The 271,909-nt window shown below is 52.4% G+C and overlaps 19 protein-coding genes, 1 long non-coding RNA gene and 1 pseudogene across 40 annotated transcripts; 9 read left to right on the forward strand and 12 right to left on the reverse strand.

Moving 5' to 3' along the window:
* Positions 1-219: 219 nt before the first annotated feature.
* Positions 220-17,589, reverse strand: SF3B2 (splicing factor 3b subunit 2). Of its 4 annotated transcripts, none has more exons than XM_054440607.2 (22): positions 16,603-17,589; positions 16,401-16,447; positions 16,016-16,093; positions 13,791-14,030; positions 13,521-13,571; positions 12,162-12,279; positions 11,742-11,851; positions 10,970-11,066; positions 10,715-10,806; positions 10,075-10,290; positions 9,781-9,918; positions 9,524-9,604; positions 9,104-9,331; positions 8,381-8,530; positions 7,346-7,435; positions 7,126-7,233; positions 6,005-6,112; positions 5,575-5,717; positions 5,388-5,489; positions 1,066-1,165; positions 778-963; positions 220-438 (listed from the first exon to the last, which is right to left on the reverse strand). In XM_054440607.2, exons 1-22 carry the CDS (start codon positions 16,733-16,735, stop codon positions 367-369), a joined length of 2,688 nt encoding a protein of 895 aa, XP_054296582.1. In that variant the 5' UTR covers positions 16,736-17,589; the 3' UTR covers positions 220-366. The 4 variants fall into 4 exon arrangements, with proteins under 4 accessions (XP_054296582.1, XP_054296583.1, XP_054296584.1 ...); XM_054440608.2 differs by having other exon boundaries at positions 13,521-13,568; positions 16,603-16,850; XM_054440609.2 differs by having other exon boundaries at positions 11,742-11,848; positions 16,603-16,791.
* On the reverse strand, positions 15,892-15,976 carry LOC129009188 (small nucleolar RNA U13; annotated as a pseudogene).
* A 2,326-nt stretch (positions 17,590-19,915) lies between the features above and the next one.
* Positions 19,916-28,369, forward strand: GAL3ST3 (galactose-3-O-sulfotransferase 3). The gene is made up of 3 exons (XM_054440611.2): positions 19,916-20,102; positions 23,591-23,827; positions 25,459-28,369. The coding sequence occupies exons 2-3, from the start codon at positions 23,703-23,705 to the stop codon at positions 26,627-26,629; spliced, it is 1,296 nt and encodes a 431-aa protein (XP_054296586.1). The 5' UTR covers positions 19,916-20,102; positions 23,591-23,702; the 3' UTR covers positions 26,630-28,369.
* A 14,668-nt stretch (positions 28,370-43,037) lies between these two features.
* On the forward strand, positions 43,038-52,980 carry CATSPER1 (cation channel sperm associated 1). Its single transcript, XM_054440612.2, has 12 exons — positions 43,038-44,555; positions 46,654-46,866; positions 47,871-47,984; positions 48,107-48,254; positions 48,565-48,656; positions 48,796-48,939; positions 49,123-49,186; positions 49,361-49,433; positions 49,550-49,610; positions 50,829-50,904; positions 52,558-52,672; positions 52,816-52,980. Exons 1-12 carry the CDS (start codon positions 43,208-43,210, stop codon positions 52,840-52,842), a joined length of 2,475 nt encoding a protein of 824 aa, XP_054296587.2. The 5' UTR covers positions 43,038-43,207; the 3' UTR covers positions 52,843-52,980.
* Positions 52,981-56,125: 3,145 nt separating this feature from the next.
* On the reverse strand, positions 56,126-58,019 carry CST6 (cystatin E/M). The gene is made up of 3 exons (XM_054440613.2): positions 57,383-58,019; positions 56,732-56,857; positions 56,126-56,366 (listed from the first exon to the last, which is right to left on the reverse strand). The coding sequence occupies exons 1-3, from the start codon at positions 57,644-57,646 to the stop codon at positions 56,283-56,285; spliced, it is 474 nt and encodes a 157-aa protein (XP_054296588.2). The 5' UTR covers positions 57,647-58,019; the 3' UTR covers positions 56,126-56,282.
* A 7,480-nt stretch (positions 58,020-65,499) lies between these two features.
* BANF1 (BAF nuclear assembly factor 1) lies at positions 65,500-67,268 on the reverse strand. 3 transcript variants are annotated; one of them, XM_054440618.2, is made up of 3 exons: positions 67,130-67,268; positions 66,271-66,409; positions 65,500-66,018 (listed from the first exon to the last, which is right to left on the reverse strand). In XM_054440618.2, the coding sequence occupies exons 2-3, from the start codon at positions 66,391-66,393 to the stop codon at positions 65,872-65,874; spliced, it is 270 nt and encodes an 89-aa protein (XP_054296593.1). In that variant the 5' UTR covers positions 66,394-66,409; positions 67,130-67,268; the 3' UTR covers positions 65,500-65,871. The 3 variants fall into 3 exon arrangements, with proteins under 3 accessions (XP_054296593.1, XP_054296592.1, XP_054296594.1); XM_054440617.2 differs by having other exon boundaries at positions 67,073-67,184; XM_054440619.2 differs by lacking the exon at positions 67,130-67,268 and adding an exon at positions 66,809-66,894.
* A 129-nt stretch (positions 67,269-67,397) lies between these two features.
* Positions 67,398-72,609, forward strand: EIF1AD (eukaryotic translation initiation factor 1A domain containing). Of its 3 annotated transcripts, none has more exons than XM_054440616.2 (6): positions 67,398-67,739; positions 68,637-68,837; positions 68,979-69,087; positions 69,469-69,577; positions 69,747-69,797; positions 70,409-72,609. In XM_054440616.2, the coding sequence occupies exons 2-6, from the start codon at positions 68,751-68,753 to the stop codon at positions 70,551-70,553; spliced, it is 501 nt and encodes a 166-aa protein (XP_054296591.1). In that variant the 5' UTR covers positions 67,398-67,739; positions 68,637-68,750; the 3' UTR covers positions 70,554-72,609. The 3 variants fall into 3 exon arrangements, with proteins under 3 accessions (XP_054296591.1, XP_054296589.1, XP_063527771.1); XM_054440614.2 differs by having other exon boundaries at positions 67,407-67,609; XM_063671701.1 differs by having other exon boundaries at positions 67,446-67,648.
* Positions 72,610-90,485: 17,876 nt separating this feature from the next.
* On the reverse strand, positions 90,486-108,704 carry SART1 (spliceosome associated factor 1, recruiter of U4/U6.U5 tri-snRNP). Of its 2 annotated transcripts, XM_063671702.1 has the most exons (22): positions 108,203-108,608; positions 106,162-106,219; positions 105,723-105,778; positions 105,072-105,198; positions 104,843-104,948; positions 104,509-104,586; positions 104,295-104,394; positions 104,063-104,205; positions 103,724-103,930; positions 102,897-103,021; positions 102,694-102,809; positions 102,460-102,602; positions 102,228-102,277; positions 102,047-102,137; positions 92,978-93,151; positions 92,779-92,889; positions 92,461-92,548; positions 91,913-92,003; positions 91,667-91,802; positions 90,893-90,982; positions 90,668-90,789; positions 90,486-90,570 (listed from the first exon to the last, which is right to left on the reverse strand). In XM_063671702.1, exons 1-22 carry the CDS (start codon positions 108,513-108,515, stop codon positions 90,552-90,554), a joined length of 2,544 nt encoding a protein of 847 aa, XP_063527772.1. In that variant the 5' UTR covers positions 108,516-108,608; the 3' UTR covers positions 90,486-90,551. The 2 variants fall into 2 exon arrangements, with proteins under 2 accessions (XP_063527772.1, XP_054296595.1); XM_054440620.2 differs by lacking the exons at positions 102,047-102,137; positions 102,228-102,277 and having other exon boundaries at positions 108,203-108,704.
* A 1,634-nt stretch (positions 108,705-110,338) lies between these two features.
* TSGA10IP (testis specific 10 interacting protein) lies at positions 110,339-125,055 on the reverse strand. 2 transcript variants are annotated; one of them, XM_054440621.2, is made up of 9 exons: positions 124,847-125,055; positions 124,381-124,444; positions 123,651-123,789; positions 122,836-123,557; positions 122,517-122,664; positions 116,661-116,831; positions 111,325-111,424; positions 110,993-111,117; positions 110,339-110,488 (listed from the first exon to the last, which is right to left on the reverse strand). In XM_054440621.2, the coding sequence occupies exons 1-9, from the start codon at positions 124,991-124,993 to the stop codon at positions 110,365-110,367; spliced, it is 1,740 nt and encodes a 579-aa protein (XP_054296596.2). In that variant the 5' UTR covers positions 124,994-125,055; the 3' UTR covers positions 110,339-110,364. The 2 variants fall into 2 exon arrangements, with proteins under 2 accessions (XP_054296596.2, XP_054296597.2); XM_054440622.2 differs by having other exon boundaries at positions 124,803-124,862.
* A 27,714-nt stretch (positions 125,056-152,769) lies between these two features.
* On the reverse strand, positions 152,770-154,905 carry DRAP1 (DR1 associated protein 1). Its single transcript, XM_054440627.2, has 7 exons — positions 154,773-154,905; positions 154,464-154,536; positions 154,275-154,368; positions 153,854-153,973; positions 153,654-153,747; positions 153,344-153,432; positions 152,770-152,986 (listed from the first exon to the last, which is right to left on the reverse strand). Exons 1-7 carry the CDS (start codon positions 154,812-154,814, stop codon positions 152,881-152,883), a joined length of 618 nt encoding a protein of 205 aa, XP_054296602.1. The 5' UTR covers positions 154,815-154,905; the 3' UTR covers positions 152,770-152,880.
* Positions 154,658-157,496, forward strand: C9H11orf68 (chromosome 9 C11orf68 homolog). Of its 3 annotated transcripts, none has more exons than XM_063671705.1 (2): positions 154,658-154,967; positions 156,087-157,496. In XM_063671705.1, the coding sequence occupies exon 2, from the start codon at positions 156,091-156,093 to the stop codon at positions 156,844-156,846; it is 756 nt and encodes a 251-aa protein (XP_063527775.1). In that variant the 5' UTR covers positions 154,658-154,967; positions 156,087-156,090; the 3' UTR covers positions 156,847-157,496. The 3 variants fall into 3 exon arrangements, with proteins under 3 accessions (XP_063527775.1, XP_054296601.1, XP_054296600.1); XM_054440626.2 differs by lacking the exon at positions 154,658-154,967 and adding an exon at positions 155,265-155,394 and having other exon boundaries at positions 156,090-157,496; XM_054440625.2 differs by lacking the exon at positions 154,658-154,967 and adding an exon at positions 155,274-155,394.
* Positions 155,389-178,164, reverse strand: LOC134740311 (uncharacterized). Its single transcript, XR_010127684.1, has 3 exons — positions 175,183-178,164; positions 174,056-174,193; positions 155,389-155,854 (listed from the first exon to the last, which is right to left on the reverse strand). It is a non-coding gene; the product is annotated as an uncharacterized LOC134740311 (long non-coding RNA).
* FOSL1 (FOS like 1, AP-1 transcription factor subunit) lies at positions 174,244-182,922 on the forward strand. Its single transcript, XM_054440628.2, has 4 exons — positions 174,244-174,904; positions 178,145-178,342; positions 181,019-181,126; positions 181,847-182,922. Exons 1-4 carry the CDS (start codon positions 174,806-174,808, stop codon positions 182,255-182,257), a joined length of 816 nt encoding a protein of 271 aa, XP_054296603.1. The 5' UTR covers positions 174,244-174,805; the 3' UTR covers positions 182,258-182,922.
* Positions 182,923-183,506: 584 nt separating this feature from the next.
* Positions 183,507-184,358, reverse strand: CCDC85B (coiled-coil domain containing 85B). The gene has a single exon (XM_054440629.2). The coding sequence runs from the start codon at positions 184,356-184,358 to the stop codon at positions 183,750-183,752; it is 609 nt and encodes a 202-aa protein (XP_054296604.1). The 3' UTR covers positions 183,507-183,749.
* A 1,632-nt stretch (positions 184,359-185,990) lies between these two features.
* Positions 185,991-191,238, forward strand: FIBP (FGF1 intracellular binding protein). Of its 2 annotated transcripts, none has more exons than XM_054440634.2 (10): positions 185,991-186,806; positions 187,008-187,206; positions 187,414-187,540; positions 188,722-188,822; positions 189,485-189,618; positions 189,971-190,079; positions 190,160-190,223; positions 190,503-190,589; positions 190,670-190,767; positions 191,116-191,238. In XM_054440634.2, exons 1-10 carry the CDS (start codon positions 186,722-186,724, stop codon positions 191,183-191,185), a joined length of 1,074 nt encoding a protein of 357 aa, XP_054296609.2. In that variant the 5' UTR covers positions 185,991-186,721; the 3' UTR covers positions 191,186-191,238. The 2 variants fall into 2 exon arrangements, with proteins under 2 accessions (XP_054296609.2, XP_054296608.2); XM_054440633.2 differs by having other exon boundaries at positions 186,441-186,806; positions 189,485-189,639.
* A 178-nt stretch (positions 191,239-191,416) lies between these two features.
* Positions 191,417-195,369, reverse strand: CTSW (cathepsin W). Of its 2 annotated transcripts, XM_054440630.1 has the most exons (10): positions 195,219-195,369; positions 194,874-194,958; positions 193,637-193,750; positions 192,830-192,984; positions 192,634-192,730; positions 192,471-192,551; positions 192,256-192,381; positions 192,025-192,089; positions 191,734-191,943; positions 191,417-191,650 (listed from the first exon to the last, which is right to left on the reverse strand). In XM_054440630.1, exons 1-10 carry the CDS (start codon positions 195,303-195,305, stop codon positions 191,540-191,542), a joined length of 1,131 nt encoding a protein of 376 aa, XP_054296605.1. In that variant the 5' UTR covers positions 195,306-195,369; the 3' UTR covers positions 191,417-191,539. The 2 variants fall into 2 exon arrangements, with proteins under 2 accessions (XP_054296605.1, XP_054296606.1); XM_054440631.1 differs by lacking the exon at positions 193,637-193,750 and having other exon boundaries at positions 191,428-191,650.
* Positions 195,370-201,995: 6,626 nt separating this feature from the next.
* On the forward strand, positions 201,996-208,026 carry EFEMP2 (EGF containing fibulin extracellular matrix protein 2). The gene is made up of 11 exons (XM_054440641.2): positions 201,996-202,159; positions 202,481-202,598; positions 202,822-202,870; positions 203,476-203,682; positions 204,182-204,304; positions 204,603-204,719; positions 204,864-204,983; positions 206,212-206,331; positions 206,420-206,546; positions 206,785-206,980; positions 207,772-208,026. The coding sequence occupies exons 2-11, from the start codon at positions 202,488-202,490 to the stop codon at positions 207,931-207,933; spliced, it is 1,332 nt and encodes a 443-aa protein (XP_054296616.1). The 5' UTR covers positions 201,996-202,159; positions 202,481-202,487; the 3' UTR covers positions 207,934-208,026.
* Positions 205,324-214,717, reverse strand: MUS81 (MUS81 structure-specific endonuclease subunit). 3 transcript variants are annotated; one of them, XM_054440635.2, is made up of 17 exons: positions 214,488-214,717; positions 213,932-214,145; positions 213,718-213,847; positions 213,381-213,466; positions 212,773-212,871; positions 212,539-212,607; positions 212,289-212,374; positions 211,610-211,750; positions 211,329-211,421; positions 211,110-211,231; positions 210,930-211,027; positions 210,218-210,334; positions 210,016-210,111; positions 209,686-209,814; positions 209,508-209,611; positions 208,953-209,036; positions 205,324-207,592 (listed from the first exon to the last, which is right to left on the reverse strand). In XM_054440635.2, the coding sequence occupies exons 1-17, from the start codon at positions 214,715-214,717 to the stop codon at positions 207,520-207,522; spliced, it is 1,971 nt and encodes a 656-aa protein (XP_054296610.1). In that variant the 3' UTR covers positions 205,324-207,519. The 3 variants fall into 3 exon arrangements, with proteins under 3 accessions (XP_054296610.1, XP_054296611.1, XP_054296613.1); XM_054440636.2 differs by lacking the exon at positions 205,324-207,592 and adding an exon at positions 208,412-208,861; XM_054440638.1 differs by lacking the exons at positions 205,324-207,592; positions 208,953-209,036 and having other exon boundaries at positions 209,686-209,716.
* Positions 214,718-215,480: 763 nt separating this feature from the next.
* Positions 215,481-220,002, forward strand: CFL1 (cofilin 1). 3 transcript variants are annotated; one of them, XM_054440646.2, is made up of 4 exons: positions 215,481-215,587; positions 218,572-218,879; positions 219,085-219,161; positions 219,366-220,002. In XM_054440646.2, exons 2-4 carry the CDS (start codon positions 218,620-218,622, stop codon positions 219,476-219,478), a joined length of 450 nt encoding a protein of 149 aa, XP_054296621.1. In that variant the 5' UTR covers positions 215,481-215,587; positions 218,572-218,619; the 3' UTR covers positions 219,479-220,002. The 3 variants fall into 3 exon arrangements, with proteins under 3 accessions (XP_054296621.1, XP_054296620.1, XP_054296622.1); XM_054440645.2 differs by lacking the exon at positions 215,481-215,587 and adding an exon at positions 216,473-216,718; XM_054440647.2 differs by lacking the exon at positions 215,481-215,587 and adding an exon at positions 216,877-217,200.
* Positions 220,003-220,816: 814 nt separating this feature from the next.
* Positions 220,817-239,962, reverse strand: SNX32 (sorting nexin 32). Of its 4 annotated transcripts, none has more exons than XR_010127685.1 (14): positions 239,373-239,962; positions 225,218-225,322; positions 224,769-224,879; positions 224,528-224,649; positions 224,246-224,369; positions 223,945-224,049; positions 223,640-223,745; positions 223,397-223,472; positions 223,121-223,160; positions 222,280-222,335; positions 222,011-222,170; positions 221,842-221,927; positions 221,392-221,494; positions 220,817-221,040 (listed from the first exon to the last, which is right to left on the reverse strand). XR_010127685.1 is itself a non-coding variant. In XM_054440640.2 (14 exons), the coding sequence occupies exons 1-13, from the start codon at positions 239,406-239,408 to the stop codon at positions 221,441-221,443; spliced, it is 1,212 nt and encodes a 403-aa protein (XP_054296615.1). In that variant the 5' UTR covers positions 239,409-239,962; the 3' UTR covers positions 220,844-221,040; positions 221,392-221,440. The 4 variants fall into 4 exon arrangements, 3 of the variants coding, with proteins under 3 accessions (XP_054296615.1, XP_063527776.1, XP_054296614.1); XM_054440640.2 differs by having other exon boundaries at positions 220,844-221,040; positions 222,249-222,335; XM_063671706.1 differs by lacking the exon at positions 220,817-221,040 and having other exon boundaries at positions 221,074-221,494.
* LOC134740312 (uncharacterized) lies at positions 239,962-258,826 on the forward strand. The gene is made up of 4 exons (XM_063671707.1): positions 239,962-242,170; positions 247,000-247,288; positions 248,895-249,020; positions 257,815-258,826. Exon 1 carries the CDS (start codon positions 239,962-239,964, stop codon positions 240,967-240,969), a length of 1,008 nt encoding a protein of 335 aa, XP_063527777.1. The 3' UTR covers positions 240,970-242,170; positions 247,000-247,288; positions 248,895-249,020; positions 257,815-258,826.
* Positions 258,827-271,909: the final 13,083 nt, after the last annotated feature.

Genomic DNA, 271,909 nt, shown 5'->3' on the forward strand with positions numbered 1-271,909 from the left:
GTACTTCCCCCAAGCCTTCCTACAAAGCAGGGCAGTGGTGAAACACACATTTCAGCCCAGAGTTGGCGTCACCACCAGTCAAAAGCGCCGTCTAATCCCAGTTTATGTTCGTGGTTACTGGGGCAGCCCAGTGATTGTAGAAAGAGGCTATTTTAGTCCTTTTGCAAGAAGGGGCTAAAAGGAGATGAGGGAGGCTCAGGAGTGTTAAATATTCATCTCTTTCCTTGGGAAACAGCTTTATTTACAAAACAGGTCTAAAATAAGAACAAGAAATGACAAGTCCTTGGGAACTGCGGGAGAGGTGGCTCTTGTGTGAAGCCCAGGCATCCGGACGTAGGGCCAAAAAAAGGGCCAGTGTGAGGGGACCTAAAACTTGAACTCCTTATATTTCTTGCTGCCCCCACGGCTGTCCTGGGGCTGAGCTTTCCGTTTCTTTTGCTGTATAGGGAGAAAAAGACACAGGTTACAACAGGTTGAACTACCCCCAGACCCCCAAAACAAGGGTGGGCAGCCTGACATAGACATAGAAGTCTGTGGGAAAGGTGCTGAATCTGGATTCTCTTCGAGCTCCCTCTCAGACTTGGCTGAGTTCCTCCCCCTCATCTTCCTTAAAGAGGGCAGCCCACTGGAGGATTTCTAAGACTTCCAAATCTAAGGAAGCACAGGGAGCAAGCAGAGGCCACCCTCACTCTCACCACTAGAGGGCACCACGCCACTGAAAACGGCAGGCCAGGGTCCCTGGCTCTCACCCAGCCCAGCACCCCTGGAAGCGCCTACCTTCTGTTTGGCAGCATGCTCAGCCACCATGTCGCTGAAGTCCTCCTTCTCTACTTGAGCCTGCTGCTCCCGCACATGCTCCTCATACTTCTGGGTCATGGCCATAGGATCCAGCTCCAACTCTTCAGGCGCCAGCGCCACTTCCACACCTTGCAGCTCAGGCGCCGGGCCCTTCCGGCTCATAACCTGGGAAGGAGACCAGGACCCTGTCATCTCCAAAGAGTCAGAGAAGCCCTAGCTTCTGCTGCCTTTCTCAGCCTCCAAAAGCAGTATCCTCCAAGTACTCACCGTAGACATGTCATAAATGTGGGTTGATCCCATCATGGCTCCTCCAACAGTAGCTGTTCTCTTCTCTGGCAACACGGTGAAGAGCTGAGGTGTCTCACTTCTGTGAAGGACAATGGGATCAGGCCCAAAAAGGAAGGGACAAAAGGGTCTCCAGAATCGGAAACAAAAGATACAGGTGGCACCTCCACTCAGCGCCTTGGAGAGGTTCTGAGCTCCCCAAGGATGCAGCTTCTGCAGTTCTGCCCATGACAGAAAAGAATTGGGCGGGGCGGGGCGGGGGGGTGGGGAGTGGCACAGTGCTGACTCCAGGGAACACAGATGGAGCTAAGGGGCCCCCTGAATCAAGTCAGGGGATCACAGACCAGGACTCCCACATGCACATAAGGGTCAAAAGGTCAGAGAGGCTCAAAGTTTCCAAAAGAACTTTGGTACAGAGAAGCTGGCAAGAGAGAGCTTGCGACAACAGTTCCCACCCGAAGAATGTCATGCCTGGAGTTCTCATGTACATAATTCACACTTCCAGGCCTTCCGAAGCAAGAGCCATCCACAGCCAGTTTCACCACTAATTTCAAGGATTACACTAGGAACAAGAGCAAATCTACCACTATCACCCCAGACTATGCCCATCATCTCCACCTCTCCCACTGGAAGAAGTGACAATCTATTCTCCACACAGGAGCCAGAGAAAATGCCTTAAAACGGATGTCGGGTCCTGTCAGACCTTTGCTCAAAACCCTCTGAGGCTTCTGATCATTATCTGAATAAAATCCAAACTCCTTACCATGACCTAAAGGGTTCATAGCCTGGTCCCTTACCCAAGCCCTCCTCACTACACTCTGTCCACAGTACCCTTCTTTATTTTTCTTCCTTGAATATGCAAAGCTTGAGACTTCTGCTTCCTGACAAGGAGCAAGAGGAACCACATACACCCTCCTGCCTAAAACAACCAAAAAATGGGTAAAATATATGAAACAGTGGTTTTCAAAACACTGCACATGGGGCAACAAAGCACAGTGATTCCTGCGAAACAGGAAACAAACGCGATGAGCCCTTCAACTGCCCCAGCATACCGCACCTGAGAGTTTGCAGGCCACAGAACAGAGGGGAGACTCATGGAGAGCCCTGAGGACTCCATGAGTTGGGAGGATGAAACTGAAAGTCCAGGGAGATCAAGGCAGCTGGAGTTCACAGGATAGAGTACTGGAGAAAAGAGCAGAGAGAGAACTCGAGACCTACAGAAGGTCCTCAAGTATGTAGAGGAGTACTAAGCAGCACATGCCTACCAAGGACAGGGAAAGAAGCACCCAAAAGGATTCGTAACAGCACCTGCTGCTCACTCGGAACTGGGAATAGTGCAACTCCCACTAGCCAGACGGAAAAACCTCCTGATTCACAGGGTGGTGGGTAGAGTACACAGGTACTTGTGCCTCACAATGGGGAGGACTGCTTCAGTCCTGCCTCAAGAACCCCAAAAACAAGACCTGAAAGGATCCAACTATCTCCATATAACGATATTCCTGAATGAGCTGAAGAAAATGTACGGGAATACAAAAATATCTTGGACCCAACAAGGTAAATTTCACAAAGCCTAGCATTCAATAAAAAATTACCAGGCACTGGACAGACCTGGTGGCTCACACTTGTAATCCCAGCACTTTGGGAAGCTGAGGCAGGATGATTGCTTGAGCCCAGAAGTTCAAGACCAGCCTGGGCAACACAGTGAGAACCTCTCTCAAAAAAAAAAGAAAGGAAAAGAAAAAAAAATTACCAGGCGTGCAAAAGAGTAGGAAAATACAATCCATAATGAGGAAAATGAATCAACTAATGGCAGTCAACCCAGAAATGGCACAGATGTTAGAGTTAGCAGACAATACATTAAAATGTTGTTACAGCCAGGTGTGGTGGCTCATGCCTGTAATCCCAGCACTTTGGGAGGCCGAGGCAGGCGGATCACCTGAGGTTAGGAGTTCAAGAACAGCCTGGTCAACATGGTAAAACCCTGTCTCTACTAAAAATATAAAAAAATTAGCTGGGTTGGGTGGCGCACGCCTGTAGTCCCAGCTACTTGGGAGGCTGCGGCACAAGAATCGCTGGAACCTGGGCAGCAGAGGTTGCAGTAAGCCAAGATCACGCCACTGCACTCCAGCCTAGGCAACAGGGCAAGACTCCATCATAAAATAAAATAAAAATAAAATATTGTTATAAACTGCATTCCACATGTTCAAAAAGTTAAGAGAGAAAGAATAGATTTAAAAGACCCGAAATCAAACTTCTAGAAAGGAGAATTATATTGTATGGGATTGCTGTTAGATCAGAAATTACAGAAGAAAATAATAGTAAACTTGAACACACAGCAACAGAAATTTTCTAAAGTGAAATACAAAGAGAGAAGAATTTCTTTAAAAATGAAGAGCATCAGTGAGCTCTTCATTTATTTTTTCATTTATTATTTCATTAATAGAGGAATAATTTGAGTTCCCAAAGGAAAGAGAAGGGAACAGAGAAAATATCTGCAGAAATCATGACCAAAATTTTCCCCAAATTAATAAAAACTAAAAACCCAGATCTAAGATGCTTAAAAAACCCCAAGCAAAGAAACATTCAGAAACTACACCAAGGCACATTGTAGTCAAATTGTTAGAACTAGCGATAAAATCTTAAAAACAGCCAAATAAAAATGACACATTATGTATACAGGAACAAAAGTAAGAATGACAGCAGTTTTCTCACTGGAAACAATGCAAGAAAGGAGACACTGGAGTAACATCTTAAAAGTACTGAAAGAAGGCTGATGCAGTGGCTCATGCCTGTAATCCCAACAAGCTGGGAGGCCGAGGCAGGCAGATCACTTGAAGCCAGGAGCTCGAGACCAGCCTGGCCAACATGGCAAAACCCCATCCCTACTAAAAATATAAAAATTAGCTGGGTGTGGTGGCATGCACATGTAATCTCAGCTACTCAGGAGGCTGAAACAGAAGAATCGCTTGAACCCAGGAGGTGGAGGTTACAGTGAGCCGAGATCACACCACTACACTCCAGCCTGGGCGACATAGCAAGATTCCATCTCAAAGAAGAAAAAAAAAAGTACTGAAAGAAAAAAAATTGTCAACCTAGAATCCTATACCTGGCAAAGATCTTTCAAAAATGAAGGCCAAATAAAGAATTTTTAATACTCAAGCAGAACGAATTCAAAACCAGCAGACCCACAATACAAGAAATTTTTTTAAATATTTTGTAGAAATAGGGTCTCACTATGTTGCCCAGGCTGGTCTCAAATTCCTGGACTCTAGCAATCCTACCACCTCAGCCTTCTCCCAAAGTACTGAGAGTACTGAGATTACAGGCATAAGCCACCATGCCCCCTAACTTAAGAAACGTTAAAGGAAGCCCTTCAGGCAGAGGAAAAATGATATCAGATAGAAACCTGGATATACACAAAGAAATGAAAGAAACAAAAATGGTAACTACATGGCTTCATGCATGATTCTTATTTAAACCTCCCTAAAAGATAACTGACCATTTAAACAAAAATAATAACTATATAGTATAGGATTTATAACATATGTAAAAGTGAATATATGACCATATAGTGCAAAAATTGGGAGGAGAGAAATGAAGTATACTATAATGGCTCTTAATACTATCTGGAAGCAGTGTAACATCAAGGGAAGGTAGATCCTGATAAAGACATGATCTATAAACCCCAGAGCAGCCAGTAAAATAACAAAGCAAAAACTTAACAGCTAATTAACCAACATTGGAGATAAAATGAAATCATAAAATTGTTCAAGTAATCCAAAAGAAGGTAGAAAAACAGGAAAAAGGGAACAAAGAGCAGAAAGGATAAAGAGAGGGTCATTTCATGATAAAGGGGTCAATTCATGAAGACCTAACAACACTACACATTCAACTACCTAAAAATGGAGCTTCAAAATACTAGCCCATCCCTGTCTCAGGGCCTTTGCATTTGCTTGCACTTACTGTTACTTCTGACCCAGATGATCCTGTGGCTGGCGCTTTTTCATTCGGGTCTCAGTTCAAGCACCACCTCCCCAGTGAGGCCTTCCCAAAGGCCTCCCTGCCACCCCATCCCATTACCCAGTTTCCTCTGCTTCAATATCCTTATCTACATCTGAAAGTATCTTGTTCTCTGATTACCAGTTTACCTCAACTGCCGATTCCTCACTGCCTAGAGTAGTGCCTGGCAGAGAGTTGGTTCAATAATTGTTTAAAAAGGGATGAGGGAGAAAGGAACAACAGTCAGCCAGCCAGCCAAAGGGAAGTGAAGGTCCTCCCCTCTCAGCCCTGTCTGGTACCCTTACCCGTCCATCGCCTCCTCAATCTTCTTCTTCCTCAGCTCAATGAGTTCAGGGGTCTCCATTCCAGCAGGCACTGATGAGAAGCCTCCAGGAGTGATGAGGCCACTGCAAAGACAGGAACAAGCTCTGGAGTAAAGAGAAGGCCCCCAAAGATAGGCCACTTCCAAGAGGCATTCTCTGCTTCCCCCACCTGTCTGCAGGGGTAATAAAGCCTGTCTCATCTGGTTTGTCTTCATCACTTTCCTCCTCTTCCTCTTCTTCTGAGGATTCTTCATCAGATGGTTCCAGTTCCCCCCAAGGGGTCCGATCAATCTCTTCTTCCTCAGTTTTGGTCTGAAAGAGATCACTTAATCATTCAACAAATGTTTTCTAAGTACCTATTATGTGCCAGGCTGTTTTAAGCTGAAGGGGTGTAAGAGTCAACACACAGACAATAATCCCTACCTACCTAGAGCTCAAATTCTAGTGAGGAGCTTACATTAACATCTCAAGAAAATGTATGCCCTTTTCCAGGCTCTGCTGTGTCAGAACACACAACTCCCTGATAATGAAGCTATAAACCAACAATCTAACCTTCATGACATTAAGTAAAACCAAGATCGCCAGTACATGACCCATACCTGAAATTCAGCAGCATTGGTTCCAAACACGTCCCCATAGAGCGGTTTCCCAGTCTCATCCACTGGAGGTTTGCCCCAGCCACCAGCATGGTACCCAAAGGAACAGCTCTGCAAGACAGTGAGCACAATCAGTTCACTCCTTAGCTGCAAAATTCCGAAGCCCTAGAGAAAAGGCACACTCAAAAGTACAGAGCTAATACTTGGGAACTCCGGAAATTATGACTGCAGAATAAAATTAAATGTTATGAAGCATTAGAAACCAAAATTAATAAACAACTAAAATCTGGAGGCAACAGGATAAGAAGACAGGAGGCAGAAAGCATGCTAATAACTTCTGTCATGGCAGAGTCTTTGCTGTCTGAAACCAAAATATGTACATTGAAAACATGGCTTCAATTTCTTATTGAGTTTTCCTAACTTTGGAAAGCTAGCTTGTTCAGAATCTATTTCTCTTAAGGTGCAGAAATTTCTACCTAAAGTTTAACAATACTACTTTTTTACTTTAATGACTCTTATCTGTCAATTTTTTTAATGCTTATTTTAAAATAAGAATTAATTTGAAGACATTCTTGAGATAAAATTATTTCTGATAGACTGAAGTGAAGCTAAAAAAAAAAATTATTATTATTTTTTTTTTTTTTAAAGTAGAGGTGCGGTTTCACTATGTTGCCCAGGCTAGTCTTAAACCCCTGGCCCCAAGGGATCCTCCCACCTCAGCCTCCCAAAGTGCTGGGATTACCGGTGTTGAGACACCACATCTGGCTGAGATAAAATTATTTCTCTCTGGTCATTCTTAATATTCAGAGACACATCTGGAAACACATTCACCAAATAGTGAATTTGGCTATTTCTGAGTGGTAAAATTGTGACTTGCTTTCATCTTTGTACTTGTCAATTCTGACTGAATATTTTATGATGAGCATGTCAGTTTTTTAAAAAAGCAAAAACCATTACTTGTTTTTCTACACATACACATGGTATATGACAAATATTATGTGTCAATAAAATATTTTTTAAGTAAACAAAGAGACACATGGTGGAGTTAGAGAAGGAAAACAAAAAAATTACCTTCCAGTTCAAAAGCAGAAACGGCCAAGAATGAACGAAAGGACAATGCTCACCTCAGGGATGGGCGAGTTCAGCCCAGGGATTTTCAGGTTGGGATACGATGGGGGTGGTCCGTATCGCTGCATGGCAATCAGCCATGGGGGAGGGACCTTGTGGGCATTCTGCAGGAAAAAGAGAACAGGATACCATCTGCCAAACCCTATCCCTGTCTCTGCCTTCTGCTCCAATCCCCACCCTCTTCGCTGCTTCCCCAGACAGCTAACTGACACTCACTGGTCCTACTGGCATCCCCAAGGAAATCCTTAGCTCATCAGACAGATCTCCTGGCTTCTTCTCCTTCAGTCGTGTCTCGAACTCCTTCCCCTGAGGGAAAAGCAGAGCATGCTACACTGTAGACCCAGACACTCAGTGGGAGCACAATCCTAACCCACATCAGATATAAAATCCCAGTGAGGGCTACCTGACTCCCACTCTGATTCTCATCACTTCTTTCCCTGGCCAAAGTGGGGGAAGAAATAAAAACCAGGCCAGACTCACAGTGCTGTCAATAACCCACTATGAGAACACGGCCAACGTTAGGACCTGCCTCCTCATCTGTAAAATGAGGGCACTCGATGGGATAATCTGCAAAATTCTTCCACCTCATAAATTCCATGACATCATGGTGACTACGATTTCAAGGATCAGAAAAAAACACCAATTTCTCTACCACCCCCAATATTAAAAGTTTCCTAAAAGCATCTGCCCCTTGGCCCCTCCATCCGTAAACCACCTACCACAAACTATTATCATTTCTAAGACAGGATACGAAGAGTCTATCAGGGAAAGAAGCCACCAGGTCTACATCTCTCCTCCAAATAGAACCTCATTTTTAAATTCCATCTCATCCGAGGATAGTCAATTGGCAATTCTAAGGCTGAGGAACTATCGTAGTTGCTTCAAAAGCCCTCCTTGGCCAGGTGTGGTGGTTCATGGCTATAAACCTAGCACTTTGGGAGGCTGAGGCGGGTGGATCACTTGAGCTCAGGAGTTCGAGACTAGCCTGGGCAACATAGCGAAACCCTGTCTCTACCAAAGATACAAAAAATTAGCCGGGTGTGGTGTGCCTGTGGTCCCAGCTACTCAGGGGGCTGAGATGGGAGGACTCCTTGAGCCCACGAGGCAGAGGTTACAGTGAGCCGAGATCACACCACTGCACTCCAGCCTGGATAACAGGGCGAAACTCCATCTTTTTAAAAAAAAAAAAAAAGCCCTAGACAGTCTCAACCCCAAGGCCCAGCCTGACCTCTCCCAGCCCCCCTCCCGAACCTCATAGTACAGGTCCCCATGGATGGTCAGCTTTGGCTTGGTCTGCCACTTGAAGAAGGCATCATGCAGTTTCTGGTAGTCGATGTCAATTTTGCCCATCTTAGGTCGAACTTTCTCTCGCATTTTTGACTTCATGGTCTTCTGTTCTTCCTGTGGAGAATGGCAGAAGACAAGCCTTAACAAGTACTCACCAAATTCATGTAGAGAATCCAGCTCCCAACTCCAAAAGCGATCATGGGAAGCCTCAATTATCTCACCCTGCAAGTCACCAAAATCCTTCCTGCTCAAACGTTTCAAAATTACACAATCCATACTGAACAAAACAGACTATACAATATCAGCCTCAGCTGTGTATACCAATAACTAGTTTTTAAACCATCTCATCAAGAGATGAATCTCATCAGTTCTCTGGAAAGCAGAGACTTCCCCGTGTTCTTTTCTACCTCCTTAATTCAAAGCATTTAACTAAAAGCTTTAAAATTAAGAAGTTACACAACCACCATGAATCTCTAGCCACAAAGTACATCTGAGAAAGGAGTCACCAGGTGAGCTGGCAAAGTGAAGGCAGAGGGGAGGAAGAGCAGAGGAGGAAAACAAAAGGATAATTAGACAAGTAACAAGTAGGTGGTAGGTGGGTTTCAAACCAGATTCCCATTTTGAAGCACACTGCTAATGAAGGATGGGGACACCCGAGGGCAGGTCTGAGCCCTGCCGGGCCCTCACCTTCTCCTGCAGGGCCTCTCGCATCTCCTGAATGCCTGTGCGTTTGATGAAGTCTGGCAGCTCGAAGGGGGGCTTCTCAATGCCCCGTTTGCCCTGCAGGTATTTGCGCTTAAAACACCAGTGGCGTGGCACAGGCACCGAGTTCCGAGTGGCCTTGAGGTGAACCAAGAGCTTAGGGTCCTGCGCTGTCACATCGTGCATCTCCACGACATCGGGCCGAGCCACCAGCTGGAAAACACATAGTAATGCGTGTTCTCGAGAGCCCCGACTTCTCAGTTCTGAAGCTCTTCTTCTTCTTCCTCAAAGGACCCAAACCCAAATCACCCACACCTCCTTCAAAGAACTCCTTTTCACCTCCCTGGCTCCCCAGGTGGTCTCCCAGCTGGGCTCCAGGGCCTGCAGGATCCTCTCAGGTCTTACCTGCTTGAGTTCAGCCACAGTGAAGCGGTTCATTCGGCGCAACTTCTTCTTGGACAGCTTGGGGGCTTCTGGCTTCTTTTCCTAGAACAGAACAATCAGCTCTTTTAAGCAGGACTCAGATGTGAATGAAACTGCCCAACCCACCCCAACCTTAAGCCACCAAAGCTCTGCAAGAGTTCACCATGGTCCCTCTCTGGATGCATCTCAGCCACCTGTGCCCAGAGTCCCTGCTTCCCACCAGGAGGGCTGGGCCTGACCTGCTCGTCATCACTGCTGTCATCATCACTGTCCTTGTGCTCCTCTTCAAATCCCTTCTTCTTGGGGGCTGCAGAGTTCTCCAGTTTGTCGAGTTTCTCTGGCTCCTTCTCTTTCTCCTTCTTCACATCATCAGTGAGCTGAGGAGGCAGACAAGGTGAAACCCCTGCCCTCTGAGCCCCTTCCCAGTTCCTAAGGCCAGCACTAAAAAGATGCCTGTTCACCGCTGCCTCTCACCCACCTCTGAGCCCCTTCCCTGTTTGGCACTGCCCCTTCCTAGTGTGCTCTCCTCGTACCTTAAAAGCTTCAAAGATCCTCTTAAAGAAGATAAAGTTGGGCTCGTAAATTTCAGGTTCTTCAGTCACATACTCAATCTCAACATCAGCTGCTGGGGAATCAGAGCCACGGGACCGGGTTGAGTCTTTCTCCCGGTCCCCAGAGCTCTCAGAGGACACCCCTCGCACCCGCTGGGGCTTTTTCTTCTTCTTTCGGTTCCTACGCTTCCGGTTTTTCTGTCAAGAGGAGGAAAACCAGCTAGGTCAGGGAATCCAAGCACTGTGCCAGCACCCCAACCCCTAAACTCCTCCCCAACTCTCCCCCACAGTTCAACAGTCAGGCTTTTCCCAAGGAGGCCATCTCATGAAGTAGCTGCAAAGGGGCCTTGGAGTCAGACTCCAAAGTTCTGCCACTCACAAGCTGTGTGCCTTTGGGTAAATTACTGTGCGTCTCAGAACCTCTGCTTTTTCAGCTGTAAAATGTAGGCACGCATAGTACTTGGAACTCAAAGCAATTAAATGAAAAATATCTATAAGATGCTGAGGGCGGAAATTGGCACAAAACAGAAGCTATTACTTACTGAACACTTACAAATTGTGTTATTTCTGTACCCAAGTCCCATCTCCTGCCTTTCCTTCCAGACTCAGCTCCAATCCCTACCTCCTTTTTAGATACAGACACTGTGTCCTCCTCAGTCTCTGACGCTGACTGGCCCAGGGACGAGCGAGCATCTGTTTCCATTTCCTCTTCCTCTGTAAGGAAGAAGGTGGTGATGAGTCTTCACAGTGCCACTGCCCTGCACTCGTTCACAGTAACCTGCCTTTACCAAGAGCCAGGGAGACGGACAGAGGGATGAGGACTCAGCTCAGCCTCTCCAGGTTCTGTGGCTACAGCATCAGAACACCTGGCACTCACCCTGCTGAGAATTCATCTCTTCCTGGCGGCTCTCCTTCAGCTGCAGGATCTTCTCCAAAGCCTGGGGGATCTTGGGGCCCACAGAGGGGTCATCCATCTGCCAGAGACAACCAGTCAGAGAAGGCAAATCACAGGGCCCTTTTTTTTTCTTTTTTTTTTTTTTTTTTTGTTTGTTGAGATGGAGTTTCGCTCTTGTTGCCCAGGCTGGAGTGCAGTGACGTGATCTCGGCTCACCGCAACCTCCGCCTCCCAGGTTCAAGCAATTCTCCTGCCTCAGCCTCCCCAGTAGCTGGGATTACAGGCATGCACCACCACGCCCGGCTAATTTTGTATTTTTAGTAGAGACGGGGTTTCTGCATGTTAAGGCTGGTCTAGAACTCCTGACCTCAGGTGATCCGCCTGCCTCAGCCTCCCAAAGTGCTGGGATTACAGGTGTGAGCCACCGCGCCTGGCCCACAGTGCCCTTTTTCCACCAACTTCCACCTCTTGGACTAGAAAGGCTGCTGCCCAGGTGATGTAAGCAGCAGAGAGTGGGCAACACCAACTGAGCTCAGTGAGGTTTAGTGTTCCTCAAAGGGACCCCAAGACTCTGACTCAGTAATCTCTCCCCAATCCCTCTGTCATACCCTTAGTTTAAATAAGTAGGGCTCCCCACTACCCCCAAGAACTTAAGTGCCCCCATCTTCTCAGAGAACCTTTCTCCAAAAATCCAAAAATAGTCCCCTCCTAAACTACCACTCTCTTATCCCTAGGAATAAATCATCAGTCTCACCTCTCTGTTCTCCTCTCCAGGGGGCGGTGGGGGACCACGAGGCCGGGGAACAGGGGCTCCCATGGGCAAAACTGTAGGAGTGGGGCCCACTGGGCCCACTGGAGCGGCTACTGAGAGACGGGAAAAAGAAATCCAATGTCAGAAGAGGCAAAACACTCACGTAAAAAATTACCTCTCTTGCTGAAAGGGTGATGGTAAACCTGCAGGGTAGGAGCGCACGTGGCGTGGCTTTTGGAATGCTGGTAATGTTTTGGATCATGGTCCAGGTGCTGGTTGTACGGGTGTGTTCAGTGTGTAGAAAACCATTAAACTATATATTTACTATATATGCCCTTTTAAAATGTGATAGATACTTTAAAAGTCTTTTTTAAAATGTCTAAATCACCTTCCTTGCCCTTCCCCTCAGTTCCAGGGTCTCACCTCGAGGACCAAGAGGAGTGCGCACACCAATTTGGCCCATGTCTTGTGGGGGCCGAGGGACTGGGGTGCCCATCTTGGCAATCTCCTGCTGTCGTTCCTGCTCCAGTAACACAGCTGCCTACAGGAGGGAAGTGGGAGTAGACACTGCCTGAAAACGCGTTTGGCAGGCAGCCCCTGGCAAATGCATTCTTTCAGCCAGGTAATGGGCCCAAGGAGAACAATCACGAACCACTTGGGTGCTGACATCCCCTCCACCCCCACACTTCCAGGCTACTAATCCAAACGGAGGAGCCCTCTCATCACAATGGAAAATCCCTAGAAATAACACCAAGGAAAACCCCAGGAAACTTCTGGTTCCTAGCAGAGAATTTCATATTGCGCCAAACAGTGCCTTCTACTTTTCAGAGTTTTCTTCCCCAAAAGATTAAATTATACAGAAGAAACTTTTGAGCTCTTTTCTTATATCTACCCCTCAAGATCCAGCACAATCTGGGCAAAGACAATACTTTATCCACAGGTCCAGACTTGTGGCTTTTTTTTTTTTTTTTGAAACAGGGTCTGGCTCTGTTGCGTAGGCTGGAGTGCAGTGGCATGATCTCAGGTCACTGCAACCTCTGCCCCCCCGGCTCAAGCCATCCTCCCACCTCAGCCTCCCAAGTAGCTGGGACTACAGGCATGCGCCGTCACACCTGGCTAATTTTTGTATTTCTAAGAGAGACAGGGTTTCATCATGTTGGCCAGGCTGGTCTCGAACTCCTGAGCTCAAGCGATTTGCCCACCTCAGCCTCCCAAAGTGCTAGGATTACAGGTGTGAGCCACGGCACCCAGCTCATACTTGTTGCTTTTTAACACTTACTTTTTAATACTCCTGAGTAACCCACGGGGTAATGACTGATGCAATGCACCTCTGGGGCCAAACATATAACATTCCCAGACTTATAGTCCTATTCTGTCTAAATCCAATACAAATAACTCAATTACCCAGAGTCTTATCTAGAATGATGTCACGTAAGGCAAGCAGAGGTCAGCATGCTCTTTTTGTAATAGGTCAGAAGGTAAGTATTTTAGGTTTTATGGGTTGCTGTACAGACTCTGGTACATATTTTTGGTTTGGGTTTTCTTATAACCCTTAAAAAATTTTAAAGTTATTTTTAGCTCACAGGCCACACACATGCAGGCCACAGGTCATAGTTTGTCAATTCCTGAACTTCAAGAAAAATTGAAAGCTTTGGAAGATACTAGAACTTAGCTGAGAACAAAGTAGCCTCCAGGGAAAACTTGAATGGTGCACTCTAAGCACTATAAATGACAGCCAACGAATTGGACCAGGAGGTCAAAGGTTAGGGGGAGGGGTATTACCCGCTTCTGCTGCTCCAAGAGCTCATGTTCCTTCAGCGAATGATCTCCCTGCTTAAAAAAGAAAACAAGTTCATACCAGCACCAATACCCAACAGGCCAATCTGCCACAACTCTTGCTTCTCGAGATCCTCTTCCAGTCAAGGGCCCATGTTCCAATCTTTAGTCCCGACCTTCCCAGAAGCCTTAGTTCTAGGACCCAGCTTTTTCTAATGCTCCACTGCCCCTTCAGGGACCCAATAAGTCCAAGGCCAGGGCTTCCACCTGCCCTACCTGCTTGGCACGCTCCTCCTGCTGCATCAGCAATGCCGCCTGCTGCTGAGCCAACTTCAGCCGCTCCTCCTCTGACAGTGCCACTGGCTCACCCACACGGAGAGGCGGCGGGGGCCCCAAATTTGGTGGGTGGGCCATAGGAAAGCCAAGGCCAAGGCCTGGTGGAGGTGGTGGGGGTGGCGGAGGAGGCTGCAGAGGAGGGAGTCCCAAAGGTGGTGGTGGCATGGGAATTCCAGGGAGCTGTGGAGAAAATATGATCATAAAACTAGGAAGAGTTTATCTACTCATTCTGCAAATATCTGGGGGATCTACTTTGAGTCAGGAGCTGGAATTCTAAGTCAAATGATACACAGTTACCACTCCATAAGAGAGAATGCTCCACAGCCCTATAAAGATATGAGAATGTTAACTTCCGGCACCAACCAAAGGAAGCTATCCACTCTCTCCAGAAAGATATCCTGAATACAGATTCTGTATACAATTCTAGGAGACTCAAAGACGCCTCTGAGGCCATCTAGGGACTCCTCATCCTACACACAGAGATCAGTAGATGCCAGGTCAGAGCCACTGCTTTAGAAAAAATGAGGCAAATCCTGGATGAGAAGGAACATGGAAATTGAGAGGACTTAAATAAACAGGAACCACTGTATCAAGGCAATGCAAACCCCAATGACTACTAAACGCAAGGGGTATGAAATCAAATCAGGGAGCCCTCGATGTCACACAAAAGAACATGGGAACCGTGCCTGGGGCAGGCAAAGAAGAGGGTGATTGCTTCCAGCTGGGTAAGGACAAGTCAGGCTTGCTTGTATTCAAGCTGTATTTTTTTTTTTGAGACAAGAGTCTCACTCTGTCACCCAGACTGGAGTGCAATGGTGCAATCTCAGCTCACTGCAACCTCCGCTTTCCAGGTTCAAGCAATTCTCGTGCCTCAGCCTCCCAAGTAGCTGGGATTACAGGCACCTGCCACCATGCCTGGCTAATTTTTGTATTTTTAGTAGAGATGAGGTTTCACCATGTTGGCCAGGTTGGTCTCAAACTCATGACCTCAAGTGATCGCCCACCTCAGCCTCCCAAAGTGCTGGGATTACAGGCATGAGCCACCATGCCCTGCCTTTTTTTTTTTTTTTTTTTTTTTTTTGAGACAGTCTCGCTCTATTGCCCAGGCTGGAGTGCAGTGGCTTGATCTCAGCTCACTGCACCGTCCACCTCCTGGGTTCAAGTGATTCTCCTGCCTCAGCCTCCCAAGCAGCTGGGATTACAGACATGTGCTACCACGCCCAGCTAATTTTTGTATTTTTAGTAGAGAGAGTTTCACCATGTTGGCCAGGCTGGTTTCAAACTCCTGACCGCAGGCAATCCACCCGCCTTGGCCTCCCAAAGTGCTGGGATTACAGACATGAGCCACCATGCCCTGCCTCTTTTTTTTTTTTTTTTTCCTATTTTTTGGTTTAATTTTATTTTATTCTAAGTTTTGGGGTACATGTGCAGTATGTGCAGGTTCGTTACATAGGCAAATGTGTGTCATGGTGGTTTGCTGCACCTATCAACCCACTGCCTAAGTATTAAGCCTGGCATGCATTAGCTATTTTTTCTGACACTCTCCCAGCCCCTCCCCCATCACCCCCCCATTTTTTTTTTTTTAAAGAAGCAAAGTCTCATTCTGTCACCCAGGATGGAGTACATGGAGTACAGTGGCACAACCAGAGCTCACTGCAGCCTCCAACCCCAGGGCTCAAGCAATCCTTGAGCCTCTTTATAGGGACTTTATAGGCGCGTGCCACCGTGCCCAGCTAATTTTTAAAATTTTTTTGTAGTAACAGAGTCTCACTATGTTGCCCAGGCTGGTCTCGAACTCCTGGCTTCAAGCGATCCTCCCATCTAAGCATCCCGAAGTGGTGGGATTACAGGAGGCATGCGCCACTGCACCCGGCCACAAGCTGCTTTTGGAGAAGCAGACAGTGGAAAAGGAGGCAAGTATCAGCATCAAAGAGAGAACTGAAGAGCTCACAATTCTGTCATGGCAGTACCTCCCTGACCAACACTGCAAGTGAGAAAAGGGCTACCCTGAACATATGGAATCTTTTTTTTTCCCCACTCAGGTCAGGCAAGTAATGTGCCAGAGTGTCACATCTCACACATGCACGTGAACACCCAATCATCATGCTTATGAACTACAAAAGGATCAGCAGATGGAATCTTAAAAAATGGAAGAACCTCCCTACCTGTGCTGACATGGGAGGTGGAGCGGCTTTGTCCCCATCTTCCCCTCTCAAAACCGGCCGATTCAGCACGATGCCAGTCTGAAAAAGAGAAAGGACTCTAGGTCAGTCCAAAACTAGCTGTTTCACTCAACGACGTTCGCTCCCAATTCATTCAACAAAACGTACCCAGTGCCTGTCTGCCAGCGCCCTGGCTGGTCACTGAAGAGGACCAAGAGGGATACAAGAAATTACAACTAAGCTGGCAAAGGCAAGAACAAGCCAAAAAGGGCAAGCCTCCGCCTTGCTGTGCCGAGATAAAGAAAGAATGAAGACCGAGCTGTGATGGGGTATATAAGGTCTCCTGGAGAAGCTCGGCCTATCCTGACGTCCCGCCGCCAACACCTACCTGGCGGGTGTAGGTCTGCAGCCGCTCCACCAGCTCCTCGCGATTACCTGCAGGGCAAAGTACACGATCAACGGGGCAGGCCAGCCCGGCCAGGTCAGGCCCCAGCGGCCCGCCTCCGCCCCTCGCGCCCGGGTCTCCCGGGTAACCAGGTTCCGCTTCTCCGCAGGCCCGTAAAGGCCCCTCGACTTTCTGTGTTCCTCACCCTGGATCGGAGCTCCGATCTCTGCCAACTTGGCCTGAAGCTCCTGGGCAGCCCAGGCGCCATAGTGGCCCGGAGGTGGCGGCGGCGGCAGCTGCAATTCCGCTTTGGGAGGCTCGGGATGCTCCGTCGCCATCTTAGCTGCAGGAAAGCGCGCGACCAACCCGGAAGCTCGGGCCAGCCTCAAGGCCCACTTTCCGGAACTTCCGGCGGCGCCGTAAGCCACGTCCTCTCTGGTTGGGAGGCGACGCGCACTGAGGCCCACCCGCTGCAGTGCGCTGGGCGACGGGATTCGCCGCAGACGCACCGTTCTCCAGTGGCCCGTCGGCGGTCTGGTCGCGAGGCCTCTTGGGAGTTGTAGTGCGCAGGTCTGGGTCTTTGCGGGCTCCGCTCCTGGCTACCGCCCGGAAGGCCGGCAGCGGGCCGGAGGGCGGGGCTGCGAGGAGGGCTGGCAGTGCCCCGAGGGAGGGTTTTCTGCACCTCACCTGCGGGAGCGAAGGCTCTCAAGCTTTCCGGCCCGGCCGGTCAGAGCCTCGGACGCTTACGCTCCCAGGGAATCCCGAGAGACTCATTTCCCCGGCGGCCCCGCGTTGCGGGCGCCAAGCGGGAGGCTGGAGCCGATGCCTGGGATAAAACAGTGTCTGATTGTCTGCCCGCCCACCCCCGGCCCAGGCCCGGATGAATGGGCTGAAAGGGGATCCGAGCCGGGAGAGGAGCGGGCCTGCCCGGGCTGAGCTCCAGCTGCCGACCTGGGGGAAGGGCGACACTAAAGCCCCCTTTTCCACCTTCCAGGCCAGCTCAAATGTCGTCTTCTCCACTAAGCCTCCTCCCGCTTTCCTTTCTTAGAGCTCCCATAATACATTCGAATCTCCACCGCTTGTTAAGTCTTTCTTGCCCTTTCTTCCTACCTCCATCCCAAAAATGTGAGCAGGGACTTGATCTTTTTCAGTCTCGCATCGCCTGGCGTTCAAGAGGCGCCCAATAAATGATTACTGGAAAAAAAGGAACAATGTTTCTGGTGACCGCATTTGTGTCTTTTTTTAGTCTCGAAAATACACTCAGGCCCTTTTCCCTCAGCCGCACCTGCACTGGGGGCCCCACCTTGCCTCCCACTCCCCACCCCAACTCCCCGTGGCCTTTGGAGACAGAGGCAGAGACTGGCAGGGATTCTTGCCTCCCTAGCATCCACCTCTCCCTGTCCCACACCATCAATTCAGTTTCTCTCCCCACCTTTGCCACTAGCTCTGCCCTCTCACTGACAGCTAGGCTCACTGTGTGTGTTTTTATGTGTGTTGAGAAAGGGAGTGGGGAGACTCAAGTGAAATGGTCTCATTTTCTCCCTGCACATCCCCTTCAGATCTTTTCTCCAGCTCCATTTTGCCAACTGCCCCCAGTGGAAAAGAAGCTGGGAAGAGGAAAAGAAAGAATGGGGCACCAGGTCCGGGGAAGGTGAGGTTTGGGAGAGACAGGGAAAAGGACTGGGTTGAGAAAGGTTGGCTCACATCCTAACACTGGGTGGGAAGTCCTCTTCTTCCTACCCAAACCTTGACCTTTCCCCTTTCCATCAATATCACTATGGCAGGCTCCTGCAGCCACTCCCAGAGGAGAAGCCAAACCCGGAAAGGACAGTAACGAAGACAGAACAACGGCGCCCTTCCCTCCAGCTTGTCAGCCCACTCAGGCAGAACCTTTCTAGCCCAAAGGAAGGCTCTTCTGCTCCCTGTAACTGGAGAGCCCAGGGCAGGTCATCTGAGGCTGAAGGCCCCAAGGCATGTGTAGGTGCTAGGGAAGGGGGCGGGGTCTCTGAGGCAGGATAAACTAAAGGCTGACGGTAGAGTCTTATTTTTTTATTTATCTTTATTTATTTATTTTTTTGAGACAGAGTCTCGCTCAGTTGCCCAGGCTGGAGTGCAGTGGCTCTATCTACGCTCACTGCAAGCTCCACCTCCTGGGTTCATGCCATTCTCCTGCCTCAGCCTCCGGAGTAGCTGGGACTACAGGCGCCCACCACCACGCCCAGCTAATTTTTTTGTATTTTTTTTAGTATAGACGGGGTTTCACCATGTTAGCCAGGATGGTCTCGATCTCCTGACCTCGTGATCTGCCCGCCTCGGCCTCCCAAAGTGCTGGGATTACAGGCGTGAGCCACCGCGCCCGGCCTGGAGTCTCATTTTATAACAGCCCTGGGAAGGAGGCAAGGTCTCAAGATCCCCCTCCCCCACGATATTGTACACAGTGGAAGACTGATGGGCAGAGAAGGTGACATGCCCAAGGGGCCGAACTGGGGCCACCAGCAGTCCTTCTGACTCTGAGAGTCCCTATTTCCTCCTCCTCAACCATAACAAGGACCCTCACACTACTTCCTATGTGGGCCTAGAAGGGCGTATCCAGCCCCTTCCAGTCCCACCTTTGGGTGGCTACCCAGCTCCAGGATCCTTGCTTTACCAGGCCCAGAGCAAAATAGAAAGCAGGTGTGCAGGCCAGCCACAGAACTCAGTGTGGGGCTCTTGATGTCTGGCATGGCCTTGGGAGGTGCTGCTGCCCATCTCCCAGGTGATGGGAACTGAGGACTAAGAAGTTCACATGGAGCCTTCGTGTATATTATCTCTGCTACCTCAGAACAGCTTCCCATTTTAGAGCTGGAAGCAATAGGGCTCAGGGAGTTGCCTCTTGACTCTGGGATTTAACAGCAAACCAGGATTGAACTTGGGTTATTTGATGCCTCATGGCAGGTGCCTAGGCAGGGGTCCCAGCCTCACTATAGCTCTGGTCAGGAGTGAGTGGGTCTGGAGTCCTAGTGAGGAAGAATGGGTGAGCAGCCAGAAGCTACCTCAGAGGGTATGGGGGACACGCTGGAAGGGAAGGGGGTGTGTGGGCAGAGATGGGACCAGACAAGGCTGGAGCACTGCTTCTCTGCTGGAGGAGGACAGAGAGGATGTGGGTACCTGCAAGTGTACCTGCGTCTGGCTCACCCAGAAGCCCAAGTATGACCGGTGGTGCCTCAGAATACCCAGCAATGCAGGAGTATCCAGACACCTTCCCAGCCTCAGTTTCCCTGCCTGAGTGAGAGAAGGGAGCTGGCCACATTAGTGTCCAACTCTGCAAGGTTGCCAGGGTAAGACAACTGCATGTGAAGATGCCACCCAGAGACTGTTCACGGCAGCCAGCGGGCAAGCCAGGGAACCACCCCCCCCCACCCCACCCCCGTCCCCCTTCCTTTCCCCTCTCTCCCTTCTCCCCTACTTGCTCGAGGCCTAGCCCCGCCCCTCGCCTTCCTCCGGTGTGCGATGGGGGGCGGGGGGCGGGGGGCGGGCAGAGCCGGGAGGAGCGAGCCTAGCGGACGCTGCCACCTGATCCCATCCAGGCGCTGAGAGGCAAGCCACCGGCACTCGGCGCGCAGGGCCCCGGGCACCCTCGGACCCCGTGCGGATTTCGCGACAAGGGTCCAGAGATAGCGGCGGCCGCCCCCAACCCGGGCGAGAGGCAGAGCCCAGGCGCGCGGAGTGAGTACTGCAGTGGCCGGCATGGGGTTGGAAGGGTGGGAGTGGACCAGACCGGGATGGGGGCCGAGAGGCGGGCGGGAGAGTGTCTTGGGGGCCTAGTGCCTGGAAAGCATGAGGAGTGGGGCGCTCCACCCCTGGAAAGTGGGAGAAGATAGGGTGAGCGGGCCAATCTGGCCTATCCCCTATGGTGATCAGATCCCACTGGCAGGATCCCTGGGGGATGCTGGGATGAAACTGAGGGAGTGGGAGGTATGGTGCGGGTGGGCAGTAATGGAGACAGGAGGATGGAGGGAATTCCGAGGCAGGGATGACGCGGGGGTGGATGAGACAGAGAGGAGGCTGGGGGGCCAGGGGCAGACCTGGTGCAGGCTGCGGGGTGGGGGAGGAGGAAAAAGAGGGAGGTGGAAAGATTTGTTCTCCTGGGCCAGTACTTTGCAGACCCCCCGGAGCCCTTCGTCCCTTCCTCTGGAGCACCCTGGGTCAGGGCTGTCCCATCCCTCAAGTCAGGACAGGATGGAGTCTCCGGGCCAACCAGCAGTCAGGTCCAAGTGGTCCAGTCCAGGGCACTCTTTCCTCTGAGTGCATCGGTTTCAGCTCTAGAGCTCAAAGGAGACAGAGGAGAAAGGGCTCCTTTAGGAGGGTGGGCACCCAGGCCCATTTTCAAAGATCTGGTCTGCTCTACTATTTCTTTGGTTCCCTGGAGAAAAGCTAGCAATTTGCAAAACTGGGCAGCAGCGTGAGGTAGATTGTTCTGACTAAAATTAGCACTGACATTCTGATGAGCCTGGGCATCCTGACCTGCCTCGGATAGCTGGGAAAACTCTCTCCATGGAGAAGACACCAGGCACAATGGGGAGTCGTGTGAAGCATCTGAGCGCAGGAGCCAGGGCCACTGCTCTAAAACACGGCTCCAGCAGCACCACCATGCACCCCACACCAGCCAGAAAATCCGATGGAAACCCAGCCCAGTGGCCCCCTCCCTGAGAGGCACTGCCTTGGCCCCATCTCCGAAACAGGTATCTTGGAGTCAAATTGCCAAGGGAAGGCAGGCCTCCCACAATGTCCGAGCAGCACCCTCTCTCAGGACCTGGAATGTTTAGCCTGGCCGAGTGCCCACCCAGAGGAGACAGGGTTACTGCTTCCAAATACCTGAAGGTCTGTCATGGAGAAAAATGTTCTGTGTGCTCTAGGAGGGCAGCACTACCAAGAGTGCAGAATGGGAGGTGGAAGGGGCAGGCCGAAGCAGGTGCTACCACTGGCAGGGTAATCCTGGCTGTCCCGGAAAGAACCTGAACAGTTGTAAGTTGCTTGGAAATGGACCAGGCTGTATCGGGAGGTGATGAACACCCTGTCACTGACAGTGGCCATACAGAAGCTGGTGCCCACCTTCAGGGGCTGGTGTCCAGGGAATTCCTGCACTGAGGATGTCCTGTCCCCTGTCCCTAAGCAGGCCTCAGACTGGGGCCTGGCTAGCTCCCCAGAGCTCAGCCATGTGGGGAAGTGGGGAAAGGCCCGGGAGTGGGACGGAGGGGGATACCAGGCACCTGTCACTCTCTCTGTGCGGCCAGTAGAAGCTCTGCCCCCGGGAAAGTTGCCCCATAGCTAGGTTTGACTTCCTTGGCTGACCCTGAATCCTCTGAGAAATAGGGTGGTTTCTGCAAGTTTAGCAAAGGTGGATGTAGACTTCCCTCTTCCCATCTTGGGACACTTCTGTCTAACCACCAAGTTCTCTAAGCAGCAGGAGTGACAGAGGAAAAAGGTGTGTATCCTTAGAGGGCCAAGGGCTCTTACTTCCTCCTGCAAGCAGCCCCAGCCAGGCCAGGCCAGCCCTTCTCTGCCCCAGCAATCCTTGAAGAGACAGGGAGGGCCTTTGACTTCCACTGCTGTGCCCTTGGTTGCCCGCTGTGGCTGGACCCTTTACCCTTGGCTCCGGCCAAGGGTAAAGTCTGTCTGCAGGCAGGTGGAGGGAAGTGGCGATAAGGCCTAGAGAGAAGGGGAGGCATAAGCAGAACATCTTTCCACCCAAACAGGTTTAAATGTAATCCAGGATTAAGGGAGCAGGGTCAAGAAGAGAGACTGGAAGCCAAGCCCAGGGCTCCCAGAAAAGGTGATGATCAAAAGGGTTTTCATATTACCTCACCCCTCCTGGGACCCAGGTGTCCTAGTTCCACATGCACATGCCCATCAGGTTCCAGGCTCCCCCTCCTCCATAGAGAAGGATATGTGTGAGGGCTGAAGCTAAACTTGAACCTGGAGACTGAGGCCCCACCCTAGCTTGGGGACAGGCATCACTGCTGAAGCAGACTTTCTATGGGAGCTGCCCAGGATTGGGCTGCCCTTAAGCCAAGGCATTCCTGTGGGGAAAGGAGACTTGTTCGGGACCAAGCCCTCCTCCCTTCTCTTACTCCTGGACTTACCTGGGATGGAAGCTCACCTTCTCCTGGAGATCCTCAGTAGGGCAACAAGCAGGAGCCACCTCTTACTCGACCCACACCCCGCCCCAACCCACACCCCGCCCAGGCTGCCATCCCATTGCTTTGGTCAGGCACTTTTCCCTGCAGAGTCAGCTGATGGGGCCGCCTGGGTTTCAGGTGTCTGGGGATGGAATCCAGATAGGGCTCCAGGATTTCAAGACCTTCCTTTCCCTCATGAATTTCTCAGTCTTGGGCCCTCAGGGCAGGAGCCCAGCTAGGAGTGCTCAGGACTCAGAAGCATGCAGAATTGCCAGAGTCTAGGGCAAGGTTGGGGAAACCAGTCCTCTACAGAAATAGCATATACAGTGTCTAAGGGCATGGACTTTGGAGCCAGAAACAGCAGGTATGAATCTCATTTCTACTGTTACCAGCTGTGTAGCTATGGACAAGTGATATAATCTCTTAGAGCCTCAGTTTCCTTATCTGTACAGTGGGAATAATACCTAGGTCACGGCTGTGGTGAGGACTAAATGGGATTAAGTATGTAATAATATAGTACATAGAGTAAGCCTGCAGTATCGACTCAAAGCCATATCGATCCAAGGAGGTGAAGGCCTGATCAGTGTTTCCGAGGAGCTTGGTTTCTCTGGGGAGTCAGGACCAACCCTGGGCTAAAGCAATTGGGCAAGGAGTCCTGGAGGAGAGGAAACTTTGAATTGAGACCTCTATGTTCTGAGCCAAGCCCTGGCGCTGAAGCCACTCCACTGGGGAGACATGTACAAATGACCATGAGACAAGGACGAGTTAGGAGCAGGTAGAGAGACAGAGACAGGGCTGAGGGATGGGAGTGGCTACAGCCTGAAGGGCTGGCTACACCCCAGACCCTGTAATTCCACCCAAGACTAGGTTATCTGGAGCAGTGAGGAGATAGGGTCTTGGTAACGGGAGGCAGGAATCCGATCTGCCCTGGTCTCTCTGCTTACCCCACCTCTTGGAGCTCTTTGCATCAGACCTGCTGGGGGCCAGATCCCATCTCCTCTGCCCACTGCAAACCCGTCTGCCTTCTTCTGCCAGGCCTCTCGGGAACACTGGCCCTGCTACCAGAGCCGCAGGATCCCCCATGAGTGCCTGTGAAGGGAGTCCTGGATAGCGAGGCCCTGGCTGGTCCAGGGGTGGGTACTCTGCCATGCCACCCATCCTCCAGCGCCTGCAGCAGGCCACCAAGATGATGAGCCGCCGGAAAATCCTGCTGCTGGTGCTAGGGTGCAGCACCGTAAGCCTTCTCATCCACCAGGGGGCGCAGCTCAGCTGGTAAGGGGGCGTGGCCCCGGCGAGGGGGCGGGGCCCCAGGGGGGCTAGAGCTCCCCTCCCCATTCTTCCACCTGCCAGAAGGGTCCTGCTAGGCTTTGCTCCTTCCCTCTATTCTGAAAGTGCTTTCCCTTTAGGGCCACACAGCCTCCCTGGACAGGGACTGCTCTTCAATGAGAGGGTAGAGTGACTTGCTCAAAGTTACAGAATCAGTTAGCTGAGATCCGAATCCAGCTCAACTCCCCACAGCATGCAGCTAAGCATTTCCCCAGTGGAAACAACTTCTCACGACTTCCCTAGTGCTGGGCAAGGCCAAGTCCCCTCATTTCTCTGAGCCTCAGTTTTCTCATCTATAAAGTGAGACATGATATGTGTGACACAGCCAGTCACCCTCATACAGGATACCATGTGATTCACGGGAACCCCGACCCTGTTCCTGACTCACTGTGTGAACCCAAAAAATCCCTGCACCTCTCAGGGACTTCACGTCCCCATTTTCTACACTGTCTGCCCCTGAGAATGGTGTGAATGCGCCCAGCCCCCTTTGCCAGATAATTTGGTTTGAAATCCCAAACACCCATGTTTTAAGAATGAAGCAACAGAAATGAAAGCTTCACGAGGGCTAGGATTGTTTTTGTATATTACTGTATTTCTTGAACCTAGCATAACCTGGCACATACTGGACACCCAAAAAATAGTTGATGACAGAATGAATGAGGCTTTAGAGGCCTCAAGAGAAACATAACAATGGGTTGCTGCAAAGCCCAGTGCCAACCATCTACAGAGTGAGGAGCCAGTTAAAGAGTAAAAATGAGAAAGAGCAAAAGGATTTAGTGACCATGTGAGTCGTGTCCAGACTTTGTGTAAGTGATTGTTCTCCTTTTGGCCCTCAGTTTCTACATATACTAAGTGGGATTCCTCAAAGATCTCCAGGGGTCTTTGTCCCTTATTTATTTCTGCATAAACAAATTATCTTAAAGCTTAGCAGCTGAAAACACAAACATCTGTTATTGTGGGTCAGGAAGCCAGGTGTGGCTTACTGGGAACTTCTAGACCAAGGTCTTTCATGGGGTTGCAACCAAGGTGTTTGCTGGTGATGCAGTCTCATCCGAAGGCTTGATTGGAAAGGATCAGCTTCCATGCTCATTCACGTGGTTTTGACAGGCTTCAGGTCTTCAAGGGGGCTGGCGGACTGAGGGCCTTAGGTCCTTGTGGGCTTTTCCCACTTAGTGATAGCTCCCTATAGGATTGCCCACTATATGGCAGCTTGCTTCCTCCATCATCTGTCATCCCAGATTGAGTGAAAGACACCAAGATACTAGCCAGCCACAGTCTTTCTATGATGAAATTTAAGAAGTGACATCCCATCATTTCTGCCCTCTTCTCTTCTTTACATGCAATGATAGGTCCAGCCTAACTCAGGTGAGGGGAATACTCAAGGGCGTGAATACCAGGAGGCCAGCAGGGATCATAGGGGGCATCTTAGAGGCTACCAAGCACCACCCTTGACCTTTCCATGAGTGCAGCCCAGGCGGGGCCACGCTGTGGGACATCCCACAGTCCTTGGGTAAGGGCAGGGGTCAAGCGGCAGCCCCCTCACACCCTCCTCTCCGCACACCCCCTGGGCCTGGCAGGTACCCCAAGCTGTTCCCCCTGAGCTGCCCTCCTCTGCGGAACTCGCCGCCGCGCCCCAAGCACATGACCGTGGCCTTCCTGAAGACTCACAAGACGGCAGGCACGACGGTGCAGAACATCCTGTTCCGCTTCGCCGAGCGCCACAACCTGACGGTGGCCCTGCCGCACCCGAGCTGCGAGCACCAGTTCTGCTACCCGCGCAACTTCTCGGCGCACTTCGTGCACCCGGCCACGCGGCCGCCGCACGTGCTGGCCAGCCACCTGCGCTTCGACCGTGCAGAGCTGGAGCGCCTCATGCCGCCTGGCACCGTCTATGTCACCATCCTGCGCGAGCCGGCCGCCATGTTCGAGTCGCTCTTCAGCTACTACAACCAGTACTGCCCGGCCTTCCGGCGCGTGCCCAACGCCTCGCTCGAGGCCTTCCTGCGCGCGCCCGAGGCCTACTACCGCGCCGGCGAGCACTTCGCCATGTTCGCACACAACACGCTGGCCTACGACCTGGGCGGCGACAATGAGCGCAGCCCGCGCGACGACGCCGCCTACCTGGCGGGCCTCATCCGCCAGGTGGAGGAGGTTTTCTCGCTTGTCATGATCGCCGAGTACTTCGACGAGTCGCTAGTGCTGCTGCGGCGCCTGCTGGCCTGGGACCTGGACGACGTGCTCTACGCCAAGCTCAACGCGCGCGCCGCCAGCTCGCGCCTGGCCGCCATCCCCGCGACGCTGGCGCGGGCGGCGCGCACCTGGAACGCCCTGGACGCCGGCCTCTACGACCACTTCAACGCCACCTTCTGGCGCCGCGTGGCGCGCGCGGGCCGCGCGTGCGTGGAGCGCGAGGCGCGCGAGCTACGCGAGGCCCGCCAGCGCCTACTGCGGCGCTGCTTCGGGGACGAGCCACTGCTGCGGCCTGCCGCGCAGATCCGCACCAAGCAGCTGCAGCCGTGGCAGCCCAGCCGCAAGGTGGACATTATGGGTTATGACCTGCCCGGCGGCGGCGCCGGCCCGGCCACCGAGGCCTGCCTCAAGCTGGCCATGCCCGAGGTCCAGTACTCGAACTACCTGTTGCGCAAGCAGAAGCGCCGGGGCGGTGCGCGGGCTCGGCCCGAGCCGGTCCTGGACAATCCCCCGCCTCGGCCCATCCGAGTGCTGCCTCGCGGCCCTCAAGGTCCCTGAGCTCCGCAGGCCTCCAGGAGTATGGGTCCTGCCCTGCCCTCCCAGGAGTCCAGCCAGGGGCTGCCTCCATGTCCTGCCCCATGAGAGCCCTTTCTTTTCAAGGGGCTTGAGTCCCTCGCTGAACTTTGGGGTACGCCTCCCTATCAGAGCCCCGGCTCCCGATCGTGGGCTGAACCCCGCCTTCGGGCACGGCGCTGATAGGCTGGATCCAGCGCTGGGCCACCCTCTCCTTGCCAGCTGGTTGGTGATTTTGACGAGAGGCCTGAGGGCTGTCCAGAACTGCTCACCCTGCCTTTTTCTGGGGGCTGAGCCCCTCCAACTTGTCTTTTCCAAGTGGATAAGCCCAGGCCCCGCGGAGAGAGGCTGAGCCCTAGGGAAAGGCTGCTCTTGCTCTCCCTCCCAGGGCTTGAGGCTCCCTATACTTTTCTGTCTTCCAGGTTCTACCCTCCCCACAGACCTAAGCTGCTCCCAGTCTCCCAGAACGAAGAGTTCTTGGGTTGGGATTTTTGTTTGGTTGGTTTTTCTTTTTTTTAATAAAATATCTTTAAAATGTGCGAGTTGTATGTTAGTCATAGAAGCCGGATTCCCCACATTTGAGGATGAAACGGATGCCCAGGAGGAGCTGTGGCTGGACCCATGAGGATGGGGGCCTGGACTCAAGGTCCCCAACCACCTGGCATGGGCCCACAACCCTCCTCAACCGCTTGACTGACTGGGCCCCCAACACAGACTGGCCACCTCAGCCCCACTCACTTTCCACATCGTTCTTTTTCACAAAATTGTGCGACATTTACTGAGTATCATCTCTGTAACTTGGGGATACAGGTGAACCAGATAGATAGGGCCTTATTTTCATGGAGCTTATGGGGAAACATTGGAACAGGAGCAAGACAGGTAAGCAAAGAGGAAGGACTGGAGGGGTTAGAGCAAAACACCTCCTTGGGTGGAAGGAGGATCATTTTCAGGTAAGGAGCTGCCTAACTCAGAATTTGACCTCACCCGGTGAATCACTGACTTCACTCATGGCCTGTTTTCCTCACAAGAAGACAACTTGGACTCAGATGGAGACCAGTCCCTTTCTGCAATTTCCTTTAACACAGCAAGATAGCCAGCACTTCCAGGTGAAATCTCCCTTAAGACTAACAGAGAATTGGAACTTCTTCTGTTACTTTCTTCAGAGCTGTATCAACATATCTGGACAAGTGATAAAAACAATAGCTATTCTGGTCTACGGTGTGCCAGCCACCGTTTAAGGGCTTTATGTATATTAACTTTAGAGATGGGTGCCGTTTTCTAGGTGAGGGAACTGAAACTTGGGGGAAATTAAGTCAGGGTCACACAGTCAGAAAGTGGCCACTAGGATCTTAACCAAGGCAGTGTGGCTTCAGAGTTTGTGCTCACAAGTGCTGTCTGTAGTGCCATTCAAATAAAAAAGGTCACATGCCACAAGCTAGGCTGATTCCCAGCACCTTCCCCCAAAAGAATGTAAAGAGAAGAACCAGGACACTGCTATCAGCAACTCTTTATCCAGTTTTTCATGGAGACAACGGTTGACCTGTTTGGACAATGGACATTACAGTGATTGATTGGCAGGACGTGTGACACGCTGGGCTTGAAAGGGGACTGTTTGTATGGCACCCCACTTTTTACCAGCAGAGCTCTGAAAAAGGCAATAATTAGAATCATGCAAAAGCATAATTAAGTTTCTGACATTAAGCAGCAGTAAAGAATTGTACCAGACTCAAAGTGATCTATCCAAAAACAGGTGTCCTCTGGCCCCCAGCTAATAAGGTGCTTGCCATTGTCTCCATCTGCACCCCCAGCCCTAGCCTCTGGTCATACCCCTGCCAGGAACATCCTTCACCTTGCCCTCAGTTGGCCTGGAAAATTCAGACATGCCTTTAAGTCTGCTTTTTTTTTTTCTAGACAGTCTCACTCTGTCACCCAGTCTGGAGTGCAGTGGTATAATCTCGGCTCACTGCAACCTCCACCTCCTGGGTTCAAGTGATTCTCCTGCCTCAGCCTCCTAAGTAGCTGGGATTACAGGTGTCTGCCACCACGCCCGGCTAATTTTTGTATTTTTAGTAGAGATGGGGATTGGCCATGTTGGACACGCTGGTCTCGAACTCCTGACCTCAGGTGATCTGCCCACCTCGGCCTCCTAAAGTGCTGGAATTACAGGCGTGAGCCACCATGCCCGGCCAAGTCTACTTTGATAAGTGTCCTAGTTCATTATGTGTTGCCATAAAGGAGTGACTGAGGCTGGGTAAAGAAAAAGGTTTATTTCACTCAATCCTGATGACTAGAAAGTTCAGGATTGGTATCTGTATCTGGTGAGGGTCTCAGGCTGCTTCCGCTCGGGAGCCCAAGTATGCAGAGACCACAGGGTGAGAGAGGAAGCAAGGGGGGTCAGAGGAGGTGCCAGGTCTTTTTAACAACCAGCTCTTGGAACTAAGAGTGAAAAAACTCACTTATCCCCCAGGAAGGTCATTAATCTTTTCATGAGGAATCCATACCCATGAGCCAAACACCTCCCCCCATTAGGCCCACCTCCAACATTGGGAATCAAATGTCAACATGAGGTTTAAGGGACAAACAGCCAAACCACTGCAATAGGCCTCCCCTGGCCTCCCTGGCCCTCAGGCAGGCAGGCCCTCCTTTAAAAACCTTGCCCCGCTTCAGCAGAGAGCACAACTGTGGCCTCAGAAAAATCTGGAATCGGGGCAAATGGAATCATCAGGCACTAGGAGAGGGTTCTCTGTTTGACTCAGGGGCAAGGGCAAATCCTAAAGCTGAGCAGGGGCCCTGGAACTCTTTGATGGGAACATCTCCACCTTCAGCCACAACCCAGGGGAACAGGCCTCAGCCCCTAGGACTCCTGCAAAGAGGCTCCTTCCACCAACAAACACTTGGTGCTGCCTACCTCTGTGCCTACTCCGAACAGTCCCAGAGCTTTGGCAGTGAGTGAAACGTGGTCCCTGCCTTGAGGAGCTCACCCTAAGGTCTAGAGAAGATGTGGAGGCAGCAAACCTGGCCAACAATGACTTGATAGGGATGATCTTGCCCAATGATTAAACACTGGGGCTCTGGAGTTCAAACCCTGGCTCTGCCATCTACCAGTTACATACTTTGAACTTAGCCTTTAAGCCTCACTTTCCTCACTTGTGAAATAAACAGGCCCCTAGTACAGGGCCTGGCACACAGAGGTTCTCCCAAGATGGCATCTCTGGCTTCATCAGGACTCCTCCAGGGTCCACACCTTTCATGTTATAGATGTTATAGTTTGACATATCTATTACAAGAGTTTTTCAGCAGATGGAAGAAAGCATTTTGAGGAAGGGGTGACTTTTTCTACTTTCCCCACAGCCATGGTATGGGCTAGGAGCAGCCTTCTTCTTTTTTTTTTTTTTTTTTTTTTTTGAGACAGTGTCTCTCTCTGTTGCCCAGACTGGAGTGCAATGGCATGATCATAGCTCACGGCAGCCTCGAACTCAAGTGATCCTCCCATCTCAGCCTCCCAAGTAGCTGGGACTATAGGCTCATGCCACCATACCCAGCTAATTATTTACTTTTTTTTGTAGAGACAGGGTTCTCAGTATGTTGCTCAGGCTGGTCTCAAACTCCTGGACTCAAGTGATCCTTGTGGGTGCCTGACCCATCGCACCCAGTCCAGCCTTGATTTTCATGAATGTAGGAAGCACAAAGTGTGTCAGGAGCAAAGAGGAGGACAGGAATGCCTGCCTGAGGTCAGGAGAGGCTCTCTGGAGAAGAGATGTCCCAAATGAGAACAGGGATGGAGGAAGGAGCTCCAGACAGAGGGAACAATACATGCAACATGCAGAGGTGCCGGGTATGAGAAAGCCTGGGCCCCGTGAGACAGGGATGCTGGGCCATCTGGTTGAGGAGAAATATGCCAGTGCCAGATTATGAAAGGCCTTGAATGTCAGGCTTAGAAGTTCAGATTGAGGCCGGGCACGGTGGCTCATGCCTGTAATCCCAGCACTTTGGGAGGCCGAGGCAGACAGATCACTTGAGATCAGATCACTGCTCGGGGCTGAGGAGCAGCAGGAGGCGGGAAGGAAGGGAACTGAGGGATGGACATCTTGTCAGTTTTTTCTTTTTTTCTCTTTCCTTTTTTTTTTTTTTTTTTTTTTTGGGAGACCTGGTCTTGCTCTGTCATCCAGGCTGGAGTGCAGTGGTGAGATCTCGACTCACTGCAACCTCCGCCTCCCAGGTTCAAGTGATTCTCCTGCCTCAGCCACCCGAGTAACTGGGATTACAGGTGTGTGCCACCATGCCTGGCTAATTTTTGTATTTTTAGTAGAGACGGAGTTTTACCATGTTGGCCAGGCTGGTCTCAAACTCCTGACCTCAAGTGATCCTCCTGCCTCAGCCTCCCAAATTGCTAGGATTACAGGCGTGAGCCACTGCACTCAGCCTTGTCATTCTTTTCGTTGAATAAATGTGACTTTTGAGGCCAAAAAAAAAAAAAAAAAGGATCAATGAACATTTAAGGCACTTTTTTTCTTTGGGTGGGGGTGGGCTCTTGCCCCAGATGCCATCTGTTCTCTCAAAAAACATTTATCCATTTCTCCTGATCCCAGTTGAATTCCTCTGAGAATGATTCAAAAGGCCATACTATGTCAGTCAGTCTTATTTGCTGGGCCAAATCAGGAGGGAGATTTTAAAATAATTTTTCTAAAAGTTGGGATTGTTTTGCATGGAATGCTGGCATAAGTGGAATTGCCAGAGATGACCAGCAGGGGAGGCCGGGCTGTCCCCAGAGCTGAGGAAGTCACTGTCTCTGTCCATCTGCAGCTGTGGCATGTAAGGACAGCTCTTTTGTAGGTGATGGGGAGCCACTGAGGTAAGCAGGAGAAAGGCCTTTAGTAACAAGCTGCATGGCCAGGTGCAGTGGCTCATGCCTGTAATCCCAGCGCTTTGGGAGGCCAAGTGGGGATGGATCATTTGAAATCAGGAATTTGAGACCAGGCTGGCCAACATGGTGAAACCCCATCTCTACTAAAATACAAAATTAGCTGGGTGTGGTTGTGTGCGCCTGTAATCCCAGCTACTCAGGAGGCTAAGGCAGGAGAATGCCTTGAACCCAGGAAGCAGAGGTTGCAGAGAGCCAAGATTGTGCCACTGCACTCCAGCCTGGGTGACAGAGCGAGACTCCATCCAAAAAAAAAAAAAAAGCTGCAAATGCCACTGAGAGAAGGCACGTTAATAAGAACAATGATACTAACTTTTACTGAGCACTTACTCTATTAGGCTGTTTTTGCATTGCTGTGAAGAAATACCTGAGACTGGGTAATTAAAGAAAAGAGGTTTGATTGGGGCCAGGCACGGTGGCTCACACTTGTAATCCCAGCACTTTGGGAGGCCGAGGCGGGTGGATCACGAGGTCAGGAGATCAAGATCATCCGGGCTAACAGGGTGAAACCCCATCTCTACTAAAAATACAAAAAAATTAGCTGAGCATGGTGGCGGGCACCTGTAGTCCCAGCTACTCAGGAGGCTGAGGCAGAAGAATGCTGTGAACCCGGGAGGCAGAGCTTGCAGTGAGCTGAGATCAGCCACTGCACCCCAGTCTGGGCTACAAAGTGGAAAAAAAAAAAAAAGAAAAGATTTGATTGGCTCCCAGTTCTGCAGGCTGTACAGGCATGGTGCTGGCATCTGCTCGGCTTCTGGGGAGGCCTCAGGAAGCTTACAATTGTGGTGAAAGGTGAAGTGGAAGCAAGCTTATCAGATGACAAGAGCAGGAACAAGGTCAATGTCCTCTGAGGGGAGGTGCCACACACTTTCAAACAACCAGATCACTGTGAACTCAAGAGCAAGAACTCGCTGATCACCAAGGGGATGGCACGAAGCCATTAATGAGGGATCCACCCCATGATCCAAACATCTCCCACCAGGCCCCACCTCCAGCACTGGAGATCACATTTCAACATGAGATCTTGGCAGGTGGGGGGACACACAGCCAAACCATATCACTTACTATATGCTAGTTCAGTGGTCTCCAACATTTTTGGCACCAGGGACTGGCTTTGTGGAAGAGAATTTATCCATGGTGTGAGGGGTTAAGGGGGATGGTTTTGGGATGAAACTGTTCCACCTCAGATCATCAGGCATTAGATTTTCATAAGGAGTGCACAACCTAAATCCCTCACGCATGCAGTCCACAGTAGGGGGTTCATGCTCCTAAGAGAATCTAATGGTGATCTGACAGGAGGCAGAGCTCAGGTGGTAATGTCCATGGCCTGGGGGTTGGGGACCCCTGTGCTAGGTGCTCTTCTCTACACTTTATGTATTTTAACTTATTTGATTTTTTTTTTTTTTTTTGAGATGGAGTTTCGCTCTGTCGCCCAGGCTGGAGTGCAGTGGCATGATCTCAGCTCACTGCAACTTCTGCCGCTCAGGTTCAAGTGATTCTCCTGCCTGAGCCTCCCGAATAGCTGGGATTACAGGCATCCACCACCACACCTGGCTAATTTTTGCATTTTTAGTAGACACAGGGTTTCACATATTGGCCAGGCTGGTCTCAAACTCCTGGCCTCAAGCAATCCACCTGCCTTGGCCCCCCAAAGTGCTGGGATTACAGGCATGAGCCACCAGGCCCAGCCAACTTACTTGATTTTTACAACACCCTAAGAGGTAGCTGTTACTGTTCTCTCCCCGTTTTATTTATTTTAGAGACACGGTCTCACTTGTCACCCAAGTGACAAGTCTCAGCTACTCGGAGGGGGCAGTGGTGCAATCATGGCTCACTGCAGCCTCAAACTCCCAGGCTCAAGCAATCCTCCCTCAGACTCCTGAGTAGCTGGGATTACAGGCAGGTACCACTAAACACCCAGCTATATCCCCTCTTGTAGAAGAGGAAACTGAGATACAAAAAGTTGAAGTACCCAGGCTCATACAGCCGGGAGAAGCTGAGCTAGGACAGAAACCAGACTGCTCAGGCTCCAAAGCCCAGGTCCTCCCACCACAATCCATTACCCGACCCCGTGAAACACCCTCCCAGCCATCCCTGCAGCCTCCTTATTAAAAAGCCTTATTATAAAAGCCTCCTGGGAGCAGGTTTGAGTGGGAGGGAGAGGCAGAGAGCCCAAGTTCTTTGGGAGCCCAAGGTGAGGCGGGGCAAAGAGAGAGAAGCTGGTGCTCCGCCAACACAAACGGGCAGCTTCGCAGAATGGGCCAGAGGCGTGGAGAGGGGCTGTGGGGCAGAGATGCCTGAAGAAAGGGGCTAGACAGTCAGTCCCAGCCAGAGGAGGGCATGGAGAAGAGGAAGGGGAGCCCCTTTCTCAACCTCGTAGACTCTAGATTAGCTCCTCTGGTCCAGCAGGGCTACAGAAATCTGAGGATCCCTGCCAGCCAATCCTCTTCTCCCCAGCAAGAGTTCCCCTGGTGCCCTCCAGTGGGCAAAGGACAGGACAGGATCACCCTCTGCCACCCCCATCCTCCACTTTCATCCCGATCTCATGCGATTGCAACAACACCCAGGCAACAGAGGGCGAAGGAGTCAGGCTCTCATACCCCATTACAAATGGGAAGACTCAGGCTGGGCACGGTGGCTCACGCCTGTAATCCCAGAACTTTGGGAGGCTGAGGCAGGTGGATCACTTCAAGTCAGGAGTTTGAGACCAGCCTGGCCAACATGGTGAAACCCTGTCACTACTAAAAATACAAAAATTAGCTGGGCATGGTGGCGCACACCTGTAATCCCAGCTATTCGCAAGGCTGGGGCAGGATTGTTTGAACCTGGGAGGCAGAGGTTGCAGTGAGGTGAGATCGCGCCACTGCACTCCAGTGCACTCCAGCCTGGGCAAAACAGTGAGACTCCATCTCAATAAGAAAAACAAAAAGCAAAAACAAAAAACAGAAAACAAAAAAAAAAAACAAATGGGAAGACTGAGACCTAGAGAGGGAATGTGGCTCCCAGAGGTGGCCCAGAGCCAGGGCAGAGCCCTGAGAGTGAGGACACCCCCATAAGCTGGGGCCACAGGGGCAGGACCCTGGCTCGTGTATCCCAACTCTGTCTCCAGCCCAGGGCTCCCCACTTGGGTGTCCCCCAGCTTGATCAAACCCACTATTCTCACAACCAAACATCTCGTCTTCTACCCAAACTGGCTCCATCTCCAGTCTGTCAGTTTCCATGACTGAAACCCCCCACTCAAGTTGATGCTTGAGCCCAAACCTTGGCACCTCCCAATGCCTCCTTCCCCCTTCCCCCAGTGCCACCTGTCACCACATCTGTAGATTCTGACTCCTGAATAACTGTGACTCTGCACACCTCTTTCCCCACAACATCTGCCTTAGTCCGACAGTTTGCCTCGGAGTTTCCCCACACCAAACATGCTTCCCACTTTGTATTCAGGGTGATCCTTGTTAAAGCAATATGATCCTTTCACTCCCCTGTTTGAAACCACCTCTCCCCATGCCAAACTAATCTGATCCCCAAAACCTTCCACCTACATCTCCCATTGCCCCCTACGCCATCATATTCCAGCCACACTGAATTACATTCCATTCCCTGAACACAACGGTATGTCAGGTCAGCCTCTTATTGGCTCTTGAAAGCTGAATTGTGGCTGGGTGCGGTGGCTCATGCCTGTAATCCCAGCACTTTGGGAGGTGGAGGCGGGCGGATCACAAGGTCAGGAGATCGAGACCATCCTGGCTAACACGGTGAAACCCCGTCTCTACTAAAAATACAAAAAACTAGCTGGGCACGGTGGCAGGCACCTGTAGTCCCAGCTACTGGGGAGGCTGAGGCGGGAGAATGGCGTGAACCTGGGAGGCGGAGCTTGCAGTGAGCCGAGATTGCGCCACTGCCCTCCAGCCTGGGCAACAGAGTGAGACTTCGTCTCAAAAAAAAAAAAGAAAGAAAAAGAAAGCTGAATTGTGCAAGACAGTTGTTGGACACAACCATTATTAAAAATTAAATTGTCGTTGGGCGCGGTGGCTCACTCCTATAATCCCAGCATTTTGGGAGGTCGAGGCAGGTGGATCACTTAAGGTCAGGGTTTGAGACTAGGCTGGCCAACATGGTGAAATCCCATCTCTACTAAAAATAGAAAACTTAGTTGGGCGTGGTGGCACGTGCCTGTAATCCCAGCTACTCAAGAGGCTGAGGCAGGAGAATTGCTTGAACCTGGGAGGTGGAGATTACAGTGAGCCGAGATCATACCACTGCACGCCAGGCTGGGTGACAGAGCAAGACTCTGGTGCAAAAAGAAAAAAAAATTAAATTGTATAAAATTACAATTAAATAAATTGTATAAATAATAAAGACAATAGGCTGGGCTCAGTGGCTCACACCTGTAATCCCAGCACTTTGGGAGGCCAAGGCGGGCAGATCACGAGGTCAGGAGTTCGAGACCAGACTGACCAACATGATGAAGCCCCGTCTCTACTAAAAATACAAAAATTAGCGAGGCATGGTGGCGTGCGCCTATAATACCAGCTACTCAGGAGGCTGAGGCAGGAGAATCACTTGAACCCGGGAGGCGGAGGTTGCAGTGAGCCAAGATTGCACCACTGCACTACAGCCTGGGTGACAGAGTGAGACTGCATCTCAAAAAAATAATAAATAAGTAATAAAGACAATAAATACTCAAAACTCATCACTTACTAATTAGTTTACTACAATTTACTTTTTTTTTGAGACAGGGTTTCACTTCCGTTGCCCAGATGAATACAGTGGTGAGATCTTGACTCACTGCAGGCTTGACCTCCCTGGGCTCAGGTGATCCTCCCACCTCAGCCTGGCATCCCTGGCACCACTCTGTCAGGCTAATTTTTTTTTTTTTTAATAGACAGGGTCTTACTATGTTACCCAGGCTAGTCTCAAACTCCTGACCTCAAGCGATCTGCTGGCGTTGGCCTCCCAAAATGCTAGGATTACAGGTGTGAGCCACTGCGCCCAGCCAGTAGTGTGTTATTTACTGCCTGTCTCTTCCAGGACAGCACTTGGTGGTGTTACATTGGTAGCCTGAAATCAGCCATCGTGAGAGTATTTACACTACAAATCAACAAACATTATACATCAGAGGTTTTATTGATTTGTTGACTGTCTAGACCAGGGATAAGCAAACTACAAGCAAATCTGGCCTACCACCTGCTTTTGTAAATAAAGTTTTATTGGAACACAGCCACACTCACGCATTTACTTCTTGTCTAAGGCTGTTTATGCACTACACTGGCAGAGTTGAGTAACTGCAATAAGATCATATGGCTCCCAAAGCCTAATACATTTACCACTTCATGGAAGGAGTTTGCTGACCTCTAGCCTGGATTTAAGAAAACACTGGAGGGGCCAGGCACTGTGGCTCATGCCTGTAATCCCAGCACTTTGGAAGGCCAAGGCAGGCAGATCACTTGAGGCCAGGAGTTCGAGACCAGCCTGGCCAACATGGTGAAATCCCATCTCTACTAAAAATACAAAGATTTGCTGGGCGTCAGGGCAGGTGCCTGTAATCCCAGCTACTTGGGAGGCTGAGGCAGGAGAATTGCTTGAACCTGGGAGGCAGAGGTTGCAGGGAGCCAAGATTGTGCCACTGCACTCTAGCCTGGGCAACACAGTGAAACTCAGTTTTTTTTAAGAAAAGAGGCTGGGCTTGGTGGTTCACGCCTGTAATCTCAGCACTTTGGGAGCACAAGGCAGGTGGATCACCTGAGGTCAGGAGTTCGAGACCAGCCCAGCCAACATGGCGAAACCCCGACTCTACTACAAATACAAAAATTAGTGGGGCGTGGTGGTGGGCACCTGTAATCCCAGCTACTTGGGAGGCTGAGGCAGGAGAATTGCTTGAACCCGGGAGGTGGAAGTTGCAGCAAGCCGAGATTGCGTCATTGCACTCCAGCCTGGGTAACAAGAGCAAAACTCCGTCAAAAAAAAAAAAAAAAAAAAAAAAGAAAAGAAAAGGAAGGAAGGAAGGACAGACAGACAGACAAGACAAGAGCGCCAGGCATGGTCACTTATGCCTGTAATCCCTGCATTCTAGGAGGCTGAGATGAGAGGATCGCTTGAGCCCAGGAGTTTCACACCAGCCTGGTCAACATAGTGAGACCCAGTCTTTACAAAAACAAGTTTTAAAAATTAGCTAGGTGTAATGATGCATACCTGTAGTACCAGCTACTTGGGAGGCTAAAAGGGGAGGGAGGATTGCTTGAGCCCAGGAGTTTGAGGTTACAGACAGTGGTGAAGGAAAATTCTCCCAGTGGGTGGAACTTTGGGGCAATACATCTGTGGATGCTTTCTGTGGAGGAAAGGTGGCCTAAGGTACAGATTTACACGGACTGGTGAGCAGCATCTGATAGGCTGGCCAGCTGCAGAGACTTGGAAAGAGCACAACTGGCAATTCAATAGCCTAGGAGACAGGACTGTGGCCAGTTTCTCAAAATAGTCACAGGGTGGGAAGATTCCCATATGAAATGCCCATCAGAGAGCCATCGGTGGAGGAGATAGGCTCCACCGATGAGGAGATCTCATCGGTGATGAGATAGGATCTCATGCTGTAGATTGTGTCAGCCTCTTTACCCGGCCAGACCCATGGTTTCTCAATGGTCCCATACAGAGTGCTCCACCACCAGATGTCTGCGTGTGCTAGAAAATGGCTGTGCTCAATTGGCCGGGCGCAGTGGCTCACGCCTGTAATCCCAGCACTTTGGGAGGCCAAGGCAGACAGATCACTTGAGGTCAGGAGATAGAGACCATCTTGGCTAACACGGTGAAATCCCGTCTCTACCAAAAAAATACCAAAAATTAGCTAGGTGTGGTGGCAGGCGCCTGTAGTCCCAGCTACTCGGGAGGCTGAGGCAGGAGAATCCCTTGAACCTGGGAGGTGGAGGTTGCAGTGAGCTGAGATCGTGTCACTGCACTCCAGCCTGGGCGACAGAACGAGACTCCGTCTCAAAAAAAAAGAAAGAAAAGAAAAGAAAATGGCTGTGCTCAGTCCAGGTGCGGTAGCTCATGCCTGTAATCCCAGCTACTCGGGAGTCTGAGGCAGGAGAACCACTTGAACCTGGGAGGCAGAGGTTGCAGTGAGCCAAGATCGCATCACTGCATTCCAGCCTGGGCAACAAAAGTGAAACTCTATCTCAAAAAGGAAAAAAGAAAAAGAATGCCTGTGTCTATGTTTTTATACAGTGCTTTTAATTCGTTTCAGTTTTTCTAAGTTTTTTGTTTTTTTTTTTTTCTGAGACAGAGTCTTGCTCTGTCACCCAGGCTGGAGTGCAGTGGCACAATCTTGGCTTACTATAACCTCCACCTTCTGGGATCAAGCAGTTCTCGGGTCTCAGCCTCCTGAGTAGCTGGGACTACAGGCTCCCACCACCATGCCCAGCTGCATTTTGTTTTTGGTTTTGTATTTTTAGTAGAGCTAGGGTTTTGCTATGTTGGCCAGGCTGGTCTCGAATTACTAGCCTCAAGTGATTCACCTGCCTCGGCCTCCCAAAGTTCTAGGATTACAGGCGTGAGCCACTATGCTGGCTTTTCTTTTAGTTTTTAAAATTAAAAATAAATATGTTGCCACGCTTGGTGGCTCACGCCTGTAATCCCAGCACTGTTGCCCAGGCTGGAGTGCAGTGGCACCATCTCGGCTCACTGCAATCTTCGCCTCCCGGGTTCAAGCGATTCTCCCACCTTGGCCTCCCAAGTAGCTGGGATTAGAGGCGCCCGCCACCACACCCAGCTAATTTTTGTATTTTTAGTAGAGACGGGGTTTCACCATGTTGGCCAGACTGGTCTCGAACTCCTGACCTCCAGTGATCCGCCTGCCTCGGCCTCCCAAAGTTCTGGGATTACAGTTGTGAGCCACCGCGCCCAGCCTGCCTGGCCACATTTTTTTAATTTTATTTTATATATTTTTTTGAGACGGAGTCTCGCTCGGTCACCCAGGCTGAAGTGCAGTGGCGCCATCTCGGCTCACTGCAAGCTCTGCCTCCCGGGTTCATGCCATTCTCCTGCCTCAGCCTCCCAAGTAACTGGGACTGCAGGCGCCCGCCACCACGCCCAGCTAATTTTTTGCATTTTTAGTAGAGATGGGGTTTCACCATGTTAGCCAGGATGGTCTTGATCTCCTGACCTTCTGATCCGCCTGCCTCTGCCTCCCAAAGTGCTGGGATTACAGGCTTGAGCCACTGCGCCCAGCCTGCCTGGCCAGTTTTTAAAACATTTTCAAGTGAGCGAGTCTTTGTTGAATAAAGGCAAACGTTTTGCTCCATCATTACTTTTCATCTGCCAGAGTTTCTGACACCAGTGCCTCTCTGTGAAGAAAGCAGTGTGTTGTGGCAACATCAAGTTTTTGTTTGTTGGTTTTGTTTTTTTCCAAGAACAGTAAAAATTCTTATGGAGCTAACCATTGATTTGAACCATCAGTATAAATGCCAAGGTAGTTCTTCCAAGACAGACTTTTTGATGATTCCTGATATGAAATGACATTAAATCTATCTTGGCTTTTTGTTTGTTTGGGAAAGCTGAAACATTTTCTTGATGATCATGCTGACCGTTTACAGATCTTACTAGTGCTATAGTGTGATAAGCATTCACCATTTTATTGGTGAAATCAGTTGACTCATCAGCCAGGATAAAGATCAAGTTGTGGCCAGGTGCAGTGGCTCACGCCTGTAATCCCAGCACTTTGGGAGGCTGAGGCGGGCGGATCAAGAGGTCAGGAGTTCAAGACCATCCTGGCTAACATGGCGAAACCCCATCTCTACTAAATATACAAAAAATTAGCCGGGCATGGTGGCAGGCACCTGTAGTCCCAGCTACTCGGGAGGCTGAGGCAGGAGAATGGCGTGAACCCAGGAGGCGGCGTTTGCAGTGAGCCGAGATCGCGCCACTGCACTCCAGCCTGGGCGACAGAGGGAGACTCTGTCTCAAAAAAAAAAAAAAGAGCGAGTTATTTTTCAGTTTATTATCAAGAAAACAAAAACGAAAACCTGTTCAGTATCAGAGATCATGTCAATATGTGAGGTTGTTGTTCTCTCTCAGGGTAGAGTCTTCTCTTTTTTCTTTCTTTCTTTCTTTTTTTTTTCTTTTTTTTTTTTTTTTTTTTGAGACGGAGTTTCGCTCTTGTTGGAATGGTGTGATCTTGGCTCACTGCAACCTCCGCCTCCTGGGCTCAAGCAATTCTCGTGCCTCAGCCTCCCAAGTTCCCAAGCAGCTGGGACTACAGGCGCACTCCACCACATCCAGCTAATTTTTTGTATTTTAGTAGAGACAGCGTTTCACCATATTGCCCAGGCTGGTCTCAAACTCCTGAGCTCAGGCGATCCACCCGCCTCAGCCTCCCAAAGTGCTGGGATTACAGGTGTGAGCCACCATGCCCAGCCCACACAAATTGTTTCTTTGTCTGCTACTGGCAACAGACAGTGAGCTCCGTAAAACGGGAGCCATGCCTCTTTCATCACTGGGAACCCAGTAACCACTATGGACATGGCTCTGACCAAGCACTCAAGAAGCTGAGACCCATAAGCTTCCAGAAGAGCTGCGCTGTGCACATATGAATTCAGCATACAGGGCAAGCTCTGCAGTGGATTCCAGGAGGAAGACAGGACAGCATAAAGGTTGCAGATACAGACTTGGAGTGAGATAGCACTGACGGTAAGTTTTCATTCATCAAGCAACTCATTTATATTCTCTGAGCCACAGCACCTTTGTCTGTCAAATGGGGATAAACAATATCTACCATGTGGGGCTATTGTGAGGATTAAATTTAATGTGTATGGGCTGGGCACGGTGGCGCACGCCTGTAATCCCAGCACTTTGGGATGTCGAGGAGGGCAGATTGTTTGAGGTCAGGAGTTCGAGACCAGCCTGACCAACAGGGTGAAACCCCATCTCTACTAAAAATACAAAAGAAATTAGCTGGGCGTAGTGGTGCACACCTGTACTTTCAGCTACTTGGGAGACTGAGGCGGGAGAATTGCTTGAATTCAGGAGGTGGAGGTTGCTGTGAGCTGAGACCATGCCACTGCACTCCACCCTAGGTGACAGAGCAAGACTCTGTCTCAAAAAAAAAAAAAAAAGAAAGAAAGAAAGAAAGAAAACAAAATGTGTATGAACCAGTCCTCAATAAATCATGGCTGATAGTTTTATTTTGGTGATAACCCTAAAAGGGGGTTTCCACGATCAAGAAGAGAATAATAATGCCAATTAACATGTATTGGCCAGGCATGGTGGCTCACACCTGAAATCCCAGCACTTAGGGAGCGCGAGATGGGTGGATCATTTGAGGTCAGGAGTTCAAGAGCAGCCTCGTCAACATGGTGAAACCCCGTCTCTACTAAAAATACAAAAATTAGCTGGGTGTGGTGCACACCTGTAGTCCCAGCTACTAGGAAAGCTGAGGCAGGAGAATTGCCTGAACCTGGGAGGCAGAGATTGCAGTGAGCCAAGATTGCACCCCTGCACTCCAGCCTAGTGACAGAGTGAGACTCTGTCTCAAAAAAAAAAAAAAAAAAAAATAGCCGGGGTGGGGTATGGTGGTGGGTGCCTGTAATCCCAGCTACTCAGGGGGCTAAGGCAGGAGGATCACTTGAACCCGGGAGGCAGAGATTGCTGTGAGTGGAGATCGTGCCACTGTACTCCAGCCTGGGTGACAGTGAGACTGTCTCAAAAAAAAAAAAAAAAAAAAACATGGGCCGGGCGTGGTGGCTCATGCCTGTAATCCCAGCACTTTGGAAGGGCGAGGCAGGCAGATCATGAGGTCAGGAGATCAAGACCATCCTGGCTAACGTGGGAAACCCCGTCTCTACTAAAAATAGAAAAAGTTAGCTGGGCGTGGTGGTGGGCGCCTGTAGTCCCAGCTACTTGGGAGGCTGAAGCAGGAAAATGGCATGAACCTGGGAGGCGGAGGTTGCAGTGAGTCGAGATCGTGCCACTGCACTCCAGCCTGGGCGACAGAGCGAGACTCCATCTCAAAAACAAACAAAGAAAGAAACAAACAACAACAACAACAAAAACCATGTATTATGCTGTTAATATAAGGCTTACATATCTTAACTTTTTTTGATCCTGTGGGCTAGGTACTATTATTGCCATTTTACAGAGGAAGAAACTGAGGCACGGGAAAGTTCAGCAACTAGCCCAAGGTCACACACCTACTTATGAGGGAGTCAGGCAGTCTTCACCCCAGAGCCAACTGATCTCTAGATGGGACTGGAGACTGGACCACTTGGACCATTTTCTTTCCAACAACAGGGCTAAAGTAGCTGATGAAGCCATGGCGCCCCCATGGACTTCTTTGTCCAGCTTTGCCAGTGACCCGTGGGGTCACCTTGGTCCAGTCCTTCCCTTTTCTTGATCTCGGTTTCCTCGTTTACAATGAAGGAGTTTGACATAGTAATTCTTGATTCCGAACTGTAGCCCAGGAAGAGGCACTTGGGAATGAGGCCCTGGCCTGCTGGTGACATCACAGAGGGGAGAGTTCCACGAGAATAGTCAGGCCTTTCTGGAAGCCCAGTGCCACAGTCTGCACTGAGCTCGGCTCAGGAAAGAAGGGAAATCCAGGCGGGGCCTGTTGGGCCCAGGTCTTGAGCTCTGTTTGCTCCAGAGTTCCCAGCACAGTCATGGATCAAAACTCAGTGCCTGAAAAGGCTCAGAATGAGGCAGACACCAATAATGCAGATAGGTTCTTTCGCTCTCACTCATCACCCCCACACCACAGGCCAGGCCACAGCGGAGCTCTCCACCATTACGAGTTGCACCATCACGGCATGCCCCACCAACGTGGTGGATCTCACCACCCTCCGGAGTTCCGAGGCTTCCACGACCAAGCCTTGTCCTCCCATGTCCACCAATCTCACCACCACAGCGAGGCACGGAATCATGGCAGAGCCCATGGCCCCATAGGCTTTGGCCTGGCTCCCTCTCAAGGCGCCGTCCCCTCCCACCATTCCTATGGTGAGGACTACCATGATGAGCTCCAGCGTGATGGCCGGAGGCATCATGATGGGTCCCAATACAGTGGGTTCCATCAGCAGAGTGACTCCCATTACCATAGGGGGTCTCACCATGGCAGACCCCTACATCTCGGTGAGAATTTATCCCACTATTCCTCTGGCGTGCCCCACCACAGCGAGGCTTCCCACCATGGTGGGTCCTACCTGCCCCATGGACCCAGGCCCTACAGTGAGTCCTTCCACCACAGCGAGGCTTCCCACCACAGCGGGCTCCAACATGATGAGTCCCACCATCACCAAGCCCACCACCATGACTGGTCCCATCATCATGAAGCCCACCACCATGGCTGGCCCCACCATCACCAAGCCCACCACCATGACTGGTCCCATCATCATGAAGCCCACCACCATGGCTGGCCCCACCATCACCAAGCCCACCACCATGACTGGTCCCATCATCATGAAGCCCACCAGCATGGAAGGTCTCCTCATCACGGAGAGACCCTTTCTCCTCATTCCTCTGTGGGGTCCTACCAGCGTGGGCTATCTGACTATCACAGCGAGTACCACCAAGGTGATCACCACCCCAGTGAGTACCACCATGACGAGCATCCCCACCACACACAGCACCACTACCACCGGACCCACCAGCACCGAGACCACCATCAGCACCGAGACCACCATCAGCACCGAGACCACCACGGCACGTATCATTCCGGTTACCTCCATGGCGACTACCAGGACAGGGACTACGTCCAGAGCACTTCCCAGCTCTCTATCCCACACACGTCCTGGAGCCTGATTCATGATGCCCCCGGCCCTGCTGCTTCTCGTACAGGAGTCTTCCCCTCTCACGTGGCACACCCACGGGGCTCGGCTCACAGCATGACTCGGTCCTCCAGCACAATCCATTCACGTGCCACCCAGATGTCCAAAAAAGTCCATACCCAGGATATCTCCACCAAAGATTCAGAAGACTGGCGCAAAGAAGAGGGGCAATTTCAGAAACGCAAAAGTGAGTCTTTGCCAGGCCCCCCATGCCAACTCCTGCTGCCTGGCGCAGGATCCAGACCTGATCTTGGCCCCGCACTGTCCTTCGGCAGATCGTAAGGCCCGACCCTCCTGCACAGGTCCCCCACTGGCTATTCACTGTCCTGACTGTTCATGGTCCCATCTTTTATTCCTTGAATTATGCACCTCTTTAGGCCATGAGGTGTTTGTTCATTCAGTCACTGCCTTATTTATTCATATGTCCACCAGTCAAACACTGATACTCATCCAGTGTGGATGCGTGGCCTGCCTGGGCCATGGCAGCACAGGGAAAAATTCAACACAGTCGCTGCCCTTGAGGGGCCCAAGACTAGGGGTGGTCACTTAGCCGACCACAGATCATCCTGTGCTCAGGGCCTGCCCTCCTCAGAACATTTACCACGGTGGATCCTATCTGTCCAGATTTCTTCCACTCACCTGTGAGCTGCTTGAGGACAGAGATTAGGAACTAATGCCTGAATGAGGGCTTTATTGGAGGGCAAGGAAGGACCATGGCCTTTAGCTCATACTCCACCAAACTTTCTTCCTAGTAGTTCAATAAACATGACAACAGGCCAGGCGCGGTGACTCACGCCTGTAATCTCAGCACTTTGGGAGGCTGAGGCGGGCGGATCACTTGAGGTCAGGAGTTCGAGACCAGCCTGGCCAACATGGCAAGATCCTGTCTCTACCAAAAAAATACAAAAATTAGCTGGGCGTGGTGGTGCGCTCCTGTAATCCCAGCTACTCGGGAGGCTGAGGCAGGAGAATCGCTTGAACCCAGGAGGCAGAAGTTGCAGTGAGCCGAGATCGTGCCACTGCACTCCCGCCGGGGTGACAGAGCAAGACTCCGTAGAAAAAAAAAACAAAAAACAAACAAATAGGCCGGGTGAGATGGCTCACATCTGTAATCCCAACACTTTGGGAGTCCAAGGTGGGTAGATTGCTTGAGGTCAGGAGTTGGAGACCAGCCAGGCCAATATGGCAAAACCCTGTCTCTACCAAAAAAAAAATACAAAAATTAGCCAGGTGTGGTGGTGCGTGCCTGTAATCCCAGCTACACAGGAGGGTGAGGCAGGAGAATCACTTGAAGCTGGGAGGCGGAGGTTGTAGTGAGCCAAGATCGCGATACTGCACTCCAGCCTGAGCAACAGAGCGAGACTCCATCTCAGAAAACAACAACAAACAAAATATGACAATAGTCTCAGGAACAAGCAGAGAGGGGCAAGTGTGTTATTAAATGGGGACAGGAAAGGCAGCCCAGAAGAGGGAACATTTCATCAGGACCTGAAAGGGAGAGGATAAGTTTACCAAGAGGATGGGATGATGAGGAGGGTGGGTTTTCCATGTGTGAGTTGCCATTGGAGCAAAGAAAGGCATGGAGGCATAGGAGCGGGAGCCCTCAGGATCCCCAGAAGCCAACTCCAAATCCCCAACAGGCTGGCCACTGCCACAGAAGGCACAGGACCAGCCTGTTGGGGATTTGTTGGCTAGGCTGGTCTCAAACTCCTGGCCTCCAGTGACCCGCCTGCCTCAACCTCCCAAAGTGCTGCGATTACAGGTGTGAGCCATTGCTTCCGGCCACAATTATCCCCATTTTAAAGACAACAAAACTGAGACACAGAGCAGTAGTGAAGTCGCGCAGCTGCTTACGCAGAGCCAGGGAGAGCCTGGGAATCCGGGCTTGTGTGAGGCTCATGCTGAGGAGAGAGAGGGCACTGGGTGCTGGGGACAGCCCTGAGCGCACCCCTGTGTCCCTGCAGAATGGTACTTAATGGCCTTGGACTCCATATTCTTCTGCATCTACGTGGTGGAAGCCCTGGAGGCCAGGAGTTCGAGACCAGCCTGGCCAACATGGTGAAACCCTGTTTCTACCAAAAATACAAAAATTAGCCGGGCGTGGTGGCAGGCACCTGTAGTCCCAGCTACTTGGGAGGCTGAGGCACGAGAGTTGCTTGAACCCGGGAGGCAGAGGGCCGGCAAGCAGGCAGGAGTGACCATGGACGCTGAGCCAGGCTGGAGGGTGCCTGGGACCTCGTGTCCCGCCTTGCACACACTTGACTTTCTGGCCCTGTTCCTTTCAGCCGGCCGGCTCCAGCGGACCCGCAAGAAGGGACACTCTACCAATGTCTTCCAGTGGCTGTGGGAAAAGCTAACCTTCCTCATTCAGGGCTTCCGGGAAATGATCCGGAACCTGACCCAATCCCTGGCCTTTGAAACTTTCATCTTCTTCATCGTCTGCCTCAACACTGTCATGCTGGTGGCCCAGACCTTCGCTGAAGTCGAGATCCGGGGCGGTAAGAGCCAGGGAGTCCTGTTCCCATGGAGAAGCCACCAATGCTGTTCCAGGACCTCCGTGGGCCTGATCCAGTGCCGGGAGGTTTATAGGACTCAGCTCACTTGATACTCACCCCTGGGAAGTAGATGGCCTTGCCCAGTGTTAGAGAGCGTCTCAGCAAGACCCCGCTGAGGTCGGCCGGCCCGAGACAAAAGGACCGGCTAGGCGGGAGGCGGTGCTGTTCGCGCCGCAGCCACTAGGGGGCGCATCTGCTCCAAATGTGCGGCTGAGGGCGGGCGGGCGCCTGGAGCCCGAGCTTCGCGGAAGGGCCGGGAGCCCGAGCTTCGCGGAAGGGCCGGGAGCCCGAGAAGGCCCTGGAGGGGCGAGGGTGGAAGGCCGGGGAAGGCTGGGCCCTCCAACGCCGTGGAGCAGGGTGAAGGACAGGAGGTGCCCGGCTCGCTGTCTCAGGCTCCATTCTAAGCACTTCGCTTGTGTTCATGCATTTAATGCTCACAACTCTATCAAGTGGACTTCAATTATCCCCATTTTATTTTATTTTATTTTATTTTAGACGGAGTCTCGCTCTGTCGCCCAGGCTGGAGTGCAGTGGCGCGATATCACTGCAACCTCCGCCTCCCGGGTTCAAGTGTTTCTCCTGCCTCAGCCTCCCAAGTAGCTGGGACTGCAGGTGCCCGCCACCACACCCGGCTAATTTTTGTATTTTTGGTAGAAATAGGGTTTCACCATGTTGGCCAGGCTGGTCTCGAACTCCTGGCCTCCAGTGATCTGCCCGCCTCAACCTCCCAATGTGCTGTGATTACAGGTGTGAGCCACTGCTCCCGGACACAATTATCCCAATTTTAAAGACAAGAAAACTAAGACACAGCAGTAGTGAAGTCGCGCACCTGCTTAGGCAGAGCTGGGGAGAGCCTGGGAATCCGGGCTTGTGTGAGGCTCATGCTGAGGAGAGAGAGGGCACTGGGTGCTGGGGACAGCTCTGAGCGCACCCCTGTGTCCCTGCAGATTGGTACTTCATGGCCTTGGACTCCATATTCTTCTGCATCTACGTGGTGGAAGCCCTGCTCAAGATCATCGCCCTGGGCCTCTCGTACTTCTATGACTTCTGGAACAATTTGGGTGGGTGGGGCCGGGGCCAGGCTGTGTGTGTTTAGTCTGGGGGAGGCTCGGGATGAGAGAAGGATGGGGAAGGGGGTGCTGGTGTTGGGAGCCCGCCAGGCTCAGGCACCCCGTGCCCTCAGACTTCTTCATTATGGCCATGGCCATGCTGGACTTCTTGCTGATGCAGACCCACTCCTTCGCCATCTACCACCAAAGCCTCTTCCGGATCCTCAAGGTCTTCAAGAGCTTGCGGGCCCTGAGGGCAATCCGGGTCCTGCGGAGGCTCAGGTCGGTGGCCACGGCTCCCACCTGGGGTGGGGACTCCAAAGGAAGAGGGGACACAGACCAGGGCCCCCAAGAAATCCACTGTGACCTGCTCAAGGGATGGGGGCACAGGAGGCTGCTGACCCCAGCCTGCTTCTGCCTCCTGCCATGCACTGGAATCAGCCCCTTCATTTCTCCAGAGAGGGGCCAGGACTCACCCAAGTCACCAACAAGTCAGGAGCCTCCTGCCTTCAGCGCCAGCTGTGGCTGCTGGGCACAGACACACACCCCCGCCCCCCACCGGTGAATCAGCCCCTGCTCCTTCTGCCCACAGTTTCCTGACCAGCGTCCAGGAAGTGACAGGGATCCTGGGCCAGTCCTTGCCATCCATCGCAGCCATCCTCATCCTCATGTTTACCTGCCTCTGTATCCTGGTGCTGCAGGGGCTGGGGTGGGGGCCTGAGGGGCTGCAGTGAAAGGGGTGCAGGGAGCAGGGATGGGGCAGGATAAGGGGCACTGGGGCAGGGATAGCACCCGAGAGCTGAGTTTGGCCCTGAACAGCCAGTCCTCTTCTCCGCGGTCCTCCGGGCACTGTTCCGCAAATCTGACCCCAAGCGCTTCCAGAACATCTTCACCACCATCTTCACCCTCTTCACCTTGCTCACGCTGGATGACTGGTCCCTCATCTACCTGGACAGCCGTGCCCAGGGTAGGGCAGGCCCCAGGCTGCAGGGAGGGCTGGAGATTGGCGGGGTGGACCGGCCAGGGCTCAGTGACCCCATCAGCAAAGTGGGGCTTCTGATGCCTGCATGTCGGGGTGTGGGAAGGGAGCGGGTCATGGTTGGGGGTGGTGAGCACAGCCTGACTGTGCCCTCTGGCCTGCTCCCCCTAGGCGCCTGGTACATCATTCCCATCCTCATAATTTATATCATCATCCAGTACTTCATCTTCCTCAAGTGAGGACTCGCCCCTGCTCTGCTGCCCAGCACCACCCGCGCTTCCTCCTCTCCCCTGGGACCCTTACCCCAGCCCTCTCACCCTGGTCATGCCACGCTGAACCCACAAGAAGTATAGGGTGCCCCTCTCCTCTGGCCTCCTCGCTGAGGGCACACCCCTGTCCCTCTCCCCAGCCTGGTGATTACTGTCCTGGTGGATAGCTTCCAGACGGCGCTGTTCAAAGGCCTCGAGAAAGCGAAGCAGGAGGTACCGAGTGGGGTGGGACAGGTGGACCAGATCAGGAAGCTGGAGGAGCGAGGCCAGGGGCCTCCAGGGTTGAGCAGACCTGGGACTCTGGCAGATCTGAGGCCTCTTCTTCCCAGAGGGCCGCCCGGATCCAAGAGAAGCTGCTGGAAGACTCACTAACGGAGCTCAGAGCCGCAGGTACGGGCCTGGCCCGCCCTGGCCCCACCTGTCCGTCCTCAGTGGGGGCCAGTCTCTCCCTCCCCCTAACCTCCTTCCACAGTCACAGAATTCCAGACTCAGTTTTATAGTTTTAGAATTTGAGACTCAGGAGGACTTTAGTCCAGAGGACTCTAGAACAATCCTCCCAAAGCCAGTTAAACTGCTTGTCAAATCTTTTTTTTTTTTGAGATAGAGTCTTGCTCTGTCACACAGGCTGGAGTGTGGTGCTGCAATCTCTGCTCACTGCAACCTATGCTTCCTAGGCTCAAGCAATCCTTCCATCTCAGCCTCCTGAGTAGCTGAGACTGCAGGCATGTGCCAGCACACTCACCAATATTTTTTTTTTTTTTTTTTTTTTTAGTAGAGATGGGGTTTCACCATGTTGGCCAGGCTGGTTTCAAACTTGAACTCCTGACCTCAGATGATCCTCCCACCTCAGCCTCCCAAAGTGCTGAGATTACAGGCGTGAGCCACCATGTCTGACTGTGCTGGTCAAATCTTAAAAGACCTACTTGGGGCCGGGCACGGTGGCTTACGCCTGTAATCCCAGCACTTTGGGAGGCCGAGGCGGGCGGATCACCTGAGGTCAGTAGTTCAAGACCAGCCTGGCCAACATGGTGAAACCCTGTCTCTACTAAAAATAGAAAAATTAGCTGGGCATGGTGGTGGGCACCTGTAATCACAGCTACTCCAGAGCCTGAGGCGGGAGAATCACTTGAACCCGGGAGGCAGAGGTTGCAGTGAGCCGAGGTTGTGCCACTGCACTCCAGCCTGGGCGGCAGAGTGAGACTCCGTCTCAAAAAAAAAAAAGAAAAAAAAAGTGTTCTAATTGGCTAGGCCTAAGTTACCTGTCCTTGAGGCTGGGGGGTGGGGCTAACTTCAGCCAGAGGACATGGACTGAAAGGGGGTATCCCTGAAGCTGGGGGTGGGGCTAACCTCAGCCAAAGGACATGTACTGAAAGGGGGTAGAAGTGATTTGTTCCTCAAGAAAATTGGGGCACTTCTTCCAGAAGTGAGGTGGGTGCTGGATGGGCAAACAAACAAAGGGAACTGCATCGTGCTGCACGCCCAGATAAGCAACCTCCTGGAGCAGCCTGGCCAGAAACTCCGTTAGCCCTTATCTTCCTGACACATAGGGTTCCTCTGCCTCCTCTCCAAATCCAGGCCTTGACCTCACCCTTCTTTCTCTACGTCCAGAGCCCAAAGAGGTGGCGAGTGAAGGCACCATGCTGAAGCGGCTCATCGAGAAAAAGTTTGGGACCATGACTGAGAAGTGAGGAGACAGGAAGGGAGCGAGGCCGGGGGTCTGAGGGTGAGGCCTGGGGGCCTGGCTGGAGGGCTGGGAGGGAAAGGGACATTGCCTGCCCCTCTAGAAGGGGATGGAGCGCTGAGGCTTGTGGATGAGCCTGTGGGTGCCATGAGGAGACCCTGGGTGGCTTCTGCACATCCAGAGGTGTGTGTGCCACCTGGCTAATCGCAGCAGCAGGGACTCCACCCATTCCTTCACCCCAGAACCATCCCCAACCTTTGTCAAGTCCGGGCCCTGTGAGGGCTCCAGGGACTCAAAGAGGACACAGATTCAGCCCCTGCCCATGAGGACCCCACCTCTGAAGACCTGTGTTGGGCCATGGAGAATGAGTAGACTTCAGCCAAGTGGAGGGATAATGAGGCAGTTGGAGGAACAGCTTAGATCAAGGCCTGGAAGTCAGATGCTCAACCTCCATTCCTGTCCACTTGAGTGGCCAGCTGGGCCAGGACATTTGGGGACTCATGCTGTCCCCATGAGAAGGATCTCTGGGGAACCAGGCCTTGGAGCACCAGGAGCCCTGCCCAAGCCTGGTAAACCCTCATGTATCTTTCTCTTTTTTTCTTTTTTTTTTTTTTTTTTGAGACAGGGTCTCACTCTGTCACCCAGGCTGGAGTGCAGTGGCACAATCTAGGCTCACTGCAACCTCCGCCTCCTGGGTTCAAGCGATTCTCCCACCTCACCCTCCCGAGTAGCTGGGATTACAGGTGCATGTCACCACACCCGGCTATTTGTGTGTGTGTGTGTATTTTTTTAGTAGAGACAGGGTTTCACCATGTTGGCCAGGCTGGTCTCGAACTCCTGACCTCAAATGATCCACCTGCCTCGACCTCCCAAAGTATTGGGATTACAGGCATGAGCCACCGCGCCTGGCCTCTCACTTATCTTTCAAACTCAGCTCATTGACGCTGCCTCCAGAAGTCTTTCCAGGCCTCCAGCATCGGGCGAGGTTTCCCTCCTCTGGGCCCTTCAGAACCCAACTTCACGCCTCAAAGTGTCAGCAGCTGTCTGGCTCTGAGGGCAAGCTGTCTCTCGTTCATCTCCATCTCCTCAGAGCACCTTGCTGTGTTCATTGTTTCCAGTGTTCCTTGATGAATGGGTTGACAAGATGGCGGGGCGGGTGTGAATGGGACAATGGGTAATGCGGTGGGCGGATAAGTGGGTGGAGGGACAGGTGGGTGACTGACTACACAGCATGGTGAAGGTGTCAATGGGTGGGTGGGGGGTGGCTACAGGGAAGAGCAGGTGGATGGAGGAGGAGGTGAGTTGTGAGTGGCTGGAGGGCCGGATGGGTGAGTGACTGGATAAGGAGGTGGGTGGATGGATGGGCGGATGGTTGAGTGGGCGTATGGGGAGGAATGGGGCAGACAAATGGGTGGGTGGAGGGATGGGTGGTTAGGAAGATGAACTATTAAACCCAGAAGCCTCTGCGCTACAGGCAGACTTGGGCGCTTTCTCGTATCTGGAAAAGGAGACCTCCTGGAAATGGAGGTCTGCAGTCATATAAATTTTGTGGGGAGGAGGCAGGCAAGAAGAGCCTCTGGGTGGTTCTGGGGTCCAGTAGGCCCAGCCAGCAGGTCAGCCCAGCCCCTGTCTCTGTGACCCGCCGCCCACCCGCAGGCAGCAGGAGCTCCTGTTCCATTACCTGCAGCTGGTGGCAAGCGTGGAGCAGGAGCAGCAGAAGTTCCGCTCCCAGGCAGCCGTCATCGATGAGATTGTGGACACCACATTTGAGGTGAACCAGGCAGGAGCGGGAAGGGGCCGGCGAGGGGAACCCCAGGGGCTTGTAGCTAGAAATGGCTCCGAGTAACTCCCATGGGAATTGCGGAGGGCAGAGTCTGGCTCATTCACCCACCCGTGCCCCACTAACCCCTGCAGGCTGGAGAAGAGGACTTCAGGAATTGAACCCAGGAGGACACCAGATACAGACTTCAGCCCCTGGCAGTCTGCCCACCTGGGTGCACTGGGACGGGTCCCCAGATCTGCTGGAATGATTGTCCGGGCCCTGCAGAGCAGGGGCCCCAACAGAGTTTTTAAACCCCAGGAGGCTCCATGTCCTCACTGGCTAGGCCAAGGCGCAGGGAAAGGAATTGGTGCACAGCACAAACGAGTGTGCGCCAGTGTTGCATGTGACAGGGGCTGCTCTCGGATCTCCTCCAGCCCTACCGGGGCCCGCATGCTAGCTCAGCCCAGCAGCGCATTAGCAGCAGCTGGAGGGATGAGGCAGAACGTGGGCTGAGCTCAGGTGCCGGCAGTGCCGGGAGGGCCGAGGAGGCAGTAACCCTGCTTTGGGGAGGAAGGCCCATCTGGCCCAAGAGTCGGGAGAAAAAGAATAGGCCTGAACACCCCAGGGTTACCAAGGCCTGGGGACCCAATGGGCTCTAGGAATGGGGACTCAGAGCCCAGGAACTCAGTCCCGCCAGGACCCTCAGCTCCAGTAGAAGAGCACCAACCAGATGGGGATATCATGAACCCAGAGGTCAGAGGTCATTGCCATATCCTGCCCTTTCTGGGGTCAGACTCTAGAGCCCCACTGAGGGGAGGTGGAGTCGGGGCTGCTCAAGTCCTTCTGGCCTCAGGGCAAGGGGCGGGCAGGGATGTGTGGAGGACCCTGCTGCTGGGAGAGGGAAGCAGGGAATAAGGCTGAAGGCTGCGCCCCACTGCCTGCTCTAGGACTTAGATGACCTCCCAGACTGATAGCCTGAGCCTAGGCTGGATGTCCAGAGCCCCTGTCCCCATGACTGGGGGTGACAGTGGGACACTGGCCTATGCTGGGTGCTGGAGACCTATCACTGAGTTAAGTTCAAGCCTCACCCTGGCCCCAGGGGTCTCTCCTTGAGTGGAGGGTTTTCCATTATCTACAACAGCCATCTCACCTCTAGTAGAGGCAAATCCAGGGTGCAGTTCAGGCTGGAGGGAGTCAGGAGCTGGAGCTGAAGGGCAATAGTTTTTTGCCAACCCTCCCATCTCTGGGCCAGACCAGTCAGTGCTGGAGCTTCCAGGGTCCCAGGACAGAAGAAGCACCTCTCCTCCCTGGTCTGGCGGAAGGCACTGGCTGGCCCAGGGCCCAGGAATAGACTATGCGGAGGAAATGCCATCTGGGATTCAGGCACAGATTCCAGGGGCGGAGAGGTCACCGGGCAGGCGTCTCTGGGCCTTACTTCTCTTCACCACCTCACACATTCATTCAGCAGGCATTTCCTGCCACCCACCCTGTGCCTGCCCCATGCTGGGAGTCCCTGCTTGGTGGCACATGGGAGCCCTTCCAAGCAGCAGGCCCCACACACACCCTGGGCTGTCTGAGCTGCCACATCTGACAACCTTGAGCAGAAGCAGGGCTGGATGTCGTCTCCTGGGTCCCCAGCTCCTGTCAAATGCCACCCCTCAGCTTCTCACTCCCAGGTGGGACCCAGGGTCTACTTCCCGTTTCCCCGTCTCTACCCCAATCTGGCCTCCGAAGGCCGACGGCAGGGCCTGGGAGCTGGGGCTGCTGCTTATTAGGCCCCAGCCTTGGGCAGGGGACCAGGCAGGCACAAGCAGGGTGTGAGGCCTTGTCAGAAAGGAAGGGCCGTGGGATGCTCTCCGCAGCCACTGCAGTGCTGCCTGCCTGGGCCTGATGGTGCCGATACCTAGCACCCCCAAGGCCCATATCCCAAGTGTGGGTGTGTGCTTGTGCATCTGAGGAACCTCTGGGTGTGGCATGTGGGTCCTTGGGTTGTGTCTGAGTTTTGTGTGTACATCTCCAGGTTGTTTCTCTAGGGTGTGTTGCTTCTGTGCTCATGAGTTGCTAGGCTGTATTTCTCTGGGTATGCATGTGATATCTGCCAGCATCTGAGTGTGTGCTGTGGGTGTCTGTGTGGGTTTGTCTGGTGTGTTGTGCTTTGGGTGTGTGCGTGTGTATATGTATGGGGGGGTATGAATTGCAGCCACAAATTCAGATGTGCAAATGTTGCAATGCTGTTTTCTTCTTCTTTTTTTATTTTTAATCTTTTTGAGATGGAGTCTCGCTCTGTCTCCCAGACTGGAGTGCATTGGCACAATCTCGGCTCACTGCAACCTCTGCCTCCTGGATTCAAGTGATTCTCCTACCTCAGCTTCCTGAGTAGCTGAGATTATAGGCACCTGCCACCACACCCAGATAATTTTTGTATTCTTGGTTGAGATGGGGTTTCACCATGTTGTCCAGGCTGGTTTTTTTTTTTTTTTTTTTTTTTTTGAGACGGAGTCTGGCTCTGTCGCCCAGGCTGGAGTGCAGTGGCAACATCTCGGCTCACTGCAAGCTCCACCTCCTGGGTTCACGCCATTCTCTTGCCCCAGCCTCCCGAGTAGCTGGGACTACAGGCGCCCGCCACTACGCCCAGCTAATTTTTTGTATTTTTAGTAGAGACGGGTTTCCACCGTGTTACCCAGGATGGTCTCGATCTGCTGACTTCGTGATCTGCCCTCCTCAGCCTCCCAAAGTGCTGGGATTACAGGCATGAGCCCGGCCGCAATGCTGTTTTGTTTAAATGACATTACATTGAATCTGTCCCCTCACCCCTCCTGTGGGCGATAGACAAGCTCTGTCCCTCTACGGCTCCCAGTCTAGCCCCTTTCAGGTGTCTTGCCCAGGGCAAGGCATGAGAGGCGTCCTTGTGGTGTGGAGCCCATAGTGTGGACTGAGAGGCGCTGTCCTAGCCCTCGTGCTCTCTTGGCCTGCAGGGACTCTGCCATCATTGGGCCACACGCAGGTGGAGGAATCTTTATAGGCTGGGAGCTCAGTGTCCTGGGTGAGGACACTGCCTGGTTGAAGCCCCCCATGCCACCCATGAGCTCCTCCTGGGGCTGAGCAGGAGCAGAGCACAGACTCCTCCTCAGAGTGCTCCCAGGCAGCCGGCCCTGTTCTTATCTCAGGCCATCGCCCCTCCTCTGTGAGTCTGCCCCCACCCCTGACCTCTGAGAATATTGGGAGTCTCTGGCTGTGTGTGGGGGCTCTAAGGTTTGTTCCTCTACGCCTGTGATGCTGGGGTGTTTGGGGGGCTCCACATTTGGACGCTCAGCCCTGCACCTTCAGCACTGTCTGGGCTGGGACAGCAGCAGCTCTGCTGCAGGTGGCAGGGTGACCTCTCAGTTTGGGCTGGGGAGCTGGGAGCTGCCAGAAGTGGGAGTGGGGGATGGGGGCAGAAGCAAAGCACTTGGAAGAAACCAATGCGAGAAGCAGCACTGGCCATTTATTGTGACAGATATAGCCCATGGACCTGAAGTGCCCTCCACCATGGCCCCAAACCCAATGGCCTTCGCCCTCGGGGACTTATCACATCTGCACACAGTTGTGCTTTATCACATCTGCACACAGTTGTGCTTTATCACATCTGTACACAGTTGTGCTTTAGGAGCTGAGAGGAGTTCTGCCAGGGTACCACAAGGACCTCAAAGTCACAGCGCAGCTTCTGTAGAGAGAATATGGGGGAGAAGGAGGGGTGAGCCCAGCCTCGACCTGTCTCCTCCCAACAGCCAGCCCTCTGCCTGCCAGGCCACTCCAGGCCAAGAGAGGGACAATCACTGACCCAACGGATGTCAAGCCACATGTCTGGGGCGAGACTCCAGATCTTGGTAGCCAACTTCCCCATTCCCGAGGGAAGCCCCAGCTTCCTTTCTGCACCCCATCTTGGCCCAGAGGCTGACTCATCCAGAAGGACGACAGGTTCAGCCAGACATCTAGACATCTACGCGTCCAGCCAAACCAGTTCAGGATGGACAACCCGAGTGCCTGAGGCTCTGGGGAGGGCTGGGGCTGGAGGAGCCCAGCTGTTACCTCCTGCTGCGCCCCTGCCGCCAGGGGGCAAGTGGTGAGGTCTACGTGGTCTCCAGTGACCCTGGTCTTGCGGCAGTCTGTGCTCCCCATCTCCATCGTCAGGAAGTACTTGATGCCGGCCACCAGCTGGGGACATAGGGTAGGGGCAGGTCAGGGGTCTTGACCCTTGATCCTCACTTCTCACCTCTTGATATATTCTCCTGTTGCCCCCAGGCACTCAGGTGGGGAGAGAGGGAGAGGGGATGATTCAGACCCGGGGTGGGGGGTGGGGGAAGTTCTGATGGGGATGGAGGGTGGAGAGGCCTGGAGGCTGAGCCCCACCAGCAGCCTTGGCAGACATCAGACATGCCCCATCTAGGGAGCTGCCCACTGTCCCCACCTGCCTTCCCTCCTCCCCGATCCACCCCATCAGGGCAGACTAGGACCAGGCAAGCCAGGAAAGCAGGTAGTGCAATACAGGGTTTAATTATGTCTTTCCTTGAAATTTAGATGGTTGTCCATCGTGGAGTTTCAGCATTAATTCGATTTTTAAAATATTGCATGAAAATATCCCGATTGCGCTTTTAGGCCCCCTTCATGCACGCCCGGGCAGCGCCTGTGGTCTCCGCCATCTGGGCCGGGTGTCCCCTCCCAGAACCCCGCCCGCCGCACCTGGCTCTGCGCCTTGATGATGTGCGTGTCTCGGAAGTAGTAGAGGCTGTTGCTGCCCATGTTGTAGCTGGCCACGGCCGCCTGCGCCGCCTTCTGCACCTGCGGGTCGTCGGGCGACAGGTCCCGGAGTTCTCCGACCATGCGCTCCTGCGGCCGGGCCCGGGCGTCGCGGGGCAGCGCCAGGAGGCAGAATGCGACCAGGGCCAGGCCCAGCGCCAGCGGGAAGTTCGAACGCGCCATGGCCGTCAGTGCCGTCGGAGCCATCAGAGCCGTGAGTGCCGAGCCCGCGGCCGCGCAGCTTTTACCCGCTGGGCCGCCCCGCCCGACGCCCGCGATGCGCCCCCGCGGCCCGGAGCTGGGGCGGGGCTCGAAGTTGCCGGCTTCCGGGGTCCTGCGAGGTTCAGGGAGCCCAGGAGGCCGAGGGGGCGGCGCGCACCCGCGTGCCAAGACGCTTCCCTGCCCTCCAGGACACACCTGGCCCGGGGAGGGAGAGGACAGCTACGGTCCCCAGCAACAAGTGCCAGTACAGGGACGGTTCACGGGAGGGCTGTCCAGAATGAACTACCAACCGCAGCTCTTCGTGGGCTCTTACTGTTGCCACCATTTCCTAGCTGTGTGACCTCGGAGAAGTCACTTAACCACTCGCTGCCTCAGTTTCCTCTTCTGTACAATGGGTGTTGTGAGGATTCAGTGAGCTGAAACAGGTAAAGTTCTTAGAAGAGGCCTGCTGTATAAACAGCAGGTGAGTAGGACACATTACTGCTCAGCGCTGCCTGACAACCTTCCCGGAGCACGAGTGACTAATGTTTTCACCTGGCCAGGCGCCTAGGCATGCTGGTAATTCCAGCACTTTGAGAGACCAAGGTGGGAGGACCACTTGAGCCAAGGGGTTCAGGGCGGTGAATCGTGATCTCACCACCGCACTCCAGCACTCCAGCCTGGGCGACAGAGCTAGACGCTGACTCAAAAAAAAAAAAAAAAAAAAAAAGAAGGCCGGGCCTGAGGGCTCACACTTGTAATCCCAGTACTTTGGGAGGCCGAGGCAGGCAGATCACTTGAGGTCAGGAGTTCAAGACCAGCCTGGCCAACATGGTGAAACCCCGTCTCTACCAAAAATACAAAAATTAGCCAGGCGTGGTGGTGTGCACCTGAATTCCCAGCTACTCAGAAGGCTGAGGCAGGAGAATTGCTTGAACCTGGGAGGCGGAGGTTGCAGTGAGCCAAAATGGCACCACTGCGTTCTAGCCTGGGTGACAGAGAGAGACTCTGTCTCAAAAAAAAAAAAGAAAAAGAAAAAGAAAAAAAATAGTTTCCACTTTACAGAGAAGGGAAAATGGATTTGCCCAAAGACACCCGCAGGAAATAAATGGTGACACTGGCTTGTGTGTGCTGACAGTCTAAGTCAAATCTGTGGTCTTAAACCAGACTGAGCCCACAGGACACAAACTGCCCAGAAGGAGGGGGTGTCAGTCATGTCAGCTCTGCCATCTTACTGACGGCATGGCTTTGGGCAAGTCCCTCAACCTCCCAGACAGAGCCTCCGTGCCCTCGTCTGAAAGACACCTTATCTCCTAAGTTTGTTCTGATATTGATGTTTCGAATCTGGCTCTCCCGTGGATACAGTGAGCATGTGCTGGAGGTACCAGCAAACAAGGCCCATGACTGTGTTTTTAAAGACTCCAATAATTGCCAGGCATGGTGGCTCACGCCTGTAATCCCAGCACTTTGGGAGGCCGAGGTGGACAGATCACTTGAGGCCAGGAGTTCGAGACCAGCCTGGCCAACATGGTGAAACCCCATTGTAGCCCGCACGGACCTAGGGGGACTGAACAAAGCCAGGCAAACGTGGGAATAAAAGACAAGAGACAAAAGAGTATATCTGGAAGAAGGGGTCAGGGAGCACCTTGCCTCTAGTGGACAAGGGCCCTGAACTTTACACAGCCCTCTGTATGTAGTAGGCAAACGAGATAGCGAGAAAGGGAGGGTGATTGTCAGGTATGTCAGGTAATTGTCAATCAGCAGTTCGGTTTACAGCAGGCTTGTGAGACTGCATCCTTTGAACAATAGGTGCTAATTTTCTCAGTAGATAACTTCAGGGAGCCCAGTGCCAAGGATGTGGGACTTTGCCCACATCCTGCATTCGTGATAAACAGGTGGCTGTTTGATCATATAGCCTTCAGCAGAATGCTGAGTTGGTCACAATCCCTTTGGCCCTTTCGGCTCCCAACACCCCATCTCTACTAAAAATACAAAAATTAGCTGGGCGTGGTGGCGCACACCTGTAGTCTCAGCTACTTGGGAGGCTGAGGTGGGTGAATCACTTGAACCTGGGAGGCAGAGGTTGCAGTGAGCTGAAATGGCACCCACTGCACTCCAGCCTGGGTGACAGAGCAAGAATCTATCTCAAAAAAAAAAAAAAGACTCCAATAATTAATTGATTATTATTAATAGGTGGTGATCTATTAATCACACGGTAGCTCACACCTGTAATCCCAGGACTTTGGGAGTCGGAAGCAGGAGGATCACTTGAGGCCAGGAGTTTGAGACCAGCCTGGGCAATATAGTGAGCCCTTGTCTCTACCAAAAAATCTAAAATAAATTAGCTGTGCATGGTGGTGCACGCCAGCTACTCGGGAGGCTGAGGTGGGAGGATTACTAGAGTCTGGGAGGTCGAGGCTGCAGTGAGCAGTGATGGTGCCACTGCACTCCACCTGGGTGACAGAGCAAGACCCTGTCTCAAAAAAAAAGGAACAGATGAAAAGCAGTGTTGAAGTAGTCAACGCAAGAAAAGTCTGGATTTTGTTGAATTTTTTTGTGTGTGTGTGACAGAACTCTGTCAGCCAGGCTAGAGTGCAGTGGCGCTATCATAGCTCACTATACCTCGACTTCCGGGCTTCAAGCTATCCTCCCATCTCAGCCTCCCAAGTAGCTGGGACCACAGGCGCATGCCCCCATGCCTGGTTAATTTTTTTTCACACCTGGCTAATTCTTAAATTTTTTTGTAGAGATGGGGGTCTCACAGTAGTGCCCAGGTGGGTCTCGAATACCTGGCCTCAAGAGATCACGAGATCCTCCCACCTCAGCTTCCCAAAGCGCTGGGATTACAGGCAGGCCTTGGAATTATTTGTCTGCATTTTAGAGTTCAGTGTAGTTTGTATTTGTAATTCCATGTTGCTGGGGGGCAGGGACTTATTGTCCCTGGGGCACTAAGATCTTGCAGTGCTTAGAGCCTCCAGGGGCTTCGCTGGGGCTTGGAAGAGGTGCTAGGTCACAGTACGTAAAGAGCAGCTGGCAGCCGTCACTGTGATGGATATTGTATGTAGGCATCCAGCGTGTCACCCTCCCTTCCTGATTCTGGGCCTTAGAATCCCAGGACCACAAAAGGAAGTGATTTCCCACACAGAGACCTAGACCAGAGCAGTCACTCATTTCCCAGGGCAGCTGCCAGCCTGCTACCCACATCGCTTCCTCAGCCCAGCTGTGGAAAACCAACTCTGCCATCTTCCTGGGATTCCAAGGAACCGTCACAAGTTCCTGGCAGCCTCAGGTGTCTGGCTTAAAGGGACAGACTCCAGTTTGTGGAAGTGCTGGCCGAGCTTGAGTGAATCAGGAGGATGACGCCTGGCCAGGACTCTGAGCTGAAAGCCTGGGAGGGGTAGAGGAAGAGGCCCAGGATCGTGCCACAGGGGCGAGGTGGGAGAGGCAGCTCCCCTGGGCCTGCTGTCTCATCACTTGGAGCTTAGCCATGGCCACAGGTACCTCCAACAGCTCTCTCAAAAACTAGCCAAGGCCTGTCTGCGACTCACCAAGGGCGCTCACTCCACCTGCCACTGCTTTGTGCTGATGCCAAGGACTCTTTTGCAGTACGACCTAGCAATTTCTGAGCACTTTTCACCCACTGATTCTCACAAGCACTCTGAGGGAGAACACATTATCCTCACTTTGCAGATGAAAAAGTTAATCAGAGAGGTCGGGACACTTGTCTAAGGTCACACAGCTAGAAGTGGTATCTTGGTGAGAAAAGGTGGGGAGGATTAACAATGGTAAGAGCTCTTGCTGTGTGCCAGGCCTTGCACCAGGGATTCAATATATGTTCTTTCATTCCCATAGCAGCTCTGCACAGACAATGATTATTACCTCTTCCTACAAGGAGGAAATGGGAGTTCAAAGGGGAAGGGTTAGTGGTGGGTCCTGGTGCATGAGTCCTGGGCTGCTCCACAGGGGTATGAGGTCTGCTGTGCATGGTGTAGGGGTTGTTTCTTGCAGGTGGGGTGTCCCTGAGCAGACTTTCCCAGGGCCTGACTCCATCCCGTCTGGACCACTCTGGCTTCCAGGAGGTTTGGGCCAAGCGTGAGCTTGAGGTTGGTCAAATGTACTGGCCACAGGGCAGAGCCTCCAGTTTTTCAGTGGCCCAGACATCCCACCCCAGGTTGTCCTCAGCACCCCTCTCTTGCCCCTGGCCTGATGGGTGGAGATGACCAGGGCAGGTTCTTGACATCTCCTTCCCTCTGGGATCAGGCTCTCCAAGGCTTTGATGCTTCCCCCAGAACCCTCTTCCTTGAACCTTCAGTTGGGCAGAGGATATTGCCCTCCCCCCAGGGCTCTGTAGCCCTATATCCTGGAAAGGAGATCTTTCGGCAAGGAAACCTGTAATCCAACAGGGATTAAAGCTCCCCTCTGGGGAGGAGCCCTCCTAAACGCTGCTGATTCACTGGTTGAATCTTCACAACCCTGCATCAGCTGGCAGAGGAGGCTGTAGCTCAGAGGAGTGAAGCAACTTGCTCCAGATCGCGTGGGGAGCAAAGGCCCAGAATCGGGCCTGGCTGGCTCTTCAAGGCTGCCACCAGTCAAGGCTGGGAGTGACAGGAAAGAGCCCTGGTCCCCACAGGGAGGGGCCAGCCTGGAAAGGGATCAACAGTCACAAGCACCTGCTGGGAGCCTTCCATGCTGAGCAGGCTGCCGCGGGGCAGGGCTTGTGGTGGTCCAGGTAGCCTCTCCCTCTTCCTTTCTGGGGGCAGCAGGAGCCCTTCGGGACCCCGGAGTGCATGGGCTGGGTTCACACCAAGTTCTAGGCTGGCTCTGAACATTCATGACTAGACCGACTGAGGGGGTCAAGCTCTGGCTAGGTGCGATGGGGGGATGGGGTCAGTATTTGCTGATTTCCGGGCCCACCCATGTCGCAGGCTAGTGGGTGGCCAGGCATGTCCTGTTGGACACCACAGGCTGACACTTAGACAACCTGACTCCTACCCCTCACCAGCCAGGTCTGCTTTCTGTGCCAGCATTCCAAGCCATGGTCCCTTTGTCCTGCTGGCTGAATTGGGCTGGATCTGAGAGGCCACACTGTCACAAGGTACATTCTAGATGCCCTTTGTCTACTGCTGTCCCAGGACAGAGCCAAGAACTTGTGTGGGATGCAATATGGAGTCCTGATAAAGGATTTGTGGCCTGCCACCTGGTATATGCACTGCCTGCGCCCCAAGGGAGAGGTGAGAAGGCAGGTTCCAGCCCCTTCTATGGCAAAGCCTGTGGGTGAGCTGGGAAAGGCAGATGACAAGGAAATAAAGCAGACAGCATGAGCTGCAGGCTTCCAGCAGGGTCCCAGTGCCAGAGCCAGGCAAGGCCAAACCAGGAGGCCAGCGTGGGCAGGAGCCCAGGGAAGGGCTTCGTGGAGGAGGAGTCTCCATGACCTCACAGAGCACCAGCAACAATCTGGCAGCATCAGGGCTGAGGTGTGGTGAGGCCGGAGCCCTGCAAAGCCCCCACCTAAGCACACCAGGCCTGCGACAGCATCACAGCACAAGGGTCAAGGCTGAGGGGACTTATCCAGGAAGACATCAGAAACAGTCTGAAACGCAAGAGAGAGCCCTCGTGACCACCTCAGCCGGGCCTCAGACCAGCAGCCTCCCAGGAAGCGGCTTGAAGCACAAGCTGGGCCCTGCTGCAGCCACCCGGTGTCCCTTTCAGGCTGGGCCACTCGCACTTCCCGGTCCCAGCCTTGCACAGAACTCTCATCCCTACAAATAACAATTTAGTTTCTGACCTTTCACGCAATCGTTCCAGCCTCAGGTCTTTATTTTTGGTTTTCCGTTTATCTTTCTATTGTTGAGATGTAGCTAATACACAGAAAAGGGCGCAGAACATACACTTTTGGTCAATGCCTGTACCACCACCCATAGGTCAGAAACACAGGTCAGGGTAGGCAAAGCCCACCCTTAAGCCCTTCCACACCCTTCCCCAAAGATAATCCCTGTAGACTTTTTCCTTTACTATTTACCATAATCATTTCTTTTGTTTTCCTTCTAGTTTTACCATCTATGTAGGAATTCCTAAGAATTTGTTTGGCTTCATTTGCTATTGAGATTCGTGTTGTACACAACTATCAGTTGTTCATTTTCACCTCCGTCCAGTGTCCGGTGGCATGAGTGCCTATTTATCTACTCTAGTATTGACAGCCGCTAGCGTTGCTCCCAACAATGCAGCTGCAAACTCATCTAGGTCCTGCTGCAGGTGTTCGGGACTTTCTTCAAGGCAGTCCTGAGAGTGGAACTGCTTGATCACAGGGCGTGTCAGTTTTACTAAATAACACCCAACTGTCTTCCCAAATTATTTAGACCAATTTATACTCCCACCAGCTGGGTATCAGTTCCTGTTGCTTCATTATCTCATCAATACTTGGTATTGTCCAACTTGAAAGTGTTTGCCAGTCAGGTGGGTGTTAATGGCATGTGATGTCTTATTACTAGCAATATGGGGCACCTTTCCTGTGCTTATTTACTGGGAGGGAACCCTTTTCTGTGGCCATCTTAGGTCTTTTACCCATTTTTCTGTTGTGCTGCCTATTTTTTTTTTTTTGAGACAGAGTTTCATTCTTGTCACCCTGGCTGGAGTGCAATGGTGTGATCTCGGCTCACTGCAACCTCTGCCTCCCAAGTTCGATTCTCCTGCCTTAGTCTCCCGAGTAGCTGGGATTACAGGCGTGCACCACCACACCCGGCTAATTTTTGTATTTTTGGTAGAGATGGGGTCTCACCATGTTGGCCAGGCTGGTCTTGAACTCCTGACCTCAGGTGATCCACCCACCTCGGCCTCTGAAAGTGCTGGGCTTACAGACGTGAGCCATCGCGCCCAGCCAGTCCGCTTTTTTCTCGATTGCAATTCTGTATGTGCTATGGAACTAGTCCTTTGTTGTTTATACTGCTGCAAATATCCTTTCCCTACAACCACCTCATTTTCCAAGTGGGGAAATTGAGGTTGAGAGAGGCTAAGCCACATGACCAAGGAACACATGGCCGGGTCCATGGGTTTCCAAGCTTGTTTGAGTTCCAGTCTGGCTACTTCCCAGGGGCAAGTCCATGGGCAAATTAGCCTCTCTGAGCCTCAAGTTTCCTCACCTGTAAAAGAGAAAATAATTATTTATTACTGTGAAAGAAAAAAATGTTTGCAAAGATTTTAGCTTCAAGCCTGGTTCATACTAAGTGTTCAAGAAATAATAGGGCTGGCCGGGTATGGTGGCTCACACCTATAGTCATAGCGCTTTGGGAGGCTTAAGGATCGCTTAAGGCCAGCCTCGGCAACACAGCAGGGCCCCGTCTCTATTAAGTTAAAAAGTAAACAAAAAGAACAGGACTAAAATGTACTGGGGTGTACTCCCCTCACATCCTTCCAGCTGTGATGGCCTGTGCTCCTTCTCCCTAAGAGACCACGGAAGATGGCAAGCACCCTGCCCACCCTTGCAGAGGCCGGGAGAGCAGATGATATGATGACTGGCAGGTGAACTCTCACCCACATCCGGCCCACCCTGTCTGGTACCTCTGACTCCCATTGACTTTTCCACCAGGTGCTGCCTAGCCCAGCTGTTGACTTAACTGACATCTGGAGCACAGTCCATCTGGCTTCCAGGAAAAGATCCACCCACACCCTCTCCCACATCACTCGGGGATTGAGACACAAGTCACCTGCCTGAGGCCTACATGGCTAGGGTGGCTGCCCTCTGGGAGTGGAAGGGAAGCTGCCAGTTTCAGTCTCTACTGATAAGGAGTGAGGGAAACATGGTCAGTCCCTGGAGGAGAGGCAACTCCCAGCCCACTTGCTTTTCAGTGCACAAAGCCCAGTCATGAAAGCCACTGACTTTATTGATCTAAAAAACTTTACAAGGACAGTGACTGTTCTGCCAAAAAAGGAGCCAAATGGTATCAAACGGATTGAAAGTGAGGGTGGGGGTGAGGGACGGGGCCCGGAATCCATTCAGGAAATCTGGTAACTGTCACCAGGGAACTGGCAAGGGATAAAGGACGGGGGAGGCATGCAAGAGCGAGAATCCAAAAAAGTTGAAATGGTTAAGGGAGAAAACTCCCAAAAGACCCCGGAGTACGTCGGAGGTGAGTACGACAATAGCAATCTTTTCCTTCGTAGAGGACAGGGGAGGAGTCCCTACTCGGCTGCAAACTCTGGATGAGGGCTGGGGATTGAGAGCTTCCCACAGAGCATCACAAAAAGGCGTCGCACCACTCTCGAAGGCATCCGAAGCAGTCCCGGGACTGCTTGGCGTTGGCGCCACAAGTGTCCTTCAGCCATTCCCGGAAGAGGTCTTCATCTTTCTTTAGCACCAGAAACTGGCCAAGGACAACATAGGCCTGCAAAACAGGGAAAAGAAAGGGGCGTGCTGCTCAGTGCTCAGTGAAGGGTAAGAGCAAGACAGCCATTCCTGTGCCATTCAGAGCACACAAGCCCAGGAAGCAGCGCGGGTTTTGCCCCCCTCTCCTCTCCACCAGGTGCCCAGGCTCTGGCAGCCTCTTCAGATTATACCTCACTGTCCATCCCCCAGCAGATGGACTCACTTCCCTCCCACCCCCTGCCTGCACCAGGTACACGCAGCCACCCCACACCTTGTCAAAGCCCCTTTCCTCCAGCTTCTTGCCCAGGACTTCACCAATCCCAGCCAGGCTCCCCACTGGCTTCTCCCCCATGGGCTCTGCCACGAAGTCTCGGTGTTTTTGGGAGGTTGTCATCTTGATCACGCTTAATCTAGGAATCCCAAAAAAAAGGCAGGTTAGGGCTGAAGACCTGGAACTCCTAAGGGCCCACTAGCAATCTCATAGTAAGAGGAAGCCAAGCCAGGGGTTACGGTGGCTTGCTCGATCCCCCTCATCCTGAAAGGAGAAAACAGGTCCAGGGAGACTCTTCCCTACTATTCTTAAGAAGAGTTTCTTCCTGCAGGACCTGGATTTTGATCCTGCCCCAGAGGAAAAACGATCCTGCCTAACAGGTGGCGCAAGCGGGGCAGTGGGAAGATTCCCAGAGTCAGTAGCCAGGGCTGCGCGGAAGCTGTCACTCCCTCTGTGACCTTGGCTGAACCAAGAAGACACTGACTCTGCCTGGAATGGCCACTTGGCGTGGAAAGCTAGCCAAAGGGTCTCTACCTACAGGGCGAAGCGCACACCTAGCGCTGCGCACACCGGCTCCCCGACCGCGGGGTTCGCACCGCACCCCAGCTCCGCCCCCACCGCGCGCCGCTGCGGCCCGCCCCTTCCCGCGGCCCGGCTCCCACGCGCCGCACCCCGCCCCCTCCCCGCAGCTCGGCCAAGCTCCCCCCAGGGCCCGCCACAGCGCCTGCGACCCCTCTCCTCCCCTTCTCCCCGCAACCCCTCTGGCCTCCAGCCAGGGCCCTGCTCCGCGGCTCGCGCTCACCGGCAACTTCAGTTCCCGTAACGGTTCCTCCCGCCACCCGTGCGCTCCTGCGGATACCTCAAGCCACTAGAACTTTCTTCCACTTCCGCTTCCGGGTCGCTTCAAGAGCCGCCTTTAAAAAAAAAAAAGAAACCTTCCACGTTGGGCACTTCTAGCCAGTTAGAGCTATAGAGTTGAGGCGCCCCGGACCTCGACGGCGTCCTTAGTAGGCGCTCCTTTCCGGTCCTTCGCGGGAAGCCCTGCCTTCTAAGGTCTCGCTTCTCGCGCAGTTCTGACGGAGAGAGGCCTCCAGGGAGAGGACTTCCTTTCTCTGCTGCCCCGACCCGGAACTCAAGGACTTAGGCTTGACGGACCTGGCGTGGGGAAGAGTTAGAAGACGGACTAGGGAGGGAACAGGAGGCTTCCGAGACAGCGCCGGAAGTACGGTTTTCGGAGGGCTCTTACTCAGACTCACGTCGCGCTCCTCGCAGTTGGACTGGTGGGAAGTGGGAACACAGGAGACCTGATTTCGAGCTGACGCTAGCGTCGCGGCCGCCGGCAAGTTCCTTTACTGTCTTTTCTTGGTTCAGCCTTGAAGTGAGTCGTGGACGATCCTCTCTCAGCGTCCAGCCTAGACGGCGGGGTTGCTCCGGCAGCGTTCCTGGGAGCCGAGGGCCAGAGACTAAGTGTGGGTGTTTCTCTGAGGGTCTTTTCTCCGGGATAGACAGGGAGGAGGAAGGAGGACAGCAACTAGAGATGACAGTGTTTCCTTCGGAAACCGTCAGTCTTAAGGGTACTGGCCTTCGTCTTCTAAGTACGCGTCAGAAATATGCAAATGTCGCAGACAAGCCTGCTCACCTCAATCTTTAATTAACTAGTTCCTGGCTTGGACCATCACGGTGGCCACCTAATTTGTCTCTGGCTGTAGTGTGATGCCAGACTGAACTTCTCTGTTGTGTGACTATGCTAGACTTGGGGTGTACAAGCGTGTTGAGAAAGATACGGTTTATTTCAAACTCCTTCCAGGGAGGTTGCCAGGATGACTTCTCTGGAGCATGCGTATAGTTTTATATTACACCAGTACTTAAGATTGTAGGAGTTACTTTTTTTTTTTTTTCTTTGAGACGGAGTCTCGCTCTGTCGCCCATGCTGGAGTGCAGTGGCGCGATCTCGGCTCACTGCAAGCTCCGCCTCCCGGGTTCACGCCATTCTCCCGCCTCAGCCTCCCGAGTAGCTGAGACTACATAGGCGCCCGCCATCACGCCCGGCTAATTTTTTGTATTTTTGTAGAGACGGGGTTTCACCGTGTTAGCCAGGATGGTCTCGATCTCCTGACATCGTGGTCCGCCCACCTCGGCCCCCCAAAGTGCTGGGATTACAGGCGTGAGCCACCGCGCCCGGCCGGAGTTACTTTTACATGACATGCACTGTATTGTCCCATTCTGTAACAATGCTGAGTTAGCTGTTATTTTTCTGGGACCTAGAGAAGTTGAATAGTTAGAAAATAAACCAAGGTAGGATTTGAATCCAGGCAGTTAGACTTCAGAGCCCATGTTCCTAACCAAGACACCGTGTCACCCCTCAGAAAAAGGCCCCTCCCCATCTTCAGAACAGTCCTGGATTCTGAGCCTGCCATCCAAGGAACTCAGGAGGAGGAGTTGACCGTCTTCGTTCCTAACCACCCTGGGACAACTTCAGCATGTCTCAGGCCACCAAGAGGAAGCATGTGGTGAAGGAGGTGCTAGGAGAGCACATAGTGCCCTCCGACCAGCAGCAGATTGTCAGGGTGAGTGGCTTTGGGCACAAGCTGTTCTGCTTCCCACCCCTGCATCCCTGGAGGGCCCCTGGGGTGGGGGTAGGGTGCAGTGTGTCTGAGAGGGTGTTTGATCTGACTGATGAGACTGATTCTTGGTCTCTCCTGAACCAGGTACTCAGGACCCCAGGGAACAATCTGCATGAGGTGGAGACAGCCCAAGGGCAGCGCTTCCTGGTGAGCATGCCCTCCAAATACCGCAAGAACATCTGGATCAAGAGAGGTGAGAGGATTACTCCTGTAATCCCAGCACTTTGAGAGGCTGAGGTGGGAGGATCGCTTGAGACCAGCCTGGGCAGTATAATGAGACCTTGTCTCTACAAAAAGAAAAAAATTAGTTGGGCACCTGCCTGTGATCCTAGCTACTCAGGAGCCTGCGGCCTGAGAATCACTTGAGCCTGGGAGGTGGAGGCTGCAGTCAGCTATGATCATGCTATTGCTTTCCAGCCTGGGCAACAGAGCAAGACCCTGTCTCAAAAAAAAGAAAAAAATAAGAGAGAGAGGTGAGAGAGGCAGCCCTCTCTAGGAGACAGAACCACTTCCAATGGCTTTGGCTTTCCTTATTGCAAGCAGGCCTGACTGCCTTTTCTCTTCTTACCTACAGGGGACTTTCTCATTGTTGACCCCATTGAAGAGGGAGAAAAGGTGAAGGCTGAAATCTCGTTTGTGCTCTGCAAGGACCACGTGCGCTCTCTGCAGAAGGAGGGGTTTTGGTAGGTGGTCCCCTTGATCGTTGGCTCTCTGGCTTCTGGAGGCATTGCCTTCCTAGCTTGGGAATTAGGGGAAGGAAGGTCATGGCATCCCAGGCAGAGACAGCTGGAAGCAGCTGTTTTGTGAGAAATTTATTTGTCCTCTCTGACTTTGGCTTATCTCTTGGCATAGGCCTGAGGCCTTCTCTGAAGTGGCTGAGAAACACAACAACAACAGGAACAGGTGAGGAACAAGCCTTGGGGTGGGGTACATGGAAAATAAGGGGTTCATGCTTTGGTGCCTTGAGGGAAAAATAGAGCATTCTTTCCTCCTTACATAGGGTATCTGTTGAGAGCTCCTAAGCATGTGGTATAACATGGTTATGAATGGAGCTTGAAGGTCAGATGCTCTGGGTTAAAATCCCGGCTTTGCCACTTAAAGCTGAATGACTTTAAGCACGTTATTTAATTCCTTCAAACTCTATTTTCCTTATATATAAAATGGGAGCTTTGTGAGGATTAAAGAAGTGGATGGCTTGTAAAATTGCTTAATGCAGTATCTGTTATGTGATATAGGTCCATTAAGTGTTAGTTGGTGGTCATAGAATCATTATTTCTAACTAAAACAAATGGCTGTGGCACACGTTTAGGGAGTGGGGTCAGTCTTTAGCCTGTTTCTTTGGCCACGTTTCCCCACTGTTTGCTCTGCCTCTGTCCCTTGTTTTAGTCTTTAAAGGGTGCTGTAGGGCCCTGACTGCCAGTCCGGGTGGTCCTCCTTTTTTTGGAACTCCTTGATTGTAGATCTGGTTTTCCCAGAAGGTACTGGGCTAACTCTGTTCTCTTTCCTTCGTGCAGACAAACTCAACCAGAACTCCCAGCTGAGCCACAGTTATCAGGAGAGGAGTCCAGCTCAGAAGATGATTCTGACCTGTTTGTTAACACAAACCGCAGACAGTATCGTGAGAGTGAGGAGGAGAGCGAAGAGGAGGAGGCAGCCTGAGACTCCAGGACCTAATTCTCCACTTGCTCAGGGACTGGCCCCTGGCTCTTCTGGGCTTGGACATTCCCAGGGTGCTCTGCAGATCTTCACCCCTGCATGAGGACAAAGCAGGGCTCCTCTCTGAACTGATCTTTAGATTAGGAGAATTAAACCCCTGGTGGGTTGGTGACTTGTTCTGGTGTCTGAGTGGCTCTCTCGGGGGAGGGAGACTTGTGATGAAGTGAAAAACTGCTCCCTATTTATTAGAGACCTTGTGGGTGGGTGGGCTGAATGGGAAGGAAATGGAAAATGGCTGGAGTCTTTCCCAGGTGGTTTGTTCTTTCTTATTGGGCACTTAGAAAGTGCCAGGCCGTGCTCTGGGCCTCCTTGCATGTGTTTAACAGCTGGGAGCACTCCTACTTCCTTGCCTGCTTGCAGTTCGTACCAATTTAAGCATTCAAGATGACAGCCCTAGGACCTAACACCCACCTGCCTCTAAGAGACGCTCAGGAGCCCATGGTGCCTCGTGCTGTTCTCCCCGCCTTTCTAGTCACCCTGTGTACGGGAGTGCTCACCTCCAGCTACTGTGTCCATCCCCACATGCGACCCCATCTCTCCCACTCTGCACCGTCTATCACTTCCAGAAGGTGGCTGGCAAATCTCTCTATCCTTAACTTTGTTTTGAGTTGTCCATCCATCTCCTGACTTTATTTGAAACTTGATTATTCCCGGAGGACATTGATTATCTTATAACCTTTTAAACAGAGGCTGCTTTTCTACCCTCACCCTTCATCTCACCAGCCCTGACATTCTCATGATTAACCTTCTGCCTTCACTTCCCTCTTGTGTAGCATCAATTCCATGGTCCACCCTACACCCCCGTCTCCCTCCATTCTGTTCGGCTAGTAAAACCCTAACCCTGGGTAAACCCAATCATTCACCTCTGTGCCCAAACCCAAGTCACCATCAGTAGGTGGGAAAACAGCCAGCCTGGCCACCAGTTGTACCTTATGTTTATCATTACAAACCTCAGACGGACACTAAGCACTGCCCAGCAGATCTACTCTGGGATGTCTATTTCAAAACTTCTGTCTTACCTATCAATTCCCCCTTCTTGTGGTAGTTACCACAACACATGCCTGATTAAGAAACAGCAACCATCAGAGGGAACGCCTGCCTCCCCGTTACCAGCTCTGCAGATGTGCTCACATATCTTCCTGTCGTAAGCCAGTGGGACTTAAACCTTACCTCTTGTGCTTTGGAGCCTATCTTTTTTTTTTTTTTTTTTTTTGAGAGAGTGTCTCCCTGTGTTGCTCAGGCTGGAGTGCAGTGGTGTGATCTCAGCTCACTGTAACCTTCACCTACTGGGTTCAAGTAACTCTCCTGCCTCAGCCTCCCGAGTAGCTTGGACTCCAGGCGCGCACCACCACACCTGGCTAACTTTTTGTATTTTTAGTAGAGACGGGGTTTTGCCATGTTGCCCAGGCTGGTCTCGAACTCCTGACCTTAAATGAGCCTCCTGCCTCAGCCTCCCAAACTGCTGGGATTACAGGCATGCGCCACCATGCCTGGCTAATTTTTATATTTTCAGTAGAGACGAGGTTTCGCCATGTTGGCCAGGCTGGTCTCGAACTCCTGACCTCAAGTGGTCCACCCACCTTGGCCTCTTAGAGAGCTGGGATTACAGGTGTGAGCCACTGTGCCCGGCCTCTTTTGCTTTCTTAAAGACTTTGGTCGGGTATTTGTGTTGTTGGGTATTGTTCTGTTTGGGTTTGGGTATTTGATTCTTTTTTTGTTTTGTGTTTTTGGCTGTCCTGTCTATTGGATGTGATATGTTATGGATGTGATGTGTTAGTGTCGAGCGTGCTGTAGAATCTCCCATTTCTGAAACAGGCGTGAAAACCTGTACTGATTCCCACATCCTCCAGCTACCACTTCATTTATCTGTTTCTCATTTACTTCCTCTTATAGTGTGGCTTTAAACATATATACATCTGTATATATGTATGTATAAATATACATGTATAAAATGTATGTAGATGTATATACAAAAAATAAATGAGATGGGTTAAAGATATGTATGTGTGTGTATCTATCTTTAATTCATCTGAAGTTTGTTTTTTCTGAGAGGTAGCAAACTTTTCCTAAAGGGAAAGTCACTTGTCCCTATACTGTTTCTTGAAAGGTTCATTCTTTGCTCACTGGAAATATCTTTTTTTTTTTTTTTTTGAGACGGAGTGTCACTCTGTTGCCCAGGCTGGAGAGCAGTGGCACCATCTCAGCTCACTGCAAGCTCCGCCTCCCGGGTTCACGCCATTCTCCTGCCTCAGCCTCCTGAGTAGCTGGGACTACAGGCACCTGCCACCACGCTCGGCTAATTTTTTGTATTTTTAGTAGAGACGGGGTTTCACCGTGTTAGCCAGGATGGTCTCAATCTCCTGACCTCGTGATCCGCCCACCTCGGCCTCCCAGAGTGCTGGGATTACAGGCGTGAACCACCACGCCTGGCCGGAAATACCTTTTAAAACATAAATTCTTGCATATATATGGATCTTTTTTGGAATTTCTAATCTGTCCTATTGATCTGTGTGTCCATACTGCATTTTTTTTTTTTTTTTGAGGCAGTCTTGCTTTGTCGCCCAGGCTGGAGTGCAGTGGCGTGATCTCAGCTCACTGTAACCTCCACCTCCCAGGTTCAAGCGATTCTCCTGCCTCAGCCTCCCCATAGCTGGGATTACAGAGACTTGCCACTATACCTGGCTAATTTTTGTATTTTTAGTAGAGACGGAGTTTCAACATTTATTTTTTTGAGACAGGGTTTCACTCCTGTCACCCAGGCTGGAACACAGTGGTGCAATCACGGCTCATTGCAGCCTCCATCTCCTGGGCTCAAGCGATCCTTCTACCTCAGCCTACTGAGTAGCTGGGACCACAGGTGTGCACCACCACATCAGGCTAATTTTTCTTTTTCTTTTTTTTTTTTTTTTTTGTAGAGCCAGTCTTATGATGTTGCCCAGGCTGGTCTCAAACTCCTGGGCAAGCCATCCTCCCGCCTCAGCCTCCCACAGGGCTGGGGTTCCAGGTGTGAGCCACTACGTCCACCCAAGAAGTGGTATCTTAACAGTTTATTTTTAATTTTTTTAAAATAAATATTGTAGAAAAATTAACAGTTTTTCATCTTCCTGTCCAGAAATGAGGTATGTTCTTGTATGTTCTTTGGTAAGGTGGTGTGGTCTTCAAATGGGCCTTTACTTCCAATTTGGTTTAGTCTTAGGAGTTTTATGAAAGTCCTAGTTACTGGTAGTGAAGGATCTGTGGAAATCACCTTTCCCCATCCCTGGCATCCACCTGTGTGTCCATCTTTGTATTGCCCACCTTGTCGAATGCATAGTTCTTCAGCTGATCTTGTGGCTTTCTAGATAGCCAAATCGTATCCCACTAATGGCAGTTTTATCTCCTCCTTTACACTCATGTCTATTTCTTGTGAATCTCAGAGGCCAGGACCTCCAGTGTGGTTGCATGGCACCCTTGATTGACGCTTTCTCAGTGGGAATGGTTCTCACGTTGCGTCCTGAGGTAGGACGCTTGCTCTGGGCTTCCGGTAGATGATCTTCATTAGAATGAAGATGTTTTCTTTGTTCTATCTTACTGGTTTTTTTTTCTTCTTCCCTTTTGTTTAACAGTGATGAATGTTGACATCTATGGAGAAAATCAAAAGATTTTTTTGTATGATTGTACTGAGTTACAGTAATAGGTTTCCTAATGTTGGACACACCTTGCTTTCTGTTATAAACCTTGCTTAGTTTTACAGTATATTATGTATTTACTTAGGAATTTTATCTCTTTCCCTGGGCCAATCCCCTCCCTCTTTTTAAAAAATGACCTTCCTGTTCTATTTCGAGATTAGCTTTGTGCTAGCCTTGCAAATGGGTTTGGAGACGTCTTTTTCTTCAGGCTTGAATAGTTCATAGGCCAGGCATTTGTTTCTTCAACGTTTTGTAGAACTTATTTACAAAAACATCTGTGCTGGGTACCTTTTTCAGGTGTCGATCTTTGACTGCCTTTTAGTTTATTCAGTTGTGTTCTGTCTAAACTTTTCTATCCTTGAGTCACTTTTGATAATTCGTATCATTCTACGATCATATTTCATATATATTTAAACTTTTTGGGCAAAGGTTCATGCATAATATTTGTATTATTTGGAACTTTCTTTTTTTGTTTGTTTGTTTTTGTTTTGTTTTTGAGGCAGAGTTTCACTGTGTCACCCAGGCTGGAGTGCAGTGGTGCAGTATCGGTTCACTGTAACCTCCACCTCCCGGGTTCAAGTGATTCTCCTGCCTCAGCCTCCCGAGTAGCTGGGATTACAGGCGCCCACCACCACGCCCAGCTAATTTTTGTATTTTTAGTAGAGATGGGGTTTCACCGTGTTGACCAGGCTGTTCTCAAAGTCCTGCCCTTAGGTGATTGGCCCCCCTCGGCCTCACAAAGTGCTGGGATTACAAGGGTGAGCCACTGCTCCCGGTAATTTTTTTTTTTTTTGAGACAGCCTCTCATTCTGTTGCCCAGGCCATCATGGCGCCACTGCAGCGTTGACCTCCCAGGCCCAAGTGATTCTCCCACCTCAGCCTCCTGAGTAGCTGGAACCACAGGTGCGTGCCACCACACCTGGCTAATTTTTTTTATTTTTAGTAGAGACAGGCTCTTGCTATGTTGCCCAGGCTGGTCTTGAACGCCCGGGCTCAAGTGATGCTCCTGCCCTGGCTTCTCAAAGTGCTGAGATTACAGGTGACAGCCACCATGCCTGGCCTATATGGGACTTTCTTATAAATGACAAAATTGAACTCAAATTAGGAGAAGTAAACAAGGCTCATTGACCTGAGGTCTCTGAGTGGCGCGCATCGGGCAGGGATGAACCAATGCCAGCAGCATGAATTCCTCAGGCTCTCTCATTTATCTCTGTCATCTCTGCTCCCGGCTGATTAATTTCTTTCCCTCCTACAGATGTTTTCTGTAGGAAGCTCAAGTTTTGTTTTTTTTTTTTTTTTTGAGACGGCTGTCGCCCAGGCTGGAGTGCAGTGGCGTGATCTCGGCTCACTGCAGGCTCTGCCCCCCGGGGTTCACGCCATTCTCCTGCCTCAGCCTCCTGAGTAGCTGGGACTACAGGCGCCCGCCACCTTGCCCGGCTAATTTTTTTGTATTTTTAGTAGAGACAGGGTTTCACCGTGTTAGCCAGGATGGTCTCGATCTCCTGACCTCGTGATCCGCCCACCTCGGCCTCCCAAAGTGCTGGGATTACAAGGCGTGAGCTTGAGGAAGCTCAAGTTTATACATAGTCCTTGTAGACAGAGCCCCTTCCTGAGGATCCCTGTATTTCCGTGAAGGGCGATTGGTCTTCCTCAGGTCACTTGCTGTGCTTGAGCAGTCACTGTGGCCAGGGCTGGGGGTGGGAGGGTGTGGAGGACTGGGGTGGGGCAGGATGAGCCACAAGTAATTCTTATATGTTTCCCATGGAATAGAGAGGTTCTATCACCGGAAAAACTGGGGCAAGGGGTGAGGGCCCGTGAAATCAACAAAATATGTTTATATTTTGTGTATTTTATTTGGCTAGCTTTGCAAGAGGTCTTCCTTACTGGACTTTTCCTTCATTTCTTTGGGTGTATTTGCTCATTCTGGGTTCTTGAGATGTGTGCTTAGCTAATTTAATTACAATTTATTTTCTAATATATTCAGGGCTATACATTTTCTTCTAAATAGTCCTTTGACTGTTCCCCACTTTGTGTTTTTTTGGCGTTTTATCTGTAAGTTTGGTCTTATGTTCTTCTCCACTTTCTCAGTGATACTGTGATCCACCTAGTAACATCTTTTTTTCCCCCTAAAACCTTTTCGTTTCCACTTCTTCATCTCTTACCAGCCATTTAGCTTCTGTGGGCTGTAGCTAAGGGTCCCGATGGAGGTAGGGTCCTTGTATTCTGCACACTACTATCCTATGTCATTCTCTGAAGCTGGATTCCACCTCTGTTCTCCCAACTGAATGGTGGGATCCAACCATGTATGAATAGATCTCCCAGAGTGAGCTGAGATCTGATGTAAGAGCCCCTTGTCCCGATGTCACGGCCAGTCCCTGTGGCTGGCTGCCTAATAGTACTTACTGGCTTCTCTTGCAGTTATGCTTGAGACTTTGTGGCCCTTCAGAATCTGCACCTCTGTCACTTCAGGACTAACCTCTACAGCCAGGTCATTTCCACTAGGGCTTCCCCGTGTGGCCCAGTGCGCTTTCCTTTCTTGCCACCCAGCCACCCCTGTGTGTGTGCCAGGGAGCACAGATGGCAGTCTGAGCTCACCATATGGTTTTCCTCCTCTAATCTGTAAATGTGGTGGAATATCATAACATTCTCTCACGTTAAGATATCCTTGCATTCCTGGAAGAAGATAGTCACGATGGATTTGTTATTATACTGCCGGATTTGGTTCTCTGGTATTTTGGCATCCAGGTGTATAGGTGAAATGGTTTAAGCTTTTCCTTTTCCGTACTGCCACCACCCTTTGTTTTGTATCAAGGTTATACCAGCTTCATAAAATAAGTTGGAAAGTGTTTTCCCTTTATTTTCATTACGAGAGTTTGTATAAGATTGGAATTTTGCATTTCTACAATTTTTGGTAAAGCTTGCTGTAAAACCAACCATGCCTGGTGATTTTTTGGGTGGCTGGGTAGGTAGGTTTGGAATTAGATTGTCAGTGGTAATAGAGTACTCAGGTGTTCTGTTATTCAGTCATATTTTCAAGGAAAAATATTTTCATATTATTTATTTATTTATTTTTGAGACAGGATCTTGCTCTGTTGCCCAGGCTGGAGGGCAGTGGCACCACCTCGGCTCACTGCAACCTCCGCCTCCCAGGTTCAAGTGATTCTCATGCCTCAGACTCCTGAATAGCTGGGATTACAGGTATGTGTCACCATGCTAGGCTAATTTTTGTATTTTTAGTAGAGATGAGGTTTCACCATGTTGGCCAGGCTGGTCTCAAACTCCCGATCTCAGGTGATCTGTCCACCTCAGCCTCCCAAATTGCTGGGGTTACAGGCGTGAGCCACCGCACCCAGCTCTCATATTTTCTCATGTTTGCTATGACTTCAAATTTACTGGCACAAAGTTATTTGTATGATTGCCTTATGTTTGTAATCTTGGCCGTATCCAAAGTTATGTCCCCCTTTTTATATGTAATATTGTTTATTTGTGCCTTCTCTCTGTTATAGCTGATCAATCTTGGCAGAAGGTCATTATTAGTCTTTTCTAAGCACCAGCTTTTTGTTGTCATTTTTTGTATTGGTATTTCATTAATTGCTGCTCTTACCGTATTTCCCACTTATACTCCCTTTGTTTTTTTCTCATAACCAATGGGAAACAGACCAATCCCTCTGGGTTTATCCTATAGTTCTTTTTCTTTTTCCTCTCTTTGTTTTGTTTTGTTTTGTTTTGTTTCTGAGATGGAGTCTTGCTCTGTCACCCAGGCTGGAGTGCAGTGGTGCAATCTCAGCTCACTGCAACCCCTGCTTCCCGGGTTCAAGGGATTCTCCTGCCTCAGCCTCCCGAGTAGCTGGGATTACAGGCGTCCGCCACCACACCGGCTAATTTTTGTATTTTTAGTAGATACAGGGTTTCACCATGTTGGCCAGGCTGGTCTTGAACTCCCAACCTCAGGTGATCTGCCCACCTCGGACTCCCAAAGTGCTGGGGTTACAGGCATGAGCCACTGTGCCCAACCCCTGTAGTTCTTTTTCTAACCCTTTTGGTTACTTTTCAGCTTTACCTCCCCATCACCCCGAACTATTTAGAGAATTTTCAAATCTAAAGAAAAGGTGAAAGAATTGTAAAATAAGTGCTTGTTTGCCTTTCAACAGCGTCACCAGTTTAACATTTTGCCACGTTCTATTTCTCTACACATGCACACATGCATACAGTTTTTACTTTTTTTTTTTTTTTTTGAGATAGAGTTTTGCTCTTGTTGCCTAGGCTGGAGTACAGTGGTGCGATCTCAGCTCGCTGCAAACTCTGCCTCCCGGGTTCAAGTGATTCTGCTTCCTCAGCCTCCTGACTAGCTGGGATTACAGGTGCCTGCCACCATGCCTGGCTAATTTTTTGTATTTTTGGTAGAGACAGGCTTTCACTATGTTGGTCAAGCTGGTCTCAAACTCCTGACCTCATGATCCGCCTGCTTCGGCCTCCCAAAGTGCTGGGATTACAGGCATGAGCCACTGCGCCCAGCCAATTTTTGTATTTTTAGTAGAGACAGGGTATCACCTGTTGGCCAGGCTGGTCTCGAACTCCTGAATTCAGGTGATCCACCCGCCTTGGCCTCCCAAAGTGCTGGGATTACAGGCGTCCGCCACCACACCGGCTAATTTTTGTATTTTTAGTAGATACAGGGTTTCACCATGTTGACCAGGCTGGTCTCGAACTCCTGACTTCAGGTGATCTGCCCGCCTCGGCCTCCCAAAATGCTGGGATTACAGGCGTAAGCCACCGAGTCTGGCCTATATTTAAACATTTTGGCTGGGCATGGTGGCACATGCCTGTAATCCCAGCTACTTGAAAGGCTGAAGGGAAAGGATTGCTTAAGCCCTTGAGGAGTTTGAGGCCAGCCTGGATGACATAGTGAGACTCCCTTTCAATAAAAAATTAAAAGTCAAGAATAATTAAATATTTAGTTGGTTATTTTTAATAATGTGAGCAGCTTCAAACCCACCACCACAAAATAAAAGCTTTAATAATTACTTTAATAATAACCCAAGTAACATACTCCACCTCCCGTCCTACCCTGACCAGCCCATTCTCTGCTGTCCCACCCAAGGCAGCCATTGTCCGAATTCCATGTGCACTTGTTTTCTTTTTACAAGGCTTGCTTTATTTTTACTTATTTTTATTTATTTGTTTGTTTGTTTGTTTATTTGTTTATTTACTTTTTGAGATGGAGTCTCGCTCTTGTCGCCCAGGCTGGAGTGCAACTGTGTGATCTCGGCCCACTGCAACCTCCGCATCCAGGGTTCAAGTGATTCTCCTGCCTCAGCCTCCCGAGTAGCTGGGATTACAGGCCTGCACCACCACGCCCAGCTAATTTTTTTGTATTTTTACTAGAGACGGGATTTCACCATGTTGGCCAGGCTGGTCTCGAACTCCTGCCCTCAGGTGATCCACCCGCCTTGGCCTACCACAGTGCTGGGATGACAGGTGTGAGCCGCCATGCCCGGCCTGGTGCTTCATCTTTAGTAGTTGCCCAGTTGTCCCCCAGGAAAGTGACTTGGGCCACAGAACCCTGGGTTTTGTCTTCATTCAAGGCCCAACCATCTCTTCTGACCTGTGTCTGAGAAGCATGCAGAGAAGTGTGGGCAGTTTCCTCAGTGGGAGCCGCTCTCAGAAAATCATTGATGAAGCGAGAAGTCAGGACACCACGGACACCACCAGCGGTTCATGCTGTGTATGTGTTTGATCCACTGGTGACATTTGCAAGAGAATCCAAAAGCCCCTGTGGGAGGTGTGGAGGCATGCCGCATGCCTCATCTGGTGACACTGAGGAATGAAGAATTAGCAGTACAGGCTGGGCACGGTGGCTCACGCCCGTAATCCCAGCGCTTCGGGAGGCCAAGGCAGGTGGATCACCTGAGGTCAGGAGTTCGAGACCAGCCTGGCCAACTGGTGAAACTCTGTCTCTACTAAAAAAATACAAAAATTAGCCGGGTGTGGTGGTACACGCCTGTAATCCCAGCTACTTGGGAGGCTGAGATAGGAGAATCGCTTGAACCCAGGAGGGGAGGCAGAGGTTGCAGTGAGCTGAGAGCACTCCGGCCTGGGCAAGAGCAAGACTCCAACCAAAAAAAAAAAAAAAAACCAACAACTAGTAGTGCCCAGGGCTGTACAGCAGGTGCCAGTACTGGCAGCAATTCTTTCAGTTATAGATTCTCATGACGCTAAAATACCCACTTTGTTATTTAACCCTTGCTAATCCACAATGAGTTGCCAAGTACCAGAATCCTTTGTTACTAACCAGACCAGGCTGTTCATTCTTGAATAGCACTGGGCATCACTTTGTTTTAATAATTCTTGTATGAGAAGAGCACTCTCTTTTCCTCCTGGTAGCAATGTGGCCCCAACTACTGGCTGATGTAAGAAGGTACCGGCAGTTCCTGGCTGTGTATTCAGTCAACATTTAGAGAAGCCACCAGCAGAGGTCACCCTAAGCACGTAAAACCAGCAAGTCAGCACCTTGCCTTGGGCTACAGAACCGGAAAGCATCTAACCCAGTTACAGTCTCATAAGGGAACTGCATTCTTGGTCCAATCAAAGGGTCCACATGCCCCAACAGCAGTTAGGACGCTGGTAGACCACTGTGAACACAAGTTCCACGCTCCCAGAGATGGATTCACTCACCAAGCATGATCAGAAGTGGCCTTCCTCCCCAGCAGCATTTACAAGATGGAGTACAGTGCTTGGAGGGTGGGGGGAACTGCCCTGGTTTGTTTTTTTGTTTTTTTGAGGACCGAGTTTCACTCTTGTTGCCCAGGCTGGAGTGCAGTGGCGTGATCTCGGCTCACCGCAACCTCCGCCTACTGGATTCAAGCGATTCTCCTGCCTCAACCTCCCGAGTAGCTGGGATTACAGGCATGCACCACCACGCCTGGCTAATTTTGTATTTTTAGTAGAGATGGGGTTTCTCCATGTTGGTCAGGCTGGTCTTGAACTCCCGACCTCAGGTGATCTGCCCGCCTCGGCCTCCCAAAGTGCTGGGATTACAGGCATGAGCCACCGCACCCGGCCGCCCTGGTCTTTCAGTTAGAAAGCACCCAAATTGAGGTACAGGAGGACTCACAGGGTGGTGTCTGTGGCTGTGTCCCCCAGAAACCCTGCTCTGGACAAGGATGAGGTACCCCTGTAGTTAATGTCTGAGGATTCAGGGAGCCTGGGACCTGGTAGGTGGGCAGCAAGGAGGGGCTGGTGAGACCTAAGAACTGTGGCCTCTGAAGGGGTCGTCTCCCCAGGGCCCCTCAGCACATGTATTCAGCTCCCCTTCTAGTGACTGCTGAAGCTTTCAGGCCTTTGGGGGTTTTGCCTCCCTGCATTCTTCTCTGAAGGTTCCAAGTGCCTTCTTTCACGTGGGTCTCCCAGCCACCTTGTGTCTGCCATAATTTAGCTTTCAGCAATGGAGGTCTGTCTTATCGATCCTACTCACGATCTGTGGCCACACCCTTCCTTCCTCCCGCCCTGCCTTCCTTCCTTGCTTCATGATCTTGGCTCACTGGAACCTCCGGCTCCTGGTTCAAGAGATTCTCCTGCCCCAGCCTCCTGAGTAGCCGGGATTACAGGCACCTGCTACCACGCCTGGCTAATTTTTTGTATTTTTAGTAGAGATGGGGTTTCACCATGTTGGCCAGGCTGGTCTGGAACTCCTGCCCTCAGGTGATCCACCCGCCTCAGCCTCCCAAAGTGCTGGGATTACAGGCGTGAGCCACTGCGCCCGGTCCACACATTCATTTTTTGGGGGGGTGGGCCGCAGGGAGACCTGCCCGTCTGTCCTCCTGCTTCTTGCTTCTCCCTTTCATTTTGTCCAGGGCTGACAAATCAGCCGTTTCTGAGGACCCCTCCTCCTCTCTGCCTCCTCCCCCAGGTGGAGTGTGCATTGGCACAGAAAGGCTGTTTTGCTTCTCTCACTCCCCCTGAACAGGTGCCTGGGGAGGGAAAGGCCTGGGACCCAAGGCAGAGCAGGTGGCGTGCTGTGTCTGTTGGGCAGCGGAGAGGTGGGGAGGACACTGGCAAGGCTCGTTAAGGCCGGGAGGTACGGGGCTCAGGGACTCGGAGAATCAGCATACAATGACAGCATCGGTGTGTCCGGGGCTCAGGGAGAGGGAAGTGGGACCCAGCCTGGCCTGAGTGGAGACCCTGAATGCGGCCAACTCCGTCTTCCCAGTGTGTTTGGGCTTTGGAGACATGCCCAAGGCAGGACAGCTTTGATTCTCACCATAGCCCTGGGGGCCAGGACGGCTGTCTCCTCCCTACACCACGGTGAAGACATTCAGACCAACAGAATATAGGAGTTTATCACCAACAGACGGAAGGAACTTCTAGGAAACAAACTTCAGAAATAATAAGATTTGGCTATCAGTATTTTATTAATATCATAAAATATGTTAAGAGCGCTTACTATCTTTTTCTCTGATCTGGAGTAGTTTAAATAGCATTTGAATGATCTATTATCCAAAGGTAAAGCCTTTAGATAATAACTTTTTTTTTTTTTTTTTTTGACAGAGTCTCACTCTGTCACCCAGGCTGGAATGCAATGGCATGATCTCAGTTCACTGTAGCCTCCGCCTCCCAGGCCCCAAGCGATTCTCCTGCCTCAGCCTCCTGAGTAACTAGGATTACAGGTACCTGCCACCATGCCCGGCTAATTTTTGTATTTTTAGTACAGACAGGGTTTCGCCATGTTGGCCAGGCTGGTCTTGAACTCTTGACCTCAGGTGATCCGCGCACCTTGGCCTCCAAAAGTGCTGGGATTAAAGGTGTGAGCCACCGTGCCAGTCAATAAACTTTTGAAGCTTTAAAAACATCTAGGCTTGGTGCCTTTTTTGATGAGTCAAAAAATAACCACAGCAAAGATTTACATTGTTTTTCGCTTTGGAAGCTCTTTATTAGAAGGCACCGTAGTGGGAAGACAGCAAGTTACAGGCCTGGGAAATGAAGAACCTTACAGAAGAAAGGAAGGAGAAGGCAAAACCAATGAGCTAGTTCCTTATGCCATATGTGAGTCACCATAGGAAGAGTTTATGAACTTTCACTCATTCTCATGCTGGCCTTTTTTGTTTTTCTTTTTGAGACGGAGTCTCGCTGTGTCGCCCAGGCTGGAGTGCAGTGGTGCGATCTCGGCTCACTGCAAGCTCCACCTCCCGGGTTCACAGCATTCTCCTGCCTCAGCCTCCCGAGTAGCTGGCACTACAGGCACCCACCACCACACCCGGCTAATTTTTTGTAGTTTTAGTAGAGATGGGGTTTCACTGTGTTAGCCAGGATAGTCTCGATCTCCTGACCTCGTGATCCACCCGCCTCAGCCTCCCAAAGTGCTGGGATTACAGGCGTGAGCCACCGCGCCCAGCCATGCTGGCCATTTTTTATATTTATGTCATTATTTAAAACGATGCTTTTTGTTTGTTTGTTTTGTTTTTGACAGAGCCTCACTCAGTCGCCCAGGCTGGAGTGCAATGGCACCATCTCGGCTCACTGCAACCTCCACCTCCCAGGTTAAAGTGATTCTTGTGCCTCAGCCTCCTGAGTAGCTGGGACTATTGACACACACCACCATGCCCAGTTAATTTTTTAAATTTTTTGGTAGAGACAGGGTCTTGCTTTGTTACCCAGACTGGTCTGGAACTCCTGGCTTCAAGCAATCCTCCCATCTTGGCCTCCCAGGCATGAGTGACCGCACCCAGGCTTCTATACTGCTTCTAACAGAATAAAAGAATTTTTCCAGATTTTGTATTAAATGGAAGCAGACAGTATGTACAATTTCATGTCCGTGAGGTTCATCCATGTTACTCATTCGGTTATATGAATGTCTACCCTTTGTTGATTTTTTTTTTTAGAGACAGAGTCTCACTCTGTCACCCAGGCTGGGATGCAGTGGCCATTCACAAGTGTGAGGATAGCTCACTGTAGCCTCAAATTCCCAGGCTCAAGCAATCCTTTGCCTCAACCTCCCGGGTAGCTGGGACTATAGCTACAGGCATGAGCCACCACACCCAGCTAAATTTAAAAAATATTTTTAGAGGTGGGTCTCACTATGTTGCCAGGCTGGTCTTGAACTCCTGGCCTCAAGGGATCCTTAGCCTCCCGAGTAGCTGGGATTACAGGCACTAAGAACCATGCCCAGCTATTTATTCATTCTTCTGTTAATGGACATTTGGGTTGTTTCCAGTTTGGGGCTGTTATAAATAGTGGTGTTAAGAACATTCTTATTCATGTCTTTGGCTGAACATATGTATACTTTTCTGTTGCTAAGCCAACATGTTCTTGCTCTCTCTTTTTAAACAAAGTTCTATAATGGAAATTTTCAAACATACTCAATAGTAGATAGAATGGAATAATGAACCCCATTGTACCTGTTACACAGCTTCAGTTTTCTTTTCTTTGTATTTTTTGGGATTTTTTTGAGACAGGGTCTTGCTCTGTCGTCCAGACTGGAGTGCAATGGCGTGATCCTAGAACACTGCAGTCTCCAACTCCTCCTGCCTCAACCTCCTGAGTAGCTGGGACTGCAGGTGCATGCCACCATGCCTGGCTGATTTTTAAATTTTTTGTAGAGATGGGGATCTCGCAATGTTGCCCAGGCTGGTCTCCAACTCCTAGCCTCAAGCAATCCTCCTGCCTCGGCCTCCCAAAGTGCTGTGATTACATGCACGAGTCACCATGCCCAGCCAATATCATCATTATTATTATTACTAACAATAAGACTATTAAATGTGTTTAAGATTTCATTATGTTAATTAAAAAATTTTTTTAATAGATATTCTACTAGGGATGTGAGGTCAAAATATTCTGTCTTAAAATCTTTTGAAATAATTCTGGTTGGGTGTGGTGGCTCACGGCCAGAACTGCAATGGGTGCAGTTGCCTGAACTGAATCCTTTTTCTAAAACAGACTATTGGCTGGGTGTGGCTTGTACTGCAATCCCAGCACTTTGGGAAGCTGAGGCAGGAGAATTGCTTGAGCCCGGGAATTTGAGACCAGCCTGGGCAACATATCAAGACCCTATCTTTGCAAAAAAATTAGCCAGACATGATAGCATGCAGCTGTGGTTCCAGCTACTCAGGAAGCTGACGTGGGAGGATCACTTGAGCCAGGAGGTCAAGGCTGCAGCTATCCATGTTTATACCACTGTACTCCAGCCTGGGCGACACAGTGAGACTTTGTCTTAAAAAAAGTAAAAAGGACATTACTAGGCTGGTGACCTGCTAGTGGTGGCCGCAGATGGAGAGGCTTCCTTCGGCAATGATTTAGTGGGGTGGGATGGGGGTGGGGCTGGGCCCAGAGGAGCTGACCCTCTTTGTACCATTGAGTGAAGCCAGTAAACCTGCCCCACCCCAGGCATACCCCCTTCTATGAGGTACACCCAGCCCCCTACTCACCCTGACCAGCCTGGGGAGTGACTGTCCACTGCTCATCAAGGTGGAAGGCAGAACTCATCAGCTTGTAGTCAATGCAGTGCCTGCAACAAAGCTGCTCCAATCCAGAATGCACCCGAGGGAGAAAGATGTCTGAAGTCCTCCTAGCTGTCTCATCTGCAAAGTGACTTCCCGGCGGGTTACCTGCCCTCGGCCCTACTGCAAAGGAATCATCACTGTGGGGTCCAGAACCTCAGGTGGGTGTCAGGGCCATCCGTGGGCACTGCAGGAATACTGTTCCGTGGACAGAGTTCACATGTCACCCTCACTGTAGGCAAGTGTCCTCTATGGGTGCAGATATCCGTGGAAGTGACATATCTGCTGCCTACTTTGGCTCAGGGAAGCATGCAGGGCGACACGGAGGCCTCCATGCAGCCTGGTGTCTGTCATCTTGCTGGCTGTGCTGTGTTTGGGCCAGGCCCTCTTTCGGGCCTGCCTGAAGGTCAGCCACCCTGTCCAGAGCTTCTCCTGAGCCCCACGAGGACTCACAGACTGTGCCTGGCCCCTTCAAGGGAGCTGGGAGCCAGCAGCTACCGTCCTTTCTGGGTAGAGGTGGGAAGGAGCCGGGCTGTGCTCGGGTCTGGGGTAGGCAGAGCCTCTGCTGGGCAGCCGCTCCCTCAAGGCTGCTGTTTACGGAAAAGCAAACCAGGTGTTCTTCCTAAAACTGGGTCCCATAAGAAGACAGTTCTGGCCTTGTCTTTCCCACCCATACACTCCAAGAGCCATTCCTGTCCCTTCCACGTTCCAGGGCACGACGGGTGGGCACCCCTGGCCTGCCTTGGCTCCCTCAGGCTCTTCTCCCTGCCTTCCACGTCCTGGTGTGGGGCTGGTGACAGCCGTGGCTCTGCAGACCACAGGATCTGGCCCGTATGTGACCATTTAACAGAGTATGTGTCCCTATTTCCCTTAATTTCCTCCTAGTCCTGTATTTTCCCTAGTCCTGTATTTCCCTTAATTCCTCCCTCCAGCCCCCTAGCTCCCAACTGTAGTATTTAACTGGGCTGGGGCTGTGTAGGGTTGCTCTGTCCTGGGGGTGGCCAGGGACTCATCCAGTGCTTGTAAATAAATAAGACCACGACTCAATGAAAAAAAAAAAATAGACATTAGGACAGTTGGGGTCTAAAATGAGGTGGAAGTGACGCATCAACGGTACGTTTCCCCATGTCCTGGGTGGCGCTAGTTTATGTGGGAGAATGCCCTTGTTTGCAGGAAACACACACTTAGTTGGGGCGGTACGGAATCCCCTTGTCCACCGATTGTCAAATGGTTCAAGGGGAAACAGTTTGTATCACTTGCAACTTTTCCTGTGGGTTCTAAATAGTATCACAGTTTCAGAAAGTCTTTTTAGCAACCTCTGCATTGCCAGGGTCCTCAGCCCCAACCCTGCTCTCCACTGTCCACGTGGCTGCTGGTGGATCTCTCTGGGAACTCCAGCCAATTAATCCTGCTCCTCCTGGGAACTTACTGCTGAATCCCCACTTTCCTGGGACCAGCCTGCCCCTCCCACCCACGGCACTGAAATGCAGAGACCCGACACCAGCAAAGCCAGGTCCTCACCCTGGTTGTCCCCTTCAGCCCACTGCCCAATGTACACCTAAGCTGAGCCCTTCTTGAGGATGCCAAGGGACAATGACAGGACCAGCTGGGGAAGGCAGGGCAGGGAACTAAGGCCCTGGGGCAATCGTGGGTTTGGCACTGAGGGGCGCCAGGGACCACGCTGTAGGATGAATGGGGGCGAATCTGCCCACGAGGCCATGCTCCTGAGGCCTGCGCCCACTGCCCAGAAGGGCACCTTTTCCCAGGTCCACAGGGAGCTCGTGCTGGCAGGGCCTGCCTGGGCCCTCCAGAGCATCTCTGAATTGTGGAGGAAGAGGCAGGGCCCTGCCTGGGGCTGGGTAGGGCAGGTTTGGGGCCACAGGCTAAGGCTTGGAGGAGCCTGGAGGACCTGGGCAGGGGGTGGGAACAGGAGGGGGCAGGCCCCGAGAGCAAGATGAAGACCCCGTCCTGGCCTTGCTCAGAGCCAAGGCCACGCATCACTGGACTGCTGGGCTGTGGGCTGGGGTTGGCATCACCACACCCGGAAGGCCCATCCCGAGGAGAGATGGGCCCTGGGAGGGCAGGAGCTGGGCCTCATCCCATCCTTCACACCTAGCTGTGCCCTTGGGCAGTGGCTGCTTGCCCTTAGGGCCCATGTCCCACGGGCCCAGGCAGCCTGTCCGGCTTTGCTCTGGGTTCTCAGGCAGCGCTCGCCGATGCTTGGTACATTTTTGTTGAAGTTGTGGAAGGATCAGTCCTCAACTATGCAGTAGGGTGGCCCTAGAAGTCTGAGATCACACCCCCCACCCTCAACACGCACATTTTGTAGGTAAGACAGACTTGGTCTGTCCATGCCTGCCCCAGGTCAGGCAGCAGTGAAGGGAAACACAGAGGGCAAACATAAGCACCCTGTCCTCCCTGAGTGCCACCCGCCTGGCTGAGGCCCTGGCTGAGGCCCTGGCTGAGGCCTCACTGACCCTCAGGGCAGCCTTTGAGCCATCGCTGCCCCTCAGGTACCTGAGGGCAGGGGAAGCACTGTTGGTGTCGTCTGGCTACCGAGCAGCAGAGGTGGGAAGCCTCCTTGGGTTCTGTCTGCTCTGGGGGCTCAGGCCTCCAGGGATTTGGTAGTCCCCAACCCCTCCCAGCCCTGGGCACATGGGCAGGACACAGCTGGGGAGCAGAGCAGAGTACACCAGGGCAGAGAAGGGAAGTCTCTGGGCTGGGACCAAGAGCCAGAGATGCACAGAGGAGGCAAGATGGTGCGAACGAAGAGGCCCCTGGTTCACCACGTAGTCTGCCCAGTTACTAGAGCCAGAAAATTGGCCTCAGAGCTGAAGCTGGTCTGTTTTACCCTGGCTCCACCTAAGCTCTAGTCCAGGCTGTGGTCATTTTCAGCTGTGACAGCAGGTTTGACAGCCTCCTAATGGGCCATTTCCTGCAGACGTCAAGGTGTGACTTGGACACTAGGCTGGGGCTTGGGGTCCATGCCAGGGACACCTGACTGCCCAGTCCCAACCCTGGAAGCACCTCCTAGGCTTCTGTGTTTTTGAAACAGGATCTCACTCTGTCACCCAGGCTGGAGTGCAGTGGCACCATCTGGGCTCACTGTAACCTCCACCTCCTGGGCTCCAGCGATTCTACTGAGTAGGTGGGATTACAGGCACTCGCCATCATGCCATGTTAATTTTTTTTTTTTTTTGGTATTTTTAGTCAAGACGGGGTTTTACCATGTTGGCCAGGCTGGTCTCGAACTCCTGGCCTCAAGTGATCCACCCGCCTCAGCCTCCCAGAGTGCTGGGATTACAGGCGTGTGCCACTGTTCCCAGCCTCTTCCTAGGTGTTTGAGAGAAACAGACTGTGACTGCCCCAAGTCCTAGTCCCAGCCTAGACACCCCAGGATACCCTTCCTGAGGAAGAAAAGGAAGCAGCCAAGGTGAAAACAGAATCAAGTCAGACGTCAAACCACACAGAATACAGAGCTCAAGGAAGGGCACCCGAAGACTCAGCCCTGCAGCTCCGGCCGCGCAGAAGTGATGGCGTCAGGGCCAACCGTGCATTTTCAGGCTAAGACTCAGCCCTGCAGCTTTAGCCGCACAAAAGCGATGGTGTCAGGGCCAAGCGTGCATTTTCAGTCTACTGGGTTTTGCACCTTGTCTACAGTTTTCTCACCCCAAGATTATTTTAAATTTTTTTAATTTTTTTGAGACAGGGTCTGTCTGTCACCCAGGCTGCAGTGCAGTGTCTCAATCAGGGCCCACTGCAGCCTGTGTCTCCCGGGTTCAAGCAATCCTCCCACCGCAGCATCCCAAGTAGCTGGGACTACAGGCGCTCACCACCACGCCTGGCTAATCTTTGTATTTTTGGTAGAGATGGCGTTTTGCCACGTTACTCAGGTTGGTCTCAAACTCCTGGGCTCAAACGATCCTCCTGCCTCAGCCTCCTGAAGTGCTGTGATTACAAGCATGAGCCACCGCGCCCAGCTAATTATTCTTTAAAGTTTACAGTTTTCTTCAATTTATTTTTTGGTTTCATTTTTAAAATCTTAAAATGTGGGAGCCATCTGGGAAGTATGTGGGTGTATGTGGGGCCGGGCACCAGTATCCTGGGCACCCAAGGTGGCTGTTTGTCTTTCTATAGATTTGAGGCTCACATGTCCCCCAGCAGCTCAGTCACACTCTATCACAGAGTTCAGGCCAAGGAATCCCATCTTTGTGGGTCACTGCACATGGGGCAAGTCTCCCAGGAGGCACTGGGCTCAGCCCTCCCCATACCGCGTGCACCAAATACTCCCAGCCCAACCCTGGGAGTTTCACTCCTCTAGACACAGACCAGGGTGGCACAGGACAGCCAGGACAGAAGGTGGCACCTGTGCCCTACCCAAAGCCCAATCCCCAGCCCACCAGGCTGGGCAGTCCTGGGCTCTCTGACCGGGAGACATTACAGGACAGTGACCTGTGCAGCCCCCGAGGCCAGGAGAGAGCAGGGTGACGAGTTTCTAAAACCGCCTTCCACTTTCTATCAGAGAGCCGGCCCTGCAGAGGTGTGACCGACAGCGAGGGGAGAAGGAAGGAGCCTTAGAGGACCCAGAATCGCTCTCTCTTCCGTCGTTTAGTTGTTTGTGTCATTTGATGGCCGGGTCTCACCTAGCAGGAGCCAGACTCTGTGCCACACCCAACCAAAGATCTAACCCTGGAATCTGTACCACAACCAGGGAGGAAAAAATAAGGAGGGAGCTTTATTTAATATGAAGGTTGAGGCAGGGCCAGGGAGGGAGGGCGCTGTCACTTGGTGATGGTGTTCCTGCAGAGAAGAACAGGGGCGTGAGGCTGCAGAGGCGGGCACAGGCCATGCCACCCCTCCCCACCACACCCTACCCCACCAGCCTCAAGCCACTCACGCGTTCATGCTCTTGCCGCTGCCACTGAGCACGATGTAGGGGGTCTTCTGAGCCTTCTGCTTCTCCTGGAGCAGGGCCACGGTGCCCAGGGGCGTGTCGCTGGAGCTCATCTTCTTCAGGAGCTGCGGGGTCAGGGCCACTCAGAAAGGGCTGCAGCAGGCCCCACACACCAGCCACCCCTGCCCCGGCAGGCACAGGGCCCCCCACGTCCCCAAGGGCACCCACCGCCTCCTCATCCAGCTTCTTCATCCGCCGCTCTGTCTTCATCTTGCCTGAGCCCTTGCCATGGAAGCGGTGGGACAGCTGCCGGAAAGCCTGGGGGCGCAGGGCATGAGGGGGCGCAGGGCATGAGGGGAGCTGCAGGGCCCTGGGTGGGGCCAGAGCCACCTGTGCCCACAAGGTGTATAATAACAGGGCGGGTGTTGATTCACCCCAATGCCAGGCCTGGGGTGCAGTGGGAAGGGGATGGGAAAAGAGAACAGACGCTGGCACCCTGCAGGGCCCCAGCAGAGGCCGGGAGACCAGCTTGGCTAGTGGATGCACCGCCATGGTGGCAGAGCATGGGGAACCTGGAGACCTGCCACGCAGGGGCTGGGCCTGGATGCTGGGGCTGGGGCTGGAGGGAGACAAACCCCAGAGAGCACGGGGGCAGCTGAATGGTGGGGCAGGAGGGTCAGGCAGCCTACGAGAGTGCTACAAGGGCCTGGACGCTGCAATGGCCCTGCGGGTCAGGAAGGGCTCACGCAGGTGAGGACAGGAGGGCAGAGGTCCCGAGTGCCTGTCTGACCCTCCTGCCAGGCCTGCGAAGAGACTGCTGTGCCCACTAGAGACAAACTGAGGCACAGCCCTTCTTGGCCCTGAGGGCCCCCTCCCCATCCGTGGCACTCACCAGGCCCCCAGCCAGAGGCTGGTGGAGCCAGGACCCTGGGGCATTGCATGGCCCTGGGCTTGGCCTCCTTGTGGCAGGCTGGGCCTCCGCCTGCAAAAGGCCCTGCTCACCTCCTTGGGTGTGAGTTTCCGGCCCGTCTCATCCACGTATTCGATCTTAACGTCGGGTTTGTAGCCGTCCTTCTCCTTGAAGTCCTGTGTGAAGCCTCGGTACTCCTCCCTTCGGCTGTACTTGTCATCGATGGCCCTGGCCCGAGACAGAGGGGGCCTTAGTGTGAGGAGCTGCTGCCTGCTGTGGTCCCGCAGCTCTGAGCTGGCACAGGCCCCTCAGCCCTGCACACGCCCCACCACACTCACATCTTATCCTCGATGCAGTACACGGCTGAGGGCAGCGACTTGTTGGGGGCCTTCACCCGGGCCACCTTCTGCACTGTGGTCTCCAGCAGCCCTAGGGACGGAGGGGTTGTGAGACTCCCAACCCCTTGAGAGCCGCAGCTCCAGCACCGCCTGAGAAGGCAGAGCAGGCCCTGCGGGGGCATCTCCCTTTCCTTGCCTCTGGAAAGCCATCAGGCCTGTTCTACAGACAAAGCAAAAATGCAGAAATGAGCCCCTTGCCAAGGGCCACTGGCCAGGGAAATGCCAGAGCTGGGGTCCTAACACCAGGGCTCTCTGTGCCACAGCTGGAACAGTTTCAACTCCCCTCTCCTTCCCGGAGCAGGTGTGGAGCCTCAAAGGCAGAGCAGACGGACAGATGCCACGGTGGAGGGGAGGGAGTGGCTATGGGCCGGACAGCTGGCTCCAGCATTGGGACTGAAAGGGGCAGCAGAGGGGACCGGAGGGGGCCCTGCCTGCACCTGCAGCAGCACCCAGGCCCACCCAAGTCATGGCTGCCCTGAGCTCCCTACCTTTGTTCTGACACAGGAGCAGGGCAGCTGCCAGCCCCCTATTCACGATCGGTTCCTCGTCCAGGATGGTGGTGGAGGAGGCAGAGAACTAGGGGACACGTGGCAGGGGTGGTTAGCAGGCCATACCGGCTCTTCTCAGCCCCACGCACTGGTCACCACCCGCCAGGCACCAGGCCTCCACAACATTTAATTTCCTCATTTACTCCTCAGATCGCCCTGGGAGGTCTGCAGAGCCCACTCTGGATGGACACTGAGCCCGGTGCTCATCTCCAGCTTGAGCGCCCCGCCACACCCACCCCCCAGCGGCGTGGCCCTCACATCTTGCTGCTGCTTCTCCTCGTCCAGGTTCACCGTGCTCCAGCCGATGTTCTCCTCCCCATCAGATTCGGAGCCGCCGTTGGCTGAGCGCTCCTCATCCCGTTCAAAGTCCTGGGGCACAAAAGACCAGGGTCGGCCCCGGTCCCCAGCCAGCCCACCCAGCCGAGGGAAGGAGAGGACAGGGCTGCCCCAGACACACCATGAGCTCCTCCTGCTCCTCGCGATTGCCAGCCAGCCCGTAGGTGGGGATCTCCCCCAAGGTGCGGCAGAACTCGGACGTGGCGTTGAACACAATGGCCCCCTTCCGCTCGGGATCCTCATCCTCCTCCCAGCCCCGCTGGCAAGACTCCAGCTTCTTCACAATCTCCACCACCTGGGGGAGGGAGCGGCTGTGGGCAAACCCAGCAATTTCTGGGGTGATGCCATTGAGACCCAGGAACCCAAGGGTCCTCCCTGGCAGCAGCAAGACAGGCCACGCCCACAGCCCATGCAGGCCCAGCTGCTGTCTGCCTCCTGACTCCACTCTGCACCTCTTTCACTGGGGTCACTCTTCTGCTCCAAACCCATCAATGGGTTTGGATGCCCTTTCAATGAACACCCAACATCCTACAGGGCCTTCCTGACCAGGCCTGTGCCAATCCCCCTCCAAAGCCCCTCACACACTACCTCAGCCTCAAACTCCTTCCTCCAGGCTCCCTCCTGCCACCCGCCCCTCCCCCGACAAACTCCGGTTTTGGGACTCTGTAGACAGCACTTCTAGAACCCGCAGGGCGGCGAGGTGGCCCACTCTTTTGACTTCCCACGGCCCAGCGTCTCGCTTCCTGCTTCACCAAGGAAGCAGGTTCCGTGACACGGGAAGAGAACTCACTCATGCTGCCAGCACTAAATGCAGCGAACCCCACAAGGGCATGGGCACCCTCTGCTTTCCCTCCTGTCGCAGATGCCCAGCCACACACAACGATTACCCACTATCTCCCCTCTTTAAAAAACTTCTCCCTCAACCCCGCAGCCCAGACAGCAAAGTCCTCACTGCTCAGTGAAGGTTCGAGTCACTATGTCCACTTCTGCACCCCTCTTTCACTTTATATTACATTCATTTTTTTAAAAAATCTTCTGAGGCGGGTGGATTGCTTGAGTTCGGGAGATCAAGACCAGCCTGGGCAACATACCCAAATCCCATCTCTACAAAAAATATAAAAATTAGCCATTGTGGTTGCACACGCCCATAGTCCCAGCTACTGGGGAGGCTGACGTGGGAGGATTGCTTGAGCTCGGGAGATCAAGGCTGCCAAGATCACACCACTGCACTCAAAAGAGTGGGCAACAGCGTGAAACCCCGTCTCAAAAAAAAAAAAAAAAAAAAATTCTTCCAGGGGCTGGGTGGTTGCTCACATCTATAATCCTAGCACTTTGGGAGGCCGAGGCTGGAGGATCACTTGAGCCCAGGAGTTCGAGACCAGCCTGAACAATAAGGTGAAGCACAGTCTCTACAAAAAATACAAAGATCAACCAGGCATGGTGGTGTATGCCTGTAGTCTCAGCTACTTGGGAGGCTGGGGTGGGAGGAACGCTTGAGCCTGGAGGTCGAGGCTATGGTGAGCCGTGATCTTGCCACTGCACTCAAGCCTGGGCAACAGAGCAATAACCTGTCTCAAAAAAAAAAAAAATCTTCCAGGACATCCGGGAACTTTTTTTTTTTTTTTTTTTAAGTTTTCTTTCTTTTTGAGACGGAGTCTCACTTTGTCACCCAGGCTGGAGTGCAGTGGCGCGATCTCGGCTCACTGCGAGCTCCGCCTCCTGGGTTCACACCATTCTCCTGCCTCAGCCTCCCGAGTAGCTGGGACTACAGGTGCCCGCCACCACGCCCGGCTAATATTTTTGTATTTTTTTTTAGTAGAGATGGGATTTCACCGTACTAGCCAGGATGGTCTCCATCTCCTGACCTCATGACCTGCCCGCCTTGGCCTCCCAAAGTGCTGGGGTTACAGATGTGAGCCACTGCACCCGGCCAGGAACATTTATTTATTTATTTATTTATTTAATTTTGTTGAGACGGAGTCTCGCTCTGTTGCCCAGGCTGGAGTGCAGTGGCGCAATCTTGGCTCACTGCAACCTCCGCCTCCCAGGTTCACGCCATTCTCCTGCCTCAGCCTCCTGAGCAGCTGGGACTACAGGCGACTGCCACCACGCCCGGCTAATTTTTTGTATTTTTAGTAGAGACGGGGTTTCACTGTGTTAGCCAGGATGGTCTCGATCTCCTGACCTCATGATCCACCTGCCTTGGCCTCCCAAAGTGCTGGGATTACAGGTGTGAGCCACTGCGCCCAGCCAGGAACATTTATTTTTTAATGAACATTGTAAACATAAAAGGAGGTATTATCTAATGCATCATATGCTATTTATTTATTGAGACCATCTCACTGTCACCCACGCTGGAGTGCAATGGTGCGATCTTGGCTCACTGCAACCTCCACCTCCCAGGTTCAAGTGATCCTCCTGCCTCAGCCTCCTAAGCAGCTGGGACTACGGGTGCACGCCTCCACAACCAGCTAATTTTTGTATTTTTAGTGGAGACAGGGTTTCACCATGTTGCCCAGGCTGGTCCCGAAACCAACTTCAAGTGATCCACTCACCTCGGCCTCCCAAAGTGCTGGGATTATAGGCGTGAACCACCACACCCGGCTGATATGGTTCTTTTTTTTTTTTTTTTTTTTTTGAGACAGAGTCTCGCTGTTGGCCAGGCTGGAGTGAAGTGGCACGATCTTGGCTCACTGCAACCTCTGCCTCTCGGGTTCAAGTGATTCTCCTGCCTCAGCCTCCTGAGTAGCTGGGATTACAGGCATGCACCACCATGCTCAGCTAATTTTTTTTTTTTTTTGTATTTTTAGTAGAAAGGGGGTTTCACCATGTTAGCCAGGATGGTCTCAATCTCCTGATCTTGTGACCCACCCGCCTCAGCCTCCCAAAGTGCTGGGATTACAGGTGTGAGCCCGGCCCCTGATACCGTTTTTAAAACAGTAACTAAACACACACCCATGTCCCTGCCTGGGGCTGGGGCAGCATCACTAACGCCCTGCCCAGACCTGAGTGTCCCCTCCCCATCCATGGTCATGACTCACCGGCTCGTCTTCATGGCTTTGGCACATAAGGACCTGCCCCTGAACAGTTATTTTGTTGTGTATTAATTATTCTATAACCTGAGTCACACTGTATGACTCTTCTATGATTTGTTTTGTAAAAAAGATCTGTGCCTCTGAGAGTAACCCTGATGCACACGGCTGTAGCTCATCAGTTTCCACTATGGAATCACAGCCCGTGAGCTGGATGCTCCTTGATCTGGCTCTCTAGCCCACTGAGGATGGACTTTTTTTGTCACAAGTACTGCGGCTGCAGGCCCACTGACAATGTCTCCTGGTGCACATGGGCACACTCAGGAGAGGTGTGGGGTGGGCCCTGGGCACACACACGTTCCCTCTCTTGTCTGATGAGACTCCTGCCCATGGCTGTGAGCAGCGTGGCTGAGGACTCCGGCCGCTCCATGTCCTTTACTCCTACTCGCTACTGTCAGGCTTGCACCTTTCTGCGGAATTGTTGGCGGGTGGCAGGTGCCTCACTGTTTTGGCTCACCTTTCCGTGATCCCTCCTGAAGCTGGATTCACTGGGTTATTTCCTGGTCAGTTAGGCTTTCTCTTCTGTGAACTGCCTGTCTTATCTACATCTTTCGCCTATTTTTCTATTTTGTTGATTTGTTTTGTCTGTTTGTATACTCTTGACACCAACCCATTCTTGGTTGTATATATGGGCAAATATCTTCTCTTTTTGGTCTGCCTTTTTATATTCTTCATGATATGTTTTGTTAAAAAAAAAAAAACTTACGTTCCCAATTTCTTTTTTTTTTTGAGACAGAGTCTCACTCTGTCGCCCAGGCTGGAGTGCAGCGGTGCGATCTTGGCTCACTGCAAGCTCCGCCTCCTGGGTTCACGCCATTCTCCTGCCTCAGCCTCCCACATAGCTGGGACTACAGGCGCCCGCCACCACGTCCGGCTAATTTTTTTTGTATTTTTTTTAGTAGAGACAGGGTTTCACTGTGTTAGCCAGGATGGTCTCATCTCCTGACCTCGTGATCTGCCCACCTCGGCCTCCCAAAGTGCTGGGATTACAGGCATGAGCCACCGTGCCCAGCCACGTTCTCAATTTCTATGTAGTTATGTGTTCACTTTTTTCTTCATGGTTTCTTGAAGAAACTCACCCATGGAACCTGTGGGTTTCTTGTTTTTTTTTTGAGACAGGATCTTGTTCTATCACCCAGGCTGGAGTGCAGTGGTCCAATCACAGCTGACTATAACCTCGAACTCCTAGATTCAAGCAATCCTCCTGCCTTAGCCTCCAGTGTAGCTGAGGCTTCAGACACATGCCACCATGCCCAGCTAATTAAAAAAACATTTTTAGAGATGGGGTTGGTGGGGGGGCGGGTCTTGCTATGTTGCCCAGGCTGGTCTCAAATTCGTGGCCTCAGGCAATTCTCCTGCCTTGGCTATGCTAACAACTGAAAAAATCTTTTCTACCAAAAAGTTATAAATGTAGTTTCCTTAATTTTATTCCCAAATGTTAAGTTTTTACTTTGAAGTTCTTAATCTATCTGCAAGGTGTGCGGTACAAACCCAATTTCATTTTTTCCCCAAATAGATAACGGACTGTCCCACGCCCACTCGCTGCATTGATGAGCATCTCTTCCCACTGGGACACGCTTCTGTCTCGGGGCCCCTCTGTCTGGCCTCTCTGTTCTATTAGTCTATCCTTATGCAATCCCACACTGCCACCATGCCCCTACTTTATCCAATTTCAGAATCAGTCTGCCAGCTTCCAAAATAATCCCTGTTGGGATTTTTACTGGAATTGCATTTAACCTAGAAATGAACTACATGAGATGGACATCTTGATAATATATTGTCCTATCTAGGAATTGTGTACCCCCTAAATTCATATGGGGAAGCCCTAACCCCTAGTGACTGTATGTGGACAGAGCACCTTTAGGGAGGTAGAGATTGCAGTGAGCCAAGATAGAGCCACTGCACCCCAGCCTGGGCAACAAAGTGAGATACTGTCACAAGACAAAACAACCCCTCAATTCCAAGGATCCTTTCTGTCCTCTCCATCCTTTCTTTCTAGCTCATTGACTGTATTAACTTCAATCCAGGCCAGGTGCAGTGGCTCATGCCTGTAATCCCAGCACTTTGGGAAGCCAAGACGGGTGGATCACGAAGTCAGGAGATCGAGACCATCCTGGCTAACACGGTGAAACCCCGTCTCTACTAAAAATACAAAAAATTAGCCGGGCGTGGTGGTGGGCGCCTGTAGTCCCAGCTACTCGGGAGGCCGAGGCAGGAGAATGGTGTGAACCCGGGAGGCGGAGTTTGCAGTGAGCAGAGATTGCGCCACTGCACTCCAACCTAGGGAACAAAGCAAGACTCCATCTCAAGAAAAAAAAAAAAACAACTTCAATCCAGCAATTCTTCAACTACATCACAACTCCAGGCCCTGTCCTCACACCCATCATTCTCTGTTATGTCCCTCATTATCCAGTTTAGACTCAGGGGGAAATCAAGAGAACCTCTCCTTTGTGAAACCCTTAACTGCCTTGTCCCTCTTCCCTAGAAAACCCAATCCTCAATCCCATCATCCACTGCTTCAGAGCATTAATCCCACCATCCCCCTCCTCAGCTCATGAATCCCACCATCCCTCTCCTATCATGAATCCCACCATCCTCCTCCCCAGCTCATGAATCCCACCATCCCCCTCCTATCATGAATCCCACCATCCCCCTCCTCAGCTCATGAATCCCACCATCCCCCTCCTCAGCTCATGAATCCCACCATCCCCCTCCTCAGCTCATGAATCCCACCATCCACGCTGCCTGGGAGGCCTGCTCTTCTCCCGTGGTGTATCTGCCCTCCACTCTCCAGAACAGCATCTCCCGTCTCTTCGCACCGCCACCCCCTGCCACCTCTTCACTGGAAAACACCGGAACAATCGGATATGGGCTGCCTTGACTTCCCCTAAACAAGGTCACCCACAGCTGCTGTGCCCTCCCCACCTTCCCTCCCGAAATAAATGACGATACGAGCTGGCTTCACTCAAGCCCACCCTCCACTTGTACTCTAGGCCCCACCACCGCCTGCCAAAATCTTTTTCTTCTTCCGTCATAAATTTGTCTCTCCCACATACTCTAGAATCTCCATTAGTCAGAAAAGGCTCCTTTGCGGGTGGGAAACTTGATTGGATGCTGCTTACAACAAAAAATTAAAAAGACATTTTGGGGGATAACTGCAGAATCTGGGCATGTGAGCTGCTGTTTTACAGCATTTATGGGCTTGTTAGGGCAGTGTGGCTATGCGGGAGAAGGCCCTGATTTCGCCAGATGCCTGCTGAAGTCGTTAAGGATGCAGTGTCATGATATCTGCAACTCGCAGTGGTCAGAAAAAAAGAAGAGAAAGAAAAGAACTATAACAACGTTCATAATTACTGACTCTAGAGAACGAAGGTGTTCACTGTGATGGGCTTTCCACTCTAGAGGACGAAGGTGCTCACTGTGATGGGCTTTCCACTCTAGAGGACGAAGGTGCTCACTGTGATGGGCTTTCCACTCTAGAGGACGAAGGTGCTCACTGTGATGGGCTTTCCACTCTAGAGGACGAAGGTGCTCACTGTGATGGGCTTTCCACTCTAGAGGACGAAGGTGCTCACTGTGATGGGCTTTCCACTCTAGAGGACGAAGGTGCTCACTGTGATGGGCTTTCCACTCTAGAGGACGAAGGTGCTCACTGTGATGGGCTTTCCACTCTAGAGGACGAAGGTGCTCACTGTGATGGGCTTTCCACTCTAGAGGACGAAGGTGCTCACTGTGATGGGCTTTCCACTCTAGAGGACGAAGGTGCTCACTGTGATGGGCTTTCCACTCTAGAGGACGAAGGTGTTCACTGTGATGGGCTTTCCACTCTAGAGGACGAAGGTGTTCACTGTGATGGGCTTTCCACTCTAGAGGACGAAGGTGTTCACTGTGATGGGCTTTCCACTCTAGAGGACGAAGGTGTTCACTGTGATGGGCTTTCCACTCTAGAGGACGAAGGTGCTCACTGTGATGGGCTTTCCACTCTAGAGGACGAAGGTGCTCACTGTGATGGGCTTTCCACTCTAGAGGACGAAGGTGCTCACTGTGATGGGCTTTCCACTCTAGAGGACGAAGGTGTTCACTGTGATGGGCTTTCCACTCTAGAGGACGAAGGTGCTCACTGTGATGGGCTTTCCACTCTAGAGGACGAAGGTGCTCACTGTGATGGGCTTTCCACTCTAGAGGACGAAGGTGCTCACTGTGATGGGCTTTCCACTCTAGAGGACGAAGGTTTTCACTGTGATAGGCTTTCCACTTTTTTGCCTGCACAGTGTGTGGGGTGTGGCTCATATGTTTAAAAAACCTTCTAGGTGGCCGGGTGTGGTGGTTCATGCCTGTAATCCCAGCACTTTGGGAGGCTGAGGCGGGTGGATCACGAGGTGAGGAGTTTGAGACCAGCCTGACCAACATGGTGAAACCCTGTTTCTTCTAAAAAATACAAAAATCAGCTGGGCGTGGTGGCACGCACCTGTAGTTCCAGCTACTCAGGAGGCTGAGGCAGGAGAATTGCTTGAGCCCAGGATGAGACGAGATCACGCCACTGCACTCCAGCCTGGTGACAGAGCAAGACTCCGTCTCAAACAACAACAACAAAAACTTTCTAGGCTAGACTGGGCCTGGTGGCTCATGCCTGTAACCCCAGCACTTTGGGAGGTGGAGGCGAGAGGATCGTTTGAGCTCAGGAATTTGAGGCCAGCCTGGGCAACACACTGAGACCCACAGGCACACGCCTGTGGTCTCAGCTACTTGAGAGCCTGAGGCAGGAGGATCCCTTAAGCCCGGGAGTTCAAGGCTGCAGTGAACTATGATCACACCACTGCACTCCAGCCTGGGCAACAGAGCGAGATCTTGTTTCTTAAAACAACAACAAAAACAACCTCCTAGGTGAGTCTAGTGTGCAGGCAGGCTGAGATCCATGCGGCTAGAAACCCTTATGTTCATTTTAGTCATAAAACAGTCCTGTCAGCCTATCGCCCCATTTCTCTGTTCCTTTTTAGCCAAGCAAACTATGTCCCAACACCTGTTCTTAGAAATAAAGTTACTGGAACCCAGCCACGCCCACTCACTTACAGACTGTCTTGGCTGTTTTCCCTGTAACAGCAGAGCATCCAAGGTGCCTGACAGAGACCATATGCCCTTAAACCTCAAATACGTCCTCTCCAGCCGTTCAACAGTAAGCCTGGCCTCCGTCCTGGGTTCAGCCTTCACTTCCTCAACTCCCCTATCCTCCCGGTCCTGAATCCACTGCAACTGTCCCCACTTTGCCTCCCAGTAGTATCAGAAGCTTCCCTCCCTTGCTCCCTCTCCTGGACACCCTTTCTTGGCTTCTTCCTAGGTAAGAAATGTGGGGTAGGGCTAAAAAGTGTGGCCTCTGGAATGATGGAGGTGACAGAACCTTCCTCATAGGGTGTTGCTGGGAGGATGGAATGAATCAACAAACACAGAGCATGTGAGCAGTGCCCGGCCCACTGTGCCTGTGGGGCAGCAACGACCATGGGCTCAAGGCTCCCCCTGCGTTGGCCCCCTACCTCTCCATCTCAGCTCACGCCACCCCCTCACTCTCTACTCTGCTCCAGCCTCCCTGGCCCTCAGGCACTCTCAGGTCGCTTCTCCTGAGACACCTGCTGGTTGGTCTACTGCGTAAACGCCAGCCTGTCCACCTGCTGCCACCCCTAACCCCCCGCAAGGCTGGCTTCTCTGTGTGACTCAAGTCTCAGCTGAACTAGCACCTTGGAAAGGTGTTCCCTGCACTCTCCTGTCTAAGATCCCAACCCCCAGCACATTATCTTGGTTTACTGAGTGCCCAGCTCCCATTACCATCAGAAATTACCGTTCCTGCATTCACAAAGTCACTGCTGCTCCCCACGCTCTCCCCCACACACTCTAGAAAGCCAGCTCCATGAGCCCAGGGCCCCATGGCTGTCCTGTTCACCAATGACCTTCTCGGCCGAGAACAATGCACTACTCACAGCAGGCATTCAACAAACATGCACAGAAGAGAGAGGCGAGGAAAGGATCCCCTACTAAAGCAGGCATCTAAAAATTTTTGCAAAACATGACTTTAAACAGAAAAAAGGGCTGGGCGCGGTGGCACATACCTGTAATTTTAGCATTTTCGGAGGCAGAGGCAGGCAGATCATGAGGTCAGGAGTTGGAGACCAGCCTGGCCAACATGGTGAAACCCCATCTCTACTAAAAATACAAAAATCAGCTGGGTCTGGTGGCAGGCGCCTGTAATCCCAGCTACTCGGGAGGCTGAGGAATGAGAATCACTTGAACCTGGGAGGTGGAGGTTGCAGTAAACCGAGGCCGCGCCACTGGATTCCAGCCTGGGTGACACAGCAAAACTCTGTCTCAAAAAAAAAAAAAAAAACAAACCCCAGAAAACAAACAACAAATGGAAAAGAGGCTTCAGACAGGAATGTGGCTGTTGCCTATGACACAGGTGCTCGTGAGGACAGGTGACTGCCGACGCACTGGCAGCCCTAGGCCTGCCCGTGCCCAGCCTCACCTTCTCGCCACTGTCTCGCAGCTGCTGTAGCTGCTGTAACTGTCGCAGCCGGCGTCCCTTCTCCAGCTGCTTCTGCAGCTCCAGCTCCGCCTCATCCTCCTCCAGCACCTGCGGGGACCCCGGCGGTGGAGCTCCACCTTCCTCTGGGGGAAAGGCAGGGGATGCCTGCTCAGACCATCTCCTCCAACCCGTGGCTCCTGTCCCTGCCCCTCCCACCCCCAGCCGGGCCCTCACCCTCATCACTGATGTCCATGTTCTCCACTCGGGTGTCGTCCGACGGCAGGGGCTGAGGCACAGGCTCCTTCTCCTCCTCCACCTCGGACACTCGGCGGCGACCCCGTCCCCGCAGTCTGAGGGAAGGAGGCCTCTCTGGTAAGCACCAGCCCCCAGGCCACCCCAGCCCAGCCATCTCACCCCACCATCGTGTCCAAGCCCACCTGGAACCAAAGTCCCCATCCTGAGTCTGGTCCCCGAGAGGCAGCAAGTCATCCGCCCGCACTACCACCTCCTTCTCCTTCTTGCGGATTTTCTTCACCCTCCGCTTGGTCTTTTTAAAGGTCACCTGAGGGGAAGAGGGGCGAGACATGGGGCGGGGGCAACGGAAAGGCAGGCCACTACAAGCCCTCGAGCGTGAACGCCTCTTTGGTGTTCCTCTGTGCTAACCACTGTCCTGAGCGCTTCCCACACAAGAGCAACACGTGGGGTGGTTACTATCTCAATTCCACTGGTGAGCTAGGGAAACTGGGGCACAGAGAGGTTAAGTACCTTCCCCAAGGTTGCCCAGCTCCTAGGTGGGAGAGCTGGACAGTCTGGCTCCAGAGTCCTGCTCTTATCCACTGAGCAAGACGCCTACCGCACCAGCTGTCTACCTGACGTTCACACAGTCACTCTGCGGACAGAATCCACGCAAACCTTTTCAGTCACCCCCCACCTACGCTGTCACTCATCCTCACAGCAACCTCAGGAGGTGGCTCCTGTCATTGCCATTCCAGATGGGGCGCCCCAGGCTCACAGTTAAATGGCTTACCCAAGGCATGAGCTGGCAGCATGGCAGAGCCAAAACAGACTGGGGCCCATCTGGCTCAGCAGCCCTGACCCGTCCACACCTGGTGCCTCCCCCGGTTGCCATTTAGTGCTCGCCCACAAGGCCAAGCACTTTGTGAACACAAATACTCGCCCTCTCTTCTCAGTGCCTGTAGGCAGTGCAGGAGCCCCGGGGGGAGGGAGAATCGTGACCCCGAGTATAAGGCGCGGGAGGGCTCACCATCTCCTCAGGCGTGAGGTATTCGGAGGCCAGCCGGGGCCCCACCGTGCTCAGGGACTGAGCCTGTAGCCGCAGCTTGGCCCGGATCTCCTCCAGCTCCCGCTCCCGCAGGCCATCAGCTGTGCCGCCCTGCTCCAAGCGGAAGGAATGCGGCCGCTCCCCTTCAAGCTCTTCGTCATACTTGGACAGGATAGAGCGAGGTTTTTGCTGCAAGGCAAGAGGTACAGATTGGGACCCAGGCTGGCTTCTGAAAAGCCACTGAGCCACCACCTCCTCCGAGCCCCCATTCCCGACATTCTCCGTCTCAGCCCCCCACCGCCCAGCCTGCCCGGGCCGTGCCTGCGCCAGGTCGTCCACGCTCTCGTCCTCGGCATAGGGCAGGTAGTCAGGCTTCTTCTTCCGCAGCTCCACATTTTTCTCTGCCCGCTCCTTATCCACCAGGTTCACGTTCACCAGCACGTCCTCCTCCTCCTGCAGCACGCCTGGGGATAGCACAGAGCAGTGGCCATTCACACTTGTCTGCAACTCAGCAGAGGCTGTGCCCCCACCCAGGGCACCCAGCTCGCATCACCTTTGTCCTTGAGGGTGAGGATCATGGTCTCCCCTTCTCGGAAGGAATCAATGGCATGCTCCACGGTGAGGCCCTGCAGGTCCCGGGCACTGTACAGGTCCTAAGGGAAGAACTGGCGAGTCAGAAACCTCCCTCCACGCACCCAACCTTGGGATTCCAGTAGCAAGGTCACCAATGCCCCCTGCACCATCCACCCTGGCTGCTGCAGCCTCACCTGCCGCCTCTGCCCGAACTCCTCCTCCACCAGAGTGCTGACACCAAACTCTTGGTCCATCTCCTCCAGTAACTTGGCCTATGGGACAGGGAGGGGTGACCTAGGACCTCAGGCCACTCAGCATCACCAGAAAACACTCAGGGCTCTACCAAGCGGAGTGCAAAAAGGGCAGGCCTTGCAGGAAAGCTGCTGAGAATCCAAAGTGGATGCTACTGACCACGGCCCTTCCCCTCTCCGAGCCCCGTCTCACCTCTCTGGGGTCGGTCCCTGCCTCAGTGCCCAGTCACACCACCAGAAGCACTAGGCGACCACCTCATGCTGCCCAGGTGCTCACCCTCTTCTCTGCCAGGTCCTTCTCCTTCTGCAGCTGCCGGCTCCTCTCGATCCAGGCTGCAGTGTCATCCAGCCAGGGGTCATCCTCTCCTAGGGTCTTTATCTTCCTGAAGAGGGGAGAAAGTGATGTTCGAGGAGCCCAGCTCCTGCTCCCCACCCCACTCAAGAGGCAGCCAAGGACGGTGGCCTCCCCAGCCCTTCCCTTGCCTGCCCTGGCCTGGACCCCTCACCCCAGCTTTTGGTTCAGCAGGCGCTTCTCCTTGGCAGCCGCCAGCTTCTCCCGCAGCTCCTCTCGCTGTCGCAAGGCCATAGGGTTGATGACATCAGCTGTCACGGGCTCCTCCTTGGTGCCCGCCTCTGGAAGGGGGGCCCAGACGTGAGGCTATGCCCGCCCATGGCTGGTGGGGAGAGGAGGGAGCCACTCACCCTGCCCCCTTCCAGCTCAGGGGGCCAGAAGGGGTCAGGACAGGAAGGAACAATCCTTCACCTCCCTGCTCCCACGTCATCCCCACACTCCTGGCCAACCCATGCAGCACGACAGGACCCTCTGTGGCTTCCAAAGCCCCTCAAATCGTGCTTTAAAGAAAAACAACAAACCCACCCCCGCACAGCCCAGTCTACAGCAAGTGTGCACATCTTCCAGTCCATCTAACAACTCCTCACAACCAAAGTGAGTATGCGACGGCCACGGCTCCAACTCAGAGAGCAGGCGGAGCCCCAGATCCCCATTATACCAGCAAGGAGGGACCTCATGCCTTCCGGCAAATATGCATGTGTAAGACCACTAAACACTGCTGAACCTGCCCTCTAACCCCACCCTCTTCAAAGACCCCTTCAGATGGCCTCTTTCCCCCAAACCCTATTCTCAGCCCCATACTCACCCTTCTTGATGGCATTAACCTCCAAGGGTTTCAGCCCCAACTTTGCCCGGAGTTTACTGAGAACAAGAGATACAAGTGTTAGGGGCTATCAAAGACACAGGGTGCCATGTGCATTTCCAGACAGACAGGAGGAGAAACAGGGTGGGAGTGAGTGGTCCCAAACACACAGTCGGCCCCAGGCAGCCTAGGACACTGGGAAGGGTCCTGGCCTCCAAAGCAGGAACCATGGGCGCCAGCCTGGTCTGCGTCTAACCAGTGAATGCCACCTTACTCTTAGGTTTTAGTTTTCTCTTCTATAACTCAACTGTTGGCTAAGATGATTTAAACAATCTTTCCAACTCCGATTAGCACACTTTCATGTGAGAAAGCCTCCCCCATGCTGGCCCCAGAGCCACCTCTCTTAGAAAAACAAAGTAGAAGCAAGGGAGACAGTACTCACTTAGTCTCCTCGATGCTGAGTGAGGAGGCATCGCCTGAGCTAGTTTTGGAGCTGGCAGCTGGAACAAGAAGAAGCATGGCTCAGGAGCTGAACACAGGGCCAAGAAGCCAGCATCGTTGGCTCTAGCTACAGGATCAAAGATGAGGGCCCCTCACCAGCACCTGGGCCTGCTGAAACACCAGAAAACAGCAGCTTCTTCCACCAAAGCTCCCCAGCAGCTCCTCTGCCCGAGTCCAGTCTCAGAGCCCTGCCTCTTCTGCGCACCTTCCTTTCCCGACCCAAGACATCCAAAATGCTGTAGTCACCACTCTGCCCTCTACTTTTTTCTTTCATTTTTTTTAAGAGACAAGGTCTGGGCTGGGTATGGTGGGTCATGCCTGTAATCCCAGCACTTTGGGAGGCTGAGGCAGATGGATCACGAGGTCAGAAGTTCGAGACCAGCCTGGCCAAGATGGTGAAACCCCGTCTCTACTAAAAATATAAAAATTAGCCAGGCACAGTGGTGCGCACCTGTAATCCCAGATACTCGGGAGGCTGAGGTAGGAGAATTGCTTGAACCCAGGAGGCAGAGCTTGCAGTGAGCTGCGATCGTGCCACTGCACTCTAGCCTAGGCAACGGAGCAAGACTTTGTCTCAAAAAAACAAAACAAAACAAAAAAACAACGCTTCCTTTCCTGCATTCCCATCCCACATCCTACCTTCTCCTTTATCTTAAAGGCTTCTCTCTCCACCTGGGCCCTGGATCCCAACCTCTCCAGGCTCCCCAAGGTCACCAGCCTCCTCGTTTCTAAATCTAATGGGTTCTTTTTGGTTCTGGTTTTGCTTGATCTCCTGTGGTATGTGGCACTGCTGATCACTCCCTCCTTCTAACAATACTCTCTTTCCAAAGTTCCCATGACACAAAGGTTTTCCTGCCTTTTTGGTTACTCTGTCTCCTTTTTTTGGTAACATCTTTCTCTGCCGACTACTAACATAAGGGCATTTCTCAGGTTCTAGTCCTGACCCCCGCTTTTCATGTCACATTCTTTCAGGTGCTTCACTGGCCACCCAGATACTGACTCCCAATGGCTTTATCCAGTCCAAACTCTGGATTTCCCCATTACCATCAACCTTGACAACCCCAAAAGTGAACTATCTCCCCCCACCCCCGCTCCAAATCTGCTTCTCTTCCCTACTCCTCAATTTCAGTAGAAATGACACCCACTACCTATCTGGCTGCTCAAGCCAAAAGTCAAGGAGTCATCCTCCATTCCTTCTTCCCACCCTCATACAAGTGCTGAGTTCTGTTCATTCCTCCTCCAAAACACCTCTCCAACCTGTCCACTTCTCTCAATCCCACTGCTGCTGCCTTGGTGCAGGCCACCATCAGCCCTCCCCTGGCCTATAGCCCTCCTGGTTTCCTGGTCTCCAGTTCTGACTACCTTTGACTAAGTTCTCAATCCAGTGATGTTTACAAAATACGGATCTGAGCAACTCACTCCTCAACTCACATCCATGGCTCCCTACTCTCCTCAAGACAATCTACAGTTCTTAACACAGCCTACAGTACAGGGCCCTTTGTGTTCACATCCCTATCTATCTTACTCCCTCATTTCTCTACCATGGGCCCTACACGATTCGTCCAATACCAGGTTTTTCTTGCCTCTGTATATGCTGACACTACTTCATTCACTCATTCAACATATTTATTGAGAAACTCATTGTACCAGACAACTGAGGAAAACAGAAGCTCTCTGTCCTCAAGGAGCTAAGTGGAGAAAGTCAACCTCTATTCCCAAACAACCGTAGAAAGACTTTTTTCTTTTTGAGACAGAGTCTCGCTTTGCTGCCCAGGCTGGAGTACACTGGCGGGACCGCAGCTCACTGCAGCCTCTAACTCCTGGGCTCAAAGGATCCCGTAGAAGACTATTTTAATAGAGTTGATAGACAGCTTGGGGGTTTCCTGGCCTAGAGAGCTTCGCCGACACTGCGCGCACACCTAGACCCACGCGTCCCGGGACCTCTGCCCGACCCGCCCCCTGCGCAGGCCCCGCCTCCTCACCGGCCTCGTAGCCGTCATCGCGCTTCTCGCGCTTCACGCGCCGCTCCGAGGGCTCTGCCTGGCTGCGCTCCCGCCCGTGCGTGCTGCTCCGGGCCTCAGCTTCGGCCCCGCGCCGCCCGCTCCCGCGCTCGCCCCCACGTTCCCGGCTCCGCTTCCGTCGTTCGCCACCGCTACCGCCACTGCCGCCACTCCGATGCTTGTGTTTTTTGTGTTCCCGGTGCCGCGGCGGCTGCTCGGTGGCGCCCCCAGTGCCGGCTGCCGCCGTCGTCCCGGCCGCCTCCTTCTCTCCGCGATGCTTCTTGGACGACCCCATAGTGGCACGTCCACTCCGAGCCCGGCTGCCGCCGAGCCCAGACAACGCAAAATGGGAATACTTCCGGGTCGCTCGGCAGCCGCTGTCGTGTTGCCGGAAACTAAGAGCGGCTGCTTCCGTCGCTCGCCTTGGAGCCTGCCCTAAAGGCTCATGGGAAGGCCGGTGTCAGCGCTCGACTGCACTTTCGCGCGGTCTCCGGTCGGGTGGGTTCTTTGAGCCAGTGGCCCCATTGCGCATGCGCTCCTCAAGGGAGGCGGTATTAACCAGGAGGTGGGATCCCAGAACTGGAAAGACTTAGAGCCCGTTAAGCCTGTGTCTTCGTGGCTGGAAGTTCCTCCCCGGTCTCCCTGCGCTTGCACTTCACCGGCAACGGGGTGTTCACTACCTCACGGTCTTTCCGTAGACACCTCCCTCCTACAATGGGCGCTCGCTTAGTGGACTCCTAGGGTCGTGTCTCCAACGGGTGTTGTTTTCGCGAGATCTCCAGTTCCACAGCCCAGCTTCAGACCCGCTATAACCAGTATCGTCAGGGAACCTTTCCTTCCCACGTTCCCTGTTTTTTTTGTTTTGTTTTGTTTTGTTTTTTCCCTTGAGATAGGATCTCACTCTGTTGCCCAGGCTGGAGTGCAGTGGCGCGATCACAGCGCACTGCAGCCTCGACCTCCTGGGCTCAAGTGATCCTCCCACCTCAGCCTTCCCAGTAGCTGGGACTACGAGCGTAAGCTACCACCCCCTTTAATTTTTGTATTTTTTTGTAGGTGGTTGGTGGGCGGGGAGGGGGTCACTATGTTGGCCAGGCTGGTCTCGAACTCCTGAGCTCAGGCTATCCACCCGCCTTGGCCTCCCAAAGTGCTGAGATTACAGGCATGCGCCACTGCGCCTGGCCCTGGATTGGATTTTTAAAACCTGCGCCCCGTGAACTGTTAAGACTGTTAAGGAGCTCCACACGGGCGTCAGTGTATCCCTGGAACCCCTGAAATTGAATGCAAAATGTGGCACATCTGTGTGTATGAGTTTTTTTCTTGAGGAGAGCAGCCCTAACTTAAAACTACTGGGACTTAAAACCCCAGTGCAGGCCCTGCGCGGTGGCTCACGCCTATAATCCCAGCACTTTGGGAGGCCAAGGCAGGCGAATCACGAGGTCAAGAGATCGAGACCATCCTGGCCAACATGGTAAAACCCCGTCTCTACTAAAAATAGAAAAATTAGCTGGGTGTGGTGGTGCGCGCCTGTAGTCCCAGCTACTCAGGAGGCTGAGGCAGGAGAATCGCTTGAACCTGGGAGGCAGTCGTTGCAGTGAGTCGAGATCACACCATTGCACTCCAGCCTGGTGACAGAGCGAGTCTCCGTCTTAAAAAAAAAAAAAAAAAAAAAAAAAAAAAAGGCCCAGTGCACACAATCCCAATCTCTCCTGAAACCCCTCCCCTCACCCAACGGTTGCTCAGTCTTTGGCTCTCTGTGTGGTGCAACTCAGCATTAGGATATGTTGTATGCACCCCTTTAAGGATCCACCCCCTCTCCCACTCACTGGGCGTCCTCAGAGGCAGGAGTCATTCCATCTTATTCACGCTTGAATTTATAGGACCCAACATATACATTGGAGATGGGGTGGAGAAGTCACAGCTCTTGCTCTTCGAGATGTCCCCACTCCTCAGGAGCAGAGAAGGGGCTGTGTGTGCTGGGTGGGGGGAACCAAAAGAGCCAAAGCTCCTGGTGCGGAGGGGGTGCGGGGACAGAGCTAAGCCTGCTGCCCACCCACCTGCCACCTCCAACTTCCAACCCATAGCCTCCACCACCCCCACCACCAGAAATCCCACACTGTGTTTGCCATAAAGCCTTTAATTTTATCTCAGGGACTGCACTCCGGGTCCAGGCTGGGGTTGTAGTGCCTGTCAGGCTGGCTGCCGGTGGGTTCTGTCCTTGGGGGCCTCTGAGGAGAGTGCTCCATTCTCACCCCCATTGACCTGTGGCTCCTTCAAGACACAGATAGAGGCCCCTGACTCTGCAGCTCCCACCCCCTGCCCAAGGAAACAACTGGCAATGTGGCTTCAAACCCTGCTTCAGTGCTGGCTTGCTGTGTGATCCTGGGCAAAGTGACTCTCTCTTCTCGAGTCTCACTTTCCTTATTGTCAAGTGGGCCTCATAATCCCTGCTCTGTACCAGGTTATTCTAAGGCATGGGGTGACCAGTGTGGTGGTGCCAGCCCCTAATGAGGGACTTGGTGTGTGGCCGCTCAGATGGTTGCAGAGTCCCAGACTGGCTCTGCAGCTTGTTTGCTTCTGTGTCCTTAAAAAAGGCCCTGCCCCTCAGGTCCTTAGTTTCCTCATGAGAAGTAGGAATGACAACCCTGGCCTTGCGTTCCTCTGGGCTCTCTGCCTGTCCTGGGGGAGGCCCTCCAGAGCCCAGAGTGCTGGTGTGGGCGCCCCTTCCCGCAGCAGCATGGCAGAGCCAGTTCTTGACCTGACGGGGAGACTCACCTGGGTTTCCTGGGGGTGCCCTCTCTGTCCACCTTTCCTGCCTCAGACAGCAGCTGCTCCTCATCCAGCCCCAGTGCTGACAGCACCTGGGAGAAGCGCCGAGTGACAGTGAGCCGGGCATTGGCCTGAGGAGAGAGAAGAGGGCTTCCTGCTCTGCACCAGGGCTGCCGAGGGCAAGGTGGGGCTCAGGTTACTGATGGGGTCCCAGGGATTCCAGAGGGCAGCAGCCCTGGGATCCTATCTGCAGGGACCTACTCGCATCCTGCTTCCCTACCCACTCAGCCAGCTCTTCACAGGGGGCAGCTATGTGCTTGCCCAGGTGCCAGCCTCACCTGCATGGCCTGCTGGAACAGGAAGGGCCGGGCCTGCACCCTGTGCTGGATGCCTTGCAGCTCCGCCTGGTACTCAGCAAAGCGCTGTCGCTCCTGGCGCCTGCAGGGGAGACAGGCCTTTGTGCAGCTAACCATGGACACAACTGTTGATCTCCACTCCTGAGCCCGCTCATCTTCACTAAGGACTTGATATTCATGTCCTCACCCTCACCTTTACAAAGCTATTTCATTCCCATTCTTGCCTAGATTCCTTGTGAAGTCAGCCAAGGTGGAAATTATTCACCCACTTTACTGATGGATCGGGAGGGTTGAGGGACTTGTTCGAAGTTGTGCAGCTGGGAAGTGGGGGGCCGAGCCCTGTGCAGCCGGGCTTGCCCATCGTCCTGTGCCACCCCCATGGGAAAGGGGCCAGTGCTGGCTTCTGAGCTTCCAGACACCTGCTTACATAGCTTCCCCTCCCCATCCTCTTCCCCTTGAGGGGGAGCTGTGGTTGTTGGTTGTGTGACTTTGGGCAAGGCCTCTCTCTGGGCTCTTGGCTCTGGGCTCAGTTTATTTCACTGTGCTATAGTAGGGATCGGACAAGCTTGCCAGCATTCTCTGTGGTTCTTGTAAGCAGACAGCTTGGAAAATGGGACAGGGAAACTAAAAAAAAAATGTTTCAAATTTATAAAACACACCCCTGAGAGATCAGGGTTCCACTGGGGAAGCACAATTTTCATTTATAAAAACCCAGTTTGGCCAGGCGTGGTGGCTCACACCTGTAATCCCAGCACTTTGGAAGGCCAAGGAGGGTAGATCGCTTGAGCCCAAGAGTTTGAGACCAGCCTGGGCAACATGGTGAAATCCTGTCTCTACAAAAATTAGCCAGGCATGGTGGTGTGCACCTGTAGTCCTGGGTAGTTGGGAGGCCAAGGTGGGAGGATCGCTTGAGCCTGGGAGGTCTAGGCTACAGTGAGCTGAGACTGTGCCACTGCACTCCAGCCTGGGCAACAGAGCGAGACCCTGTCTCAAAAAACCCAAAACCCAGTTTGTGCACTTGTCAGAAATGTGTGTGTTTGACAAACTTGAGTGTCACTGCCACTCATGAAGAGAGCACTCTAGCAGCAAGAGGGGCCTTCGAGCCACACCCACATGGGACCAGGCATCCATCTGTGAAGCATAGAAGAGAGGCCTTGAGGTGTGGAGGCAGCACCCGTGGACAGGAGGGGAGGGAAGACACAGACAAGAGGACAGGAGGGGCAGGGAGACACAGACAAGACCCCAAGACCTATACTGGGACCTCAGCGATTGTGCTGGGCCTGGTGGAAAAACGCAGCCTTGCTGGGCCATGCCCCTTGGCCCTGTGCCAAGGAAGGAACCGTCCTTCATTGAGAAAAAGACATAGACTTGAAAACCCATGGCCAGGAACACAAGTTACTGCAAAAAGGGCTTTCACCATTTAGGAAGGAATTTATGGCAGTTACAAGGGGAGGTGGGAGATGAGCTGGCAGTCCCTATCTTTTCTGTGATATTGTGTGCACTTTTCCTGCTGGATACTTTATGCTATTTCTGTTAGAAGTGACAGGAGCCGGCCGAGGCGGGCAGATCTCGAGGTCAGGAGATCGAGACCATCCTGGCCAACATGGTGAAACCCTGTCTCTACTAAAAATACAAAAGTTAGCTGGGAGTGGTGGCGTGCGCCTGTAATCCCAGCTACTTGGGAGGCTGAAGCAGGAGAATTGTTTGAACCAGGGAGTTGGAGCTTATGGTGAGGCAAGATTGCATCGCTGTACTCCAGCCTGGTGACAGAGCAAGACTTTGTCTCAAAAAAACAATGACAGGAGCCCTGAGCAGAAAGGGAAGTGGTGCCTGTGGGTGTCAGCCCTGTCCATCATCTCAGAATGGAAGGAGACACATCCGTCCCTCCCACAGGACAACCTCTTTTGTGCCTGCCCTTCCTAGGCAGGACAGAGTCTCCCGTTCCGCTCAGACAGTGAAGTTCATAGGCTGTAATGGCTGAGAGACTGCATGGGAGATACCTACTTATGCCTTAGCCCTCTCAAATAGAAAGTAAACGGACTGAGGTTGAATCACTCTTTTTGCTGCACCTGCCACTTGGAGTTCTGAAACTTACACTTCCTGCCTTACTATGAAAACAAAACACTTGGCTGGATGCAGTGGCTCACGCCTGTAATCCCAAAACTTTGGGAGGCCGAGGCAGCCAGATCACTTGAGGTCAGGAGTCTGAGACAGCTGGGGCAGTATGGTGAAAGCCTGTCTCTACCAAAAATACAAAAAAATTAGCCAGGTGTGGTGGCGTGCACCTGTGGTCCCAGCTACTCAGGATGCTGAGGTAGGAGAATCACTTGAGCCCGGGAGATGGAGGTTTCAGTGAACTGAGATCACACCACTGCACTCCAGCCCGGGCAACAGAGCGAGGTTGGGAAGGAGAAAGGATCCCCCTAAACACTGGCCCAAGCAGTCCCCCAAAACACACTTGACCTCTCAGAGCCTCTGTTTCCAAATCTGTAAAATTGGGGTGATTAAGACTGAGCCTCGGCCGGGCACGGTGGCTCACGCCTGTAATCCTAGCACTTTGGGAGGCTGAGGCGGGCAGATCAGCTGAGGTCGGGAGTTCGAGACCAGCCTGACCAACATGGAGAAACCCTGTCTCTACTAAAAATACAAAATTAGCTGGGCGTGGAGGCGCATGCCTGTAATCCCAGCTACTTGGGAGGCTGAGGCAGGAGAATCGCTTGAACCCGGGAGGCAGAGGTTGCAGTGAGCCGAGATCACGCCGTTGCACTCCAGCTTGGGCAACAAGAGCGAAACTCCGTCTCAAAAAAAAAAAAAAAAAAAAAAGACTGAGCCTCAAAGAGTAGATGATAAGAACCCCGCTGAGCCGTCAGTGGCCTTATGGCAGGGCAGGACCCTCACCCCACTTGCCATGGACCAAAGGAGACAGGGTGCAGAAAAAGATGCCCTGCACCCGCTGCACCCAGGAGGTGCTCAAATCAATGGCACTCGTTTTGGTCACATTTATTTGATTTATTTGTGTTACGTGTGTCACTGGTTTGGGCTCTTGGGGGAAGGCCCTGGTGCCTTTCGTCTAAAAGTGGAGGATTTGAGTGCTCAGGCAGGGTGGCATCGTGGCTGGAACCCAATTCTGCTGCCCACGCATGACCTTTGGCAAGTTATTTAAGATCTCTGAGCCTCAGGTTGCTCACCGGTGGGGTTATGCAGGTGGAGATACCGAGGTAGCATAGTAAGGTGAGCGGGTCATACTGACTTTTCCCCATAGGATAGTAAGGTGAGCGGGCCATACTGACTTTTCCCATTGTGTGAAGCCCCAGGGGCTCCTTTCGCAGGGCTCTGCATCCCTTGTGCCCTCGTGCATCAGCACCTAACTCTTTTTTTTTTTTTTTTTTTTTTTTGAGATGGAGTCTTTCTCTGTCACCCAGGCTAGAGTGCAATAGTGCAATCTTGGCTCACTGCAACCTCCGCCTCCCGGGTTCAAGTGATTCTCCCGTCTCAGCCTCCCAAGTAGCTGGGACTATAGCTGCGCGCCACTACACCCAGCTAATTTTTGTATTTTTTTTTTTTTAGTAGATACAGGGTTTCACCATGTTGGCCAGGGTGGTCTCAAAATCCTGACCTCAGGTGATCCACTTGCCTCGGCTTCCTAAAGTGTTGGGATTACAGGCGTGAGCCACGGCGCACAGCCGAGTACCTAACTCTTTTGCAAGATAAGCAGTCCTAGGGGATTCCAGAAGGCTACAAGTTCCCTGATACCTAGCACAGCCCAGGAAAGAAAACAAAAGCCCCTTATTCATAATGTAGCTTCCCCAGTCTCCAGCCAATCAGCACCAAAAGCCCGAGAAGCTATTAGCTACAAATTCCTGCCTTGGAGGGAGCTAAGGACTTCTCGGGGTTCCGCATACACAGCTAGGCTCAAGGTTTAGCTTATAGCAACATTTTCCTCATTTTAATGGTAAGAAACACACCCCTAAGTAAAGATTTTATATGCTAATGTTACATGTGATGCGCATTAGAGCATGCAGATGCTGAGCGCATGCGCCAACCACAGGTCCGCCTTTGCATACCTGACCTCTCCAGTATTTTGTGACTGGGTATAAACAACTTCCATAAAAGGAATTCCTCTTGAGGCACAAGCTGCCGTCTCTCCCTCTGAGCAGTCCTCAGGGTGGGTTTTTTTTTTTTTTTTTTTGAGATGGAGTTTTTGCTCTGTCGCCCAGGCTGGAGTGTAGTGGCTCAATTTTCACCTCCCGGGTTGCTGCAACCTCCACCTCCCGGGTTCAAGCAATTCTCCTGCCTCAGCCTCCCGAATAGCTAGGATTACAGGTGTGCGCCACCGCACCTGGCTAATTTTTGTATTTTTAGTAGAGATGAGGTTTCACCATGTTGGTCAGGGTGGCCTTTGCTTTGCAATAAACTTCTTTGCCTGCTCTTCTTTTGGACTTGCTCTCAAATTCTTTTGTGCGGCCAAGGGAAGAACCCGACCTGGCCCACGGGCAGCAATACTGCCTGCTTCACAGACCTGTTAGGAGTCCAAAAAGGTTTGCCCACAAATTTGCTTTGCTTATTAGGAAAATGGTCACAGCCGGGCGCAGTGTCTCACGCCTGTAATCCCAGCACTTTGGGAGGCTGAGGCGGGTGGATCACGAGGTCAGGAGATTGAGACCATCCTGGCTAACACGGTGAAACCCCGTCTCTACTAAGAATACCAAAAAAAAAAAAAATTAGCCAGGCGTGGTGGTGGGCGCCTGTAGTCTCAGCTACTCGGGAGACTGAGGCAGGAGAATGGCGTGAAGCCGGGAGGCGGAGATTGCAGCGAGCCGAGATCATGCCACTGCACTCCAGCCTGGGCGACAGAGCAAGACTCTGTTTCAAAAAAAAAAAAAAAAAGGAAAATGGTCACAATATAGGAAGAGAACAAAACGCGACTCTTCAGCCGACTGTGAACAATGGTTGTCTCCCAGAGTGGGGTCACAGGGCTGTTCACCTTCTCCAGGCATTATTTCTGTAATCTTTGAAATGTTACAACAAGCATGTCTGGCATTGGAAATCAGGAAATGAAGATTTGAAAGTGTGATCATACATGTAGAATATTTTATCCTTGACCATTCAGCAGCTGCAGAGATTGTCATTATTAACTGGGTGGCCTTCGACAGACCCCTTCTCCACATGGCTCAGCATCCTCATCTGGAAACGCGGTGAAGTGGCCTGGCCAGCCCCAGGGAAGGCGAAGGCTGGTGCTCCTCGGTCCTGTAGACTGAGACCTGGCACAGCCTCCCTGCCGTCTCCCAACCAGGCCTCCCGAAACCCAGGCTCCTTACCTCAGCTCCTCCAGCTTGCGCTGGGCCGCTCCAGGGCCCCGGCTCCCTCTGGGCACATAGGCTGCCAGGCAGCGGGCCACCTGCCGCTGTACATGCTGCGTCCGGGCCCGCCGCAGCTCGGCCTGCTGCCGTTCCTCCTGCCGCTGCCGCTCCCAGGCCTGCAGCAGGCTCCTTGGGTGATAAAGGGAAGGGGAATGAGAGGTTTATGGGCAGCAGGAGCCTCACGGAGGGCCAGGGGCTGGATAAGGGAATATGGAAGCCTGTGGGGAGGGGCTGCAGTGTCCAGAGCCAGTGTCCTGGGAGTAGGGTTTGTCATGGAAGTCCATGACAGAGACTGCCCTGGAGGCTCAGCCCTCGGGCCCAGCTCAAGGCCTTTCCCTACTCTTTCTAGAGGTCTCCTGCTTCCAGGCTAGGCACGGTCACGGTGGTTCATGCTTGTAATCCCAGCACTTTGGGAGGCGGAGGCAGGCGGATCACCTGAGGTCAGGAGTTTGAGACCAGCTTGGTCATCATGGTGAAACCTTGTTTCTACTAAAAATGCAAAAATTAGCCAGGCGTGGTGGCACATGCCTATAATCCCAGCTACTCAGAAGGCTGAGGCGGGAGAATTGTTTGAACCAGGGAAGCAGAGGTTGCAGTGAGCCGAGACCAGGCCATTGTACTCCAGCCTGGGCAACAAGAGCAAAGCTCCATCTCAAAAAAAAAAAAAAAAAAAGAAATGAAGGGTGCTTTGGAAGAATTAATATTGTTAAAATGTTCATATTATCCAAAGCAATTTACAGATTCAATGCAAGCCTAACAAAATTCCAATGAAATTTTTCACAGAAATATAAAAAACAATTTTAAATTAATATAGAACCACAAAATACTCCAAACAGCCAAAGCAATCTTGAGCCAAAAAAAAAAAGGCTGGGCATGGTGGCTCACACCTGTAACCCCAGCACTTTGGGGCTGATGCAGGTGGATCGCTTGAGCCCAGGAGTTTGAGACCAGCTTGAGCAACATGGTGTATATACACAATGGTATATATTGTGTATATATTGTTTATAAAAGGTGGTATATATACACAATGGCATTCTTCAGCCTTAAACCCCATCTGTACTAAACATACAAAAAATTAGCCAGGCATGGTGGCCCAGACCTGTAGTCCCAGCTACTCGGGAGGTTAAGGTGGGAGAATCACCTGAGCCCAGGAAGTCAAGACTGCAGTGAGCCATGATTGAGCCACTGCACTCCAGCCTGGGCGACAGATTGAGACTCTGCCACACACACACAGACACATACACACACACACACACACACACACACACACACACACACACAAAAGAAAGCTTAATGACACTTGTCTGGGCAATGGTTTTTTGCCTATGACCCAAAAAGCACAGGCAACAAAAGCAAAAATAGACAAATGAAGTTGCATCAAACCGAAAAGCTTCTGCACAGCAATGACAACAATCAACAGAGATGACATACAGAATGGGAGAAAATATTTGCAAACCATACATCTGAAAAGGGGTTAATATCCAAAATACGTGAACTCAAATAACTCAGTAACAAGAAAGCAAATAACTCAATTAAAAAATGGGCAAAGGCCAGGCGCGATGGCTCATGCCTGAAATCCCAGCACTTTGGGAGGCCAAGGCGGGCAGATCATTTGAGGTCTGGAGTTCAAGACTAGTCTGGCCAACATGGTGAAACCCTGTCTCTACTAAAAAATACAAAAAAATTAGGCAGACCTGGTGGTGTACGTCTGTAATCCCAGCTACTCAGGAGGCTGAGGCAAGAGAATCACTTGAACCTGGGAGGGGGAGGTTGCAGTGAGCCAAGATTATGCCACTGCACTCCATCCTGGGTGACGAAGTGAGGCTCCAACTCAAAAAAAAAAAAAAAAAAAAAAGGCAAAGAGGCAGGGCATGGTGACTTACACCTGTAATCTCAACACTTTGGGAGGTGGAGGCAGCAGGATTACCTGAAGCCAGGGGTTGGAGACCAGCCTGGGCAACATAGCAAGATACCTATCTCTACAAATAAAAAGTTAAAAAATAAATCAGCTGGACGTGGTGGCATGCACCTGTAATCCCAGCTACTCAGGAGACTGAGGTGAGAGGGTCGCTTGTGCCCAGGAATTCAAAGCTGCAGTGAGCTATGATCGTGGCATTGCATTCTAGCCTGGGCAACAGAGCAAGACTCCATCTCAAAATAATAATAATAATAATAATAAAATAAGCAAATAACCCAAATAGACATTTCTCAAAAAAAGACATACAAATGTCTTTTTCATCACTAATCACTAATCACCTGGGAAATGCAAAATAAAATGATAATAAGATATCACCTCACACCTGTTAGAATGACTATTATCAAAATGATGAAAGATAAGGGTTGGTGATGATGTGGAGAAAAGGGAACCTCTGTTTACTGTTGGTGGGAATATAAATTAGTACAGTCATTACAGAAAACAATATCAAGGTTCGCTAAAAAATTACAAGTAGAACTACTATGTGATCCAGCAACCCACTTCTGGGTACATATTCAAAGGAAATGAAATTAGTATGTTGAAGAGGTAGCTGCACTCCTATGTTCATTGCAGGAATATTCACAGTAGCAAAGATATGAGATCAACCTAAGATTCCATCAACAGAAGAATGGATAAAGAAAAGGTGGTATATATACACAATGGCATTCTTCAGCCTTAAAAAGAAGAAAATCCCGTCATTTGCAACAACATGAATAAACCTGGAGGACACTATGTTAAGTGAAATAAGCCAGGCACATGAAGACAAATACCATATAATCTCCCTTATGTGCCAAATCTTAAAAAAGTCAAACAGCATAATGGGACCCCATCTCTACCAAAATTTTAAAAATTAGCCAGCAGCTGGGTGCGGTGGCTCACGCCTGTAATCCCAGCACCTTGGGAGGCCAAGGCGGGTGGAACACGAGGTCAGGATAGCGAGACCATCCTGGCTAACACAGTGAAACCCCGTCTCTACTAAAAATACAAAAACTTAGCCGGTGTGGTGGCGGGCGCCTGTAGTCCCAGCTACTCGGGAGGCTGAGGCAGGAGAATGGCGTGAACCCGGGAGGCGGAGCTTGCAGTGAGCGGAGATCGCGCCACTGCACTCCAGCCTGGGCGACAGTGAGACGAGACTCCATCTCAGAAAAAAAAAAAAAAAAAAAATTAGCCAGGCATGATGGCTCATGACTGTAGTACTAGAGCTCAGGAGGCTGAGGTGGGAGGATCACTTGAGCCCTGGAAGTCAAGGATGCAGTGAGCCATGATTGTGCCACTGCACTGCAGCCTGGGCAACACAGCGAGACCCTGTCTCTAAATAAATAAATAAATAAAGTCAAACTCATAGAAGCAGAGAGTAGAATGGTGGTTACCAAGGTCTCACTGGGTTTGTGGGGAGAAGAAGGGAGATGTTGGTCAAAGCATAAGAAATTTCATTTAGAGAGGAGAAATAAGTTCAAGAGATCTATTGTATGATCTGGTGTCTGTAGTTAAAAGCAATGTATTGTATATTTAAAAATCAATAAAAGAGTAGATTTTAAGTGTTCTCACTACAAAAAAAAAATCAAGTAAGACTGAGAGTGGTGGCTAACGCCTGTAATCCCAGCACTTTGGGAGGCTGAGGCGGGCGGATCATGAGGTCTGGGGTTTGAAACCAGCCTGGCCAATATGGTGAAACCCCATCTCTATTAAAAATACAAAAATTAGCCAGGTGTGGTGGCAGGTGCCTGTAATCCCAGCCATTTGGGATGCTGAGGCATGAGAATTGCTTGAACCCCAGAGACGGAGGTTGCAGTGAGCTGAGATCACACCACAGCACTCCAGCCTGGGCAGAGCAAGACTCTGTCTCAAAAAAAAAAAAAAAAAAAGCGAGATAATGCATATGTTAATTAGTTTGATTTAGACCTTCAACAATATACACATATTTCAAAACCTCATGTTGTACACCATAAATACAATTTTTATTTATCAATTACATAAAATAAAAAAAAAAAAAAGAATTGTGGCTGGGCGCGGTGGCTCATGCCTATAATCCCAGCACTTTGGGAGGCCGAGGCGGGCAGATCACAAGGTCAGGAGTTCAAGACCAGCCTGGCTAACATAGTAAAACCCAGTCTCTACTAAAAATACAAAAATTAGCCGGGTGTGGTGGTGGGCTCCTGTAGTCCCAGCTACTTGGGAGGCTGAGGCAGGAGAATCGCTTGAACCTGGGAGTCGGAGGTTGCAGTGAGCCAAGACTGTGCCACTGCACTCCAGCCTGGCCAACACAGTGAGACTGCCTCAAAAAAAGGCCGGGCGCGGTGGCTCATGCCTGTAATCCCAGCACTTTGAGAGGCCGAGGCAGGTGGATCACAAGGTCAGGAGATTGAGACCATCCTGGCTAACACGGTGAAATCCCATCTCTACTAAAAATACAAAAAATTAGCTGGGCGTGGTGGCGGGCGCCTGTAGTCCCAGCTACTCGGGAGGCTGAGGCATGAGAATAGCGTGAACCTGAGAGGCGGAGCTTGCAGTGAGCCGAGATCGTGCCACTGCACTCCAGCCTGGGCGACAGAGTAAGACTCCATCTCAAAAAAAAAAAAAAAAAAAAAAAAGAATTGTGGGGTGCTGTAAGAATGCTGAATGAACTCTCCCCTGCCCTCACATGCCTCCTGTCACCAGTCACCAAGGCCTATTGAACCAGCCTGTAAGTGTCTCTTAAATTGATCCCCTCCCTCCATCCACAGAGCCTCCTGGTTCCTCACCTCAGTGTTGCCAACAGTCTCCTCACCGTCTCCCCTTCGGCTCCCACTGTCTCCTTTGCTTTAGAAACAGAGGCTCGCTCTGTTGTCCAGACTAGAATGCAGTGATGTGATCATGACTCACTGCAGCCTCGAACTCCTGGGCTCAAGAGATCCTCCTGACTCAGCCTCTAGAGTAGCTGGGGCTACAGGCACTCTCCACCAAGCCAGGCTAATCTTTTTTTTTCCTTTGTAGAGACAGGGGTCTCGCTATGTTGACCAGGCTGGTTTTTTTGTTTGTTTGTTTGTTTGTTTGAGACAGAGTCTCACTCTGTCACCCAGGCTGGAGTGCAGTGCTGCAATCTCAGCTCACTGCAACCTCCGCCTCCCAGGTTCAAGTGATTCTCATGTCTCAGCCTCCTGAGTAGCTGGGACTCCAGGCACGCACCACCATACTTGGATAATTTTTTATATTTTCAGTAGAGACAGGGTTTCGCCATGTTGCCCAGGCTGGTCTCGAACTCTTGAGCTCAGACAATCCACACGCCTTGGCCTCCCAAAGTGCTAGGATTATAGGCGTGAGCCACCACTCCTGGCCCCTTAACTTCTTTTTTAGAGACAGTGTCTCACTCTGTTGCCTATGCTGAGTGCAGTGGCGGGATCATAGCTCACTGCAGTCTTGATCTCCTGAGCTCAAGAGATCCTCCTACCTCAGCCTTCTGAGTAGCTGGGACTACAAGCATGTGTCACCATGCCCAGCTAATTCCAAGTCTTTTAATAGTTATATCCTAAGGGCCCATGAGTAGATAATAAATGTTGCATTAATCACTTAGTTAATAATTTAATGGATGGATAGAAGAAAAGATGGGAAATAAAAGTGGTTGTATCAATAGATAATTGGCCAGGTATTCAGAGAGATGGATAAATGGTTGAGTGGATGTTATCAGTAGTTTGGATGGATGGATGGATGGATGGATGGATGGATGGATGGATGATCCAAAAGTCTGGTGAATGGATAAAGAAAGAAATGAATGAGAGTTCAAATGCCTAAGCATCTCTTGGAGAACTGGCTCCATCTCTACTTCTCACCCTGGGCTCCCACTCCCTTCTCTTCCCTCTTACCTGGTAGCTTCCTGTCTTTTGTGGAAGGTGCGATTAGGGAGGTTGGCAGACACAAAAGTTTCATCGTATCCCGAGGCACAGGCCTTTCCATTCCTCTTGGAGGCCTGGAAGGCAGCCCTCAAAGCCTTCCAGGGCAGCTTTTGGGGGCCTGCCCACAGTGGGACCAAGTCAGGGGCTGCCCTCTCTCTCTCAGCCCGCCGGGCAATCCCCCCAGCACCCAGAGCAGAGCCCAGCCTGCCTGAGCCCCTGCCTCCCTGACTGCTCCCTGTTCCCTGCGGTATAGCTTCGGGGGAACCCAGGCTCTGAGCGGCACGCTCACCACAGTCCAGGTCTCTCTGTAGCTGCCTGTGCAGCTTCTCCAGGTCCCATGGCCCCTGCAGCTCCTTGGCCCTTGTCTTCCTCCATTGTGGCCCTCGGAGGTTGTTGAAGCTGGGGCTGCTCCCCTGGCTCTGGCTCTGCACTTCCCCGTCATCCGAGGCCTCCTCCTCTCCAGAAATCTGCCCCTTTTTCTGACAACCAGCCCTCCTTCTGCAGGGAGTCCTGTGCTCTCCCTCCTCAGCCTCCTCTGTGGCCTCTGAGAATTGCTCCTCCTCTGAGATCGACCCCCTCCTGGGGTGCTGAGGCAGCACCCCAGAATTCAGACCCCTCTCAGCCTCCTCAGCACCCGGGCCTTCCAGCTGGACCTGCTTGTCGGACGCTGATCCTGATCCCGGCCTCCTCCCAGGCAGCTGGAGACCACTGGGGGACTCTGGTCCTAACTCCCCTTTGCCAGTAGGGATGGAGACACCGCCCCAGGCTCCCAGCTGCTGTCTCGCCTTCAGGTTTTGCGCCTCTGTCTTCCAGCAGCAGCCATGGGCCTCTGGGAGGTTGGCCATCGACTTGCGCCTGGACTGGCGCTGGGAGAACGAGGAGGGCGTGGGCGGGGCTTGGTGGCCAGGGGTTGTGGAGCTTGGCTGAAGCACAGCCCGGACATCTGTGGCGATGCTCTCCCAGGCCCACTGGAAGGGGAAGGAGGGCTTCCGAGGAGGAAGCGGGAAGAGACTGAAGAAGGAGAGGGTGGGGGTCAGGGTCGGCGCCGGCCCCCAGAGGGCCCTGACCCCCAACAGCCTCCTGACCCATCCCACTGCTCCTTACTCTTCAGCCTCTTCAGAGCCCTGTCCTTTCTTGCCCTGGCCCCTGGGCTTGCGGTCCTTCTTTGCTGTCTGCCTTGAGCTCTGAGACCTCCGCTGCAGGTCTTGATTTGGCATCACCACTCCCCACTCCCCAGGCGGCCCTGGGCAGAGGCAGTAGCAGAGGAGCAGCCAGCTCGAGCAGCCTCCTGGACTGTGTTGCACCTCACCCGGGTGCTCCCTTCTGTGTACCTGGCTGGGCCTGGCTGGGCCCCTCTGGGCCCTCGTTACCATAAAAACCAACCAAACAGGGCTGGGTGTGGTGCTCATGCCTGTAATCCCAGCACTTTGGGAGGCCAAGGGGGGCGGATCACCTGAGGCCAGGAGTTCGAGACCAGCCTGGCCAACATGGCGAAACCCCATCTGTACTAAAAATACAAAAAAAATTAGCCGGGTGTGGTGGCCTGTGTCTGTAATCCTAGCTACTTGGGAGGCTGAGGCAGGACAATCGCTTGAACCTAGGAGGTGGAGGCAGCAGTGAGCCGAGATTGTGTCATTGCACTCCAGCCTGGGCAACAAGAGTGAAACTCCATCTCAAAAAAACAAAAAACAAAAAAAACCAGACTGAACACCACCTCCATTCTGCATATTAAAATAGCAACAGCCGCCACCTGCTGAGCACCTATTGTGTGCTCAGGACTTTCATGCATAAACACACATAACCTTCCCAAGGACCCTAGGAGGCCGGTACTCACTATCATCCCCGTTATGTGGAGGAGAAAGCTGAGGCTCAGAGAGGCTGAGTAACAGGTCACACAGCTGGAAAGTGGTGGAGCCCAGATTTGTCACCATTGCACTAGGCCACCTCTGGGCCCTGGACTGCACTCCCAAATGTCCCATTGGGCCCTGGACTTGCTACAGCCAAGGCAGAAACCAAGGTGGTCTTCATCGAGGTGGTCTTCATCTTTCCTGAAATGCTGCTCCTCCCGCAGTGTTCCCTGAATGGCCCCATCATCCCTGGGAGTCACTCCCAGGCGTCATCCCTCGGCTTCTCCCAAGGCCTTTAGGCCTCCCTGTGGTCCCTGTCCCACTCCTGCCTCCCTGAGTTTCACCTGGACCTCAGCTCAGGTCTCATGGCTTCTCAAGGGCCTCCCCAGCCCAGGCCTCCCTGACCCACCTGGCTCTAGGCAGCTGGAAGTGTCCTCACTGGGCCTCCCTCACCTGCTTGTCCTGAGAGATGGTCGACAGCAGCTTGAGCAGCCCCGTGCTGGTTCCTGGAGCCTGAAGCCGCACGTCCTGCCCTGGTCGCGCCAACGGGGTCCTAACCAACTGTTGGTAGGTATTTAGCATATCGGTGTCCTGCCCCATCCTGCCCCATCCCCCATCCCCACCGTGGAACTGCCTAACAGGCCATCTCTATGGCAACCAGTCCTCAGCCAGTCTCAACGGGTCCGGTAAAAGCATACTAGGAAGGGGTCAGTGGGGTATCTGAGGCCAATCTCCTTCTGGGAGAGAGTTCAGCAGGATGCCCAGGAGTCGTTTAGTGCAGAGACCCAGGCCCAAGTCCTGCCTCTGCCTCATCCACAGGCTCCCCGTGTGACCTGGTGTAAGTCCCCTGTCCCTACTCCGCCTGTGTTTCCCCATCCATCTGTACAGAGGAGTCAGCCTGTCTCCTGTGCTGCCCCCCAGGCCTGGCCGAGTCCCTGAAAGAGCCAAACTGAACTTTCACAAGATTTTATTTAAATCCTTGCACTCCCAGGCTGGGAGCGGTGGCTCACACCTGTAATCCCAGCACTTTGGGGGGCTGAGGCAGGTGGATCACTCGAGGCCAGGAGTTCAAGACCAGCCTGGCCAAAATGGCAAAACCCCGTCTCTACCAAAAATGCAAAAAAGATTAGCCAGGCATGGTGGCGCATGCCTGTAATCCCAGCTACTCAGGAGGCTGAGGCATGAGAATCACTTGAACCCAGGAGGCAGAGGCTGCATCGACCCCAGATTGCACCACTGCACTCCAGCCAGGGCGACAGAGTGAGACTCTGTCTCAATAAAAAATAAACAAATAAACAAATCTTTGCACTCCCAGCCCCAGCCAGGAAGTTGAATGCTGTGTCCAGGAGAGAGGCAGCAGGCCATTCAGAGCCTGGGCCCAGGCCCACCTGGCCATATTCATAGGCCATGAGGTTCTGGAGGGAGTTACAACATTGAAAGCTTACCCCAGGCCAGGCAGTGGCTGGAATCCCAGCACTTTGGGAGGCCGAGGTGGGCAGATTGCCTGAGGTCAGGAGTTCAAGACCAGCCTGGCCAACATGGTGAAACACCATCTCCCACCTGGATTGAAACTCCATCTCTACTAAAAATACAAAAATTAGCCGGGCATGGTAGTGGGCACCTGTAATCCCAGCTACTCGGGAGGCTGAGGCATGAGAATCTCTTGAACCCGGGAGGCGGAGGTTGCAGTGAGCCGAGGCCGCGTCATTGTACTCCATCCTGGGCGAAAGAGTGAGACTCCATCTCAAAAAAAATATATATTTTTTAATATAAAAAAAGTAAAAGATCTTACCCCAAACTTCTAAGCAGTGCTCAAAAGCCTTGGAATCCTAAGTCCCCATGGGACGCCTGGTGCTGACCACTGAGGCCTGCAGTACAGGGATGTAGTGCTGAGCTGAGGCCCTGGAGACGGACCAGCTGGGCTGGAGGCCTGGTCTCTGTGACCAACTCCCCACTCTGCAAAACTGGAATCACGGGCCCAGCTCATAGGTTTGTTGCAAGGACTACATGAAACCCCAAACGATGAAATCGGTAAATGTTATTATTATTAACTAACACTAGCTGACCATTCTTTTGAGGCAGCAGAGCATCATGGCTAAGAGCACAGAGGAAGCGCTTGGGTGCAAATCCCAGCTCCTCCACTTGTCCTGTACCCTCTCGGTGCCTGTTTTCTCATAGGCAATGGGGAGGGGCTGGTTATAATCGGATCTACTCCCAGGGTAGTGGTAAGGGTTAAATCACTATGCAGATACAAACAGAACATCCTCATGGCTCATGGGAACTGCTATGTTAGCGTTGCTGTTATTCTTATCTTTTTTTTTTTTTGCGATGGAGTTTTGCTCTTGTTGCCCAGGCTGGAGTGCAGTGACGTGATCTCAGCTCATTGCAACCTCCGCCTCCTGGGTTCAAGCGATTCTCCCACCTCAGCCTCCCGGGTAACTAGGATCACAGGCATGCGCCACCATGCCTGGCTAATTTTTTGTATTTTTAGTAGAGAGAGGGTTTCACCATGTTGGCCAGGCTGGTCTTGAATTCCTGACCTCAAGCGATCCACCCGCCTTGGCCTCCCAAGGTGCTGGGATTACAGGCGTCAGCCACTGCACCGGGCCGTGTTGCCGTTATTAATTAATCAATGATGTGGCCCCAGGGAAGCAGGTTATCCTGGAAGATGCCATAGAGGCAGGATTTTTCTCAGACCGTGGCCCTGTGGCCCCTCTTCTGCTCTCAGACTCCATCCCAGTAGCACCTCACAACGAGCACATCCAATGTAAATATCCTAAATAGTGATGCTCCAGGTAAAGCTCTTTTGCCACCCAAAATATGCACTCTTTTCTTTCTAGGGGGCTTCCATCCTTCTCTCACACCTGGGGCCCAGTGGAAGGCACATGTAGGTGGCTCCACTTTCAGAAACGGAGCCCCTTCCAGACCTCAACCCAGGTGATTTCCTGGACAGTCCAGAACTCTGGGCTACTTTCTTCCTTGGCAGAGGGCAAGTCTGGATTTCTCAGGTTGATATTCTCACGAGGTGCATACAGACCTCTTTCCTTTACCACACTCCCTCCCTAAGTGAGCTCATCCAGTCTGATGGCCTTAAAAGCCACTTGCTTGCTTTCTGAGACAGAGTCTCACTCTGTCACCCTGGCTGGAGTGCAGTTGTGCCATTACAGCTCACTGCAGCCTCAACCTCCGGGGCTGAAGTGATCCTCCCACCTCAGCCACCCGAGTAGCTGGGACTACAGGTACGTGCCACTATGCCCGGCTAATTTTTGTATTTTTTTACAGAGATGGGGTTTTGCCATGTTATCCAGGCTAGTCTTGAACCCCTGGCCCGCCTCAGCCTCCCAAAACATTGGGATTACAGGCATGAGCCACTGTGCCAGGCCAGCACCTGCTGTTTTCCACCTGTCCCCAGGTTTACATATCTCAGCCTGACCTCTCCCAGACTTAAATATCCAGTGGCCCATCTGACATCCCCACTTGGATAAATAAGCATTTCAACTTGACATGCTGAAGGTCAGACTACTGGCCTGCCTCATCCCAGTCAGGGGCATGTCTGAGATTCCTGTTGCTCAGGTCAACGCCCTGGCATCATCCTTGACTCTTTCGTTTGACTCACATTCTGCCCCTAATGCCTTAGCAAACCCCTACCAGCTCCACCTTTGAAATACATGCAGAATCCAGCACTTCTCCAAACCAACACCCTCTCTCCTCTGGATCATTTCAGTAACGCTTAATCTCCGGCTTTTGCTTATTTATTTATTTATGTATTTATGTATTTATTTATTTATTTATTTATTGTTGACATGGAATCTCACTATATTTCCCAGGCTGGTCTCAAACTCCTGGCCTCAAGCCATCCACCTGCCTCAGCCTCCCAAAGTGTTGGGATTACGGGTGTGAGCCACCACACCCAACCTCCCAGTTGTTGCTTTTGTCCTGATACCATTCTCTACTCAGCAACCAGTGTGATCCTGTGAAGAATAGAGCCCGGCTGGACGCAGTGGCTCACACCTGTAATCCCAGCACTTTAGGAGGCTGAGGCAGGCAGATGGCTTGAGGCCAGGAGTTCGAGGCCAGCCTGAGAAACATGGCAAAACCCCTTCTCTACAAAAAATAATACGAAAATTAGCCAGGTGTGGTGGAGTGTGCCTGTGATCTCAGCTACTCGGGAAGCTAAGGTAGGAGGACCACTTGAGCCCAGGAGGCAGAATGAGCCCTGATTGCACCACTGCACTCCAGCCTGGGTGACAGAGCAAGACCTTAACTCAAAAAAAAAAAAAAAAAAAAAAAAAGAGTCCATCACGCCTGTGATGGGTCCTGGGTCTCGCTGAGTAAAAGCCAAAGTCCTTACTGGCCCACTAGGTCCTGCATGTTTCACAGGTGTTTACCCGCAAGTGCCACCATGACCTCTTCTCACTCTGATCCAACCACACTGTCCCTTCAGTACACCAGCCAGTCTCCCCTAAGGCCCTTTGCACGGACTGTTTCTTCTTCCTGAAATGCTCTCTCCCCAGAATCCACATGGCTCACTCCTTCAGGACCTCCAGGTTTCTGCTAAAATGACACCTGCCAAAGAAGCCCTCCCTGCCCAGATCCCCTAAGTCCCTAAGAGGCACCACCATTTACTCTGCTTCTCTTATCACCACTTCACACACATTTATTCATCTGCTGATTGCCTGCTCAGCGATGTGGCTCCGGCCGTCCTCCTACTCTCTCCTGCATCAGCAATGTCTCTCATCTCTCTGGCCTCATTTCCATCAGCACTACTGTTCCTTCTCTCTTGACTCACTTCCCCTTCTTCAACACTGCCCCATTTCTCTGTTCCCTTTGCAGCAAAACCTCCTGAAAGAGTTTTCACTGGGCAAAGTCAATTTCCCCCTTGCCTTTCTTTCTTGCACCCACTTCAGCCAGGCTGTCACCCCCACCACCCTGTGAGCCTGCACGTGCCAAAATCACTGGTGCCTTCTCTCCCACTAACGTGAAGTCAGTGGCCGGCTCTCCCCCAGCTCCTCTGCCAGTTCCTCCTCCTCTTCCAGGAGAGGGACAGCTGCCCGGTCTGTCTTCTTTGTCCACAGCTACTCTGTTGCCCAGGCTGGAGTGCAGTGGTGAGATCTTGACTCACCACAACCTCCGCCTCCCAGGTTCAAGCGATTCTCCTGCCTCAACCTCCGAAGTAGCTGGGACTACAGGTGCGCACCACCATGCCTGGCTAATTTTTGTATTTTTAGTAGAGATGGGGTTTCACTATGTTGGCCAGGCTGGTCTCGAACTCCTAACCTTGTGATCCGCCTGCCTCGGCCTCCAAAGTGCTGGGATTACAGGCATGAGCCACCACGCCCGGCCACAGCTACTCTTTTATTGGATTCACCAGGCTCATGGTTTTGTGTTTTGGGGTTTTTGGTGTGTTTTTTTTGTTTTTTTTTTTTGAGACAAGATCTCATTCTGTCACCTAGACTGGAGTGCAGTGGCGTGATCATGGCTCACTGCAGCCTCGACCTCCTGGGCTCAAGTGACCCTCCCGCCTCAGCCTCCCGAGTAGCTGGAACTAAAGGTGTGCACCACCATGCCCAGCTAATTTTTTGTATTTTTTGTGGAGATGACGTTTAGCCATGTTGCACAGGCTGGTCTCGAACCCCTGGGCTCAAGAGATCTTCCTGCTTTAGACTCCCAAAGTGCTGGGATTACAGGCATGACAGGCTCATTTTAAATAAAATCTATCAGCCAATGAACCCCACTTTTATCTGTAGTCCAGACATCTCCCTCAAGCTTAGAAGGTGAGTCCTGCCTCCCAAACTCGAATGATCCAGTCCACTGCTCCACCTAGGTGTCTAACAGGCATCTCACATTCAACAACTCTGAAACTGACTCCCTGACCCTCCCCACAGCCCTCTCCATCTTGGCCTAGTGACTATGCTATCCTTCCAGTTTCTGGAGCCAAAAACCTAGGCTTTTCTCTCTCTGAAATGCTATGCCCTATCCAACAGTTGTTCCTGATTTCAAAGTGCATTCAGAACCTGAACGCTTACCACCAGCCATTTGGAGCATTCTCAACATCAGTCGTCTCCTACATAGACTTTCTGCCTCTTCATGGTCAATTCCCAACCCAGCAGCCTGGGCCATTTTTTAAAGACTTCTGCTTAAAACCTGCAATGGGAGCCTGGAGTAGTGGCTCACGCCTGTAATCCCAGCACTTTGAGAGTCTGAGGCAGGAGGATGGTTTGAGCGCAGGAGTTTGAGACCAGCCTAAGCAACATGGATAAACCCTATATCTATTTAAAATACAAAAAATTAGCTGGGCATGGAGGTGCATGCCTGTAGTCCCAGCTACTTGGGAGGCTGAGATGGGAGAATTGCTTGAACCTAGGAGGTGGAGGCTGCAGTGAGCCGAGATCACACCACTGCACTCCAGCCTGGGCAACAGAATGAGACTGTCTCAAAAAATAAAATAAAATAAAATAAAACAAAACAAAATAATAAATACATGTACAGATAGAAAACATATCTTTATTGGTTCTTCAGATAATAGAAGTAATATATGCACACTGTCAAAAATTTAAATATGACCAGGTGCAGTGGCTCACACCTGTAATCCCAGCACTTTGGGAGGCTGAGGCAGGTGGATCACCTGAGGTCGGGAGTTCGAGACCAGCCTGGTCAACATGATGAAACCCCGTCTCAACTAAAAGTACAAAAAAATTACCAGGGCGTGGTGGCGGGTGCCTGTAATCCCAGCTACTTCGGGAGGCTGAGGCAGGAGAATCGCTTGAATCAGGGAGGCGGAGGTTGCAGTGAGCCGAGATCGCACCACTGCACTCCAGCCTGGGCAACAAGAGCAAAACTCTGTCTAAAAAAAAAAAAAATTAAATCTGTGCAGTAGAACTGCTGTTAACTATTGGGTGTGTATTTGGCCCGTGTTTTTCCCCTGTGAGCACAAACAAATGTGGAACTGACACCCTGAGCAACGGGGAGCGCAGCATTCGGACAGAGACTGCCGCATCCTTTTCCACCCACCCACTCCCCCTTGGGCCAAGCCGTTTCCAGGCCTGGATAAGACGTGAGCAGGCGCTATGACTTCTCAAGTCACCTCGGGTAGTGAAAAGTCCTCTGATCACTAAGAACAGCCTCAGAAATTGAAATGTCTAGTCTGGGTGGCTCAAGCCTGTAATCCCAGCACTTTGGGAGGCTGAGGTGGGTGGATCACTTGAGGTCAGGAGTGTCCTGTCCTCCCTGCAGGGGGGGCCTGGCACCTGATTAGCAACGCAGGGCCCTGGGGCTATTGCTTTGTCCTTGGCCTCTGATGCAAAACCAAGACCTGAGCCAGTGTACCATTTGAATATCTTGTGATTTTAGAGATAGACATGTGTGTGTATACAAACCTACATATACATATTTTTCAACAAAAATGGGATCATCCTGGTTTTGCATACTAGAATGTTATGTTATTTCCATGTCAGGACATACAGAGCCACCCAGTCTTTACCATCATCACTGTTTGGCTGTCTGACCCACCTAATGTACTTCACCTGTGTCCTTTTGTCAAACACGGGGACTGCTTCCGCTTGCCTCCTTACTCCAGACACTGCAGCTGCGGACATCCCTGGAAATGTGTCTTGAGATTTCTGCAAGATAATGTTCTATAAGCAAACTAGCTAGCTCTAAGCCATTTAGATTTTGATAGTGCCTAATTATTCCCCCTAAATGCTCAATCAATATAGATTTCCAACAACAGTGTTTATACCCTCACCAGCAATTATAATTTTCACTTTGCTAATCCGATAGATGAAAAGCCATTATTGCATCGTTGCAATAACTTGCATTCTCTTCTCTTTCATGAAAGGGCCAGATATGCAAGGTAGCTCCCGCATGCTGAAGGAGCCGAGAAACCAAAGAACAAGGCAGACAAATCCAGTTTGCTGGTACAAGGTGATTTATTTGGGGGACTTTACAGACAAGTTTGGTCTTGGGCGGCCACAAGACAAACAGATCTCCATGCGTGTCACCCTAGACCCAAGGTTTATGTGCCATAGGGAAAGGGTATGCGTGTTCTGTGCAAGACAATTAAAGGCAGCTCTCCAGAACAGGCAAGAATCTGCATACACCATAGCCTATAATTGGTGTGATAACATCAAGATGGACATAGTCTTACACTAAGGGCAGTAAATACAGTAGGAACCAGGAGGTATTCATGGGACTGGGGCTATTCAGAAGTCAGCATGGCGGATTCGCGTCCAAGATGGGGTAACTTTCGTCTCCACACCTTCATTATTTGTGAGGTTCAAGTATTTTCCTATCTCCATAGACCATTTGTGCTTCCTCTGTGAATTCCTGTCCATGTCCTTTGCACGTTTCTCTTCTTCATTTAGTCCTGGGGAGCAGAGAGCTGAGTTTATTGTATTCCTTATTTCACAGCATACAAGAAGCATCAATGCATGCAAGGCAACTCTTGTTTTGCCTTTGTATTTTCTTCTTCATCTTTGATCCCTGCTCCATCCTATTTAAATGTGAATGGGCTGGGCGTGGTGACTCATGCCTGTAATCCCAGCACTTTGGGTGGCCGAGGCAGGTGGATCACTTGAGGTCAGGAGTTCGAAACCAGCCTGGCCAACATGATGAAACCCCATCTCTACTAAAAATACAAAAATTAGCCAGGCGTGGTGGTGCGTGCCTGTAATCCCAGCTACTCAGGAGGCTGAGACAGGAGAATTGCTTGAACCTGGGAGGCAGAGGTTGCAGTGAGCTGAGAACATGCCACTGCATTCTAGCCTGGGCAACAGAGCAAGACTCCAAAAAAAAATAAATAAACAAAGAGAGAAAGAAAGAGAGAGAGAGAAAGAAAGAAAGAAAGAAAGAAAGAAAGAAAGAAAGAAAGAAAGAAAGAAAGAGAAAGAAAGGAAGGAAGAAAGAAAGACGTTAATGGATCATTGTGAAGCTTTCATCATTTTTGTGTGTATATATTTTTTGTTTATGTAAGTGGTATTGTGGTCCAGGTGCAGTGGCTCAGGCCTGTAATCCCAGAACTTTGGGAGGTCAAGGCAGGTGTATCGCTGGAGTTCAGGAGTTGGAGACCAGCCGGAGAAACATGGTGAAACCCCAGCTCCACAAAAAAATACAAAGAAATTAGCTGGCATGGTGGTGTGTCCCTGTAGTTCCAGCTACTTGGGAGGCTGAGGCGGGAGGATCACCTGCGCCCAGAAGGTTGAGGCTGCAATGAGCTATGATCACACCACTGCACTCCAGCCTGGGTGACAGGGTGAAACCCTGTCTCAAGAAAAACATAAAAAATAAAACTAAGTACAAAAATAAATAAATGGTATTGTATGTATTTAATTTGCATAAGCAGTATTGATCTCACTTTTGTTCCTTACTCGTTTCTTTCAAAACTGTGTTTTAGGGTTTTTAAAATTTATTTTATTTTCTAGAGATAGGGCCTCACTCTGTCACCCAGGCTGGAGTGCAGTGGTGTGATTATAAGCTCACTGCAGCCTCGAACTCCTGGGCTCAGGTGATCCTCCTACCACAACCATAACGTCTTGAGTAGCTTGGACTACAGGCATGTGCCACCATGCCTGGCTACTTTAAAAAAATATATATTATTTTTGGAGACACAGAGGTCTCACTATGCTGCCTAGGCTAATCTTGAACTCCTGGCCCCAAGGACTCCTCCCGCTTAAGCCTTCTCAAAATGCTAGAATTAGGCTGGGCAAGGTGGCTCATGCATGTAATCCCAGCACTTTGGGAGGCCGAGGCAGGTGGATTACTTGAGGTCAGAAGTTCAAGACAAGCCTGGCCATTACAGTGAAATCCCGCCTCTACTAAAAATACAAAAATTAGCCGGGCGTGGTGGCACACACCTGTAGTCCCAGCTACTCTGGAGGCTGAGGCAGGAGAATCGCTTGAACCCAGGCAGAGGTTGCAGCGAGCTGAGATCACACTACTGCACTCCAGCCTGGGTGACAGAACAAGACTCTATCTGAAAAATAAATAAATAAATAAATAAAAGCTGGAATTAGGCTGGGCGCGGTGGCTCATGCCTGTAATCCCAGCACCTTGGGAGGCTGAGGCGGGTGGATCACGAGGTCAGGAGATTGAGACCATCTTGGCTAACACGGTGAAACCCCGTCTGTACTAAAAATACAAAAAATTAGCCAGGCATGGTGGCGGGCGCCTGTAGTCCCAGCTACTCGGGAGGCTGAGGCAGGAGAATGGCATGAACCCGGGAGGCGGAGCTTGCAGTGAGCCGAGATCATGCCACTGCATTTCAGCCTGGGCAACAGAGCAAGACTCCATCTCAAAAAAAAAAAAAAAAAAAAAAAAGCTGGAATTATAGGCATGAATCACCATGCCCCATCTGTTTTGTTTTTAGAGACAAGGTCTCATATTGCCCAGGCTGGCCTCAAACTCCTGGGGTCAAGAGATCCTCCCGCCTCAGCATCCTGAGTATCTGGGATTATGGGCACATGCCACCCTCCCCTGCTAACACTGTGGTTTTTGTTTTTGTTTTTTGTTTTTTGATTTTTATTTATTTATTTTTTTTTGAGACAGAGTCTCGCTCTGTTGCCCAGGCTGGAGTGCAGTGGTGCAATCTTGGCTTGCTGCAACCTCCACCTTCCAGGCTCGAGCAATTCTCCTGCCTCAGCCTCCCAAGTAGCTGGGATTACAGGCTTGCGTCAGTCACCACACCCAGCTAATTTTTGTATTTTTTTTTTTTTAGTAGAGACCAGGTTTCACCATGTTGGCCAGGCTGGTCTTGAACTGCTGACCTCAGGTGATCCGCCTGTCTCGGCCTCCCAAAGTGCTGGGATTACAGGCGTGAGCCACTATGCCTGGCCCACACTGTGTTTTAAAAGCCTTGTAGATCCTGACTGTTGCATAGTGTTCCGTATTTTCCCTTTGTACGCTTTACTTAATTCATCCTTCTGACAATGGATGCCAGACTGGCTCCCAAGTCCTGTTCTCACAAAGAACACCCTGGGCAACGCCTCTGCACATGCCTCTTTGTACACCTGCATGAGAATCTCTCTGGCCTACTTATCCAAGACTGAGAGTGTAAGGTCTTGGCATAAACATACACCTAATCTTGGATTGCTTGAGAGAAGGGCTGTGTCAGTTTATGTGCCTACAGAGGACCAAGGATTTCTGTCTGCCCACATTCTCACCAGACGTTGACATTATTCACCTTACGAATTTTGACTAACCCTGTGGTCATAAAATGAGGTCTGGTAATTTTTTTTTTCGAGACAGATTCTCGCTCTGTCACCCAGACTGGAGTGCGGTGGTGCGACCTCGGCTCACTGCAACCTCCGCCTCCCAGGTTCAAAACAATTATCCTGCCTCAGCCTCCTGAGTAGCTGGGATTACAGGTATGTGCCACCACGACTGGCTAATTTTTGTAGAGATGCGGTTTCACCATGTTGGCCAGGCTGGCCTTGAACTCCTGACCTCCAGTGATTCACCCACCTCGGCCTCCCAAAGTGCTGGGATTACAGGTGTGAGCCACTGTGCCTGGCCAGAAATCCTTAATTTTTTTTAAGGCTGGTAAAAAAAAATCTTTAATTTTGATGGAGTTAGACTCATAAATGTTTTTGAATAAAGCTTTGTATTTTGGGAGTCTTAAGAAGTCCTTTTCCTATCCCTAGGTGGGGTATTTTCCTATATTCTATTCTATTAGTTTATGCTTAACATCTGTGTCCATAATGAAATGCTCTGTGTACAGACTTTTCTGATACTGTCCTTATCTGGCTTGCAGGGGGTCATACAAGAAATTGGGCAGCCTTCTCTCTTTCTGTCTTCTGTAACAACTGGTATGAGATAAGTACCATCTGTTCCTCCAAAGGCTGGTAGAACTGCCCTATAAAAACATTTCTGTTGGGTTTTTTCACATTGGAGTCTCAGATTACAAGTTTCTTTTTCTTTTAGTTTTTTTTTTTTTTTTTTTTTTTTTGAGATGGAGTCTTGCTCTGTCGCCCAGGCTGGAGTGCGGTAGCGTGATCTCGGCTCACTGCAACCTCCACCTCCCGGGTTCAAGTGATTCTGGTGCCTCAGCCTCCCAAGTAGCTGGGATTACAGGCATGTGCCACCACATCCGGGTAATTTTGTATTTTTAGTAGAGACAGAGTTTCACCATGTTGGTCAGGCTGGTCTCGAACTCCCAACCTCAGGTGATCTGCCTGCCTTAGCCTCCCAAAGTACTGAGATTATAGACATGAGCCACTGTGCCCAGTCTACTTTAGTGTTGTTGTTGTTGTTGTTTTTCCCAAGAGACAGGGTCTCGCTATGTTTCCCAGGGTGATTTTATATTCCTCACCTCAAATGATCCTTCTGCCTTAGCCTCCCAAAGTGCTGAGGTTAGGATGGGCACAGTGGCTCACACCTGTAATCCCAGCACTTTGGAAGGCTGAGCCAGGTGGATCACCTGAGGTCAGGAGTTCGAGACCAGCCTGGCCAACGTGGTGAAACTCCGTCTCTACTAAAAATACAAAAAAATTAGCTGGACGTGGTGGCTGGCGCCTTTAATCCCAGCTACTCGGAAGGCTGAGGCAGGAGAATCGCTTGAAAATGGGAGGCAGGGGTTGCAGTGAGCCGAGATTGCGCCACCACACTCCAGCCTGGGCAACAAGAGTGAGACTCTGTCTCAAAAACAAAACACAACAAAGTGCTGAGGTTACAGGCATGAGCTACTCAATTTTCTTTCCTGGTTATGGGTCTACTGAAGTTTTGATATTTTTGTGCCAATTTTGACATTTCACATTCTTCCAGAAAGGTATTTACTTTGCTTAAGTTTCTATATTTACCAACATACAGTTATTTGTAATGTTTTTTGGTATTTTGATATTTTATGTTATTTGGAAATGGGGTTTTGCTGTGTTGCTCAGACTGGACTCAAATTCCTGGGCTAGAACGATCCTATTGAGTAGCTGGGACTACAGGTGTGTGCCACTGTGGCCAGGTTGGTATTTGGATATTTTAAACCTCCATGGGGGGCTGGGCATGGTGGCTCACACCTGTAATCCTAGCACTTTGGGAGGCTGAGTTGGGCAGATCGCTTGAGGTCAGGAGTTTGAGATCAGCCTGGCCAACATGGTGAAACCCCATCTCTACTAAAAAAACACAAAAAAATTAGCCGAGTATGGTGGCACACACCTGTAGTCCCAGCTACTCGGAAGGCTGAGGCTCAAGAATCGCTTGAACCTGGGAAGTGGAGGTTGCAGCAAGCCGAGATCGCATCATTGTACTCCAGCCTGGGCGACAGAGTGAGACTCCGCCTCAAAAAAATAAATAAATAAACCTCCATTGGTTGTGGGGGGGCTCAAGAGTCAGATCACGTGGGGCCTGGGAGCCAGGGAAAGGATTCTGGGTTTGTCCTAAGGACGAACAGCATGGAAGAATATTTGACTGAGGCTCCAGAATGGAATAGATATGAAATGCCAAAGTGAAGTGCTTGCTCCTGGCCAAATTGCAATATTTTAAAGAAAGCAGAAACCCATGTTGCCACTCTCGAAGCCCCTCATCCACCGCAAGAGTATAAAGGGATCCAGGGTGGATTTGAAAGGGGCAGTTTGCGGTGATTTGATTTGGAAAGAGCTGCTATGGCACTGAGTCTGCAGGGGGTGGAGCTGGGGAGCTGCCTTCTAACCCCAAATCTGGTGAGAAGTGCTTCAAGGAAGCCCCCCAGAGCGCTCGAGGTGGGCTCCCTGCAGTCATGGCACCCCTGTGGATCATTGGGAGGAAAGGCCTCCAGAAAGGAGGTGACCTGCAGTGGGCACTGGACAGCAGGAATGGAAAAAGGGGTCTGGCCCCACGGGCTTGTTTTCTCTGGCACAGGGTATGCAACAGAGTGGGGTAGTGCATGCCACTTGAAAGAAAACCAGAGCCAGTCAACAGAGAGGGGCTGCCCCTTTCCCAGGAGTTTCAGTCAAGGGAGTAGTACATAAGGGAGCCCATAAAACCCCTCAGAGGGCAGGAGCCAGCTTCAGACAGCTGCCACCCGAGGAGTGAGATGCCATCTTACACCAGTGTCAATCCAGGATGCACTCTCTGCATCCACTGCCCTCCCTCCCTGTTCTCCAAAGGCAGCATCTTCTCAAGCCTGGGAGTGGGGCCAGGGAGAGGCACAGACCCGACTTCCCCCACTCCTTATCAGTGGGGGCTGCAATGGCCAGAAGTGGAAAACGCTTTGTGTTTTTTTTTTGTTTTTTTTTTTTTTGAGACAAGCTCTCGCTCTATTGCCCAGGCTTGAGTGCAGTGGTGCCATCTTGGGTCCCTGCAGCCTCAAACTCAAGCGATCCCTGCAGCCTCAGCCTCACGAGCAGCTGGGGCTACAGGTGCGTACCACCACGCCCAGCCCAAGAATACTTCATTCTAAATCAAGTTCTGGGATTTGGCCACTACACAAAACTGGGCACTTTAATAGAGATTTGTTTAGTAACTTTAGGTGATCACAGGACAATGAGGAAATGGCACAAAACGTAATGACTGTAACTCCCTCTGGCTGTGAGTAGAAATTATACTGGAGGGCCTGGGGTGGAAACAGTGGCATGTCATCCAGGAAGGGGGAGGGGAGGGGAGGGGAGGGGAGGGAAGGGGAGGGGTCTGAGCCTGGGCCCGCCACCATTCGGAGATCAAGAGAGGTCAGGGAGATGTGGCCATGGAGACAAGACCAGAGCCCACGGTGGGGAAGAAGATTGCCAAGAGAGTGAGGGCCCCCATCCAAGTGAAGAAAGTGTTTCAAAGAGGAGGAAAGCGACCAACTATGACAAGAGCCACTGAGAGGTCAAGGCGAGCCCAAATGAGAACAACTGAATCGCCTGGACCCATTCTCCAAGGACTCATTGTGGGAGGCTCATTACAGGCTTTGGCTGTGCGAATGCGGCTGAGATTGGCCTTCACCACATCACACTGCAGGCCCCATCTGAAACTGTTCTTTTGCAGCTAAAGTCTAGGAAAAAATTTCTTTCCACTGAAGAAGTTTTCTCTGGAAAAAAAAAAAAAAAAAGCTTTTTGCTTTGGCTGCCAGAAAGCTCAGAACTAAATTTGATATTGAATTAATAAAGCACTTTTACAGGCCTTTATGGATTGCATATTTGTATATTTATGCTATTGTTTCTGATCTTTATTTTCTCTTTTAATTACATTTTATTATTTTATTTTAAAATTTTTTAAATAATTTTTTTAGAGACAGGGTCTCTAAAAAACTATGTTGCCTAGGCTGGTATCAAACTCTTGGCCTCAAGTGATCCTCCTGCCTTGGCCTCCCAAAGTCCTGGGTGCTGGGATTACGGTGTGAGCCATTCCACGTGGCCTAAATTTTCTTTTTTTTTTTTGAGACAGAGTCTCACTCTGTCACCAGGCTGGAGTGCAGTGGTGTGATCTTGGCTCACTGCAACCTCCATCTCCCGAGTTCAAGAGATTCTCCTGCCTCAGTCTCCCGAGTACCTGGGACTACAGGCATGCACCACCACACCCAGCTAATTTTTGTATTTTTAGTAGAGACAGGGTTTCACCATGTTGGCCAGGATAGTCTCGATCTCTTGACCTCGTGATCTGCCCACCTCAGCCTCCCAAAGTGCTGAGATTACAGGCATGAGCCACCACACCCGGCCTAAAATTTTTTGTTTTTAGAGATAAGATCTTGCTATGTTGCCCAGTCTGGACTCACATTCCTGGGCTCAAGTGATCCTCCCTCCTCGAGCCTCCAGAGTAGCTGAGAGTGCACCACTGGTAGCAGGGGTGTATACCACTGCACCCATCCACATTTTTGAATCTCATTTCTGTTTTTTAAATTTTACCTTCCTTGTTCTTGTTGGAAGCCACCTCAGGTGCACTGAGAATGCGGTTTGCAAATTAATCAATGGTATTTCATTTATTCAGCAAGTATACAATGATGTCTTGTAGTAGTCAGGTCTCTCTGGCATACAATTGGCCTAAATACATTAATAAAGATAAAAATAAATGTCTTCATCCATTCTCTGTTGCTTATAACAGAAAACCTGGAACTGCGTAATTTATTTAAAAAACGGAGTCTCCCTCTATCGCCCAGGCTGGAGTGCAGTGGCGCGATCTCAGCTCACTGCAACCTCCATTGCCCAGGTTCTAGCAATTCTGCTGCCTCAGCCTCCTGAGTAGCTGGGATTACAGACACCCGCCACCACATCCAGCTAATTTTTATATTTTTAGTAGAGACGGGGTTTTGCCATGTTGGCCAGGCTGGTCTTGAACTCCTGACCTCAGGTGATCTGCCTGCCTCAGCGTCCCAAAGTGCTGGGATTACAGGCGTGAGCCATTGCGCCCAGCCACATGTGCGGTCTTGAGTCTCACGGCCACCCCTGACCAATGGCCATGGGGAGGGTATCTTGACCAGCGGTCCTGGAGGTGCCACCTGGTTGGAGTGGGGTGGGTGTCAGTTCTCTAAGGATAAGGATATGATTTGGGGTGGCCTGAAGGAAGAAGGGCAGGGCAGACCCATGCACAAAAACATGCCCACCACGTACCTACCATGTGCCAGGCCCTGTGAGACATCCTGGAGACACAGACGTGAATCTGACAGGCCCTGTGCCCCCAAGAGGGGCACTTTCCAGAAGTGGAGGTGAAACCTGCATGCACAGTTACGATCCCAGCCAGAGCACAGGAAGAAACTTGGAGAGGGGACGGGTGAAAGACTTGGGGAGTTCGAAGGATGAGGAGGGACTCTGGGTTCTGGCCTTGAGGAAGTAAGGTGAACTGAAATTGCCCTTTTTCTACAAACAGCTAAGAAACTGGACAAAGCACAGGAAACAAGTGTTTTCAGATATTAGACAAAGGGCAGCTCAGGGCTGTGATCCCTGAGAAACGGAAGATAAAGGGGAGGAGCCCTGACATTGCATAGGTGATTTTTCTACCGCTGCGCTGGGAGGGCAACCATCGTTCTCACCAAGTTAAGAAGACGAGACCAGAGTTTGGGAAGGCTTATCTTCAGGGCTTCTTATCTAACTGAAGACAGGCCCAGATATGGGTATTTTAAAGCTCCCCAGGGTTGGCCGGGCACGGTGGCTCAAGCCTGTAACCCCAGCACTTTGGGAGGCCGAGGCGGGTGGATCACTTAAGGTCGGGAGGAGTTTGAGACCATCCTGGTCAACATGGTGAAATCTTGTCTCTACTAAAAATACAAAAAAATAGCCGGGCGTGGTGGCGAGTGCCTGTAATTCCAGCTACTGGGGAGACTGAGGCAGAAAGGAGAATCACTTGAACCCGGCAGGCAGACGTTGCAGAGAGCCGAGATCGCGCCACTTCACTCCAGTCTGGGAGACAGAATGAGACCCTGTCTCAAAAAAAAGAAAAAAAGAAAAAAAAGCTCCCCAGGGTTCTAAGATGTAGCCAGGGTTGAGAACCACTAGGCTAATCCGCAACTCCAGACATAGGCAGAAGGGGGGCAGGGAACCCACAAAACAGAAACCAAACTCTAAGAAAACAGGTAAGGGGAAAGTGAAACCGACCCCGGGCACCAGGCTAGAACGGAAGAGCATCTGTGGCTAAAAACAGGGCAGCCGCACCCCCCCGGAGGAACCAGGGCCCTGCCCACCCACTTGCTTGCTGTGGCTTCAACACCCTGGCCTCCTCGGAGTCCCCTCTCCCCACTACCCCTGGAGAGGCGTGTATCTATCTATTTGTTTACCATCAGTCTGCTGCCCCTTCCCCCAACTGGACTGAGCTCGGGAGCAGAGGCTCTGTGTGTTTTCTCTGAGTTCACCTTCCCCAAGCCCAGTGCAGGGCCCGGCACAGAGTAGGTGCTCAGCAAATATTTCTTGAGTGACTGAATGAAGACAATGTATGATCCCGTGAATCCTGCAGGGCCATGCTTTACCCTGCCCTATGTGATGCTGTCCCCTGAGGTTGGGCCCATTCTGACAATATCTTTTCTGTGTTTTGAACACAGGGTGTATAGAATCAAGCAGACATGCGCCTTAGTTTGGGGCACTCCATGCAGCCATAGGGCCCTGAAAAGTTTCCCTTTTCTTTTCTTTTGTTTTTTTGTTTGTTTGTTTGTTTGAGATGGAGTTTCGTTCCTGTTGCCCAGGCTGGAGTCCAATGGCACGATCTTGGCTCACCGCAACCTCCACCTCCCGGGTTCAAGCAATTCTCCCCAGTACCTGGGATTACAGGCATGCGCCACCACATCCGGCTAATTTTGTATTTTTAGTAGAGACGGGGTGTCTCCATGATGGTCAGGCTGGTCTGGAACTCCCGACCTCAGGTGATCCGCCCACCTCGGCTGCCCAAAGTGCTGGGATTACAGGCGTGAGCCACTGTGCCCAGCCTAAAGTTTCCCTTTTCAATGGACTCTCCCCTTCCCTGCATCCCAGTCCTACTCCTGCTGCTCTGAGCCACAACACCCCCTTGTCTGTTTAGTACATGCCCTTCCAATCTGCTTTCCAGGATCTTATTTCCATAAATGTCCGTAACAGCAGGCACCATTTATTGGGTGCTTACTATATGCCAGGCACTGTGCTGAGCAACTTACGTATCATATATCATGAAACCATCACATGTCCCTGAAAGAGGTGCTATTATGATCCCCATTTTACAGATTAGACAACAGAAGTAGGCTGGGCGCGGTGGCTCACGCCTGTAATCCCAGCACTTTGGGAGGCCGAGGCGGGCGGATCACCTGAGGTCGGGAGTTTGAAACCAGCCTGACCAACATGAAGAAACCCTGTCTCTACTAAAAACAATACAAAATTAACCGGGTGTGGTGGCGTATGCCTGTAATCCCAGCTACTCTGGAGGCTGAAGCAGGAGAATCACTTGAACCCGAGAGGCGGAGGTTGTGGTGAGCTGAGATAGCGCCACTGCACTCCAGCCTGGGTGACAAGAGAGAAACTCCGTCTCAAAAAAAAAAAAAAGAAAACAGAGGTAGAGGCTGGATGGGGTGGCTCATGCCTGTAATCCCAGCACTTTGGGAAGCTGAGGAGGGTGGATCACTTGAGGTCAGGAGTTTGAGACCAGCCTGGGCAACAAAATGAGATCCCATCTCTCAAAAAACATATATATACATATATATATACACATACACACACACACATATAGGCACACACATATACATATAAATATATATATATTTGTGTATATAGAGACATATACATATATATTGGTATCTATACGGTCTCATCCATGTCCTGGAGCCGAGCATCCCTGCAACCTGGAAGGAATGGCCTCAGGTGTGGCGGGATAGGTTGTTAACTTCACCTCTCCATGCCCTGTTCCACGAACACGCCTGTGTATAAGTCCAGACCCACTCTCATCAAAGGCCCTGTACCAAAAAGGGGAGGGACCAGACCCCTGGTAGAGGGCCTGGATCACAAGTGCCATTCCCTTGCCTTTCTTTTATTTATAAAAGAAAACAGGCCAGGCGCGGTGGCTCACACCTGTAATCCCAGCACTTTGGGAGGCCGAGGCTGGCGGATTACTTGAGGTCAGGAATTCGAGACCAGCCTGGCCAACATGGCTAAACGCTGTCTCTACTAAAAACACAAAAATTAGCCAGGCATGGCAGCACGCACCTGTAGTCCCAGCTACTCAGGAGGTTCAGGCAGGAGAATCGCTTGAACCTGGGAGGTGGAGGTTGCAGTGAGCCAAGACTGCTCCACTGCACTCCAGCCTGGGCGACAGAGAGAGAGACTGTCTCAAAAAAAGAAAAGAAAAGAAAGAAAGAAAGAAAGAAGGAAGGAAGGAAGGAAGGAAGGAAGGAAGGAAGGAAGGAAAGGAAGGAAAGGAAGGAAGGAAAAGAAAACAGAGGTGGAGACAGCTTAAAGTCACTTGTCCAAGGTAACAGAGTAAGTGGCAGAAATGCCGTATAAAGGATTAAAGGATTCTCGTGTATGTCTGCGTTTTTTGTTTCTTGTTCTCTATTTGACTATTTTTCACTCAGCACTCTGCATTTAAGCTCTATCCCTGTTGCTTTCTGCCCAGGCACTTCCCCATTGATGGACACTGATTTTTCTGCCACCTCAAACTATGCCTAGGACACATCTCTCTGCTTGTGAGAGGTTTAACCCATCAGTAGACCTGCCAGGGGACACACAACTGCCAAAATGCCCTTTCAAACATCCCCACTAACTTACGCCTACCAAATGCCAGAATTCCATTCACTGGCATCCTCACTAGCAACAGGTTTTATCTGGTTTTCAGTTTTATCTGATGGGCATCGTGTGGGATCCTGTTTTTCTTTGTAGCTCTCTGATTACTGGCAAAAATCTTAGTCCTTATTCCATTTTTTAAAACGACATTTGAACACACAATAGGCAAAATGGGATTTCAGAATAGAAATAGTTCACTCTGATGATGGGAGGTAGCAGTCACACAGCCCTGTCACTCTCCAGCTACAAGGAGCTCCCCGAGAAAGTCCAGACCCACTCTCATCAAAGGCCCTGCACCAAAGAGGGGAGGGACCAGGACCCTGGTAGATTGTCCAGATCATGGGTGCCAGTCCCCTGCCTCAGGGCCCATAGCCTAGTTGAGTGGGAATTTGGTCGTGTCTATGTCCTGGAGCCAAGTCAAGTGTCCCTGCGCCAGAGAAAGGGATGGCCCTCGGGTGTGTATTGGGGGTTAAGCTGTTAACTCCACCTCTCCACGTCCTGGATGACGTACACGCCTAGAACAAACCCCTGCCTACCTCTGGGCCACTACGTCACTTCTAGAGCCTCAGTCTCCTCATCCATAAGATGGGGGTATGAGGACATCTCTCCTAGAGGAGGGCTCGGGGGTGCAGGGAAACTGACAGTGGCCTCAGACCTGACAAGCACAGAGCGACGCGCTGCTGCAACACCTCCTGCCTCCCATCAACCACGGGGGAGGCATCCGCAGACCTATTTCATGGCTGTGGAGGGCAAAGCCCCGAGAGGGAAAGGGGAAATCAAGAGATCCCACAGCACATCAGCTCCCTGACTAGGCCAGGGATGAGGCTGGGAGAGGACGAGCAGGTTCACTCAGTCATTCAACTCTCCTTCCCCTTCTGCCTCCTTCCCCAGCCTCTGGGGCCCCAGGTCCAGCAGCACCAGGGCAGGGGTGTGGTAGGTGCCCCATGCTTCTTCCTTCTCCCTTTGCACCAAGCTTCTCAGACCCAAGGGGCTGCCAGGGCCACAGGGACACCTCTCAGCTAAGGCGGGCTGAGTCCAGAGCTGGTGGCCCTTAAATCAGGCCCTGGGTGGTGGCTGGCGCAGTGGGAGCAGAGAAGACCATGGGGAAACTGACAGATTAAATCCAATCCTCCCAGCCTTTGCCCTTGCTGTTCCCTCTGCCTGGAGCCCTCTCCCCACGGAGGGCTGTGAGCCCGCCCACTCCATGCTCACTGTCACCAGAGTCTTGCCTGAACTCAGTTAAGAATGCTGGCCCCCCAAAGCCGGGTGTTGTGGCTCATGACTGTAATCCCAGCACTTTGGGAGGCCGATGCAGGCACATCACAAAGTCAGGAGTTTTGAGACCAGCCTGGCCAATATGGTGAAACCTCGTCTCTATTAAAAATACAAAAAATTAGCCGGGTGTGGTGGCAGGCACCTGTAATCCCAGCTACTCGGGAGGCTGAGGCAGGAGAATCGCTTGAACCTGGGAGGCGAAGATTGCAGTGAGCTGAGATCGTGCCACTGCACTCCAGCCTGGGAGACAAAGCGAGACTCCGTCTCAAAAAAAAAAAGAATGCAGGCCTCCCTTCTCACCCTGGATCACCTGTTTTTTGAGACGAAGTTTCGCTTTTGTTGCCCAGGCTGGAGTGCAATGGCACAATCTTGGCTCACTGCAACCTCCGCCTCCCGGGTTCAAGTGATTCTCCTGCCTCAGCCTCCCGTGTAGCTGGGATTACAGGCGTCTGCCACCACACCCGGCTAATTTTTTGTGTTTTTAGTACAGACGAGGTTTCACCATGTTGGCCAGGCTGGTCTCGAACTCTTGACCTCAGGTGATCCACCCGCCTCGCCCTCCCAAAGTGCTGGGATTACAGGCGTGAGCCACCATGGCTGGCATGATTCATCTTTATTGTCTGTCTCACCGCTTCAGAAATAAACTCCAAGAACATTTTGTTCACTTGATTGCCACTACCTAGAACAGTGTCTGGTGTGCAATAGGGTCTCAATAGATAGATAAGATTAAGTAAAACTTTTATGAAGGTATCAAAAAAGTGCACCAATCTTAAGTGTACAGCTTAATCATTTTATACACAACCCAGGTCAAGTTGAAGAACACTTCCAGAAGGCTCCCTGTACCCGACCCCCAGCCAATCCCCACCCCTTATGGATGTACTGACTTCTATCACTGTTGATTAGTTTTTCCTGTTCCTGAGCTTGGCTTAAATGAATTACATCAGTGTGTACTCTTTCTCATTTTTACTAATTAATTTTTGAGGCAGGGTCTCACTCTGTCGCCCAGACTGGAGTGCAGTGGAGCAATCTCAGCTCACTGCACTCTCTACCTCCCGGGTTAAAGCCATCCTCCCACCTCAGCCTCCTGAGTAGCTGGGATTATAGGCGGGCACCACTATGCCCAGCTAATGTCTGTATTTTTCTGCAGAGACAGGGTCTCACTATGTTACCTAAGCTGGTCTTGAACTCCTGAGCTCAAGCGATCTGCCCACCTTGGCTTCCCAAAGTGCTGGGACTACAAGTGTGAGCCACTGCACCTGGCCCATGTACTTTTTTGTTTGGCTTCTTTTGCTCCACGTAAGGTCTACAAGATCTACCCACGGTGTTGCATTGACAGTGGTTCCCTTCACTGCTGTTCTATCATACAACATTCCACCATTTGAGTATTCATGCTCTTGCTGATGGGCATTTGAGCTGTTTCCAGTTTGGGGCTACAGTCTTGTACATGTCTTCCAGTGGCCCTATGCCGCCATATCTCTTGGTAGCTACCTAGGAGTGGAATTGCTGGGTCATAGGGGAAGTGTGTGTGTTAATAAGAAACTGCTGAACGGTTTTCCGAAGTGGTTGTACTTACTGACATTTCCACCAGCCGTGTATGAGTGCTGTGTAGCCTCTTCCTCTCCAGTACTTGGGGATGTCAGACTCTGGTTTTTTGTTTTGTTTTGTTTTGAGATGGAGTTTTGCTCCTGTTGCCCAGGCTGGAGTGCAATGGTGCAATCTCAGCTCACTGCAGCCTCCGCCTCCTGGGTTCAAGTAATTCTCCTGCCTCAGCCTCCCGAGTAGCTGGGATTATAGGTACCTACCACCATGCCCAGCTAATTTTTCATATTTTTAGTAAAGATGGGGTTTCACTATGTTCGCCAGACTAGTCTCCAACTCCTGGCCTCAGGTGATCCACCTGCCTCAGCCTCCCAAACTGCTAGGATTACAGGCATGAGCCATCGCGCCCGGCTGGGGATGTCAGACTCTTAATGGGTGCGTGACTGTCATCTCATTTCCCTGCTGAGTAATGATGTTGGGTGCTCAGGAAACATCTGCTGATAGAACCCTGTGGTGGGCTATAGAGAGTGGCTCTCCACCTGGCAGGGAGTGTCACTGTTGTTGGCTGCCATGCTGGCCTCAGAAGCTGCTCCCCGTTCCACATACTGGTCACACCTACACCCCGGGCGCAGCTGAGATCAGACCAAGACATTCAGACAGACTAGGCTAAAGGCTTCCCACAGCTAGAAAAAAGACAGAAAGTCATCGGTTCCCCAGCAGAGCTCTGCAGACAGGGCACTGACAGGCTGCCCCTTCCCGGTGTCCAGTGGCACCCATTGGGCAGAGGCCATCTTTCACCACTCCTAGGAAGCACCCAGAGGCCACATGGCCCAGCCAGGAACACCATCTCCCCTGGGCCCCTGCCCTCTGTCTCAGGAGGCTGCATCCTAACACTTGGCAAAGGCTGGGCGTGGCCTGTGAGGTCAGCAGAAACTCCTAGCCAGTGGGAGGTGGGCAGAGGCACTGGACTACTTCCCATCCTAGCCCATAAAAAGCTCTGAGCTTTCCCCTTCCACAGTGACTTTGGAAGTCACGGGCTGAAGAAGATGGCATCACAAGAGCCAAGGCCCTGAAGTCCCTCTTAGAGAAGTGCTACCCACTGATCAGATAAATCCCATTATGAACCTTATGTAGGCAAGATACAAACTTCCATTGCATTTGAACCTGTATGTTGGGGCTTTATGACATCAGCAAGCTTTGCCCTCATACAGGTATATACAGTACAGTTGGCCCTCCACACCCGCGGGTCCCACATCTGTGGATTCAACCAACCACAGATAAAAAATACAATATTCACAGGATGTGAAACCCGTGGATATGAAAAGCTGGCTTTTCCTATTGGCAGGTTCTGCAGAGCAAACTTTGGGACTTAGGCATCCACGGATTTTGGTATCCATGGGGTCCTGGAATCAATCCCCCAGATACTGAGGAGTGACTATTCAATATATAGTACATATGTTTAAAAAAAGAAAATATATAGTACATATCATTAACATAGGTAACAACTAGCCCGATTTTACAGATGAGAAAACGGACGCACAGAGAAGTTGGAGAATTTGTCTGAGGTTAGTAAGTGGAGGAGTCAGGATTTGAACCCTGGGCCTGGCTCCAGAGGTTCCAGTCTTAAGTGCTCCGCCTCAAGGCTGAACCAGCAGGCCAAGAATACAGAGGTGCAGGCCGGCTGCTCCAGGCAGCTCCTCCCGCCCACCTAGGCCTCCTTGGGCCTTTCACCTGGATGCAGTGAGGGCTGCACCCTGCACCCCAGCCTCCTTGCCTTCCCAGGCATCACCCTGAACCCTCCCCGTTCTGACCCTCGCCTCTTGGATGGACCCAGCCAACAGGCTTCCAGGGGCTTTTCCCTCTCCCACTCGTCACATGCACTTGGCACAATCTCTGCTCTGGTGACCCCAAGTGTCTACCTTCCCTGGGTCTACCCCCAACCTGTTTTGAGAGAAAGTTGCCCCTGGGCCAGTGAGATCCACCTCCTGTCCACAGACTATGCCAACCAGAGCTCTTTCAGTGACAAGTGACAGAAACCCAACTGGCTTACAGGAGGAAAATGTTTATTGGCTCTTGTGACTTAAGAAGTCCAAGGTCCACAGGCCTCGAGCCAGCTCAGCCCCAGGTGCCCAGATGGCATCAGGAAGCTCTTGTCTCTGGACCTCTTGGCTCTGCTCCCTGTGCTGGCTTTGTTCTCAGGCAGGATGGGCCCTTGGGGTAATAAGTGGCTTCCAACAGCTCCCAGCCCACATGCATTCCGCCAGCTCTGCTGCCCCAGTGTGGCCACTGTCACCTTGCCAGCGATCTTGTCAAAACCCTTTCCCGATGGTCCCACTTGAAGTCCCAGGGCTCAGGACCCCACCCTTGCACCAACCAGTGGTGGAGTGTGGGTGGCTCTGTGATGAACTAGCCTGGTGCACCACTCCCACCCCTCAGCCCCAGGGAGGGGGCTCAGCTGCACAAAGCACAGGTTCCAGCAGAGATGGTTCCTGAAAAGAAACCAAAAGCACTGCTACCACAGCAGGGCACCCAGAGGCAGGCAGGGCCCATAGACGCCCGTTTCCAGCTCCCCAGGGCTGTTCCCTCTCCATGCCTCAAATCCTTGACCCTCCCATCAGCCTTGGGTGTTTTAACCCATCTTCTCCTTCTTTGGGCCCCTCACTCAGGTTAGGAGACCCGCCCCCTACTTCACAGAGAAGTCAGACACCATCAGATAAAAACTGTGAAAACCAGCCAGGTGTGGCGGCTCACGTCTGTAAGCCCAGCACGTTGGGAGGCCAAAGTGGGAGGATCACTTCAGCCCAGGAGTTCGAGATCAGCCAGAGCAACATAGTGAGACCTCATCTCCACACACATACACACACACACACACACACACACGCACACACACACACATATACACACACACACACACCACGCCTATTGTCCCAACTACTCCAGAAAACGAGGTGGGAGGATCCCTTGAGCCCAGAAGGCTGCAGTGAGCCATGATCGTGCCACTGCTCTTCAGTGGCAAAGAGAGGCCCTGGCTCCAAAACAAAACAAAACAAAAAATTTAAAACCCAAAAAAATTGTTACCTCTGGTTGGGCGCAGTGGCTCATGCCTGTAATCCCAACACTTTGGGAGGCCAGGTCAGGTGGATCACTTGAGGTCAGGAGTTCGAGACCAGCCTGGCCAACGTGGTGAAACCACGTCTCTACTAAAAATACAAAACTTAGCTGGGCATGGTGGCGGGCGCCTGTAATCCCAGCTATTCAGGAGGCTGAGGCAGGAGAATCGCTTGAACTCAGGAGGTGGAGGTTGCAGTGAGCCAAGATCACGCCACTGTACTCTAGCCTGGGACAAAGAGCAACTCAATCTAAAAAAAAAAAAAAAAAAAAAGTTATCTCAGTCCTCCCCCCCAAAACGCACTTACTGCCCTGTCCCGTGGCAGGTTGAGGTTGGCCTGAGGTTACCCCACCTCACCCCATCAATTCTTTCCCATCCTATCCCTGCAGCCCCTCCCTCTCTTTAGGCTCGCATTCTCGCCATCTAAAAACCACCCTATACATCCATATAGTGTGAGAAATGTATGTATATACAATATATAATGTAAATATATATGTAAATAAACAAACCACCCACCCCCCCGTGCCCCTCACTCTGAGTGGTCTCTGCTTGGCATCCCTAAGTGCTGCTTCCACATGCCTCAGGGTCTCTCACCTCCAGCCCCCTCACCCCTTACAACCACCACCAAGGCCCAAGCAGCACTGGTAGAGGCTCCAGGAAAGCTGAGGGACACCTTGCAGGTGCCACCTCCTGTCCACGGCATCTGACACTTGACTTCTCCCTGCTTCCCGATGTACCTGGATGGGCACCACCGTGGATCCTGGGTGGCCTGGGTTCTGGGCCCTCTCATCTCCTTTGGTGGTCTGCCCCAGCACCCCATGCTCGGCGAGGTCACCTGCTTTTGAGACTTACACGCGTCTTTGTCCCCCTACGTTCACGTATCCACTCGGCACCTTCCCTCAGCAGCCTCACAGGCACCCCCAAGTCATCAGAGCCAGACTGTGACCTTCAGGCTGAACCTGTTCTTCCTGTGTCCCCTAGCAGGGAAGGAGCCCCTGCCCACCAAAGCTGCTGCAGAAAGAAACCTGGGGGTCGCCCTTAACAATCCCCTCAACCTCCATGTCCAGTCAGCCATCTCCATGCTCAAGGCTGAGGCCAGCACAGACCCAAGTCTGCCCACTGCTCACTGTGCCCCTACCTCGTCCTGCTCCAGTTGCCATCGCCCTCACCCAGACTTCTGAGTCAGTTCCCTGCTGCCACCAGTGCCCACGAGAAAGCCAGTGAGCTTGCTAAGAAACAGACTATATGTATACATTTTCTTTTTGAGATTTTTTTTTGAGACGACGTCTTGCTCTGTTGCCCAGGCTGGAGTGCAGTGGTGCAATCATGGCTCACTGCTGCTTTGAACTACTGTCCCAGCCTCCCAAGCAGCTGGGACGATAGGCATATGCCACCATACCAGCAGACCTTTAAAACTGAATGCCTTGCGGGTCCCAGGAGGCCCCATGTGGGCCACCTGCATCCTCCCCAGTCTCACCGAGTACCTCTGCTTTACAGGCAGCACAGCTCCTGGGTCTGCTCTGAAAGGTTATCTGGATGAACAGACTGTGTCACTGCTCTGCTCAAAAACCACCTTCAAGGCCCTCCACAATCTCGCTATGTCTGCTCCTTTCCACCTGCCCTTCACTACACTGGACACGGGACTCTACAGTTTCCAAGAGCTGTTCCTGTTCCCTGTCCCACTTATCCCTTCACAACAGCCCATAGGGGGCAGAACAGTCTTCATCAGAGAGACAAGGGGCTGCTCAGAGCAGGGCAGCAGCCCGCCGGGGGTCACCAGCACCACGGGACAAGTGTCCCCCGCATCCGCATGCCCAGCACTCGCGAGCTCTCCCACCTCCCTTCTGTCAGCAGCCCTGGTGTGCTCAGCAGACCCAGGGCCTCTAGCCTCCCCAGAGGACCCCTCTCTCCCCTCGCTGCCACCTCACTTGCCACTGACACGGCCCCAGCTCCCAGTTTCTTTTTTTTTTTTTTGAGATGGAGTCTCACTGTGCCGCCCAGGTTGGAGTGCAGTGGCGTGATCTCAGCTCACTGCAACCTCCACCTCCCAGGTTCAAGTGATTCTCCTGCCTCAGCCTCCCTAGTAGCTGGAATTACAGGCATGCACCACCACGCTCAGCTAATTTTTGTATTTTTAGTAGAGACAGGGTTTCACCATGTTGGCCAGGCTGGTCTTGAACTCTTGACCTCAGGTGATCTGCCCGCCTCAGCCTCCCAAAGTGTTGGGATTACAGGCGTCAGCCACCGCACCCGGCCCCAGCTCCCAGTTTCATGTGGGAAAGGCAGGTGGGTGGATGGGATGCCAACCATGACATCCTGCGCAGAGCCTGGAACAGACACTGAGATTCCCTTTTATTATTTTTTTTAATAAATTTAAGAACAGCTCTACTTTCTCGCCTCCCCCCAGAGCAACTAAAACCAACTAAAAGGGGCTATGGCCTGGGGGGTGGAAGGCGCTAGGAGTCATAATCTTCTTCGTCCTCTTCATCAGGTGCTGAGGGGCCTGGGGGCGCTGGGGGCAAAGGCAGAGTAGAGGCGAAGGGCAGGAAGGGTGTCGGGGGGCTGCAGGGCAAAAGGCAGGAGAGAGTCAGGCCTGAGCCCCACCGTGCCCTCCACAGGGGCAGCTGCCAAGACCCTCCCTCCCCCATCTGACCCTCCCACCACCACCCTCCAGATCCATGGGGCCAAGGCCCAGGGCAGCTCACGCAGGGCAGGCCCAGGCCCCACCCACGGGCCCTGGCAGGGTGGAGCAGGATCTTTCAGGAGAACAGTCTCCTGCCTTCAAGCCCTCCTCAGTTATTCTCCTCCTACCCCCCAAATGTACCACAATCAACAAGACCAAGGGGCCAGGGAGAACAGGAGGGGTAAGTTGGCTCTGGGGAGTCTGCCAGCACCCTCCCATGCCTCTGGGCTGCTCACCTCTGAAAGTGGGCAGGAGGGTGGCTGGCCTGGGGTGGGGGTTGTGATGTCTCCTCTTCCCCATCAGTATCTGTGTCCTCAGATTCATCCTGTGAGCACCGCAGAGATCAGAGTTGACAAGAAAAGACACGAGCCCATCACTGGGAGTGGCAGGGACAGCAGTAGATCCTCATAGCCCCAATTTACAAATAAACCAGTGAGCAAAGAGGTTGCAGAAAAGGATGAGAGCTGGCCTCCTGCCAGTTCAGCCTGGGGCGAGGCTGCCTGTCCCATCACCAAGGGCAGGGCGCAGGGCTGGGGCCTCACTCACCTCCTGCTCCGAGTCTGTCCCGGACAGCTTCTTGTCTTTGCTTTTCGTTCCCATCCCACCATTCTTCCGGCCGCCGCTGCCTGGCTTCCGGCCCCTTTGGGAAGGTACAGTCCATCTGCCCGGAGGTCTCCCTACTCCTTGGCCACCCCTAAGCCCTGTGGCCGTGGCCTTCCCCACTGTATGCCAGGCCCTGGCCCCACCTGCGGGCGCCCTTGTCCCCATCCATGTGGTTGTCCTCCCCGTCCCCCTGCATGTCGGGAACAGATGCCACCAGGTCCTTCAAGAAGTCAAACTGCTGCTCCAGCTCGATGCACTGCTTCCTGGAAGAGGTGAGGAGGGGCTGGCACTCAAGAGGGGCCCAGACACCCAAACTCTCAGTGGGTGGCAGCAAGGGGCCCCAGATGTCAGACTGGAGCCCGGGCCGATCTCCGCTCCCGGGCCTGCCCTCCTTTACTCAGGTGGCTCCCTCTGCCTGGAAGCCCAGCCTCTCCTCTGCCAGTCTGTGGCCTTGCTGGTGTCCCAGCTGCCGCCCACCTCCCTCGCCACCCAGGCTCTGCCTCCCTCAGTGTGTGAACTCCCCGCGCCAGCCCCGCCGGCCCCTCCCGGCTCCTCGCCGCTCACAGGTGGGATGTGGTCATGGTCTTCGCGTTCCGCGACTGGGTCACCTGGCAGGCCTTCTTCAACAGCGACTCTAGGAAGAGCTCGAGCGCCCGGGCTGAGGGGCGTCAAGGAGAACTCCGGGGCGGGAGAGGGCGACCCGCTGCCTCCCTCCCCCACGCCCCTGGACCCGGTCCGCCCCCGGCAGGATACAGATGATGACAGGCACCGCCGCCGCCACCTTCCCAATCTCTTCGTCTGTCTGCATGATCTTCTTGATCCGCGCCTGAGGGTGGGGGAGCAGAGTTCAGACCCCGTCGCCTCCGTCCCCTAAGGGGGTGCTGGGGGAGGAAGGGGCATCCCCGGAGAAAGGGGGCGGGGGACGCGGACGCGGGGAGGGCACGGAGGGGGCGGGGCGTCCAGGCCCCCGAACACCGCGGCGCGCCCGCCTCCCCAGCGGGAACTGGGCCCAAGCCACCCGGGAGCCGGGCCCACTCCTGCCGGGCTCTGCCACGTGCTCACCGGCGGAAACCGCGCGTTGTACTTCTTCTTCTTGCTCGGCATCTCGGGGCCTCTCTCGCCGCGTCGGGTCCAGCGCCGCCACCCGCAGCCTCCCGGCTCCCGGGCCTGCTCGCCGCCCGCCCGCCGCGGTTCCCCTGGGTCCTGGTGCCGCCCGCTCCGCCCCCGCTGTTTCCCGCGGAGTCCTAGCGCCGCCCGGTAAGACGCCGCTCGCAGGGCCCTAGTGCCCTCCTCTTGGAGCCTCCTGGGCGGTGCGCGTCCCTCCCCAGTCTGGACCGCCGCTCCCGCCCGCCCCCAAAGCCAGAAGAGCGAACGTTGGCCCCGCCCCCCGCGGCCCGCCCCTCCCGGGGTTCCCGCGATGGCCCCGCCCCCGAGCCAGCACCTCCCCGTCTGCCCCGCCCCTTCTCCTGCCGGCCCCGCCCCACGGCGCGGCCGCTGCGGCCGCAGAGGCCCGCGGCTCCGCCCTGTGGCTGCGCTTGTCTATAAAGTTGTTGTTGAGGTGGCGCGGCGCTAAGATGGCGGCGGCCGTGGCGGGGGTGGGGCGCGGCGGCGGTGGCGCGGAGCCCCGGCAGGAGCGGAGCCGGGCCCGGGGCTGGGCCGGCGTCGAACGCAGCGAAGGCCGGAGGTGACTGCGGGCGGCGGGAGGGGCAGGGCAGGGCCGGGGCGGGAGCACAGCTCGGGCCGTGGGCGTTAATGGCGGCGGGCGCGGCACGGCCGGAGCCTGGTTCTCCTGCGGGCTCTAACAAGCCCAGGTTCGAGTCCGGGAACCGCCCCTTTGGCCTCGGAACGGCCTGTAACCTCTCTGGACCTCAGTGTCCTCGTCTTTAAGTGAGCCCGATAACGCCTGCCCGGGAGGCCTGGCCTTACAGAGCCGGCCTCGGGAGCTGCGGGAACGTGCGCTTCTTTGCGTTCCTCTATTAAATGCCAGCGCACCGGATACCTACCAGAAAAAGGGGGCCTTGGCAGGGCCGGGAGGTGTAGCTGGGGCCGGTTGCTCCCACGCCTGGATTCATCCTTCGGCCCTGCCACGCACTACAGGTGTGACCTTGGGCAAGTCCTTTTTCTCTGAGCCTCAGTTTCCTTTTCTGTAAGTCAAAGAGAATAGTAATAACTGCAGCAACCCTTCTGGAGCGCTCACTGCTCAGGCATCTAATTTTCACAGCGGATCTACGGGACAGGAACAGTTGTTATTCCATTGTAAAGATGAGGCAACTGAGGCGCATCGACAGTAACTCTTACCCAAGGCCACAGTTTAATCCAGTGCCTGGCACCTGTAGTTATTGTGTCAGACCCCGCCCTGACTCGGTTCCCTCACAGCAGGATGGAACCAGGTGAGGAGCTGGAAGAGGAGGACTCTCCAGGTGGCCGTGAGGATGGCTTCACCGCCGAGCACCTGGCTGCAGAGGCCATGGCAGCTGACATGGACCCCTGGCTAGTGTTTGATGCCCGCACCACGCCTGCCACTGAGCTGGATGCCTGGCTGGCCAAGTACCCACCATCCCAAGTTACCCGCTATGGGGACCCCGGTTCACCCAACTCAGAGCCTGTGGGCTGGATTGCAGTGTATGGGCAGGGCTACAGCCCCAACTCTGGGGACGTGCAGGGCCTGCAGGCAGCCTGGGAAGCTCTGCAGACCAGTGGGCGGCCCATCACACCGGGTACCCTGCGCCAGCTCGCCATCACCCACCACGTGCTTTCGGGCAAGTGGCTTATGCATCTGGCACCGGGCTTCAAGCTGGACCATGCCTGGGCTGGCATTGCCCGGGCCGTGGTTGAAGGCCGGCTTCAGGTGGCCAAGGTGAGCCCACGGGCCAAGGAGGGTGGGCGCCAGGTCATCTGTGTTTACACAGACGACTTCACGGACCGCTTGGGTGTACTGGAGGCGGATTCAGCCATCCGTGCAGCGGGCATTAAGTGCCTGCTAACCTACAAGCCTGATGTCTACACCTACCTGGGCATCTACCGGGCCAATCGCTGGCACCTCTGCCCCACTCTCTATGAGAGCCGTTTCCAGCTTGGGGGCAGTGCCCGTGGCTCCCGAGTGCTTGACCGTGCCAACAACGTGGAACTGACCTAGAGGGGCCAAATTGGGGAGACTGCCCTCTCCCCCCTCCATGCTGGGGATGGATCCTCCTGTCTTCCTCCTTGTCTCATGAAGGCCACAGCCCCCAGCTCTGGGGACTCCTAGGTCACTTGGGAACTACCTGCATCTTCAGTCCCCTTGAACTTCTGCCCTCTGTTCAGGGCTGACACAAGCCCCACAGGCTGGGGGGCTCCGGTTCCCTGAGGGATGAGCCTTCAGCCTCTCTTTGTAATGCTGCTCCTCTCCACTGCCCAGGACCATGAGTTAGGTGCAGACACCTAGGAGGAGAGACTTCCTTGGAACGCTTGTCCCCCGCTATACCTCCCCTTCCTCCTGCATCTCCCCTTCTTTCCTTCCCCCTCAGGAGGGAGAAAACTTAGTGCTTCCAGCCCCTCTTGGAGCCTTCATGGTCCAGTGTTAAGGGCCCCACTGGCCCGAGCATGCCCTTTTGAGGGGAAGGTCGTTGTGCCTACTTGTCCCCTGGCAGAGGGGATGCCAGGACCATGGACATGAGGCCTGCCCGTCCCTGCCAACTCACACAGCCTGTACCACCGTCCCCCCTTCCTTGGCTAGTTTGACATGTGCCTGCTCCTGGCATTTCAATAAAACCCGGCTTGGGTCTGTGTCTTGAGTGTTTTTTAAAATACTGTCTTGGTGGTTACCTGCTTTCGTTGCTAGGGAGAGGCAGGGCCAGGAGAGACTACCCCCTTGACCCGGCCAGGCCCCCATAGCTGCCCCTAGGAATAAGTTGTGCCTCACTGCTGAGGTTAGGCCTTGTCTCTAGGAACCTCTGCAAAACCAGCCCCACTTCCCCTCCATCCCAAATCAGTTTCTCAGAGATTTCCCATAATTCCAGGGGTTGACCCCTCCAGGAACGTCTAAGGGGCCACTGCTAGCCCTCAGGGTGCATTTGTACATATTAGAGAAAGGTACCAAGTCCAAGCAGTCCTAGGCCGGGGTACGCAGTTTGGGGAGCCGAGGATGGGATGGGCTGGATTTTGGCACCCTAGGCTGGACATCCTTGTGCAGTGAACAACCTGCGCAACCCTAGGTAGTCTCTCTGGAAGCCCTGCCATTCATACTCTCCTGCCACCCTGAGGACCATCATAGGGCCCACTGGACGGTTTGCAAAGCGCTTCCATATGCATTCAATTTAATTCTCACAGCCTCTTTAGGAGATGTTGGCCACATTCTGCGGTCAAGGAAATTGAAGCCAAGAGGAGAAAGGAGTTTTCTCAGTGTCATGCGATGAGGTGGGCAGAGCTAGGACTTGCATCCCAGTCCCTTCCTCAGGCAGTGAGGTCCCTGAGCCCACCGAGGAAAACAGTGAGCTCTTCATAACTCACAAAGCATGTTCACTTACGTGATCTCACTAGGCCGCCCCACTCTGCTGGGACTTACTGTAGCCTCGGAGCCTGGCTCCTGTACCCCTCCACCTCTCCAGCTCTGTGCCTGGCCCTGGCCTTGATTGGGGGCCAGGATGTCTGGCAGGGAGCCCCTTGGGACACAGCTCTCGTGCCGTGTCGGGACTGACTCAGCCTCCAGCAGTCTCATCGAATCGGAATTTAGAGCAGGGGAGCGGAGATGCCACCGGGCTGACTGGGTGGAAGTGGCTGAGTCATGAGATGCTTGCTCAGTGCTCTCTCCAGCTTCCTCCCCACCCTGAGCTTCCCCAGGGCTGAGTCCCCCTCTGCCCAGCCTTGGGAAGTCCCCAGAGCTGGGTGGTCTCCGAGTTGGAGCCTGGTGCTCTGCCTCCCTCGGGCTGCCAGGGCCTTGCACTCCACCAGAGTGGGCCAAGGTACCTCATGGGTCCCGCAGAGATGCCCAAGTGGGGTCAACAGCACTGGCTTCTTCCATAGCTGAGTGTGTCACACACACAGCTCCTCTCCATCCCTGTGCCTTGCCCCAGCCCACAACTCACCGTCTCCCAAGCCACTTCCACCTTCCTCTTGTCCCCGCTCCGTTCTCCACAGCCAGGTCAACAGATCCCTCCTGCAGAGTGGCCATGTCCTGCCAAAAGCCCTTCCACGGCTCCCCACAGCCTGCAGGATAGAGTCTGCTCTCCTGCACTGGCCATGACCTGGTGCCCATAGACTGTCCCCGCTTCCCTCGGGCACCCCTTTCTGCCCATGCTCACCCTGCTGGAGCCATCTGTTAATTCCTTCACCCCCTGGTGCACAGCCCTGGGCCTCGGGCTATTCCTTCTGCTTGAGCACCTGCCTTGCAGCCCTGATGGCGGGAGTGTGTGGTGACTTGTGTAATGGCTTGATTGATGTCTGTCTCCTGCTGGCCCCTAAGCCCCATGCCCACACTGTGCTCTGTGAAGGCAGGAACAGTGGCTAGATCTCAGCCCTGTTCCCAGAGCCTACCACAGTGCTTGGGCAGAACAACGACTCCATAAGTTATTACATGAATGAATGTGGTAATTGGTGACTCCAGCCCCTGCTGGACCCTTCTGCCTCATCCCATTCTCCATTCCCTGCTTTGCACTCCTTGTCCAAGAACGTTGAGCTGCGTGTGACTTTCTTGTACACGTGGTAGCCTTTCTCACTTTCACGCCTTTGCTGGTGCCGTAGCCTCTGCTTAGCTTACCCTCGCCCACTTCCCTGGCTGGTGCCACGTTGCAGACCCACTGGCTCAGGTGTAATTCTTCAGGATGCTTCCGGATCCTTCCTCACCCCAACTGTTGCAGGCATGTCCCCCAGGCTCCCACAGCTCCTGCCCGCCTGCTGCTCTCATCTGTGTGTAAGATCCCTTCAGACAGTGGCAATGCTTTATCCCCCAGCATCCGGCATAGGGCCCAACCTAGTGCAGATGCCAAATTAACATTCTTTTTGTTTGTTTGTTTGTTTGTTTGTTTGAGACGGAGTCTCGCTCTATCGCCCAGGCTGGAGTGCAGTGGCGCAATCTCGGCTCACTGCAAGCTCCACCTCCCGGGTTCACGCCATTCTCCTGCCTCAGCCTCCCGAGTAGCTGGGACTACAAGGCGCCTGCCGCCACGCCTGGCTAATTTTTTGGATTTTTAGTAGATACGGGGTTTCACTGTGTCAGCCAGGATGGTCTCGATCTCCTGACCTTGTGATCCGCCCGCCTTGGCCTCCCAAAGTGCTGGGATTACAGGCGTGAGCCACTGTGCCCGGCCTCTTTTTTGAGATAGGGTCTTGCTCTGCTGCCCAGGCTGGAATGCGGTGGCATGATTATGGCTCACTGCAGCTTTGAACTCCTGGGCTCAAGCGATCTTACCACCTCAGCCTCTCAAAGTGCTGGAATTACAAATAGGAGCCCCTGCACTCAGCCAAACATTCTTGAATAAATGAGTGAATGAAAGCCACTCTCTCTCTGGGCCTCAGTTTCCTCATTCTGTTCATGACAAGAGCCAGGCACGGTGCTAAGCATTTACCTACATGATTTCATCTAAGTTTCACCTGGCTCTATTATTATTGCCATTTTGCAGAAGAGGAAACTGAGACCCAGACAAGTTCAATAATTGGCTCAAGGTTATGGAGCAAGTAAGTGGCAGAGCCAAGTTTCAAACCCAGTTCATCCAACTCCAAGGAACCTTATGCACTGTTGAACCCCCACTTTATCGAAGTGCTGTTGGGGTGGGGGCTGCAAGGATAGATGAGACCCTGCAAGGACTCAGGATGTGGTTTCTAAAGCACACAGGAGGTTGGGTCCTCAGAACCACCTGGGAGAGAAGCTGGGCCAAAACTGAGAGTCTTTTTTTTTTTTTTTTTTAGATGGAGTTTCACTCTGTCACCCAGGCTGGAGTACAGTGGCATGATCTCGGTTCACTGCAACCTCCGCCTCCTGGGTTGCCATGTTGGCCAGGCTGGTCTCGAACGCCTGACCTCAGGTGATCCGCCCACCTTTGCCTCCCAAAGTGCTGGGATTAAAGGCATGAGCCATCATGCCCGGCCGAAAGTCCCTTTTTCCCTTTTTTATTGATGAAGAAACTGAGGCCTAGAGAGTTCAGTGACCAAGCCTACTGGGCAGGAAGGGTCTCCAGGTCTACAGTGGGAACTAGCCCCCTGCCAGGTCAATGGCCCCCGAAAACCCACCCCCTCAGGCTGGCAGTGCGTTCTGCCCTGTTTGGCTGGCCTGTTCCTACCTTGGAGCAGGGAAATGCCTTTGGCCCAGGGGGTGCTGGGCAAACTTGGACAAGTCCTGTGCTCTTCTCCTTTTATAAAACCCGGGGAAGGGTGACTGAGGCCAGGAAAAAGCCCCAACTCCTTTTCCTCCCACTCCCACATACTGCAAACCCTAGACCCCAGGGAGGAGGCTCCAGAGGGTCTGTCCAGGGAAGGAGAGAATCTGCCCAACTTGACTCCTGTTGGAACTTGGGCAGACTCAAAGAGGACTAAAACAGCTGAGTCAAGAGAATGCTTCAGCAAGAGCTTTGGCAGGATTTGGGGGATTTTCCCAGTGGGGCAGCTGCGCCCCGCTCTTGCCGGCTGGGAGGGGCTCTGGCAGGGATGAGGATCGGGTCACACAGCTGATTCATCTGAGGAGGGAAACTCCCCACTCCTCTGACACACATCCCCCAGGCACCTAGGGGTAAACCTGAGGACACCCAGCTGAGAAGCCCACCAACCCCATCTTCCTTTGCTTACTGGGAAAAAAATCCCAGGGAGATAGAGTCAGGCAGAGTGGCAGGGCTTAGGGGGCAACTTCCCAGGGAATAAAATCAGAGACTGGGACCAGAGAGAAAGCTGGACAAGGGCCACCTCAGGGGTCCTTTCTCACCCATTTTACAGATGAGAAAACAGGCTCAAATAGTAAAAGTAAACATGGGCTGGGCATGGTGGCTCATGTTTATAATAACAGCAATTTGGGAGGCCGAGGCGGAAGGATTGCTTGAGCTCAGGAGTTCAAGACCAGCCTGGGCAACACAGTGAGACCCCCATCTCTACCCAAAAAAAAAAAAAAAAAGCCAGACATGGTGGCACATTCCTATACTCCCAGCACTCAGGAGGCTATTAGGGAGGAGGGTCGCTTGAGCCTGGGAGGTCAAGGCTTCAGTGAGCCATGATCCAGCTACTGCACTCCAGCCTGGCAAACCTGTCTAGAAAAAGAAAAAAAGCAAACCTGTATACAGACCTACTCTGCGCCAGACACACCCTAAGCAGTTCAGATGCATTAACTCATTATGGTCCTCACAGACCTCCTCCTTTTACTCATGAGGGAACTGAGACAGAAAGAGGTTAAATAACTTGGCAACTTGGCCAAGGTCAAGGCTAGAAATGCTCTGGGGGCCTCCACAACTCCCAAGAGTCCTTGTACACACCCGTGTCGCAGGGAGCTCTGTCCCTGGTCCCTGAGCAGCTCTGGCCCCGAGGGTAAAGACCTTTCTGGGGTGAAGCCCAAATTGGCTTCTGGGGATCTTCCCTCCTCTGACCGACTCTGCCCTCTGTAGACCCTAGAGGACAGGGAGGTCACCCACCAGGCCCCAGTTCCTCTTCCTCCCTCCCCTAAAGGGAGAAAGCTGGTTCAGGCAGGAAAATCAGCCCAACCCTCAGAGGCCAGGAGAGGGCAGCGAAGCATTCCCGCCAAAATCTCTCTAGGGCTTTGACTCTTTTCCAAACCCCAATCCATCCTTTCCTCCCGAGTCAGAGCCTCCCTTTCCGGTCTGCCACCCGCCCCTCACAACACATGACACAAACTCACACACAGACACATGCGTGCGTGCTGGGAGTCCAGCCTCCAGGCTCCTGCGCTCTGGGAACCTCGTCTGGCCCCGCTCACCTCTGCCGTGGGCCAGGGGCCTGATGGGTGTCGGAGGTGGGCTGAGTTGTGGCTGTTTGAGATGGGGCCAGGGACCCCACACAGGCGAGCTCTGTCCCATTTGGCTCCCACTTCCAGGCTGTGTGACTCACCCCCTCACCCCCCATGACTCAGTTTACACCGGTGCCCAGAGGTCCTCCCAGGATGGGTGGGGCGGTTTATTGGCCCAGCCCAGGCCTGCCAGCCTTTCATCCAGGACGGGCATTTCATCCCACTCCTGGCCCAGAGCAGGAGCTGGCACCCATGGGGTACTGGGTCGGGGTATGGCCCAGGTCTGAGGAGTTAGGGGGAGCCTGAGAACTGGGTGACAGGCTCCAACTGTCTGAGCCTGAGTCTGCAGGAAGCAGGAGCCACTCCAAGAAACTTAAGGGGCCAGGCTGAGCGGGCAAATCCATCCTGGGCACTGACAGCAGAGCCCCTGACATCTCCCTTCAGGGGAAATTGCCCATAAAGCACAAAATAAAACAGCAAGAAAATTCTCACTAACATTTATCCATCCCTTACTGTACTGGTGCCATGCTCAGCACTGTCCATTGCCATGGCTCAGTCACTCCCCAACAACCGTGAAAAGTAGGTCCGATTATTAGCATCCTCTTTTTTTTTTTTTTTTGAGACAGAGTTTCACTCTTGTTGCTGAGGCTGGAGTGCAATGGCATGATCTTGGCTCACCGCAACCTCCGCCTCCCAGGTTCAAGCAATTCTCCTGCCTCAGCCTCTCGAGTAACTGGGATTACAGGCATGCGCCACCACGCCCGGCTAAGTTTGTATTTTTAGTAGACACAGGGTTTCTCCATGTTAGTCAGGCTGGTCTCGAACTCCCGACCTGAGGTGATCCGCCCGCCTTGGCCTCCCAAAGTGCTGGGATTACAGGCGTGAGCCACTGCGCCCAGCCAGCATCCTCTTTACAAGTGAGGAAACTGAGGCATTGAGAAGTTAGGGAATTGCCTAGCTTGCCCAGCCAGGAAGTGGCTGAACTGAAATTCAAACCCAAGTCGTCCACTGCCAGAGCCCCTCCTGCCTGCTGAGTGGCGCTTATTGAAGCAAGGATGAGGGGCCCAAAACCCCATCCCAGCCCCTGCCATCTCCGTGGAAACCTCTAGTTTCAGGGTCCACAGTATGTAAACCACTCATCTGCAGGAAGGGGAAACTGAGGCTCCCAGAGGGAAAGAGACTGACCCGAAGTCACATAATGAAGTCACTTGAACTACTAGAGACCCAGCCAGGCGGGAGCTGTGTCTTTGATGTTCACCCCACAGTCCTGAACTGGAGGGGTGGCTGGTGAGGGAAAGGGAGCCCCACTTTTTATGAATATTTCTCCCAAATCCTCCTCTGCCAGGAAGTCTTCTCCTACCCACCACCACCACAGTTGGAAAGAACTCTTCCTTTTGGGGCTCCGGTAATGGCCCTGGCACTCTCTGGCTCCTCCCCCCAGCACTGTCTCCTTAGCACCAGGACTAGTCTTGAGTGTCTGACCACCTCTCTGGGCTGAAAGTGCCTTGTGGCCAGGAGGATGAAGTTGCTGGGTGTTTTTTGTTTTTTGTTTTTTTTTTCTGGAGTCGGAGTCTCACTCTGTCGGCTAGGCTGGAGTGCAATGGCGCGATCTCAGCTCACTGCAACCTCTGCCTCCCGGGTTCAAGTGATTCTCCTGCCTCAGCATCTCAAGTAGCTGGGATTACAGGAGTACGCCACCACACCCAGCTAATGTTTGTGTTTTTAGTAGAGACAGGGTTTCACCATGTTGACCAGGCTGGTCTTGAACTCCTGACCTCCAGTGATCTGTCCCCTTTGGCCTCCCAAAGTGCTGGGATTACAGGCATGAGACACCACCCCTGGCCTGGGACCAAGTCTTTTTTTTTTTTTTTTTTGAGACAGAGTTTTGCTTTGTCACCCAGGCTGGAGTGCAGTGGCGCGATCTCGGCTCACTGCAAGCTCCACTTCCCGTGTTCACGCCATGCTCCTGCCTCAGCCTCCCGAGTAGCTAGAACTACAGGCACCCGCAACCACGCGCCTGGGACTAAGTCTTTAATCGTCCCTACCTCACCGACATCTGGCTCCATTCAACTTTTAGTTCAGTTAATTCAGAAGAATGGATAAAGAAACTGTGGTACATCCGTGCAGTGGGGGACAGAAGCCAGGCACAAAAGAGCACGTGGTGAACGATTCCATTGATGTGAAATTCTGCAAGAGACAAAACTAATCGATGACAACAGAAATGAGTTAAGTGATTTCCTGGGGTGGAGGAATCGACTGCAAAGAGACAGGAGAGAACTTTCTAGGGGGATGGAAATGTTCTGTATCTGGATTGGAACGTGGCTACACAGTTGTATACACATAACCAGCACATTAACAAAGCGTGCATTCTACTGAATATAAGATAAACCTCAACGAGGTAGCTTTTGTTTTTGTTTTCGTGAGACAGGCTCTCACTCTGTTGCCCAGGCTGGAGTGCAGTGGCCTGATCACAGCTCACTGCAGCTTCCAACTCCTGGGCTTAAGTGATCCTCCTGCCTTAGCCTCTCGAAGTGCTAGGATTATAAGCGTGTGCCACAGTGCTCAGCTAGATTTTTCTTTTCAGCGAGGCAGATCTACATATACTCAGTGAAAGATCTTCCAAGATTATTATTAGAAAACCAAAAAGCAAGAAACTATACGGGATGTAGATAGGCTACCCTCTGGGTAAAAAAATACACAAGAAACTGGTTACAGTGGAGGAGAGGCTCCTCACTCTACCCCTTTTGTAACTTTTGAATTTCAAAATATCTTAATGTATTACCTAGTCGAAAAAGAAATGCAATGAAATGTTTTTAGTGTAAAGCAACATAAAAAATAAAAACGACGTTTTAAAATAATTTCTTCTCCAGGCCAGGTGTGGTGGCTCACTCCTATAATCCTAGCAGTTCGGGAGGCTAAGGTGGGCTGATTGCCTGAGCTCAGGAGTTCAAGACCACCGTGGGCAACATGGTGAAACCCCGTCTCTACTAAAATACAAAAAAATAGCCGGGCATGGTGGCAGGTGCCTGTAGTCCCAGCTACTCAGGAGGCTGAGGCAGGAGAACTGCTTGAACCCAGGAGGAAGAGGTTGTAGTAAGTCAAAATCGCACCACTGCTCTCTAGCCTGGGCGACACAGCAAGACTTCATCTCAAATAATAAATAAATACAATATGATAAAATAATTTCTTTTCCACATCCCCTTTTTATGGCCATCAACTTGGTAGATGCAGATACAGATATACATATAGATACACGCATATCCATCTCCAAAATGCAATACCTTCAAACATTATTCCAAGCAGGGAGAATAAAAGGTAACGTTCTTCATTGCACGAGGGGACTGTATTGCTCATTGCATAAGGGATTAAGGGATTTCACCTGGGTTGGGGCTCACAGAAGACCTTGCTGAGGAAATGGTGGGGAAACTGAAAGCTGCAGCATAAGAGTCAGCCAGGTGAGGGGACAAGGGAGGTCCCTTGGGCAGAGGGAGCCATCTGTGCAAAGGTGAGGGGCTCGGTCTGGCAGCCTGGGGCTGAGAGTGAGCAGGTACCTATGAAGGAAAAGCCTGTGCATTCGGCCAAGCCCCGCCAGATTTGTGAGGGTCTGGATTCTGCACACTTTCCTTCCTCACTGTGTGGCTTTTAGCAAGTTGCTTAATTTCTCTGTGCTTCCATTTCCTGATCCGTAAAACGGGTGTATTATACCATCTCTCTCATAGGGTTGCTGTGAGGATTAAACATGTTACTTGGAATGGCATCTGGCTCATCAGAGTTCAGTGAGCAAGAGCCACTAGTGTTATCCTCTTAGCCCCTCAAGTCTCCCAGGCAGCACGTAACCTAAAAGAACACAGGGTACGCCAAGCACCCTTAGCCCATCCCTTCCCAGGCTTCAGGCCTTCCTGGGTAGCAATTCCAGCTGAGGTAGGTCCAAGTCTGAGGGTGAAATGCTCAGACTCTTAAAATTTTTCGTGACTAAAACAATCCCTGAGGCTGCAGGGTGGGAAGTGCTGAGCTGGAAGCTGTGGAGAGCACTCGGGGGAGAGAGAGTGGGGCCAGGACCAAGGAAAATAAATGCTTGTAGAAGTGAATTCAAATGTCATCTCCAGGTCAGGTGCCATGGCTCACGCCTGTAATCCCAGCACTTTAGGAGGCCAGGGTGGGCGGATGACCTGAGGTCAGGAGTTCGAGACCAGCCTGCCCAACATGGTGAAACCTCATCTCTACAAAATACAAAAATTAGACGGGCATGATGGCAGGCGCCTGTAGTCCCAGCTACTTGGGAGGCTGAGAGAGGAGAATCGCTTGAGCCTTGGGGGCAGAGGTTGTAGTAAGCTGAGATCACACCACTGCCCTCCAGCCTGGGTGACAGAGCAAGACCCTGTTTCAAAAAACAAACAAACAAAAATCATCTCCAGATGTGGAGCAACTGGAACTGTTACCCATTGAACAACATGGGTGGGATGCAAAGTGGTACATCCACGTTGGAGCACTGGTGGAGACGATCGATTCAAGCTGAATGTACACCAACCATATGACCCAATAATTCCTCCCAACCCGGGCACATAGCCAAGAGAAATGAATACAACTGGCTCCCAAAAGGATGTATCGAGGATATTCATGGCAGGCTTATTCATAATAGTCCAAAACTGGAAGGCCCCCCAAGTCATCAGCAGGGGAATGGATAATGGAGAGACCTGTTGTGGAATATCTGCGCAATGGGATGCAGCAACAGAAAAGACCAAACTACCAGGTCACTCAATAACACAGATGAATCCCACAGACATGTTGACTAAAAGAAGCCAGACCCAAAAGAGAACACGCCATACAGTCAAATGTATATGAAGTTGAAGAACAGGCAAAACTAATCTATGATGACAGAAGTCAGAATAGTGGCTACTTATGGGTGGGGAGTGTGACTCAGAGGAGACTTCCGAGTTGCTAAAAACATCATCATGATAAGGGTGGTAGTTACATGGGTTTATATATATGCAGAAGTCATTGAGGCTGGGCTTGGTGGCTCATTACTTGTAATCCCAATACTTTGAGAGAGAGAGGCGGGAGGATCACTCAAGCTCAGGAGTTCGAGATTAGCTTGGGCAACAGCTTCCTCTCTACTAATAAATAAATAAATAATTGGCAAGGTGGCAGACCTGTAGTCCCAGCTACTTGGGAGGCTGAGGTTAGGGGACAGCTTGAGCCCAGGAGTTCAAGGTTTCAGTGAGCTATGATTGCACCACTGTGCTCCAGCCTGGGAGATAGAGTGAGACCTTGTCTTAAAAATAATAATAAATAAGGCAGGGTGTGGAGACTCACACCTGTAATCCCAGCACTTTGGGAGGCCGAGGCAGGTAGATCACCTGAAGTCAGGAGTTCGAGACCAGCTTGACCAATAAGGTGAAACCCCATCTCTACTAAAAATGCAAAAATTAGCCGGGTGTGGTAGCACGTGCCTGTAGTCCCAGCTACTCAGGAGGCTGAGACAAGAGTATTTATTGAACCCGGGAGGCGGAGGTTGCAGTGAGCTGAGATCGTGCCACTGCACTCTAGCCTGGGCAACAGAGCGAGACTCCATCTCAAAATAATAATAAAAAAAAAATGAATTATTTTAAAGTCATTAAGCTGAACACACTGATGTGTGCACTTTACTGTATGTGTGCTTGACTTCAATTTAGTCAACAATTTAAACCTAAGAGCTAAAACTATAAACTCTTAGAAGAAATAATAGGAGTAAATCTTCATGACCTCGAATTTGGCAATGGATTTTTACCCAAAGCATGAGCAACAACAACAAAAAGATACATTGGACTTCAATAAAAAATAGTAATGCATCATTTTGTGCATCAAAGAACATTTTTCCGTCTCCAAAAAAAAAAAAAAGAGAACATTTTCAAGAATGTGAAAAGACAACCTACAGAATAAAAGAAAATGTTTGCAAATCATATAACTGATAAAAGTTTAGTATCCAGAATATAAAAAGAACAACTCAACATTAAAAAAAAAAAAAAAAATGGCCGGGCACAGTGGCTCACGCCTGTAAACCCGGCACTTTGGGAGGCCCAGGCGGGTGGATCACCTGAGGTTGAGAGTTCGAGACCAGCCTGACCAACATGGAGAAACCTTGTCTCTACTAAAAATACAAAATTAGCCAGGTGTGGTGGCACATGACTGTAATCCCAGCTACTCAGGAGGCTGAGGCAGGAGAATCACTTGAACCAGGGAGGCAGAGTTGCGGTGAGCTGAGATTGCACCATTGTACTCCAGCCTGGGTGACAAGAGCAAAACTCCATATCAAAAAAAAAAAAAAAAAAAAAAATTAAGAATGGGCAATGGGCCAGGTGTGGTGGCGGGCGCCTGTAATCCCAGCACTTTGGGAGGCTGAGGCGGGTGGATCACTTGAGGTCAGGGGTTAGAGACCAGCCTGGCCAACATGGTGAAACCCTGTCTCTACTAAAAATACAAAAATTACACGGGCATGGTAGCACATGCCTGTAATCCCAGCTACTCGGGAAACTGAGGCAGGAGACTCAATTGAACCCAGGAGGTGGAGGCTGCAGTGAGCCAAGATCGCACCACTACACTCCAGTCTGGGCAATGGTTAGGAGCAGTGGCTCACACCTATCATTTCAGCGTGAAGACAGGTGAAGGCAGGAGAAGTACTTGAGGCCAGGAATTTGAGACTAGCCTGGGCAATATATTGAGACCTCATTTCTACAAAAAAAAAAAAAAAAAAAAAAAGTAAAGGTTTGAATAGATATCTGTCCAAAAAACACCCGGCGTGGTGGCTCATGCCTGTAATCCCAGCACTTTGGGAGGCTGGGGCGGGTGGATCACAAGGTCAAGAAATTGAGACCATCCTGGCTAACACAGTGAAACCCCATCTCTACTAAAAGTACAAAAGATTAGCCGGACATGGTGGCAGGCGCCTGTAGTCCCAGCTACTGGGGAGGCTGAGGCACGAGAATGGCGTGAACCCGGGAGGTATAGCTTGCAGTGAGCGGAGATCGCGCCACTGCACTCCAGTCTGGGCGACAGAGCGAGACTCCATCTAAAACAAAACAAAACAAAACAAAACAAAACAAAACAAAACAAAACAAAACATACAGATGAAACCAAAGACACAGGAAAAGAGGTTCATTGGTCATTAAGGACATGCAAATCAAATCAAAACTCAATGAGATACCACTGCATACCCTCTAGGATGTCTGTCGTTAATATAAAAAAAAGGAAAATAACAAGGGTTGGCAAAGGTTTGGAGAAATTAGATCCCTTGTGCATTGCTGATGGAAGTGTAGAATGGTACAGTCACTTTGTAAAACAGTCTGGCAGTTCCTCAGAAGATTACCATGTAACCCGGTAATTCCACTCTTAGGTATATATTCAAGAGAAATGAAAACATATATCCACACAATAACTTGTACAGAAATGTCCATAACTGCATTATTCATAATAGTCAAACAGTGGAAATATCCCATGTCCATCAATTTATGAATAAATAAATGGTTATATATATAGGCCGGGCACGGTGGCTCACGCCTGTAATCCCAGCACTTTGGGAGGCTGAGGTGGGCAGATCACGAGGTTAGGAGATCGAGACCATCTTGGCTAACACGGTGAAACCCTGTCTCTACCAAAAATACAAAAAATTATCTGGGCGTGGTTGCAGGCACCTGTAGTCCCACCTACTCGGGAGGCTGAGACAGGAGAATGGCGCAAACCCGGGAGGCAGAGCTTGCAGTGAGCCGAGATTGCGCCACTGCACTCCAGCCTGGGCGACAGAGCGAGACTCCGTCTCAAAAATAAATAAATAAATAAATAAATAAATAAATGGTTATATATACTCAGCCATATAAATGAGCAAAGTACTGATACATACTATAACATGAATGAGCCTTGAAAATGTTATGCTGGCCCGGTGCGGTGGCTCACACCTGGAATCCCAGCAGTTTGGGAGGCTGAGGCAGGCAGATCACTTGAGGTCGGGAGTTTGAGACTAGCCTGGCCAACCTGGTGAAACCCTGTCTCTACTAAAAATACACAAATTAGCCAGGTGTGGTGGCAGGTGCCTGTAATCCCAGCTACTCGAGAGGCTGAGGCAGGAGGATCACTTGAGGAGTGCAAGAGGCAGAGGCTGCAGTGAGCCAAGATTGGGCCACTGCACTCCAGTATGGGCAACAGAGCAAGACTCCATCTAAAAAAAAAAAAAGAAGGAAGAAAGAAAAAAAAGCGAAAATGTTATGCTAAGTAAAGAAGTCAGACAAAAGACCACATAATATATGAATGAGTCCATTTACTTGAAATGCCCAGAATGGGCAAATCCATTAGTGACAGGAAGCAAATTAGTGGATACCAGGGGATGAGGGAAGGGGGAAATAGGGAGTAATTACTTCATAGGTGTGGGGTGTTTTCTGGAGTGACGAAGTTTTGAAACTAAAGAAAGGTGGTGGTTGTACAACATTGTGAATGTAATAAATGGCATTGAAGTGTACACTTTAAAGTAGTTAATTGTTTGTTACATGAATTTAATCTCAAGTAAAAATGTAAACTTCAAAGGCCAGGCGCGGTGGCTCACGCCTGTAATCCTAGCACTTTGTGAGACCAAGGCAGGCAGATTGCTTGAGCCAAAAAAAATTAGCTGGGCGTGGTGGCACGCGCCTGTAGCCCCAGCTACTCAGGAGGCTGAGGAGGGAGGATCGCTTGAGCCTAGAAGGTTGAGGCTGCAGTGAGCTGTGATCCTGCCACTGCACTCCAGCCTAGGCATCTAGGCATCAGAGTGAGACCCTATCTCAAAACAAACAAACAAAAACAACATAAACTTCAATTAAAGAGTGAATAGAAACTGATAAACATAAATATCACCTCCAATGTCCTGGCCACACTGAGAACGCACAGGGTGCCAAGCCTCCTCTCCTTCACTGCAGCTCCAAAAGACAGGGATTCTCTGGGGCTCAGAGAGGGGAAGGGACTGAGCCAGTCTCACAGAGCCACCAAGGCACAGTGGCAGGGTCTCTCAGGCCTCCCTGCCCCCAAACTTCCAGCGATGGCTGTGGCCCCCTGGGGTTCTCTCCTGGCCTCCCTGGGTGGAAGCTGGTGAGGTCAGAGGCCAGGAACGTTTCTACGGCCACAAGACGGGGGTTAGTGACTGAGGAGGTTGGAATGTGCTCCCTCTGAAAGGACCTCCTTGTGGCTCCAGCGACGGTTAGAGCAGGAAGAGACTTTCAAAGTCATGTAATCTCTCTCTCTCACACACACACACACACACACACACACACACACCCCAGACCTGAACCCCTGCTCCCTCAGCTGCCCGAGTGGCCCCAGCATCCACTGCTTGGGGGTGGTGGGGTCGGGTGCAGGGTGATGTTTCTGGAGCAGGCAAGTGAACACAGTCAAGGCTGACCTGTGTCACCCCTCCCCTGGTTACCTGTATCACACTTGACCTGTCCAGCTTGGGCTCTGCCAAGAAGTTGAGGTATCAGTGTGTGTGCACATGTGCTGTGTGAGTGTCTTCACGTGTGATCAGTCCCAAAGGCTCTCACCCCTGGGATTTTTTGTTTGTTTTGTTTCGTTTTTTGACGGAGTCTCGCTCTGTTGCCCAGGCTGGAGTGCAATGGCGCAATCTTGGCTCACTGCAACCTCCGCCTCCCGGGTTCAAGCGATTCTCCTGACTCAGCCTCCCAAGCAGCTGGGACTACAGGCGTGGGCCACCATACGCAGCTAATTTTTGTATTTTTAGTAAAGACGGGGTTTCTCCATGTTAGTCAGGCTGGTCTCAAAATCCTGACCTCGTGATCCACCCACCTCAGCCTCCCAAAGTGCTGGGATTACAGGTGTGAGCCACGGCACCCAGCCTATGTGTCAAATTCTTACTATGTGCTGTGCTAAGCATGTGACATTACTTGTGTCCTCCAACAACCCTTGAGATAGTTATCATTATGTCTCCATTTCACAGATAAAGAAAGAGGCTCTGAGAGATTGTGTGCCTCATCTAGGTCACACAACTGGTGAGCAGCCTAACCACATTCAAACCCAGACCCTGAGCTGTCTGACCCCAGCATGGGTGTTCTGTCCACGGATCACACTGCCTCAAAAACACTCTCCTCTCCTTTCTCTCTCTCTCTCTCTCTCTCACACGCGCGCGCACACACACACACACACACACACACACACACACACACACACAGAGAGATGATGATGACCAGAGGGTGACAAGCATTGGGTCGCTCAGAGGCAAAGGAGAGGCACCAGGCTGGTAACCACTTTCTGAGTGCATAACACTTTACAGCTTACAAAGCACTTTCACATCTGTGATCTCATTTGATCCCACAACAGCTCCATGAGATCAGCAGGGAGGCCCAGTTGAGGGAAGGTGACCTTCCCAGTGTCACACAGACAGAAGATGGTAGCTCTGGGACTAGAACCCCAGGGGCAATCTGGACTTCCTGGTTGTAAGTCCTCAGTGCACCCACAGACTGCTGGCCTGTGTTCCCAAGGAAAGTAGCCCAGAGGGCAAAGCTAGAGCTGAGGAAATGGAAGGACCAATGGAGAAGCAGGAGAGCCCAGCCCTCTTGATCTATTTACTTTGAGTCTTGCTCTGTCCCCCAGGCTGGACTGCAGTGGCGCAGTCACAGCTCACCGCAGCCTCGACCTCCCTGGCTCAAGCCATCCTCCCTCCTCAGCCTCCAGAATAGCTGGGACCACAAGGCAGGCATACCACCATGTCCGGAAAATTTTATAATTTTTTGTAGAGATGGGGTCTCAAATGGTTCTTTCTGCCTTGGCCTTCCAAAGTGCTAGGATTACAGGCATGAGCCACCACACCTGGCCCCAGCCCTCTTTCTCTAGTCGTGTGACAACTGGGAGCTCAGTACTCCATCTGGGCCTTAGTTTCCTCATCTACAGATGGAAGTAATCAGAGAGAAGCTTTGGGATGGTGCCCAGCACTAACATTCTGGATGTGCGACAAGGTGTCTGTGAAGGTGTAAGGGCTTTGAAAAATCTTGGCTGAGCCTGGGCTTGGAGTGCCCACGGCTGTGACTTGGCAACCTGTGCCAGCTACTCACTTAGCGACTTTGAGTAATTCATTTCAGCATCTCCCAGCCTCAGTTTCCCCATCTGTAAAACACGGATGAGGATGATACCTGCCTCACATTCACTCACCTTTGACATACTCTCCAAACAAGTCTGGTGGCCATAAGCCTCCGAAAGGCACTGACCATAAAGAAGATGGCGTTTATCAGACCTCAGGACACCTGTAGTGGCCCTGAATTAAAACTCGTCATAGCTCCTGAAATTATCCTGAGTAATACAATTATATTGCATTTTATGTGTGGTTAGTTCAAAGCATTACCTTATCGCAAACATTTAAAATATACTACCCAGCCTGGGCAATACGGTGAGACCCAATCTCTACAAAAAACGCAAAAATTACCTGGGCATGGTGACCAGCGCCTGTAGTCCCACTTACTTGGAGGGGGCGCTGAGGCAGGTGAATCCCTTTAGCTCAGGAAGTTGAGCCTGCAGTGCGCCGAGATCGAGCCACTGCACTCCAGCCTGGGTGACAGAGACCCTGTCTCAAAAATACAAAGTAAAATAAAATATGCCACCATTTTTGTAACTCTGGTTTGTCATTTATTCACTTTTCATATACTCGAAGCCTTAAAACAAGGCCAGTGGAAAGACCTCACTCCACGAAGCTTTGGGTGGCGGTTGGCGTGGCTCCTAGAGATGTGATTCTTTCGTGCTATTTTGTGGGAGCAGAAACGGAGGCTAGCCCAGGCCTTGAGAGGGCTGGGGCGGGGCGCGGGCTCTGGCAGGTGCGTCAGTCCGCAGGGGAACCCGGGGCTCCACCTGGGCGCGGCGAGGAAGTTACACCATGTATGGGCAGCTACGTCAGGGGGGCGGGCCCGCAGCCGCCGGGGAACGCCGAGCCGGGCCCATCCCGGTGAAAAGGCTGCCGCTGGACTTGGGGAGGCGTCGCCAAGTTCGGGACCGACGGGCCAAGGCGGCGCGTCTCGGGGGTGGAGCCTGGAGGTGACCGCGCCGCTGCAACGCCCCCACCCCCCGCGGTCGCAGTGGTTCAGCCCGAGAACTTTTCATTCATAAAAAGAAAAGACTCCGCACGGCGCGGGTGAGTCAGAACCCAGCAGCCGTGGACCCCGCAGAGCCGCCAGCCCCGGGCATGTTCCGAGACTTCGGGGAACCCGGCCCGAGCTCCGGGAACGGCGGCGGGTACGGCGGCCCCGCGCAGCCCCCGGCCGCAGCGCAGGCAGCCCAGCAGGTGAGAGGGGCCCGACGCCGGGGGTCCCCCGGGAGGACCGCGCGTGGGAGGCCGGGGTCAACTCCCGCACGCTCCGGGACTGGAGCCGGGAACCGGAATCGGGGCCGGGCTGGGGGTCGCGGCGAGGATCCTGCCCCTCGCCGTCCGGGGCCAGTTGCCCCCACCACGCAGCGGGCGGCAGAGACCCGCGAACTCCCCTTCTCCCAGCCGCTCCCTTCTCCCTCGCCGTCCGCGTCCGTCCCTCCGTCTCCGTGCCCGCTTTCTCTCCTTCTGCCCACCTGTGACTTCTGCGTCCACCCTGCTTCAGAAGGGGCGTGGGCGCCTGGGGTGGTCGCCCCGACGGCTAGGAGGGTCTCTCCGCCTCGGGCTGAATTCCTGGGATCTGGAGTCTGGGCTGGGGTGAGCGTCCCCACACGGGAGGGAGGCGGGATCCGTCGGGAGAGCAGCTGGGCCAGGGTGGGAGTCCCGGCCCGGTCTGCGACCCTCCGCGTGTCCGTCCGTCTGTCTGTCCTTCGCCCCTCCGTCGCCAAGTCCCTATCGTTTCTCGGCCTGGGGAGCCCGGGGGGGTCCGGGCAGTGGAACCTGCCAGGTCCCTGGAGACCAGCCCTCGATCCCTTTGGCAAATGCGGCCAATAGAGACCTCGAGGTTCCGGGACGTGCGCGGGGTCAGGCTGCGGGCGACTCTCGCGACCCCACTCTCGGCCCCTAACGGCGCCCGCTGCCCGCCGGGGGCACCTGGGAGGCTGCAGGTGCCCGTTTCCTGTCGAGGGGCTGAGAGCACGTGTCGACAGGGGAGGGAAGGAGGGGCGTCCGTTCCGCCGAGTCACGGCGGCCGAGTCACGGCGGCTGAGTCACCCGGGGCGTCCCTCCCTTCCTGGCCCGGAGCGGCCCGGGCCCGGGAGTGGGAGATGCCGCCGGCGGTGTCTCGGACCCGGAACTGGGGTCACTGGGACGCCGGGCCCGCAGCGCTTGGGCTCGGGCTACCGCTGTCGGGACTTGCCTGGGCTTGTGGGGCGCTTCCCGGACGACTGGGCGCCCACACCCAGGGCTCAGCGGCAGAGCTCGAACCCACTTCTCTCAGAACACTGAGCCCCATCCCAACCCACTCCTCAGATAGCTGGCTGATAGAATGGGAACAGGGACGTCGTGCTGGGCGCTTGCTACATCATTTACCATATTTCACAGAATCAAAGACCTCATCGATTGAAAAAAAATCCACTATAACTTTATGCCACTAATTTTCTTTCCTTTTTTTTTTCTGAGACAGGGTCTCCCTCTGTTGCCCAGACTATAGAGCAGTAGCGCAATCACAGCTCACTGCAGCCTCAGCCTCCTGGGCTCAAGCAATCCTACTGAGATCCTAGCTGGGAAGCGACCTGGCCACAGGCACGCACCACCACACCCAACTAATTTTTTAATTTTTTTGTAGAAATGAAGTCTCACTGTGTTGCCCAGTGTGACCTCAAACTCCTGAGCTCAAGTGATCCTTCTACCTCAGCCTCCCAAAATGCTGGGTATGAGCCACCGTGCCTAGTCCACTAAAATTTTTTTAATTGCCAATTAAACTATGATTTCAGAGCTATTAAAGGGTACTTCTTAACATCAGTGAAATCCTGTAATCCTCACCTGTAACAATATTAAAAATGAGGAAACTGAGGCACATGGAGGTTAAATAACTTGCCCATGGTCACACAGCCAGTAAGTAGCTGAGAGCTGAGATTAGAATTGGGACAGCCTGCCATGCCAGGTGGCTAAAGCCTGTCATCTCAACACTTTGGGAGGCTGAGGTGGGTGGACTGCTTCAGCTCAGGAACTTGAGACCACCCTGGGCAACCTAGTGAGACCCTGTCTCTACAAAAAAATTTAAAAAAATTAGCCAGGCCGTGTGCGGTGTGGCTCATGCCTATAATCCCAGCACTGTGGTAGGCCAAGGCGGGTGGATCACCTGAGGTCAGGAGTTCAAGACCAGCCTGGCCAACATAGTGAAACCCCGTCTCTACTAAAAATACAAAAATTAGCCAGGCACAGTTGTGGGCGCCTGTAGTCCCAGCTACTTGGGAGGCTGAGGCAGGAGAATTGCTTGAATCCGGGAGGTGGAGGTTGCAGTGAGCCGAGATCCGGCTACTGCACTCCAACCTGGGCGACAAAGTGAGACTGTCTCAAAAAAAAAAAAAAAAAAAGAAAAGAAAAGAAAAAAAAATTAGCCAAATGTGGTGGTGCACGTCGGTAGTCCCAGCTACTTGGGAGGCTAAGGTGGGAGGATTGCTTGAGCCCGCAGGTCACTGTACTCCAGCCTGGGCGACAGAGTGAGACCCTGTCTCAAGAAAAAAAAAAAAAAAAAAAAAGCAATGGAATGGCCTGAACTCAGAGCAGTGACTCTTTTCTGCCTCAGCCCCTCTGCGCTGGGCACCTGCCACTTACCAGACTGTCGCACACATTCTCTCACCTGATTCTCACAGCCTCCCCGTGAGCTGGGAGCTGTAATTTATCCTCTTTGTGCAAACAGGTGCAGGAGTGGGTAAGAGCCAAGCTGCTGGGCTCAAATCCCATTTCCTACTCACTGGCTCTGTGTCTGTGGACAACTGTTCTCCCGTCTGAAAATGAAGATACTAGGCTGGGCGCGGTGGCTCATGCCTGTAATTCCACCACTTTGGGAGGCCGAGGTGGGTGGATCACCTGAGATTGGGAGCTGGAGACCAGCCTGGCAAACATGGTGAAACCCTGTCTCTATTAAAAATACAAAAATTAGCCGGGCGTGGTGGTGCACGCCTGTAATCCCAGCTACTCGGGAGGCTGGGGCAGGAGGATCACTCGAAGCTGGGAGGCGCAGGTTGCAGTGAGCCAAGATCATGCCACTACACTCCAGCCTGGGCAACAGAGTGAGACTCCATCTCAAAAAAAAAAAAAAGAAAGAAAAGAAAATGAAGATGTTACTGCTGTGCCAATGATATGAGTCAGTATTTGTAAAGTGGTTAGAACAGTTCCTGGCAGTTTATGCTTTATAAATGTTAGCTCTAATGGGGAAATGGGGGCACAGAGAGGTTATGTGACCTGCCCAAAGCCACACAGCTTATGAGCAGGGATTTGCCACCAGGTCAGTCTCTGACTGCCAAACTGTGCTCTTTTTGTTCCCAGAGCTAGCCTGTACATTGAAGGTAGACAGCAGTGTAGCCTCTGCCCAACGGAAGCCCCTCAATCCACATGGACCTCACCTGTGGCCTTCCATTTCTTATTCCTTAGAAGTTCCACCTGGTGCCAAGCATCAACACCATGAGTGGCAGTCAGGAGCTGCAGTGGATGGTACAGCCTCATTTCCTGGGGCCCAGCAGTTACCCCAGGCCTCTGACCTACCCTCAGTACAGCCCCCCACAACCCCGACCAGGAGTCATCCGGGCCCTGGGGCCGCCTCCAGGGGTACGTCGAAGGCCTTGTGAACAGGTAAGGCACAGAGGCATTGCAGTGGTTCCGACCCTGCCCAGGAGTGCTAGGGTGCAGAGAAGCTCCTGCCAGAAAGGAGAGCGCAGGCTTAGGAGGGGGTAAGGTAGGCTACGGGTGACTACTGTCCAAGGCTGAAAGTGATAGGAGCCCCACGGGAGGCCCAGAGGGTACAACAGTCACTTCTGGATCAGGGAAAGCTTCCTGGAGGTGGCATGTTAGCCTAGAAGGATGGGTAGGACTGGCAGAGGCAGAGAGGAAGGAAAGGACGTTCCAGGTAGAGGGGGTGGCAGGAGCAAGGATGGAGGCGGAGGCAAGAACATGTAAGGTGCACACACGGAATGGTGAGGGGGTCTCCACCTGCTGACATGCATAGAGGGGGCGCTTATGTTATCTGGGAGAGAACAGGAACAAGAGGGTTCCCTTCAGCTACTCCCTCAGTCTCAGTTTCCCTGTCTCATTTAATCCTCACAAAATCTCTCTGGGGAATGTACTCTGGTTTTCCCCATCTTCCGCCAAGGAAATGAAGGCACAGAGGGGTAGTCACTTGCCCAAGATCACACAAGTAGTGAGTAATGACACAGGACTGGCCTTGGCCCCAGGTCTATACATCTCTGAAGTCAGATCCTAACCACCAAACCAGGGCCAGGTGCAGTAGCTCATGCCTGTAATCCCAGCACTTTGAGAGACCTAGGCAGGAGGATCACTTGAGGCCAGGAGTTCAAGACTAGGCTGGGCAACATAGAGAGACCCTGTCTCTACCGAAAAAACAAAGTAAAATAAAACCCCCAAAACTAATCACCAAGCCACGCTGTCTCACTGGGAGCTAACAGAAGGCTCAAAGTAGAGGGAACTGACAATTCTTGGCTCCCCAAAGCCCTTACCAAAATAAGTGAGTAAGAGATGGCGAGTCTTTAAAGGAGTGGCTCATCTTTCCTCTCCCTGGGGCATTTTGGTGTGGGAGACTACAGCGGATGAGGTTAAAAAGCTCGGTCGGCAGGTAGAGGATGGGGAGAGAGGTTAGGGCCCTGGGAAAGATGAGAGATCAGCCAGGGACAGGTTTCCCAGAACAGAATGTCTGGCCTTTGTGGTGAGGAGGGACTGTGGTGTGAGCCACAGAAGCGGGCCAGGGGTAAACCCTCCTGTGCGTCCTTCCTTCAGCCTGGTCCTGAGAGTGACCCTTTGATCCTGGGTTCTCCAGGTAGGGCTGTGAGCTGTGAGTTGGATACTTTTGGTGAAATGGTCTCTCTCATCTGGCCTGTCACTCAATGTGGAATAGAGTGAGTGAGTTCTATGGGTTCTAAGTCCTGCTCTGGAACCATAAGCAAGTTATCCTCCCTGGGCTTCAGTTTTTCATGGAAAGTTGGGTTAAGAATCTAGTTTAAGGCCAGGCGGGGTGGCTCACACCTGTAATCCCAGCACTTTGGGAGGCCAAGGCGGGTGGATCATGAGGTCAGGAGATCGAGACCATCCTGGCTAACATGGTGAAACCCCGTCTCTACTAAAAAATACAAAAAATTAGCCGGGCTTAGTGGTGGGCGCCTGTAGTCCCAGCTACTTGGGAGGCTGAGGCAGAATAGTGTGAACCCGAGAGGCGGAGCTTGCAGTGAGCCGAGATTGCGCCACTGCACTCCAGCTTGGGCAACAGAGGGAGACTCCATCTCAAAAAAAAAAAAGAATCTATGTTTAAAAAAAAAAAAGAGGACAGCTGTGGTGACTCCCCCTGGTAATCCAAGCATTCTAGGAGGCCAGTGCAGGAGGATCCCTTGAGCCCATGAGTTCCAGACCAGCCTGGGCAACATAGTGAGACCCCGTCACTACACAAAAAAAAGAAAAAGAAAAAGAAAAAAAAAGGCCGAGCACAGTGGCTCATGCCGGTAATCCCAGCACTTTGGGAGGCTGAGGAGGGTGGATCACCTGAGGTTAAGAGTTCAAGACCAGCCTGGCCAACATGGTGAAACCTCGTCTCTACTAAAAATACAAAAATTACCCAGGTGTGGTGGTGCATGCCTGTAATCCCAGCTACTTGGGAGGCTGAGGCACGAGAATCACCTAAACCCAGTAGGTGGAGGTTGCAGTGAGCCAAGATTGGGCCAATGCACTCCAGCATGGGAAAGAGTGAGACTCTGTCTGAAAAAAAAAAAAAAAAAAATCTTTCCATATTCTCAGTGAAAAAACAAGAATCTATGTAAAGTACTTGGCTGGCACATAGTAGTTTTCCAATAAATTGCAACTTAATCAGCAGCACTCATTAGCCCCTCCTAGTGCTTACAGCTCATGGAAGAGGAGATGGTTGTCCAGAGATCCAGAAGGATGAGGGTCCTGCAAAGAGGGTGCTGAGAAGGAAAAGTCGCTTCTGGCTGGGGAATAAGAGGGCTTCCTGGAGGCAGGAGCATCTTAGTTGAGTCCTGGGAGATGAGGAGGGTTAGGGTTTGCGGAGGGGGAGGGCATTATGGGAGAGGAATGTGCACTAAAGCTAGGTGTGAGGAGGAAGTTTTACCAATCCAAGCAGACAGCGCCTCAGTGCAGGGAACTGGTTGGGTGCAGTGATCCCTAAATCACAGGCTGAGGGGGCCCTACCATGACCTCTGCCAGGGTCCTACCACTGGGCCACCGTGAGGGGCGAGTTCCAGGCAGCCAGTAGCCCAGGGTCCTCCTCACTGCCGGTCTCACCCCTAGATCAGCCCGGAGGAAGAGGAGCGCCGCCGAGTAAGGCGCGAGCGGAACAAGCTGGCTGCGGCCAAGTGCAGGAACCGGAGGAAGGAACTGACCGACTTCCTGCAGGCGGTGAGCACCAGCCCTGGTCCACTGAGCTCAGAGGGACCCTGTCTCCCAGAGCCCCCAGAGCCCCAGTATATGTAGCCCCCTTCCCACCATCCTAGCTCCTTGTCCGAGGGGCAGTCCTTCTGGGAAAATGATGACGAAAAATTGATTAGAAATTGGCTGCAGCATGTCTCACTCGCAGCAGAGCAGAGCTGAAGCTCAGCCAGCAATCTCCTTTTTCTTTGAGACAGAGTCTCACTCTGTCACCCAGGCTGGAGTGCAGTGACGAGATCTCGGCTCATGGCTCACTGTGACATCTGTCTCCCAGGCTCAAGCAATTCTCATGCCTCAGCCTGCTGAGTACCTGGGGCTACAGGCGCCTGCCTCCCTACCCGACTAATTTTTGTATTTTTAGTAGAGACGGGGTTTCGCCATGTTGGCCAGGCTGGTCTCAAACTCCTGGTCTCAAGTGATCCGCCCGCCTCAGCCTCCCAAAGTGCTGGGATTACAGGCCGAAGCCACTGCCTGGTGCCAGCAATCTCCTAAAACGTCTGGGCCTGATGGGAGTTGTGCCCATTTTCTCCCAGGGGCTCATGGGAGTTGTAGTCCAGACTTGCTGGGGACTCTCCACTGCCCCCCCCCACCCCCACCCAATCCCAGCTCCTCAGAACCCTGAGTCCAAACGTCTGAGGCTCTGGGGTATTTAGCCCTCACCTTCCTGACTCCTCTCCTGATCTTCTACAGGAGACTGACAAACTGGAAGATGAGAAATCTGGGCTGCAGCGAGAGATTGAGGAGCTCCAGAAGCAGAAGGAGCGCCTGGAGCTGGTGCTGGAAGCCCACCGACCCATCTGCAAAATCCCGGAAGGAGCAAAGGACGGGGACACAGGCAGTACCAGCGGCACCAGCAGCCCACCAGCCCCCTGCCGCCCTGTACCTTGTATCTCCCTTTCCCCAGGGCCTGTGCTTGAACCTGAGGCACTGCACACCCCCACACTCATGACCACACCCTCCCTAACTCCTTTCACCCCCAGCCTGGTCTTCACCTACCCCAGCACTCCTGAGCCCTGTGCCTCAGCTCATCGCAAGAGTAGCAGCAGCAGCGGAGACCCATCCTCTGACCCCCTTGGCTCTCCAACCCTCCTCGCTTTGTGAGGCGCCTGAGCCCTACTCTCTACAGATGCCACCCTAGCCAACGTCTCCTCCCCTTCCCCCACTGGTCCAGCTGGCCTGGACAGTATCCCACATCCAACTCCAGCAGCTTCTTCTCCATCCCTCTAATGAGACTGACCATATTGTGCTTCACAGTAGAGCCAGCTTGGGGCCACCAAAGCTGCCCACTGTTTCTCTAGAGCTGGCCTCTCTAGCACAATTTGCACTAAATCAGAGACAAAATATTTCCCATTTGTGCCAGAGGAATCCTGGCAGCCCAGAGACTTTGTAGATCCTTAGAGGTCCTCTGGAGCCCTAACCCCTTCCAGATCACTGCCACGCTCCCCATCACCCTCTTCCTGTGATCCACCCAACCCTATCTCCTGACAGAAGGTGCCACTTTACCCACCTAGAACACTAACTCACCAGCCCCACTGCCAGCAGCAGCAGGTGATTGGACCAGGCCATTCTGCCGCCCCCTCCTGAACCGCACAGCTCAGGAGGCGCCCTTGGCTTCTGTGATGAGCTGATCTGCGGATCTCAGCTTTGAGAAGCCTTCAGCTCCAGGGAATCCAAGCCTCCACAGCGAGGGCAGCTGCTATTTATTTTCCTAAAGAGAGTATTTTTATACAAACCTACCAAAAAGGAATAAAAGGCTTGAAGCTGTGGCCTGAGTGCCTCACTGGACCCAGAGGCCAATGGGAGAATATTTGGAGCCCTAGGTCCCAGCCTTAGCTCTACAGACTCACTGCATGACCTTGGACAAATTCTTTGATATTTTTGGACTTTGTCTTATCTGACAAGTGGGGCTACATCCGCTCGGCCTCATCTCCAGGACTGAGGGGAGACAGTCCTCTGGGGTAAAAGCGAAGAGGCTTACCGCCCCTCTCCCCGTGGGGGCCGACAGTGCTGCTGCGTGTGCCACGGGGGGGGGCGCTGTTATGCCCCCTTCCAGCCTCAGAGGAGGCGGCCGAGTGGTTCTAGGCCCCCAGCACCTGCTTCCTGCCCCATTGTCTTGGACAGGAAGGAGCCGGGAAGGGAGCTGGAGCCACTTCAGGGGCTGGATTACGGCCGGTCCCGGCGCCCGATGGGGGAAGTCTGGTTTACCACTGCCCCGCATCCCACCCCAGGCTTGAAGTAATGGGGGAATCATTAGTTCTGCAGTCCTGGATGGGAATGGTACCCTGTATCAGCACCCCACCCTCGCCCCAACCCCGGCGAGTACCAAACAGACGCTGCCCAGGCCGTGGGCTCCGCTTCCGTCCGGGTTTATTACCCCCAATCCAACCCCCAGCAAGTCCCTCCGCTCCAGCCTTCAGTCCCCCTGCTGCCCTGCCAGCAAGAGCGAGGGGCCCTTCTTGGTGTCAGGATTTCTTAGTCCATGCCAGCGGCCCCTCCTGCGCAGCCAGGAGGGCGTCCAGGTCCCGAGGTCCACAGCGGTCCTGGGGCTCGGGGAGCAATCCGGGCGGGCGTCGGCGTGGAGGAAGCAGTGCCTTCAGTCATCGGGGGAACAGGCCAGAGGCAACTGATCCGGACTGCCCACGCTGCCAGTGCTGGAGCTTCCATCACCTAGGTCGCGGGGCCCGCACGGGGGCAAGGCAAGCTCGGGTGCTGGCCCGGCTCCTGAGCCCCCCGCGCCGCCGGGGCCGCCGCGGGGGCCCCATTCTTCGCCCAGCGCCAGACAGAGCTCCTTAAGCGCCAGGTTCTCCCGCAGCAGCTCCTCCTGGCGGCCCTCCAGCTCGGCCAGCTTCTGCCAACAGCCGCCCAGGTCCTCGCGCACGGCCCGGGATGCTTGGGTCCCGAAGAGCTGCCACTGGCGCGCGGCGCGCCGCCCGCGCTGGCGCTCCGAGTCCAGGAAGCAGCAGAGGTCGCGCAGCTCACGGTTCTCTGCCTGCAGACGCCGGTTGAGCTGCTTGAGCTCGCGGATCTCGCCCAGGTGGCCCTGCAGCTGCCGATTCACCTCCTGCATGAGGCGGCCGCGCTGCACCAGTGCCGCCAGGCGCGCCGCCTCCTCCCGCCGCAGGCGCCGCACTAGCTCTTCCTTGCCCAGCGCCGCCATCTCCTCGTCCGTCAGCTCCTCCAGGCCGCCTGCCTCGGCCTCCATGGCTGGTCAGGCCGCTGGAGCATCGCCCGCCCGCCGCCGCGGCCCAGGAGCCCCACGTCGGGCCCGGCGCCACTCAGGCTCGAGCTCCGGCTCCGCGCGCGGCAGGCAGTGGCCGAGGCAGCGTAGGCTGCAGCAGCTACCCTGGCTGGGCACGCGGCAGGGCGCGCGCCGGGGCGGGGCCGCATGACGTTATGGAAGGACAGCCAGTCCGGTGAAACGTCCCCGGAAAGGGGCGGGGCCTGAGCTCAGGGTTCCCCCCCCCCTTCCCCACCCACTCCGGGTGTTACTGATCCTCGATGTCAAGGAACCCGCGCGTCATCGCCCTCCGCATCGGTCTCAACCCGAAACTAGGAGCTTCGAACCTCCAAGTACTGGATCGCCCCAAGCTTGAGCCTAGGCCTCTCGGCTCTTCTGAGAACCAAGATTCAGGCGTCCGCCCCTGACTCCTGCCCATCCCCCACAGAAGTCAGATGGACCGCTCTCCAGTCCCTCTTTACCTTTGATCAGATTCGGAAGTCTCGGCCCACTAAGGATCGCTCCTGGTTCCTCGGAACCCTGAGTCCAAACGTCCTAGCTCACCAATAGACTACCCTCCCTCCCAGGGAGCGTTTCCGGCCTGGGGGGAGGAACATACAGGATTCGTTTGTTCAACAAACGTTTTTTATGTGCAAGGCCCATGCAGAAATAAATTTAACCAAAATACTGATTCCATCCTCAAGGAGGTCGCAGTCTGTCCGGGAAGACAAGCTGTGTTAAGCAAGAAATAAATCCGGGAGGCGTATGGTCTGAGGGTCCTTAAGAGGGTTCCCAAAAGAGATGCTATCCAAGAGGCTCTGGTAGATCCATATGACTTTGCCAAGTAAAGAGCTATTTCAGGGAGAGAGAATAACATGGTGAAAGACACTGGTGCCCGAAAGAGCCTAGCTGCTTTAGGAACAGTGAGGATAGCTTGATGGTTTTTGAAAAGCACATGTGTCGAGAAAATGCTAAGAGAGAGAGAGCGAGGCTTCAAAGGTAGGTAAAAGCCAGATTCTTAAGAACTTCCAGTACCAGGTTGGAGCATTTCCAAAGGCCACTAAGGATGTTAAGCAAGGGAGTAACATTTTAAAATATGCCTTTAACTGGCCAAATGGTGAAACCCCGTTCCTACTAAAAATACAAAAATTAGCCGGGCGTGGTGGGAGGAGCCTGTAATCTCAGCTACTCCGGAGGCTGAGGCAGAGAACTGCTTGAACCTGGGAGGCGGAGGTTGCAGTGAGCCGAGATCGCTCCACTGCACTCCAGCCTGGGCGACAGAGCGAGACTCTGTCTCGAAAAAAAAAAAAATGTATTTAAAAAGATTGGGCTGATCTGTGTGGGCCGGACCCTGCGGGGAGGGGACATAAACAGGGAGATTAGTAACTGTGTCAAGGAGCAAGGAGAGCTAAGCAGAAAGACGGCTAGGGCAGCATCAGTGGGGGTGGAGAGGACAAACAGATACTAGGCAGCATCAGTGGGGGTGGAAGGGACAAACAGATACTAGAAATATTCGGGAGGCGAATCAGCCGAACTGAATGTGGGGAGAGAGGAGTCTGGAAGAACGCCCAGGTTTCTCGTATGAGAACTGGTGGATGTTACGGCTGTCACTGAGATAGGGACGCAGGAAAGAAACAAATGGGGAGAGGGAGAGGTCTGTCTAGAATATGTTGAGCTTTTGAGGGGCTTACGGGAAGAGTGTGGACAGACTTGGCTGATAGGCGGCCCCTCCGGATGTGGACTTCCAGGCAGAGCTCCGAGGGGCAGAATTAGAGACGTCAGTAGCTCGTGGGGGTGGGGGTGGGGGTGGGGTTAAAACCAGGTGGGAGCAGGTGCCCCAAACCCAGGAGAGGTGCTCATGCGCAGGATGGACAAACCGGTCTCCAGCAAGAGCCCGAGGAAGTCGGGTCATACCCCATTTTTGCGGAGATTTAGGATAGAGCCCTGTGAAACCTCTAAGTTTAGGATACAGGTCAAACTTAGGAGGTCCCGAAGAGGGCAGAGAAGGTGGGAGAAAAGCCAGGAGGAAGTGAGGGGAGAAGTTACGGGGACCTAGGCACTCCCTTCGTGCTCCTGCAGACGGCCGGGGAGGGAGACAGGACGCAGGAGCCCGGGACTCCCCCTCCCGGCGGGAGGAAGCGGTGCTTCTCCGTGCAGGCCTCCGCCTCTCTTCCCTCGCCGCTCCCGCCCCGTCCCCGCCCCGACTGGCTGTGTCCCGGAAGTGGTCATAAGCTGGGTCCCGATGCCGGGAGCGGAATCTCGGCGCTCCCGGAAGTGGCCCGGAGGCTGTGCGCCAGTCCCGAGCAGTGCTCGCTCCTGCTCGGGGCGCTGCGGCCCCGGGCGTCGCCATGACCAGCGAGCTGGACATCTTCGTGGGGAACACGACACTTATCGACGAGGACGTGTATCGCCTCTGGCTCGATGGTTACTCGGGTCCGTGAGGGGCGTGTGGGGAAGCCAGTCGGCGGAGCGGTTGTGTTGAATGGGAGAGGGGGCGGGGCTAGGACTTGGGCATCCTTTAGGGAAGTGGGCGAGCGCCTGGGAATAAGAGGTGTTATAGGGGTCGGGGATGGAATCCCTTAACGGCCTCTGGCGTCGGCGGGGCGGGGCCTGATGCTAGCGTCCACTTTCCAGTGACCGACGCGGTGGCCCTGCGGGTGCGCTCGGGAATCCTGGAGCAGACGGGCGCCACGGCAGCGGTGCTGCAGAGCGACACCATGGACCATTACCGCACCTTCCACATGCTCGAGCGGCTGCTGCACGCGCCGCCCAAGCTACTGCACCAGCTCATCTTCCAGATTCCGCCCTCCCGGCAGGCACTACTCATCGAGAGGTGCTCACCCTGTGGGATGGTGGAGACATCAACCAGTCTGACTGTATACCCATTTTGCCGGCTGAAACAGGCCCAGGGAGGGATGGGACTTACCCAGCCATCAGAAAGTTGACAGTAGAAGGGGTCAGACCCAGGCCCTGCCAGGCCCCGCCAGACCCCCTTTCCTCTCTTTTATGGAGGGTCAGTGGTGTTCTCTGACTCCACAAGGTACTATGCCTTTGATGAGGCCTTTGTTCGGGAGGTGCTGGGCAAGAAGCTGTCCAAAGGCACCAAGAAAGACCTGGATGACATCAGCACCAAAACAGGCATCACCCTCAAGAGCTGCCGGAGACAGGTAGGCACTGCACCCACACGGACACAGCATCCCATCTACACTTCACTCCCTCCCTTTGGCCACTGGTCCAGCTCCAGCCTCTGATTGTGGCAGCAGCTTCATACCTAGTCTTCTCCTCCCTTCCCCTTTCCCCTCCTTTTTTTTTTTTTTTTTTTTCCAAGATGGAGTCTTGCTCTGTGGCCCAGGCTGGAGTGCAGTGGCGTGACCTTGGCTCACTGCAACCTCCGCCTCCTGGGTTCAGGTGATTCTTGTGCCTCAGCCTCTGCAGTAGCTGAGATTACAGACGCCCGCCCCCACACCCGGCTAATTTTTGTATTGTTAGTAGAGACAGGGTTTCACCATGTTGGCCGGGCTTGTCTTGAACTCCTGGCCTCAAGTGATCATCCGCCTCGGCCTCCCAAAGTGCTGAGATTACAGGCGTGAGCCACCGTGCCTGGCTCCTTGTTGTGCCTTCCAAGCTATCCTGTACCGTATGGCCAGAGTGACCTTTCAGAATGACCTGAAAGTTTATCAGACCCCTGATAAACTTTCATTGGCTCCCACTGCCTCCTGGGTAGCAGCTGCACTCCTTGGCTTTGACCTATGGGCTGTCCTGTGATCTCATCACTGCAGACCTCTCTAGGCTTACGTTTCTCCAGCCCCAGGCTTTCCTTTACTCATGTTGCTTCTACCTGGAGGGTACTGTTCTTGGCAATATCTACCCCTTGAAATCCAAGACAGGAGGTGAGATGCCACCTTCTCCACAAGCCTTTTTGGTACGCCAGGAAGAAGTAACCCTTCTGGGTCTTTGATGCCTTTCTTTTGTATCTCCTGTGCGCTTTCTGTTTATAGCTTAGCATTTGTTTTTTATTTTTTAGTTCCTAGGGCTTAGCCAGGAAAGTCTCTTCCAACTCAAACTTGTGAAGATCTGGAGAGCATGGTGCTAAAATGGGGTTGGATTTAGAGATAAGATTGAGTAAACATTTATCCAAGGCAAGATACGGCAGGAGCTGCTAAGCATTTGAGTTGATAACAAGTACTAATAACTAATAGTTGGTTGAAGGAATAAAAAATGCTAAATCAGCATCTGCTGACTGGATAGGTGGATGGGGAAGGGAGAGATGTTCAGTAAGTGGTTTATTGGGTGAACGACACAGTGGACACTCTGACCAGTCCTCTCTTCTACCCTAACTGCCCTGCAGTTTGACAACTTTAAGCGGGTCTTCAAGGTGGTAGAGGAAATGCGGGGCTCCCTGGTGGACAATATTCAGCAACACTTCCTCCTCTCTGACCGGTTGGCCAGGTGAGGAGCTAGCCACCTCCCCATCCCACACACTACTTCCTGGGCCCTGAGGCTCGTCCACCTTCCCTACCCCAAACCTTCTGACCTCCTGACTATGCTGGGGGAATGATTATCCCACTTTTGGCCTGTACTTTTTTTTTTTTTTTTTTTTTTATCAGACGGAGTTTCACTCTTGTTGCCCAGGCTGGAATGCAATGGTGCAATCTCGGCTCACTGCAACCTCTGCCTCCTGGTTCAAGCAATTCTCCTGCCTCAGCCTCCCGAGTAGCTGGGATTACAGGCTTGAGCCACCACACCCAGCTTGGTCTGTACTTTGGACCAGACTGACCTGCATTCAAAGCACAGTCCAGCAATTTCCAGTTGGGCTGTTGAGAGGTGCCATATGTAAAGCCCATGGCGCAGCCCTGGCACTTAGGAAGTGTTCAGTAAATAGTAACTGTTACCCTTATGGTCTCCCACTGTATCCACTAGTAAACTTGGGCTGGAACCTTCTCTTTGCACAGATGGGGAAGGGGGCATAGAGAAGTGACTTGAGACACGTCACACAGTGACTTAAGGCAGAGAGAGGCCAGAACTCGGACACCCAGCTGAGGTTGCAGGTGGGAGCTGCTTCCTAAGAAGGAATTTCAAGCCCTAAGAGGACCCTCCTCTCTTCTGTGCAGGGACTATGCAGCCATCGTCTTCTTTGCTAACAACCGCTTTGAGACAGGGAAGAAAAAACTGCAGTATCTGAGCTTCGGTGACTTTGCCTTCTGCGCTGAGCTCATGATCCAAAACTGGACCCTTGGAGCCGTCGGTGAGGCCCCCACTGACCCAGGTGCCTGGACGCCTCCCCATCCTCAGGACCTGATTCCCCACCAGTAGTTTCTCCCACAGGCCCCCAGTTCCTGGCATCTGCTCCTATTCACGGCCCCCACCCAGCCCACCCAGGCTCCCCCTGCCCATAGACTGTTTTCCCCACACACACCTTGTCTGCAGACAAAGGGCCCATTGCCTCTCTGTGGCCCGGGGCATGTCACTCCATGTCTCTGACACTCCATTTCCTCTTCTGTCCCCAGGGGGGAAATGAGGTGGTGGGTGAGGAAAGGCTTAGGCTATCACAGGAGGGGTTTTTATCACCCACCCCAACCCCCTTCATGGCCTCACAGACTCACAGATGGATGACATGGACATGGACTTAGACAAGGAATTTCTCCAGGACTTGAAGGAGCTCAAGGTGCTAGTGGCTGACAAGGACCTTCTGGACCTGCACAAGAGGTGACCTTGTAGAGGGGCCATGGGGCGGGGCCTGTAGTAGGGGCCCAGGTGGCTATAGGCATGACCCTGTCTCTCTGCAGCCTGGTGTGCACTGCTCTCCGGGGAAAGCTGGGCGTCTTCTCTGAGATGGAAGCCAACTTCAAGGTCTGTGGTCCCATCCAGCCTCTGACCCTTGGCATCTTCAGCCTCCAGTTCGCCACCCCTACCGGGCAGCTCTGCCCCTGCCAGGGATTGGCCGGCAGGTGGTGCTGCTGCTCCCTCTGGTGGCCGCTGACGGGAGCAGCTCATAAACAATGGGGACTTGGGTTGATGGAGGGAGGTGGATAGATCTGGGGAGGGGCCTGCTTCTCCTCCCCCAGCTTCTGTGCTCAGCTCCCAACTTCTGGGGCAGAAAGCAGAACTCCCAGGATCCCTGCCCCACAGAACCTGTCCCGGGGGCTGGTGAACGTGGCCGCCAAGCTGACCCACAATAAAGATGTCAGAGACCTGTTTGTGGACCTCGTGGAGAAGGTGAGCTGTCGTGCTCTCTGACGCCCAACCTGGTCTGCCCCTGGCCTATACAAGCGCTAAGTATTCTCTTGGGCCCGCAGTTTGTGGAACCCTGCCGCTCCGACCACTGGCCACTCAGCGACGTGCGGTTCTTCCTGAATCAGTATTCAGTGTCTGTCCACTCCCTCGATGGCTTCCGGTGAGCAGCCCTGTCCTCCTGTCCAGCTTGGCCTTGCCCCAGCCTGCCACCTGCCAGGACCTCGCCTCCTGCAGACTCAAGGTTCCCCATTCTGCTACCCTAGGGGTGAGACCAAAGTCTCTGGACCAAAGCTCTGGCTCTCCCTCTTAGAAGCTGTGTGATTTGGGGCAGGTTTCTTAACCTCTCCATGCCTCAGTCTCCTCATATACAAACTGGGGTTCATCATGAGAAGAATTGTAAGAATTTTCTAAGGGCGAAATGAATGAAGGTGTAGAAAGCACTCAGGGCAGGGCCTCCATCACGGTGAGTGTTGTGAAAACTCAGCTGTCACTGTTCCTGTTCTTGCAGACACCAGGCCCTCTGGGACCGCTACATGGGCACCCTCCGTGGCTGCCTCCTGCGCCTGTATCATGACTGAGGACCCTCCCAACGCTCCGCCCACACTGACAATAAAGTTGCTCTGAGTTTGGAGACTGGTCCTGCTCCGGGGAGCAAGTGGGGGGCGTGCAGATGTGCCTGTGTCTGTCTCTGAGCACCTGGTGTCCGTGTACAAGGATGGATGTGTACAGTGGCCCCTTGGGAACTGGGACATATCTCAGGGAATGGTGTCTGTGCTCGGCCCATCCACCAGAAGAGTCCGCTCACAAGCCAGAGGTCTTGTCTTGGTTTATTCAGGCTGTATTGAGATTGGGAGGATGGGCAAAAACCTGGGGGTGGGGCTGGCAAGGAGGCAGTTGGCCTAACAGGACAGAGCTGAGGGGGCCAGGTGGGTTCAGGGAGGGCAGGAGACTCGGGGCTTCATATCCGGTTTCTGCACACGGGCAGTGAGCGGGAACTTGGTGATGCCACAGGTATTGCTCCCTCGGTGCAGCCGGAAATAGCCCTAGGAGGTTAGGGGACATAGGGGCGGGAAGGTGGGAAGAGGCCTGTTCTGCCTTGCCCCCTCCCCCAATAGATCACACTCACCTTCTCTCCCCATTGGGCCCCCCAGGAGTTCTTGAGGATCCAGTATGGGGTGGGGTGTGGAGGCTGAGGCTGAGACTGGGATAAGACTGTCTCTGCCCATATCCCCTCCTCTGACTTGACGTTGCCAAAACCCACCAGCAGGACAGAGTGGTCCACAAGCTGGGGGTCACAGGTGGTGGGTGTGGCCTTGATCACACCTTTCCGGTATAGCTGCAGGGGGTGGGGGCCGAGGGGCTAAGTGTGGGGCCAAGTCTCCGGTATGCCCCTCCTGTATCAGCTCCCCCATCTCACCTGAAGGAGCTTCATGTTGATGGTCACGGTGATGGGGCCATAAGTGGCCAGGTACTGGGCAATTCCTGGGGACGGGAGCATCATCAGACCCTTGGCATGTGGGTGTGTGGGTCTCTCTCGCTCCTTCGCTCCCCCGACCCCCTCTTGTCTTCTAGCCCAGTAGCCCAGCGTGTCTGCCTCTGCCCCGGTGTCTGTCCCTGCCATCCGCCCGTGTCCCTGCCCTGCCCGCACTGTGCTCGTTGTTCTGCAGCATGATGAAGTCCTGGATCCAGGCCACCTTCTGGTACTTCTTGGGGTGGCACCTGTGGGCTCTGACTTTGCCCTGGAATGGGTAGTCCTTTTCACTGGCCAGGCCGCCTGCAGATAAGCAAGACAAGGGAGGAGGCTCCACTCCTCCCCACCCTGTCCGCCTGCAGATGTCCAGAGTGGTGGGGCAGTGCACTCACTGTTGTTGAGGACAGTTATGAATGCGTCCCAGACGAAGCCACCATGGCAGCCATCCCCACAGCGGCCACAGTCCAGCAGTTCTGGTGCAAGAAGGGACATTGTGGGTGACCAGGCCCCTAGGCCTCCCTCCCCTGTCACATGCGCACCCTCTCCCAACCCTACCCTGCACGGAGACGTCCATGAAATCCCAGAAATTGATGCGCCACAGCGTCTCTATGTTGCCTGCCGCTGCCATGGCCCAGCAGCAGTTGCAGTTTTTCTGGAGGGCGAGAGGGTGGGGCGGGGCTAGGTGTTCGGCCATGCCCCTCTCCCTCCCACCACTTAGCTGAATTCGAGCGAGCTGGGTAGGGGCAGATACCTGGTCCTTGATGGGTGAGATGGCGCCGGCCACCTTCCGCCAGTCACAGGTGAAAGGTACTGACTCCTCCAGCTCTTCAGACCTTATTTCTCTGCCCATGCTGGGGACCCCTCCAGCTGCCCTCCGATAGCCATAGAGCTGACCAAACTCCTCCTCTGGGGAACAGACAGGGCCACTGAGGTCTCCGTTTTGACCCTTCTCCCTGTTCTGCCTCTCCCACTCCAGCTGTTGGTCCCATAATTCCCTGAGGGGCAAAAAGGCAAGGATAGGCCTGGCGTGGTGGCTCACGCCTATAATCCCAGCACTTTGGGAGGCCAAGGTGGGTGGATCACTTGAGGTCAGGAGTCCGAGACCCCATCTCCACAAAAAGTAGAAAAATTAGCTGGGTGTGGTTGTGCTGGCTTGTAGTCCCAACTACTTAGAAGGCTGAGAAGTCGGGGGAATTGCTTGAGTCTAGGAGGTGGAGGCTGAGTGAGCTGTGATTGCACTATTGTACTGCAGCCTGGACAACAGAGCAAGACTCTCTCAAAAAGGCAAGGGTGCCAAGCCTAGAGAGGCTGGGCTCCCTGCTGGGTGCTTCCCTGCAGCTGCTGCGCTGGCCCCTAGGCTGGGCTAGGACACAGGACTGCAGAGATTCTGCCCCTGCACTGGGTGATTTGATACCAGCACCCAAGCCCCTGGTCCTCAGGGAAACGAATTTCCTTCCCTGGGGAGTGAAAATTGAAGGTCCGCTTGGTTCAGCTGCCAATGTCCCTGGGGAGACCGCTTCCGCAACCACCACCTACGAGCCAGAAAGGTTAATGGTACCTGTGAGGTCACTGAATGGAGTCACCCCAAACTCAGCTGTGCCCAAGTCCTCCTCCTGCAGCCTCTGAGCCTGGGCCAGGTTGTTAGCAAAGATGTCCAAGCGGTGAGCGTGCTCTGGACCAAGAGGGAGTTGTCCTAGGCTGACTCCCAAGCCCTTAGGGGCAGGAAGTAGCCGCTGGCTGGGCACCCTTCCACCCACACCCACCCAGTTGAGCACTGGCTCCTTTCCTGTAGCCCCCACAAGGCCCCACTGCAGATACCCAGGCCCAGGAAGTGGTTACCCAGCCCACCGAGGGTTGGGTTTTCCCCAGAGGCAGCCAGAGGACCATCTCTGGCCACCCTAGGTGGGAAGCCAGGCAAGGGGTCTGGTGGCGGTGACTCAAGGAAAGGATGTGTGGCTGGAGACCAGCTTCCTGTGAGGCCACCTTCTTTACACCTCTGACCACAGGAGGAGAGCTGGAACATGGCAGGGAGAGGAGACGACAGGGCACGGGCAGCCTGGGCTAAAAGGCACACACAGATCACCCCCCTAGAGAGATCAGCACAGCGAGAGGGCAGGGGCAGGGGTTAGATCATGAGCTACAGAAGAAGTCCCCAACGTGGGGAGAAAATGGGTGTCCTTGGGTGTTTGCTGAATGAGCAAATGACTAGGTGGTGGCCCCCTGCCCACTGCCTAGAATCGCAGGGAACTGGCTCTGGAGCCAGGGGATCACGTAGGCCTAGGGCAGGACCCCACCCCCTGCCACTGCCCTCCAGATCCATAGCAAAGAATGATCCTGGACCCACTCATGCCTTCGGGAAACCAGGGAACACACCCCCAGCCCTGGCCTGTCCTGCTGAGTGGCCTTGGCCATGCCTGTTCCCCACCCTGAGCTTCGATTTCTTCATCTATTACAAAGCGGGATGGCTGGGCTCTGTGGCTTACACCTGTAATCCCAGCCCTTTGGGAGGCCGAGGCAGGCGGATCACCTGAGGTCAGGAGTTCAAGACCAGCCTGGCCAACATGGTAAAACCCGGTCTCTACTAAAAATGTAAAGGTTAGCCAAGTGTGGTGATGCATGCCTGTAATCCCAGCTACTCAGAGGCTGAAGCAGGAGAATCGCTTGAACCCGGGAGGTGGAGGTTGCCGTGAGCCAAGATGACACCATTGCACTCCAGCCTGGTCAACAAGAGTGAAACTCCGTCTCAAAAAAAAAAAGTGGGGGCTTGGACTGGAGATGTATGTGCCCTGTGATACCTTCTGGGCTCAAGTAACTCCGGTTGAACTGGATCTGGAACAACTTGAAGGCCTCTTTCAGCTCTAGCGGCTGGGGACCTAGGTCCTGGCAAGGAACCAAGGGTGGAGAGGGGCAGTGGGCAGAGGAATCATTGCTGGGGCCCCACCTTAGCTCCCAGCCGTGCAAGGACTGGGCTAGGGGTCAGCCAGTTAGCCTTTTCTGTCTTCCCATGTGCCCTTGGGCACGTCAGCCCCCTCTCCAGCCTCAATGATTCCCTCTGAAAAATGAGAATGACAGGCCAGCTGTTTCTGAAGGGGTGACCCCAGGTGTGGGACTGGCATAGGTAAGGGTTTGGGAGCACTTACCTGGGCCCTAAGGGAGCCTGTGATGCCTTGGGCTAGGCCTGCCACCAACAGGGCCAGGAGGCAGGAGGAGTGGGCAGTCAGGGCCATGCCGGTGCAGTCTGGAGTGGCATGGAGGCAGGAAGCCGTGCAGATCGAGGAGGAGGGTGTGAGGGCGGGGCTGGAGAAACCACGAAGGGGAAGACAGGCTTGGTGGGTGGGTGGGGGGTGGACCCCTAGAACCCACAAGTTGCTCAGGCCTTCAGGCTTTCAGTCCTCTGCCTGTCTGCTCCCCATCCCACCCCTTTTTCTTTCTTTCTTTTTTTTTTTTTTTCCACCCAAGTTGGAGTGCAGTGGCATGATCTCGGCTAACTGCAACCTCCGCCTCCCGGGTTCAAGCAATTCTCCTGCCTCAGCCTCCCAACTAGCTGGGACTACAGGCATGCACCACGATGCCCAGCAATTTTTTTGTATTTTCAGTAGAGACAGGATTTCGCCATGTTGGTCAGGCTGGTCTCGAACTCCTGACCTCAGGTGATCCACCTGCCTCAGCCTCCCAAAGTGCTGGGATAACAGGTGTGAGCCACTGCGCCCGGCCAAGGGAACCACTCTTGCTCATCTTATGAAGCTCAGTCAGCTCAATGGCCGCCTCTTTCAAGAAGCCTTCCCTGCTTCCCCAACCTCTGGTAGAAGCTTTGCAGCCCCTTCAGCCCAGCTGCACCTGTGCCCATTGGGCATCTGCCTCCAACCACACCAGAAGTGTTCGGTTTGCTTGTGTCCTCGGTGCCCAGAATAGGGCTAGGCATGAGGCAGGCTCGCTAGGTGTTTGTTGACTGAACAATTGATCATCATGAGTTTTAAACAGGAAAGCAGGCCGGGCATAATGGCTCATGCCTGTAATCCCATCACTTTGGGAAGCCAAGGTAGGAGAATCATTTGAGCTCAGGAGTTGGAGACAAACCTGGGCAATTGAGCAAGGCTTCATCTCTACTTAAAAAGAAAAAAAAAATTAGCCAAGCATGGTGGTGCTCTCCTGTAGTCCCAGCTACTGGAGAGGCTGAGGCCAGCGGGATTGCTTGAGCCTGGAAGATTAAGGCTGCAGTGAGCTATGATCATGCCTCTGCATTCCAGCCTGGGTCCAAGATCCTGTGTCAAAAAAACAAAACCAGGCCAGGCGCGGTGGCTCACGCTTGTAATCCCAGTACTTTGGGAGGTGGAGGCGGGTGGGTCACCTGAGGTCAGGAGTTTGAGACCAGCCTGGCCAACATGGTGAAACCCTGTCTCTACTAAAAATACAAAAAAGTAGCTGGGCATGGTGGCGGGCGCCTATAATCCCAGTTACTCGGGAGGCTGAGGCACAAGAATCACTTGAACCTGGGAGGTGGAGGTTGCAGTGAGCCGAGATCGCACCATTACACTCCAGCCTGGGCAACAAAAGTGAAACTCCATCTCAAAAAAACAAAACAAAACAGGAAAGCGCAGAGTCAAAGTCCGGGAGCAGCAATTGCAGCTAGTGCCTCCTGTTCCTCATCCCTCCCACGGTCTAGGGATGAGGATGAGGGGGCTGAAGAACCAGAAGGATAACAGGGTGAGCATCACAGACAGAGGGAGGCCAAAGCCTGACTTGTGGGGTCGAGGGCTGGGCAGCAGCATTAACACCTGTTACTGCTGCCTTTGTTCGAAGTGGGTCCTTGGGCTGGGGACCTCCCCTATAGGAGTTCAGGCTGAGAACTGGTGACCAAGACCAGAGAAGGGTGTGAAGAGCTGGCTTTCTAGGGTTCCATGGGGTGGGAGACAGGACAGCTATAATCCTGCGATTTATTCACTTACATGCTCACTACCGCGTTTTTTTGTTTTTTTGAGATGGAGTCTCACTCTGTCACCCAGGCTGGAGTGCAGTGGTGCGATCTCAGCTCACTGCAACCTCCGCCTCCCAGGTTCACGCCATTCTCTTGCCTCAGCCTCCCGAGTAGCTGGGACTACAGGCACCTACCACCACGCCCGGCTAATTTTTTGTATTTTTTAGTAGAGACGGGGTTTCACCATGTTAGCCAGGATGGTCTTGATCTCCTGACCTCGTGATCCGCCCGCCTCGGCCTCCCAAAATGCTGGGATTACAGGCATGAACCACTGCGCCCGGCCTACCACGTTTATTTATTAGGATTCCTCCCAGAGTCATGAGGCCACACTTTGTCACCCTGCCCAGAGAGTAAACCAAGGGGCTTCTCTATCTGAAAAGCATGCTGCTGCCTTTATTGAAATGCCGTGGACAGACCATCCCCAGAGTGGTGCCTGGCCCTGTGGTTCTACAGCCCAGTTATGGGCCCCAGCCAGTCTTGTCCTGTGTGTGACTGATGGTTAAGGCTCCATGTCAGCCCTCAGAGGTGGAGGTCCCAGTGTGGGCCTCTTGTGATGGTAGGGGATGTGGGAGGCCACCGGGAAAAGGAACTGGAGGTATGGGGCCCAGTGGCCTTCCCTTTGATCCTCTCCTTCCTTCCCTTGAACAACAGCTCCCGAGGCCAGGAGGTTTGGGTCTGTTTTTGGTCAGTGCTGTGTCCCTGGTGCCTAGCACCACAGCATCTGCTTCACAGTGGCCACTCAGTAAACATTGTTTGTTTTGTTTTGCTTTGTTTTTTTCGGACAGAGTCTCACTCTGTCGCCCAGCCTGGAGTGCAGTGTCACGATCTCGGCTCACCGCAACCTCCGCCTTCCTGGTTCCAGCAATTCTCCTGCCTCAGCCTCCCAAGTAACTAGGACTACAGGTGTGCGCCACCATGCCCGGGTAATTTTTTTGTATTTTTAGTAGAGACAGGGTTTCACCATGTTGGTCAGGCTGGTCTCAAACTCCTGACCTCAAGCAATCCACCTGCCTTGGCCTCCCAAAGTGCTGGGATTACAGGCTTGAGCCACCGCATCTGGCCGAGTAAACGTTTGTTGAGTGAATCATGAACTTCCTCCACCCACTAACTCATCTGTTCATTCAGCTGCCTACTCTGCAGATCCCAGCTGGCACCCAGTAAGGGCTGGGCCATGGGCACAGGGGCCTCACTGCCTGAGAGGAGCTCCCTGCTTGGTAGGAGGGAGACACTGATCCAGTGGTGTCTGGGACCTTGAAAGGGACCCAGTGCAGAGCAGGCGAAGGCAGGGAAAGTCACTGGGGGTGCAGAGGACGAGGGAGGCATTCTGAGGAGGCAACTCCAAGTGGGAGGCTCACTTGGGCTGGATAGTGCAAAGATGGAGGTTCAGGTCTAGGTTGTGCACCAGCTGTGCACTGAGTCATCCCCCCTGGGCCTCATGTCTTCATCTCTAATTGGCAATGACAATTCTCAGGCTGAGGCTTGAGTGGAAGATACTTAGTGGAGCACCCACCACTATGGCTGGCACAGAGTGGGTGTTGGCAGGGCGAGTCCTTAATGCTCTAATACGGGGCAAGGAGCCCAGCAAGTCTTGAAGTCCGTGGGACATGAGTGCAAGTCCCATCCTTCACCTGGGACAAGTCTCTCAGCCTCCCTATCTGTGAAATGGGGTGATAGCAGTACCCCTTTCCTGCCTTTTTTTATATTTCCTTTTTTTGAGACAGGGTCTCGCTCTGTCGCCCAGACTGGAGTGCAGTGGCACGATCTCGGCTTACTGCAACCTCCACCTCTCGGGTTCAAGTGATTCTCCTGCCTCAGCCTCCTGAGTAGCTGGGATTACAGGCGTTCGCCACCATAGCCGGCTAATTTTCGTGTTTTTAGTAGAGATAGGGTTTTGTCATGTTGGCCAGGCTGGTCTGGAATTCCTGACCTTAGGTGATCCACCCACGTTGGCCTCCTAAAATGCTGGGATTACAGGCGTGAGCCACTGTGCCTGGCCTATTGTGGTATTATTACGTACTATAAAATTCACTTTTTTTTTTTTTTTTTTTTTTTTTGAGATGGAGTCTCGCTCTGTCGCCCAGGCTGGAGTGCAGTGGTGTGATCTCAGCTCACTGCAAGCTCCGCCTCCCAGGTTTGCGCTGTTCTCCAGCCTCAGCCTCCCGAGTAGCTGGGACTACAGGTGCCTGCCACCACGTCAGGCTAATTTTTTTAGTAGAGATGGGGTTTTACTGTCTTAGCCAGGATGGTCTTGATCTCCTAACCTCGTGATCCACCCGCCTTGGCCTCCCAAAGAAAATTCACTTTTTTGAAGTGTACAGTTCAGTGAGTTTTTGTATGTTTGCATAGTTGTGTGACCATCACTACTATCTAGTTTTAGAATATTTTCATTATCCCAAAGAAAACCCAGACCCCATTAGCAGACACTCCCCATTCCCCACCTTCCTCTGGCAACCATTAATCTACTTTCTGTTTTTCTGGGTTTGCCTATTCTGGTTATTTCATATAAATGGAATATGTGGGCCAGGCGTGGTGGCTCACGCCCGTAATCCAAGCACTTTGGGAGGCCGAGGTGGGTGGATCACCCGAGGTCGGGAGTTCGAGACCAGCCTGACCAATATGGTGAAACCCCATCTCTACTAAAAATACAAAATTAGCCAGGTGTGGTGGCAGGTGCCTGTAATCCCAGCTACTCCAGAGCCTGAGGCAGGAGAATTGCTTGAACCCGGGAGGCAGAGATTGCAGTGAGCTAAGATCATGCCATTGCACTCCAGCCTGGGCAACAAGAGCGAAATTCCATCTAAAAAAAATAAAAAATAAATGGAATATGTGGCTTTTTGTGTTTGGCTTCTTTCACTTCACAGTCGTTTCACGAATTCACCTATATTGTGGCATGCATCAGTACCTCATTCCTTTTTATGGCTGAATAATGTTCCACTGTGTGGATGTACTGCATCTTGTTATTCATCAGTTGACGGATTTTGTGTTGTTTCTGCATTTGGCTCTTATATATAGTGCAGCTATAAACGCTGCGTACAGATTTGTGTGTGTGTACATATCTTTTCAGTTATCCTAGGTATGTATACCTAGGAGTGAAATTGTCAGGTCATGTGATAACATTTTGAGGAACTGCCAGGCCATTTTCCACCAACAGTGCATGAGGGCTCCAGTTTCTCCGTATCTTTGCCAACTCTTGTTATTGTCTTTCTCGTTTTAAAGAGCTATTATTATTATTACTATTTTTGAGATGGAGTCTCGCTCTGTCGCCCAGGCTAGAGTGCAATGGCACGATCTCGGCTCATTGCAACCTCTGCCTCCTGGGTTCAAGAGATTATTCTGCCTCAGCCTCCTGAGTAGCTGGGATTAGAGGCACGTGCCACTACACCAGCTAATTTCTTTGTGTTTTTGTAGAGACAGGGTTTCACCATGTTGGCCAGGGTGGTCTTGAACTCCTGACCTTGTGATCTGCCCACCTCGGCCTCCCAAAGTGTTGGGGTTACAGGCGTGAGCCACCGCGTCAGGCCTATTATTATTTTTTTTTTAAGATGGAGTCTCGCTCTGTCACCCAGGCTGGAGTGCAGCGGATTGATCTGGGCTCACTGCAACCTCCACCTCCCGAGTTCAAGCGATTCTCCTGCCTCAGGCTCCTGAGTAGCTGCGACTACAGGCACGCGCAACCACGCCTGGCTAATTTTTATATTTTTAGTAGAGACGGGGTTTCACCATGTTGTCCAGACTGGTCTCGAACTCCTGACCTCAGGTGATCCACCTGCCTCGGCCTCTCAAAGTGTTGGGATTACAGGCGTGAGCCACCGCGCCCGGCCCCTAAAGAGCTATTATTTAATCTTCTGGCGCCAGCAGCTGGGAGGGATGGTGGTGGTAGAGTGGCGAGGAGCGGGCACTGCGCAGTTCACCTGAGCCCCAGGCGCTCGCCTCGGGACCCACCAGCACGTCCCCTCCTCGGCAGGCTCCCTCCCCGGGGTCACGTGGAGGGCGACTGCAGGGATAAGCAAGGATAGCAAGCGGAAAGGAAGGGCGGGCCCCAGGCGGGAGATCCCCGGACACGCAGCGCTTTCCCGCCTGGTCCCGCCCAGAGACGTGGGCAAACAGAGGCCACGCCCCTTCCTGGGAGCCAGCCCCGCCCATACTCCGCCCCCAAGGACACGCCCCCACTTGGGGCGGAGGCGGAAACCGGGCGGGGGACGCGGGTGCGAGGAGATCCAAGAGGCGCGTTGGCACCCGACTCTGGCATCCTGCACGTCCGACATCAGCCCTGCCCTCCTTCTCAGGGGCTTCCATTCATTTTGTGCCAAAAGGGAACTGCCGCCCTCGCCCCCAAACTTGTAGCTTTGTGGATGGAGGGTGTGGGGGAAGCCGTGTGCAGTGAAAGGACCACCTGGCTGAAGACGGTCCTGGGGGTGGAGGGCAGGAGGGAGCGAGAAGGACAGTTCTGCTCCTGGGAGCCTCTCGTTCCTGGGCGAGTGTCTGGGGACCCTGGATGAAGTTTTAGGATCTTTTAGAATGACAGTCTGGGGCTGAGAATAAAATTTTGCAGGGAGCAGATTGAGGGTCTGGAGGACTGGGTTAGGTGGGCTCTAGGTACCCAGGACGATCTCGGGAGGCGCACAATGAGAATCTGGGGCTCCAGGATTACGGCATGGGTGCACAGGATGAAATTCTGGGGGCGCAGATTAGGTAGGATCTAGGTGAGCAAGATGACATTTTTAGTGAGCGTCTGGGGGCCCCGGGTGAGTCTGGGGGCCTGGCATCAAGGTCAGGGCCCCAGGGTCGAGCGCTGTGGGACCCTGGTCCGGCGCCGGGAGGCGGCTCCTGGTGGCGCCGCTGGGGACCGGGTAGGGGCCTGTGGCTGGCCGGGGGCGGAGAAGTGGGGGGTCGGGGTCCCTCCCCCTGGCGCGGGCTCAGGAATCCGCCGAAGGGCGGGCGGAGGCGCCGGGGTGGGCCGCGCCGCGGCAGGCGGGCGGGCGGGGGGCGCTTCCTGGGGCCGCGCGTCCAGGGAGCTGTGCCGTCCGCCCGTCCGTCTGCCCGCAGGCATTGCCCGAGCCAGCCGAGCCGCCAGAGCCTCGGGCCGCGGGGGCGTCGCGGGCCCAAGTGAGTGGCTGTGACCGTCCGTGGGGGAGGGCGCGGGCCGGAGTCTCGGCCGAGTCCGCGACAGCGTAGCGCCCACAGAGGCCCGCGCTCCTCGGCCTTCGCCGCAGGGGCGCAGGGCGGGGGCGGGTTGGCCGGGGCGGGTGGGCCTGGGACCCGGGCCTGGGACCTGGGCCTGTGAGGAGTCGGCCCCCAGCCCTAGGAGGCCCCGAGGCCGAAGCATGGTCCTGAGCGGGCAGTGGCGGGGGCTGGACTCGGGCTCCCGGTACCGGGAGTGGGGGTGCCGCGAGCAGAGGCCCCTGACCCGTGTCCACCATCTCGCAGCCCCAGGATGCTCCCCTGCGCCTCCTGCCTACCCGGGTCTCTACTGCTCTGGGCGCTGCTACTGTTGCTCTTGGGGTCAGCTTCTCCTCAGGATTCCGAAGAGCCCGACAGCTACACGGTGGGGACAGTGAGGGCTGCTGGCCTGGGACGGGAAGGGTAGGGAGGAAGAGACCGGGACTCCGGGGTGGCTGCTGCTGGGGAAGTCTTCCTCCCCTGGCTGGTGGAGGGCTGGGGACCATTGTTTGGAGCAGGCCGGAGGGTGGCCAGGCTCAGGCCCTAGTCTTGGCCTGGCCAGCTGGAGATCTTAGGGTGACCACTGGCCACTTCTGGTTCCCTTCCAGGAATGCACAGATGGCTATGAGTGGGACCCAGACAGCCAGCACTGCCGGGGTGTGTGTGCCTGGGGGACCAAACACCCCCAGGAACCCGGAAAGGGATTGATAGCTGCTTTCCAAGGGACAGCCCCACCTCCAAGAGCTGCCGTGGGAGCCCAGCAGCCCGTTCTATGCCCAGCTCTGCTACACGGAGGCCAGCTCTGGCTCTCTGGAGGCCAGTTGAGCTAGGGGTGGCCTCACCCTCTCCCAGAAACCTAGGAAACCTTGCCCCTACCCCTCAGAGGAGCTGGATCCTGTACGCCTTCTCTGACCCACTCTCCTGTCCCAGCTCTTTGTCTCATCACAACCTGGGAGGGTAGTGTCCCCAGGGGTGGGTAAGGAGGCCCCCCTCTTGGGCTGAGCTAGGGCTAGGGCCATGGGGAGGGATAGAGACCCACTTGCAGGCCGAGAATGAGGGCAACAGTGGGAACAGCTGCCCCACCTCCAGCCTTGGCCAACCCTGGGGAGGGGTCCTGAGCAGGCAGACTTAGCTTGTTGAGCAGAGTGGGAAGGCTTTTCTGGGGCCACACATCTCAGAGAAGGCCGAGCTGGGTTCCTGCCTCCGCTCCCTCCAGGGCCAGCCCAGGAGACTGGCTGTGCCCAGCAGGCCCCTCTCTGCAGATGTCAACGAGTGTCTGACCATCCCTGAGGCCTGCAAGGGGGAGATGAAGTGCATCAACCACTACGGGGGCTACTTGTGCCTGCCCCGCTCTGCTGCCGTCATCAACGACCTACACAGCGAGGGACCCCCGCCACCAGTGCCTCCCGCTCAACACCCCAACCCCTGCCCACCAGGCTATGAGCCCGATGATCAGGAGAGCTGTGTGGGTGAGTGGGGACTGCTCTGGTGCCTGGCTTCCAGTCCTCTCACCAGGCGTCTTAAACTCAGACCTCATGTTCCTCCCGGGCTCAAAAGGGCCACTGGTGATGTCCACACCCTCATCCAGACACTCGTGTTGTTTAGGACCTGCCGCAGGTGGCCCCAGCTTGTGTGCCACTGCTTCAGCCAGCTCCGGGCCCCTCCCCTCGGTTGCTGCAGAGACACTGCAGGAACTCTGCCTTCCAGTGTCTGTCCCCTGGGAGCCGCAGGCCTTGGAGGAAGGAGAGTCTAGGAATCAGTGTTACTGGGGGTGTGTGGACAGGACCTTATTTTCTATGCAACCCCCAACATGCGGTTTTAGAGGTTAGGGGTGCCTTTCCTGTTGGCTCCAGGCTGGTGAACTCTTACGTGTGCTGTTGAAGAGAACCGAATCCAAGTGTTGGAACTATCTGTCATGTTGGGTGGTGTGCGGGATCCCAGGCAGGGGCTGAGTGGTGTCTCTCACAGATGTGGACGAGTGTGCCCAGGCCCTGCATGACTGTCGCCCCAGCCAGGACTGCCATAACTTGCCTGGCTCCTATCAGTGCACCTGCCCTGATGGTTACCGCAAGATCGGGCCCGAGTGTGTGGGTGAGTCCAGGAAACAGCTTCTCTAGTCCCAGCTTTGTGTCCCTGGTCTGGCCCTTGCCCTAGCACCTGACCCCCATTCAACCCAGGCTTCACCCCGGCCCCTGCCACCTCACCCTCCTGTCATCAGACACAGAGGACTGTAGGGGGGTATGTTTGGGAGGTGTCCTGCCTGACCCTGCCTAATTCAGCTCCCCGGACACAGGATTATGGGTGGTGAAGCCTTGAGTCCCAGCCGGCTCGAGCCCACCTGCCCTCTGCCCTCTGCCCTCCGCCCTCCTTCTCCTGCCTCTATCCCCAGACATAGACGAGTGCCGCTACCGCTACTGCCAGCACCGCTGCGTGAACCTGCCTGGCTCCTTCCGCTGCCAGTGCGAGCCAGGCTTCCAGCTGGGGCCTAACAACCGCTCCTGTGTTGGTGAGGCTGGGCTGGGCCAGGCTCCTAGGTCCTGGGCAGGGAGGTGTGAGGTGGGAGCGCTCCCTTCTTGACCAGCCCAGGTAGAGTGGAGGCTCTGGGCTCCTCCTCCGCTTTCATCCCTCCTGTTTTTCCTGGCACCCCCAGATGTGAACGAGTGTGACATGGGGGCCCCATGCGAGCAGCGCTGCTTCAACTCCTATGGGACCTTCCTGTGTCGCTGCCACCAGGGCTATGAGCTGCACCGGGATGGCTTCTCCTGCAGTGGTGAGAGCTCCATCCCTGCTGCGTACTCCTCCGTGGGCCCCCAGGACCTAGCTATGCCGTGCCTCCTGCCACACAGTTCTCCATCTGAGGCCTCCGCATCCTGTCACTGTGCACCCAGCTGCCTCCTGGGTACTCCACCCCGGCTGGCTGTGGAGCACTCCCAGGCTAGTGGGGGAGGCACAAGGAGAGGCAGCTAGGTCCTTACTGAAGCCTACTGGGGAGACTGAGCATGTGGGTGCCACCTGTCCCACGTGTCAGGCTCACCTGCATTTACCTGCATTTGAATTTTGCACTAGGACAAGTCACTCTTCTCTCTGAGCCTGTTTCTTCTTCTATAAAATGGGTTGTCTTGAGGATTAGGTGAGAGTGTGATAGATGGGCTCCAGCAAGTCTCAAGCTGCAGTGCTTTAAAGTGAATGAACTGCCACTTAATGAGAACCTGCCCTCGTAGTGTATTCCCTGACACACTTGACCTCCTTCCTCTCAAGAACCCTAGGAGGTATGATTTTCTCCTTCCTCTACAAAATGAGGACATTCATATCTCCCTCCACGTTTGTTGGGAGGATTACATAAAAATAATCACGAAGTCCTGGGTAAATGGTAACTTTCATTATTCAGCTAAGAGAGGTTAAGTGACCTGTCCAAGCTCACACAGCCAGGATGAGATGGGGCCAGGGCTCGATCCCAGACTTCTTACACCCTGTAAACTGGCATGTACCCTCTATGTTATGCTTTGCTGCGGGATGAGGCCTCACTGCTACCTGACAGCAAGAGGGGAACAAGAGAAAGGAAATGTTCTGCCTGTGAAGCTCACAGTTAGCTGGAGGTGACCACTGGGTGCTCGGGCTGACTGTGGGTTGCAGGAATTGGGTGTTACAGCACAGGCCAGACCCACAAGACTCATCTAGTCTAACACACTCATTTTACTGATTGGGAAAATAAGATTCCCCTAGATCAGCTGGTGGGATTCACACCCAAGCCTCTAGATTCCCAGTAACTTATTTAGTGTTTCTTCCAGTTCTGGGCAGAGAGAAGTCTGTGAGCTGGGGCAGCCTGGGCAAGCTTTCTTTGAACCCTCCATCTCCCGGCTGAGCTTGTGGCTTGTCTCATCCCCCTCTGTCTTCCTACATTCAGTCTAACATGGGCCTGGGCCTTCTTGGGAAATGTTTGTGGGACTGAATGGTGAGGAATGCCCTTGACCCGGGGTCCCCATCCCATGCTTCCTCAGATATTGATGAGTGTAGCTACTCCAGCTACCTCTGTCAGTACCGCTGCGTCAACGAACCAGGCCGTTTCTCCTGCCAGTGCCCACAGGGTTACCAGCTGCTGGCCACACGCCTCTGCCAAGGTACAGGTTGCCCGGGTGGGATGGGCAGGATGGTGTCAGGAGCTGGCAGCCTGACGCCCCCGATTCCAGCCCCTCTCCCCTGGCACAGACATTGATGAGTGCGAGTCTGGTGCGCACCAGTGCTCCGAGGCCCAAACTTGTGTTAACTTCCATGGGGGTTACCGCTGCGTGGACACCAACCGCTGTGTGGAGCCCTACATCCAGGTCTCTGAGAAGTGAGTCAAGTCGATGCCAGGCCCCCACAGAAACTACGTCTCCCAGGGGGCTTTGGGGCTGACTGGCATCTATTCAGACCAGCGAGTGCCCCTGAGGGATGATGGGAATCATAGTCCTTCATGACAACCAGTCACAGGGGTGGGAGGGTCCTTTTGGGATTCCCTCCCTTTGTAGGGTAGGAGAAATTGGGGGGACGGGCAAGGAGCTCATTCGTGTCCCCCACCTCGGGGTCTCTAGCCGCTGCCTCTGCCCGGCCTCCAACCCTCTGTGTCGAGAGCAGCCTTCATCCATTGTGCACCGCTACATGACCATCACCTCGGAGAGGAGCGTGCCCGCTGACGTGTTCCAGATCCAGGCGACCTCCGTCTACCCCGGTGCCTACAATGCCTTTCAGATCCGTGCTGGAAACTCGCAGGGGGACTTTTACATTAGGGTAAGGTTTCTGCAACCCTCAACTGACATGCACAATCTAAAACTGAACTCCAGGACGCCTTAAGGGGGAACTCGGCCAGGCTGCTATGCCCCACCCCTCCCCAAAGCCCCGCCCCTGGGAGGCGGGGTTTCTGCAGGAAGACCGGGGTACTCTAAACTCCCGTGCAAAGGACAGATGGTTAAATGCAATTCTAACGAAGCACTCGGACACGGGAGTTTGAGTCCCGGTACTGGTTTTCCATATCTGATCTCAGTTTCTTCACCCACAAACCAAGGGAATGGCGTGTGCAGGGGCCTGGGGTCAGAAAGTCCACTCCTTGCTGGTGGATCTGTTAGGTGGGAGGGGGCCAGGGTGGCTCACAGTGAGCTGCTCACAGTGACTGGCAGCGGCATGCATGGGTCTCAGCAGGAGAAGGGGTTTGTCTGGTACCAGCGCTTCTCTTTCTTTTTGAAATTGAATGCTCTGAAGGGAGTCTGCTCACTTTGGGTCACCAAAGGTCCCACCACTCCCAAGAGCCACATGTGGCCTTGAATCATCAGTTAGCCTGGGTGAGACGGAAGGAGCTGGAGAGGGTGGGAAGAGCCCCAGCAGGAGATTTCTGAGGGCAGGAGCCTGGGTGGGGGAGGAGAGACATCGAGGGTGTTAAAGAGCTGCATGAGAGGCCGGGGTGGCAGCCTGGCCAGGGCTGTTCCTCTGCCTCACAGCCACGGGGCAGGGAGGTGACGCTGGGGCAGGGGCCTAGCACACAGGCTGACACAATATATATGTCCCCCCCACCCACTGCCCTGCAGCAAATCAACAACGTCAGCGCCATGCTGGTCCTCGCCCGGCCGGTGACGGGCCCCCGGGAGTACGTGCTGGACCTGGAGATGGTCACCATGAATTCCCTCATGAGCTACCGGGCCAGCTCTGTACTGAGGCTCACCGTCTTTGTGGGGGCCTACACCTTCTGAGGAGCAGGAGGGAGCCACCCTCCCTGCAGCTACCCTAGCTGAGGAGCCTGTTGTGAGGGGCAGAATGAGAAAGGCAATAAAGGGAGAAAGAAAGTCCTGGTGGCTGAGGTGGGCGGGTCACACAGCAGCAAGCCTCAGGCTGGGGCAGGGTGGCACTTGGAGGGGCAGGCCAGGTTCACCTAAATGGGAGTCTCTATATGCTCAGGCCCAGGGGGCCCCATTGACAGGAGCTGGGAGCTCTGTACCACAAGCTTCAGTCACCCCGAGAGGAGAGGAGGTAACGAGGAGGGCGGACTCCAGGCCCCGGCCCAGAGATTTGGACTTGGCTGGCTTGCAGGGGTCCTAAGAAACTCCACTCTGGACAGCGCCAGGAGGCCCTGGGTTCCATTCCTAACTCTGCCTCAAACTGTGCATTTGGATAAGCCCTAGTAGTTCCCTGGGCCTGTTTTTCTATAAAACGAGGCAGCTGGACTGTTAGTGGTTTTCAAGCTTTTCTTTTAGGAAGTTTTATTTTTATTATTTTTATTTTCCCAATGAGCCCTCTGCACTCCTAAGGAAGTTTTATTTGATGAGGACCAACTGGTGACATAAAATCGATTCAAAGCTGCAATGCCCCACTGACTCCATCTCCCTGACCAGGGAATTCCAGGTCCTAAGCAGCTTTGTTTAAAAACCACTGGACCAGATGGTATCCCTGGTTCCTGCGTATTTCACAAGGTCCCCAGGGCTAGGCATCTTCCGCATGACAAATATGGCTGCAAACACTTAGATTCTAATTGCACCCCAAAATATGTTGTTAAAAGGCTGGCAAGCCTGGGTTGGGGGACAGACGGGGGCTGGGGACTGTTTCACGGCATAAGCTCAGGTCAAAGGGCTGTAGCTGCAGTAGAGCTGGGATAAGGTCCTGCTCAGAGCAGGCCCCAGATTCCTGCAGGAAGAGAGGCAGCGAGGGTCACACCCTGGGCCTAGGGCAGCCCCAGTCCCTACCACTCCCTCCAGGTTCCGTCTCTTGCCCTCACCTCTGTAGACGCCCACACTTGATGGTGCTCAGCAGTGTCTCTTGTTCCTTGGGGGTGGCACAAGCATCATAAGCGGCCAGGAGGCTGGGGGGCAGAGGTTTGAGTTTCTGAGGCTGACAGTGGCCCACTCTGGGCCAGCACCATGAGGGGCCAGGCAGAGGGGTCAGCATGGGATGGAAGAGTTGAGACACTGCCCCACTTCCTGAGCCTGGTACTCAAGGCCCCAGGCCAGCCTGGCTGTCCTCCCTCCCTGTGGGAACTCTGGGGCAAAACCATCACCCTCACTCCCCTTAATGGCCCAACCCCCTTCTCCAGGAAGCCTCTGCTCCACCAGGTGGGATGTCTCCCTCCCTCCTGTGGCCTCCACTGCCTGGGACACTGTGTGGGCCTGCTGGCTTCCTCCCCACCTGACCTCCACGAGCACCCGGGGATCTGTCTATCTCTGGTCTGCAGAGCCCACACAAGGCCAGGCCCCCTCCACGAAGCATGGATTAAGGTGAATTCCATGCACGGAGGGCAGGGGCTGAGGACACCTAAGGGCCCTTTAGGGTCTACCTGGCGGGGGTGCTGTATCGATCCACCAGGGCTGCTGCCTTCTCCCCACTCACTCCGCGCACCTGCATCAGCTGCCGGGCAAACACTTCTCGCACCGACTGGGCCTGGGTTCGGGGAAGGGCTGGATCAGTGGGGGTCTGGGCCAGGCCACGTCTCAGAAGCTGGGCAGAGACAGTACCTTATTCTTGATGGCTCCTGCGTTGAAGTCACTGAAGGTGAGGAGTGAGCAGAGAGGGTTTGGAGAGGGCATGGCCCCTGATTCAGGGTTCCCAGGGGTTCCCCAGGGGCGGCTGCGTAGGGTGTGGCCCTGAAGGAAGAAGGGACTGAGGCCAGGCTGGAGCTCGAAGGGACAACTCCAGCCAGCCCCTGCCCAGTCCTCAGCCTTGGGGGGCCAGCCTGAGAAATGGGGATCTCACCCACCTTGCTTCTTTTGGGGATGCACAGGGCCCAGGCAAGGTGAATTCCTTGTGGGCTCTGCCCCGACACTGGGAAAGGGGCCTCTGCTCACCTGGTAGAGTCTCTGCAGGCCCCGAGTCAAGAGGGCCAGGTAGGCGGCTGACTCCTTAATGTCTGCTGTGCGCTTCACAAAAAAGCCATCAATGACCTGGGGAAGAGGACCCAAGAGAGGGAAGGTGGCTCCTGGCCCAGACCATGAACCATGGACCACAGGGGCCCCTGCCTGCCTACCTGGCCCTGCCCTCCCAGCTCACCTGAGTGTTGGTGACAGCCTGCAGCAGTGTGCTCTCAGGAAGGCTGAGGTTCTGGACCGAGCCATGCTCTTCCACCAGGTATACCCGGCGCTCCAGACCACAGCGCTTCAGCCGGAACTAGGGAAGTGTACAGAGTGGATAGGGAGGGTCAGGCTGGATGACCACATGCCTGGGCATCCATGATGTCACACTCAAAATGGTGCTGTGACCCTGTTCCCACCAGTTAGCCTCTGCATCCTCCCTAGCCTCTCCACCTGCCTCAGAGGGGTCTCCGCAGCTTTGCTCATGCTGACACTCTTGTCTAGAAAGCCTTTCCTCCATCTCTCAACACTGCCCATCCTTCAAGCCTCCCCTGGGCCAGTACATGGCCTCTGTGACTAGGGGTCCACCCAGCAGCAAGTACCAAGGTACAGCCTCTGTATTTCCACTCCTGGAGGTTTATGCCTTGTTTATCCAAGACTGCAGGGGCTGGGTACCCAAGAGGTCTTTAAAATGCTCCTGAGCTCAGCCCAAGCATGCAGGTACCTGGCTTCCTACTGTGCACCTGGATGGGCCTGTGGGGGTCTGATCCTGGAGCAGCCACAGGGTGGGTGTGGCTGGATTCCAAAGGGCTCTGCCTCAAGGAGGCTGCCAGAAGTGCCCCTGGATTGCTCTGGGCTGAAAAGGGGGCTTCAGAGCAGGCGGGGAAGCCTGGCAAAGCCAGGAAAATTACCTTCTGCTCCCGGAAGCGGCCGTCAATGATGCTGCTGCAAAGGTCATCCAGCCGCTTGCGCTCCACAATGTGATCCAGTACCAACTCTCCAGGGCTTGCTGCCGACAAGCCAGCCGTTAGCTTGCGATCCCCTACCCACCAGGCCCTGCCCCTGGCGCCAGCCTGTCCATGGCCCTTCACCTGGGTCTCTAGGATTGGTCTCCTGTGCCACCCACACAAAATCCCCAACGTGCAGCTTGCGCACCGTGTGGGTCACGTGCAGCCGCTGTAGCTCTCGGAGCAGCTCCGGCCTGTGCCCGCCCCTGGAGTGGCAAGGAGGGAAGCCTAGATCAGGGCAGGGCAGTGCCTACCCCCTAGCCTCCTCCGATCATCTCCCTCATTTCTCCCCACCTCACTCACCCCCGGGTCTCGCCAATGTCCACACACAACAGCACCCTATACTCTCCAGGCCTCAGCTCCAGTGGCGGCTGCTGGACCCCTGCTTCACTGGCACTAAGTGGGGGGTGTTGGTATGTGAGGCCAGAACCCCTTGTGCCAGGGCAGTTGCCCCACACCCACCACCCACCCACAGTAGGGAGGCAGCCACAGCTCAGCTGCAGGTGATGGGTTCGGGTGGGGTTTTGGCCTCATTTCCCATCCCCTCCTCCCTGTTTTCCCCCCTCCTCCGCCCTCCTCCTCACAGCTCTGCTGAAGCTGCTCCTGGCACTGCTGTCTCCTCCCCAGGGGGCTCCTTGGGCCCGATGCCCACATTCAGCAAGCTCAGGCCTTCTGACTCGGCCAACTTCTGGGCCAGCTCCAGGCCCTCTGGGGTCAATGAATACCTGGGAGGCAGAGGGGACAAACACAGCTCTCCCTTCTTCACTCATTCCTGGCAGGCTTTCCTGCCTGCCCCCTGCTGGGCTGGCCTCACCACCCCCTTGGCACCCTACACAAATGACCCCAATGGCTCCTGCTCCTCCTGGTCTTCTTGGCTCTCAGAGCAGTTCCTTGGGCCTGCTCAGCGCCACTCTCAGGTCTGCAAGAAGCGTGTCTCAGACAATTTCATTCCTCCTGTCTTCACTAATGCTGTTTCCTCCTCCTCGGAATACTTATCCTGCATCTCTACCCGCCAAATCCTAAAACATGTCAAATGCTATCTTCTCTCGAAAAGGCTTTCTCCTCCTCCAATAACCACTGCACCCTCCTGCCCCCGCTGCTGCGGTTTCACACCCTCCAGGTACTCCAACAGTGGGGGCTCCTGAGGAAAGGCCCACGCCCCCCAACCTTCAACAGCATCAGCTCTGGGAGTTACTGGGTAACTCTAAGGCCCTACTAAGAAGGTCACGCATGCTCTCCTGTATCTCCTGCAGTTGGCCCCACCTGGCTGGCTGGTGTGTCCTGAGGACCAGGTTCCTGTGGAGGAGGGAGCGGAGGGCTGGCCAGGGTCGAGCACTCCCAGGGGCTACCTGTGGATCAGAAAAGAGATCCTCAGAGAGCATCTGGTACCACCACAAGTCCATATTCCCTATGTCCCCAGCCACAGGCCACACATGGGCCCATTGCAAGAAAAGGCAGTCTTTGGTGGGCCCCAGAGCCACTTGGGCCTGTCCTCCCTGATCCCTGTGCTCACCCTGGGGGCCTTCTGAGCACACCTCTGCAGCAACTCCTCCTTGGTTAAGAAGTGGTGGCCATTAGGATTCTGAAACAAAGGTAGAAAAGACAGGGTAGGCTCAGTGCCAGGGCCCCTCCTCATCCTGCTCAGGTGGCTGGGATAATCTTTGCCTGCCCTGCCCGGGCCAGGCCCCTCTGGGAACCTCCTACCCCATTGCCATGGTTCCGCCTCCCGGTGTAGCCCAGTACTCACCACGTGCTCCCGGTAGAGCACCAGCAGTATCACTCGGGCTCCTGAGTGCCGAGCTGGCCAGTAGCTGCCAGAACCTCCCGCTTTGGGCTGGGCGGGAACCTGAAAGGTACAGAGGAGTTCTGAACGTGAAAGCCAACCAGTCATCTTTAAATAAGTCCCCAGCAGGCTTTGTGGCCCTGGGTAAGTCACTCAGTTGTCTCTGTTTCCTTCTCTGTAAAATGGGCCAGGTGATGAGATGACCCGCTGCAAATCTGGGATAAGACAGCAGGCAGTTTTGGGGCAGTGGGTGGGGGTGTCTGCCCAGCCTGGCCTCAGTTCTACCATGCGCTGCAGGACAGGTGTAATTAGACAGGAAAACTCAATAATGGTGACCCCGTAACTAACTGAGCTGGGCTCCTTAAGTAGCTTGATCATGGAATTCCCTCATTGGCTGTTACCAATATTCCTATTCACAGGTTAAAATACTAAGTCGAAAAAAGGATAAGTCATTTGCCCAAGGCCAGGCATCACTGGTGAGATTTGGACTCAGGCTTGCCAAATCCCCCAAGCCAGAAAATCATACTCCCGCACTCCCACTTTGCCTTCCACTCCCCTTGCCCCTTCCTCACTGGCATGGAAGAGTCCTGGACTTCCGCAGGTCGCCCCTGCGGGGCTGGACTGTTCTCTCCAGATGGTGAGTCCGGGGCATGGTCACCTGCGGGAACAGAAGAGAGTTAACTCCACACTCCACGCACGAATCCGGCAGCTGAGAGGATCTGGGATGCAACCTGCTTAGATGGTTAAGTGAGACCGGTGAGGGAGGCTCAGGGAGCGCCAGCCGCTAGCCCTAGGCAGAACGGCAACTTGGACAGGAGTGGGGAGCTTAAAGCCAAGGGCTCCCAGGTGAGTACGGAGGCTCCACCTGGGGGAGGTAGGGGATCACCGACCCCTTTCCCAGGCGCTCACCGCCCGATGTTCGGTGCCGCTGCAGCCGCTCGTCCAGCATCCGGCAGAGCCCGTCTCCGAAGTGCTGTAGGACCTTAGCTTCCTTCCCACTGCGCAGCGGCAGTGGGTACCGTCGGAGGGAACGCAGGGCCTGGCCGGGCAGGGGTAGGGTACCTGGTCAGGGCAGGCCTGACCTGGCCAGCAGCTTTTCCCATCGGGCCACACCAGGACCCACCTTCTGAAACACGAAGCGCGTGCGGCGCCCGCTGCGGGTCGCCTCGTCCCGCCACTCGGTCAGCCAGCGAACGAAGAGCGGGTTGGGACAGGCAGGCAGCGGGCGCTTCCGGCCCAGGCGAACCGGGGCCGCCATAAGCCCGAGGGCGGGTCCTCCGGCGCTCCACGCCCGCGGGACTGGGACGCCGCCAGTTCTAGAGTCGGGATTCGAACACCTGGCCCAGGGCGGGGCGGGGGAAGAAGGAGGCCGAGGGCAGGACCGTTGAGATCACGGGGCCCCAAACACACGGGGCACTAACGAGAGGAGAGCCTGCGGCCGCCCTCCCACCCCTGCGCTGCTCCAAGTGGTTGGTCAGGGGCGCTGTCTCTAACGATCTTTTCCCTTGGCCCCACGCCAGCCAGCCTTTGAGACGCGCCCATCCCCAGCCCCCGGAGCCTGGACCGGCTCCTTCCTGTCACCCCAGATTCGAGAGCGGGGTCTTTGTGTAGACGAGAGGAAGGCGGACAGCGCCCCCTGTGACGGGGAGGACTGGCTGGGCGGCGCTTAACGGACTAACCTGAACTTGGCTGCTCTAAGGTCTCTTAAGATTGTCAGCTTCAGCCTCAAGCTTGAAGGAGGCTGGAGATGGAGACTGGTCTTGAAGAGTCCAGGAGAGGCGAAGGCTACGAGACAAACGGGTGCAAACGTATTGGTGGGAGGGACACCTAGAAATGGGTGCCGGGGATGAGGACACAAAGGTAAGGCAGGAGGAGCTGCAGGACCCTTGGAAGAAATGGTGATCCTCATCCCCGGGATACAGGGCAAAGAGTGTGTCGTGGAGAGGAAGTCGGGGACGTGCCGAGAAGGCCCAAAATAGGACTCGGAAGGTCGGGGGTCAGAGGCCTAGAGGAAGGAGGACTGTAAGTAAGAGGTGCTTGGGCATCCTGGCAGTTGGGGAGGCCTGAGATGGGCACGTGGTTGGGTTTGGGGGCGGAGGAGCAGGCTGCGGGTTAAGAAGCCCAGACACAGGTAGAGGGGAGAACACTTCGTCGTTTTTGTGGCTAATCGGAAGTGGGAGACCCTCAGGGAGGTTGAAGATGGAAACCCTACAAAGGGCTTCAACCTGAGAAGCGTGAAGGACACGTATAGCTGAGTTGGACACAGGCGACCCGCCAGGGTTTGAAGCAGCACCCGGCCTCTAGCTGCTATGCCGGAAGTCGCGACACGCAGGTCTCCAGCCTGCGAGGAAGGGAAAGGTGGGCGCCAGAGCTCCAGGCCCGCCCCTCAGGACGATGCCTAGCCCACGGCGCAGTAGCCCCAGCCGGGCTAAATCGGACCAATGGGCTCTGACTCCCGCCTCCCGCCCGCCGCGGCCTTATAAGGAGCCTGAAGCCGGCTGTCGGGATGGCCCCGCCCCCTCGAGTCTCTTGTCCTAATAAGGACATCTAGGGCATCCCGCGGCTGGGGGCGGGCGGGAGCGCGTCTCCAGGGTAACTGCGAAGCCCCCTCCCTCTCCCCGTTGCTCTTGGAAACTCTAAGGCTCGGAAAAGGGGGCCCTAGCCTCCTATTCATGCAGGGTCGCTCGCGGGAGGCGGGGGTCAAGCTGCTGTCTCCACCTGGAGCGCCGGGAGTCCGGGCGGGGGCGGTGCTGTGGAATGTCCCCGACTACAACCCCCGGTATGCTCTGCAAGGTACCCCACTCCCAGGCATCGCTCTCCGTTTACACCCTTAATTCCGTTTATAGGATTAGGGCCCCCAGTTCCCTTTCTGGGTTTGCCTCTGACTTGTTTGCGACCCAGTCTTTTCCTGCATAGTGTGAGGCTGTGGTCATTGTTCTAGGACAACAAAATCATCCCGGAGTCCCCCGCTCGTTTCTTTTTTTTAAGGCATATACTACCACAGAACTTGTCTCAGTTTTTCAGGTGTTAGAATAACCATGTACCTGGCTATCAACTCGAGAGCTGGGTTCAAGTCTGGTTTAATATCTGTTTCTTCTCATTGGCACGTAAAGGCATGTAAAGAAGCCTTGAATTGAATGCACAAACCCTCGTCTTTACCCTTTAACGCCTCATGACTTTGCCAAACATCTTTAAACAAGAACAAAGCTCTCAGAGATTTCCTTGTACCTTTCCCCTGTGCCTTTTCCTCCTATTCTTATTTTACTGACGTTGCACATGGCCTTTTTTCAGAAGACGAGAGTGGCTTTAGACATGCGGAGTACTAGTCTTTATCCGACTGATGACGCCTTCATACTTGTGATTTTCTTTGCTTTAGGTCGGGATTCCAGGCTAATCAATAGTTGCTTCCATTCAGAAATGCAAAACCCTAACCTCACTCAAAAATTTCAGACCAAGGGATCCAGATAATACCAGATGGGTCTTAAGAAGGCCGTTTTGCTGCGGGATAAAGAGCCGCTTAGTCGGGGATCGTTTTCGGGTCATTTTACTGAGCGCCGCCTCGCCGGGCTCAGAGCGGTTCCTGGGAAATTGGACCAATGGGCTCGCGCTGCGCGCTGCGGTGCCGCCTGGGACCCGGGCCTACATTTCCCCGCATGCACTGCAGCTCGGGGCCGGCCAGCGGGAAGACTCCGTTACCCAGCGAGCGAGGCGGCGGCGCAAGGCCGGTGGACTCCATTTCCCGTCGGCTCGCGGTGGGAGCGCCGGAAGCCCGCCCCACCCCTCATTGTGCGGCTCCTACTAAACGGAAGGGGCCGGGAGAGGCCGCGTTCAGTCGGGTCCCGGCAGCGGCTGCAGCGCTCTCGTCTTCTGCGGCTCTCGGTGCCCTCTTCTTTTCGTTTCCGGAAACATGGTGAGCCGCAGGCCACGGCGCCCGAGGGAGGCGGCTGCGGGTCGGTCGCCTGTGCGCGGGAGGCGACGGGGGAGCGACGTCCGCACCCCCTCCCCCAGCGCCCCGGGCGGGATGAGGGTCTCGCACGGAGGGGCGGGCGGTGCCGGAATGCGCGTGCGCGCCCGTGGGCGCCGGGGAGGGCAGGTCTGGACGTCGCTCGCGCGCCGCCTGGGCTCCCCTCCCCCACCCGCTGGTGCGCCCGCGCGGACACCGGCCGCGGGGGGAGGGGTCCGGGGCGCGCGCTGGGGCGCCCCTCGCGGAACGGCCGGCGTCGCGCGTTTCTTCTTAGGGGCGCGCTCTCGACTGGAGCACGCGGCGTCCAAACCCGGCCCGGGGGCGGCGAGGGAAAAGCGCGCGAGAGGTCTCGGCGCGCGCGCCCCACCCAAGGCTGTTCCTGTCTGCGCGTCACCCTCCCTCGGCAGCCGGATCCGTCTAGGGAGCAGGTGGCAGGGATGCCTGCGCCCGGGAGGGGCGGGCGCTGGCGCGGCGAGGGGTGATGCTGGGAAGACAGGGTCACCGTGGGGGCGTGGGTGCCTGCGATTAGGGCCTTGCACGGCAAGGCTTGGAAGGGGCATCGCAGAGACCGCGGCCCGTTCGGGAGCGCATCTAACGAGCTGCGTTCTCACCCGTGCATCGGGCGAGGGCTGGAACGGCGCTGTCTGTCGGTGCGTGCGCGCACGCTCAGGCCTGGCCGCCGGTGCCGAAGCCCTGGGCCAGCTAGGCCTTCCCGGATGGGCCTGAGGGTGGAGCCGAGTTTAGGGAAGTGACCCAGGCGGGCACCGCCCGGAAACCACCCCGCCCCCTGTATACGGCCCGAGGGCTGAGAAAACGGAAGGTTATGTAGCTTGCCCAGGCTCCTGCCTGCAGCAGATGGGTCTGATACACCCGTTGTTTTAGGGCGATTCCACAGGGTTAGGGACCTGGGACCTGGAGATGCTGCTGCCTCTCGGGTACGCGTTTCTGCATTGGGGAGGGGGCCGGGCCCAGCCGATCTCCTTTCCCCGCCCACTCCGGAAGCGGCCGAGTCACGTGGCCGGCTTCCTCTGCAGTTCCGGGGAGTTTGGGGGACCAGATTTACCTTGGATTGCCCCTCCCTCTCCTGGCTCGGGCACCCCGAAGCACGACGCAGAGTAGGAAGAGTTTAAAGACCTCGAGGCCTCTTGAGTTTGGCGTGTTAATTTTTATCAGCGACTTCTGGGGCCTAGCACCATTCCCGGAAGAAGGGAGTTGTCGGGCAGGGTCCTTATTGGGGGTTGCGATTCTTGTCTTGGTTGGGAAAGAGCCTAGCTGGGAACAGGGGTCGTTTGTGTAGTAACTGTATTAAGCAGTTCTGGTGGGTTTGTTGTAACTGTTCGGTGTCCTTGGGGTCCCATCTAGCATTGTGGGGTCTTGGCTCTTTCTGAAGAGGAGTCTTGGCTCAGGTGTTTGGGTTCTCCATATCTGAAGTTCTAAGTCACCAGTTTTATCCAAAGGCTGAGAGCAAGTACTGTGAGTAGCAAGTGAGTCAGTAGCTGGTGGATCTTTTAATTCTGGGTTCACATTTTGGTCAAGGCTGTGCTTTTCACGAGTTTTCCATTTCTATCCTGTAAAGTGAGGGAAGGGGTTGTTGAACTAGGTGATCAGAGGCCATGGCTGCCATTCTGAGGTTGTGTCCCATTTGGTTCTTTGACAGTGGCTTGGGTAGGAAAACTAGTGACTTGCCTTGGGAAGGGCACTAGTGACCACTCGGGACGTGGACTGGGATCTTCTGAGAAAACAAGGGGCAGTTCCCTGGAATCCTTTTCTTGATGAGGTATACGTGGCATGTCTCCTAGGCCTCCGGTGTGGCTGTCTCTGATGGTGTCATCAAGGTGTTCAACGACATGAAGGTGCGTAAGTCTTCAACGCCAGAGGAAGTGAAGAAGCGCAAGAAGGCGGTGCTCTTCTGCCTGAGTGAGGACAAGAAGAACATCATCCTGGAGGAGGGCAAGGAGATTCTGGTGGGCGATGTGGGCCAGACTGTCGACGACCCCTACGCCACCTTTGTCAAGATGCTGCCAGATAAGGACTGCCGCTATGCCCTCTATGATGCAACCTATGAGACCAAGGAGAGCAAGAAAGAGGACCTGGTGTTTATCTTCTGGTGAGCTCATTCTGGCACTTCTTCCTGTCACCTGCCCCCTTTCTCATGATGGGAACTTCTGTGGCTCCTGGTCAACCCAGATGTGTGGGTTTGGAGTGGGAGGGGGCTGTAACAAAAGACTCCTCACTGCCAGCCCCAAGGGTTTCTCAAAGTCACCTATGGCTTTGCTGTTGCTGCGAGTTGCCTGACGCGTGTTTCTGTCCAGGGCCCCCGAGTCTGCGCCCCTTAAGAGCAAAATGATCTATGCCAGCTCCAAGGACGCCATCAAGAAGAAGCTGACAGGTAAGGGCTGGCATTGGTGCTGAGTGCCCTTCTGCCCTGGCCTTGGCTGCAGGTCGGGTGAATGGCACGCAGAGGGGGTCCGCCCCCTTGTCTTCGCTGCCTGCTTGTTCCTTCCATCTGCTTTGATTGGCTCCTTCCCAGCCACAGAAACTACCCCCACCCCAGTGCTTCCTGCTCACAGATGCTCCCCTTTCTTCTTTACAGGGATCAAGCATGAATTGCAAGCAAACTGCTACGAGGAGGTCAAGGACCGCTGCACCCTGGCAGAGAAGCTGGGGGGCAGTGCCGTCATCTCCCTGGAGGGCAAGCCTTTGTGAGCCCCTTCTGGCCCCCTGCCTGGAGCATCTGGCAGCCCCACACCTGCCCTCGGGGGTTGCAGGCTGCCCCCCTTCCTGCCAGACCGGAGGGGCTGGGGTGATCCCAGCAGGGGGAGGGCAATCCCTTCACCCTAGTTGCCAAACAGACTCCCCACCCCCTGGATTTTCCTTCTTCCTCCATCCCTGACGGTTCTGGCCTTCCCAAACTGCTTTCGATCTTTTGATTCCTCTTGGGTTGAAGCAGACCAAGTTCCCCCCAGGCACCCCAGTTGTGGGGGAGCCTGTATTTTTTTTAACAACATCCCCGTTCCCCACCTGGTCCTCCCCCTTCCCATGCTGCCAACTTCTAACCGCAATAGTGACTCTGTGCTTGTCTGTTTAGTTCTGTGTATAAATGGAATGTTGTGGAGATGACCCCTCCCTGTGCCGGCTGGTTCCTCTCCCTTTTCCCCTGGTCACTGCTACTCATGGACGCAGGAGCAGTAAGGGACCTTCGATTAAAAAAAAAAAGACAATAATAAAAAGGCTCATTAATGGGATGTGTGTTTCAAGGTTGGGGCCCAGGAGACTTCGGGATTGGGGGTGCACTGGGATAATGGTGCTGTCTCTCTCCTCTGTACCCCATACCCAACCAGCCCCTGCACACCCTTATCTGGCTCCAATGACTGGCTGAGACGCCTTTCTGATGGTCACCATTATTCTTTTGGTGCTGTGATTGACACTGGACTGGCTGTTTAAGGAGTGGGTGCTGGCTACAGAGGTCTTCCAGCGGAAGTGATTTATGCCTGAACTGGGTGCTCTGTAGCCTTGCCTGGATGGACAGTGAGGTCCATCCGATACTCGGTTCTGTTCCTGCCTGGGTGTGGGCTGATAGGCAAGTCAGAGGTAGCTTAAAGGTTCTGTTTGGTCTGCTGTCTTCCCTGGATGGCTGACTCAAGTTTATGAGGGTCAGGTTCAGTGGCTGCTGTGAGTCAGGCCAGGTTGAGCCTTTGACCTCCTCTAGATGTGGCTGGAGTACATTCAGGGTGGGGCCAGCCAGGTGGAGCCCGGGACTTCAGACCCAGGTGTCTTGAGCACCGCCTCCCTGTGTTTAATGAAAAGGGTGTTGCCAGTACCCTGAGCCTTTTGCCAGTATTGTCAAGGGCTGTTTCCAGCCTGTACTTTGGGCTTTCACCTGCCCAGCAGGCAAAGACATCCAAGAAATCTGGCCCTAGGGTGAGGTGAGTTGGGAGTGGTAGAGGAAGAGGCCTCCTGGTGTTACAGTTGGCTCCATAACTCCCGGTAGCTTGTGAGCAGTTCTGGGAGGAAGGGCTAGATCCCTTTTCTGGTTAGGAAATAGGTGTGGAGAACTTGGGATTCATTTTTGTGCTAGGGTTTATGGGGGTGGGGGCAAACCTGGAAGACTTCTGGGGTTCCTAGGTCCCAGCTCCTGGGTGTTGCGTCTTCCCACAGGGAGCCTGCTGTCACTGGAGGGCTGAGGATGCTGCAGGGGTGCCCTCCTTGGTGTCTCCAGGATCTGATCATACTGCCTTGGCAGAAAGTGTGCCTGGTGGACCTTTGAGCTGTGGGAAGGGAAGTAAGGACAACAGGCCTCCTTGCTACAAAACCAGGGTTTTTATTTGCGAAGGAGAAAAGGCTGGGATCAAGTGAGCTATGATTCCTTCAGGGCTAGGGGTGAGGGTAGAGGCTGTTCCTCAGCTTCCTGGGGAGGGGTGTCGGGGTCTCTGGGGCTCTGCTGACTGTGGCCAGTTATGATGCCCATGCTGCCCTGTGTCTTGCAGGGCCTGGCACCTGTGGTGGTGGTGGTAGGGGGTTTGGGCTTTCCCTGAGAGGATGTGGGGCAGAGTGAGGGCGTGGCTAGTGGCGCTGTGCTAGGGAAGGAGACATCTTGCCGGAGAGAGGGGTTGGGATACCCTGGTCACTGGAGATCCCAGAGTAGGGTCTGGCTGAGCTCTGGCTGCTCTAAGGCTCCCCCTTTAGGGCAACAAGGGTGTTCCGGAGAATCAGGGTGCTGGCCTGCAGAGGAGAAACAGGTCCTTGAAGTCCCCTGCTCCCTGAGTCAGGCTGTCATTCTTTCTGTACCTTAGATGCTCCCTCGCTCCCCACACCCCTGCTCTCTGCAATAACAGCTGCTGTTAATTGGGCCTTCCTACCCAGAAGGCACGGGTCCTGAGCCAGGGAAGCATGGCCCCAAGCCTTAGCTGGGGCTCCTCTCATGCACACACACACGTATGCATGTGCACACACCCACGCACATACATGCGTGCACACCCTCACATGCACGCACACCCTGGTGCCTGGGGGAGGGAGGGAAGTGGGAGGTGGGAGGCCTCACAAGGGTCCAGTGAGGTGGGAGGGCACACCTTGGCGTGTTTGAGCTCCAGCTCTGCCAGCTCAATGAGATTCTTTCGAAAAGAGGAGACCCGGCGGGACTTGAAGTCCGTGAGCTCTGGAGAGGAGGGGAAGAGGCATGGGGATCCGGGCAGGGCAGGGCATGTGGCCCCAGGCCGGGGCTGGGGGCTGCGGGCTCACCTTGCTTGGCGGAGTCGGAGAGGCGCTCGAAGCGTTGGCAGCACAGCTGCTGGTGGCTCTCGGCGGGCCGCACCTCCCGGTTCCTGGTGCGCGCCTTGTCCAGTGCCTTGTTGGCATTCTCGTAGTCGGCCAGTGCCCGCAGCCGCCGGTACAGCAGGTCCTAGAACCATGGGCACAGGGTCACTGCTGCCCTGTCCTGGCCTCCAGGCCTGAGCGCTGCGCTGGGGCTGCCTCTCACCTTGGCTGCCTGTGAGTCACGCATGTAATACCTCAGCATGTCCGACAGCTTCAGGTCCTCATCGGAAGCCACCCGGCCCTCCAGCTTCTGCATCAGAAAGGTAGGCACTGGGAAGGGAGCTTGTCAGAGGGGCAGCTAAGGGGTGGGAGGCACCTCTTCATCTAAATATCCAGCAAAGAAGCCTTAGGTAACTGTTCCAGGTCAGGTCTGGTGTTGAGGGCTGCAGGCCAGGGAAGGCTTCACAGAGGAAGTGGGATCTAGTCTGGATCTCGGGGACTGAGTAAGAGCCAGACAGAGGGCGCCGAGGGCTTGGCAGCTGTGCAAGCCCAGCTATGTGTTCAGAGAAGCTTTAGTTCAGGGAGGGCACTTGGGCAAAGCAGGGAAGGGAGGCAGTGGCTGGAGCACAAGAGGCTGAAAGTGGAAGCTCAGGACTTTAGGAGCTTCCAGAAGGGGCAGGGTCTCTGAAGGGCCTTGAGCAGGGAAGAGATGCGGTCCAACAGACATTTTAGGAAGACGGCAACACTCCAGTGACTTTCTTGGGGAAGAGTGGGGGACCTGTGTGCCCGGGCAGTGTGCTGGCAGCTGGGTGCAGTCTGCCAGAGGTTTGGGCACACCCTTGTGCCTCCCAGCCCTCCCCTGCCGCACACGTGCGTGCACGCGCGTGCCCCCGCACCCCCCAACACACACACGAAGCTAGATCCTTGTCTTCACCCCACCTCTTGTTAAACTAGTCTGGAGTGTGAGCCCAACTTGCCACTGGGCCCAAGTTATCACTGAACTCAAGATGATCCTGGAGCTCTTCCCTCTGCCAGGACTCATCTTCCCTGCAAAGCTCACCAGGAAAGCCTTTGAGCACAGAAGGTGGTACTCACCCTCAGCCGTTCAAAGAGCTCTGCCAGTTTGAGGAAGCTCCTAGGAAGCAGTAGGGAGGGAGTTAGGGTAGGGGGCTGAGGAACAGCTCAAAGCCTCTCTGTCTCAGCCCCTCCTTGGGAATCTCCCGTTCCCCTTTCTCTCCCAACACCCTCCCCCAACAGGAGAGCCTACACCTCCCACCTAGAGCTGACAGTAGACATCTACAGAGTGACCCCTCATGGGAAGACATGGTATTACAGGCATAGGGAGAGGGTAGGAGTGGGGGGAGTCCTCACGTCCTTAGCTGGTTGACTTCCTGTGTTCCCAGACTGCTCAGCGCAGCTGAGATAGGGATATAATCGTCTGCCAGGCCTGTTGGGGAACAGCCCCCATCAGAGCCCCTACATCTGCACGTCAAGCCCTGGTGCTTGTGGCCACTGACAAACAACAAGGCATGCCCTGCTCTCTTCTCTCCCCCAAGGAGTTGAACCACTGGGGAGAGGGGCAGGGGGATCCAGGACCCCTTGGGCCCTGCGTACACTTGTGGGCGCGCATGACGCGGTCGGCCCGCAGGCAGGCATCTCGGATACGGGTGTGATACTCCAACAGGAAGGTCCTCTCATGCTCAAAGAAGTCATCCACCTCCTAAGGGAGCCAGGCAGGACCCCATTTACACTGGGTCACCAAGGAGCTTGGCAGCACAGGCACCCAGGGTTGGCAAAATCTCCTTCCAACCCAGGCCAGGCCCCACCAGTGGCTTCCTTCCCACACCCAGCCTGGGCCTCAATCTGTGCTGTGGACTTGAGGTGCTGGGTTGAATCCGGAGAGGAGCACCAGGGGTTACCTTGAGCCCTGACATGCCCGTGATGAGGGCTTCATCCGCGGACTTCACGATATTCCGCAGAAACCCTCCGAGGATCTCCTTCCTGTTCTTCCCCCGGACACTCAGCTGAGGCACACAGGGAGGGTATGATGCTGGGGTGGGCGTTCTCGCCTCCCATCCCGAGTCGCAAGCCACTCACGGAGCTGTGACACAGGATTGGGCCCACTTGGGCCCCTTCTCCAGCCCTGCCACCCCTGGGTGCCTCCCCACCCAAGGTAGACTCCTGCCCCAGGGGTGACCCCAGGGATTCGGCCCAGCTCACATCCTGTCCATATTCCAAAAACACAAAGAAGTTGTGGTCTCGACACAGGGTGGGGTGGGCCGCCAGGCGCTGCAGAAAGACTTCGTGCATCGCAACTGTCTTCTTAAAGATGGCCAGGTACTCCCTGCGAGAGTGGCAGCGGCTCACGGGCCCTCCTCAGCCCCATCATCCTGCCTGCTCCCTTTCTGGGGTCAGAGGTCAGGGTCGCTAAACATTCATGGGGGGATAGCTGGGGAAGACATCTGGGCTCTGGGGATGGCAGGGAAAGGAGGGGGCACTCACGCTTCCAGCTCCTGCTTCATCTTGGCAAACTCTTCCCGAGTGACAGAGCTGTCCCCCTCGCCCAATTTCTGTAGCTTTTCCCTCGAAGCCTCAAAGTCTGGCCTCGGAGGGGCTGGGGGGATCTGCTCAAAGGAGGGACGGAGCTGGGAGGCCTCTCACTGCCGAGACGGCCATCACAGCCTTTGGTCCTCACCCAAGTGCTCTGCCTGTCCCTCCCAGCCCCTGCCCGGCCCCTCCTCACGATGAGGCCGGCGTACTCCTCGTTCTCCACGTAGGCATCATGCAGCCAGATGAACTCCTCGTGCTGCCGCACGACTGTGAACTCAGTCTGGGCGAAGTGAGGGAGGCAGCTCTGGAAGTGGGAAGGCCAACTGAGGTCCTCTGTCTGCCCCAAGCCCTGCCTCAGCAAGTCTCCTGGGCACCCACTTTTGGGGCCCCCTCATCCCACATCCCAGGGAGGACCAAGTTAGAGCTCAGGTGTGCATGATTTCATTTAGAATGGTGGACAGGGATGATTAGGACTTGGGGCCTTAGGCAGAGCTAAGAGGCTCGCTTTCCAGGAGGGGCTGAGGGCAAGTGCCAGGTGGAGGAAGAGTGCCCACAGGCTGTGTTGGCACATGCCTACCACCCTGGGGGAGGCCTCCTGCGGGCAGCCACCAGGACCTTTCCTCGTGCCCCACACCGCCTCACCTTGGTTTGAACAGTGAATTTCACCTTGTCCCGCTCACTCACTGCGTCAGAAATCTCCACCTGTAAGGAGCTGTCTCCCTGCAGATCCACCGATGCACAGGAAGGCTGCGGAGGAGGGGAGGTCTCTGGCCTGGCTGAACACGGCCCCTTTGCGCTTCCTCACCCTGCAGGCCTTCTGATCCACCTGCAGAACCCTCTTCAGCAGCACTGCTTCAGCAATGCCCCAGGTCACCAGAGAGGGGTCCTGATAAGGCACTGACCTGAGTTTTGCAACTGCCAAAACATTTTAACCCTCCCATCCTTGGAGGCAGGCAGAAAGCTTCCCATTTTACACCTATTGAAGCTGAGACAACCAGAGAGGGGAAGTAACTTGTCGAAGGTTATGCAGCTGCAAAGCGACAGCGCCAGATTGAAACCCAGTTGTTGTTTGTTTGTTTTTTTAGACAGAGTCTTGCGCTGCCCAGGCTGGAGTGCAGTGGCATGATCTCAGCTCACTGCAACCTCCACCTCCCGGGTTCAAGCGATTCTGCTGCCTCAGCCTCCCGAGTAGCTGGGACCACAGGCATGAGCCACCACACCCAGCTAACTTTTGTATTTTTACTAGAGAGAGGGTTTCACCATGTTTGGTCAGGCTGGTCTCAAACTCCTGACCTCAAATGATCCACCTGCCTTGGCATCCCAAATTGCTAAGATTACAGGCATGAGCCACCGTGCCCAGCGAAACCCAGTTTCTTAATTCCCAAGCCCATGCACTTTCTCAGTCACTTGCCCACCCCTTCCCCAGCTGGCTACCTCAGGCATCCCTTAACCAGGGTTTCAAGTGAGTTGGATGAGACATTCCCACCTCTTTTGGGGAGGTTGCCAAAACCATTCCATTTACTACTTTTGGTGCCAAGAGGCAACAGCTTACATGCAAAGCATGTGTATTTCTTCAAGTGAAAAGATCCACAAGACACCAAGCTACTAGCTCATTCTTGCATTGAGCTATTCAACATGTATTTATTTATTTTTGAGACAGGGTCTCACTCTGTCACTCAGGCTGTAATGCAGTGGTGCCATCATAGCTCACTGCAGCCTCCAACTCCTGGGCTCAAGTGATCCTCCTGCCTTAGCCTCCCAGGTAGCTGGGACTACAGGCATGTACCACCATGCCAAGTTGTTTTTTTTTTTTGTTTTTTTTGTTTTTTTTTTTAGAAACAGAGTCTTGCTATGTTGCCCAGGCTGGTCTCAAACTCCTGGGCTCAAGCAATCCTCCCACCTCAGCCTCCCAAAGGGCCGGAAGCAACATGCATTTATTGAATACCTACTGTGTCCACACCATAGTGCCAAGTGATATTAGGGGGAAGGGAAGAGGCTTAGGAATCACTCTACCTTTCAGCATTGCTCACCAGTATACAACAGGCACCTATCCCACCTCTCAATCTGGAGGCCTCCTCACTCTCTCCTCTCTCTGGTTTTGGCACACTTTGGAGATGGTCCCTGAGATGGGGCGTGGTGATATGTGGGTCCAGAAACAGGCAAGACCTTGCTTGATGGTGGCCCATCTGCAGCTGGTCTAGTGATGTCTCCTCCCCGGATGGAGATCCCTGCATCTGTCCCCTCCTCCTGGCTGTCCGGCATGAAGGAATTGACCCTGAGGTCACTGGCCACTGTTTACAGGGTTATCTCTACATTGTTTCTTGCTTTTTTTTTTTTTTTTTTGATAGCGTCTTGCTCTGTCACCCAGGTTGGAGTGCAGTGGAGTGATCTCGGCTCACTGCAAACGGTGCCTCCCAAGTTCAAGCGATTCTCTTGCCTCAGCCTCCTGAGTAGCTGGGATTACAGGCGCGCGCCACCATTCCCAGCTAATTTTTGTATTTTTAGTAGAGATGGGGTTTTGCCATGTTGGCCAGGCTGGTCTTGAACTTGTGAGCTCAAGTGATCTGCCTGCCTCGGCCTCCCAAGGTGCTGGGATTACAGGTGTGAGCCACTGCACCCGGCCCCCTTTTGTTTTTTTAATTAAGGTATAAGTTATATACAGGAAAGTGCACAAATTTTAAGTGTAAAGCACCAATTATTTGTATATATGTATACAACTGGGTAACCATCACCCAACTCAGATCATGATAGATATATATTTTATTTATTTATTTATTTGGAGACAGGGTCTTGCTCTGTCACTCAGGCTGGAGTTTGGTGGCGCCATCACAGCTCACCGCAGCCTCCATATCCTGGGCTCAGACAATCCTCCTGACTCAGCCTTCCAAGTAGCAAGGACCACGGGCATGTGCCACCATGCCCAGCTAATTTTTAAAAATTTTTTTTAAAAGTGCTATAATCCAGCACTTTGGGAGAGAGGCTGAGGCAGGAGAATTGCTTGAGCCCAGGAGTTTGAGACGAGCCTGGGCAACATGGTGAGACACCCTTCGACCTCCACCTCCCCAAAAAAACTTTAAAAATTAGCTGGGTGTGGTGGCACGTGCCTGTGGTTCCAGCTACTTGGGGGGGTGCTGAGGTGGGAAGATTGAGCTTGGGAGGTGCAGGCTGCAGTGAGCCAGGATCTCGCCACTGCACTCCAGCCTAGGTGACAGAGTGAGAAACTGTCTAAAAAAAAAAAAAAAAAAACTAAAGCTAATTTTTTTTTTTTGAAATGGAGTTTCACTCTTGTTGCCCAGGCTGGAGTGTAACGGTGCGATCTCAGCTCACCGCAACCTCTACCTCCCGGGTTCAAGCGATTCTCCTGCCTCAGCCTCCTGGGTAGCTGGGATTACAGGCGCCCGCCACCATGCCCAGCTAATTTTGTATTTTTAGTAGAGATGGGGTTTCTCCATGTTTGTCAGGCTGGTCTTGAACTCCTGACCTCAGGTCATCCGCCTGCCTCGGCCTCCCAAAGTGCTGGGATTACAGGCGTGAGCCACTGTACCTGGCAAAAAACATTTTTTTAAACACTCCAGAAGGCTCCCTCTTGCCCCACACCCATCAATTATCCCCCACCCCACCCCAGAACTAACCACCATTCTGACTTCTATCACTGTAGATTATTCTGGCCTATTCTTTTTTGTTGTTTTTTTTGAGACAGAGTTTCGCTCTTGTTGCCCAGGCTGGGGTGCAGTGGCGCAATCTCGGCTCACCGCAACCTCCGCCTCCTGGGTTCAGCCATTCTCCTGCCTCAGCCTCCCGAGTAGCTGAGATTACAGTCATACACCACCACGGCCAGCTAATTTTGTATTTTTTAGTAGGGATGGGGTTTCACTGTGTTAGCCAGGATGGTCTCGATCTCCTGACCTTGTGATCCGCCCGCCTCGGCCTCCCAAAGTGCTGGAATTACAGGCGTGAGCCACCGTGCCCGGCCTTTTTTTTTGTTTGTTTGTTTTTTTAAGCAGGGGGGTGTTCTTGCTATGCTGCCCAGGCTGGTTTGAACTCCTGGCCTCAAGCCATCCTTCCACTTCAGCCTCCCAAGTAGCTGGGATTACAGGTGTGCACCACAATGTCTGGCTTCCATGAACATTCTTATACAGGTCTTTAGAAGACTTTTTTTTTTTTTTTTTTGAGACAGAGTCTTGCTCTGTCACCCAGGCTGGAGTGCAGTGACGTGATCTTAGCTCACAGCAACCTCTGTCTCCCAGGTTCAAGTGATTCTCCTGCCTCAGCCTCCTGAGTAGCTGGGGATACAGGTGCCCGCCACCACACCTGGCTAATTTTTGTAATTTAGTAGAGATGGGGTTTCGCCATGTTGGCCAGGCTGCTCTTGAACTCCTGACCTCAAGTGATCCGCCCGCTTCGGCCTCCCGAAGTGCTAGGATTACAGGTGTGAGCCACCACGCCCAGCCGTCTTTTGAGGACTTTTGACCTAAGTCCCCATTTCTGTTGGGCATGAGAATTGCTTAGTTACAGGGAAGACATATTGTATGTTTAAAACACTTTAGTAAATACCACCAAACAGTTTTCTAAGGTGACTAAACCAATGTGCACTCCCAGCAGCACTGTGCATGAAAGTTCCAGTTGTACTACATCCTTGCCAATACTTCAGAGTTGTTAGTCGTTTTATCTCTCTCTCTCTCTCTTTATTTATTATTATTATTTTTTTTAAAGAAAAGGGGTCCCGCTAATGTTGTCCAGGCTGGCCTTGAACTGGGCTCAGGCAATCCTCTGGAGTAGCTGAGAGTTGCTTTTGTGTACACGTATCAATTGACCTATTAAGTATGATAAACTTTGGACTCTCTACTCTGTTCCATTGGTCTATGTTTGTCCTTATGACGATATCTCACTGGACTGATTACTGTAATCTGACAGGTGAGACTGGAAATCAGATAGTGTAAGGCCTCCACCTTTATTCTTTTTTTTCAGAATCATTTGGGTGGTTATAGGTCCTTTACATTTCTACACATATTTGGCTTGTTAATTTCTACCCCTGAAAAACATACTGGGATTTTGATTGTGATTGCATCGAATATACAGATCAGTCTGGGCACAAACCACTGTGACAGCTCAGAATTGTTAGTCTTTTACTTTCACCCTGTTAGTCCAGGCATGGTCATTGCACATGGGGAGTGTAACTGGTATTACCTGGTGAGGAATGATGTTGAGCGGCATTTTCTGTATTTATCAGCCATCTGCATATCTTCTTTTGTAAAGTGCCTATTCAGGTCTCTGATTCTTTCCTGCCACCTCTTTGAAAGATCAGATTATCTGTTTTTCAGTAATTTGTAGGAACTCTGTTCCTGGAGACAAACCCATTGTTGATTATACGTTTTGTCAGTATCTTTTCCTAGTCTATAGTTTGCCTTTGACTCTCTTAATGGTTCAAATGTTACAAGTTCAACATAACAGTCTTTTATTTCTATGGTTAAGGCTTTTTGTGTCTTGTTGAAAACTTTGCCTACCCCAAGGTCATAAAGATATTCTATTTATTTTTCTAGAGGTGTTACAGTTTAAGCTCTTGCACTTGTGTCTATAATCCATTTTCTTTTTCTTTTTCTTTTCTTTTTTTTTTTTTTGAGACAGAGTCTTGCTCTGTTGCCCAGGCTGGTGTGCAGTTGTGACACGATCTTGGCTCATTGCAACCTCCGCTTCCCAGGTTCAAGTGATTCTCCTGCCTCAGGCTCCTGAGTAGCTGCAATTACAGGCGCCCGCCACAATGCCTGGCTAATTTCTGTATTTTCAGTAGAGATGGGGTTTCACTCTTTTGGCCAGGCTGGTCTCAAACTCCTGACCTCAAGTGATCCACCCTCCTTGGCCTCCCAAAGTATTGGGATTACAGGCGTGAGCCACCCCACCCGGCTATGATCTATTTTCAATTCATTTTCTTCATTTTAATTTTAATTTCTTTCTTTTTTTTTTTTTTTTTTTTGAGACAGAGTCTTGCTCTGTCGCCCAGGCTGGAGTGCAGTGGTGCGATCTCGGCTCACTGCAAGCTCCGCCTCCCGGGTTCACACCATTCTCCTGCCTCAGCCTCCCTAGTAGCTGGGACTACAGGCGCCCACCACCACGCCTGGCTAATTTTTTGTATTTTTAGTACAGACGGGATTTCACTGTGTTAGTCAGGATGGTCTCAATCTCCTGACCTCATGATCCGCCTGTCTCAGCCTCCCAAAGTGTTTCTTTTTTTTTTTTTTTTTTTTTGAGACGGAGTTTCGCTCTTGTTGCTCAGGCTGGAGTGCAATGGCGGATCTCGGCTCATTGCAACCTCTGCCTCCCAGGTTCAAGCGATTCTCCTGCCTCAGCCTCCCAAGTAGCTGAGATTACAGGCGCCCACCACCACGCCCAGCTCATTTTTGTATTTTTAGTAGAGACGGGGTTTCATTATGTTGGCCAGGCTGGTCTCGAACTCCTGACGTCAGGCGATCCACCTGCCTTGTTCTCCCAAAGTGCTGGGATTACAGCCGTGAGCCACTGTGCCTGGCCTAATTTTAATTTCTTGAGATGGAGTCTCGCTTTGTCACCCAGGCTGGAGTGCAGTGGCACAATCTTGGCTCACTGCAGCCTCCGCCTCCTGGGTTCACGCGATTCTCTTGCCTCAGCCTCCCAAGTAGCTGGGATTACAGGCGCGTGCCACCACGCCCGGCTAATTTTTTTGTATTTTTAGTAGAGACGGTGTTTCACCATGTTGGCCAGGCTGGTCTCAAACTCCTGACCTCAGTTGATCCACCTGAGCCTTGGCCTCCTAAAGTGCTGGAATTACAGGCATGATCCACCATGCCCGGCGGTTTTCAATTCATTTTGAATATGCAGTGTGAGGTATGGGTTGTGATTCACTGTGCCATGTGGCCAGCTATTTGAGCACTGTTTGTTATAAAGATTTTCCTTTTGCTATTGAATTGCTTTGGTGTACACATATCAACTGACCTATTAAGAGTGACAAATTTTGGACTCTCTACTGTGTTGCATTGGCCCAAATGTTTATCCTTATGATAATATCTTACTGTCTTGATTACTGTAACTTGACAGGCGCGACTTGAAATCAGATAGTGCAAAGCCTCCAACTTTATTCTTTCTTTTCAAAATAATTTTGGCTATTATAGGTCCTTTACATTTCTACAGATATTCTGCTTGTTAATTTCTATCCCTAAAAAACGTACTGGGATTTTGATTGTGATTATATCAAATATATAGATCAATCTGGGAAGACTAGATCTCTTCGTAATTTTATAATTTATAATTTTTAATCTTCCAATCTAAAAACATGTAATATCTTTCCAATTATTTAGGTCTTCTTTAATGTTTTGTAGTTTTCTGTGTAAAGGTCTTGCATGTCTTCTGTGAGATTTATTCCTAGGTATTTGATGATTCTCTTTTTTCTTTGCTTCTTATTTTTGTTTTATTATTATTTTTTTTTTGAGACAGAGTCTTGTTCTTGTTGCCCAGGCTGGAGTGCGATGGCGCGGTCTCGGCTCACTGCAACCTCTGCCTCCTGGGTTCAAGCAATTCTCCTGCCTCAGCCTCCCAAGCAGCTGGGATTATAGGCGCCCTTTCTTTGCTTTTTAAATTATATTTTTAAAAGTTTCATCTTCTAATTGTATATAGAAACACAATAGGCTGGGCATGGTGGCTCATGCCTGTGAACCCAGCACTTTGGAAGGCTGAGGCAGGAGAATCCCTTGAACCCAGGAGGCAGAGGTTGCAGTGAGCCGAAACCCTATGTCTACAAAAAAATAGAAAAACTAGCCAGGTGTGGTGGCAAACACATGTAGTCCCAGCTACTTGGGAGTCTGAGGCAGGAGGATCGCTTGAGCCCAGAAGGTCGAGGCTGCTGTGAGCCATGATCACACCATCATACCACTGCACTCCAGCCTGGATGACAGTGCAGGACCCTGTCTCAAAAAAAAAAAAAAAAAGTCCAGGCGAAGTGGCTCATGCACTTTGGGAGGCCGAGGCAGGTGGATCACCTGAGGTCAGGAGTTCGAGGATCAGCCTGGTCAACATGGTAAAACCCCGTCTCTACTAAAAATACAAAAATTAGCCAGGTGTGGTGGGGGGCGCTTGTAATCCCAGCTACTCAGGAGGCTGAGGCAGGAAAATCCCTTGAACCTGGAGGCAGAGGTGGCGGTGAAACGAGATCGTGCCATTGCACTCCAGCCTGGGTGACAAGAGTGAAACTCCATCTCAAAAAAAAAAAAAAAGAAAGAAAGAAAGAACGAAAAAAAAAAAACCATAATACAGTTTTATATATCTACCTTGTGTCCCCACAAATTTACTTGTTAATTTTAATGAATTTTTAAAATATCTTGCTGAACTCACTTATTAATTTAATCATTTGTAGATTCTTTTTTTTTTTTTGAGACAAGGTCTTGCTCTGTCATCCAGGATGGAGTGTGGTAGTGCCATCTTGGATCATGGCAGCCTTGAACTCCCAGGCTCAAGGGATCCTCCCACTTCAGATTCCTGAGTAGCTGGGACTACAGGCATCTGCCACCATGCCTGGCTAATTTTTGTATTTTTTTGTAGAGATAGGGTCTCACTATGTTGCCCAGGTTGTCTCAAACTCCTGGGCTCAAGAGATCTCCTAAATTAGGCCTCCCAAAGTGCAGAGATTACAGGCCTGAGCCACCTTCCTGGGCAGTTCTTTTGGATTTCCTACATATACAGTCCTATAATCTAAAATGACGACAGTTTTAGTTCTTCCTTTCCAACCTTTATACCTTTATTTCTTTTTACTGCCTTATTATACTTGCCAGGACCTCCAGTACAATGTAGAAGTGATGATATGATGACGTGTTCCTAATCTCAGAGGGACTGCATTTAAATTTAACCCCAAAGTGCTTTTAGATTTTTTTTTAATCAACGGTATCTTAATGAAGCTTAATGGAGCTCCCCACTATGCCTAATTTGATGAGAGTGTTGATTTTTATCAATCGTTTTTCCCTTGATTGAGATAATCATATGGATGTTCTTGTTATCTGTTTATTTATTTATTTATTTATTGGAGACAGTTTCGCTCTTGTTCCCCAGGCTGGAGTGTAATGGCGCGATCTTGGCTCACCACAACCTCCGCCTCCCAGGTTCAAGCAATTCTCCTACCTCAGCCTCCTGAGTAGCTGGGATTACAGGCATGCACCACCATGCCAGGCTAATTTTGTATTTTTAGTAGAGACAGGGTTTCTCCATGGTGAGGCTGGTCTCGAACCCCTGACCTCAGGTGATCCGCCCACCTCGGCCTCCCAAAGTGCTGGGATTACAGGCGTGAGCCACCGCGCCTGGCCTTTGTTATCTGTTTATATGCTGAATTTCATTGATCGATTTGCAAATGTTAAACCACCTTGCATTCCTGGAAGAAGGCCTTGTTCATGAAGTATTATCCTTTTATATATTGCTTATTCAGCTTGATAATTTTTTTTTTTTTTGAGACAGGGTCTCACTGTGTCACCCAGGCTAGAGTGCAGTGGTGTGATCATGGTTCACAAAATTTTTTTTTTTAGTTACTTATTTTCCAGCTGGGTGTGGTGGCTCATGCTGTAATCCCAGCACTTTGGGATGCCGAGGTGAGTGGATCACCTGAGGTCAGGAGTTCAAGACCAGCCTGGCCAACATGGTGAAACACCGTCTCTACTAACAATACAAAAAAATTAGCCGGGCATGGTGGCACACACCTGTAGTCCCAGCTACTGGGGAGACTGAGGCAGAAGAATCGCTTAAACCTGGCAGGCGGAAGTTGCAGTGAGCTGAGATTATGCCACTGCACTCCAGCCTGGGCAACAAAGTGAGACTCCTCTCAAAAATAATAATAATAATAATAATTACTTATTTCCTTTAGTGTCATATACTCAAGGCTTTCTTCTTTTCTAAAATATGCATGTGGTTGTATAAATCTCCCTCTGGAAACTGTGTATCTTATGAGTTTTGATATGTCATATTTTTATAATCATAAATTTAAAAATATTTTCTAATTTCCATTATAATTTCTTCTTTGGCCTGTGAATTATCTAGAAGCATGTTGCTTAATTTCCAATATTTTGGAATCTAGTTATGTTTTTGTTTTGATTCCACATTAATTCTGGGTCAGAGTATATAATCTATATGATTTCAGTCTTTTAAAATTTATTGATACTTGCATTATAGCTCAACGTATCATTTATTTTGGTAAATGTTTCACGTGCATTTGAAATAATGTATTTTCTGCAGTTGTTGGGTATAGAACTCTACATAAGTCAATTAGATCAAGTTGATTAATCATGTTATTTAAATCTTCTAAATCCTTACTAATTTTTTTGTCTGCTTGTTCTAACAGTTGTTGAGAATTGTGTTAGAATTTCTAACTGGTCTGGGCATGCTGACTTATTCCTATAATTCTAGCACTTTGGGAGGCTGAGGTGGGAGGATCACTTGAGCTCAGGAGTTGGAGACCAGCTTGGCCAACATAAAAAGACCCCATTTCTAAAAAAATAAATACAATTACTTACTATTTATTTGTAGGTTTGCCTATTATTCCTTTTAGTTCTGTCATCTTTTATTTTGCATATTTTGATGCTATATTATTAGGTGCATATAAATTTAGGATTGTTTTATCTTTCTGTGGAATCAAGTCTTTCATCATTATAAAATGTCCCTCTTTATTTCTCCTTCCTTCCTTCCTTCCTTCTTTCCTTCTTTCTTTCTTTTTTTGACAGAGTTTCACTCCTGTCACCCAGGCTGGAGTGAAATGGCGTGATCTCGGCTCACTGCAACCTCCGCCTCCCGGGTTCAAGTGATTCTCCTACCTCAGCCTCCCAAGTAGCTGGGATTACAGGCCCCTGCCAGTACACCTGGCTAATTTTTGTATTTTTAGTAGAGACGGGGTTTCACCATGTTGGCCAGGCTGGTCTCAAACTCCTGACCTCAGGTGATCTACACACCTTGGCCTCTCAAAGTGCTGGCATTACAGGCGTGAGCCACCACACCCAGCCATCCTTCTTTATTTCTAATATACTTCTTCTTCTTCTTCTTCTTCTTTTTTTTTTTTTTTTGAGAGAGTCTTGCCCTGTTGCCCAGGATGGAGTACAGTGGCATGATCTTGGCTCACTGGAACCTCCATCTCCCAGGCTCAAGCCATTCTCCTGCCTCAGCCTCCTGAGTAGTGGGGATTACAGGTGTGTGGCACCAAGCCCAGCTAATTTTTGTATTTTTAGTAGAGATGGGGTTCCACTCTGTTGGCCAGGCTGGTCTCGAACTCCTGACCTCAAGTGATCCGCCCGCCTTGACCTCCCAAAATGCTGGGATTACAGGTGTGAGCCACTGCGCCTGGCCTTTTTTTTGTTTTGTTTTGTTTTGTTTTTGTTTTAAGACAAGGTCTTACTGTGTGTCCCAGGTTAGAGGGCAGTGACACAATCACAGCTCACTGTAACCTCAAACAATCCTGAGCTCAAGCAATCCTCCTACCTCTGCCTCCCACATAGCTGGGAACACAGGTGTGCATCACTATGCCCAGCTCCCACCCATTTATGCCAAGCTTTCTGTGTCCTTATATTTAAAATATGTCTCTTTTAACAGACTCTAGTTGCTTTTTTTTTCCAAAATACAATCTGACAATGTTTTTTTAAATTGGAGAATTTAGTCCATTCATAATTATTGTAATTACTGACGTAGCAGGCTACTAACTTGTCATCTTGCTTTTTGCTTTCTCTTTGTCCCATCTGTTTTTATTCCTGTATTCTTTCTTTCTTGTCTTCTTTTGGATTATTTAAATAGTATTTTATATTATTCCTTTTATTTATTTATTTTATTTTAATTTTTAAATTTTACTTTAAGTTCTGGGATACATTTACATAATGTGCAGGTTTGTTACATAGGTATACATGTGCCATGCTGGTTTGCTGCACCTATCAACCTGTCATCTAGGTTTTAAGCCTCACATGCATTAGGTATTTGTCCTAATGCTGTCCCTCCCCTTACCCCCAAGCCCCCCACAGGCCACAGTGTGTGTTGTTCCCCGCCCTGTGTCCATGTGTTCTCATTGTTCAACTCCCACTTATGAGTAAGAACATGTGGTGTTTGGTTTTCTGTTCCTGTATTAGTTTGCTGAAAATGATGGCTTCCAGCTTCATCCATGTCCCTGGAAAGGGCATGATATTCTTTTTTATGGCTACATAATATTCCACAGTGTATATGTGCCACATTTTCTTTATCCAGTCTATCATTGATGGGCATTTGGGTTGGTTCCAAGTCTTTGCTATTGTAAATAGTGCTGCAACAAACATACGTGTGCATGTGTCTTTATAGTATAATTATTTATAATCCTCTGGGTTTATTTATTTATTTTTGAGACAGATTCTCACTCTGTTGCCCAGGCTAGAGTTCAATGGTGCGATCTTGGCTCACTGCAACCTTTGCCTCCTGGGTTCAAGCTATTCTCCTGTCTCAGTCTCCCAAGTAGTTGGGATTACAGGCGCACACTACCATGTCTGGCCAATTTTTTGTATTTTTAGTAGAGATGGGGTTTCACCATGTTGGCCAGGCTAGTCTTGAATTTCTGACCTCAAGTAATTTGCCTGCTTTGGCCTCTCAGAGTGCTGTGATTACAGGCTTGAGCCACCACATCTGGCCAGTATTTTATATTATTTCATTTTCTCCTCTATTATATTTTTGCTTATATATTCTTTTAATGTCTCTATATTTAAAGGAAGATCTTAGAGAAGGCAATACCTAACCTAGAGGATAAGTATTGGTAGTGAACTTTCAGAGAGTATGGCTCCTGCAAAGGCTGGGGGGGTGCATCCATCTGTTCAATAGCTCAGCACATCCTCAGAACATACAGCAATAATAATATAACAATAATAATAATATAATAGCTAACCCTTATGTTGGCCCTTACAATATGCTAGGCACCACTCTAACCATTTCATGTATATGCCCTAAGCATTTTATATATGTTAACTCCTTTAACCATGAAGATGAACATACATAGATAAACATTGAAGCAGACCATTCTGTTCCATGCTTTGTGTCTCTCAGCCCCTCTTGTCCCTCTAAACCACTTGAACCCCGCTCCTCATTTCTTGGCTTCTCTGACACTCCCAAGGCAGGCTCTCCCACTTGCCCCAGACCCCAAACACATGCAGTCTTGCTAACTGGTGCAGCAGGTCCCCTAGTCCCCAGCCTGTTTCCTCCTGCCTTAGCATCTCTACTCTGACCTACACTGCTTGGAGCTGCTTGAGGGAGATGGGCCTCAAAGGTGGACCACAGCTGCTCCATCCTCATCCTCAGCCATGGCCCACTATGCATATGCCTCCATCTCCCAAAAGGGTGCACCTCTCCATGCTCTAACCATCCTTGGCACAACGTGGATGCTTGACAACTCTTTGCTGAAGGAAGTCAAAAGGAAGAAATGGTCGTATCATTATATGAACTCAGAACACAAGTGAAGCCATTAGGGCTGAACAGGATTCTCTCGCCTTGGGAAAGGAGACGAGGACGCCAGCCTCTGCTCAATCCCTAACATCCTGCCCTCCTCCCCGCCCTAACCTACCACCCCCTTCCCGCCTACCCCCATCAAGCCAGCGTGAGTTGGTCCTGGGGAGGGTAAGCATGACAGTGACGGGTCCCTTTCCATCTGTCAGGACAAAGGCAAAACACTGCCTCCCTTGGCATCCTCATCAGTCTGCACACAGGTGCCACAGAGGCTCCCCACTCCCTTGCTCAAGTCTCCCTTCTCTCACTTGCGCAGACACACACACACACACAGATACACATGGGCACGCACACACACGCAGACACACGAGACAAACACAGACACACGCACACACAGACACACATAGAAACACACACAGATACACAGACACACACAAACACACAGGCACAGAGAAACACAGACACAGAGAAACACACACACAGACACACACAAAGACATACACAGATCATACATAGGCACACAGACACACACGACACACAGACACAGACATAGACACACACAGATACACAGAGACACACGGACACAGACACACACAGACACATGCAAACACACACAGAGACCCAGAAATACACAGACACACAGACACAGGCACACACAGACCATACACACACACACAGAGACACACACACACAGACATAAAGATGCACGCAGACCATACATAGACACAGAGACAGACACACACACACTCAGACACAAAGAGACACAGACATGCACAGACACACACAGACACATGCGTGCACACACAGACGCACACAGAGACACACACAGATGCACACGTGCACACATGCAGACCATACACACAGACACACACAGACACAAAGACACACGCAGACCATACACAGACACAGACACACAGACACACACACACACACAGACATGCACAGACACACACAGAGACAGACACAGACATGCATGCACAAACACCCACGCGGACGCATACGTGTGCACACACACACACACAGAGGCCATACACACACACACAGAGACACGCAGACACACACACACACACAGATACACAGAGACACACAAAGACACAGACACACACTGAGACACGCACAGAGACACACAGACACAAACACAGACATACACAGATACACACACAGACATGCAGGCACATCGACACACAGACACACAGAGACACAGACACATGCAGACTATACACACACAGACACACACAGAAACACACAGAGGCAGACCACACACACACAGACACACACACACCACCGCATGATTGGGAGTCACGGGCTTTCATGGAGTGAGGGGAGGCTGGGGTGGGGGTCTTCATCCTTCCTCTACCTTGCCTTCCTTCCCAGCCTCCGCATGCGTCTCCATCGCTCTCCTGGGCTTCAGCGTCCGGCCACTGCCCGCGTGCTCCCGCAGGTCGTCCCCGTAACTCGCCCGAGGAACCGACCGAGTGAGAATGCTCTCAGCTGACGGGGACGCTCTCCCCCGCCCGGCCAAGGAGTCGCCTGGAGTCGGGGGCGGTTCCCACCGCGTTTCCCTCAGCCGCGCCTTTCGATTGGGTAGCGGGGCACCGTGCGTGACGCCATTGGCTGCAATGTCTGTCGTTCCTGTCCCAGGCCCCAGCTTTTAAGGGGCACGCGGCACGGAGAGTGGGCCGGTGATAGGCGACAGTGTGGGAGCTGGGGTCAGAGCTCATAGGGTCGCAGAGGCCGCGTGCCGCGTCTCCCTCCAGTCCCCGGCGGACTGACCCCTACCCCCCCACAACCCCGTGCCGCCGTTCCGGGCCCCTCCTTCCAATGGCCACGTGCGACCTGCGCGTGCGCACTCGCCCAGTTTGGCGCCCACCAGGCAATGGGGAAGGGGAAGGGGAAGAGGGTGAGGGTGGCAGGATGGGGACGGGGAATGGGAAGCAGTGGTGGGGATGTGGGTGGTGGACCAGGGGCGAGGGCAGGGGACAATGTCTGTGGAGAAGGGGGCTCTGTTAAGGTTTCCGCCCTTGGACGGGAGGGAGCGGCGGGGTAAGCAGCCTAGGAGGACTAGAGGGCTCCACAAGTCCCGCGGCCAGGTCGCCCCAAGCGAGGCCGGGGTCCGCGAACGGTCGCCACTGGAGCGGGGCTGCAAGGGGGTGCCGATGCTGCGAGAGAAAACCTGGGGACCTTGGAACGGGCTCATGGTGATTGGGAAGAGAGTGGAGCTCCTGACTAGAAACACTCAAAAGCCGAAGCTGGAGTCTGAGTACTGGAGACTGGAAGATGTGGAAAAGACGATCTTGAAAGGGAAGTCATGCCCGAGTCAGGAAAGGATGGATGTGAAGCTGCTGTACCGTGGAGCAAGTGCATCACAAGCTTCAGCAGATTTGGGGAAAGACAGCCCAAGGGGGATTTGGGGAAAGCAAGAGGTCAAACACGAAATAAGGGCTAAATCTAAGAGTGCAGGGATGACAGCAGGGCCTATGAAAGGGTCTGGGTTTAAAGAGAGGTTGAGGTCTGCTGGGGAGAAGGTAGGGACCAGTGGAGAGGACTTGAGATCCAGTGGATATAAACTGGGACAGAATGAGAAGGAGTTGAGGTCGAGTGCAGACAAGATGAGATCAAGTGTAGAGAACCTGAGGTCTACTAGTGAGAAGCTGGTGTGCAGGGGAGAGAAGCAGGGATTCAGTGGAGTAAAGCTGAGGTCCAGTGGCATAAAGCTGAGATCAAGTGGAGAGAATTTGAGATCAAGTAGAGAGAAGCTGAGATGGAGTGGAGAGAAGCTGGGAACTAGTGGAGAGAAGCTGAGATCAAGTGGAGAGAAGCTGGGAACCAGTAGAGAGAAGCTGAGGTTGAGTGGAGAAAAGCTAAGATCAAGCAGAGAGAAGCTGAGGTTGAGTGGAGAGAAGCTGGGAACCAGTGATGAGAAGCTGAGGTTGAGTGGAGAGAAGCTGAGGTAGAGTGGAGAGAAGCTGAGGTAGAGTGGAGAGAAGCTGAGATCAAGCAGAGAGAAGCTGAGGTTGAGTGGAGAGAAGCTGGGAACCAGTGATGAGAAGCTGAGGTTGAGTGGAGAGAAGCTAAGATCAAGCAGAGAGAAGCCGAGGTTGAGTGGAGAGAAGCTGGGAAGAAGTGATGAGAAGCTGAGGTTGAGTGGAGAGAAGCTGAGATCAAGCAGAGAGAAGCTGGGAACCAGTGGAGAGAAGCTGAGATCAAGCAGAGAGAAGCTGAGGTTGAGTGGAGAGAAGCTGGGGTCAAGTGCGGAGAAGCTGAGATCTAGTGAGGAGAAGTTGGGGACCAGCGGGGAGAAATTGGAGGGTTCAAGAATGGGGAGCATAAATGAGAAGAACATTGAAAAAGTGGTAGAAGTTACTGGCGATGAAAGAGTGATGGCATTTACTGATGATGAGATGGAAATTCCTTTTGAAAGTGTCAAAAGGAGTGAGGAACTACAAGGGACTGAGAAAGGAGTGGGAGTTGAGGGGGGCATCTTGAGTGAAGTGAAAGATATCACTAATGAATCTGTTTCTATGGAAAAGAAAGATATTATAGGTGAAGGTACCAGTGAATGAGGTAGATGAAGGATTGACACCAAAGAAGGAAAGAGGCAGACAGGAGAAGTACTGAAAGTCAGAGGAGAAATTAGAGCCAGGCAGAACGTTATTGACACTGAAGGGGTAAAGTTGAGAAAGGAAAGGAGAGAGTCTGAGCCTAAAATAAAAGAGAGTGAGGAAGAAGAGCTGCTGGGGCTGAAGGCGGAGGCCAGGATCAAAGGAAGCAAAGAGGAGTGTCTGGTTCAGAGGGAAGTGGGAACATATGGAGGAGAAAGAGAAGACTTGGTAACGTGTTGACGGAGGACACTTGGATATTGGGAGAAAAGCTGTGACTGGGAGCTCATAAGGAAATGTTTGAGAAAAGGATGGAGGATGGGCTAGAAGGATTTAGTCTGACACATGATGGGGTGTATGAGATGCAGAATTGCAGCAGGATAAAGGGTAGATTTTGAGGGTTGTGGAAGAAGGTGCAGACTGAAGTGGGCAAAATTTCTGAAAGAGGAGCCTGAAGAATAAAGGGCTCCCAAGTAACAAAAGCAGGAGAGGAGATAAGAAAGAAGTGAGAAAAAACGTAAGAAGCCACATGCCATGATGGTGATTGTGTTTGTTGGTATGTCCTTCATTATTCCTTTCCTTTCCTTCCCTTCCCTTCCCTTCCCTTCCCTTCCCTTCCCTTCCCTTCCCTCCCCTCCCCTCCCCTCCCCTCCCCTCCCCTCCCCTCCCCTCCCCTCCCCTCCCTTCCCCTCCCTTCCCTTCCCTTCCCTTCCCTTCCCTTCCCTTCCCTTCCCTTTCCTTTCCTTCTGTCTCTCTCTCTCTCTCTCTCTTTCTTTTCTTTCTTGATACAGTCTTGCTCTGTTGCCCAGGCTGGAGTGCAGTGGCGCGATCTCAGCTCACTGCAACCTCTGCCTCCCAGGCTCAAGCGATTCTCCTGTCTCAGCCTCCCAAGTAGCTGGGATTACAGACATGTGCCACCATGCCTGGCTAATTCCCTCACTATCTTCTAACTTCCAAGTATTGCTATTTATAAGTCTTTTTGTTCTTTTCTTTTAATTCTATAGATAGTGTTTTTCTTTTCTATGTAAATTACCTGTTTGCTTCCACTCCCTAACTCAACCTGCATCCTCACCCCATTTTCTCTGGCTTTACTAGAGGATGTTGGACCCTGAATTATAGCTGTTATCTTTTTTTCTCCTTTTGTCCATCTCTTTTTATTCTATTCTCTGGGCAACTTCATTAACTTTAAAACAATTGATGTATAATAGATGTACATATTTTGGGGGTACATGTAATATTTTGATACATTCATATAATGTGTAAAGATCAAATCAGGGCAATTGGGATATCCATCATCTTAAATATTTATCTTTTCTTTATGCCAGGAACATTTGAATTATTCTCTTCTAGTGATTTTGAAATGTACAATAGATTATTGTTAACTACAGTCACCGTACTGATCTATAGAACACTGGGTCCCATTTCTTCCATCTAACTGTACATTTCTACTCATTAACATGTCTTTATTTCCTCCACCCTTCCTCGCCTCCAGTAACCACCAATCTCATCTCTATTTTCCTGAGATCCACTTTCAACTTTACTAACTGTATCTTTCTATCCTTCTTATTGAAATTTTACATTTTAACTCTGTTGTTCATTGATTGCTTTTTTTTTTTTTGAGATGGAGTCTGGAGTCTCGCTCTGTCGCCCAGGCTGGAGTGTAATGGCGTGATCTTGGCTCACTGCAACCTCCGCCTCCCCAGTTCAAGCAATTCTCCTGACTCAGCCTCCCGTGCTCACTGCATGAGCTGGGATTACAGGCATGCATCACCACACCTGGCTAATTTTTTGTATTTTTAGTAGAAACGGGGTTTTGCCATGTTGGTCAGGCTGGTTTTGAACTCCTGACCTCAGGTGATCCACCCGTCTCGGCCTCCCAAAGTGCTGGGATTACAGGCGTGAGCCACCGTGCCCAGCCATGCTTCTTTTTTTATATATAGTATTTCTGTTCTTGTTTCATGAGTCTGTTCTCTTAGCTCTCCAAGGGTTTTTCCAGTTTTTAAGTTTTCTTCTGCTTTTCTTATTGTTTCCCCTGAGTTCCCCTCCCCTGCTTCCCCCCACTCTGTTTTGTGTGTGTGTATTGTTGGAAGTTTTCCTCAAATGTTTGATCTTTGGCTGTCCATATTTAAGAATGAGGCATTAAGCAGAGGCAATTAGAAGCACAATCTGGGGCTTGTTGATCTATGGGCTTCACTCTGTGGCAACTGAAGCAAGCAGGATATTTTACTGGCTACACACAAATATCAGAATCTGTAAATCTCACTGAAGGGACCATCTGGTTTCTACAGAGAATTCTCCAGTCTGTCTGGGGGATATCTGCATGGCCCCTGCTATAGAGGTTACAGCAGCAGGGTTGGGGGAGACGGCTGTGGAGCCACCACTTGCTACATATGTTTTTACCCAGTCCCTTGTTTTCAGCTTAGTGCTCACTCCACCTTCAGCTGTGCCTGGTGTCCCCGAGTTGGTGCTTCTCAGATTCAGTTTCCCCAAAGAGTAAACCCTCTGCTGTGCTATGGGAGTTGGTGCCCAGCTAAAAATGTTGGGGAGGGGATTTGTGAGCTTAACTGCTTTATATACAGACTCTTAAATAATTTCTCATTCTCAGATCTATGCCTTTTTCCTTCCATCTGAGGTATCTGGTCCCTCCATGTCCTGAACTTTTTTGGGGATAAGTAGAATGAACTGTTAACTTTTCGTTTCTATTACCTTTAAGCACTTAAGTGCCAGCTACCTCCACTCTGCCAAGTTGGTTTCCGCTCCATCTCCAAACTTTTTTTTTTTTTTGGTCATTGTTGTTGTTTTTGAGATAGGGTCTCACTCTGTCACTCAGGCTGGAGTACAGTGGCATGATCACGGCTCACTGCAGCCTCAACCTCCTGGGCTGAAGCAATCTCCTCAGCCTCCCAAGTAGCTGGGACTACAGATGCACACCACCACACGAAGCTATTTTTTTTTTTTAAAGTAGAGATGAGGTCTCTCTATGTTGCCCAGGCAGGTCTTGAACTTCTGGGCTCAAGCGATCCTCCTGCCTCTACCCCAAAGTGCTGAGATTACCAACATGAGCCACTGCACCCCACCAACTTTTCCCATCTTAAAAAACAAAAACAAAAAACCTCTCTGTACCCTACCTTTCCCTCTAGTGACTGTCCCATTTTTCTTACTCCTTAAAGTAGGCACAAAAGTGGTCCACCAAAGATATATTCACTTCCTAATCCCAGGAACCTGTGAATATTACCTTAATATGGCAAAAGATGTAATTAAGTTAAAGATCTTGAGAGAAGGGCACACTTTAGAGGTGGGTCGTAAATGCCATTACAAGTGTCCTTATAAGAGAGAGGAAGAGAAGGAGAACAGACACACGGAGAGGAGGAGGCAGTGTGACCTCCCAGACACAGGCTGGAGTTATGCAGCTACGAGTCAAGGAGTGCCGATAGTCGCCTGAAGTTGGAAGAGGCACAGAATGGATTCTTCCCCAGAGTCTCTGTAGATGTGGCCTCCGCCAGCACCTTGGTTTTAGCGTCTGACCTCTAGAGCTGTGAGAGAATAAACCTCTGTTGTTTTAAGCCATCAGTTGCTGGTAATTTTTTTTTTTTTTTTTTTTGAGACAGAGTCTCGCACTGTTGCCCAGGCTGGAGTGCAGTGGCATGATCTCAGCTCACTGCAAGCTCCACCTTCTGGGTTCATGCCATTCTCCTGCCTCAGCCTCCTAAGTAGCTGGGACTACAGGCGCCCACCACCATACCCGGCTAATTTTTGTATTTATTAGTAGAGACGGGGTCTCACCGTGTTGTCCAGGCTGGTCTCGAACTCCTGACCTTGTGATGTGCCCGCCTCAGCCTCCCAAAGTGCTGGGATTACAGGCATGAGCCACCGCACCCGGCCGTAGTTCATTCATCTGTCTGCTGTAGTTCCTGTAGTTCTGTAGTTCCAGTTCCTGGAAGTTGAGGCTAGAGGCCCTGGCTTCTCTTTCTCCATCATATTCATCACCTTCTGACTCAGAGCTTTCCCATTGTAGCTGTTTACATCTATCTGTCCTCACTAAGATGTAAATGAGCTCTATGAAGGCAGCAATATGTGTCTGTCTGGTTACCCTCTCTAGTCCAGTGTGTAACCAGCACATAGTAGCACTCAGCATATGTTTGCAGAATAAATCAACCCGTCATATTCAGTGACTTTATCAATCTCAGTACTATTTAATATCTATTGAGAAATTGCTATAATAATTTACCGTTTCTTAGAATGTCACATTTTTTGAAACCTCAAAAGCCTGAAACTGTCTTTGTTCCATACTTGTACTTGAGGTTTTTCTGGGTATAGAATTTCCCTCAGCAGCCTGAAGACGTGCGCCTTTGTTTTCTTCCTTCCTGCATGGCCATTGAGAGTCCAGATCTATTTCTAAGCCGAGCCAGTTGCACAACCAGGTGTTCCGTGTATGAGACCTGTTTGCTTCTCCCCAGCTCCGCTATTTCTGCTTCTTTACTGGGGAGAAGCTGATAGCTTGCTCTTTCATTTTCTAGGAACTCTGATCCCATTGTTAGACAATAAAGAGATATTAATAGGGAGTGGGCAGAGTTGTAAAGGTAAGCTATAGATGGCTCAAGCCTCATGGTAGGATCTTCTTGACAAATGATTATGATAGCTAACATTTACTGAATTCTTTTAATAATCAGAGTAATTTAATCAGCACCATGCTAAGCACTTTACATGTTCTCTATAATTTAGTCCAATAGCTCTTTGAGATACGAACTATTATTACTCCATCGACTCTACCCACTAGACACTGCCAGAGCCAGGCACAGAGTCCAGGCAGCCTGACTCCAGAGCTGAGCTGGAAACCGCTCTGTCTGCTGAATGGCCTCCTCTAGTCCTACCAGACAAGCCCTGAACCTTGGCTTCCTCACCTGCCAAAGCAAGGCCTGGGATCGTGAATGGGGGTAGGGAATGAGGCTGTGCAGCACCCCCTCCATTCATTCGGCGCATGCTTACTGGATGAGCGCTTCAGTGGAAAATATTTAAGAATATGAATGTTGGCGGGGTGCGGTAGCTCACACCTGTACTCCCAGCACTTTGGGAGGCTGAGGTGGGCGGATCGCCTGAGGTCAAGAGTTTAAGACCAGCCTGGCCAACACGGTGAAACCCCGTCTCTACTAAAAATACAAAAATTAGCCAGATGTGGTGGCTCACGCCTGTAATCCCAGCTACTTGGGAGGCTGAGGCACAAGAATCACTTGAATCCTGGAGGTGGAGGTTGCAGCGAGCTGAGATTGTGCCACTGCACTCCAATCTGAGTGACAGAGTGAGACTCTGTCTCCAAAAATAATAATAATAATTTTATATATATACATATAAATGTCAAAAAACAATGACATTTATTTTCTTTCCTAGATCTCTGCCATCCCGAGATCATCACTCCTAGCCTTCTCTGGAAACTCTCTGAGAGCCGGGGAATCGTCTCTTTCATAAGAGGACTGCACAGGCACGAGGTCATCATACTTGGGCAGTTTTTGGCTTTGTGAAAATCTCTCAGATTGCACCGCACAGTATACAAATGATGAACCAGACAACCACATTCGTTCTTTGGATTGCATTTTCTCCTGGGATATCAGACACATTTCACCAGGGCCACAGAAAGAAAAATGAAGACCAAGATACCGTGACAAATGCCAACTACCTCGTAAGTGCAGATATTTTCAGTTATCTAGGTAGCTAGAGCTTTGCATAGGTAATACCCTTTTCTACTAAAATTAACCAAAACACACACATTCCAGGGCTCCTGAGTGATTTTATATATTATATATATGTATATTTAAGTATATATACATATATGTATGTATAATTATATGTGTATGTATACATTTATATATGTATATACACATATATGTATATTTAAAAAATATATATATCTATGTGTGTGTGTGTGTGTGTGTGTGTGTGTGTGTGTGTGTGTGTATATAAAATAGAGATGGGGTCTCGCTATGTTGCCCAAGCTGGTCTCAAACTCCTGGGCTCAAGCCTGGATGATTTTTTTTTTTTTTTTTTTTTTGTGAGACGGAGTCTCGCTCTGACACCCAGGCTGGAGTGCAGTGGCACGAACTCGGCTCACTGCAAGCTCCGCCTCCCAGGTTCACGCCATTCTCCTGCCTCCGTCTCCCAAGTAGCTGGGACTACAGGTGCCCACCACCATGCCCAGCTAATTTTTTTGTATTTTTCAGTAGAGACGGGGTTTCACTGTGTTAGCCAGAATGGTCTCGATCTCCTGACCTTGTGATCCGCCTGCCTTAGCCTCCCAAAGTGTTGGGATTACAGTCATGAGCCACCGTGCCCGGCCAAGCATGGACGATTTTTAAAATTTTTATTATTTTATTCTTTGTATAGTCCCAGCCTTGTTTCTTGTAACAGAATGTGTTAAAGTAACATTAACTTTTGATTGGGTGCCGTGGCTCATGCCTGTAATCCTAGCACTTTGGGAGGCTGAAGCAGGCAGATCACTGGAGGTTAGGCGTTTGAGACCAGCCTGGCCAACATGGTGAAACCCCATCTCTACTAAAAATACAAAAATTAACCAAGTGTGGTGGTGCGCACCTGTAATCCCAGCTACTAAGGAGGCTGAGGCAGGAGAATTGATAGAGCTCGGGAGGTGGAGGTTGCAGTGAGGAGAGATCATGCCACTGCACTCCAGCCTGGGCGACAGAGGGAGACTCCGTCTCAAACAAAAAACAAAACAAAACAAACAAACAAAAAACAAGTAACATTAACTTTTGGTTAAAATGCATTCTTAGTTGGTCCAATTAATTCATTCAGCAAACAGTGAGCACTTACCGTGTGCCCTCTGGGGATGCAAAAAATGTGTAAAACCAGGCTCTTGGCGTTGGCCTTTTTTTTTTTCTTTTTGAGACAGGGTCTCGCTCTGTCACCCAGGCTGGAATGTAGTGGCACAATCTCGGCTTATTGCAGCCTCCACCTCCCGGGTTCAAGCAATTATCCTGCCTCTACCTCCCAGGTAGCTGGGATTACAGGCATGTGCCACCATACCTGGCTAATTTTTGTATTTTTAGTGGAGACAGGGTTTCACCATGTTGGCCAGGCCCGTCTCAAACTCCTGACCTCAGGTGATCCACCTGAGCCTCGGCCTCCCAAAGTGTTGAGATTACAGGCGTGAGCCACCACGCCCAGTCCAGAGCAGAGAGAATCTTAAAGAAACTAGCAGGATATGAGCCTAGGGCCAGACTGGGGAGGCAGCCTCAAAGGCAGGATTAAGGAATTGCAACTCTGTTCTGTAGGTGACAGGGAAGATGATGCCATCAGATCTGTGCTTCACATAGAGAAGTCCGGCTTAGAGATGGAGTCACCGGGGCATGGTGTGCGGGCACTCAGTAAAGTGGAGATATGATTACTAGATCATTATGGTAAGTAGTTCAGGCCTGGCAAGGTGGCTCAAGCCTGAAATCCCAACCCTTTGAGAGGCCGAGGCAGGAGGACTGCTTGAGTCCAAGAGTTCCAGACTGGCCTGAGCAACAGAGTGAGACCCCATCTCTACAAAAATAAACAAAATTAGCTGGGCATGGTGGCATATGCCAGTAGTTCCAGCTACTCAGGAGGCTGAGGTGGGAGGATCACTTGAGCCTGGGAGGTTGAGGCTGTAGTGAGCCTTGATCGCACCACTGCACTCCAGCCTGGGTGACAGAGCAAGACCCTGTCTCAAACACACACACACACACACACACTTATACACACACACACACAATAAATAAATAGTTCAGGGTAGAGAGGATGAGGTTATGAGTTACAGCAGACAGAGGAGGAATAAAAACAAGACTTGAGAGAATATTAAACGTCCCATTTAACAGAATTGGCTGATTAATGTGAATGGATAGTGAGGAAGGAGGTGCCAGGCGCATGGATAGCAGTAGCTGATGTGAAATGCTTACTCTGCGTTAGGCACGTTACACGCATTATCTCACTTAATCCCACAACCACCCTATAAGCAAGATTGTATTATTATCCACATTTTATAGGTGGCATTGAAGCCCGTCAGAGTGGTCAATCGAAACGACATAGCTAGTATGTGTTGGTAGTAAGTGGTGGTGTGAGGAGGGTTTGGACCTATGTGGTAGCTCTACCAGCTGGCTGGGTCTTCAGTGCCATGTGACTAGGAGGTAAAGCGACCTCCCTAGTTAGCAGTGAATGAATGGCCAATTCCGGGCAGAAGCCTGCTGGAACCATCTTCTGCTCTGGAGAGCTCACAGTTAGGTGGCTCTGATGCCACATCGGCCATAGATGTGTTATGTTTGCCTCACAGAATATTTTAAGACCATGTTTAGAATTAATTGGTACCTTTTTGAAATGCAGAGATTCACATTAAAAAGTGAGTTTCTGGCTTTTCTTGGAAAATGAGAAGATCTGGCCACACTGGGCCCATGTAGGAACTGGAGTTGCTTCTCTCTGTTTCCTTCCGCTGGGGCCTGGGCACCCCAGTTGGCCAGGCCCCCCTGGCCTGCCTGGGGTCCCTGCCACCTCCGCAGGCACCTGGGTCTGCCTTTCTGCTGTTCTGTCACGAGGTGCGCCACTCAGCTTGGCTTTGACACCAGGCTGTGTTTGTGCATTTAATGCATGCCAAGCCCAGGCCTCCACTGATGGCTAAATACCTTTTCTGAATTGTAGGCAATATAAGATAAAAACATGCTGTGGGAATTGAGAAAAACTAAATGCCCACTCATGCTTGAGTGCCCACAGGGAGAAGGGTTCTGCACAGGTAGTGCAGGAAAAAGGCAAATGGCCATAGTTCCTGAAACCAGCATAAATTAAAACAAAATACAAATAGTACCCTGGAAAATGGCAAGTAACAGCTTATTGCCAGTATGCGAATCACGTTGTGATTTTTTAAAAATTTGTTTTGTAAGAAATAATTTGCTTGAATTTTGAGCTGCGTACTTTGGACATATGATAAGGAAGCTGTGGGGGAAGATTGCGTGTGTGTGTGCGCGCGCACGCGCACACCTGTGCATGTTTGTTTATGGGGGCATGGACCACAGTTTACAAAGCTTGGAGTTTTCTGTAGAAATTCAGTTTCAGAGTCTGGGTGCCCTGGCTCACACCTATAATCCCAGCACTTTAGGACACCAAGGTGGGCAGACTGCTCGAGTCCAGGAGTTTGAGAGCAGCCTAGGCAAATGGCAAAACCCCGTCTCTACAAAATATACAAAAATTAGAGGGTCCTGGTGGCCCATGCCTGTAGTCCCAGCTACTCTGGAAGCTGGTGTGGGAGGATCACTTGAGCCCGGGAGGTGGAGGTTGCAGTGAGCTGAGATTGTGCCACTACGCTCCAGCCTGGGTGACAGAGCGAGACCATGAAAACAAAAAAAAAAAAAAAAAAAAAGAAAGAAAAGGAAGGAAGGAAGAAAGCAAGGAAAGAAGGAAGGAAACAAACTTCACTTTCAGAACATTTTTTCAAGACCAGCCTGGCCAACATGGTGAAAACCCATCTCTATTAAAAATACAAAAATTAACCAGGCATGGTGGCGGGTGCCTGTAATTCCAGCTACTCGGGAGGCTGAGGCAGGAGAATCACTTGAACCCAGGAAGCGGAGGTTGCAGTGAGCCAAGATTGCACCTTTGCGTTCCAGCCTGGGTGACAAGAGCGAAATTCGGTCTCAAAAAAAGAGAACATTTTAATAAACTTTTATGATTTGTTAAAGGGTGAAAAGACGTTTCTGTACCATAACGTTCAAATGTGAGGCCCACACTGGCAAACAGGTATTTATCTGTATTAAATATTATGTTCCATTTAAAGTATAACAATAATTCCCCGTGCCCATGGTCAGGTTGGACAAATGACCACATTTCATGCTTGTGTGAGTTTTTGTTTGCGATCTGTATAGTGCCCTTAGAGATATAGGTTCAAACAGGTGCAGGAAGCAGAGCTGCCAGCAAAGCGCAGGAGTTGACTCTTTTTCTTTTCTTTTTTTTTTTTTTGAGCCAGAGTCTCGCTCTGTCACCCAGGCTGGAGTGCAGTGGCTTGATCTCAGCTCACTGCAACCTCTGCCTCCCGGGTTCAAGCAATTCTCCTGCCTCAGCCTCCCAAGTAGCTGGGAATACAGGTGTCTGCCACCATGCCCGGCTAATTTTTGTATTTTTAGTAGAGATGAGGTTTCACCATGTTGTCCAGGCTTGTCTCAAACTCCTGACCTCAGGTGATCCACCTGCCTTGGCCTCCCAAACGTGCTGGGGTTGGTTACAGGTGTGAGCCACCGCTCAGCCTCTAGACTCTTAATCTATGTTCTTTGAGTTACACCTGACAACTTTCCATCACACCTGGCTGCCTGGCTCAGGAACTGGAGGAAGGCGGCCACTGCTGGCCAGGAATTTCTCAGAGGCCACTGGACAGTATTATGGAGTGGCCACTGCCTCTCAGAGGCTCACTGTCCATATGTCCATAGCACAGGGGTCATCCATCCTGTCAGACCACGCTGACTCCACTCACGAGAGGCTAGCCCTGCAAGTTCTCCCCTGGGAATAGGAAGTAATCGTGCGAGGTTTGCATGGCAGATCAGCTTGGTATCGGGAGCCATTTCTACACAAATCACGTGGGGCTCACAAGGCCATGCTCTGCTGCTCCCTGGACTCTGACCCCTGTCTTGCACGTCCTCCTTCCTCCTTCTTCTGGTCCTCAGAGACTCCCCGTTCCCCGCCATGTGCACACTTAGGGCGGGACCGGGACGTGCACTGTGGCCAGTTCTGTTCTTGTTTGTGTTGCTCAGAATCCATTGTTTCTTACTGATGCAGACCAGTGCCTAATACTAGCTGTCTAGCACCATGCTGGGAGCCAGGGATACAACAGACAGGTGCCTCCCTGGGGGATAAGTGGAGCACACGCAGGTAACAATCAGTGAACTGGGTAGCGCTTCATTACAGGCCTCTCACAACTGGTATTTTATCTCCATCACATTGTAATTTCGTTTTTGTGGTGTGACCTAAACAGCCTTGGCTCCTCAAAAGATCTGGCCAAGTTCATGGCAAAGTTATTCATTCCTTTAACAAATGCATTCATTTAACAATATTTATTAAGCACCTATTATTTGTCAGGCACCATTCCAGATGTCAGGATTATAACAGAGAACAAAACTGACAAATAGCCCTGTTCTCTTGGTGCTTACATTATCGTGGAAGGAGACAAAAAGAAATAATGTCAATATAATATGTCCTAAGAATTTTAAAGAAAAACTCAAGCAGGGTAAGGGAGAGAGAATGACGATGGGGAGGAGGGCTGCTCTTTGAGGAAGGCCCTTCTGGTGACTCTTGAAGCAGAGCCCAGCAAGAGGGGAGGGGGAAGCTGTGGTTTGGAGGAAGTCTTTTCATAGCGGGGAGCCTCAAGGGCAGAGCCCCCGAGTGGGAGTGTGTCCTACCCGTTGGAAGGAAGCCACTGATCTGCAATCCTGTTTTCCTCATCTGCAAGTTAATGGGCTTGTTGGGAGGGACAAATGAAATCATTTATATGAAAACATTTATGTCAACTGTAGAACACTCTATAAAAGTTATTCTCTTTATGTTGACTTCATCAAGTATTTGCAGTGTCTAAATCAGGAATGATCATAATGATTATATTACAATTCTGCCCTTTCATTTTTTTATTGAGGTGAAATGCATATAACATATAATTAATCATTTTATAGCACACAATTCAGTGGCATTTGGTGCATTCACAATGTTGTGCAACCACCACCTCTTTCTATTTAAAAACCTTTTTCATCATCCCCACCTTTTCTTTCTTTTTTCTTTTTAAAATAGAGATGGTGTCTCCCTGCATTGCCCAAGCTGGATTAGAACACCTGGGCTCAAGTGATCCTCCAACCTCAGTCTCCTGAGTAGCTGGGATTATAGGCACTCACCACTGTGCCTGGCCTTTCATTTTTATTTTATTTTATTAATTACTATTATTATTATTTAGAGACAGGATCTCACTCTGTCACCCAGGCTGGAATGCAGTGGTGTGATCATGGTTCCCTGCGGCTTCCACCTCCTGGGCTCAAGCAATCCTCCCACTTCAGCCTCCCAAATAGCTGAAACTACAGACATGCGCCACAGTGCCTGGCTAATTTTTGTATTTTTTGCAGAGATGTGGTTTCACCTTGTTGCCCAGGCTGGTCTTGAACTCCTGGGCCTAAGTGATCCTCCTACCTTGGCTTCCTCCAGTGCTGGTATTACAGGCGTGAGTCACTGTGCCTGGCCTTTCTTATTTTTATTTTTTGACACAGAGTCTCACTCTGTCACCAGGCAGGAGTGCAGTGGTGCAATCTCGGCTCACTGCAACCTCTGCCTCCCAGGGTGAAGAGATTCTCATGCCTCAGTCTCCTCAGTAGCTGGGATTACAGGTGCGCACCACCACGCCCAGTTAATTTTTTTCTATTTTTAGTAGAGACAGTGTTTTACCATGTTGGCCCCACTGGTCTCGAACTCCTGGCCTCAAATGATTCACCTACCTCGGCCTCCCAAAGTGCTAGGATTACAGGAATGAGCCACCGCACCCAGCCTTTGGCCTCATTTTTATTTTTATTTATTTGTTTATTTATTTATTTATTTTTATTTTTATTTTTATTTTTATTTTATTTATTTATTTTTTTGAGACGGAGTCTCGCTCTATCGCCCAGGCTGGAGTCCAGTGGCGCGATCTCGGCTCACTGCAAGCTCTGCCTCCCGGGTTCACACCATTCTCCTGCCTCAGCCTCCCGAGTAGCTGGGACTACAGGTGCCCAACACCACGCCGGGCTAATTTTTTTTGTATTTTTAGTAGAGACAGGGTTTCACCACATTAGCCGGGATGGTCTCGATCTCCCGACCTCGTGATCCGCCTGCCTTGGCCTCCCAAACTGCTGGAATTACAGGCGTGAGCCACCGCGCCCGGCGCCTCATTTTTAATATTCACTTGAGTTACCATTCTGGAAATAGGATTTCCCCCCGTATCTGACTTTGTCCTTTCTGTTTCTGGCTAGCCTCCAGCTCCTAGGCTTCATCCATGTATTTTTCCAACAGCGATTTATTGAGCACCTACTGTGTGGGAGGCACTATGCTAGGCAGATTCTGGAGACACAACAATGACAGTGACAGGGAGGTCCCTGCATCCCCAGGACTCACAGTGTGGTGGGGGATTCAGACAGTGAATGGATAATTGCCAGAAAACTAATTTAAATTATGATACATGCTTATAAGAAAAAATGTTTTGAAAATTATGTTAAATACATTTGTGGAGTTATCGAAGCTACTAGAAGAGAGACGCCACTCTTAGAACAACATGACTGTGGTTTTATAACTGTGCTCCTAGTTCAGACACGGGGGAGAAAGATGACCTCGGGGAGGCGACCCGGATTTTGCTGGGGCCTAAGCAGCGAGGCCGGCCCAGGGAGAAACTGCGGTGCTTCCTTCATTTGCTCCTGGTCACCCTCTGAGGTGTGCAAGGGTAGATAGTGTTGCCATCGCTCCCATTTGAGAGATGTGGAAACTGAGGCTTGGCCAGGCGTGCTTGCCACCTGGAGGGGCTGACGTCTGATACTTGCTTTAGCCAACGGTCAAAGCGTTTGTCCGATAGGGGGCAGCGGCGCGCCGGGCTGGAAAGAGAGCGGCATCCGCGCGCGCGGCGCTCCCGGCGTTCCAGGAGGGGGCGCTGCTGATCCGGCCTCGGATCGCCGCTCCCGCCCCGGCCCTGCCCCGCCGCCCTGCCCCACCCCCCGCCCGGAGCCCGGCACTCGTGACCTCGCCAGCTCTCAGCTCCCTCGGGCGTTTTCGTGCACGCTAATGTGCGCCTCTGTGTTTTCCTAAATGCTGGTTTCTTCATCAAGCGGCGGAATAACGCATCAGGGCAGGTGACCCACGTCACCGGGGTGATGCGCTGGTGCTCGCCGGGGCGGGCGCTGTGCCTGCGGGAGCCGCGCGGCCGGCGGGGTGTCGGGGCGCCTCGTGGGGGCCGAGCCGCGCCCGCACGTCCCTCAGGTAGGCGCGACCAAGAGTTTCTTTAGACAGGATGACCTGGCAGCGTTTCCACCCCACCCACGGCGAGTTTCGCTTTCCTAATGTGGTTAAAAAGTGCGTTCTAACTGAAGTAGGGTGGTTGAACAGGTTTCAACATTTTACTTAATTTTTTGTTTGTTTTAAATTTCTTCCTTCTGGTGGGTCTCCTTCTTTTTCTGTCAAGAAGATGTTCATAACTGTCCTCTTTGGCATTTGTTCAAAGTCCAGTTCTAATAGCTTTTGGACTGTGGTTTAATTTTAACCATAAAGCATTCTTTTGGAATAATTGCTTTTGAATCTGGGAAGAGCCAGCTGGATACAAGGCCATAAAGACCCCCCTGCGGGGAATGTACAGGCTTTAAGTTACGTTTTTTTACCGCTAGCATTTCTCTCTCTCTTTTTTCTTTCTTTTTTTAGAGACAGGGTCTGGCTCTGTTGCCCAGGCTGGTCTCAAACTCCTGGTCTCAAGTGATCCTCCTGCCTCAGCCTCCCAACATGTTGGAATTACAGGCCTGAGCCACCATGCCTGGCCTAGCATATCTCTTTTTTTAAAAAAGGAGACTGATGGGGGTTGGGGGGATGCAAATTGTGAGTAGATAGGTGGGTTTGGAGGAGAGTTTGAACATTTGCTTTAATCAGCTAAATGGCGTCTTCTCAGAGCTGTCCTGCGGGCAATCATGTGGCCTCAGATTTCTGGGACAATCTCAATTTCTGGGACAGAGACACACTGGCCCTTTGTTAGGCTACGCATCAGACCACCACCAATTCCCAGTTCTGAAATTGCGGTCACCAGAGAGACCTATCAGCAGCCATAGACATTATCTCCTTGGGAATGACTGGACCCAGGCAGCCAGGCAGAGCTGGGCTCCCCAGAGCTCCTGGCACTAGCCGGAATATTTCCAATTGCTCTTCTTCCCTTACAGCACAAGTCCTTTGGTAATCATTGCTCGTATTTGTAGAACCTTAGAGAATTTTGGATGTAGCAGGACAGAAATTGGTTGCCTACCGTTTTGTGGCTTGGGTGGCATACATCTTGTTTGGCAATTAAAAAAAAAAGATGAGAAGAAAATGGGATATGCAATGGAGACCAATTCAAGAAAAAGTGATTTATGCCAGTCCTAGCTGAGGCAGATGAATTTGGGAAGACTTACTCATTTTCTAGAGATAGTCTTCACTTGACCAGAGATTCATACTTGGGCGTATTTAAATACAGAGCTCTTCTGGAGCATTTGAGTAGAAGGACAGAAAACCAGAGACTAATTAACCAGTTGTTACCAGTGGGAGATCCGTTTTTTGTTTGTTTTCTTTTTGAGACGGAGTCTCACTCTGTCGCCAGGCTGGAGTGGAGTGGCGTGATTTTGGCTCACTGGGCAATCTCTGCCTCCTGGGTTCAAACCATTCTCCTGCCTCAGCCTTCCAAGTAGCTGGAATTACAGGTGCACTCCACCACACCCAGCTAATTTTTGTATTTTTAGTAGAGACGGGGTTTCACCATGTTGGCCAGGATGGTCTCAATCTCCTGATCTGGTGATCTGCCTGCCTTGGCCTCCCAAAGTGCTGGGATTATAGGCGTGAGCCACTGCGCCAGGCCAAGAGATCAGTCTTACATGAAAATCAAGGGTTCAGTTACCCAGTGGGTCAGTAAGAGATGAGGCTTTCATTTAGAAAAATCGGAGCCTGAGGCGGGGCGCAGTGGCTCACGCCTGTAATTCCAACACTTTTGGAGGCCAAGGCAGGTGGATCACGAGGTCAGGAGTTCAAGACTAGCCTCGCCAAGATGGTGAAACCCTGTCTCTACTAAAAATACAAAAATTAGCTGGGCGCAGTGGCAGGCAGCTGTAATCCCAGCTACTTGGGAGGCTGAGGCAGGAGAATCACTTGAACCTGGGGGGCAGAGATTGTGCCACTGCACTCCAGCCTGGACGACAGAGTGAGACTCCATCTCAAAAAAAAGAAATAAATTAAAAATAAAAGTAGAAAAATTGGAGCCTGTGCAGCTCTCCTGAGGGCAGATGCATAAAGCTGGGTGCGCCTTCCAGCCTGCTGGGTCCCACAGAAGCTCAAGAGGCAGGAACCATGTCTGTCACCACTTGTCACTGCTATGATTCCCTGTTTAGAACTCTCAATGAGTGTCAGATCAACACATTCATCCACCATATCTCATGTGTATAATAAGAATCCATCACTCCTGACCTAATCCAGCACAGAACAGAACTTCTGGAAGAGGACCAAAGAAGAGAAAAAGTGGAAGTGTCACATGCCCAGAGGACAATAGATGCGACAGAGATGAATAAAACAAAACAAAACAAAAGGAAGAAAGCCGAGCTAATCTGCGAGTTCCATCAAGGCTAAGAACGCATCGTTGTTTTGTCACGCGGTTTCTAGCCCGGCTCAGACCTGGGCTGCGGCACCTCAGGCATCTCCTTTCATCTCTTAGCTCTTCTCCTGGCTCCCGGGCGTTTCTCAAGACTTTTTGGACCTGGACTGGTCCATGGCAGAACACCTCTTTCCTGAGTCCTCCCCATGCACCTGCCCAAAGCGGGGGATTGGGGTGGCACTCTCCGAGATGCCAGGCTCCTCAAATGGAACCATCACCCCCTAGGCTGTACTTGGCATTGTCTCCAAGGAGCCTGGGGAGGTAACCGGTTGGGGACTGATTCACTTGGGAGGGAGGGAGCGAGTGCAGATTGCAGATGCTATCTAGTCGGGCCAAGTCAACCTGGGGAAGGGCAGGTCTGTGTCTCAGCTGGTTTAGGGGTGGGAGAGTGGGATCGGAACTTTTACACCTTGCATTCTTAGGAGGACGTCACAATGGTTTTCCCAAGGCCTCCTTATCTGAGGGTGTTTACCTATTCAACCAGCATACGCAGGTTCAGGACTCCCACTTTGTCCGGGTTCTGTCCTCACAGGCACAGGAAGACTGATGCGAACAACAGGGTCTGACAAACCAAAACTCACAGATAAGAGACTCAGGTTATTAGGGCAGATGCCAGAAGTCATGGGATCTTCACGGGGTGGCTGTAGGCTGAGCAATCTCCCTCGGGATGTGAGGGAGTGTATTTCTGCGTTATTGGTCATTGAGAAATTCCCTAATCTTAGAGAGAAAAGGAATGGAACCAAGGGCTTGAATCGGAGTGTACGTAGTTGACCTAATTATAAGGTTGTCCATCCGTCTGTTTAATAAACAGTTCCACGATGTGGGACGGCAAGGTCACTCATAGCCCTGAATATTAACAGCGTTTTCCTAAGGTTCTGGAAAAAAAGTGGCAACCATGTGTTCAGCTGCAGGCTTGTTCTGTCTCAGGCCCCAGGCTGACATGAATCAGAAATAGAGGGAAATGTGGAAGTGGCATTGCAAATATTAGTTCTAAAAACGGACTGGGAAGAGAGAGTGCCTCTAGACCCAGTCATGGCCTAGCCAAGCCCCAGAAGAATGACATCACCCAGTGTGCCTCGTGGGGAGCCCCTGAGGCTGTCATGGATTTGTAGTCCTGTGTGGGACAGCGCTGCTGACGGGGTTATTTCCTGCACTGGACCTACCCTGTCAGCAAGACACTGTTTACAAGACCTGAGTGCCAAGTTGCGGCACATTATGCACAATCGCTTTTAAGTTCAATTAAATTAACGTTTAGAAACATTGTAGTTAGAAAAAGCTAAAGAGCATTTTAGCAAACAGTGATTACCTAGAGATGCAAGTGCTTTGAACTTGAGCATTAGAGAACTTGTGAATTTGTAGGAGTTAAGCAGGACAAGTACCCATCTAATGAACATTCATAAGGGAAGCACGCGTTTAGGAGGCATTTCAGGTAGCCCAGCGCAGACCAAGGAGGGAAGGAAAGAGATAAGATGTCAGAAAACATCTTCGAATACCCAGAGTTGTTATCCCCTCCACGAAACATTGGAGGGCGAATTGTTTGGGTCGGTAAAATAGAATCATAAAGTGTGAAGAAGAAACCTGTGGAACATTCTGGAAGAATTGATCAGAGATGGGCCAGGCGTGGTGGCTCACGCCTGTAATCCCAGCACTTTGGGAGACCGAGGTGGGTGGATCACCTGAGGTCAGGAGTTCAAGACCAGACTAGCCAACATGATGAAACCCCGTCTCTACTAAAAATACACAAAATTAGCCGGGTGTTGTGGTGGGTGCCTGTAATCCTAGCTACTCAGGAGGCGGAGGCAGGAGAATTGCTTGAACCCGGGAGACAGGTTGCAGTGAGCTGAGATTGTGCCACTGCAGTCCAGCCTAGGCAACAAGAGCGAAACTCCATCTCAAAAAAAGAAAAAAAAGAAAAGAAAAAAAAAAGGTAAAAGATGAATACCCCATCACAGCCTCTTTGATTTCAGAGGCGAAATAGTTGAACCCCAGACCTCACTGTCAGATGTAAAGAGTCACTCCAAATTTATAAGCTCATTAAACTAGTATTTCTGACTATTTACACATTTGGCTGTAGAGAAAATACACAGAATGCTTCCAGCCACACCTGTGCCTACTCAAGCCACTTAGCTGACAAGCCACTTAGCTTTTTCTTCTAATTACTCGGGTGCGCGTCTCTGTTATTTACAAAGTTTGGTGAAGTCAGGGCAGGGGGAGTTTATGGTTCGATACCCTTTCCAGCACAGAGGGGTAAAATTCAGCCTGTCTTTTGAAATCAGTCTGAACTGTCAAACTCCCAGTTGAGGACTCTTCTCCCCAAATCAGGAATCTTTTTTGTTTTCTCCAGCTATGGGCCACAGTCAGGGCTTTGGAGTTCATTTGTATGCCCTCCCCCCTCCCCATTAGTGTTATTGTGTATATTTGAGGTACTTGTTCTTCACTGACCATAGGTGAACAGGAGCTGGTTCACCTAAAAGCTCCCACTCCCCATTCACTTTTTTTTTTTTTTTTTTTTTGAGATGGAGTCTTGCTCTGTTGCCCAGGCTGGAGTGCAGTGGTGAGATCTTGGCTCAATGCAACCTCTGCCTCCCAGGTTCAAGCGATTCTCCTGTCTCAGCCTCCTGGGTAGCTGGAATTACATGTGCCCACCACCACACCTAGCTAAGTTTTTGTATTTTTAGCAGAGGCGGGATTTCATCATATTGGTCAGGCTGGTGTCGAACTCCTGACATCAGCTAATCCACCTGCCTTGGCCTCCCAAAGTGCTGGGATCACAGGTGTGAGCCACCGCACCCAGCCCCCATTCACTTTTGTTTTAGGAAATGAGAAAGCTTCTGCCTTTTTTCTTTCCTTCCTTCTTTGGATGTTAGTTAAGATCAGTGAGGTAATGGTGATAAAGTACTTTGAATTACTTCAAGGAGAGTGCAGCCCAACTTGTTATTATTTACCTAGGTCAGTTCACAAACCCCCACGATCTAGGGTTCCTGTCTCCTGCCCTGGGGATGGTGCCTGGGAGAAAGGAGATGTCACAGACCCAGTCCCACAGGGCGCTGTTGGCTGGAGTTGGTCATTCCTGACTTTGACATCAACAGGCTTATCTCTAGAAATAGGCTAAATGGTAGCTCAGGCGCCGGTGTTGCCTCATCCCGCAAACTCTCAGGGAGGCTGCCTACTTCCAGCCCCTGTTCTGGGAACTAATGATAGGTGGGATGAAAAGACTGTTTTCTCTGATGCGCTTTTATGAGATGTTTTCAAAGATGAGGTGGCAAGGACATGGTTAACCTGCTCCCTTGTGCAGGGAGACGTCAGAATGACAGGGCACAGGGAATCTCCCCAACCCGTTCCCAGGAGAGCTCTTGCCGAGGACGGCCCAGCTGTTAGCCAGAAATCAAGGCAGCCTCAAGCCCTGTAACCCAGATATCAGTGGGCTTTTTTGGCTGATGGTGCTGTGGCCTGCGGCAGGCGGCAGTGTGGGTAGAGGACAGCTGTGGCTGAGGCCGGCAGCTCTTTCCACACCGACTTCTTGGGTAATGGCTCTTCTTAAGCCTGTGATATTTAGGGATTGTCAAACTTCTCTTTCATCCTGAGCCACTGTCCCTCATGGGTAGCAGAGGAGTTGGATTTCTTTTCTTTTCTTTTGTTTTCTCTTTTTCTTTTTCGACAGAGTCTTGCTCTGTCGCCCAGGCTGGAGGGCAGTGGTGTGATCTCTGCTCACTGCAACCTCCGCCTCCTGGGTTCAAGTGATTCTTCTGCCTCAGCCTCCCGAGTAGCTGGGATTACAGGCACGCACCACGACGCCCAGCTATTTTTGTATTTTTAGTAGAGATGGGGTTTTACCATGTTGGTCAGGCTGGTCTCGAACTCTTGACTTCAGGTGATCCACCTGCCTTGGCCTCCCAAAGTGCTGGGATTACAGGCGTGAGCCACCATGCCTGGTCAAGGAGTTGGATTTCTTATGAGAAGAGTATTATGGCTGTGTGTCCCAGAGGAGGCACTGTGTCCCCATGAGGGTCCTTCCCTGAAAGGAGAGCCTCGAGGACAAAGGAATTTTCTAGAGGCGACATTGGGAGGGAGGAGTGGAGTTTGCAGGTGACTCTAGAGGACCCCAAAGTCCAGTGGGAGCTCATTACCTCCTCGCTAGGAGGAGCCTGTTGTTGTCTGAGTGAGGAAAGGTGGCAGAACCAAGGCTGAGAGAGGCTGCGAAGATGCAGCAGCAGCGCTGAAGCCTGAGAGGAGGACACCTTATATTACGCCAATTAATTCTACCCACCAAAAGGGCACATCACATTTTTGGGGTTGCCAAAAGCCGTTCTTAGCAGTAAAAATCTGTGAACTGCTGCACTGGGGATTGGCAAAGGCTTGGTAGCCAGCGCACTGAAGAGGGAGGGACAGCAAGCCTCACACCTGGAATGGCTCCTTCCTGTGTTTCTGCCACCACAGTTTGCCAGTTTGATGCCAAGGGACCCTTACTGTTTGTGTCTGCATGTTTGTGCAGTTAGATTATCTTCTGAGCAGTTTTGAGTTTTAAGAATATGTTGGTGAAGTCAACAATAAACAATTCCAGGAGACTTGGTTCCACCCAGGCCCTGCTCAGGAAAGATGAGGAGCCCCTCCCAACCCCACCCCTGCCTGTCCACATGGCCTTTCCTCCCCATCATCCGCCATGGGGCCCTCCTGTGCCACAACATGGCTCTCATCCTTCTGTCTGGAAACTTGCCCTGCCTCCTGGAGAGCCAGGCGCCTGCCCTGGCGGGCATGTGAGTGTGCATGTGTGTGAGTGTGCGTGTGTGAGTGCAAGTGTGAGCGTGTGTGTGTGCGAGTGTGTACGTATGAGTGCACATGTGTGCAGGTGTGCACGTGTGTGCGAGTGTGTACATGTGAGTGCACGTGTGTGCAGGTGTGCACGTGTGTGCGAGTGTGTACGTGTGAGTGCACGTGTGCATGTGTGCAATTGTACGTGTGTGAGTACGTGTGTGCATGTGTGAGTGCGTGTGCAGTTGTGCACGGGTGTGCGTGTTTGAGTGTGCATGTGTGTACAATTGTGCACGTATGTTAGTGTGAGCGTGTGAGTCTGCATGTGTGTACAATTGTGTGCGTGTGTGTGTGAATGTGCATGTGTGTGCATGTGGCGCGGAGGGGGTAGAAGAGAGTTCTCCTCTGTGGTGATCGCCACCATTCAGTTGAAGGGTTTAAGCTGAGCCAAGATGAAGCAAGAGTGACACCAAGTGCCAAGAACAAGTGCTTGCTGTGGTGTCAGGTGTGCTCTCTCCTCAAATCAGAGGAGCAGAGAGAAGCTCAGTTCCAGTCTGCGGTGTTCACCCCTGTGAGAGGGTGCCGACCCATCCAGAGGTGGCCAACCCCCTCCAGAGGTGGCTCAGTGCCGGCATGCCACTCTGCCCATTTGGACAAGGGGATGGCCTCTCTGGGAATTGGATGCGGAACCAAAGCTTTGAATAGATTTAAAAAATAAAATCCAAGGTGGGATGTTTTGTTGGCTAGAACATGATGCACAGACCCAGATTGCCATTCTGGCCCTATTGCTGTCCTTCAGCCCCATTCGGAGAATGACCAGACCCCGAGGCCGCAGTAGGACAAAGAAGACTGACCCAGTTCTCTGTTTCCTGCTGCCATGCCCCGGCCTCTGCTGCCAGAAGTCTTCCCCATGAAGCCATAGGTGGGGAACTAAAAGCATATTCCTGTGGGGTGGCTCTAAGAGAGACTGGGCATGGTTTCCACCGAGACACTGTTGGGGGCAGAGAATTCTTTGGTTGCCAGAGAGGACCACCTGGTGCAGGCCAGACCTGCAGCTGCGGCTTCAGGGGAGGAGCATGGCCGCCTTGGTGTCGCCATCTGGCCAGTCCTTGTTCCTGCAGTTCCACTCCCAGCCGTGTCCTCAGCTTGTACCCACTTGTTTTTTTCCTTCGTGGAAGCTAAGGAGGGGACTAGGTTTGTTTGTCCAGATGCCACCAGTCGGATGACTGTTGCGGGTACAGGAGTGTCTTCGCCGCACAGTGCCAGGCCAGGTCCCACCTCACATCTCTATTCCTCATCTGGGAATGCTGGCATCAGCAGGTTGATTCAAAACTGGGAGGTGTTGGGAAACCCCTTGGGCTGGAGATTTCGAAATGAGATTCAGATGAGAAAAAACATAGTGGGTGGGGTTCTGACGCAGGAAGGAGACAGCAAAAGCTCCTGTCCTGACGCTCCGCTCGATAGCGGGGATCAACGGAGTGGCCTGGCATGGACGGGGGCAGCCACGCTGGCTGAACCCAGGCGCAAGGCTGGCCCTGGACGGCCTCTCCCACCTCTGGACACAGAGCCGCCCCGTGCCTCTCCATTCACCAGGCGAAACCACACTGGGAGCGGCGCTCTCAGTCTAGGGCATGTCAGCACCAGCAGGTGTGGATAAATCCAAGGGCTCCTTCGGAGGGAGAGCAGGGGAGGAGGGCTGTTTGAAAAGATTGTAAAAGGCTATGGGAGAATTCAGAGGGGGCGAGTGATGAAGGGAGGACCATGCAGCTCAGGAACCACAGCCTGGGTGGCCTGGGCGGCAAGGGCAGCCCCCATTCTGCTGTCGAGTGGCTGTCTTGCCGTCTGCACTCCCTCGTCACACAGTCCTCCCTGTGCGTTAGCTCAGGACAGCCTGGCATCAGTGGCTCCTGGTGGCAGGTGCCTGTGACATGAAGAGCACAGAGGAAGATGCTGGCTAGATCCAGAGGCAGAGGAGGACATGAGGAGAAGGTGAGGGAAACTGAGGAACAAGGAGAGGAAGAGCAATTAAAATGATTCCTTGAAAGACAAGGAGGTAAAACAGAAAACGTGGCGAGGGGTATCCTAGAAGGAGCAGAAGAGGAAGGAAAAAAAGGGTGAACATTGTCTTTCATTTGAAGGACTTGGAGTGGCACAGTCAAGAACGAGTCTCCAAACACAGTCAGTACTCAGAAAGCTCATCATTGGATTTGTAAATCCATTTCATCTGGGTGGACTGAAGAACGTGGTACTCTCTGAGGATGTCTGGGCCCATATTGTGGGAAAGTCAAGAGTGGCGCTGCGACAAACTAGCTAATCTGTTATGAACACGAGGGGCTCATGATTCATGAGCCTGCCCATCTGTCTCGTGCAGGGTGGAGACCCATCTAACCGGAACCACCACCCAGCCTCTCCCAGCCTCCTTAGATGACAAGCTCTGGCATCCTCGGTCCACCCAACTCAGCCCCCAAGCATTTTGCCAAAACATCAGTAAGCAGGTATAGGTGAAGGAGGTCACAGGTGTCTGCATTTTGTGCCGTTTTCTCTCCTTCCCAGTGCTCAGCACACAACTAACCAGGGGTTCTCATCAGGGGCCGTCTATTCATTCCTCAAAGGGTAGTCAGCAGGTCACCAAACACCTTCCTCTGAACTCAGAATAAGTTTACTTTTACTTAATTTTTTTAATTAAAATAAGTTTTTTTAGGCCGGGTGCAGTGGCTCACGCCTGTAATCCCAGCACTTTGAGAGGCTGAGGTGGGTGGATCACAAGGTCAGGAGTTCAAGACCAGCCTGGCCAATATGGTGAAACACTGTCTCTAAAAAATACAAAAAAAATTACCGGGGCGTGGTTGCGCATGCCTGTAATCCCAGCTACTCGAGAGGCTGAGGCAGGAGAGTTGCTTGAACCTGGGAGGCAGAGGTTGCAGTGAACTGAGATCCTGCCACTGCACTCCAGCCTGGGCAACAGTGTAGGACTCTGTCACAAAAAAAAAAAAAAAAATTCTGGGACGGAGTCTCGTTCTATTCACACAGGATGCGTGGTGTCATCATAGCTCACTATAAGCTCAAACTCCTGGGCTCAAGTGATCCTCCCACCTCAGCCTCCCAAGTAGCTGGGACTATAGGCCCTGCCACTGTATCTGGCTAATCTTTAAATTTTTTGCAGAAACAGGATCTCACAATGTTGGTCTGAAACTCCTGAGCTCATGTGATCCTCCTGCCTCAGCCTCCCGAGTTGCTGGGATTAAAGGCATGAGCCGCCGAGCCCAGCTAGTTTATTTTTATATTCTATGTTACTGTGGACCGGAAAATCCAAGAGTTTGCCTGTAGCCTATGGGAAAATTGTCTCTCACCCTCAACGTGCCCAGCGTTCTCAGCAGTCAGGGCAAATTCAACTACGGCAGCCACCGCCCGTCTTACCGAAGCTAAACCAGACATGGATGTTATTATCTGCTGCATCCAGCATTTGTTTAGAGCTTTCTGCTTCACAAAGCAACTCATTATCTTAATCTTCACCATCATCCTACATTGCTCTTACTTCCACTTAATGAACAGTCAGTCTCAGAAAGCTAAGGCATCTTCCTCAAAGCAGCTGTAGGATTCAAACTCTGTGTCCGGGGACTCCAGATTCTTTGTGCTTTCTACACATTTAGATTTCATGGTAACATCAAAAATCAGGATTCCTGGATCTGGAGCAGTTTATTCCCTCGGCCTTCCTCTCACCCATTGCCATCCCAGCCCATTTCTATAACCATCAAATGGGCAATTTTTTTTTTTTTTTTTTTTTTTTTGAGACATGGTCTCACTCTGTCACCCAGGCTGGAGGGCGGTGGTGCAATCTCAGCTCACTGCAACCTCTGCCTCCCAGGTTCAAGTGATTCTCCTGCCTCAGCCTCCTGAGTAGCTGGGATTACAGGCGCCCGCCACCACGCCCTGCTAATTTTTTTGTATTTTTAGTAGAGATGGGGTTTCACCATGTTGGCCAGGCTGGTCTCAAACTCCTGACCTCAAGTGATCCACCTGCCTCGGCCTCCCAAAGTGCTGGGATTACAGGCATGAGCCACCGCGGCCGGCCTAAATTGGCAAGAATTTTCACTGTTCAATGAAGAACATCCTTTTGCAGCCAATTATTCCAACATTGCCTTCCTGAAGGACTCTTTCAAAATCATCAAGAAGATTTCACTACAAAAGCAATATGGGAACATTGTAGAAAAAAGTACAAAATATAGAAAAACAAAAGAAAATAAAAGCCATAATTCCGCCATTGAACAAGAATTTAAGATTTTTACTTCCGAGATTTTTATTACGGACATGTAGACTGACTTATGTTTATAAAAATGACAAGGGTGCCTACCCCATAATACTGTTTTGGAAATTGCTTTTAAACTTAATATATTGTAAGCATTTTCCTGAAATATTTTTATGCCATCATATTTAAGAGATACACATATTTCATTATAATTTTTTTTTTTTTTTTGAGACAGGGTCTCAATCTGTTGCCCAGGCTAGGGTACAGTGGTGTGATCTCAGCTCACTGCAACCTCTGTCTCCCAGGTTCAAGCAACTCTTGTGCCTCAGTTTCCCAAGTGGCTGGGACTACAGGAGCACGCTACCACGCCCAGCTAATTTTTTTGGTATTTTTTGGTAGAGATGGGGTTTCACCATGTTGGCCAGGCTGATCTTGAACTCCTGACCTCAAGTGATCTGCCTGCCTCACCCTCCCAGAGTGCTAGGATTACAGGTGTGAGCCACCACACACAGCTTATTTAATTGTAATTTTTAATGTACTCAGGTTAAATATTTAGATTGTTTCTACTTTTTCAATATTATAACTAGTTTTATGATAGGCTTTTTTTTTTTTTTTTTTTTTGAGATAGAGTCTTGCTCTGTTGCACAGGCTGGAGTGCAATGGCGTGATCTTGGCTCACTGCAACCTCTGCCTCCCGGGTTCAAGCTAGTCTCCTGCCTCAGCCTCCTGAGTAGCTGGGATTGTACGCGCGTGCCACCACACCTGGCTAATTTTTGTATTTTTAGTAGAGACGGGGTTTCACCACGTTGGTCAGGCTGGTCTTAAACTCCTGACCTCGTGATCTGCCCACCTCAGCCTCCCAAAGTGCTGGGATTACAGGCGCGAGCCACCGCGCCCAGCCTCTTTTTTTTTTTTTTTAGAGATGGAGGTCTCACCATGTTGGCCAGGTTGGTCTTGAACTCTTGGCCTCAAGCAGTCCGCCCACCTCAGCCTCCCAAAGTGCTAGGATTACAAGCGTGAGCCACCACACTGGGCCTTGATAGACTTGCTTATAGGTAACAGATACCTAATTTTCATTTTTATTCCTTGGATTATGAATGAAGTTGAATTTTTTTCGTATAATTGTTATCATTTGAAGCTGTTTTATGAATAATCCATACTGTTTGCCAGCTTCCCATGGTACATATTTTATTTTTTCTTTTATTTTTATTTTATTTTTTGCTCTGTTGCCCAGGGTGGAGTGCAGTGGTGCAATCTTGGCTCACTGCAACATGCACCTCTTGGGTTCAAGCAATTCTCGTGCCTTAGCCTCCTGAGTAGCTGGGATTAGAGGTGCGCACCACCACGCCCGGCTAATTTTTTGTGGGTTTTTTTTAGTAGAGACGGGGTTTTGCCATGTTGGCCAGGCTGGTTTTGAACTCCTGGGCTCAAGTGATCTGCCCACCTCTGCCTCCCAAAGTGCTGGGATTACAGGCGTGAGCCACCACGCCTGCCTGCCTGCCTGCCTGCCTGCCTGCCTGCCTGCCTGCCTCCCTCCCTCCCTCCCTCCCTCCCTCCCTCCCTCCTTCCTTCCTTCCTTCGTCCTTTCTCTCTTTCTCTCTCTCTCTCTCTTTCTTTCTTTCTTTCTTGAGACGGAGTTTCGCTCTCGTTGCCCAGGCTGGAGTGCAATGGTGCGATCTCGGCTCACTGCAACCTCTGCCTCCTGGGTTAAGGCAATTCTCCTGCCTCAGCCTCCCAAATAGCTAGGATTACAGGCATGTGCCACCACGCCCAGCTAATTTTTTGTATTTTTAGTAGAGACAGGGTTTCTCCATGTTGGTCAGTCTGGTCTCGAACTCCCAACCTCAGGTGATCCACCCTCCTTGGCCTCCCAAAGTGCTGGGATTACAGGTGTGAGCCACTGCGCCCAGCCACATTTTATTTTTCTTACAGATATATAGGAACTCTTTATATTAAGGCTGAAATTTCAAACCCCAAACAAATCAAACTTCTTAGAGGGCTCCTGGCCTCCTTAGGGAACACTTCCTCCCGACCTGGGCACGAAACTCAGCCAGGGCAGCTCTCAGCCCCTCTGCCCTGACTCCAGCACCTACTGCCTCCCTTACAGGGCTGTGGCCTGAGGGCTGTGGTGGCCCCACAGAGGTCCCTACACAAGGCTTCTGAGAACCCCGGCAGGAACCTCTTACAGCTCCCGGAAGGGAGTGGAGGGGAGCAAACAGTTAGGGGGCGTTTGAGTCAGAGGAGAGTGTGCTGGTTGGGGAGGGCAGGAGGCACCAGTCTGGCACACAGGGAACCCCACTCCTCCAGGGCCCGTACTCTAGCAAGGCCTGAGAGCTGGTGAGCGCGCCCTTGCCCTGTTATTACCGCTGGCGGCTTCATTTGTGCTGCTGGTGACAGGGATGCAAGTCCTTCCAGTCCTCCTGGTCTCGCCTGTCCGCTGTGCGTGGGGAGGGAAGCGCTCGGGCCTGTTACCTGCCTGGAGTCCTCAAGGGGGAGAGGCGGAGGGAGCCGGCTGGACTGGCCCGCCAAGGCCGAGGCGGTGAGGACAGGATGAGTTTCTTACCCACCAAGATCATTACTTTGGAAAATTGGAACTGTAGGGAGGAGTTCAGGGCATGTCAGGGGCGGACGTCGGGAGTTCCTTCCAGAGCTCCTGTGGGTTTGGAATGTCCTCGCTCACTCCGGATCCCCCAGCATCTTCCTTCCTGCACCTCCGTCCCACCCTTCCTCCAGGTTTGGGACATTTAAGAGATAGCTGTGGCTGCGACATTAGCAGGAGCAAACACACCTGACAGTGGTGTGGCGGGACCAGCCCCAGGCACCTGTGGTCTCCCTCCGGGTCTTGGGTTTAGTTCCCTGCAGTTGGGCTTCGGGGTGTCCCCAACTCTCTTTCCTTCTACACATTCTTGGGAAGAGAGTGGCATGCTCTAGAGAGAGCCTAGGCTCGGAGCCGGGACGCTCCGCTCTGCAGGGAACGTGGGCTGACCTTGGCTGTTTCTTAACTTCTTTAGGTTTGACTGCCCTTGTCTAGAAAGTGACAGTAACAGTGCCAGCCTCTCAGGGTTGCTGGAAGATTAAATGAGATGCCATGTGCAATATGCCAGACAGATGGCAGGTAGGTGCCCACCCGTGTTAGTATTTCTTCCTCCTTTGTCTTTTCTCAACTGTCTTGACATGGGGTGACATTTGGGAGCTCAAGAGATTCCTACTGGAGGGTGGAGTCTGTCGTGGTGGAGTCTGTGCGCCCTGGGGCAGCCTGGCCCCCTCCAGTCTCCACTTCTCACCCTCCCCTTCCGCTGCCTGGACTGGGCCATATTTGTTCCCCCAATTCAAAGGTGACCTTCTGGACGGAGGTCATCTTAGGCATCTTTGCACCCTCAAAACCTGAGCACCGCCCCTGGCACAGAGTGGGTGCAGAGACTGAATGTTCGGAGACAAAATGAAAAACTGAATGGGAAGGAGTTTCATAAGCACTTGAGGATCTGAGAGACAAGAGCCCAAACTTTAGAGTCTAGCAGGCGTCAGGTCAGAGCCCAGCTTCATCACTTGCTCACCGTGTGACCTTGAGCAAGATGGTTAATTTCCCTGAGCCTCAGTTTTTCGTCTAAAAATAGCAACAATAATAGCTACCTCCTAGGGTTGTTTTGGGGACTAGAGGTGATGTCAGAGGCTTCGGCCTGATGCGTAGAGGGAGATCAGGTAGTGCAAGTCGTGATTAGCTGCTATTACAGGACTATTTACTTCTGCCCCCAAAGCCAAATCTTGCCCCAAGAACTCTTGGTCTTTTTTTTTTTTTTTCTTTTTTGAGATGGAGTCTCACACTGTTGCCCAGGCTAGAGTGCAGTGGCACGATCTGGGCTCACTGCAACCTCCGCCTCCTGGGTTCAAGCGATCTCTGCCTCAGCCTCCTGAGTAGCTGGGATTACAGGTGTGTGCCACCATGCCCGGCTAATTTTTGTGTTTTTAGTAGAGACGGGGTTTCACCATGTTGGCCAGGCTGGTCTTAAACCCCTGATCTCAGGTGATCCTCCCACCTCCGCCTCCCGATGTGCAGGGATTACAAGCGTGAGCCACCTGGCCTCTGAACACATTTTAAATGATCTGTTTTCTTTGTGTTTTACTCTATTTTATTTTATTTTTATTTATTTATTTTATTTTTTGAGGCAGAGTCTTGCTCTGTCGCCCAGACTGGAGTGCAGTGGCGCGATCTCAGCTCCCTGCAACCTCTGCCTCCTGGGTTCAAGTGATTCTCCCGCCTCACCCTCCCGAGTAGCTGGGACTACAGGCACGTGCCACCATGCCTGGCTAATTTTTTTTTGTATTTTTAGTAGATATGGGGTTTCACCGTGTTAGCCAGGATGGTCTGGATCTCCTGACCTCGTGATCTGCCCACCTTGGCCTCCCAAAGTGCTGGGATTACAGGCGTGAACCACCACGCCCGGCCTTTATTCTATTTTAAAAGATTGGTCAAAGTAGGATTTTATGGAATCATTTCACAGAGAGACAGAAAGTGAGGAATGGAGGAAATCAGGCACTGATACCCAGCTCTTACAATCAGGAAACAGAACCTGGAAGATCTAAGTCACAAGGGAGTGCCCTTGCCCAAGACCCCGATCTCCACACTTGAGTCAACCTACCCCTGGCATGGGCCCCGCAGGGGTGAGGTGCCTGAGCCCCCACATGCAGCCTGCCTGCTGCCCCCGCTGCCCACATGCCACCTCCGCCTGGGAGAGCTGGGGTGTTGGGGGAGGATGGTGAACTGGGAGCTGACTGGTTGGTTGTAGGGACTGAAAGAGCCAGGCCCTGGAGCCTAAGGTGGGAGAGCAGGAGCCAGACAGACTCCAGAGCTCAGGAAGAGAGATTTGGCTGTGAAAAGAGCAGGACATCCTGGGTCAGGTAGCTGCCATCGCCCGAGGGAGTGGACC

The sequence above is a fragment of the Pongo pygmaeus genome, chromosome 9 (genome assembly GCF_028885625.2).
Source record: "Pongo pygmaeus isolate AG05252 chromosome 9, NHGRI_mPonPyg2-v2.0_pri, whole genome shotgun sequence".
NCBI lineage: Eukaryota > Metazoa > Chordata > Mammalia > Primates > Hominidae > Pongo > Pongo pygmaeus.

Coding starts and splice junctions, on each gene's coding strand:
- SF3B2 (XM_054440607.2), bottom strand. CDS start 16,735: ATGGCGACGGAGCATCCCGAGCCTCCCAAAGCGGAATTGCAGCTGCCG. Junction 10,807..10,969: donor AGAGATGAATTCTCAGCAGG/GTGAGTGCCAGG, acceptor TCTTCCTTACAG/AGGAAGAGGAAATGGAAACA. Junction 1,166..5,387: donor ATTGAGGAGGCGATGGACGG/GTAAGGGTACCA, acceptor TGTCCTTCACAG/AAGTGAGACACCTCAGCTCT.
- GAL3ST3 (XM_054440611.2), top strand. CDS start 23,703: ATGCCACCCATCCTCCAGCGCCTGCAGCAGGCCACCAAGATGATGAGC. Junction 23,828..25,458: donor CAGGGGGCGCAGCTCAGCTG/GTAAGGGGGCGT, acceptor TGGGCCTGGCAG/GTACCCCAAGCTGTTCCCCC.
- CATSPER1 (XM_054440612.2), top strand. CDS start 43,208: ATGGATCAAAACTCAGTGCCTGAAAAGGCTCAGAATGAGGCAGACACC. Junction 44,556..46,653: donor GCAATTTCAGAAACGCAAAA/GTGAGTCTTTGC, acceptor TGTTCCTTTCAG/CCGGCCGGCTCCAGCGGACC. Junction 48,940..49,122: donor CCTGGACAGCCGTGCCCAGG/GTAGGGCAGGCC, acceptor TGCTCCCCCTAG/GCGCCTGGTACATCATTCCC.
- CST6 (XM_054440613.2), bottom strand. CDS start 57,646: ATGGCTCCGACGGCACTGACGGCCATGGCGCGTTCGAACTTCCCGCTG. Junction 56,858..57,382: donor TCATCAAGGCGCAGAGCCAG/GTGCGGCGGGCG, acceptor CTATGTCCCCAG/CTGGTGGCCGGCATCAAGTA. Junction 56,367..56,731: donor CGGCAGGGGCGCAGCAGGAG/GTAACAGCTGGG, acceptor TTCTCTCTACAG/AAGCTGCGCTGTGACTTTGA.
- BANF1 (XM_054440618.2), bottom strand. CDS start 66,393: ATGACAACCTCCCAAAAACACCGAGACTTCGTGGCAGAGCCCATGGGG. Junction 66,019..66,270: donor AGGAAAGGGGCTTTGACAAG/GTGTGGGGTGGC, acceptor CCTGTTTTGCAG/GCCTATGTTGTCCTTGGCCA.
- EIF1AD (XM_054440616.2), top strand. CDS start 68,751: ATGTCTCAGGCCACCAAGAGGAAGCATGTGGTGAAGGAGGTGCTAGGA. Junction 68,838..68,978: donor ACCAGCAGCAGATTGTCAGG/GTGAGTGGCTTT, acceptor CTCCTGAACCAG/GTACTCAGGACCCCAGGGAA. Junction 69,088..69,468: donor GAACATCTGGATCAAGAGAG/GTGAGAGGATTA, acceptor TCTTACCTACAG/GGGACTTTCTCATTGTTGAC.
- SART1 (XM_063671702.1), bottom strand. CDS start 108,515: ATGGGGTCGTCCAAGAAGCATCGCGGAGAGAAGGAGGCGGCCGGGACG. Junction 104,587..104,842: donor AGGACCTGGCAGAGAAGAGG/GTGAGCACCTGG, acceptor CCTGTCCCATAG/GCCAAGTTACTGGAGGAGAT. Junction 102,603..102,693: donor CATGGACATCAGTGATGAGG/GTGAGGGCCCGG, acceptor CCTTTCCCCCAG/AGGAAGGTGGAGCTCCACCG.
- TSGA10IP (XM_054440621.2), bottom strand. CDS start 124,993: ATGGGGCAGGACACCGATATGCTAAATACCTACCAACAGTTGGTTAGG. Junction 123,790..124,380: donor TCCACATAACGGGGATGATA/GTGAGTACCGGC, acceptor GCCTCTGCCCAG/GGCCGCCTGGGGAGTGGGGA. Junction 116,832..122,516: donor AAAAGACAGGAAGCTACCAG/GTAAGAGGGAAG, acceptor TTATCACCCAAG/GAGCCTGCTGCAGGCCTGGG.
- DRAP1 (XM_054440627.2), bottom strand. CDS start 154,814: ATGCCGAGCAAGAAGAAGAAGTACAACGCGCGGTTTCCGCCG. Junction 153,974..154,274: donor ACCATGACCACATCCCACCT/GTGAGCGGCGAG, acceptor CACCTCTTCCAG/GAAGCAGTGCATCGAGCTGG. Junction 153,748..153,853: donor GGGGACAAGGGCGCCCGCAG/GTGGGGCCAGGG, acceptor ACCTTCCCAAAG/GGGCCGGAAGCCAGGCAGCG.
- C9H11orf68 (XM_054440625.2), top strand. CDS start 155,285: ATGGCGGCGGCCGTGGCGGGGGTGGGGCGCGGCGGCGGTGGCGCGGAG. Junction 155,395..156,086: donor GAACGCAGCGAAGGCCGGAG/GTGACTGCGGGC, acceptor GTTCCCTCACAG/CAGGATGGAACCAGGTGAGG.
- FOSL1 (XM_054440628.2), top strand. CDS start 174,806: ATGTTCCGAGACTTCGGGGAACCCGGCCCGAGCTCCGGGAACGGCGGC. Junction 174,905..178,144: donor CAGCGCAGGCAGCCCAGCAG/GTGAGAGGGGCC, acceptor CTTATTCCTTAG/AAGTTCCACCTGGTGCCAAG. Junction 181,127..181,846: donor TGACCGACTTCCTGCAGGCG/GTGAGCACCAGC, acceptor GATCTTCTACAG/GAGACTGACAAACTGGAAGA.
- CCDC85B (XM_054440629.2), bottom strand. CDS start 184,358: ATGGAGGCCGAGGCAGGCGGCCTGGAGGAGCTGACGGACGAGGAGATG.
- FIBP (XM_054440633.2), top strand. CDS start 186,722: ATGACCAGCGAGCTGGACATCTTCGTGGGGAACACGACACTTATCGAC. Junction 187,541..188,721: donor TCAAGAGCTGCCGGAGACAG/GTAGGCACTGCA, acceptor ACTGCCCTGCAG/TTTGACAACTTTAAGCGGGT. Junction 190,768..191,115: donor CACTCCCTCGATGGCTTCCG/GTGAGCAGCCCT, acceptor CTGTTCTTGCAG/ACACCAGGCCCTCTGGGACC.
- CTSW (XM_054440630.1), bottom strand. CDS start 195,305: ATGGCCCTGACTGCCCACTCCTCCTGCCTCCTGGCCCTGTTGGTGGCA. Junction 193,751..194,873: donor GAGTTACTTGAGCCCAGAAG/GTATCACAGGGC, acceptor CTCTTGGTCCAG/AGCACGCTCACCGCTTGGAC. Junction 191,944..192,024: donor TCAACATGAAGCTCCTTCAG/GTGAGATGGGGG, acceptor CACCCCCTGCAG/CTATACCGGAAAGGTGTGAT.
- EFEMP2 (XM_054440641.2), top strand. CDS start 202,488: ATGCTCCCCTGCGCCTCCTGCCTACCCGGGTCTCTACTGCTCTGGGCG. Junction 202,599..202,821: donor AAGAGCCCGACAGCTACACG/GTGGGGACAGTG, acceptor GTTCCCTTCCAG/GAATGCACAGATGGCTATGA. Junction 204,305..204,602: donor GATCGGGCCCGAGTGTGTGG/GTGAGTCCAGGA, acceptor CTCTATCCCCAG/ACATAGACGAGTGCCGCTAC.
- MUS81 (XM_054440635.2), bottom strand. CDS start 214,717: ATGAGGATCACCATTTCTTCCAAGGGTCCTGCAGCTCCTCCTGCCTTA. Junction 212,872..213,380: donor TCCAGGACTCTTCCATGCCA/GTGAGGAAGGGG, acceptor TGTACCTTTCAG/GTTCCCGCCCAGCCCAAAGC. Junction 211,422..211,609: donor GGAGCAGCTTCAGCAGAGCT/GTGAGGAGGAGG, acceptor CCCCCCACTTAG/TGCCAGTGAAGCAGGGGTCC.
- CFL1 (XM_054440645.2), top strand. Junction 218,880..219,084: donor GACCTGGTGTTTATCTTCTG/GTGAGCTCATTC, acceptor GTTTCTGTCCAG/GGCCCCCGAGTCTGCGCCCC. Junction 219,162..219,365: donor CATCAAGAAGAAGCTGACAG/GTAAGGGCTGGC, acceptor TCTTCTTTACAG/GGATCAAGCATGAATTGCAA.
- SNX32 (XM_054440640.2), bottom strand. CDS start 239,408: ATGGAGACGCATGCGGAGGCTGGGAAGGAAGGCAAG. Junction 223,746..223,944: donor CGGGCATGTCAGGGCTCAAG/GTAACCCCTGGT, acceptor TGGCTCCCTTAG/GAGGTGGATGACTTCTTTGA. Junction 221,928..222,010: donor CTCCGACTCCGCCAAGCAAG/GTGAGCCCGCAG, acceptor CCTCCTCTCCAG/AGCTCACGGACTTCAAGTCC.
- LOC134740312 (XM_063671707.1), top strand. CDS start 239,962: ATGTGGGTGGTGGACCAGGGGCGAGGGCAGGGGACAATGTCTGTGGAG.